The sequence below is a fragment of the Dipteris shenzhenensis genome, chromosome 6, assembly GCF_047967505.1.
Source record: "Dipteris shenzhenensis isolate YYH24624 ecotype China chromosome 6, Dip_SZ_1.0, whole genome shotgun sequence".
Lineage (NCBI taxonomy): Eukaryota > Viridiplantae > Streptophyta > Polypodiopsida > Gleicheniales > Dipteridaceae > Dipteris > Dipteris shenzhenensis.
In genome coordinates, this window is record NC_141601.1 from 6,111,072 (window position 1) to 6,399,429 (window position 288,358).

General features: G+C 43.2%; 4 protein-coding genes and 1 pseudogene across 6 annotated transcripts; 2 read left to right on the plus strand and 3 right to left on the minus strand.

Annotated features, from left to right (window-relative positions):
- The first annotated feature begins 202 nt into the window (after positions 1-202).
- On the plus strand, positions 203-32,426 carry LOC147900696 (AT-hook motif nuclear-localized protein 10-like). Of its 2 annotated transcripts, none has more exons than XM_087375532.1 (5): positions 203-955; positions 1,375-1,427; positions 21,261-21,392; positions 31,309-31,470; positions 31,571-32,426. In XM_087375532.1, exons 1-5 carry the CDS (start codon positions 472-474, stop codon positions 31,871-31,873), a joined length of 1,134 nt encoding a protein of 377 aa, XP_087231658.1. In that variant the 5' UTR covers positions 203-471; the 3' UTR covers positions 31,874-32,426. The 2 variants fall into 2 exon arrangements, with proteins under 2 accessions (XP_087231658.1, XP_087231657.1); XM_087375531.1 differs by having other exon boundaries at positions 204-955; positions 1,360-1,427; positions 31,571-32,424.
- Positions 32,427-84,160: 51,734 nt separating this feature from the next.
- Positions 84,161-88,178, minus strand: LOC147900697 (subtilisin-like protease SBT2.2). The gene is made up of 10 exons (XM_087375707.1): positions 87,961-88,178; positions 87,698-87,848; positions 87,213-87,610; positions 86,991-87,086; positions 86,756-86,828; positions 86,283-86,565; positions 85,646-85,994; positions 85,138-85,370; positions 84,736-85,017; positions 84,161-84,585 (listed from the first exon to the last, which is right to left on the minus strand). The coding sequence occupies exons 1-10, from the start codon at positions 88,176-88,178 to the stop codon at positions 84,161-84,163; spliced, it is 2,508 nt and encodes an 835-aa protein (XP_087231833.1).
- Positions 88,179-124,178: 36,000 nt separating this feature from the next.
- On the minus strand, positions 124,179-236,573 carry GC5 (golgin Putative 5). 2 transcript variants are annotated; one of them, XM_087375521.1, is made up of 20 exons: positions 236,140-236,573; positions 230,358-230,541; positions 229,416-230,203; positions 228,546-228,617; positions 192,278-192,352; positions 167,806-167,917; positions 155,614-155,675; positions 155,447-155,494; positions 140,236-140,520; positions 140,072-140,131; positions 139,843-139,926; positions 127,459-127,524; positions 127,235-127,333; positions 126,909-127,127; positions 126,410-126,524; positions 126,072-126,310; positions 125,783-125,842; positions 125,589-125,702; positions 125,097-125,171; positions 124,179-124,999 (listed from the first exon to the last, which is right to left on the minus strand). In XM_087375521.1, the coding sequence occupies exons 2-20, from the start codon at positions 230,497-230,499 to the stop codon at positions 124,964-124,966; spliced, it is 2,751 nt and encodes a 916-aa protein (XP_087231647.1). In that variant the 5' UTR covers positions 230,500-230,541; positions 236,140-236,573; the 3' UTR covers positions 124,179-124,963. The 2 variants fall into 2 exon arrangements, with proteins under 2 accessions (XP_087231647.1, XP_087231645.1); XM_087375519.1 differs by having other exon boundaries at positions 140,072-140,127; positions 140,232-140,520.
- On the minus strand, positions 176,116-178,377 carry LOC147900699 (uncharacterized; annotated as a pseudogene).
- Positions 236,574-275,263: 38,690 nt separating the features above from the next.
- Positions 275,264-278,961, plus strand: ERD4 (Early-responsive to dehydration stress protein (ERD4)). The gene is made up of 6 exons (XM_087375481.1): positions 275,264-275,643; positions 276,318-276,466; positions 276,557-276,829; positions 277,082-277,905; positions 277,988-278,243; positions 278,331-278,961. Exons 1-6 carry the CDS (start codon positions 275,385-275,387, stop codon positions 278,679-278,681), a joined length of 2,112 nt encoding a protein of 703 aa, XP_087231607.1. The 5' UTR covers positions 275,264-275,384; the 3' UTR covers positions 278,682-278,961.
- Positions 278,962-288,358: the final 9,397 nt, after the last annotated feature.

The window sequence follows — 288,358 nt, forward strand, 5'->3', positions numbered from 1 at the left end:
CAGAAAATATGATGTAATTATGGAGAAAATAGGTGAAAGGAAAATATAAATTTAGGGGAAAAGTGCTGTTTTGTAATTTGCCGACCGAATTTACATTGCGGCAGGATAGCGGCGGTAGTGCCAATTCAGGAGGCGGCAAAGGTTTTAATTAGGGGGAGCCGCCAGTGTGAAGGAAGCGCAAATCGCTGCTAAAAGGGGGTTGGCGCTCATGTGGAACCTGCATTTCCATCATCTCGTGGTTGTTGGTTTGTGCGCGCGTTTGCAGGAACGTGGAAGTGGAAGCAAGATCGCATTGGTGCAACCTCTCAACGAGAGCATCAAATCAACAACAAAGCTTTCCTGCTTCCTCTCTCACTCCCTCTGCCATGAAGATCATCCCCCCCCTCCCTCCATGACCTCCTCTTCCTCCTCCTACCTTAGCCTTTCCGCCCTTCCCCTCCCAAAACCACCGGCGCATTCGCTTTCTCATGCATGGACGGTAGAGACTCCATCCCTCTCCCTCAGCCTGGCATCATGCCCGCTAGCTCTTTCGGTGCTATACTCCAGAGGGGAATGAGTGTCCCGCCAGGAGCCTCTCCGCCCACAGGGATGCCTTCGTCTTCAACACCGCCTCCAGGAGGACTTCATGCCCCCGCTCCCATCCGGCCTTCAACCGCTATGGCAGTCAGCCCCAACACCTCCAACCCGAGCCCCTCTCCCTACGTGACGGACATAACCACTGGGTTTGGGGCTCACCCTGTTCCGGTGAGCATGCATATAAACATGGGTATGGCTTTCAGTCGAGCGGAACCTGTAAAAAGGAAGAGAGGACGGCCTCGAAAGTATGGGCCTGATGGAAGTATGGCCTTAGCTCTCATTCCGCACTCTACAGCAGGCAGCCCCCTTTCGCCAACACCGAAGAGGGGGCGTGGGCGGCCTCCTGGCTCAGGAAGGAAACAGCAACTAGCGGCATTAGGTCGACTCTTTTCTTCGGTCTTGAAAAATATCAGATGCGATTTTAAGCGCTCAACTTTCCCATGTAGCGCTTTGGACGGTAGTCGTTGAACTGTAGGAACATGACTCTAAACGGAAATGTAAGATGAAATGACGTAAGGGTGTGAGCCTCGTTGCCGTATAGGTTTCTAAAATATGGGTGCATCTGAACTCAGGTACCTGAAGCGTGACTTTGAAGCTCCTAGCTCTTGAAAGTAAGCCCCGTTAGTTCCGCAATTAGTCTAGTCATAGAAGCGAGAAGCAGCATATAGTCGCTCGCCTCTAAGGTTGAACCCGAGTTAGTGAGTGCATGGAGTGTATAAAAATTTTGTTAATTGCCTTCTTTGATTTCCTAGGCATAACTTCTTACGAATTCATGCTTATCAGGGGGGTGGCTGGCAGGCACAGCGGGGGTCGGTTTCACTCCTCATGTAATTACAATTGCTGCCGGCGAGGTGCGTTTTACCCTGATGATTACGTCTTAACTTTCTTCAAATACTTAGCTTTATTGGCGTCTGTTGCTTAGCTTTATTGGCGTCTGTTAAAATATGAACCTTTTGTTTGATATTCGTTGGAGCCCTAATTTCAGTGGCGCTTGTTCAGTGAACTTCATAATCATGTAGAACTGGTTTTAAGTGAATTATTTCTCCGAGCTTAGATCTTGGAGACAAGAGGTGACGTCGTAGCACAAATACCCAAGAGCAGCAGAACATCATCATCAGCAATCGCTCACAATTGTGCAGAACCCCCAATTCCTCTTGTCGTCCCCCTCGCTCCCCCTTTAAAGACCTTTTATTTGCTTAAGAGTCCATTTGCCGTTTGAGCCAGCCACGTGGCTGTTTTTGCTCGTGAACTTTTGTCTATAATAAATAAAATTCTGTTATGTCACAGACGAACTCTTGATAGGACTTCTTTGTTCCACTTATTCTTGTTGGAGTTTGATAACTCCCCTTATTCCCGTTTCGTGTAGAAAGTATGAACTTTTGCGTTGGAGCCCTAAGTCCGCGGTCCTTGTTCAGTGAACTTCATAATCATGTAGAACTGGCTGCTAGTGGAGTTCATAATCGTGTAGAGCTGGCTGCTTAAAATATGAACTTTTTGTTTGATATTCGTTATAGCCTGAGCTTGTTCAGTGGACTTCATAATGATGTACAACTGGCTGCTAGTGGTTTTAGCGAACTCGAATCGTTTCTCCGTCTCAGACCTTGGAGTTAAAGAGGTGGCGTAGTAGCACAAATACCCATGAGCAGCAGAACAGCATCATTAGGCTCAGCAATCGCCACCTTTCACAACTGTTTAGAACCCCTGATTTCTCGTCATCCCCTTCCCTTCTCCTTTAAAACTGCTTTTTAGGCTTAAGAGACTATTCATCTTTTGAGCAAGTGAAGTCTCAAACCAGTTGATGATATGATCCATTGTGGTACACGTGGCTTTATTGGTCCTGAACTTGTGTCTGATGAATAATTTGCAAGGCCGCAATAGTGAATTGTTATGTCATAGAGGAACTCTTGAACTTTTGTATAGGACTTGTTTGTTCCACATATTCATGTTGGAGTTTGATTTACTTGATTTTATCTCCATTTACCTGGTTTTCCCAAACAGCCTTGCATCCTTGCTTGCAAGGAGGCCTGTAACCAGCTCGTGCTGTCTTCATGAGAGGATGCATGTTCGTTCTATAGTTAACTTGCTTGCATTTTGCGCATTGAAAGTAGGGCTACAATGTCTGATAAGCGGTGGATTAAAAAGGGTGATAAGCTGTCTTCCTAGCAAGAAGACATGCGCCTTTTGGTTACTGGCATGACATGTAGGCATTGGTGGAAGTAGCCTTGGCTATCGCTTGTTGCTACCTTTTGTTGGAGGTCCTCTTGGGTGTAGTGCGGCCATGGATGTTATGGGGTCATCGAGCCTAACTTTTTCAGAGCTAATGTACCAGTTGGCAGCAGTGTTGTGATTTCTTGAGATCTAATGACCCTTATAGAATGTGTCTCTAATGGTTTGGTGTTGATTGGCTGACACTGCCAATGTGATTGAGAAGACTCCAATGCAGTAAAATTGGCAGGTTGTGCAAGTTTGTAGGGAGCTGGATCCTGGTCATAGATTAGTTGAAGTGTGTGGGGGGGACTGGCTTGTGCCTGAGGCATTGGCAGCTTGTGGCTTGGTATGATTGATGACCCAATATGTGAAATATTGGTGCTAAATGATGGATTAGAGAGGGTGATACCAGTTGAAGCACCCTTCAGTATGAGGTGTCAACTCCATGATTATGTGTTTGGAGCACTTTGCATCTTGGGGCTTGGGAAACCTTGTATGTGGCACTTTTAGGGGATAGGTTGTAAACTCTACAACCCATTTACCACGAAGCTATGGATTTAGGAGAGAGACTAAGATTGGGCCATGGCAAAGATTTGAAAAGACAAACTGTCACGTTTTAGTGTGTCACCAAAAGTGAACTCCACTAAAGATATTCACTTATTTTGGGCGAGTATCACTAGGAATGGAGCTTAGCGATGGATTGAGGAGAGACCAAAACTGGGCAATGGCAAAAACACTAATGTTTTTAATTCATAGGGGAATTTATAAATGATCTTTAGTGGAGTTTACGTTTGGTGACACACTGAGGGGCCTTGTACTTATAGTGGTGCAAGATGAGGGGCTCACTGAGTAGGCTTTACTCTTGGGCTAACTTTACTCACGGTTTCCACTCTCGTCACATCTTATTTTGGACTAGTATCTCCATTGATGGTGCTGAAGTGCAGCCAACAATTTTGGAAGATCTTGCCCTTTGTGGTGACAAAGTGATAGATTACATTCAATTTAGGGTTGCAACCCTGGTATTGCTCTGGACGTGAGTGCCCAAAATCAGCGGAAGACAAGACTTCTAAGCTGTATGAGAGAAAGTACAGTTGCAAGCATAAACCTTGTTGGTGGCACTATCCTTGAGGCAAAAAATGAGAGTGCCTTGATTGGTGATGTGGAGTAGTTTCAATTGTCTTCCTTTCTCAGATTCCACAAGGAAATCGCCACACATATGTACTCACAGAACGAAATGGACATTGGTTGAGGGTCCAAGGTGCGGATCATCACCCAAAGACTTATTTTTTGCAACACAAGGATAGTTCTCAAGGATGAGCCTTAATGGAGAGGCCTTGGAGAGACTCTGTCAAAGGGCAGACATAACTAGCTTTGATAGCCTGGGGAGGCTAGGGTCTAGGCATTGTGATTCTCAGGTTGGGTTGCAAGGACAATAGATGAGTAAGGATTTTTGCTATTTTTAGCGGTTTTGGGCTAGAGCCTATATAAGGGACCCAGGGGTTCAGTTTTCATACATGCAAGTCAGAGCAGGTCTAGCTCTTCCTTGTTGGTCTGGATCGTATATTGTGTTGTGGACGCGCACTTGCTTTCTAGCGTAGGCCGGATTCCAAGTGCAATCCTGAGGCCCTATGGATGCCTTTTGGTGCTATGGGGCGCCAGGACGTTGTGGACTAGTTGGATGTAGATGTTCGTGCCAGTAGCCCAGCCTGTGGCTCAGGAGTGCTCAGATTCTATGGGTCCTGGGTCTGTGAGCATCACGGTTGGGTGTTGAGCATGCTTGCGCCTCTCTTTGTGGTTTTATGGTCGGTTGTTTGTGCTTGTGTGCAGGTTCGGATTCCCAGGAGCAATCGTGGTCGTGTCAGTTGGGATCAGAGCCACTTCTGGATGGTGAATTTTTTAAGGAGATAGTAATTTCTGTTTGGATCTTCCAGGTAGGTGCGAATTTCGTTTTTTGCACTGCCTGGCTAGAAACTGCTCATTTTCGTCAGCAAGTAGGGATGGAGTGATCTCCATGTGTAGGAAGATGCGTCTTGGTTGGAGAGGAAGGGGTCTGGTTGAGGTAGGAGTGGCAATGGATTCTGGGGGTGATTAGATGACGTTTTTTGGGGCTGGTGATGCGATTTGTGAGGGAGAATAGAACACATGGTGGAGCTTCTTGATTTGAAAGCTCAGAGGGACCTTCTGTTGTAGGCCCCTACCTTTAGAGAAGCATAGGAATCCTTCAGGATGAGTTGAGAAGTCAAAAAACACCTTTGTTGTTTGGTTCCCATGATCTAGATCTACTAGGTAATTCTCACTATTTTATTAATCACAAACTTGTGCTGAAGCTACAGTTGGCTACGACACCTAGTGATCACACCCATGAGGTGCAGCTGCCAGTTGGGAAGCAGTTTTGGGATCTCAAGGTGGATTGACTTCCAATCATTATTCAAGCCTACGAGGATATTTTGGACTGATATGTTATGCACTTGGGTCATGTAGACTTGTTGTGGGGCATTGAATGGTTTAAAATCCATAATATCCAATTTGATTGGGAAGCACATACCCTTTCTCTTTTGCCCGAGACGCCCGTCTTTTGATACATCGTGATGATATACATCCCTTTGAGGGACCTCTTGCAAATGCGATTCAAGTTCGAAATATATCACAAACAACTTCTTATGATGTGTTTAAATGTGTTTTGATTCCATTTTCTTCATTTGTTGTATCCATGCCTGATACCAATGATTTACGTGTGCTTGAACATATTGAATTAAAGAAGTTGATTTTATTGACATATTTCCCGAACAACTGCAGATAGGCTTGACTCTAGAAGGAGCGGTAGATCATCGCATAGATTTAGTCCCTAGTTCTCAGCCTAAAAGTATACCACCTTATAGGATGAGCAAGTTAGAGGAGGATGAGTTAGCTCAGCGACTTCAAGAATGCTTACTTGAAGTTGGGGTATATAAGCCCATGCAAATCACCCTGGGGTGCTCCTGTTCTTCTGAGGAAGAAGCACTCACAGGAGAGCATTTGTTTTCTGCTTCCCCCTCCTCATGAGCTGGACCATAGTGAGTTAGAACATGCACCGGCTCCACGACCGTGCTCATAGTCAACCACAATATTGATCCTTTGGCAAGAGTTACAGAGGGAAGTGGTAGGGTGAGTCGTCGACTACCTTTTGATACAAGAGTACATGTTCTCAACATTAGACATCAGACGGCGACACCACCTTCTTCCCGAGAGAGGCCCGAAGGTGTGGTCCCCTGCTGTTGAACGGAGCGGAGGGGTTTGCATCTCGGTCTCACAGGTGATGGCCCCAGAGGTCTATGATCAGGGTGAGGACAAGTAGGGTGATGCCTCCTTCTTTGAGATGCCAGCATCAGAGCGGAGCAGATGGGAACAATTCATCTTCATGATCAATGGCAGAGACTCATGGCGAGAGCTAGAGTTCAGCAGGATACTTGGCAGCCTCCTCTCCTCATTCGGCCAGAGGAGACATGATGGATTGTTTCAGAGGCTAGGTCGCTTCTATGTTGGGGATTGGGGACTCCACGGAGGTGGCTCTACATGGATTCTAGCAAGCACCACGATGTTAGAACACTCTCCAGCAGTACTCTTCCTAGAGCAGCCGCGTCGGAGTCTTCCCCAAAAGGGGGTCTGCATTCCAGAGAACCTCTTGCAGGATGAGAAGATTCAACGGGTTGTGGTAGAGATTTGACAGTAGCTAGAGTTAGCATTTTGCAAGGGTTGGGCTTCGTGGGTGGCATATGCGATTCGGAGGAGCAGTGAGGAGTTGCAGCCTCATGCCCTTAGATGGAGGAGGGCGCTTAAGGAGCGCGAGCGTGCATTACGACGAGACCTTGCCTCCAAGAGTGGCTCAGGGAGCACTTCCCAGGGTCCCAGTGGCTTAGTGACAGGGAGGTTCGGCGGGTTGAGTTCTCCTACCAATCCACCCAGGCTGCGTTGGGTGCAACAGAGGGAGAGGATGACAAAGCAGTTCTTGTAAGAAATCCTAGATTTACTATATTTAGAACTGTGCTAAGGAACAGAAAAGAGACTGAGATAGCAGAGAGCAAGGAATAATTATATTGCTTGAATGTCTGTAGGGTGGATGTGATTGTCATCCATACAATTGGGCCTCTCTTATATAGAGAGTGAAGAGTCACACATGAAAAGGTGTGTACTCCAAAGGGTATGTGCATGAAGAGGTGTGTACCCCTTGTGAAGGGTGTGACCCTTGATGAGAGGGTACATTACAATAGGAATGTCTCTTCATTAGAATGTCTCTTGTGAAGGGTTGTGCCTCATTAAGAAGTGTCCCGTCGAAAAGGCAAGTGTCCCGTCGAAAGGTCATACCCTTCCACAAGTGTCCATTCATTAAACCATCCATAAGTCTAGAAAGAGAAAGGAATACGTCACAGATCGTGACATCCCCTCCCACTCAAAAGAAGACCATGGTGGAGATAATGAACTGATGTAGAAAATATCACTGTAAATGCTGAAAATACTGCTGTAAAAGATCAGGGTACTGCTGTAAGTCTTCATCAGACTGCCAAGTAGCGTCGGAGTCGTCCAGATCTCGCCAAAGAACAAGGAATTCCGTGATAAGTCGATGTCGAGTCTCTCGCTGTCGATGGTCCAGAATACGCTCAGGAATAAGGAGAACATAATCGTCTTCGATTTCTGGGACATAATCACCTGCTGGAGGAAAAATTGCTTAGGGAGCACGTGTTCAAAACGTTCCCATGTTAACACACTTTTTCTGTCCTTTAAGCATCTTTGCCACCATAGAAATGCTGTATCCTTCAGGAGGGAGGCTACCAAGGCGATCTTTTTGCCTTCCGTGAGGTCAACAGTGTCAAAATACATGCGCATTTTAGCGAGCCATTGGTCAACTGTTCGGCGATTGCGTTAACTAGTGTAGGCTTCCGGAAGTTTGATGTCAAGTCGTTTAGTTTTGGAAGCTTGAAGTAATCGGTAGAGAGCTCGCAGTTCAGTGTTTTCTACCTCTGGTGGGAAAGAGTCTGCATTGTCGTCCGGTTGCGTCACGTCGTTCTCTGTATGTGCTAGACTTCGAGAATCTTGGAGTTGTTGAACTTTTTGAACCAGGTGGGAGATGCTGTCTTGAAGCTGAGATATTTGAAGTTGCAATAGAGATTCACTTTGGATGTTGCCTTCAGGGGTCTTTTTGGGACTCGATTCTTTAATCTCTGGAGAGGCTTCACGCGAGTGGTGCGACATGTCGGAAATCCCTGTGAGAAAAGCGCGAACTTGCGGTCTAGTTTGTACGATTCCTGAAAGAGGATTCGGGCTGCTCCCTGAGGTTGCTCATATTGGAGGGGGCAGGCGAGGCAGGATGGAACCACCCGTGGAAATCTGGTAAGGGAGGTCCTGTCGGAGGTAACACTGGAGATTCTGAAAAAGGTGTTACTGCTCGTGATAAGACAGGGGTAGGTAGCACAGTCCACGGTTCTGAAAAAGGGTAAGGAGCTGCTGTCGGAAGAGGAGGATATCCAGGAGAGGGAGTGCCTCAGAATGTAAATACTGACTTGGAGAAGGTACAACCTGTAGAGGAGGATATCTAGGAGCTGAAGGAGGTGGAGAGTACCCTGGAGATGCCGAAGGTGAAGGGTAAAACTCTCTCCAAAAATGAACAGCAAACTCCTGAGGAATATCGTGTTCCGGATATCTTCGTGTCTCGTGGAACACAACCTGTACTATGCTGAGGAAATAATGTAACTGAGGTGCATCACGCAGAAGGTAGAGGATGTGATCCAAGTCACTCGGAGGGCACGTGACACAAAAGACCCAAGATGCAAAGGCTCCAAAATGGGCTGGCTGTGCAATTTGAACACGATATTGTGTAGTAGCAGATGCCTGAGGTGTCCTTGAAAGGCCGGGTGAATAGTAGGGGTTTCCATACTTAAATGTGGATTCTTTCATTTGCTGTAATTTGTTAAAGAGAATTTGTAAAAAGCAGATTGGAAAGACTCCACCTGGCAATACTTTAATCTGCCAAGTGATTGCGTAGAAGAAGGCTGCAAATCGTTGTCCAGAGGTCCATGTTGCAGTGTTTTGCGAGGAGTGCTCGAGGTTTGTCTGGTCCGGGTTGTCAACGGGCTGTCTTCATCGCGCGAATAGTGGCAACTGGTGCTGAATTGGCAGGGCGAAAATGGCGAAACAAGGAGAGGGCAGCAGGCTGTCAGGAAAAGGCAGGTATCCAGGGCTGCAATGGCAAGGCTAGGGCTGCAAATAGCGAGGGGGCTGTCAGCGAAAATGGTGAGGCAAGGGCTGGGAGTAACCAGGGCTGGCAGCGTGCATGGCGAAACAGGGTCTTGGCAGCGCAGGGCTGTAGCGGGATCGCGTATGCAGGGCTGGCTGTGAGCAGGGGGTACGGCTGGCTGTACGGCTAGTTGTACGGTTGGCTTGTACGGCTGGCTGCGCAGGGAGGTACGGAAAGATGGTGCAGGGCTGTACGGCTGGCGCAGAAGGTACGGAAGTCCGTACAGTTTTTTTTTGTTGAAGGAGAGGCTGCGACTTTTCGCTAGGGCTGCCTAATGGGTTAGTTGCCCCAAAAATCAAATGGGGGGTTTAGTTAACCCTAGGTAGCTAGGGTAAACCTAGGGATAGGGGATGGGTTTATTTTTTTCCCTTTTTTACCCCTCTAGGTACCCTTTTGTAGGTACTTGGGGCCTAGGAGGTGTGCCTATTCGAAGGGGTGTGACCCTTGGAATAGGTGCACCTGTTCATGAGGGGATATGTCCCTATTGTTAAAAGGGGTGTGACCCTGCATGAATAGGTATGTCCCTTTGCCCACGATGGGGTATGTCCCATGAGTGAGGAGTCCAGACTCGTCACCAAAAGGTGTGTCCCATGGTGGAAAAGGTGTGTCCCTTGGTTTTGGGACAGCCCAAGCACCTGAAAGGACACGATTTTGGTCGTGTCCATTCACATCAACTTGTGATGTGAGGGAGATGGAGAGGCCAGGATGACTTTAGGCCGGGTGGGCGTTAAAAAATTTTACGCTCATCCTCTCCATCTCTTCCATGCACAATGTGCACGGATGTCCTTCTAGCGGCAAAAATGTATCAGATCAGCGCTAGAAGGTGGGGGGGCATTTCCTACAGGCAGGAGCGAATTTTTGCTCTGATACCACTGTAAGAAATCCTAGATTTACTATATTTAAAACCGTGCTAAGGAACAGAAAAGAGACTGAGATAGCAGAGAGCAAGGAATAATTATATTGCTTGAATGTCTGTAGGGTGGATGTGATTGTCATCCATACAATTGGGCCTCTCTTATATAGAGAGTGAAGAGTCACACATGAAAAGGTGTGTACTCCAAAGGGTATGTGCATGAAGAGGTGTGTACCCCTTGTGAAGGGTGTGACCCTTGATGAGAGGGTACATTACAATAGGAATGTCTCTTCATTAGAATGTCTCTTGTGAAGGGTTGTGCCTCATTAAGAAGTGTCCCGTCAAAAAGGCAAGTGTCCCGTCGAAAGGTCATACCCTTCCACAAGTGTCCATTCATTAAACCATCCATAAGTCTAGAAAGAGAAAGGAATACGTCACAGATCGTGACAGTTCTTTCAGACCACTGGACCTCGATCGGCAAGCACGCAGTTACAACGATAATGGGACCTATGGGGCATTATGCACACCGATGCACATGAGATTGTAGAGCTGACCACACTTCTCTATAGACAGCTCTTTCAGGCAGAGAGGGTCATTCTAGCTTACCTTGTGGCCTGCGAGCTATCTTGAAAGTATGTCTTTAGAACAATTTCGTCTTGGTTCGAGAGCGTTTTGTGTGCTTGCATATCAAATATGCGCACTTGCATTGTTCCTCGGTCCAGGATTCCTGTTGGTTTGCGTCTTGCATTATGCTCTATCTCCTGAAACAAAACAAAACCTTCGATTAGTGAGTCACCTGTATGCAAAAATTTCTTTAAACGAGAAACATGAAACACTGGGTGCACCTTACAACCCTGTGGCAATTCTAATTTGTAGGCTATCTTGCCTATTCTTTTTAGAATTAACCATGGCTCACAATATCGAGGTGATAACTTAGCACACTCTCCTGCAGTCAAAGACTTAAGAGTGCGAAGGAACTCTGAGAAAAACTTTTTCTCCTTCCTTAAATTCTCTAGCGGATCGATTTTCATCCGCATATGCCTTGGCTCTATCCATAGCTTGGCGGATGTTAGCTCTCGCAAGTGCTAGCATCTCCCGCATCTGAACCACAAAGTTCGCGCACTAGGCACTTTCTGAGGTACTATAGTCGGATTCGCTAGCCTATAACCATAGTTCAGCTCAAACGGACTGAACCCTGTAGAGGAATGTTTTCTATCATTGTAGGCCAACTCTAACAATGGCAACGACTTGTCCCATGTATGTTGCCTCAATGACACATATGCTCTAAGCATATCCTCTAAAATTTGGTTGATTCTTTCCGTCTGACCATCCATTTCTGAATGATCCCCACTACTCATTCCCAGCTCAGTCCTTAATGTCTCAAATACTGCAGTCCAAAAATGACTGGTAAATTTGACATCTCTGTCTGACAGTATGGATTTGGGTAATCCATGCAGACGAAATATATGTCTAATAAACAAATCCGCTACTTGTGGGGCACTAACAGACTCTCTAGTTGGAATGAAGTGAGCCGTCTTGGTAAGACGATCAACCACCACAAGGATAGAATCATACCCACCTTGTGTCGTAGGCAGTCCTACAATAAAGTCCATGGAAATGCTCTCCCACTTACTTAGTGATATCTCCAAGGGCTGTAAAAGTCCGGGTGGCTTCACTCGCTCTGCCTTACTCACCTGACACGAAAAACAACGTGTCACATATTCATGAATATGCTTTTTCATCTTTGGCCAAAAGAAGTCTCGCTTCACAAGATCATATGTCTTCTCGACTCCTGGATGTCCCGCACATGGGCTATCATGGCATTGTCGAATGACTCTTTGCCTGAGATCATTCTGATTAGGTACTACTACCTTGCCATTTTTTTTCAGCATACCATCCCTCATGGCATATCTTGCATAAGTTTGGCCTTATTTTTAACACCGGTCCTGAGACCACAGCTTGTTTTATGGTGTTAAAACTTTCCTGTTGATTCTGTCCCCATATAAAAGGTATTTTATCTGAGGTTAGATTAGTCAATGGCGATACTATTTCGGAATATCCTTTGATATGCATTCGATTAAATTGGACAAATCCCAAGAATGATCGCAAAAAGCGGTCAAACTCTGAGGGATTGGCCAAGTCAGTATCGCAGCTACTTTCTTTGGATCCATTTCTACCCCCTTAGGAGTAATTATGAATCCTAAATTTTCAAGGCTTACCATACACAATATAGTTTTCTTTTTATTTACATAAAGACTGGCTTTCTCAAAGTACTGAACACTATTCTTAAGTATTCGTGATGCTCAGTAATACTTTTACTGAATACCGCTGGATTTTTCCAAAAATGCCAAGCCATGCCTAGGGCTATATCTGTGTGAGCAAGCCTGTCAACTCAAAGTCCAGCTTCTCAACATAGTCCTATATTCAAAGTTCCAACAGGGTAATCCTCTGGTCCCATACTTCAGTTGAACTTCTGTCCGCCATCCTGACCGTATAAGCATAGTCAGATGGACTAGTTTTCAACTTGAGCCTCTTAATAAGCTTCAAGTTAATTACATTGTGCGTTGACGCTGAGTCAAACAATACAATCACATCATGATTGGCTACTTGCCCTTTTATTTTAATCAACTCGGGCTCATCGAAAACCATATACCCCGTTGCTGCGGGCTTTGAAAGGATGTTATCGGGTGCACCACTTACTAACTTAGTCCATCAACCTACCCTTCCCCTATAGGATTAATCGGGAGCTTGCCTCATTTGCTTTGCTCTCTCTTGTTTCGAATTCATGGACAAGTGTCGAGTTGTTGAGGTAGTGTTGTGGTAGGCGTGAGGGATATAGAGAGCAATAGTTCATTGGGTAGAAAGACTAGCAGCATTTGGTTGGCGGTTTTGTATATTACTTGCAACATCTCGCAATACTGTCTTATTCACCTTGGTTGCTTTGGACTTCTTATTATACATTTTCCTTGAGGGGACTCAAACAATTTTACAATTCGAGGCTGCACTTGCTAGCAACCCCCACAATGGAGGAGGGCTTTCCCTTTTATAGCTTTTCGGCCGTGACATCCACTTAGATTTACTCGTCCACTTGCACTCATGCCTAAATCTCATTGGCCATCCTTATCCTAATATCCCTGCGTGTGGACTAGTCTTGGCAGCCATGGTCTACAATTGTCAATATGCTCCACGCCTGTGAGTGTGCCGCCTCCTAATGATACCCGCCTTCTCGATTTTATTGCTTTGCTTGTTGGTGCTTCGTCCTTTCGTCGTCGCTAGTCACTTCCATTCCTCGCCCGTCACCTTTGCCTTTGTTGTTGGTATTTTGTCCTTCCTTTCTCCGCCTTCCTCCGTCGCCTTTCGCCTACGTCTTTCGTCTTTTAGAGTTGGAGTTGCATCATTCCTTCTTGGCCATGTTCACCTTCGCGTAGATGGTTCGGTTGACAGCTTTGTCTTTGTTCTCGTCTTTGCTCTTGATCTTTGGCCTTCGTTTTCAATGCTAACCGTGCTATCCTTCTTAACACATAGACATCTTCCTTGAGGTTTACATTTAGGAAGGTTGACTTGACATCCATCTAGTAAATAGACCACTCTGATTGTGTATCAATTGCAATCATGGTCTAGACGTATCCATTCTTGCTATGGTAGTAAAGGTTTCATCAGCGTCTAACCCTTCCATATGTGCAAGGCCCTCGTCCATACTCTATCTCTTGGACAAGTTCTTGGGGTAAAGTGAGACTATCTCGAGTCCCCAACATACTCTTCCAGTCTACTATAATGAGAGGCCAAGAGGCAATTCTAGCTTACATGCAACGTCATTAATCTTTTCAAGATTAAGAAGGATCCACAATACCTAGGGGATGACTTTTCTACCAACATCGTCCATAACATCTTTAAATCCTCTTGAAAAAATCCTCATACAAAAGAGTAGCCCCGAAGGTACTGAGTATGGAAAAAACTAAATAAAGGCAATAAGAAGAAACCAGCCTATTCCAGAGAAACCCAGCTCACTCACTACTTAGGGAATCTCTGGTACAAAGACAAATAGCCAATTAGGGGGACTATACAACCAGCGAATCCCTTGCGGAGTGAATGTGCTGAAAACTCCTACAGGCCAAGCCTTGCAAAAACGAGCATGCCTCGCAATAGTTACCCTAGAGCTCAGGGTCCCACACTCCCAGGTTGAGCGCAAGATGTAAATGATATCTTGCCAGATAGCGATTAAGGTAGCCGATGGTGGAACCGGATGCTCACCCATCACCAGACTACAGGGAGCAACCCAAATGTTCCATGTTGTGACATTGGCTACTACCTTTCGGAATGAGGATCCGTGCTATCAAAAGGAACCGCCTCGTTGAGCTCTATCCTCTGAATGCTCTAACCTGCATCTGGTAAGCTAGAGAGACCTCGGAGAATAGGCTAGTTAGAAAGGATGGCAAAGGTAGGAGTCGAGGAAAGGTCGCAGCTTGACCATTGGTGGAAGAGAAGCCCTAAATGGCTCTTGGAGCAAAGGCAGCCCTCACCTTTGAAAAGAAGACGAAGACGGCTACAAAGGCGTACACCTTGCATACCATTTAGTACACAAAGGTGCTGATTGAAAGAAGACCACGAAGATGGTAGCTCGTAAACTTATGGAAGACATGCTCAAATGGTGATTGAAACAAAGATGGATGGCCGCAGTCACGGATCCTTCGAATTCAAGAGGTGAAGAGTATAGAAGCAAGGAGATGCGAGCGAGCCAAAGGAAGAGGTAGAAGATGGAGCAGTTCCATGGCATGAAGGACCTAACTTGGCATGAAGTTGAGAATTTGACCTGTGCTCCACTCGAACCAAAAAGAGTAATTGAGTTCAGGGAAAGGAAAACTTAGGAATAAGTTAATTTTGGGTGTTCAAAGTTAAGTGGAAGGATAGCTCTGCGAAGGACCTAACTTGGGAGTGTTGCTAGTTTGCAGAAAAACTTCTCCAATTTCTCTTAGGAGTAAACGCTTTAAAGAGGGGAAGAAGGTCCATTAATCGTGCTGATAGGTGCTGCTCACCCAGGGAGTTTTCTAAGGGACAGAGCATGGTTCTTTCAATAGATGGGGTTTGCTCAAAAGAGTTTTCTAAGGGAATGCTTGTATACTTATGAAAGGTTTCAAAGTTGTTATGGATGTGGTTGGTAGAAAGTCATCCCCTAGGTTATATGTATCTTTCTTGGCATTCAAAAGATTAATGAGGTGGGTGACCTTTTATGTCAATAGGTTGAAAGAGATGTTGGGGACTTGAGACAGTCTCACGTTTCGCCCCAAGGACTTGTGCAATATGAAGATTTGACCTATGCTCCACATGACCATGAAAGAGTTATCCATTTTAGGGAAGGAAACTTAGGAATAAGTTGATTCCGGAGTTCAAAGTGAGGTGGTCTATGGAGGACTTAACTTGGGAGTCGTTTGCAAGAACTTGCACAATTTCATTTAAGAGTAAACGCTTAAAAGAGGGGAGAAATATTATGTAGCTAGATGCTTATCCTTGACTTGATGGTTCTTTTGCAATAGGGGCCCCCTAGGATTAAGGGAAGCAGTCTAACGTGGGACCAGAGGACTTGAATATTAGCAAGGGGCCAATTGGCTATATTGAGCAAAGACGCTTTGCATAAAGCAGGATGCTCTTCTATATTGGGATGGTGAAGGCTATTGTGTTAGTATTCAATGTGCACACACCATTGGATGGTCTAGTTTGGATCTTGAGCCTAGACTCCTCTTGGAATTTGTGGTAGGCTGAGTTTTTGTGAAGAACTCCCCTTAGCCATGGTGCATCAGAGATCTTTGTGTATCTAATCGCATCCTCCACGTTTTTACTTCGGTTGTTCTTCACATAGAGCTTGTGTTCTTTTGCCAAACCATTTATGAAAAATCCTCATAGGGTAGTAGGATCCATGTATGAGGCTTTGGATTAGAGGTCTCTAACACCTTTGCATATAGGTATCAAATGGCATCTTTTCCATGTTTAAGTTTGTAAATTTAGTGATGAGATCAAACACATCTTCAGGTTGAAGGAACTCTTTAGTGCTAGCCTACGTCATGGCTGAGTCTGCCCTTCACCTCCAGATGTCGACAGAAACTCAGTATGAAGACTTCGTATAAATGGATGCTAGTGTGTGGATTTGTATGTGTGAGAGCATATTTTTATACTTTGGTCTACACCCACTGTTGGGCGCTGATGAGGTCAGTGGGGATGTCATAGTAGCTAGTCCCTGCTATGCATGAAAGAGTTTATGGTTTTCAACCTTATGAGTGACTATCATGAGATTGAAATTGCACCATGTTGTGTTTTTAGAGGATGAGTTTGGGAATGTTCCTGGATTCATCTAGGTACATAAACTCTTCCTTGAACACATGTCTTAAATCAGCCCATGTCTTCAGCTTCTCTTTTAATTCATACCACCAAAGTTAACGCATTGTCATTGAACATCCCTTTCGCCATTTGTATTTTCAGTGCATTGGAAAAGGCATGAAAGGATAACTTTTCCATGTTTAAGTTTGTAAAGTAATGATGCGGTCAAACTCATCTTCAGGTTGAAGGAACGTTCCTTGAACACTTGTTCAAAATCAGCCAATGTCTTCGGCTTCTCCTTTAATTCATGCCACCAAGCTAATACTTTTCCTTTGAACATCCGTTGTCCCATTTGTATTTTCTGCCTCGAAAAGGTATGAAAGGAAAGGAGAAGTATACCTGCCACCGGTTTAGCCATGCATCAATGCATTGAGGAGCGTGCTGTTTTTTCTCACCTGTGAAGGTCTCAGGTGTGAAGGAGGGTGCTATGGGTATACTCCCATCGGCTTCTGCTGTCAAGCCTGACTGTGGACTGTAGCACCACATTTGTTTGCTTTTGGGCTGCAAACAAGTCCGTCAACTTTGCTTGTGTAGAAGTAGGCCTTCAGTTCTGTTTGTTGCTCCTTGTGGTCATGAAGAATCTCATCACCCTTCTCTCCTCCATGAGGCTTTCGAGTGGAGGCATGCTGGCTGTAGGTTCAGCCAGGAAAGGGATGCGAGGGTAGAAAGGTGGGGAAATTTTCAAAAACTAGATGAGAGAAGAGGAGAAAGAGGGCAGTCTGGAATCTGTACAGAGTTATGCGCTTAGAAAGAGAGAGGGAGAGAGAGGCTCTGTAGAGGATATCTGCTGGCAAAACAAGTCCACAATCTCTACTGTAGTTTCGAGGTAATCTGTAGCTGGCTCGCCCCCACCACAGAGGGTGCTTAACCTGGTTCGGGTCTGCTGTAGTAATGAGGGGGGCTGGTTCGAAACCTGCAGTCTGTTATAAAGAGAGGTGTAGGGTCTGAATTAGACTAGTCCGTGGAAGCCAGCCCCTAAAAGCAATTCGAAAGCAGAGTAAAGCTCTGCTTTTAAAGTCCTACAAAAGCAAGCTCCTGGCTTTTCCAAAACCTCCAAAAGCACTCATTTGAACAGGTGGCAGCTGCGATCAGCAATATCTTCCTGTCAGATGCGCAATCAACACTCCTTTGTTTCAGATTCTCCAGCCTCTACCAGTGCCTATCAACTTACAGCTACATTTATGGACTTCTTGCAGATCGTACAGCCCTGTTCAGGCTCTCAGCAAGCAAATGCACCCTATAGCAGCCCCTGACAGGTGACCCTGCAGCAAAGTCCTCACCTCGATTTCAGACTGGACAGCCATAGCAACAATTGCATAGCTGCTGTCTATCCTGTTAGCCTTGGTCTGGCCATGACCAGGGTGAGTCCTCACAGCAGATTTTATTGCAACTTACAATCCACCCTACTGCAATGAACTTAGATGGATATAACCTTCAACAATCAATGGACCTACTGCATGTTTAAGAATGCCTACAGGCCCTCCTATACTAGAGCAGTTCATGCATCTGCAAATTTACTGCAGCAGCTCATCAATCTTCCCTATTAACCAGCAATTCAAAGTTTCTCTATTTCATTTGCAGACAGTTTATGTAGTCCATGCAGAAACACATTGTACTAGTAGAACACATACTTTGCACCATTCACAAACTCCGCGGGTCTTTAGAAACCCAGTATAGCTGCTTATGCTTGGGCACTGATGACGACATAAGTGTTGCTTTGCTTGCTAAGTATGTCTTCCTTTTGTTTTTCATAAAAGTTTTTGTTTACCTCTTTTTTTCTTCTCTTTCATTTTCTCTTTTATTTTCTGTGTAGATTTTTGATCTTTAGAACAACAAAAAATTCTAAATTTGTATGATTGTACTTATTCTAGTCTTACAAAGGTATATTTTCTGTTATCAAAGCTGCCACTCCATGCTCTTCTCTTATGATGGCTCCCAACCAATTGGCATTGGCATCTATCTTTACACTAAAGACATTGGAGCCGTCATGATGCACTAACATCTGAGCATCAAACAAAGATTTGAAAGCTTGCACATGAACATACAAATTCGAAATAGCTGTCTGTTGAAGCTCCTATTGAAGGGAGCAAGACTCAAAGTTTCTTGCAGTTGATTAGCGTTTCCCACTCCCTTACAATGATATTATCTCTGCAAACAACATGCCTAAGATATAGACATGATAAGAAATCGTTTGGCTGCAATATTGGGATGCCTTTTGTCATGACAGACAGCTGTCAAAGAAGCAGTGAGGAAAGATACTCATACCTGAAAAAAGAAACTTGTACACATAGCTTGTGAAGACTACCTTGACTATACCTTTCCATCTGCTGAAGTAGGCTCACGTGCACTTAAACAATCTTCTCCAGCTACGATGTCAAACTTTCCAATGGTATTCTGAACTGAGGAGTAGATTCTCAAGCTCATTTTGAATTGCCTCAATGCTGGACTCTGACCCTCACTAAGCTCTGGGTCAAACTCTGATCCTTTCCCGTTCAAGAGGGTACAGGATATGAGCAACAACGATGAGTGACCCATGTCACTGGATCCATGTGCTCTCCCAATCAAGAGTAGAGTAGGAAAGCTGACAATTGAAATCACCAACTTCTGGCATGCTTCATTTACCCTTAAAGAATCTTCTCCAGCTACGATGCCAAACTTCTCAATGGAGATTCTAAACTTGAATATTAGATTCTCAAGCGTATTTTGAATTGCCTCAATGTTGAACTCTGACCCTCACTAAGCTCTGGGTCATACTCCGATCCTTTCCTATTCAAGAAGGTATAGGCTATGTGCAACAACGACGAGTGGCTTATGTCATCATATCCATATGCTGTCCCAATAAGCAGAGAAGTAGGAAAGCCCACAATTGCAATCACCAATTTTTAGGATGCTTCACTTACTGACATCTCGATTCAATAACTAGAACCAAGATTGAAATTTTGAAACCAATAGTGATAATAACATATTAGGGGTGACGGGAGTACATTTAGACACGCTCAATGCCCAACCATCTTACACTTTTTGGATGAAAGTTACATTCTACTCTCTTGAACTCTTGCTACCCGATTGCCTGCTAACTTTATCTCCCTTTGTCCTTGCTTCTCCGCCCATTCTCTTCTTCTGGTATCTCCTCCCTGTCATACCAGTTCCTCCAGCTTCTTGTTAATATGTGCAGCTCCCCTTTTCTCCTGCAGCTAGCCTGGGCACTGTTTAAGAACCATCTCTCTCTGTCTCTCTCTGTCACGGGGATGTTAATTTTGTAACTGTGACTACTTTTGGCTTGGGGGACTAGCCTTGGGTTTGGGTTTGAGTTTTTAAGTGTGTCATTGGTTGTAGTGAGTTAGGACTTGAATGAAGGGGGGGCAAATGTGCCACGTGGCACAAACCCATTCACCCTTCTCTCCTCTCCCCTACATTCAACGTTGGAGATTTCCCTTCATTTGGTACAGATTTTGACGCCTCTTGCCTATTCATCCCTTCACGCATTTCGAGGTCCTGTGTGTGTGAGTGTGTGTCTTCCTTGGCACATATCTCAAGGCACCTCCATTAAATGCTGTACTGGCTGCAATAAATGCTGTACGGACTGTACGAAGTCCATTAAATGCAGATTTTGACGCCTCTTGCCTCTTCATCCCTTCATGTATTTCGAGGTCCTCTTTCTCTCTTTCTCTCTTCCTTGGCACACATCTCAAGGCGCCTCCATTAAATGCTGTACAGGCTGCAATAAATGCTGTACTGACTGTACGAACTCCGTTAAATGCAGTATGGATCTGTTTTCCCTGCTGTACAGACTCATTGAATACTTGTTGCTGCTTTACGGATGTCTCTCTCGCTGCCTGGGCTGATTGGCACGCACTTCGAGGTCTTTTGGGAGGTGGATTGGCCCTTTTTCTCCTGTTTCTGCCATCTGGCCTCTGCACCCGCGAGCCTTGCTCTTCTTTCTCTTCTCAGCTTCCAGAATCTTTCTCTCTCTTATTCTCTCATTTCCCTTGACTGGAAGCCATTCCTGCACCCCTGGGGGCCTGGACAAAGGATAGGTGCAAGGATAGAGCTTGCCCCTCTTCCACGGACAGCGGGTACAGTCTTCTAACTTCCTATTTGGAATTCATTTGTCATTTTTGAAGTTGTTATTGCTTGTGTTTGCTTCAAGACTCTCTCTAGGTCATACAGGCTGTAACTAGACACCTAGCCACAGAGGGTGTGCCTGGAAAGGTGCTAGAGCGACAGTGTATTGCAGTTCTTATGCCTTGAGGCTGTTTGAGCATTTGCTGGGGCTGGTGTTGTTGCATTGTCACTTTCAGTGGGGCACAGTCGGTGTGGAATGCCTTAGCTTTGCCCTGGCAATTGGGTTCTAGTGACACCTGGGAAATTGGATGCATTTTGATGCCAAGTGTTGGCTTGGGCAGTAGACTGCTAGCGTAGCAGAGTGCAAGGGTGAGCCCTTGATGTAATTGCACAATTGCCATTGCCTGAAGAAGTAAATAAATACCGAAAGGGGCACCAAAGCGTTTGGGGCCAACAGGTGTTTTGGTGTTTGGTTTTCTGAGCAGGGGCACCCTAGCCTCACCACAAGTGTGTTTAAAGTTTGTCTTTCAGTGGAATTCAACTAATGGAAGTGGCTGGAAACGTTGCAATGTGGCTGTGAATGAAGTGTATGCTAGTTAGTTAAGGTTTACTGCCCTTTAGATTTCTGAAGGCTGGTTTCACTCTCTCTCTCTCTCTCTCTCTCTCTCTCTCTCTCTCTCTCTCTCTTTGTGTCCGTCTGTCTGTCTCGGTTTCTGTCATTCTCCGTCTTCACTGCTTATCTACTTTGTGGTTTTAGGGGGAAGTAGGTGTGGTGCCATTTGGAGACTGCTGTTTTGAGAACTCTTATGTGTCTACTTAACAGCAAACAGCTATTTTAGCAAGTTTTAAAGGCATAAATGTTTTCCCCAGTGACTTTTAAATTCAAATCATGGATGCTTATCTGTTGGCTCCTTAATGCAGGATGTAGCCATGAAAATAATGTCCTTCTCCCAGCAAGGACCTCGAGCGATATGCATTTTATCTGCTAATGGTGCCATTTCAAATGCTACACTTCGCCAACCTGCAACCTCAGGAGGGACTGTAACATATGAGGTGACATCTGCCATGAGTTTTCCCCTTCTTTTGTTTCCCCCATTTTCAGTCATTACACTGGGATTTCCATCTTTGTTTCACTTGTTTGTTTCGCCTGGTTAGTGATTAGATAGGGTTTTGTTACGTAGACAAAACCCCTCATCTCTTTCTTGTACTTCACTTCATTCAGTCCACCTTTTGAGTGACTTACGTTCAGCTCACTCTTGCTCTCCGTTTTCCTCACATTTGGTATTAGAGCAGTTCTCCTTCTTGGACCTGCTACCAAGTACACCTGCAGCTAGTGCACCGTACAGACACTGTACAGGCATCCGTACAATGTATTCCGTACACAGTCCTGCATTCCGTACACTTGCATGAGTCTGAACTATTCTCCGTGCATTTGTAGGTCTTCTGAGCTGGTGACCTTTTTAGGCATTCATGCATCGAGCCATTGTTTGGCTGTAAATTTGGGGCATTTTGTATTCATGGGCAGACATTGCAGTTGGTTTGCAGGTAATGAAGAAATTTGGGACTTTTGCTATTACACTGCAATTTTGCAGGAAAATTTGGGGTTTTTGCAGGCAGAGTGCAAATTTTGCAACATTTGGGGCTTTCAGACCATTTGCCCTCTTTTGTATGCAATTTCCCACAAGAAATTGGGGCTTTTGCATTTGGGTTGCAATTTTGCAGTTAAAAGAGCATTTTGGAGGTTTGCAACAGTTCTGGACTCAGTGTGAGTCAATTTGCAGACTTATGCCACTTTTTGCAGATTTTATTTGCAGATTTTTGGCCCATTAGCAGAGCATTGTGGTGCAAAGTGAGCCTTTGATAGGCAATGACAGTATTTGTCACTATGGGCAGATTTTCTTTGGTAGATTTTACTTGTGCATTTTGCATCCTAGGAAGGTATTTTACTTGGTCAGTTTGCTGTGTTTCCTGATTTAATCTGGCAAAAATGGCTGAGAACAACCCCAATGAGGTGTTTGGAGTCCTCACACAGGAGGATAAGTTGGATGGCACGAACTACTCCTTGTGGAGTTTTATGGTTCGCAATGTCTTGGTTGGTAGACATCTTTGGGATTATGTCATTGGAGATGAAGCTAGGCCAGATTCAGTGCCTACACCTGTCACTCCTACAGCTGGAGGCAGGGGTAGAGGTCAAAATGCAGCACAAGTAATTGGAGCTGCTGCTCCAGGGGCTCCCACAGTAGAGCAAAAAAGATGGGATTCTAGGGTTGCACAAGCTCTATCAGTGATTTCTCTTTCTGTGAAGACGTTCATTATTCCTCACATTCGGTCATGCAAGACATCAAAGGCAGCTTGGGAGATATTGGAGAGTATGTTTGTAGCAAGAAATGATGCCAGAGTTTCCTTTCTAAAGCGAGAGCTTTCTCCTACACATATGGATGAGGGAGATTCCATGAATCCTCACCTCACAAAGCTTCAGGATTTGAGAGAGCAATTGTTGAACATTGGTGAAGTCATTCGAGATTCAGAGATGATTACCACCACTCTGAATTCTCTTCTTGAGTCTTATCTTGGTTTCCACTCCTCGTTGAATTTGTCATTGAGGGGGGGGCAACAATCCTCTCTCTTTTCACGAGTTGGTAGGACTTTTGTTGCAGGAAGAGCAGACACGAAGAAATATGGCAACGGGCTGGCGAGCATGCCATGCTTTCTAAGCTCAAGCCCAAGGGAAAAGGGCAGCAAAAGCAACATGCCAATCAGCCCGCACATTAGCATAAAGCTGATTCAGGACAGCCCTCTTATAAGGCTAAGGGTGATGCAAATAAGCATAAAAAGAAAGGCATTTGTCACTTTTGTAAGAAGCGAGGTCATTATATTGGTGAATGCAAGAAGCGCATAGCTAAAGAGAAGAAAAGGGGTTCAGGTATGGCTGTGTCAGATGCATCAGCTCCACATGCACATGATAGGGAAGATGTTACAGCCAACTTTGTGGAAGAGCACTATGCCTTTTTGTCTTGCATTTCAGATTTTTCAGTGGGTAGTTCATATGCTACAGCCACTAATGAGGATGACCCTTATGCTTTCTTGATTGGTTGTTATGATCCTTCAAAGGATGCATGCTCTCTCAACGTCAATGAGACACTAAATACTTGGTATTTTGATAGTGGTGCTTCAAAGCACATCACTTCCAAGAAGAGCCTTTTCGCATCTCTACATCCTCCACCTACTAAAAAGAAGATGACTTATGCAAATAATTCTTCTTATTTAGTGTGGAGTGGGGGACATTATTCTCACATCGACTGATGGCACAGATTTCAGAATTTCAAATGTTCTCGATGTGCCATGCATAAAGAAGAATTTGCTTTCAGTGTCCTCTCTCAATAGAGGAGGATTTCAGGTTGTATTCGATGATGCTAAGTGTGCAGTTAGAGACAAAGAAAATGACTATGCTTTGATGTTATCTGGTACTTTATATCGGGGTCTTTTTCGGCTTGATATATATGAGAAAAGATCCGATCTTGCATTTTCAGTGAGCACTCTCATTGCTGCGATGCAGAATGCGAGTTATGGCATGCTAGGTATGGGCACATGAGCTATGGCAGCTTAATGACACTTCATAAGCAAGCTATGGTTGATGCATTGCCTCCTTTATAGTCACCTCCTCCTCACGCATGTGAGGGTTGCATCCTTGGCAAGATGCATAGATTTCCTTTCAAGAAGGATGGTGCCGTGAGAGCTCTATGGAAATTACAGCTCATTCACAGTGATGTCTGCGGTCCCATGAGGACACTTGGTTTTGGGGGTTATCTCTATTATGTTACATTCATAGATGACTTCCCCAACTATATTTGGGTCTATGGTCTTAAGGCAAAATGTGAAGTGTTTATGCATTTCAAACAGCTTGTGGCTATGGTTAAAGGCAGCTTGTTGGCTAGCCCTCCTCCCCCCACAGCGGAATGACATATCTCCGATACTAGCAAGTATCTACTACAACGAGCCTGATCAATGGATGATATAGAGAATCTGGAGATTCAACTGCGGTAGAGAAAGGCCCGTAAGGCCGTAGCATTTTTTGGAAAAGAAACAACAAGTGGATGGAAATCACCTGTGGGCTGAAGTATGTTAAGAAAAAAAGGACAAGCTCAACGGATTGTGAAACTGAAAAATCAACAGAGACAAACACCCACTACAATAATGAACGATGGGGACTTGCGACAACCAAAATATGTTCGTTGCGTAGACAATTCCTTCAGTGGAGTAACTGCTCCACTATCAGAGGCAAAGTAGCCGGAAGCAGAGATAGCATATCTCTCGGAAAAGCGCACAAAATAGGGAAGAAAATCAGAAATTACTCACCCATATAACGAAGAAACCTATTCCTAGGAACAATGTTAGCTTGAAGGGAACCTGTATCGAGTAGAGCTCCGAGAAAACCAAGAATTGCGCGTGTCCGCATGAAACCTTCTAAGATCGAATAATCACTAAATTGCACAAGATACACATGGCGTCACAGGGGTGGCAAAAACCCAAATCTATAACGATACTAAGGGATAAAACCCCATGATACTGTACTACAACTACATCATTATGGGCTTCTTCCATTATTACTCCTTCATAGATAACCGATTAGATTCCTCATCATGTTTTGGGATGTGTATTCATAAGTTGTGTATGTATTTCAACAGCCAAGTATAAGTCTAGGCCCTGAAAACCCCTCCGCAAATATAGTCAATGCTTTGCAAGCATTATAAATATACCGATCAAAGATGGGAAGATGAAGATCGACCACTTCTCCAAACTACAAAAAATGGTGGTGCTAAGCACACCAAGGGGGGCAATCAAGTTACATTCCCAATCTACAAATCCGAACAAGGCCAGGATGGAAATATCAAATACGTACTTCATACCAGAGGTCCTTATCCCAAATACCGTTTCCAAACCCCCAAAACAGAAGAGCACGGAGTGTTTACGAGGGGATACAATCTCATACCGAATAAGAGATATATTTGAGGTTTTGCATGGGGAGCAATGACTTCAAGTGTTGCTCTAATCGCGGATGGAGTACATGCCTACCACCCAAGATGGATCCGTTCCCGGATGGCGAGATTCCAATTTTTTCTTTTTAAGGGCCAATATGAAGCAAAGAACGAATAGGTGAAACCTCGATCGAGATGGGGGCTTAATGAATCGCCCCTCCGTTTTGGCGTAAACTCTACAAGGATTTCAATCAAGAAGGTTTTTTGTTTTTCTACTCCATAACATACGAGGTCCCCCAAGATAAGCGTTAGAGTTGGAATGACGCATCACCGGAGCTGATTTTATTATCCGCTTTAATGACAAGTTACTAAACGAGATCTCTCCGTGAATGTTACAGCAGCCCAAAGCGGATGGGGAGGGCGATAGCCGGACTTTCTTTCACTGTCCTTCAAACTTGTTTCCTTCGTTTGTCAAGAGGTGTTTGGGCATTCTCTTCCAGATCAAAGTTGTCTCAAGTTTTGGGATGAGCTGGTTCGTTTGTTTATGTGGGAAGGTATGAGAGATGATCCTTTTTTGTCGGGAATCGGGCCATTGAGAGCCGTCGGGAATTGGATTTCTCTTTGCTTGGCAAAAAATCGGTATCAAGAAGGGCTCGAGGGGCAGAAGATGCGTGCCCTTTTGAACTCTGATTAGGGCCCTTTTGAACTCTATTAAAAGCCATTTCTCACTCCGACATGATAAGATCTTTATGTGAAAAGTGTGCCATAAATTTCGTATATAGATGTTGCTTGAAAATAGGAGGATGCCTTTACTTTAGAAGTGGGGAAAGAAACTACATTTGCTTTTCTTTCGTGGGAGTTGTTGTGGACTAACTTTTCCTTCGTCGACATCCTTCGGGTGCCCGTAGTGTGGTACTAGCTTTTTCCAACCAAGTCAGAGTATGAGGTTTCACGTACCGGTTGGAGGATGCACATGTGTGAAGGAATGATGCAATTGAGAAGCATTGGCCCTCCAAATGGGGTGGAAGGAGTGCCCACGTGAGTGTACTTTTGCTATTGACAACTCTACAATGCTCATGCAATCCACAAACCACGTATGAATGCATAATGCCTCATACACACATTCCATGCATACGAGAGGTCACAACCTCTCATGCCTCTTGGGATCCATCCCTTGGGCATATCCCATTATTCTACTCTTAGCCTATGACACTTTTATGTCTACCATTGATTAATGCACCCATGCATACCTATCCATTCCTATCCTAGGACCTACATGTGTGAGTGCACCATTTATTAATCAATTAACATATATCCAATACCTTATCCATATGGCATTTAGCCATTTAAACCTACTAGCCTACCTTCTAATCAATACATTTCAATTAACCTAGCCTAATATATTCTAGGCTATAAAATCGAGTCGTGACATCAAGAGTGCTGGTGGCATGTGGTAGCTGGTGGCACTTTACTTCAAAGGTACCGGTGGCACTATCTGCCATGGGGTACATAGTATCATGGTTGAAACGGTCAATTGGCATATATATCTCCTATTTTCTGATATGAATATTGGGGTTATTAGTTTTTCCTTTTGAGAAAGATCCGACAAGTATGTGGGCCGCCTCCAAGAAGCTTTGCCGCCGCTAATTTTCTTATGCCTGGGGAAATGAAGCTTGCTTGCTCCACTTGCTTGCTTGCCTCCCCTTGCTTGCTTGCTTTTATTTGGGAACAGACAAGACTGATTGAATAGGGAATGTAAGCGATTGAATGAGGATTGCTAGGGAAAAGCAGAGGGAAAAGCTCTAGCGGGAGAAGCTCGATAAAAGGATGATTTCATTTAGACATATTTGTGAGAACAAAATGCTTGGATAAAAGAGCTATAGTTTGACATGAAGCCTAGTGATGTTACCCATTATCAATCTCAGAGGTTGTATTTCTATAACGTTTCACCTAGCCTAAAACATTTGAAGCGGGAAAACTTCTCAACCGATTGGGAAGTATTCCTCCCTCTAACTCACTTTTGTCTTGTGATTCCCACAAATCTCGTGTATATTAGGTTCGTGACTATCCAGGAAAGGAGGTTCAATCCCTTCTTACGTCCTGTAAATGCAGAATTGCCGTATTAGAAGGATTTGATTTCTATGCTTTGTAGCTTCGATTAGCGACGGCAAAGCAAGTGAAAAAAGAAGCTGGAAACTTCTCTCTTGCCTTGCCTTTTTCAATTGAAGGGTAGTAAACTGATACCTTGCCTTGCCTTTTTCAATTGAAAGGGCATTCTCCTCGCCCAACCTCTGGATCTTATTCATGATTTTTTCAGATGGTACGGGGGTGTAAGTAGCTAGCTGGAGGGGCTGGGGAAATATTTTCTTGTTAGGTGCTGCCATTGCTTGCTGGGTAGCAGCGTGTGGGATGACTTAAGTAGTCCCGGGAACCCACCCGTGTAAGGGCTCCAGCATGGAAGCAAAGTAGGCGTAGGTAAGTATGGAAGCTTCCTTCTCTCGGAACTGGCAAGCTTTTGCTTCCTCGGGAGTCGGGCTCACCTAAACCAGGAAACTTCTATCTTTTAATGAGGAGAGAAACCGTGGTAACTTTCTCCTAGGATAGAAACGGGCCAGCAAGAACCTTCTCTTGATGAGGCCACATGCTATATTTACATCTGGTGAATGACCCCTCTTAGTTTTTTTAAAACCTCTCTCTCGACATCCAAGTGTCATTGATTATCCCACATACAACATTTCGAGAAGATGTAGAAAAACGTGAGCAGGAATCAGAAAGGAGAAGGCCCACCATCTAGAATGTCTCTCAGTTCTCCTGGAGTTCTTCTAAAGTCCACCAGGCGCCATCGATGAACCATGTTATGTCCACGTATGGACATAATGTGGCTAGTGTTATGGAGGCTAGGTTAACCTATGGTCTCTTGGGACAGTTAGGACATGTGGTACCTTTGGTACACTAAGGGTAGTCTTAGGCTTGAGACACCTAACTTCTAAGACACCATGCATCTATATTCTTTTGCCTTATATAGGTGCTTCTTACCTCCTCATATAGGTGCTTCTATATATTGGTAACCTCAGCTGGTGCTTTATTTGTAGATGAGTGGATGATATCGTTGTAAGCATACTCTACCATTATATGTGCTTCTCCCAAAGCTGTGAATGATCATGGATATCATTGTGCAAAGCAAGCAGCCTCTATGCATCACTCTTTGGATGGAATGAAGATGAAAATTGTAGCCTTGGGTTCCCATGTGGACTTGCTATCATGATTTAGGATACCATAATGGAGAGATACATGCTTAATAACAATGAGATGGCTTCCGGACTCCCTTTTATTTGGGAAATCTTCGATGGTCTTCTCTCTCAGAATGAGTTTGGATTACAATTATGCAGATTCAGTGGACGTTTATTCAACATTAGATAAGTCCTTCACATATTTTTGTATTTGAACAATGCTTGGTTATGGTTACGATAGTAATCCATAATTTCTGATGGAACTAAAAAAACCCTAGAAGAGTCTAAACATATATAAATGATTACAACCAAATCCTTGATAAAAGTAGAAGTGAAAATAATATGTTCAGTGAACAATACTTGCCAAAATATCCCTAGTGTTCACGAATGTAGAGCACCTTTGGAAGCAAACTGTGTTAGAAAGCAGAGATGGAGGTTGCTTGCTTAGGCAACATTCCCGCAGTGGAAGGCAGGCTAACTCAAATCTCTTTCCTTTCCTAAATTTGTACATAAATATAGAAAGATGGAGACTGTTATCGAACTATGCTCATGAGAGTAGAAACAGTAATTGTATATTGCTCCAAAGATGGACAAAATCGTGTACAAAAGGTGTGCCACCATCTAGCAGGCCCAGGTGGAGCGTAGAGTGTAGATGATATCCTACCAGATGGCGACCATGGTAGCCGAGTGTTGAACCGGATGCTCACCCATCACGAGACTGCAACGAGCCACCCAAATGTTCCACGCAGTGATATTGGCTGCCACCTCCCAAACGTTGTCCTCCGTAGGAGAAAGGGGAGCTAGGCTATCAGGAGGGACTGCCTCATGGAGCGCTATCCTCTGAATGCTGTGACCTTGTATCCCATAGGCTGGGGAGATCTCATCAATTTGGAACGCGTGCCCTCCCTCTGTCAACCAGGCCACCATCCCCCAGGTGTAGTCCTTCTAAAGACTCTGCATACGGGTCATGATCCTGAGGGCTCCCATCCAAATCCTCGCTGCTCTGTGACAGCTCCAAAGGCAGTGCGGAATCGTCTCCAGGAAACCACCAAAGCAACAATGGCACTGCCCCTCCACTTGCATCTGCTTCAACCACGGTCCGACGGGCAAGCCTCCGTGGGTGGCCAGCCAGAAGAAGTAGGATATGGACACCCTAGATGTGAGAAGGTTGATCAGACAGTGCCAAAGAGCAGTTTCAGCCCTAAATCTCGTAGCACATGGCTGCATAGGCGCTGACAAATTGGGCTGTGGGTGAGTAGAACTGGTGCGGCTGAGATTCAGAACAGGGTATACAAGTGGAGCTCTCAGCGTTGCACAGACTGGCTTGTATTTTATATGTTCCCACCACCACATGCTCCTGCATAGTCTAAAATGGGCTCAGTTCTGAGCAAAGTATAGCAACATTCAGATTTGGATTTTGGAAACTCCTGGCATCTAGAAATTGGAAGCTTCGATGTAGAGTAGTGGTATATCCTGAGGGTAGCACTTTAGCTTCCAAATTCTCACATGAATGGCACTACTCCATGCTCTTGCTCGCATTCTTGATGTCTATTGCTAACATTTTTATGGCTTCTTTGGGGAGATGACGGGTGTGTATGTGCGCACATGCATTTTTTCTGGATTCTATGGCTTATTTATCTCGTCTTGATCATCCATATGTTTGAGCTTTCTACATGGTAATTATGAAAGTGGCATGATGTTTCTAACATAACAACCCTGCGGGATTTTGGAGGCGCTCATCTGCATCTTATATTTTGGGCTTTTCTTTGTGACACAGTGAGAGTCTTGCTGGATTTAATTCTTCTCTTTCTCTTTGGATGTCTCAACCAGGGGTATTCATCTGCATCTTATATTGTGGATGTTTCTTTGTGACCTAGTGAGAGTCTTGCTGGGTTTTATCGCTTTCTCTTTGGTTGTCCATAGTACATCACTGCCAAGATATCTCTACTTAAGTTGAACTAAAAGATTTCTTGAAAAATACAGACAATCTTGGCATTGTGAGCTTAAAAAATTCTTGTCCTGTTTGTTTTCCCTTCTGGATTAGTGGTTGAGATACTCTTGCCCTCAAATTCATTACTTTGAAATTTTGCATCCAGTACATTTGCAACCTTGATGGTGCATATGTACCTGTGGAAGTGACATATAAGCTTAGCTGCCATCATGTAAGCTTCTTAGCAGAACACTTTAAAGATTCTATTCATGGAAGGTACATTGTTTGGACCCTAGCTGCGACGATTTTTGAGTGAATAATTGGTCTCAATGCAAGCTTTTAGGCAAACTAGTTAGTTTATAGGTTGTAATTGCGGAGAGCACATTAAGACCAATGAATATAATGGCAGAACTCTTTCCTGCATTATTGGAATGTTCAAATTCACTCGGGTTGCCTAAAGCTTTTATTGGAATCTTCAAATTAAGTGTTTTGCTTGAAGCTTATTATGACCAATGCATTCTTTTTCGATATAATGGCTGAACTTTTTCCTGCATTATTGGAATGTTTAAATGAAGTTGGGCTGCCTTACGCTTGTATTGGAATTTTTGAGACTTAAGCTTTTGATATTCTTTTCATCTATTTAGGTCTTGTGCCATGCTTGTTAGTCTGAGAGTAGGGCTGTATAACAGTTCTTAGGATGTAAATCTTTTAAGTCTGCTTGGATGGTTATTGCGGAAATTGGGACAGCCTTGACATGAAACGTTGGAACAATGTCCGTTAGCATGTTTATCTTGCATTTAGCTCTAAGCAAATGTATGGTTTTGTTGCTGCAGGGACGCTTTGAAATTCTCTCTCTATCTGGTTCCTTTCTTCTGTCAGAAAATGGAGGTACACGCAGCAGGACAGGTGGTCTGAGTGTTTCTTTAGCAGGTCCAGATGGGCGGGTTGTCGGAGGAGGAGTTGCTGGGCTACTCATGGCAGCCAGCCCAGTGCAGGTGGATGGTCTTGATTGTAATTGAAGATCTATCTGATTACTTTTGGGTGGCTTATTTGTCAAATAGCCTCTGAGAACACTCACTTTTCCATTTTTTACAGGTTGTAGTTGGCAGTTTTCTTTCCAATGGGAAGAAAAGCCCCCGTCCAGTCAAAGCTGAGGGACCTGCTGGTTTTTCTGAAGGTGTGACGTTTGGTTTGCCAAATGCAGCAAATCCAATGGGACACCCATCTATAGATGAGACAATGACAGCAAAATCTGGCAGTCCCTCAACAACTAGTAGCAACGCTCATCAGCCACAACATTATATGACAACTCTTAATTCAATGGGTTGGCCAGCCTCTCAGGCCATGCCGGATGTCAGAAGGAACACTGATATCAATATTTCCTTGCCAGGTGGATGATTATTTTCAGGTTTGAATATTTGGCTTCTTTTCAGTACTGATCTCCTTGATTGTGGGAGACTAATTAAATCACTAAGGGCAGAAATCTTGCCATGAAGCTGGCTGACCAATTGTCAATCTATGAGGACTGTTTTTGATAAGGTCCCTCTAAACCTGCCATGCAGAGTTTGTATTTATTTGAGCCTTCCAGGTTCAATGTCAGTCAGCACCGTTATGAAGGAGATTTAGTTTCTTGCCAAGGTTGTAGAATCTAAGGGCTATGAAGCTGAGTGGTCTGTTCCTTCTACTGTATTCTTCGGAAGACTCGAATTAGTAGTTCTTCTATTTTGGTCTTCATTCTCAAAGTTTTCACTTAACCAGGTGTGGATGTACGTCCCAGCACAATTTGAGGGTGTACTATCCTTTTATTCTGTGTGACAAGACTTATCTGAATGGACCATTGCCCAAGTGATATTTCTTGTGCAGACCTAATTTTTGAGGAAAATTGTTATCCAAAATAACCTTTTGATTCTGACGTGAATGTTTTACATTGACTACTCTCGTATACTCTGAGCACTTTTGCTATGGTAAGCATGTAGCATAGCCAGCTCTTCTATATGTATTCTTCCATTGTCAGAATACAGAATCAGATGTTAGGAGAGAGTGTCATTTACCTTTGGCTTTAAGAGTGAATTTAATGCAAGGAATCAATTTAAGGGAAGCAGAGGAAATTAGTTGCCACAAGTTTAAATATCTTTCATGATTTAAGAACTAGTTTTGAATCTCATGACGTGCTCATTTACAGGCATGCCAGGTCTAAATGGGGTTGGTTTGCCTTTCAACTAAGGAACTAGCTGGGGATAAGTGTGGAACTTTGTGCTTGTATCTATAGTTTAATGTCTATATTGTGCGCAATGTTCACACTTTTTACTCTCAAATTGTATCTTCTCAAAAAATTTTGAGGTATCAAACACAGATAAATAAACCTGCTTAGCATCTAGGTCTTGCTATGAGCTTCGTCGCAGGGGGTGGAGGTTGTCCTTCAGTCATCCTATCGTGACAACCAATGACTCTATCTATGCAGCACTCATCAAATCTTTGTACTTCATAGCTTCCATCTTTTGCTTGATTCAATGTCGTACTAGAGCTATTTGAAGTTATCCTATTGTGACAAGTACTTAAAATCTTTGTACTTTATAGCTTGCATTTTTTCCTTGATTAGAATGCCACACTCAAGTTATTTGAAATCTCTCTCTCTCTCTCTCTTTCTCTCTCTCTCTCTCTCTCCGGAAGTGGCTAAAACATCAACCTGGAGTTATTATAAAATGGAGCTCTCTCTTGTCTTACGTCTACTTGCGCACATGAGCTCAAGACTTGTATAAATATACAAGAAGAGTGAGTCAAACAAGGGCCTATGGGTTGGAGAGAGTGAGCGATGGAGATCTATGAGGACTATGCATGTAAGAGTTAAGTACATTTGTATAAACTCTAATAAATGTGTAGCTATAAAGCTTATCAATGAAATTATGGAAGCAAATTGAGTGTCTGAACAATTAGAGTATAAGTTTCCATTTGTTTAATTTATATTTGTGAATGCTTGAATATATATATACTGATACTCCTGTAACTAACATTGTGCCTTGTGATGCCTCAAATAGGAGTTGACGTATGACTCATGCATGCATGAAAAAGTAGTACATTTATACATACATGACTCCATGCATCAAGAATACCTTGGGCACAAATATAATAGAAGTAGGCTCGAGTGCAGCAAGTTATAAAACATGATAGCACATTATTAAAAAAGTTCAAACACATAATAAAACAATGTCTTCCAATAACTAATAAAAGAAGAAGAGGAGCGAGAAGAAAAGCAAGTATAAATGCATACGGGAAGAGGAAGTTACTAGACGCAAAATGAGGCTACCTAATAATCATTTACCCCTCAACTCTTACAAGTGATGCATCTTCCATGGAGAATGTCGTGTATTTGGAGGCTAAGGACCATTTGGCCAAAAAACAATCATATATTATCAAAAGGTGTTTTACCTTGGAGGGCACATATATGAACCAATTTTGACAATGACTATGCAAATTGTTGTCTTCAAGCTTTTATGTTAAAAAGAAATTCAATTGGTCGTTCACCTTAAAGAAATTCAATTGGCCGTTCACCTTGCAAGTTGTAGTCATTGAAGCGGGCTGTTTTGAAGGGCCCAATGTTATAGTTCAAAGTTGTGGCACATCCACCAATACATCAAACTTGTTATATCTACCACAAATAAGTTCAACCTCAAAGCAAAGCTTAGTAGAGCAGAGTCGGCACAAGTTCACCTCTTGCCCATTGATATAAATGAAGCACTTCAATTGGTAGAACTTGTTGTCCCCTTGGTTTTAGGTGAGAAAGCTTTTGAAACATAGTGATGGGGAGAGATAGATGCCCTTTTGAGTTTAAGCCTCCATCCATGAGCATTTGTGAGGTTCTGCTTGAGAGAGAGTGAGAGAATTGAGAGCTTCTTTGAGCTCTAGCTTGAGGCTACCTACTTTTTTCTCCATTTAATGTCCACCACCTCGACAAGTGTTGTCTTTTGGCTCTCATCGTGCCCTTCTTCGACAAACTCAGAGACTTGCAACTTTTTGGCTTGCATCACGTCCGCTACACGTGGGCCGTCCTTGTGTTCACCGCCCTACTGTCAAGGTTGTTGATCGGTAGAGATCTAACCTCAGCCATCCAATCATGACTAGGTCAAACCCCAAAAGTAGAACCAAAAACTCTGGGTGACACCTAACTATGAAATGAAACTAACCATGTACATACACGCATGCACTAAAACTAAACAACTATTAATAGAATCACGACACTTACTAGATAACAATAAGTAATTAAATTGAATAGACAAATTTAAACTTGAAATAGACATAAGAGCCAATAGAGACAAAGCAAGTCTATAGTCTATTACTAAAAAAACAATTAAAACAAAACTTGTGCTACATTAACAACTATCTAACTTGTCTTTCAAAAATTCATCACATAATTGGCTATATTAATGGCCATGTAGGCTCTTCTTCTCTAGCACCACTTCTCTCAACATAAATTTGTCTTCACAAGCGAATCACCATTAACATTTATATTATACACACAATTCGAAAGTACTACTTGACACCAACAACATTCCACCAGACTTTCCCCAAACAGCCAGATCCAATTGTTCCATCCAAATTTAGTCTATCATTTTCACAAACACATCATCCTCAAAGGCCTTCGAGATATTCCAAATTTGTTAGCAACAACAAAACCCATTGCAGTACCATCATCAATCTAACCCCATGAGCATCATCAATCGATACACTAGCACTAATCGTGGGACAAGAAGCAATCCTAGAAATACTACATTTGGTAACAACAGTTACAGTAGTAGCAAAACCAATTGATGCAATAACACCATTGGCATCAAGAACATCCGAATCAATGTTACCAGGATCACCAGACATATGAACACCAACAAATCCTGCGGCACCCCAGCCCATAGAGCTTCCTCCATGCATCAAACCGATTCCTCGCCCATGGATTCTTCTCAATAAAGCACTAAAGAACATTCCCAGAGAGTCGAGCTAACTCCATAGGATCAAGACAAGATGAACTTGAAACATGGGCCATCTTTGAAGCACAATGACAACTAGATGCATTAGAGCCTAGAATTTTAGTTGCAACACAAGAACTAAAAGAGCTAATATCTCCACACCACTCTAGAATAGCATCTATTTGAAATAGTGTGGCATTTGGCAAGTCGTCTTTTACTCCAATGGCTTCTTCTCCCAACTTGACACGAGACATGTGATCGGCAATGTACTGTTGGGCACCCTTGCAAACTAGGGAAAAACTCAATTTAATTGCGTAGTGATACCAAAGCACCCAGGGGAGGTATTGACATGTAAAAGCCACACTTGACCACCTTAAGTAGCATGCATGCACTAAGGGGAGGTGATGGAATGTAACTCACATCTGACCACCTTGCAGTAGCCAAAGGATCATGGCACCAAGGGGAGGTGTTGAGAGTTGTGGTGCCATGAGCACATGTAGAGCAAAGGTATGAGCAAAAGATAAGCTGCCACATGGCATGGAGGAGATATCCCACATGTGAGCAAGCAAATGGATGTAAGTACCCTCACCTATAAAAGGGAGGTTCATTTGAAGTAATATCAATCAAGCACTTTGCACTATCTCAAGATTCTCTTTATGAGTCCAAGCTAATCTATCTTGGAACCTAATTGACTTGAGATACATGTCATGAGCACTCTCTTCATCATGTTTTCACATAGGTTCCATCCACCTTAGAGTGCTCCATAGATCCTGAGGCACACATGTTTTGTCATGGTATTAGAGCGTCGGTTTAGCTCTCCTAGTTTAGCTCATTAGTAGTTCACTAGGATTGCTTCCATTTCTAGATTAGTTGTAGGCATGTCTTAGGAGCACGTTTTTGTTATAGGTTAGTTTTAGTTTTAGATTGAGAGAATTCCATCCATTGAATGAAAATTCCGTTCATTGCTTTGAGATATTTCCGTCTTTCCTGATATAAGAGAGAGAGAGAGAGAGAGAGAGAGAGAGAGAGAGTTCCTTTTAGAGATCTATTTTGTGAGATAGATATGTGAGGAGTTCTTCTTCTTCTTCTTCTTAGAGAGAGCTTGTGAGAAAGAGACTTTGTGATTGTTCAGTTTGTTGAAAGCTTTGAGAAAAGTTTCCTATCTATTGTCATTCCAAGAATCATCATCGACAGTAGCTTCAACTCTTGTAACCGGCTCAACAACCTCCTACTGGCTGTCCAACGACCCCCAGCATACTCCATCAAGCTCTCGGACGTGAACAACTCCCACAAGTCTCCCCTGCTCTAGCACAGCCAGTCGCCTCCAACAGTCTCCCAGCCTCCAAAGCTTCAACTAAGGCTTCATAAACGAACCTCTCTCCTTCATATGCAACCTTCTGATGGCCCACGCTCAGCTCCTTGCGCTAACAAATGACTCGGCTAACTCCAAGATTCTAAGCTGCCTGCTTCTCCAAGTTTGATCCTGGTAGTCCCCCAAACGAGTCGCCTTCATCGACAACCTACTTTGTAACGGTCTTCTCTGGAAATACCTTTGATTAATATTCAGGCTAGTAGAACTCGCCTCCCATCTCATCACAAGCTTCCTCTGGGAATACAGTCAACGAAGCGAGCTCACCTGCAGCGCCAACAGCCTCTAGCGACCCAAAGCCTCTCCATCACCAAACGGCTACTCGAGTCCATCACAACAACGATATTCTGGACAGCCTTCCTTAGACGAGCCGCTCCAAGCACACGGGCAGCACAGTGCTCAGACAGCTCATTCCTATGAGCACCAAACTCTGAAGATAGCATCACGAGCCATCTCCACAATCGCCGTGAGCCTCCAGTGCCATAGCTCTAACAGCGAGCTACGCTCCTTCAATAGACCTCTCCAATCGACGTCCGCTCCAAAAGCCTCGCTAGAACTGCATGAAGCAAAGAGCAGCTAGAAGGAAGTATCAAATCGGATCGCAGCGCCAGCGACGACGACAGAGAAACAAATAAAACACTCGAAACCTTATCCTCCTCCACAGTACTGTGTTTTGACACGTGGCACCTTGGGTAAAGTTAACCCAAGCAAACTTAACCGCGGGTCAAATTGACCATAGGTTAGTGAAGCATGGTCAGTAGCTTGCCACATGGCACATAGGTGCCAAGTCAAGTAACTCACACTTAACCATAGTTAGGTTTGTTTGAACTCTGGGTTGATTCAGTTTAGTTAAAAGTATGCCACGTGGCATAGGGCTTCCTCAGCACAGTAACCCCTTGATAAGCACTGGTTTGTAAGCAGCATGTGACTCTCTGTGCCACATCATCAAAGGCCTCTCTTCTTCACGGAATCTTCGACAAGCCATAACTTGCAAATCCAAGAAGAATTTGGACATGCTCCGAAAAGGAAAAGTGATTGCCTTTTCAAGCTCTACGCGCCTATCAGATCAGAATCATTGTTAGCAATTAGACACTGCCAATATTGAAAGAAATCAATTGGTAAGACCTTTGCAACAAATGATAAATCAAAGCATGAATGCACACATCATTGTCATAAGCATGCCAAAAGCACAAGTGCATGAGATGACCATAGCATGAAGCATGGCATCCACACATAAAGCCTTAAGGCACATGGAAGAACAAAGCATCATGCATGAAGCTATGTCAAGCAAAGAAGCAAACGTCATCGTCATCAAGCCATGAGCCAGAAGGTGACATCAATGGAATGTATTAAGAAACAAAAAACCTTGCCAACCTTGCCCATATGTTTGTAAATCAAACCTGACCACCTGAGAGTAGCTATGAAAGCACCCAGGGGAGGTATTGACATGTAAAAGCCACACTTGACCACCTTAAGTAGCATGCATGCACTAAGGGGAGGTGATGGAATGTAACTCACATCTGACCACCTTGCAGTAGCCAAAGGATCATGGCACCAAGGGGAGGTGTTGAGAGTTGTGGTGCCATGAGCACATGTAGAGCAAAGGTATGAGCAAAGGATAAGCTGCCACATGGCATGGAGGAGATATCCCACATGTGAGCAAGCAAATGGATGTAAGTACCCTCACCTATAAAAGGGAGGTTCATTTGAAGTAATATCAATCAAGCACTTTGCACTATCTCAAGATTCTCTTTATGAGTCCAAGCTAATCTATCTTGGAACCTAATTGACTTGAGATACATGTCATGAGCACTCTCTTCATCATGTTTCCACATAGGTTCCATCCACCTTAGAGTGCTCCATAGATCCTGAGGCACACATGTTTTGTCAGGTCCTAGATCAAGGTGAAGATGAGAGACAAAGAGAAGTGGCAACAGATGAAAATAAGCATTGAAATGGAACATGTGGTGGGTTGGAGGGTGAATATCTAGAACTGAGAGCATTGATATTGCAATTTAGCATTGGTGAGAGATTATGACAATTTGGCATTGAGGAAAGCAAGATGGAGGGTCAATATCTAGAGTTGAGAGCATTGATATTGCAATTTGGCATGGATGAGATTTTAAGAAAATTGGGAATGGATGAAATAAGTGTTGAGATGGCACATGTGGTGGGTTGAAGCATTGATATCTATGAGGGCATTGATCTAGATATTTGGAATGTTGAAATCTAGTAAAAGCATGAGCAAAGCAATTGTTTCCCATAAAGGTCCTTAAGTTTAAGGTTCATTGTGTTTATGCTGCTAACTCAAGAGTGTCTATTACATCCTGGATTTAGGTGTGGTTTCTTGTCTCGAAGACAATAACTATATAATAAAAGCAAAATACCTTCTTTGAAATTATTTAGAGAATGTTTCAATTGTGCCAAGGCTATCATTGATTTGTATTATATAAGTTTAAAATCAAGAAGCTTTGGGCTTGCAAGTCATCAAGTTGAAGTACTTGGTCCAATCATTGCTTAAGCCTTGGCTTCTCCAATGTTGTTTTTCATTACTACACATCTTGGCACAATAAATTCTAGGATTCTAAGTACCTCCAAACCAAATGCAAGTCTCAAGGTCCCCAACTCAATCAAAGTTGTGCCCATCGTGACCTATGTATGCATTGGATTTTGGACCATGGTACTTGACAATCGAGTGCCATCAACGTACATCATTTAAATGATGTACACCTCACATGCCATGTGAGTTGCCAATATAGGAATCTCATTTTATAAATTTCTTGATTATGTGAAGCCTTTGTTTTTAATCTATACTTTGGTAGAGATCAAATGCTTGCAATCTACAAAGTAACCAAACTCATCTAGTTTAATTGCATTTGACCAATTCATCCAAATTTGGCTACATAGTAACTAGATCCATCTACTTTAGTCACATGGTGACCAAACCCATCAATATGGTTTCATTAGAAACTTGTCTACCAAGCAACATGAAGCCAAATCTAGTATGGTTACATTGGAAAAAGTCTGCCAAGCAACTTTTTCTTCACTCTCAAGTAAATTCCTCCACAAGCCACCTATGCTTCATCCACAAAAAACTTTATCCATAAGCTACCCTTGAAGCTTCACCTTCAAATAGAGGAGTCCATTTGATTGTTTGTGCACCTCTCCACACATTCCATTACACCTCATGCACCCAAATGCTATTAAAGGTCACACCAAGCAATTTTCTGCTCTTACTTGCTTATGGTTGCCCCTTACTAGCACTTCTCCACCATGAAGTACCATAAGCCACATGCTCCATACAATGTCTTCTTCATGGGAAGTCCTTATTTCCTCATATTAAACCCATGTTGACATCCTTTTAGTGCTCGGAAAGATCATAAATGTGGAGAAAAGCTTTACCTATAATTTGCACCTCTCTCTAGGTTGCTCTCCTATTCAAATCTTGGGCATGATGGATGTGTGAGCGTAGCTCTTACATAAAGTCTATTCAAAAGACACTTGGATTTCCTTGTGTTGATCTGGCGCAGTTACTCTAAGTTGAGTGTTGCAAGTTGTGTTGTGATGAACATCTTCTTGTGGATGTTGTTTCCTTTGTAATTTCATCAATTTTTTGTCATTTCTTCTCTCCTTGGAGGGAGAAATATTAGGATAAACATGAGATTTTCTATTCCGATGCCAATTTGTTTAGCACAAGCCTTTTAAGAACTTGTATTTGTTATAAATGTATAACACAAATGCTTGAAGTCATGCATCAAACTCTCTATCCAATAAGCTAGATGACTATGCTATTAAGAGGGACACATAGCGAGGCAAATTGCTATGAGGGACTGAGCCCCTGTTTCCCCTCTAATGAAGAAACTACTATGAGAGAACTTGTCATGATGTAAAGATGCATGATTTGTGTTCACCATCACTTAAATTGCTTGTTTAAGCAAGGGCTAAAGAAGCTAACTTATTGTGCATGATCCATGATTGAATTTTATCTTAAAGAAATGCAAATTTTGTATGTTGATACTATTCAAGACGTGAATTGCTAACTATGGGTAGAGGTTGAGACCCTTGTTGGTACAACTTTATTCAAAATTCTATAAAAGATGTAACTTAAAAAATAAGCGAGTTGCTTTCAAGAATGGTACAATGGAAACAACATGGTTTTGTGAGGGAATCTTCATATTTTGAATATTGTTTGTTATTGCAAAATAATCAAAGTATGACTAAGTAACATTTGTCTAGACCTAAGTAAAGCATAGAATAATGCCACGTTGCACCCTATAACTTATAAGCTATGATCTGAAATGTGGAAAAAGCAATTCTGATTTTTTTTTCTTATGCCTTAGATATAGTGATGGTTATTAGGAGCATTGTACCATCACGTATCCTACAAAGACAAGGCACTAGTGCACATTGGCACTTATATCTTTCAAATTAGAGATAATATAAGGACGATGCATAGCATAATGATGGTAAATGTGATCTTGAGGCTATCAAGCCTCTCATTGTATGATGGAATATACATTGGAATACATTGGATTGAGTGTTGCCTACCTTGTGTCTCACTCTCATGGACGTTCTTGTGTGGTTTGATCCACCTTAGGCTTAGTGGCGGTCTCAATTCTAGTTCCTTATCATGGTGGCCATTATCAAAGCTGGTTATCCACTAAGTCTAAAGTTGTAGACTAGTGTGTGTTCATTTTATGATGCTTTATGTATAGAACTAGATTGGCGCATGCATCAATAGCATTAGGGAGATTTCTTTTCATGAGATTTATACTGTCATTAGCTTATTTCATGGCTTGAATTGAGGACTGCTACTACGAAGAATAGTTAAGACTCAATCACTCATCAGGAGGTGCCTAAGGATAGATTTCAAGGGCTCAACTTTGTCTCTTGTACACGTGTACAATTGGGCCTGCCAGCCCCCGCACGCAAGACGACCTTTGACCAATTCGTAATCCCACGCTCCCCCCTTCCCATGGGCGTACTTTTTGGCCATGCACGGGGGATGCAACATCCATGGATATGCATGCATCATGCATGGCTCCAGCGCGCCTCGCATGATGTGGTAATCTAATGAGTAAGCCTACCACACTGCATTAATGAGCCACCTACCTCACTCTGATTTCAAAAAAGAAGCACTCCTCCCCTCCACGCTCTATCTTCTTTGCAAATGTACATGACGATATGTCTTCATATGCTCCATGCTCCGTTGAACAGAATCCGGGTAGTTGCACATGTGGGAGTTGAGATTGCTGTGCCTCCAAGCTCCAAGTTAGCTTTGCTTTTTGTTGTACTACACGTTTTGCTTGCCTCCTGAAATCTTTAGTTCGTATGAATAGTGACTAGAAAATTGGAGTACCGTCACTTGCACAAGGTCCTTTCCTTGTTCATCTTAGGATTATGGCGGAGCAACACTGAGGGGCATTTGTGTACGTGGACCCTAGAGGTGATTACATCTGCCCGATATGGGGATTATGATAGTGGCTAATAGGATTGGCCTAGGATGCCAGTAGGCTATCTCTGGTGAGAGATTACGATGAATAGAGACAGGGATTATGAGGGAGGGGGATTATGTTCATTGCTCCATATATCTTTAACAGCAATTTCTTGGCAGATACCTTGACACCCCTCCCATCCTAATTGATTCACATGTATTTGTCCAATGCTTCAGCCATAAACAAAGGGATATCCTCTTTATTGACTCTCATTTATACCATGCCCCTCCTCTCCTCTATTATATTCCATTCGGTAATCGTATCAAGCCTTTATAAAAAAGAAGACCTTAAATATATTTCTACTTAAATTATAAATATATATGACTAGAAAATTGATAAGCAATGTGAATGTTAATAAGTGAGAATTGGGGAAGTCCACAACGAATAAAGGACCAAATCTTACTATTATTTTTGTTGGCATAAGCTAGGATTGGTTTTATATAACAAGTGCAACTATTCCATTGGGGTCATACCCCTTAATGGCTCTCACCCAAGTTTGTTGATGTATACTTTCTTCCATTAGTTTGCCGATAAAAAAGTTCCATCTACTTATTCTAAAGGCTCTTAATCCCCCCTTAGTCCCAACAAATTATTCCATTGGATAACTTTAAACCTAATTAAAGTGGTCCTATTTTTTCAATGGAGAAATTAAAATGATTTCTTAGATAAAAAGGAGGAGATAGCCTGGTCTAAGGATGAACCTATTGAAAATGGCTTTTTATTTTTTATTCAATTGAATTCTTAAGCAAAAGGTTGGAGATAGCTCAAGTAAGCTAAGATCAAAGGGATAATTTCCAAATTTCATGGAAAGGGGGGCTTTAAGGTCAAGGCATCCTTTACCCACTATAGAGCCTTTCACTAAGCTAATGAGATGCTGTGAAATGTTGGTCATGTAAGGTTTTCACCCTCATAAATAACAGGGGAGAAGACCCCTTCCCTCATCAAATTAAGAGATGCCCTCATTATTTGCCATCTATGACAAAACCTCGCCTCCCTCCCCTTCCTTTTTATATCAATTTTAATACATTTTTAGAATCTTTTTAGTTGGGGTACCTTTTGATGAGAGAGGTGCAAAGTGGAGTTAAGAGTCAATTGCAAGTGAGCTTTGATGTGTGGGTGGAAAAACTAGACAAAGAAAGAAAGCTTGAGTCCCTCATAGAAGAGAGAACCTATTAGTGGTTGCACCATGATATTGATATCATCTAATAAATGATTTTAAGAAGTAAGAAGCACAAACCAAGCCTTTAAAGGAGAATGGAGTTGCATTTGTAGACATAGCATGTCGATTTGGGTCACCATTTTGGGAGATTTATTGAAAACATGTGTTTGTTTAGGAGCTTATTAACCTATTGATTGAGCTATGTATCCTTGCTATTTATTGTGCATAATCTTGGTAATAGGAAGGTAGCCCATATCCTAGCCTTGGAAAGAGTTGCAATGACTAATTTGTTGGTGCCCTTTTATATGGTCTACTATATGAATTCCCACATGACATCGGCAATGATATTCTTATGTATTGTCCAAGAAAAATATTTGTTTATCTATGGGTTTATGTCGAACGCTTATGCATTTTAGTCGTTTTCTCTCCAAGAAAGTGCAACGTGGTAGAACAACCAAATTATAGAGTCTGTTGGCAAGGGGAGGATGTGAGTAATCACTTCTTTTGAAATTAGAATCTATTTAAGGTCCCTAGATAATTTGAGATTCTTTTAAATTAAACACACCCTTTTCTTGAGTAGGTATTGTATTTCCACATATGAGTCTAAATTAAAGTGATAGCTGAGTTGCCATCTTTAAGGACCTACAACGTGGTGTAGATATTCATAAGACATGTGGGCTACTACAGGATGTCACCATATTTTGTACAAATTACTAGTCAAGAATTCTTGACAAATGTGGAAATTTGTACGTAAAACTCCAAAAATTATTGGTAGATGCGCCAATATTGAGACTACCTAATGGGTAGGTAGAATTTCATGTCCATATTGATGCATCCAATTATACCATTGGATGAATTGGGCACACTCACCAAACTTAACAAGTAGCACAAGTATTTGGATCATGGTAGTAGAGACGAGATGAGGAATTCTACCATGAACGACATTGCGATAGTATGTCATGTGGTACAAAGCAAGGCAATGGTGAGCCCCGAGCAATTGGCGGTACTATTGACATGGTCCACTCTTGAATTTTTTGAGATGCAAGGCAGAGCAAAGCGGGCAACCATTGTGGAGTGTAGATATAAGTTGTCTTGAAGTAGGTTGCAAGTGTGAGCAACTAGACTACAAGGTCATAGGTCGCTAGCAAACAATGTAGAGCAAAGATATAGGCGAGAGTGACCCCTCAAAATTGATACACAAGATCAATGGTGGTCACTATAGCATGAGACTTTCTGAGATAGTGTCTTCTGCAATGTGTGGGTGTGTGTGTGCATGCGTGCATGTGTATGTTGGGATGGGGGGGAAGGGGCTCGATGTTTGTGTCGTACGGGGATCTGGAAGCTAGTGTCAATGAGGGTCACAGTCCTTGTGAGCACACGTGAAGCATGTTCAATCTTGCATTACAAGAATGAGTTATTGGTGGCATGAGGTGATCGTAGTTGACCTTGATGTAGGGAAGGATATTGACATTTTTATCACAAGAAGCAAGTCGTGATGGGGTAGGAGAGGGCCATGGGGAGGCCATTCCTAAGAGAGAAACCCAGCTCGTTTTTGACAACCTACCCTTAGGCTGGCACCTAGAAACTAGATTGATTCTAATTGAGGTAGTCCACACGTGCCCTTCTCAACCATCAAGGTGAGTTGGGAGGCAACACAGTTCCACATGGTGGCAATAAGCGGGCAATAAGCATCCAAGCTAGCGATTGTCTAGCATGGCAGCAATGGTGGGTATCCAGGTTGGCAATGGTTGTGTTAATCTATAAGTAAGGCAGGATACGAGTGTTAGCCATGGATTACCTAGAGATACTGGTTGAGGATGTCCATTGGATGCAAGCTCTTTACACCTCTTTGTGATGTGTGCTTTGCCACATGTCGGTCATGTGTTTGCCACACATAGTGGTTTATTTATTTTATTTACAAAGAGTTTATTTATTTGTTGCTTTTGATGATCTTTCTATTTCAATCGGAGGAGTCAGGTTTGGTTCATTGTGCAAGTGAGTAAATGGGATTGGTCAATGTACTTTTTTTGGTCGAAGGGAGCAAGTGTTGGTTGTTGTAAAGGAGCTTATGTTGGTGGATGGACTCATCGTTGACATAGTATTTATAGTATTGTGGCTATATGATTGGGGTTTTTGAGGGCTTTCTCAGTTTGGGCATTTCACAAAATTGTGGGGTTAGTGCTATTGGTGAGGATTTGTGGAGTGTGGTGTTAATATTACTTAATGGTAGGAAGACCACCCCTTGAAATGAAAGCAATAGATGCCAGAAAACTAATTCTAAAGGTTGCACCAACCTATCAACTCATTGCAGGACAACTGTACAAGATGGGCAAGGACCAAGTATTAAGAAGAGGTGTAATGCCTCATGAGATCATGCCAATCCTGAGTGAAGTCCATGAAGGCATTGTAGGAAGACACTTCCGAGGGGAAGCTAAAGCAAGAAAAGTCCTCGTAGGCTACTGGTGGGGCCAACACTATGGGCGAATGCCTATGAATATATAAAAGGCTATGATGTATGCAAATGGACTACTAAACCATAACACAAAGACTTCAATCCCCTAACATCAGTTGTTGCACAAAAACCATTTGAAAAATGGGGGTTTGACTATGTGGGACCCATCCATCCAACAGCAGCAAAGGGAACACAGGCACGCTACATCATTGTGGCCACTGATTACTTTACAAAATGGGCTGAAGCTAAAGCAGTCGGAAAGGCAGATTCCAGAAGCATAGCAAGATTCTTATATGAGAATGTGATCACCCGATTTGGGTGCCCCATTGAAATTGTGTCAGATAAAGGCACACATTTTGTCAATGAGGTAATCCAAGAACTCTTATCTAGCTTTATGGTAATCCATAGAAAAAGCACACCCTACTACAAGTGTAAGGGCCCGCAATATCTAGACTTAGTCTCCAAGTCGTGGCACCTTATGTCGGACCCATTGCCGAGTCCCAACCTCCCTTAATGTCTCAGTTCTGATACCACAACCCCCTTATGCGCAGCATTAGCCAAACATGACCCTTGGCACGGGCCGTTTGTCAAGTATCCGACTACACCATGCCCCACTGGGCAAGCCCTTAGGCTTCACAGTCTTCGGTTCATAGAATCACACAGGTTACCAAACCTCAGGAACATCCACCGTGCAATGCCCTGATCAGCCCACGTTTCCTTCTCGGTTGGCGGCCTTTACGTGGACCCCCAAGGGAATGGGATAGGCCGAATCCACCAACAAAAGATTATGGATTATCCTCACCAAGGTAGTAGAACCACAATGTTCTGATTGTGCAGAGAAACTGAATGTAGCCTTATAGGCATACAGAACCACACTCAATGTCAATACAAGGAACACCTCCAATCCAAAAGTTCATTTCTATCATAGAACCCCTAGAATCCCATCTATCTGAGATTGACTTAAATCTCCTATAAGCACAATTAGACCATAAAGACTTGTTAGAGAGTTCTAGGCTTGCCATTTTAACCTAAATACTGAATGATGCTCAAAGGTTGCCAAAAGCTTACTATATTGTCTTTGTTGTTTGCTATTATTTGCCAAGTCTCAAGCTATTCTTAGCTTAAAGTATTTTGCTCCAACAATGATGACGTATCTACTGAAGCCATAGAGAATTAAATTCCTTGAAGTCACATTTAAGGAATGCCACTTTTCCAAAGGATCAAGGTAATAGACATGACTATCTCCCAAAGTAGGAGAGGATACCTAAGGATGTGGCTCCCTCTCCTTCCTCATTATCAACAAGAAACTAGTTCCTTGTTATATAGATATTCCTAAGTCTCTGAATTAGGACAACATCCCTAACTTTGACATCATGAAGAGCTAAGAAGGAGATAATGAGTTATTTCTTAGCCAACTAGCAAGCTCCAAGCCTTTACTATGACCAGTTAGCCTGTAAATGTTCAATGTCAAGCATGGTATAAGTCTACTTACCATTCTTTTTCTTCTTCCTTTTCATAGGACTTGCCACTTCAATTGGTGTCCCACCTCTTGTTTTTTAACTTTAGATAGCATAAGGAAATCTTTTGCACAACTAGAAGGTAATTGGACATCTGCTCCTCTAAGTCTTCATCCTGAGATTCCTCCCTCATTGATCATCTTCTTTGTTGATGTGATCTTATAATTCCTTTGACCACCCCTCTTGTATTAACATGTTCTCCTCATCATTCAATGCCTCTTAAATCCATTCCTCTATTTCTTGATCAACATGATTTAGCACAACAAAGGTAGTTTGGAAATTATTTTGTCATTACCCTTAAGGGAGAAAGATTTCTATGGAGAACCTACACTTGCGTTTCATTGTTTAGACTAGATAGAGTGTTTGCATAATTCTTGTTACATGTTTTGGATAAGTGTACATCCATCTATCATGTCAAAGAGAGAGAGAGAGAGAGAGAGAGAGAGAGAGAGAGAGAGAGAGAGAGAGAGAGAGAGAGAGAGAGAGAGAGAGAGAGAGAGAGAGAGAGAGGAGTTAAAGATTGAGATTCAAACGCTTGCCCATCAACTATAAATTCAACATATTGTTGGATTGAGAGACAAGGATATTTGGGCTATTGCATCTAATATATATTAGCAAGACCAAATAATGTAAGCTAAAATATTTGAAAACCTTTACAATCCTTGGCTATGATGTGGTCCAATGCTAAAATCCAAGGTGCATGAGATAGTGCTAATTCTTTCCTTGAGCATTTGGAGATGTTATAGGACACTTAGTTAAGCCAAAAATATAAACTTGCCTATCAATGGAGAGGAAAATCTCAATTTGCAAATTGACCCAGTGATAAAATCAAGAGTTGATATGCAAAGAAAAAATTGACCCAGTTGATATGCAAAGAAAAAATGCAAGAGAGAAATTATCAATAGAAAAAGCACTACTAGAGTCCTCATCCATTTTACTCATATGGCAAGTATTGCAGAGGCAAACACTGACCCTACATAGCATGAAGGGAGGTCATAGATTGACCTATGCACCCAATTTGTTGACTTATGCTCTTGTAATATGCACTTCCCATTAGTAGCACTATTAGTTTATGAACCATCGTAGCACATATTATGCTAAAGGCAAAGCTGGTGATCACTACTACGATGCACAAAGCCATGTGTCAAGCAATATGATATATACATGACGAAAAACTTAGGTTTATCAGTCCATTCTTTATGGAGCTAGTATCCATGACATGTTGGCATGTATTTCTCCCTCCTTTGTAACACATGCTAGGTGGATAAAAAATAGAAATCCTAGAGAAGAACCACATTAACATTGGGATTCTCTACCCACAAAGATGCAAACATGATTATTTTGCCAGCATCATGCACTTTCTATCCTTGCCATTATTGTAAATGCATTGAGAGCATTGAATGAGCGGGATTTCACACGTGGATTTGAATGCTTACAATTACATATTGGGTTTCACGGGGGATGATACATCAATGCAGGTGGGAATTGTTGATTAGGAAAATAGTTTACACTGAACAAAAATAAGTATGATCAAGATCCATCTTATGCTTTGCCAAATAGATACCCTTCGTTAGAGCTAGGGCTCTATGTAGCTGACGGACATCCAAAACGAAAAGTCAATTGGTATTCCCTCAGATTGTTGCACTCTGGGTTGGTTATGTAAGGAACTAGCCCATTTCTCATAGATTGTGTAGATGCCCTAAAAGATAACTTACATACAAGATCTATCATCACGCTTCTAATAGATTTGTAAACTAGTCTATGCAAGCCTATTCTGAAGGAAAGATCTACAATGGATGATAGCTTAACAAGATTTCACATGCATAATATTGTTGAGGACATCCACAGATGAGATGAAGGCTTGTTTTTGACATTGTACATTTTGATACCTTGTGTCTCAAATTTTGGAAATTTTTGTAAACTCTTCAAGCTCAAAGTTGTACATTATTGTCTTGTTCAATTCGCTTTTACATGCATACATTACTGGTATTATAAAGAAAAACCTGCTTGGTTACAAAAATCTATAGTTGCAGACTCAACACTCAGAGACATTGTTACTTTGAGGCAACACACTCTCTAAGAGCAACTAGACTCAGCTACCCCTAGCTGGTAGAGAACCTAATAAGACAAAAATAGAGGATGGGAACAAGCCCGTTCTAATGTGGAATCACCCTTTAAATACCCATAGACTCATGTCATTGAGGTATATAGCCATCCTAAACAAGACCTTAGAACTTGCTAAACAACTACTACTAATTAGTTTCCGTACATTGGCCTATGTTGGCCTTTCATATTAACTTGGAGCCATATTGCTTGGCTAATCATTTTCACTTGGGCCTTCATGCATGGTCTCCATCCAATCTTGCCATGTTAACCCATCTAGATCTTGCCCTGAAGTGGCATGTCAACATTTTGCCTTAGCTTTGCATTTGTCATGTCCTCATGATTACGTTGGGTTGTGGATGACGCGCTTCTCAAAACTTGGTGGCCAAATAACGCACTTCTATTGGTGAGGCCTAGAACTTGTTCTTTGTTGTTTAGGGGTGGGGGCCAAGTGTAGGAATTGTAGAGACAATGGTGGGCACCTGATGAGGTTGGGTGCACTAGAGGGACAAGGGATGTCTGATGTAGTAATTAACACTACTTGTCTCTTAGGTCCCGTTGCTTGGGCATTGGCACTGGTGGCCAAGGGTTGTGTCAACTAATGTCCACTGGTTCCCACCCCATTAGTATTCAACCCACTCCTTTGCTACCTGTTTAGTGTTTGGGTGGAAAACTTGTATCCTCAAAATGTGGCTTGTAGCGATGAAGATTGGAGGGGGGGCTCTATCTAGTTTTGTGCTGAAGGCCTACAAATTGTCAAAACATGGCTGTGCATGATTGTATCATTAGTGATAGTAGAGCTGAGTAGTTGCTCTATATGCCATAGACATCACGTATAATAGGCAAGGAGGTTGGTCATTATTGGTTGAGGCACCTTCATGAGGTGATCCATTATCACCCCACCACTCGATTGCAAAATATTCTCTCTATTTTATTGGTTTCTCCTTAACTACCAAATGAAATGCATTAAAGGCCCACTTATGTTTAGATACTTGGGTTGTCAAGTTACTTGACTTATCCAAAAATGTTGCCTCAAAGCAAGTAATCCTTGTTGGAGGCAAATACAAAGGTCTATATGGAAAGGGAAAACTAACTTGGCCAGGAGCAACTTGCAAAATGCCCATGGCTACTAAATAGGTGAGTCTAGCAAGTCTACTTGAACTTCAAGCAAAGGCCCTGTTCGAAATGAACACTCCAGTGATGTCTAGATGGCTACCTCTAAATGATAAGAGAAGAGGTATGTGTACTTATGTTGTTGCAACGTCTTGGAGTGAGAGGCTCTACACCTGACAGAGGGGACATGAAGAGGCTAGGAGTCAAGAAGGATTATTTTCTACATTGTAGTGTTCTCCTTCAATTCTACTCCATTAGCCTGCATTGATTGATCATTTTGATCCTTGTGTGCACGGTCTTCATGCCAATTTGCTCTGTAGTGTAAGTGATTTGAGATAGGGATGCAAGATTAGAAGTGGACTCTCTTGCCCAATAGTTCCTCATCATCATCTGGGTCTTTGGCCCAAGTAGTTGTGCCTGAGCGCTCATGAGGCATACCAAGTTGCAACAGTAGGGCTTGAATCTGCTCTAATGTGGCCACTTCATTGTGGAGGGATGGATGTAACGAAGCTTGAAAGTGGGGTGGCAAGAGCTTTAAGCTGTTCTTCTTGTTGAACCATTAGCCACCACTGCAATTTTCTATTGGAAGCTGCATGGTCTTGAAAAATCTCATAGCTTCCTAGGAGATAATGCTTTGCCAAGGGTCCATATTCTATTTGTAGCTTAGTATGTGCTCTCACAAGCTATCAACCTTGGCGTGCATTATTTCCTACTCTCCCTTATAATATTCTTGCTTGTCCTCATAAAATATATCAATTCCTTTAGTAACCCTACCAACCTCGCACCTCTCATGGACAAGGACTTTTGGGGGAACCTTGTGTGTAACAATGTGTTGCATTGTTTAAAAGGCCTCTAGTCCTTTCACTTGTATTTCATGCCAATTGTCTCTAATGACATCTCAAAGAATAGCATCATCAAAATAGAAAAGGAGGTCAATGCCCTCACCTGGTAGCACAAGTTTGGGAAGCAATAATGAGTGCATTTTTTGAGGTGGCCCTAGGTACTAGACATGAGAATCTTTAGACTTCTTAGTTATGTCCTTGGTATTGACTTCATCTGAACCATAAATTTTTATAAGCATAGTTGTTGTACTTGAGTTGATCAACTCAAACATATTGGCTTGCTAGATCACATTTTTTGAAAATTAGGGTGATTTACTTGGACTAGGAAACTGATCAAGTATTCCTATGCCCTAGGGGCTCGTATGTCCACTACAATAGGTAAGTAACCCACATCCAATATTGTTATTGGGTCACAAATTGCTTTGTGCACACGTTTTCTCATCTTGAGAATATGCGCATAATGGGCTGCTCTATGTCAACCTTGTGAGTATTTCTATTGTCATGCTTTGTGTTTTGCTACTTGATGGCCTTGTCTTTAATCTATGCATCACCCTTAACTACATTGTGGGTCACAGGCTTTGTCTTTTGTGCTTCTCCTACAAACTTTTCCATTAGAGTCTCTTGCATGTTTAGTGTCTTGATGGAAGGCTATCTGAATGGCACATTGCCTGGCTGCATTCTCAAATTGGCACCATCTACTATTGTATTCTACTCCACTCGTCTATAGGGGTATGTTGTACTTCAGCCAAACCTTTGGTGTTAAGCATTTGAAGCTCAAGAGGCATGAGCACAAACCAAGACTCAAGAATGAACACCTCCTAAAAAATGCTTTCTTTGTAAGATCCCAAATTTGAGTCTTCCGATTGAGCTGGCATAGATGAAGATCCCATTAACTGAGGATTCAAAGTTGGTCCTTCTAATTGCATTGTTGTTGGCCATGGCACTTCATTAAAAATCAACGTTCGGTAGGAAGCTGATTAAGCAAATAGTTTGCAGTGGCTATTGCTTCTGCCCAATACTGATTCAAAAGATGCTTCTCACTAAGAATTGCTCTAACACCGTCAACTAAAAGTACCATTATTCCTTTCAGCTCTTGCATTCTACTGAGGATTATCTTCACAAGTGAATTGTCTTCGAATGTCGTGACTTTTTCAAAAGCTCATGAATGATGAAGACATGTATTCACCTCCTCTGTCTGATCTCATGACTTTGATCTTTCTGCATGTCTGGTTTTCTACCATGGCTTTGAATTCTTGAAATCTAGAGAAGACTTCAGATTTCTCTTTCAGAAAGTAGACCCAACAATATCAGCTGTAGTCATCGAAAGTCAAGTAGTAAAGTGAATCATTGATGTTGCGGGTTTGGGCATAACCCCATACATCTATATGCATCAAATCAATAATACCTCGTGCACGAGAGGTACTTCTATCGAAGTTGGTTCGCTTTTGTTTGCCGAAGCAGCATGCTTCGCAAACTTTTCCAAGAAACTGTAGCTTCTTTTTGGAGCATCCTCAAATTCTTCTTGATCAAGAGATATGGCTTCATCTAGGTGGAGGGGCAAAAGGAGTCCAAATGTGCTCAATGATGATGTGGCAGTCAAGGGGTCACATGGACTGACTGTGCCTAGCAAGGGACTATGCCTATGGACCCTTGTGCTGAGGTAGTAGGTGTGGTCACATGCAGGGAGAATGTGGAGCATTGTGTGTGCCTACAGAGGTCAATGCTGATGAGATTGTGCTGCTGATGTGGCACTGGCTGACCTAACCCAAGGTCAAGTTGATCCAACCATGGTCTAGTTGACTAACCCTAGTGTCTATTTGACTAACCGAGGGTCTGATGATGTTAGCAAGGGGGTCAGAGTGCCACATGGAACTTATGAGATGGTAGCTGACTGGGCAATGATGATGTGGCATAAGTGATGTGTTTGCTGATGTGTCACTAATGACATGGATGTTGTTGATGTGATAGTGTTGATGTGGCAGTGCTAACATGGCTAGATGATGTGGCAAATGGCTGCTAGATGACATGGTAGGAATGATGTGGCAGAGCCATGCTGATGTGGCACGTAGGATGATGTGGCTGATGGCTACCACGTGTCAGATGACATGGCAGTTGGAGATGTGGTTGCTGACATGGCACGATAAGATGCCACATGAGAGGATAAGGGCATGAGAGGGTTCCACATGTCGATTGGAGGGGCACTAGAATCATTTTCAGATTTTGATAGAATTTGAAAGATTCCATCGTCTTCCTTCATTGCAGATATGCACTGAGCTTGGTGGCTTGTAGGGCGACGTCGATGGAGCTTAGGGTAGGTTGGCTTCTGTAGTTCTGTCATAGGTGTTGAAGGCTTTGTGGAAGGAGAAGTGCACATGCTCTATGGAGAAGGGTTGAGCCGTCGTGGAGCAAGGAGTGTTGGTTGTTACAGCGTTGGTCATTACTCATGTGTGGGCTTTGTTGGACTCGTCGGTTGTTCTTTGTTTGGAGCTTGCAGGTCGCAGGGGTTGCTTGTGCATGGAGGTCATTGATGGAGGTTTTGTCACCATATAAGGGAGAGCAGGCTGAGTCGGGGCTCTTAGCACTCTCGCTACAGGACCCTGGAGGAGCCCGTGAGGCATGGTTGTTGGAGTCAACAATGCAATGAGCATCTCTAGGAAGCTTATGGTAGAGAGGCGACATGAAGGTTGCCTTGCAGAGTTCATCGAGTGTGGTCACCTTGCAGAGTCTATGGTCATATGGAGAAAGCTAGTTGGCACTTGATATGAGCTGCTATGGCGAGCTAGCTATAGTAGGAGGTGGCCGCTATTGCTATTCTGTTGTAGAGGCAGTTAGATGCGCTATGGTTGGAGATTGGAGCTCGTTGTTGAGGTTGCTTGCAGCCAGCTGAGTTGTATGCAACTGGCGCTGTAGCCCTTCAAATCCCTGCACTAGCACCTATGCAACCGAGGAAGTCTTTTGATGAGTTGGAGGAGCTGCCTAGCACTACAGCCGAGCGAGAAGCTTTGAACTGTTGCTATATGTGAGGAGGCTTACTTGTAGGAGTTGCTGAAGAGGCCACTGAGCTACAGATCAAATCAGATCAAGTAGGCTATGGAAGCCGCTATGAGCCAAGAGCTCTATGTTGAGCTCTCATGAAGCAGAGAACTCTCCTGAAGTAGAGAAAGACAACCCTCTCCTTCTCAAATGATGGACTTAGACTCTTTTCCTCTCAGAAGCACGTATCTCTCTATTTCATGGCTTTCTCTCTCAATGCAAACCTTAATGAAATGAAGAGAAGTCCTCATAAAGAACTCAAGCAATAAACAAAAAACTCTCTCTCTTTCAATAGACAAAAATTCCTCACAGAAATGGAATTTTTCTCTTAATAGATAGGAGTCTCTCATCGGAAGTGAACTCTCACAAGAACACTCGAGAAGCTCTCAATCTCTCAATCACTCTGACACTCTCAAGGATCATGCGGAAGGCAAGGGAGCTCTGATACCATGACAAAATTTGAAGAGGGGAGAGGAGAAGAGTGGAGATGACGAGAGAGGGCATAGCTAGAGAGCACACCACAAATGACTAACTGTACATACTAGATTTAGTTGAAAATGTAGAATATATACAAACCCATTTAGGGTTAGGGTTAGGGCATCTAACCCTTTCCTTTATAGCACTCTATAAGGTTAGTGCGATGCACATATGATCACACGATGGTGCTACTATGCAAACATGATCACATGATGTTGAGTGTGAACTCTCAACAAGTTGTGAATGCTTGATCATTGGAATGACCTTTGCGTGCATGAATGGCTTGAGTCCTAAGTCCTTCACGAAGTAAAACTGACTGAAGTTCTTCCAATGTTGGAATTTGTTGTGGAATGGCAATACTCTGGACTAGATTCTCATATTCCTCTCCTAGTCTATTCAGGATGACTTAAACCATTTCTATGGGATTCACAGTCTCTCCTGCTGCTACTGTGAGTTGATTGTAGTAATCTTTAATCCTAAGTACTTAAGCATGATCGGTTTCACTACTGTTGTGGAAGCTCTGGTTAATTTGGTTTCTCAGTGTGAGAATCTTGGAAGTGTTCTTAGACTCGCTGAGAGTTGCGAACATATCCCATGCTTTTCTTTTGATGTCTTGATGGTGCTAAGATGTCCTAGCATGACATCTTGCACATTTTACTTGATCAGATGACATGCATACTTGTCTTTCTTTTCCCATTCTACCTATTCTCGTGCAATGGTGGGATCTGCTACAGGTGTGGAAACTATTTGTGTAGCTAGAGATCCCGGTGTATATCCCGCTGCTAGTGCTATGACAAGAAGTGGAGTAGAGCTACTACTGGCTAGATCGTCCAATGGTCTAGTTGTGTAGCTTAGTAGCAAATGCCTCCAGATTGAGGTTGCTAGTTGTAGTCATGGTGCAAAAAATGTACTCAAAGAGTCATGAAAATCATTGTCTATATCAATAGCAGAACACTGACTCTGGCAAGTGAAATCTAAGCTATTGATGAATGTAGAACTACAATATATAATCCAATTTGAATTACAAGGCTTGTGGCAAATGCGAGAGTGCTCTCAACGGAAGCAAGAACGGAAGAGGGAGAGAGAGAAACATAGAGCCACACAAGTTTTGGTGGGTGCAGAACCACCCTAATCTTCTTTTTCATTCATTTATATATGTGTTTGAGTATTGTACATAACCAAGGTAAAGGCACAATGACCTTTAACCCCCACAACCTCCCACTTAAAGGACAATGTGCCTTTAAGGGAGAACAACCAGTGAGCATACTATCCAATGCCCATCAATACACGGTAATACTCAAACCACTGACTAGGTAGACTCTTCGTCAGCATATGTGTAGGGTTATCATCTGTATGAACCTTGACAAGCTCTATGCACTTGTCCTCAAGTACCTCCCTCATGAAATGGTACCCGACCTCAATGTGTTTGGTCTTTGCATGAAAGACCGGATTCCGTGCTAGCTGAATAGTACTCATGGAATCACTATGCAATGTCGGTACACCTGTATGAATCCCCAAATCTCCCACTAGCCGATCAAGCCATATAGCCTCCTTGTAACCCTCTGTGGCTGCAACATCCTCAACCTCTGTAGTAGACAAAGCAATGCACTTCTATGTGCGAGACATCCACGACACTGCACCACCTGCAAAGGTGAACACATAACCAAAAGTGGATCTCCTACTATCCACATGCCCTGCATAGTTTGAATCTATGTACCCAAGTACATGCATGTCTCCTCTACCAAAGAAGATGCACATCTCCTTGGTACCCTTCATTTACCTCATGATGCACTTAACTGCCTCCCAATGCCCCTTTCTTGGATTAGCCATATACCGGCTAACAACTCCCACTGCAAATGCAATGTCTGGTCTAGTAGCTATCATAGCATGAATCAGTTTCACATATGGAGGCAATGGAGTACTCACTGCCTTCCCCCCCTCCATATTGAAACGCTACAATACTTTTGTAACAATACTTTTGTAACATACTCTTTTTGTGAAAGCTAAAAGAGTTTCCTACTCCGATCACGCATGATGTGCATACCAAGAATATGACCTGCAAGTCCCAAATCCTTCATATTAAAGGCCTCATGCAACTTGGCCTTTAATGCATCTAGCTCATAAGTATTCTTGCTAGCCAATAGCATATCATCCACATATAGTGCCAAGATTATCAGGCTATTATCCTTAGCCCTTTTAGTGTAGAGGTAGTGATCAATTTCACTCCTTCTAAAACCCTGGGACCGAATGAAAGCATCAAACTTCTGATACCATTCTCTAGGCACTTGCTTAAGACCATAGAGACTCTTCTTCAGCTTGCAAACTAAATGCTCTTTGCCCTTTTCTTCAAAGCCTTCAGGCTGCACCATGTAAATTTCCTCATGCAAATCCCCATGCAAGAAAGCTGTCTTGACTTCCATCATGCATAAGCATGCCACTAGTCCAAGCATGCATCTAAGTGTGGTCATCTTCACAAATAGAGAGAATATCTCATCAAAGTCCACACCCTTCTCTTGCTTGAACCCTTTAGCGACCAAACGGGCCTTGTACCTAGGCACATCATCACCTGTGACCTTCATTTTATAGACCCATTTACATGGCAACACTCTCTTTCCATGTGGCAAAGAAACCAAGTCCCAAGTCTTTATAAACTCATCTCTGATTACATAGCATACTCCCACTTGTGTTGATCCTCGCGCATCATAGCCTCTCTGTAGCAAGAAGGCTCCTCGCAATCAGTAAGCATCACATAGTCTACTCCTGGAACAAACCTATCAGGCGGTCTAGACACTCTAGATGATCTTCTCAAGGGCATTTCAGCTTGCTGTCCCACCTACATATCAGCCGCATTTGGCTCATCATTTCCACCAATAGATGATCCATCATCTACCCTTGATTGTATACATGTGGGAGTACTTGGTGGTACCATTTCTTGCACATTTGGTGCATGGACAACTTGCTATCTATCAACATATGCAGGTGGATTCACATCCTGGAAAGTGATTCTCCTCATTTCCACATCCCTCATGGGTGCCTTATGCATCTTCTTCTCATTGAAGACTACATCATGGCTGCGTTTGATCTTCTTTGCTTCTGGATCCCAAAGATGATAGCCCATCTCTCTACTTTCACCATAACCCAAAAAGATGCATTTCCTAGACTTAGGGTCTAGCTTCTTTCGAAGATCTTTTGGCACATGTGCATATGCCTCACACCCAAATATACGCAAATGAGAGTAAGAGGGCTTGCCACTCCATGCCTCTTTAGGAATACCACCATCCAAACTCTTACTAGGTGATCTATTGATCACATGCACTACAGTCTTCATTGCCTCAACCCAAAAACCACCAAAAAGACTTGCATTGGAAAGCATGCATTGCAACCTTTCTTGAATGGTACGGTTCATCTTTTATGCAACTAGATTTCGCTCTGGAGTACGAGGGGATGTGAGCTCCCTCTTAATCCCACGTGTATCACAGAAATGCTAAAAGTCATGAGAGAGATACTCTCCACCATTCTCAGTCTGTAGGCATTTAAGCGTTCTACCTGACTGATTCTCAACTAAGGCCAGCCATTTCTGAAATACATGGAACACATCACTCTTCCAAGCTATAGCATAAGCCCACACTTTCCTAGTTATATCATCAATGAATGTCACATAGTATTCAGCCCCACCTAATGACCGTGTAGGCATGGGACCGCATACGTCTGAATGCACCAAATCAAGTTTTTCAAACTCTTTCTTTCCCCTTCTTTTATGGGCTGATTTAGTCTGCTTAGTGCTCACAAAATTCAAAATCAGAGAAACTCAAATGCGGTCCATAACCCAAACGGCATAAGAGTTTCATTCCATTTTGGCTCATGTGCCCCAACCTGCAATGCCACAAAGAAGTGCTTGGCTGCTCGGTTATTGCAACAACATGATCAAATACCCCTGATACATGTAAGGGATACAAAGTCCCACACTTGGCACCCCTGGCCAAAAGCATAGAGCCCTTTTGAATTTTCCAACTCTGAAAGACAAAAGTGGTGTGAAAACCAACATCATCTAGCTAACCCACTGAAATAAGACTCTTGGTCAACTTAGGCACATGTCTCACATGTTTCAAAATAAATGTAGACCCATTTGCAAAAGAAAACTTTATGTCACCTACTCCCACTATGTCACATGCATAGTCATTTCCAAGATACACACAACCTGTCTTTCCACTGTCATAAGTGGAGAACCATTCCCTATGAGGAGTAACATGGAATGAAGCACCAGAATCCAAAATCCAATCCTAGGAATATGCATCATCTGAAGTGGTAAGCAACTCTGTAGATAAACTAGACATGAAGAGAACGTCATTGTCACTATCATGTGTGACTGCTTTGATCTCCTCGATCTTCACTTTTCCTTTGTCCTCCCTTAGACACTCTTCCTTTTGATTTGCACCCTAATTTGCATTCTTTTTCTTATCCTTTTGCTCTCTTTTCACCTTGTAGCAATCCTTTTTCATATGGCCCTTCTTGCCACAGTTGTAACACTCAATGTTCCATGCCTTGGATTTGCTACGAGACTTCTCTCTTTCTTGGGACTTCCCCTTGAACTGTGATCTTCCCCTTTGCACATTTAAGGCCGCATCCTGCTTGTTGTTGTCCATAGACTTCCGTCTAATCTCCTCGGCCAATAAGCTACCCACAACATCATCAAATTTCAGTACTCCACCAGGTGCAGAGTTACTGACAGCTGTATGGAAGGTATCCCATGAGGATGGCAATGAACATAAGAGAAATATTGCCTTAGTCTCTGCATCAAAATTCAGCTTCTGAGCCTGAATCTAGCTGAAAATAATATTGAATTCATTCAACTGAAAAGCAATGGAGACCCCTTCCTTCATCTGCAGCTCAAACAACCTCTTCATGAGGTAAACTTTATTAGAGGCAGTTTCCTTTTCATAAGTTGCACACAGTTTCTTCCACAAATCTTCCATAGTTTGCTCATTTACTACTGTGAAATAAACTGATTCTACAAGATGAAGTCTAATAGTAGATTTTGCTAATGCATCCAACTCATTCCAATCATCCTCAGACATATTTGCAGGCTTAGCTTCAATCCCTACCAAGGGTTTAATCTGCTTCTTTTGAATAAGCACATCCCTTATTTATTCTTTCCACAAAGAAAAGTTTGTCCCATCAAACTTTTTAATGCTAAAAAACTCCTTTTCAAACATGGAAGAGGATGACATGATGCAAATGAAGCAAAAATCCCAAATGCTAGTGCCTACAAGAGAGAATCACACCAAATACCAGGTGCACCCAAATGTGTATGCCACAATAGAGTGAAATATCACCAAAACTCATGTCTCAAAGCATCTGACTCATGTGCATATACTATGCATCCATATGAGCAAATCTGGCTCAAAAGAAAATGCCAACTACAATGGCAATCCAAAAAGCCAATAAGTGCCAAATGACTCAAGCATAAACACCATCCACCGGCATATGCATGAATAATATCTCATCCAAGAGAGCATAGCACTATCAGTGCATCACTTGCAATGTGTCAAAGCTGTCCCTCAGCATAAAATAGCATCCATGTGCAAAGCATCCATAAAAATAGCATCCCACAAGGCAATTTGGGCCTATCAGCGCATCCAATGAGGACTACAATGCATCCAAATGGCCTATAAATCATCCACTACAACCCAATGCACACCACGAATGAGCGCACACTGCTCAAACACACTGCTCAAACTACAACCAGAGTGATCTGCATAAGGTATGGTCAAGAAATCATAGTCCCACGGTAATGACCGCTACTGAAAATAGAACGTGAGATGCCTCAAAACATGGGTGCCATTGCATAATCAGACTCAGCAAGAAAATCTGCAAATATCTCTCTTCTGGTGGAACTCTAAAATTCCAACCGATGAGTGAGAAATGGGAGTCAACACTTAATCCACTGCCATGTGGCATAAATCTAAGGTTTCCAAACCTTAGAATGAAAAATGCAATGCAATGGGACAAACGGTTTTGGAAACCATGGTCTCAATCACTGGGTCCAACACACGGACTGAAAATGTTTTTGGAAACAGAGCTATTTGTAAACTCCACCGGAGTGCGAATGATGAGCAAATAGAAGTTTTAGGACCTTTTGAGTCCACCGGAACTGACAGATCTGCAAATGGTTGCTCCAAACTTGAGTTCCAACACCCAGGCAGAAAAACGCAGAAACTAACATAGTGAGTCAGAAATCCAATGAAATGATCCCAGATTCAAGAATGAGGGTGTTTCCAAGCTCTTGAAGTGAAGTGGACACCAAAAGCAAGCAATAGTTGCCTCTACAAGTAAATACGGAGTCTCTGTCATCGAACGGAACAGGGAAAAGCTCAAAAAACGACTTTTTCTTTGAAAACACTTAACAGGCTCTCAAAACCACTTTGCAAAACCAAAGTGACTTTTCCAAAGGTTTCTCCAAGGTCTCTACACACTCGGATGCAAGTAAAGTCACCCACAAAGCTTTCCATAGAGCTTCTCCTTCCTCCCATAGAGCTGTCGAGCTTCAAGCATTCACACATGCTCAGCTAGATCACCCGGGCTCTGATACCATTTGAGAGTGCTCTCAATGGAAGCAAGAACGGAAGAGGGAGAGAGAGAAATAGAGAGCCACACAAGTTTTGGTGGGTGTAGAACCACCCTAATCTTCTTTTTCATTCATTTATATATGTGTTTGAGTATTGTATATAACTGGGGTAAAGGCACAGTGACCTTTAACCCCCACAAAATGATGCTGGGTATTATAGCCAAGAGGCTTTATAGGCTTGAAATGATGTGCACAATGCTAGAAAAATAGCCAAATACGATGATGGCATGTGTGTGTGCCCATTGATGAATCGATCAATGCCTTTGAACACTCTGAAGTCTACTCACTAAACTGATGAATGTCAGGTTTCAGGTAATGTGATGATGTGAGATTAATCATATGCGAGTAGGAACTAGTCGGGAATTTCAGGCATGGCTTAGATTGGCAACTTGGAGAAATTCAAATCGTCTCCACTATGGCGATCTAGTCTACTCTGATCTAGATATAGACCAACCGTCAATTGAAGAAAACAACATCAAATAATTTCTTTTTCTTTTATTATTTTTATGTGCTGGGTCAGCTGCGTTGATGTAGACGCTGATGTGTGCGTAGGAAGTGGATTTGTCGATGGTAAGGCTCAAAAGTAAGTGATTCTTGTGCCGAAATGTGCACATGATATGATGAGCATGTAGAGCACAAATAACCAAATGATTATCCTTTTTGGAGTGCCCTCAAATTCTTCTTGGATCAAGAGATACAATGATCTAGGTGGAGGGACAAAAGGAGTGCAAATGTGCTCAGTAATGATGTGGCACTCAAGGGGTCACATGCAAAAACAATGCTTGTGGAAGGGTGTGCCTTTGGGGCATTGAGTGATGAGTTGGCAACTAGGTGCACATGCAAGGTGCTATGTGTGTCTTGCAAGAGGTAATTGTGCTTGACAGGGGACTACCACATGGCAATGATGAGGTGGCAACTGAGGTTGCAATGTTGATGTGGTGGGTACAATCTGCTACTGCTGTTGATGTGACTTGTTGATGTGTCATGGATGATGTGGCATGGACCAAGTCTATTGATTACATGGGAGATATGGATGATGATGTGGCACTTGACCAGCCACCACTGATGATGTGGCAGTGTGGATAGGGTGCCACATGGCATTATTTTGATTATAACCCAATCCAATCAAACCCAAGGTTAAAGGTTAACCTAACCTAGGTTCGCTTATCTTCCATGGGTCAAGTACTCAACCAAGCTTGTGAGGATACACCGAGGGTGGCCAAACTAACACGTGTCAGCCAATCACAAGACTAGCTGAATCTCATGGATAAATGTCAGAATCTTCAAAGATTTCTCAAAATCGTTGGCAGATTCTGTCAAAGTGGAGCACTGTGGAAGGAGATGCTGAGCGTGGAGAGCTTGTAGGTGACGTGGGTGGTTGGCCATTTGGAGAGGTTGCTACAGCTGAGAGCCATGGTAGGAGTTGGTTGAAGGAGCTTTGGAGCTATGGCTATTATGCTCTCATTGTGTTGGAGCAACCGCTCTGATAGTTGTTGGAGGTTGTACAAGCATGCTTGGATGCCATTTAGGAGAGGGCAGATGGTAGATGAGCTCGATGGAGGAATGCTGTAAGGCACTATGGCATAGGCAATTGCTGATCCGAGAGCTGGTTGGAGGTCGCAATCGGGTCGTTTGAGCACTGTTTGGAGCAGACCTTTGAAGGTGTAGGGACTCCTGTGCTGGCAAAGTAGCACATGTTGTAGTAGAGGTGGGCAAGCCGATGGAGGCTAGAGTAAAAGGAGTCAGTTGCTCATGTGTAACGGAGGGCTTTCTGGTCCATCATGGCTACTAGATGGAGCTGCCAGGAAAGGAGTTGCGCAACTGAAGCTTAGAAGACGACTGGAGCTCAGTGCTGACTCACATTTAGTGTTGTATACCAGTGCAATAACTTTACAATGCATGCAAGTAGAGACTTGTAGAGGCACATTATAGAGGTGACTTGTAAGGCATGGAGGCTTTTGGAGTGGCCGGGAGCTATTGAGCCACTTAGGTGATGGGCTATGGAAGCGTTTTGAGCAGGCTGTGAGCTCTTGGATGTGGGTCTACCAGGTGGGGATGTGAGCACGTCAGTCGAATATGTAGAACGTATTTGCTAGAGCTTGTTGCGAGCCTTTGCTCTTCATCTTTTCTAGAGCTTGTTGTAGAAGAGAACACTCCACACAAAGAAGAACAACTGAGAACCAAAACAATAGTAGAGAACTCACAAATTTATCTCAATCAAATGAACCTCTCTCTCTCTCTCTCTCTCTCTCTCTCTCTCTCTCTCTCTCTCTCTCTCTCTCCCAAATACCTCTTTTCTCTCACTCGCACAAGGAAGAATTCTCTATCGCTCAATGAACAGAAATAGATGGAAAATATGGACGGAATTCTATTTCCAAAAAGCAGAAGTACTCTCAATGGAAGAGAACACTCAATCTCTCGATCTCTCAATCTTGCAAGAAGGATGGCACCTCAGTGGAAGGCATAACCATGCTCTGATACCATGACAAAATATAAGAGGGGAGAGGAGAAGAGTGGAGATGAGGAAAGAGGGCATAGCTAGAGAGCACACCACAAGTGACTAAATGTACACTAGATGTAGTTGAAAATGTAGAATATATACAAACCCATTTAGAGTTAGGGTTAGGGCATCTAACCCTTTCCCTTATAGCACTTTATATGTATTAGTGCTATGTACATGTAATCACATGATGTTGAGTCAAAGGATAGGAGAGTTGAGTTTGATTCCTAGAGTGAGAAATGCATTTTGGTTGGGTATGCAGAGGACTACAAAGCTTATAAGCTGTAGAACCTTGCAAGTCATAAAATGTTTACTTCTTATGATGTGGTGTTTGATGAAAAGATACATAGGAAAGAGAAGAGGGAAAGAAGGAAAGAGGGGGAGAGGGAAAAAGAGAAAACGATGGAAAGGAAGGGCTACAACATAGGGAAAAAGAGGAAAGGGAAGAGGAAAAAAGAGGGTATACATGGAAAGAAAAGGGCTAAAAAAGAGGGAAAGGGAAGAGAAAATAGACAGAAAGGGAATGGGTGAAAAAGAGGGAAAGAGGAAAGGGAAGCAAGGAAAAGAGGGAAAAAGATGAAAGAGAAGAGGGATGTATGTACATAGAGAAGAGAAGAAAAGAGAGATAGGGATAGATGTAGAAAAGAGGAGAGAACAAAAGAGAGGTGGTTGTAGAAATGATTAGAGAAGAGGGATGGATGTGGAAAAAAGGGATGTAGGAAACAGAAAAGGGAAGTAGGATCTTGGTAAGAAGGATGTAGAAAAGAGGAAAGGATGTACAAAAGAGAAGAGGATGTGGAAAAGAGAAGAGAATGTATGAAAGAGAAGAGGGAAATAAAATATAGGAAAGAGGGAGGGAGAAAAGAGAAAAGGGAATGTAAAAAGAGAAGAGAGATGGATAAAAGAGAAGAGGAAATGTAGAAAAGAGAAGAGGGATTTAGTGAATTACAACATCCCACCATGGTTGAGAATAAAGTCATGCTTGCCTTGCTTGTGCTAAGGAAGTACAAGGTAAAGAATATGGATGTGTACATGGCACCATTGATAGAGGAGCTTTAAATTCTATTGAGAGGCATACGTGTCCTAGAGATTTCAAGCATACCAATGACATTTTGATTAGGAAAAGTATGATATGCACCATGCATGACTTTCTAGGATAGGGTGAGTGCTAAGTATGTGCATGTACATTTGAGACCAAATTAAGTGCACGTCCTTGGAGGTGTAATCCTTTTTATGCATCCCTAATGGCCTTTTTAGGCATGTAGATCTTCAAATAAGTGGGTACCATGCTTGCCCTATTTGCAATGATCATTTGAAGGCATAACACTCCAAATATTTGAAGAAAATTGTTTACGAAGTTAATACTTGATACCTCCCAGATGACCATCTTGTGTGTGAAGGGATAATTAGTCCTAAACCATCTTCTTTAAAGGCGTTTGATTGGCAAAAGGCTTGGATAGCAAAAAGAGCATCCTCCACCTAGTATATAGAGGCTATCGATCTTTCATGAGCTTCCTTATTGGGGTTAGTTATTTACAAATCAATCATCTTGTGGATCCCATGCATATCTTCAAGAATGTGAGGGCTTCTATTTGGTCACATTTGGTTGGTGACAAAGACACATAGGGAGCATGAGAAGACTTACGGGAAATGGATAAGATGTCTGAGTTATGGCCCTAAACACGAGGCTGTAGAGTTGTTCTCCTGAAAGCACCATGGATCTTTAGGAGGAAATAGTCAAGAAGGACATTTCCTCTTTTCCCCTCCAGGTCCACTCACAAATATGTAAGGGTAGCACATGGATTCAATGGAATGGGTTTTTAAATATTTTTTTGGCACATTTTTTACATACAAAAGGTAGCATTTAAAGGAGGCATCCATAGATTGAATGGAGGTATCCATAGATTGAATGAAAAAAAATTATGAAAATTCACAGATAAGAGACTATAAATTCATGAATACATTTTATTCATGAAAAATTCATAGACTAGGGCCTTTTAATTTAGGCATTGAATGAATGTGATACAAAGGATTTGCACACAATGTACCATCAAGCTCTTTTTGGGCATCAATGGGACACATGCATTACTAGAAAGGATCATTTAAAAAGGACGATAAGCTTAGTGGCTTCAAGTCCCATGATTGAAATAGGTTCTTACAGGTATTCAACATGCTTTACATTAATATTAATTATTGAAGGCCCTTAGAATTGCAATGCATTACTATAACTAGGATTACGATGCATTGCTATAACTAGGATTGTGATGCATAGCTATAAATTCTTTGTTTCTTGGATAGTTTATCCTTTCAATTACATCAAAATGATGCTTATCACAAGATGTTAGAAAAGCAATCTATAAGATCACTATCATTGTGAGGCATGCTTACCATCACATCACCTTATAAGTTATTTAATTTTGAATGAGTAGCAATTTTTGAATCTTATATGGGCATGTAAAATATATGGATATCTAAAAAAGAGATCTCCTTATCGAGCTTTGAGGAGGACAAGGTGGAATCCATCAAAACCATATGCTTGCTTGAGAAGCACTTCCCCTTAAGCATTATGATAGCTTTGGTGCACTGAATCCTTGTGTAAATGGTAGAGGAGGTCCCCATTGTAGGAATTATTCATAGTCATTGGATGTTTTACCTTGAATGGTTTACGAAAACTTTGAAGGTATTTGTAAGGAAAAAATCAAGACCCAAGGGGAGCATGGATGAAGGCTAGCTTGTGCAAGAATCATTGCTATGTATCACTGAGTTTCTTGCATCCATGGATCCTAATATGCTACCGTTGGCATAGCAAAGATGATGATTGTTCACGATCAAGCAAAAGGGATTCAAAGAAAGATGGGAGAAGAGACAAAGGAGAAAATCACCAAGTTTTGTATCCTCAATAGCAACGAAATGCAAAAGTGGATTCAAAGATATGAAGAGTCCAAAACAAAAAGAGCAATTGTGAGGAGGAGATTTAGAGCAAGGAATAGGCCAATGCAACCATATCCACAGGACCTTGCTCTTCTACCCAAAGACATGTCATGTTCTTGCTACAACAAGCTTTTCATTTCCAGACAAAGATGATGGAGAGATAGTAACTAAGCAAGAGTAGGAGTTTGCATGAGAATGTGCACAGTCTGCTTGTAAGCTTCTTATTTTTTTATTTACTTAAGTTAGTCATGGTTACAATCGCTATAAAATGCATCCTTATTGGAAGAAATTTTTGTGTGGAACACATTGATTCTAGGAGAGCCACATTTAATTATAGAATCATGGCTGGCTTCATACAAGATAGCCAAGCAAGCACATCTAATACCAATCTTCTTTCCTCATAGTTAGTTGTGGGACCACATTTAATTGTAAGAGAACCACATTTAATTGTAGAGTCATGGCTAACTTCATACAAGATAGCCAAGCAAGCACATCTGATACCAATCTTCTTTCCTCATGGCTAGATTATTGTGGCACCGTTTGTGATATCCTATAAGTTGGATTTAGATAATTTAGTATTTTTATTCTTGATGTAAAATGGTTTAGAACTATCTATAATGGTTCCAATTCTATAATTAGGAAAGATGTTGGTGTTTTTTTTTCCATAGACTCCACTAAACTTTGGACCAATAAAAGTGATACTTTTTCTCTTCTTGAACAATGCGAATAGAATGATTTAAGCATTAAATTTGATTGGTTGAGAAATGGGTGCCCAAACTTGGGCAGCCAAGTTTGCCTACCCAAGAAAGCTCTTATGCTATACAGGAGGTGGCAGTTGACTCAGCTTTTGGAGTCCCCTAAATTTTTATTGTATGTAAAGGGGGGGCGCCAATCCACCCCAATGGAGAATTCTAATTGGGGATCATGTATCAAACTTGATATTATTAAAGAGGATGAGTTAGGAGATCAAAGTCTAGACATTGATGATATAGATGAGTTGAGATACAACTAGAGATATACTTATTTAGCATGATGGACTTGGTTGAAGACACAACCTTTGATGTAAATGCTACTAATTGGTTGAGAGGGATTCCTTATCCTTAGACCCCTTTCTTACATTTATGAGTACTTGAAATTCTAATCCCAAACTTCTCTAACCTCCACCAAATCCATTCCTTTTGTGAGTCTATACAAAGCTACTGCAACTTTATAAAAGAAACAGGCATTGGATCTCTGAAATGGGTTGTCTATTTCATCAAATCACCTTTAGTGTTTTGGCATATCCATAAAAATGTATCCCTTGATAGTCTCAATAATGACTTCCATTTGTGTATGTCATAACTTCCTTGCGAAAGCAATCAAACTAAACCAACTATTGTGTGGTTGAGGTTACCATCCCTCATCTCAAATGGGATAACTAGCATATAATGCTCCTTGAATAATCACTTCATCACTTTCATATTCATTATTGAAGAGGTATTGACATGATGACAAATCGTACTTGTCCTACTAGACACCATTGTTTTTTCAACACAGATGACGAGCTACTTTGTTGCAATAGCTACTCTACAAAAAGCATTGATGTGACCAGCTTGCACCTTCTATTTTGCTCCATGATAGACATCATTTGCTCTTCTTCATAAATTTTCTAAGCCATTATTTCATCCCTACCATCATAGTTTGTTAAGGATGGTGTAAATTGTAGCATCTAGATAGGGCATTAGGGGCAAACCCTAATCCTAACCTAAGGGGTTCACATGTAAATATTCATGTTCATGTTCAATACAACTGTGCATATAGGTAGCTATATCGTGTGAACTCCTCTCTCTCTCTCTCTTTCTCTCTCTCTCTCTCTCTCTCTCTCTCTCTCTCTCTCTCTCCCCACTTTATCATGGTATCAGAGAACCAAGTGCTCCCAATCCGAGAGAGCACAAGCCCTTGTTCCATTAAGGCATGCAAGCCCTTGCTCCATTGAGGTAACAAACCCTCATTTTGAGGCATATCCATTTCTTCTCTAGCTCTCATAGTAGAGCTCTTCTCTATCTCCAATTTGTTTTAGAAAGCTCATCATTCGGAGCTATGGAAAGTGAGATAAAGTCATTTTCGTGTTGAGGTTCTTTCGATGAGAAACATAGACTCTATTCTCTCTATCTTGAGTATTGTTCATTGGAGGGCTTAGTATGTGAGAAAACGAAGCTCTACAATGACCAAAGCAATAGAGCCTTGCTACTTAAGCAATATAGGCTCATCGACCACCTTATACAAGCACCAATGGCTTCTCCATCCACAGTATCCACCAGCCCCAACAACACTACCTACAACTCTAGCATCAATGGCCCACTCGAGCTCCAAAAGCCTCAACCAGATCCTACAACTGAGTGGAAGGTGGCAATTTATCGACCCACTGCTCCATGCAATTTAAGCACTAGCTCCACAAGAAGCTCCATGTCATAGGCGAAGGCTCCTCCTGTAGCAATGAGCAGTTGTCGACACCCAAGGATCCAAAGACCCAATCTCCTAGGTAGGAGGCTCAAGACGATGCTTCTCAAGAACACTCATCATGCACTAACGAGCCTCAATGCTGCAAAGCATTGCCACATCTACAAGCAATACCTCCAAACAAAACAATACCCATGCAAAGAGCTATGCACAACTAGCCCTTTGACGACTCTACTAGCACACCAACAAGACATGTGTCATTGCCACATCATGGGGCCATAATACATGCCTAGTCAAGCAACAACCACATTGGCTGCCTAGTCATTAGTAGTGCCATGTGGCATAGCCCCCATCCATGCACACTTGCCTTTCCACAGGCACATCTAGCAAATATATGCACATGAACACCAATGCCATTTAGCACTCAGTGCCACACAGGCACACTTAGTCTAGAGGCATGTGACCCATAGTGCCACCTCATCATTTTGGCACTTCCTTGGACAAAGTTTGGCACATTTTTCAAATGGCCATAACTTTTGATCTAGAGGGAATATCATAGAGCTATAAAAAGCAAAAATGATAGCCAAATTATGCTCTATATGATGAGCATCTTAGATTTACATTTTGACTTATGCATCAGTCGAAATCATTGGATCATCTCATCATTAAAACCACCTCTTAATCCATTACAACACATCTAGGTACGTTGCTGATGGCATTGAGGCAACGATATTGCTCGTTGTGTTAGATTCGTCAAGGGATTTGCTTGCCCATTGTCATTTGGAGCTTGTCCTTTGGGGAAGGCATTGTGTTATGGATGTTGAGGAGCAGCACTTTGAATATAATGCAAGCTGCCTTATGTCCTGAGTTGTTGGCACTGGGGTGTGCATTGAGGCTATAGCTTGGAGATGTCATGAGCTATCAGTTGTGGCTTTTTTGGGCTATTACATTGTTGTGAAGCTTGTCATGTTGGATGAAGCTTACTAGAAGCTCATTGGAGTAGTCGCTAGAGTTGTTATGATGTTGGAGTTGATTACAGAGCTATCAAAGCCAAGTGTCATGAGCTGTGGTAGTTTGGATGTTGTAGATGAGTGCTTGTTGCTGGCTATGGTGATAGACAAGTGGATAAGGCTGATATGGTAGCCTGTTGATTGGGCAAAGGGCGACATGTCACTGAGGCCGATGCATTAATGATGTGGCATGGGCCAATGTGGATGATGAAGTGGCAGATAAGATCTACCACATGGCAGTCTGTGAGGTGAGTGGTAATAGTGAGGATAAGATGGGGTTAAAAAAATTGGAGCCATGTGTCATCTCTAGATGCCTCATAATCTACAAGATTTTGTTGGAATCTTGCAGATTCCATCTTCTTCTTTGTGAGGGTTGAGTCGTCGACGAGTTGTGTGTTGGAGGTGCCTTGTGGAGATGTTTTGTTGAAGCTTACTGTGAGCCTCTGGGCTATTGTTGCTATTGTAGATGCCATTGGCTGAGACTGAGCTGCTTGTTTGAAGCTCTCATTGAAGTTCATTGTTGCTAAATGGAGCTATTGAGCTTTGAGTCGCAATGAGGTGGTTTTCCCATGAGCGATGGCTTTTGGCCTTTGAGGCTTTGTGGAGCTCGGGTTCGCTATAGGGTTGCCATTGTGGAGCCTTTAGAGGACATAAAATGAATGAACTAAAACTCATTTTGCTATATTTGATGCTTCGATGTGTAGTCTAGCTGTAGACTAGCACTACCATAGAGGAGATTCAACTCCACCAAGCCAAGTAAGCCATTGTCATCACCTGATTAGTTCCCGACGACGTCAATTCCATTCAGATCTATCATCGGTGTATCTAACACTAGCTCAATACCCTTGGCATTTGGTAGCTTAGCATATCAGTTTGACACTTGGGAGTGATCTTCCTCAGATTTAGGATTGTTGCATTCTTCTTCCACATACACATGCCACACATGTATAGTCACATTTGTTGACTATTTTTTGGCATTGGTTCTTGTGCATATCCATCAACCTTATACAACCTCTTGGCTACTCCTGACACATAGTTGTCATCTTCAAGTTTGATCCTTGGCACACATAGAGTCCTTCTCACATGGTTTTCAAAGTTTAGCATAAGTCCCTTAGTGGCAAATTTTACAGTGTTCTCATGGGTAGACACTCTTGTCGGTAGCCTCTAGCATGGAGTGATCCACATCACACAATTGATGATCCACCAGTCATGACTCCGCATGAGATCCGTGAGTGGAAAGAGAACCTTCTCTGACCATTCATTGCCATAGGGTATGTATCAGTTTATGATGCAGAGAATTGGGAAAAAAATAAAAATATCCAGAAAACGAGCAAAAAACCCACATTTTGATATAGAAAATTAAAAATATCCTTCAAAAGTGAATTTATGTTTTTTGGAAAAATTTTCAAATTGTAAAATTTTTAATATATTTATAGTTCTCTACATTTGCTGCCCTGTAGGCCACATATGTTGAAGGGGGGGGGTTTCTTTGTTGGTCAGAGGGTTCGGAGTCACTCTATGCCATAGAGTCCTCCTCATCCATGCTAATCCATGCCATGAATCATACAAGGGTGTATTTCTAACCTATGTATGTATCTTTGATGGACATGATGCTTTGCACAAGCCTAACTTTAATAAGATTAAGACTTGTGCAAAGTACCAGACACCTGTGCAAAGGATTAGACACTTGGAATATCATTTACACAGTTGGACATGTGCCATATTTCCTTGTTCACTTACTTAAAATCATGCATCATGTATGAGTATTAAAAGCATAAAACATGCTTCTTGTGTTTTGGATGGGCATGATACTTTGCATAGACCTTAATGTAAATCCTTTCAAAGTATCATACCCTTGGAACACCACTTGCATGGTTGAACACACATGTTTCCCTTTTTTCTTATTGAAACCCTAAACCCTAAACCCTAATTTAATGGTATAAAAATAAAGAAAAAAAGCAAAATGTACAAGTATTTTTTAAAAACCCTATGTTTTTAAGATTAAATTGAAAAAAAATCAAACTGTGAAGAATTCTTGTAGAAAACCTCCATTTTGAGCTATCAAATCTGAAAAAAAATCCAAATGTGAAATTATATTTTTCAGGGAAAAAAGGCAAAAAAGTTCAAAAGCTTGTAAAAGTTTTTTGAAAAAACCTCATTTTGCTAGTAAATTGGGAAAAAAATAAAAATATCTAGAAAACCCACATTTTGATATAGAAAATTAAAAATATCCTTCAAAAGTGAATTTATGTTTTTTGGAAAAAATTTCAAATTGTAAAATTTTTAATATATATTTATAGTTCTCTGCATTTGCTTCCCTGTAGGCCACATGTGTTGAAGGGGGGAGGTTTCTTTGTTGGTCAGAGGGTTCGGAGTCACTCTATGCCATGGAGTCCTCCTCATCCATGCCAATCCGATCAACTCGCGGACCCAGAATAGCCCTCAAGACGAAAAGTTCAAATGCGATCTTCTTCTCTGCATCTTCCAAGGTCCTTGGCCCAATCCAACATGGATGGATGCGATGCTTGCCAACAAGAAAGGGTGGCAACACCAACACGTAGGTAATGGGAGCCACAACATTCCCGATCCTAGGCTTGTAATGTGAGAGAGAGAGAGAGAGAGAGAGAGAGAGAGAGAGAGAGAGAGAGAGAGAGAGAGAGAGAGAGAGAGAGAGAGAGAGAGAGATCACACTTGATTATAGGAGTGGCCGACCTCCCGCCCAACACTACTCGCATCATGCAGGCGACTGCAAGTGTGGGCAACACCTTATGGCTTGTTGTTTTGGTCTAGTTTGTTCTTCGCCTTGATTACCTTAACCCCCAACTTCGCCTCCAAGTGCACTAGCTGCTCTGCTTACTTTGTCAATTCCTCCTTGTCCCAATTGCCGTGTGTGGATACTTGCTTCTTTGCTTCTTTGGAATCTTTGCAACTTGGGTACGATTGCCTTCTTTGGAATCTATAGCACAAGCACCTCGTGATCACCTTAAAGTCTATATTTCAGAAAGTTCATTACGCGAAATTTCTTTGGGGCTCCTCTCTCTCATTGTCGAAGCCTATGGATTGTGGTTCTTCTACTTCGTAAATGTGGTTGCATCTTACATAGGATGGTCTTCTCTCGCTTGTCTAGCACAAAGATTGCTGTGGATATTTCTACCTTTAACCATACACCTATTTTCACTCGTGTTATCTGTTGTCTTATTCCCTTTATTCCTTGTTCCCTTCATTTTATATCCTTTTATCTCTAGCCGGTTTTGGATAGAATATGCAAACCACTAGCTCAGCTCTCTTTGTTATGTGCCACATGCATGTTGCGTGATTGATCTCCATGGCGGCGGGAGGTTTCTATGCAAAATATGCCAAAAGATTGAGAACATTGGATGATGTTCCATGCTGTCTGTGCAACAATCAATAGTGCGAAGTCGAAGAAGATGCAGCTGTCTATGTCATGACCCGTTTGTTGCATGCTTGTGGCAGCCTCTTCTTCTAACATTTCTAATGAATGCAGAAAAAGACAAGGATGAAGAGGGATGGGGATCCATGTTTAATATAAGGACGAAGAGGGATAGCATGTATGTCGAAATAATACATTATGGGTTGCGAAACAGAACGCTCAAATTCTCCACTGATCCAAATTCAAGCTAACAGAAAGCTAGCGAGGGGCTTTGGGACTCGAAAGTCAACCCAATACCAGTTCCAAAGTAGTGATTGAAGAGCAATGGGCATTGGGCAATGGCAACAAGCAGTGGGCAAATGTGTACGTACAAGCAGGTGTAAGATCTAGACCTCCGAACTTAGAAGCGCCCATAAGCTCACTGTCATCGCCCATGCTGGCCTCTTTGGTTTCCTCTCCCCTAAGGTCTCCCTCCTCCCTCACCTCCTTAGCCTTGACCCCTCTCCTTTAACGCCCTCTCCGACCCCCTCCCTCCCTCTCTCTTCTCCCACAATTCTTCTCACCTCCTCACAATCCTTCTCCTGCAATTCTTCTCCTCACAATTCTTCTCTCACAATTCTTCTCACCTCCCTTGCTTCCAATTCCCTCACCGGTCCCATCCTCGCTACAATCTCCAATTGCTTTGCCCTTACTCACCTTGACCTCTCCACCAATCATCTCGCCCGGCCCGCTCTTCCGCCTCCCCCAATGGATCGCCCACTCTACCGCCTCCCCCATCGGATTGCCCGCTCTGCCACCTCTCACTACTGGCAACTCTGCTCCCTCTTCTCCATCACCTGGATCGTCCTACTCATTGTCGACTCACTCTTTCATTCACGGTATCCCATCTCGCAAAGCGACACACCTCAATGATTTCCTACTAAGATCTTCATGAATCTCAGGCATTGAAAGAAAATTGGACTAAGCATAGGGTTTCTAACATGTTAGATTAGGTTAGGTTAGGTTGGGTTAGAGCCCTAGGTTAGATTAGCCCCTAGGTTAGGTTAGGTTAGGTTAGACCCCTAGGTTAGGCTAGGTTAGATTACACCCCTAGGTTAGGTTAGGTTCGATTAGACCCCTAGGTTAGGTTAGATTAGACCCCTTAGGCTAGATTAGGCCCCTAGGTTAGGTTAGGCCCTTAGGTTAGGCTAGGCTAGAGCCCTAGGTTAGGCCCCTAGCTTAGATTAGTTTACATTAAATAATTTGGTAATTAGATTAAACTAACTAATAAATTATTTAATTACCAGTAAATAGTTATGTTAATTAGGTTAATTAAGTAGATTAATTAGTTAGAATAACATAGATTAATTAAGCTAAAATAATGTAACTATGTACATTAATTAATTAGAATAATATAGATTAATTAATTAATTATAACAATGTAGATTAATTAATTAGAATAATGTAGAATAAGCTACAGTAATTAAATTAAATTAATATACATTAATTAAAATAACATATATTAATTAGGACAATGTAGATTAATTAATTAGAATAATATTGATAATAAATTAATTAGTACTTAGTAGGTGAATTAGTAAATAATTAGGTTACATAAGTTATTATTCTAATGAATTAAATTAATTAATCAAGGTTCAGTATGTAGATTAATTATTTAGCAAAATGGAGATTAATTAGAATAAGCTAAATTAATTAAATTAAAATAATATAAATTAATTTAATTAATTTAGATTAATTAATTAGAATAATATTAATTATTAAATAATTAGGTTAGATTAATTAATAACTTAATAAGTTACTTTGGTTAATTAGGATAATTAGGATAATTAGTCCATTAGGTTTGTTTACTTTAAATAAATAATTAATTAGATTAGGGTAACTACTAATTTAATTAAGTAGATTAATGAACTAATTAAATAAATAAAGTAATAAATTAATTTATTAGGTTTATGAGTAAATGATTAGGTTAATTAGGATTTCTAATTAGTTAGATTAATTAATTACAATAACGTAGATTAATTAATTAAAATAATGTAAACTAAAAAATTAGAACTATGTAGAATAACTTATATTAATTAGAATTATGTAGATTAATTAATTAGAATAATGTTGATTTAAAAAATTAACTAATTAGTTTAATTAGGTGGATTAATTTTATTAAGCATTATGTAGATTAATTAAATTAAAATAATGTAGATTAATTAGAACAATGAAGATTAATTTATCAAAATACCATAGATTAATCAAATTAACTAATTACCTTCATTAGTTAGGTTAATTAATTAGCAGAATGAAGATGAATTAGAATAAGGTAGAATAATTAAATTAAAATAATATAGAATTATGTTCAATAAAAAATCTTACAAAGGCTTTTTTCCCCTTCGCGATGGTTACAATTTCCATGGTCTCAAAAATCTTCACCCTTTTTCTTCTTCTTCGTCATCTTCTTCTTCCCATATGTTGCATGAAACTCATCCCAATTCTTAGGATAGAGAGTGCCTTGTTGATATTCTTTTATCCAAACAAGGAATCCCAACCCTTGGGATAAAGACTTTCTCGGTACTTTCGGGTTCCCACCACCACGGGGTAGGGGTCATTGCACCACGCAATGCCTGTGGTGGTTCAAATGTTTTAGACAAGCTACAATCCAATCTTCTAGCCTTGTTGATGGACACCATCCATCACTGAAACTCATCCAGATTCTTATCATGCTGCATGAAACTCATCCCAATTCTTGGTATAGAGAGTGCCTTGTTGATATTCTTTTATCCAACAAGGAATCCTAACCCTTGGGATAAAGACTTTCCCGATACTTCTGGGTTCCCACCACCATGGGGTAGGGGTCATTGCACTAGGCAATGCCCGTGGTGGTGCAAATGTTTTAGACAAACTACAATTCAATCTTCTAGCCTTGTTGATGGACACCATCCATCACCCAAACTCATCTAGATTCTTACCATGCTACATGAAACTCATCCCAATTCTTGGGATAGAGAGTGCCTTGTTGATATTCTTTTATCAACAAGGACTCCCAACCCTTGGGATAAAGACTTTCTCGGTACGTTCAGGTTCCCACCACCATGGGGTAGGGGTCATTGTAGTAGGCAATGCCCGTGGTGGCTCAAATGTTTTAGACAAATTACAATCCAATCTTCTAGCCTTGTTGATGGTCACCATCCATCACCGAAACTCATCTAGATTCTTACCATGCTACATGAAACTCATCCCAATTCTTGGGATAGAGAGTGCCTTGTTGATATTCTTTTATCAATAAGGAATCCCAACCCTTGAGATAAAGACTTTCCTAGTACTTTCGGGTTCCCACCACCATGGGGTAGGGGTTTCATCAAGCTGAGCTGTTTTGGTTTCTCCTCTCTCTTTCTTGAGGCTCTCTTCTTTCTTCTTGGCTTCATCCCCTTTAGCCATGTTGTCTATGGTCTCCACTATATTCTTCCCCTTTATATATATATATATCTAGAAATAAACTATAACACAGAAATTAAGGGATCTTGCCATACCAGTTTGGAGATTCGAGTACCTGCTCTTTAAGGCAATAACACTAACTCTGAAAATTGGTGACACAAGGGGTTGTGTGCCCTATTGCCCTCCATAGGGTGATAAGGAGGTGAGAATCAGATAAGGAGGCCCATGGTGGTTCAAATGTTTTAGGCAAATTACAATCCAATATTCTAGCCTTGTTGATGGTCACCATCCATTGCCGAAACTCATCCAGATTCTTACCATGCTACATGAAACTCATCCCAATTCTTGGGATAGAGAGTGCCTTGTTGATATTCTTTTATTGACAAGGAATCCCAACCATTGCGATAAAGACTTTCCTAGTACTTCTAGGTTCCCACCACCACAGGGTAAGGGTCATTGCACTAGGCAATGCCCGTGGTGGTAAATTCAAGTTTTTAGTAATGGATATTTATTGTTTTCATTCTTTGGTTAAGGAGGGTGTCTTATGTAATATGTTTTACAATTTCAAAAATTTGCAATGGTCGTGCCTGTTCACAAGAAATTCATAGATCATGCTTGGTTTACAATGGAGAAGCCAAAGAGTTGCCACCTTGTTATTACTTCAGCGAAAGTGACAAGTTCCAAATTTTCTAGCCAAGCAATTGGAAGTGCCAGAGCTGTCTTGAAGTTGGATGTATTTCCACACGGGGACTTCATGATAGCCATATGTGATGAAACAACATGAAGGGCCAGCATGTACTAAAGTTGAGGACAAACTCTAAGTACTTCTTATGAGAAGTGCCAAACTCTGCAAAGTATCCATATATAGGTGATGCCTTGAGTTCTCTTAAGGCTATAGGGGATGCATTACCAGATATTCAGGATGGTCAAGATGGTGGTACACTTGGATCTTCTCAGGATTTTGTGCAACCTTTACCTTTGGTCCCAACTATCTAGGTGCAGACTACAATGAGCAAGACAAAGAAAAAGACAACATCAAAGTTTGACGCTCATATGGAAGCTACTGTTGTCCCTCAAAGAGGAGAAAAATGGCCTCGAGTTGAAAGAGTTGACCCAAAAGTAACCCAATTACACTGTGGTGAGAGGTTGGATGATGATGACAGTGACAGAGTGGATGAAGAAGCTGAAGAAGCCAAGCTTACAGAATCACTACTTGCAGATACTTTTATAAATGCTGATCTACACTCCGATAGCGATGAAGGGTATATATGTGGATTCTCATAGTATTCAATGTAGACAACACACATCAATCGAGCTACTTTATTTACCAATCAAAGAAAGCTGGATGACAAGTTTGCAAGAAAGCTATATGAGGATGCAAGGTAGGCCAAAACACCAGTTCCCAGTAATATCACGCTTCGTCCAATATCATTCAAGAAGCTTGCAAGTGACGATTCTATGTTGTATGATGTGTCTTTCCATACGCGTGCATAATTCTTTACAACATTTCAAGAATTCAAACATATTGACATTGTTTGTGAAGCAGCACTTTATGAGAGCAGATGCAAGGATGATGATGAAAAGAAGTATATGCTATCTAGAAATAGATTCCTTGAAAGGTGTAGGTTTGAGCCCATTGATGGGTAATACTTCTATGAGGCATGTAGAATTGCATTTGAGGAGAGCAGAAGAGGAAACTTACCATCTGAGGAGTATATGCAAAAGTTTGCAAGAGTCATCGCTTATATTTGTTTGTTCGAAGATGACTCGAAGTATACATTGGAATCCCTCAGGCTCAACAATGAACCTTTTCAAAAGAAGAAGAAGTCAACTCTTTCAGAAGTTCTTCTTAAAGCAAAAGAGTTATGGATTGGGTGCAGGAAGCCACTACTTTCAAGGGTAAGAGACCCACTGTGGAGTACTTAGGAAAGTAGGAGCGATTTTATAGGTGCTTGACAGCTGTTGTAAATGATGTTCAGCCAAGTCTTCTAGAAGTTACAAGAGCTGTCAATAAATACAAGGATTATACATGCATTGTATTTCGTCTTGAAACAATCTTTCAATGTATTGTGGATGTATGCATTGCATTTGAATCTGGTATGATATCCTTTGAGTCACCTAAGCACAAGGTAAACAAGAAGCAAAAAGTAATAAAGGTTATGTCAATTATTTGGTGGAGGCCATTGAGATATAGTACTGATAAAATAGTAAAGGGGGTTTGCCAAAAGTTACTAAGTGGAGAATGCTTTTTGGTAAGAAGAGCAAACAAGGCAGCCTTGAAGAGATAGTTAACCACGAGGAAGTAAAGGCTAAAGCTGCATATGGAGCATTAAAGTTTTTGCTTCATTCAAATGAAGAGTTGGTGGATCAAAAGTATTAGGTGGACAAGCAAATACCACATGCGCTAGGAAAAATGGTTGACAAGAACTGGGCCTCATAATGGATAAAATCATGGGATAAAGATGCAACACCAACAAAGGAGCTTCGAGCTAAGATGCCTATTTGCATGGAGCTGATGTATGCACATACAAAGTCAAATGCCATGAAAAACAAGATGCAGCTTCAAGTCCTTAAAGAGTCTTTCACGTTCTCCTATGACATTGGTTTGTCAAAGGGTAATTCAAATTATGTTATTGTCAAGGGAGCTGATACGGAAAGATTTATGGCCACAATGGGTAGTGAACCTTAGGATAACCCATATGCATTTTTCTTTGATGAACTACAGGATCTGTTAGTGTCGGGGATTGTTTAGCTTATACGAACTCTGATATAAGGCCCTATGGCAAGACAACCAAGAGAAACATTTATCATGTTTATCACAGATGCACAGTGGGATGCATTGCTTGCTAGTTTGAAATCTGCATTCAAGGGTGTCATTGGAAAGGTGTTGCATGGTATGGTTTTGTGGCATGAGCATAGTTATCATGGTGACACTGGCATCCAAATCTTGCAACCCATGATGGTTGCATTTATGCATAGGGGTGATGGTCCATCATTTGAAGTTTCCCAAAAGACTCTTCAGCTCTTGTTCCAAGAGAGAGAAACATTAAAAATAGTCTCCCCTTCTCTTGATTATCAACATCCAAAGCATCCTTCTTTGATAGAAGAGATGGTAGAAGCATATCGGTTGAAAGGTTGGAATGTGGCATTGTATGGAATGGGGTTAGCTGTAGAGACTATATTATGAAAAGGAATTGATGTGGTTGTCATTGATGCCCTCCATCGGATTCAGTACTTTGATACTTACTTTAGTTATATGCCTACATTCTATGATAAAGAGGAAGGGAGCTCAGATGTGGAATCGAGCAAAAAAGTGTAGCATGACTCAAGTGAGAAAGTGGTAGAAAATGTAACTCTACTACTGAGAATGGTAGCTCGACATCTAGGGAATCTGAAACTAATAGCTCTACATCAGATAACTCAAACCCAGAACTACGTAGAAGAAGAGAATGGATGAGAGATTGCAAAGGAGCATTGAGGTTCCATTGGTCATAAAAGAAGGCAGCAACAAGAAGGAAGAAAAACAAATTGTTGCAGTGGAATGGAAAGGGAAAGCATTAGAGGTCCAAATGCAAATCATGAAACCTCAAAAAGAGATTATTTTGAAGGGAGAGGGAAGTGGACTACTTAAGGATGTACTAATAGCAAGAAAAGTAGATGTACTACCAAGTAGCGAGGAGATTGCAGTTGACACCTTGTAGCTTCATCCATGCTATGATGTACTACCAAGAAGTGATGATCCCATACTTGAAAGCTCCTAGAATGGTCTAGAGCAGCTAGAGCCTATACTTGAAAGCACCTAAACTAGTCTAGAGCAGCCTGTTAGTCAAGATCTTGGTAGTGAACCTCTCGAGATGGCTACCCAAGTCACTACTACACAATGCAAGAAGTGAAATTTGGCAAAATATATGATGCCTTGTTGGATGTAGGCTATAGTGACGTAGAATCAAAAGAGTAAGTTGAACGTCTAAGGAAAGAGGAGCTTGAGAAGTGTGAAGAAGGAAAGAATGTGAATTAGAGTGTCTTTCCTATATGTAAATCCTATTTTGAAATAAAGAAGATTTTTTGCTTTCTCAACTATGTGTATGAATATTTATTTAACAATTTGTTTTAATGATATTTATGAATATTTTTTTAAATTTGTTTAACACTTTAATAATGAACACCAAGACCAATATGATGTCCATGTTTAAATTCTCTTTTGGGTGTTTTTCAATATATTTTTGAATAATTTATTCTCGTAGTGACCAAATGGTGGCAATGTAATTTTATTTTAATATTTCAATGGTGAATATTTTGAATATTGTGTTTAATAGTATGTACACTGTAGAGTGCATCTACCCTCATGAAGATATATAGCAAAAACTTATAATTGTAACACAACTATAGCTTACTTGTAGTTGCAGAGAGGGAAAAGGTTGTCAAGCTTTCCCTATAGAAGATTGTCCTCTCACCAAACACAGACTGTATTAGAATGAGAAGCACCCTTCTTGCACCTTTACAATCAACTAATGGTCAACAAGCAAACAAGAAAGTATTAGCAATCAAAGACAACAAACTTTTTACAGGCTCCAATCAGGTTGTATGCAATGATCAAGTTGATAGCAATCAAGTTGTACTTAAAGACATGGAAAGAGCAGCCTTTATGTAGATGGAAACAAGGTAAAGAAAGAGAAAAGAAAAACTCGAAGCTTTTTACAAAATTCTATTAAATGGAAAGCAATAGTCAAAACTCACTGTATTTTATAAAATTTTATTTGAATGGAATGCAAAAAGCAAAAGTAGTCTAAAGTTTGGCTTTTTAAATGACCATCCTAGACCATGTTCGAGAATTCTGAAAGGAGAATATATTCACATGTCAACCACATGTCATCATCCTAATGGTTGAAACAAAAGCCCATAGAATTCTAAAAGCTAGAAAGTCCCAAGAATCAAAAGTTGAAGTAGTAATTAACATCCTACTACAGTTTGTTGGCCCTTCAATCTAGATGTGTTCTGAGCTTTCGGGCCAAAAATTTGTGAAATAGACTACATTTTGCCATCGATCTTAAGATTAAAGCTAGGTATACGAGTGCTTTGACAATAAGACAATGTTCTATACTACAACATGAAGCTACATGAACCCTTTTGAGACCTAGTTCATCTAGCCATAGGACGAACCAATGATGCATTTGGTGCTTATTGCATGCAAATGGGCTGGTGAGGCTCTAAAAAACAAAAGTGAATATCTCTCTCTCTCTCTCATATGATGGTGGATTGATAATGTTTTAAGTTAGTGCTGAGCTTCTTTGCCACTCGAGGCTCTGATTACCCTCCTTTCATTGCCTTGCTACATTTCTGATTGCCTATAAAACGAGGCTCTCTATTTCACTTGCAATTTTGGTGCTTGTTGGCTGGTATTATATTTGTTAGCCTGCTACCTAGAAAAGCTTTGGGCAGCTTTCTTGTGTATGTAATCACAAGGATTAATCATGGAAGATTATCTAGTACTAGCCAATGAAGCCCTAAGATCTAATTGTTGAGCATTAAATGCTCCTGATCATTTTGTGGTAGCTACGTTGTAAACAACAAACTTTCAAGCATCGTTGAACATAAAATGCACACAAGCTCACAACTGCTCACTTTTTGTTTGCAAATTTGAACCCATGTTTTGGGATTCTAATAGAACTTTGTAAGGATCATCATCGTTCAACAAAGCTACGGTTTCCATGTTCAAATATTCTTGACCATTTGAGCTTACCCACCATGGTGCGGACATGGATTTTGAGAGGAATGTTCGAACAACACTCGACTATCATCACTCACTTTCAGTGACCATATTCTCTCGCACGATTAGAGATAGGCATAGCACACAAGGAAAGGTGGAAGATGCTGCCCTTACTTCTATGAGATTCTACAAGAAGCTTGACAGTACGAGGAACAAGTTTGAAGGATGTTGCTAGAATGAAGTTGCAGACTGACATCTAAACCATTGTGTGTAGAGCCGAACAATTTATTGTTGGACGACACTGATAACATGACTTTATCAAACTTTAATCTGAGTGTGCTGCCACAACATTGAGGGCGAGCGACAAGCCCTTAGAGTTTGATCGATTCTATTTCTCTATGCCTTAATTTATTTTATTTTTCCTTTGATTAACTTATGTTTCTCTATGCCTTAATTTATTTTTGCTTTGATTAACTTATGTTTCTCTATGCCATATTATGTTGAAGGGGCTTTCCCAAACTTTCAAGAAAAGGATGTATCTCAAAACCTTCCTCTAGTCACTTGTGAGCTCTACCACTAAGCTCTACACTAATAACATGCAACACTCACTTACAAGTAATATTATATAATGGTCCCCCATCCCTCTCCCCTCTTTAATGCCCTTCATGTGGTCCCCCCTCTCTCACGTAAGCTTCTCTCCCTCCCCCCCTCTTTAATGCTCCCCCTCCCCCCTTAATTAATACTCCCCCTTTTAAGTTTATTTATCCTTTATGGGCTCTCCCAACACACACCCCTAATTGATTTCTCACGCTGGGGTCCTATTCACAAAAGTGTTTGGAACTCAATACTGATATCAGTTCTAAGGAGACAAGTGCTAATAAAGAATTAAGTAGTCTTTATGAAATCTATCCTGACGATACATCTCTTGTTTAAAATTACGAAACTTTTCTCTCGTTTAAAGGTCGTGTTTGTGTTAATGACAGAAGAAATGGTTGGCTATGGCTACCAATAATTTATGTGTATTGTTTTGTTTGGTCAATATCTCAGGTTGCGTGCGAAAAGACCGTTTTGATGTGGCAAACAGAGGTACGATATGAATGGGGTGAGTGCGATGGCGATTCGCGCATAAAAGAGCAGCTATAGGTTAAGCATCGGAGGAGCGGATGCTCGTTGAGATGAGAGCTATGGGGATGCGGGCGGTGTGCCCGTTGCTGCCGGATAGTACAAGGCTGCCGAAGCTTGCGGTAATGCTATCGCTGAGGGGCTCTAGCGTAATCGTGAGGAGCTGCGACTGCTGGTACCCCAGAGTGAAGTTGGAAGGGATGACGGAAATGGAGGCCGTCTCTGGCGCGATTGTGTTCACGATGTACGTCTCCGTCTCCTCGGCCACACTTGTGACGGTGCGTGGAACACTTCGAGTAGCATTCAGGTTGGCTATGGTGATGAACGGGGAATTCAAGTCCGTTGCCAGTCCATTCCCATCGCTACTGCACTCGTATCCGATGGTGCTCTCCACTGTAGAGGACGCTCCCCGTATCGTGCACAGAAACTCAGCGTAATCTTCAAATTCTGTGATACGGGGGATCACTAAAATCCTGTTAGCAAAAATGGATTTGGATTGTCGGAGAATTCAGAACAAGTTTTGCAAGAAAGAGCAACAACGAGTTCGGACGGAAATTGATTGATTCAACCGTTTTGGGGTTGGATGGATCAGCGTGCCTGCATCGAAGATTACAGCAGGATCCATTGCGGCGGTGGCGTTTACGGCTCCGCTCCCCAGATCGAAAGACGTGGCTTCGCCAAAGTCCTGGCCAAGTTCACTCGACGGATTCTGCGCAAGAAGAGGATTGCCATCCTTGTCCAACACAGATGCTGTGGTCGAAATGGCTGAAGCAATTCCTGCCGGACTCAGATTCGGATATTTCTGTTTAATCAGGGCTGCGATTCCGGAAATATGAGGCGTTGCCATGCTTGTCCCTGAGAGCATTGCGAATTTCTCCCCTGCGAATAGCAACAACACTCAAGAGCAGTCGATACGCATCCATCGTTTAGCGTACAAATGTCAACGGAAGATGAATCGCCAAGAAAGCAAATGCAATTGTAAGGACAGGCAGAGTTCACCTTCAAAGTACTCTGCATCGATGCCCAAAGGTGTCCAAGCAGCCCAGATGGAGCTCCCAGGGGCCGCGATGTTGGGCTTCAGCACATCCGCAGCATGGTAGCGGGAGTCGAGAGGATCTGGGCCTCGCGATGAGTACGCAGCTACTCTCGGAGCCTGCTGGCTGAAGGTCGCGTTGGTACCGCCGAGAATACGTCCGTGAGCTGCTACGTAAGATGAATTGCTGTCGTAGTCGCTCCATGAAAAAGACGTGTTGTAATCGCTTGAATTATAAGAGAGGTTGCAATACTCCAGCAAAATCTGCACGCAGCATTAGAAAAAGCCAAGGATCTTTGTTCTAAAAAGCTTGACGATTGGCTACAAACGAGCTCAAAAGCGGATGGAGAACTTGTTTTCGCGACTAGAGAGTTTGAGCTCAAAGATTGCTAGTTTGGTAAGAAGTCGATGGATTTTGCGGTTGCTCAACCCATTGGTGAATTACGAAGTGGAAGCAAGATTCGATGGGGCTGCTTGATTACCTCGGAATCTGTGGCATTAGATATGATAATTGCCGGAATCGTGAACGGAATGAAATCGCCGCCCAAATCGATGCCGTAGAGCTCCGGGCTCACGGTCAGAACGACGCCTCGAACAGACAGATTATTTGCGGTAGCCTCAATATTCTTGATGGAGGCGTCTCCCAGCAGAAAGCTGAGGGTGTAGGTGCAAACCAAGATGTTTCCTTCTGTCAGATTGCGATTGAAGTATCCGGATTCCTGGCATTCGGCCAGACTATCAATCTGCTCCTCAGATACAGATTCATTTTTTTGCGCGTTGCTCGCGAGCACCATGGTGTACATGTCTTCGCCTTCTGTGCCAGCTACGGAAGAAAAACAAGGAACGAGATCGTCCAGTTAAAGCAGGCAGTCAAAGCTCAAGTTGCCGATTGAGACAAAATTCCTGAGAAACGTACATAATTTTCGCGGGAGGAGCAAGAAATTGATAAGTGAATATAGACATGATCAAATTTTCAAGAGAGCAGGAGCAGGCGATCCAGTGATAGCCCTCCTAAGGAATCCATTTAGACTGTTGGACCGTAGAATCGATCAACAGCTTTGTTGCGAGCGAATTATCGAGGTTGCTTAATTGTCGGAAGATGCACACTTACGTGCGAGACCAAACCCTCTGATGGTCAGATTGTTTCCGAGGACGATAGAGTTGGAGTAGCTGCGATCATGCTCCGCTGCAGCGACTGAGAAGATCCAGGGGCTGAACGAAAGGATGCTAAGTGGACTGGGGCCTGCGTTGCCTGCTGCCTGCACGACGAACACCCCGGCCTTCACCGCCGACAGCAGTGCAATGTCCATGGTGTTGAAATAGGTGGCAATGCCGGAAGGAGGTCCGCTCGGCCCGATCGATAGATTTAAGATGTCGACCCCGTCCTGCACCGCCTGTCATTCCGACATCAATCATCAGCTAATTTCTTCATGTTTGCAAAAAAAATCCGTAACCCGTTTGCACGGTGCAAGGCTGTAAAAGGAATTTATCGTTCACAATTTTGTTGGGTGCTGCAAGAAATCCGTCGTTCAAAACTTGTGTGCACGTCCATTAAGCACAACGTCTACCGCAATCTCTAATTACCTTTTCTATTGCTGCGACGACATCCGATATGAAACCTCCAAAGCCTACGTACAGTGCCTTATATATCGCGAGTCTGCCACAGGCAAATTTGCAAAAAATAAGCAATGCAAACTGCTTCCTACAAATTCTCATCGACGCAAATTCTCACGGACGCAATCTGGACCAGTGGAAAAAGTTCATTGGATAGTGAAGTGAAATTGAGCTATCTGAGGCCGGAATGGTGAAGATTGGTTACTGTGCACAAGGTGCCATGCCGCTTGCTAGACCGAAATTCATCCCGGCCACTTCGACGGCAATATCCGAATTCCCGGCAGCTGTGGAGGCGGTATGTCTGCATCCAACGAGGCAACATTGATCAGGCATCAATTCTTTTTGTTGCCGAGAAGATGATCCTCTCACCATTTTCGTTCGATGAGAGCAAATCCATATTGGCGAATTGTATGTTGGAGGGCCTTACGTTCCGTGACCATCTGCATCGAGAGGAGAGGCGAAATCTCTGCTTGCATCGAACAGGCCGCTCTCGATAGCTGCCTCGGCGAAGTGGCGAGCCGCAACAATCTTGCCGTTGCAAGATCCTTCGGGGAACTCTGTGGCAACCTCGCAAGCCCCCTTGAAATTCGTAGTTGTTTTGTAAACGTTGGTCGTCTTGTGGGAGAAACTCGGGTGAGTCGGATCGATTCCGGTGTCCACCAAGCCAATCACAATGCCCTCGCCTGCAGCATACATTCCCAGATCCCATTCCGCCCACGCTCCCGTCGGCAATTCCAGGTAGCTTGGCGTGTAAGTGGTGAACTTCTTCACCCTCGTATCTCTCTCCACCATCGCCACCTCCGGCATCCTCGCCAGCAATTCCGCCTGTTAACAGAAAATGCCATCTTAGCTAGCCCAAACATACCGACGGTAACATAATACAAAGTCCGAAATATGATTCTGCTTCGATACCTGTTCGGATGACATCGAGATGGCAAAACCGTTGATGAGATAGTAGTAGCTGTAGAGCTTCCGGTAGGAAGCTGCTCCGTTTCGAAACGATCGTCGAAGGAGAGAGTCATGGCTGTTGACGAGGAAATTTGCGTAGGCTATGGCTGTTTTGCTGCATAAGTGGACAAAACACGTGATCATCAACACCTTAATTGAAATAATGGTTCACAAAACAGAACATTTTCGAGGAGTGATGCTAGCATGAAAGGAAGTCGGATCATCACCTGTTCATGTCGACTCTCTGATTTTGAGAGGCAGCTGGCTGAGCAAAATCCGGCAAAGAACCGTCGTAACGAATCACCGGAGGGGCTTTGAGGAGAACCAGGAACAAATCCGTCCCGGCAGCTCGGGCCATGGAGTCCATCCTCTGCACGAACACCACGAAGACAGCGACAGCAACATAAACCACGTGCATTTGCATTTTCATCATGCCTAGCTCCATACCTACCCCTTGACTCTTCTACCAGAGTTCCAATTCTTTATGAGACAAGATTCACAAGAAGCTGATCACTTTGAGAGACCCTGTTGTAATCTAGTACACGAGGAAATGCTTGACCTTTCGGGTGGGATTTGGGATTTTATACACCACAAATTGAAATTTGCGAGCAGTTACCGGAAGCAAGGAATGCCGATCTCATGGGCACATCCAGATTACGCTAACAAGGTGGAGTGTAGATGAGGTGATCTGATAATATCCCACAAGCGGTTTATAAAACAGACTGCGGGGAGTAGTTGCTTGCACGAGAATGATCACATTCCGTTATAGCCTCAATCCTTTTGACGTCACACAGTGCTTAAGGAAAGTTTTGTGAATAAGGGGCCTGTTTGGAAAATTTCGTTTTTTTTGGAGAACCTTTGAAACTCCACTTTTGGGTGAATGAACTCTCCTCTTAGATTCGACACATGGAGCTCATCCCTCCTTCAACCCTTTAGACCATTAGATTCGTGCATTATTTTTAGCGGGAGCTATAGTTACACTTTTGTAAAAAGTGTCCCATTTTGGTTTAATCTCTCTCTCTTTCCGTGTCTCTCTCTCACACACATAGTTTGCAAATCATTCGGACTTTCCTATGCACGGGCTTCTATCACAGGTGTTGCAAATTAATCATCCAATCATCTTGACAATTGTTTTCCTTTGACGGAACCAATTTGAAGGCAGTGCACACGAGTACTTGTACTCACTTGTTTAGCTTCTAAGAGCTTTTCTTAGCTTTCTCCAACACGAACTACTTCCTAGAAATACACCCTCATGTCACATCTCAACTCTTGCTTCAGCAACCGTCTTAAATCATGGAGGCCCAAATGCTTTCAGTCTAGCTGTCGATAGCTTCAATGCGATGGATCCCAATGGACAATGGAAAGAAAATCAAGAACACAAAATGGCACTGCAGAAGGGAAGTGAGGGACACATTGCACAGCCACAGTTTATGATGCCGCTCGAGATTAACCATTCTATTTGAGGCTCACAACATTTGCAATCAAGCGCGGGTTTACAAAACTTGTCACCATGCAGGTAGTTGGAAGAACCTCATAGCATGGATTGGCAAGGGCAAGAAAGGCTTTTTGAACCAATGCCACAGACAAATTACTGGAACAATGCAACGTGGCCTGATCTTTCATGTTATAATCCATTGTCGAACCAATTTCTGAAGACTAATGGGATTAACTTACAGAGAGCTAAGGCAAGCGAGAAGTTCATGAGCTGCTAATCAAATCTCATGGGATTGAAGAGATCACATGAGGGTTTTTGGTTCAGGTGTCATATTAAAGTTTATAGGATTTTACTATTCTTTGTGCATTGTAGATGTACAATGGTCATTGCTCTTTTCTCATATAAGAAAGATCCTGCACTTCATCCAATTATATGAATCTGGATGTGAAGACCGGATTGATGAGTTGCAATTTGGAATTTCAAGCGTTGATTCCTATTTGAGTGCCTAATGATATCGACCTCAACCTCTACCTCTTGACATATAACTTATAGCTCTGTAAGCCTAAAAAACAAATGTATCCAACATATGCATGTTGGACTAGTTGATCTCAGCCTCCGTAGAGCAAGCAAAGTATAGGGATTGTAGCAAGAAACGGAGATCAATCTCATCCAAATATGAGTCTTCGATCTCTGGATCACATGAAACATTTGAATTTCTATTCAGAATCTTCTTTTCCATTCTTGCTTCGATAATTTACCAATGAGATGAAGCACCTCTTTTTCCTATAAACAAACCGGTGCCACCTTGTAGAAAGCCTTCGATAAAACCTATGAATGAGCTCCTCGATAGGGAGAGTAAAAAAAATGGAAATTTCAAAGGAAAAGCAAGGGTCATTGTTTGCTTGGGTGTGGCCATTTTTTGTGAGGCTCAAGGATTTTTCTATATATAGGTATCTTGCATGACCCATAACTTATGTATTGCTTGCTCAACAGAATTCGGCAAACTTTGCCTTCAAGTTATAGTACACATTCCAAACTTAGACATGAGACCAAAAAATTATGGAATAAGGATCTGGAACAAGACTATTAAAGCATTACAAGTGCTATGTTGTATGTGAAGCATACATCCTGAAGACTGTAGGATATAGCAATTTATTTAAAAACATCAAAATTTCATTCTACATACATGCAACCAAGTAATCATTCAAAATTAGACTACGTGAGCTTCTCCTCAACCCAAGGACACACCTAAATGAGAATATTAGGTATGGGTTAAGAGGCCTCCAATGTTGTGCTAATGTGATGTACATCGATTTGAGAGCATGTTCCATAACTTTTTTTTAATTTGTTGAAAACCAAAACGGATTGAAAATTTACAATCCAAACTAGTGGGACTACTGCATTGGTCTTAAAACATTGATAGTTGTTAATATTGGTATCTAGAGTCACCCTAAAATGGAAGAAGTTAATAATATGCAATTTGTGCATGTGCAAAGAATTTTCAATAAATCCAACACTATTTACAATTTTGAACTGTTTCTTTTTCCATGCATGTGCTTGTTATATGGCTCATAAGCATGCCAAAGGTCATTGGATTTCATAATACATAGTAGTACTAATGTATATTATCGGAGGGGAAACCCGATGGCTGGAAATTTTACTACTCCCGTAAATTTTGAATTTTCACACCTCCTGCCCATCGAATCTAGTACTTGCAACCTATCCCCACCCTACAAATGCCTTGCAACCCACACGCACCTCGACATGACATTGCGTAGACTTTGGTTTGGCATTATCTTCTTTTAGGTAAGTTTTCTTCTATCCTTTGCTCGCCTCCCTTTGCTCGCCTCACAAGCTAGCTTCTCTAGTTCTATTCTAGACTGATCATGGCCATGGCATCAATGGCAGCATGCAGCTCGCCATAGCTTGCAAGAGAAGCATACAAAGGCTACGAGACATGAAAGCAAAAAAGCTTGGTCAAGGCACAACGAATAGATTGTGGGTCGAGAAAAGCAATGGCACGGTATCAAAACAGCAACAAAAGACACTTTTGCAATATTTGCAGAGGGAGAAACAATGAGAACAAAGAAGACTTTTTTGTAGAGCAGTAGAAGGAAGCAGTTACAAATGCACGCATTCAATCATTGCCATCGAAGCGAAGAACACGAGTTGTGGTATCACGATGGGTGGGAGCATTCAAGACAGCAACATTAGGTCATTCAGGTGAATATCAATCTCGAGTCTTCACAAACTTTAGCCTGCACCCTAAAGTTCGCAGAGCAACAGTCCTACCAACACCTCGGGGAGATGCACGCCCAAAAGGTAATGCTCTCAAACCTGAGAAATGGCCTACAGAAAGTGAAAGCGGTGCATAGCTTAGATCAACTAGTTGCAAAGAGGGCAACATTAGCTATGTTGACTTGTTCACAAAAACAAAGTAGAAATGGCTTGGGTACACAATATCGAAGATGTTGTCAATTAGAAGGACCAATGTGGCTCTAGCGGCAGTTGAACATAGAGCAGAAGCAATGCACGGTCATCCTGATCCAAGAAGATAGTGCGCTTCAACAGAACGCAGGGAAAGGAGAGATAGCTTAAGTGCGGAAGTCATTGCTAGAGTGATGATGTTTTGACACAAAATACAAGAGTTTCTTCAAATAGAAAGGACATCTATAAAAAGTGGATAGGATGCAAGGTGTTTGATGAGCATATCATACACATGCTTGATACAACGCAGATCATGGTGCCTAAACCAACCTGGTGGTTGTTTGTGAATTGAGCTTTTGGATAGTTTACTTATTTCATTTCCTAAACTAGGCTTGGACTAAATGTGATTGTCCTAAACCAGCCCGGTGGTTGGAACATAATGCAATAGTAGGCTCGTTCAGCTCAAACACCAGTTATGTAATTGTCCTGAATCAACGTGGTTGAACATACATTAGTTGTTGACTAGCCCGGTGGCATGGTTGAGCAAAAATTAATAGCAATATATATCACAACAAAAAAGCATTATATTGTTATTTTACAAAACCAGCCCAGTGGTTGGAACATCATGCAACATTGGCTGCTTCAGCGTAGTTGACAGTTATGTGATTATTTTGAACCAGCATGCCAGTTGAACATAGACTAATTGTTGACCAGCCTGATGATTGAAATTACTATGTTTCTTAGTACTTAAATTAGTTAAATTTAATTTTTTACTATTCGAGTCATATATTATTTAATTTCTAGACGAGGATGGCTTGGACTTAATGTGATTTTCCTAAACCATATTGGTGCTCCAGTTCAAGACACAAACAATAGTTTACTGATTGAAATTGTGAAATTCAGAAATCAAAAAGCAATTATATTGTTATTTTCTAATTGTGAAATTTAGAAATGAAAATAAATATCCTTGTTATTGTCTAATATGTGAAGTTGAGACCGTCAGGCTAAACCAGCCCTGTGGTTGAAATTGTGATAGTGTCCTAAACCAGTCCAGTGGTTGAAATCGTGACTATCCTAAACCAACCCAGTAGTTGAAATTGTGACTATCCAAAATGTGTCCTAAACTAGCTTTATGGTTGAAATTGTGACTGTGTCCTAAACCAACCCAGTGATTTAAATTGTGACTGTCCTAAACTAGTATAGTGGTTGAAATTGTTTTGCATCTAGTAGTTTGATTAGTTTAATTGAGATTCATTATATGTGACTGTATTAAACCAACCGAGGGGTTGAAATTGTTTTGTTTTTTCCTAGGTTGATTACTTTAATTAGACCGTGTTTTTGTGCGTACTATGTTTTGTATTATTTTAGTAGTGCAAAATGGGGGCTCAATGTATTGTTGTTCCATTTAAAAGGGGGCACACTGTACTGTTTTTTTCGCATGTTGAGTCAACAAACGGAGTTGTATCTCAAGTTTATGGCTTAGAATCCTAACATTTTAATTTGGCAGAAAAGCTTTGAGCATTGTAAGCCCTGGTACGTTAGGAAGCTCAAAGACAAGAATGTTTGTTGTTACAAAACACCCATAGACTTTGACCTGGCCTAACAAGCTATGAATGACTTGAGATTTGGTCATGTTGGAGCATTGCTCCATGGGGATCGATGCCCATGTCTCTCCGATGAATGTGCACTCTATAGGCCACCTGGATCCTCATCATGTGTTGCAAGGGAGAGCAGGTTTTGTAGCCTAAGGACTTTGTGGGAGCCAGTGGTTTGTCTAAAGGGAGACCATGAGTGGCACTGAGGTGGCACTGCATTGAATGCATTTGTGGCACATGCAAGCATTGCAGTCTGAAGATGACGAAGGAGGCACTTCATGTCCAGCCAGATGAAATGAGGGAAGACAATCATGTTACTCTAAAATGGAAATCTCAATGTTTAAGAAGTAGATAAAAACAGATGGCTACTATCGTATACGAGCACTCAGATGAGGGAGCTTATAAGTCACGTGGTTCAATCCATACCAAAATATGTGCTTCACAATTTCACAGCCAGCTGGCAAGATAAGCAATTCAGAACATGCCTTGCCAATTTTCCCCATGACACTATTGTCTCCGTCATAGATTTTGCTAAAAATTATTCATTTCAAGAACAAGATGAGATAAAAGTGCTCACTGGTACAACAAGCAGATAAAAATTCTTGTGTATATCATGTACATTTATTTGCTTGGTTCTTCTACGACTGATGCCAATCTGCTTGGCTGACTCATAGGAGTCCAGGTCAGTGCAATGCACATACCATTTCTACATTTTAGATGATAAGGAACATGACACCTTATTTGTGTAGCATGCTTTTCTACTGCATTGGAAATGGCTGAAAAAGGAAATCCCCATGCAAAAAATATAAAAACAACATTGGGTGTGGTCAGATGGTGCTGCCTCTCAATTTAAATTAGCCCGTGCATTCTACTTTGTGTCAAGGTTCAAATCCCTAACTAATCTAGACATGATGTGGAATTTCTTTGGGTCTAGCCATGGCAAGGGTGAACATGATGGATGTGGTGCTGTTACTAGGCAATCTCTGTTTAAAAACCAATTAACATGCCCTCAAGAAAAGCTCAATGATGCCCATGATGCTATAACATGTCTTCCAACCAACCTCTCCACAGGCACACATTCAACATATAGTAAACAAAGCCTTAAGAATAGTATAGTACACAAAGTGTAACATGAAGTGAAAGTGGATGAAATCCAAAGAAGAAGCCGGTATGATTGCAAGAAAATTAAACGAGTACATGATTTGCATAGCATATGGGGATGTTCAAACAACCACCTGATTAAAACAAGAAAACTTTCTCATTTCTGCAGCACATGCATCATAGGGTATCATGACAATTTTGAGAACATTGCAACTGTGAAGACATGGGAGCGAGTTCAAGTTTTCCCTCTACTTTCAGATGGAGTGACAAACAACAACCCGCCATAGTTTGGGGAGAGTTTTGATGACCTTACTGACTATCTAAAAGAGGGGGATAACTTTGTAGTTGTCGTCGCTGCCTCTGGGGAGAACGAGGAAGATGACCCATACTTTGTGGAACAGTGTACAAAACCTAAGCACAAGGTTGAGGAAGCATTTAATGATGATTGGGGAATAACCTATGAGAAGTGGAGTGTAGTAGCTCAAGTTTGTTGGTACCAAAAAACGTACAAGAGAGGCCACAATTACGAACTGTTACATAAGAGTCCTCAAATTTTTGTGTACTCTCATCTAGTAAGAGCTATTAAGTTCTAAATGCAACCTGTGCCACAACAAAAGAAGTGCAAGAGTATCTTCAAATTGGATTTAGACATGCATGAGCACATCTTGGGGATCTTAGAGTAGTGGATAAGGACAACTAAGATAGTACTAAGAAAATGTTGTCTCATTGCAAGGAAACAATATTCCACTTATCCTGGAAAATGGTAAATGTATTTGAGACCGCTTCTTTTACTCAATCCCAAACTAAACACCGTGCTTGTTTTTGTGATTGTTTTTGTAAATCGCAAATGATAAATCCCATGCTTGTTTTTAGTATATCCCAAACAACCACCCCACTGATTTTATTAAATCCCATAACTAACCCACAAATCCTAAAGGAATGAATTGTATGCCATTCATCTTGTAGTAATAGAAGCAAACCACTGTGCTGGTGGTAGTTAATATCCTAGTCTGTGACCAACCACCATGTTAGCAACCACTTATCCTGCACTACCAATGTGCTATCCTAAAAGTCATTGCAAAGTGCTATACTAAAACAGTCTTCTTTAGGCTAGTTATCTTTAACTCTCAGATTTTAGCCACCAGGCTACTTAAGATATTAGAGAAGTCCCATTTCATCACTTTATCCACCTCGTATACTTAGCCGTCGTATAGTAAATCAAGATCCATTTGGGTTTACCTTGGTCGACTAAAATAAGCTCAGTTAACAGTTCACTCGGGCAGATATGAGATAATTCATATTTGCTCACAAAATATTATGATCACATATTATTGACACTAAGAATCAACCAACTATCTTTCTAGAGACATTTAAGTATTAACATGGAAAAAGGTCAATACAAAATCAGATATTACGAGCACCATAGATCATGTCCACAAGTCTAAGAAATGCTTGCAAGATTTTTACTAAACAAAAATATGACGACATTTTGTGGCTGGCTTAAAGAGCTAGGAGATACTTACTACAAAGAGGTTGATAAGATAGTCGAGATTTTGGAATTTCCCTGATTACATCTCAAAGACTTCTTTCCTTCAAAGGGCTAGTTCCACATTGCTTTGATCAGGTCGCCTTTAATTTAGCTCCCTCATTACAGGCTCGGCCCTCCTTGCTCCCTTCAGGCCCCCTTCAGGGGCTGATTCCACATTGCTTTGAGCAGGTTATCTTCTTGAACTCCCTGATTGCAGGCTCGGCCCTCCTTGCTCGGCCTGGTTTCTCCCTTCAAGGGCCCACCCCCTCCCTTCATTTTGCTTCCTCTTTCCTTGCTTTGATCTCCCTGGTTGCAGGCTTGTGACCCTTCTTGCTCCTTTCCTGAAGGGGGCTAGTTCCTCCCTTCAGGCTCCTTTTCTTTATAGTCAGGCTCCATCTTGGGCTTCTTCAATTCAAGCTCCTTGTCTTTTGCAATTTTGCCCAAATGGCAAATTGAGCTACAGCATCTACTTTCACATTATAGATAGTTGTAACAGGAAGGCACATTTGATCTGCTGTCCATGACCTAGGAAATGGAAAATGACATACTCTACATACCGAACTTGCATGCACAAACACCCCAAAGAAAAAAACATGCACAAGGTGGTAGCATGCAGGCCATCGAATCACGCAGTCATCTATGATGGAGGTATGGCAAACCATGCATTTCAGACCCTGTTGCATAGTAGAATAGGCATCCAATTTGAGTATTGTAGCCATCAATACCACAATCTAGCTCTGTACATGAAGAAGTTGCTTCTTGATTCCTCCCTCCCTCATCCTAAGGCTGCGGATGTTCTTCTCCACTCTTTGCTCACTCCATGCAACAGCTTCATTTGATTCCCTCAGCATCTCTTAAAGTTAATTAAATTGCTCAATAGCATCAACATGGGCCATTTCCAAGACTTCCACTCTAGTTTGGAAATCTCTCATGACAACGGACTACTTCTCACAACTTTGGAAAGCCACTACAAGCTCATGCACAACCCTATTGTAATCTTGTTGCAAGGTCTTATAGCTTAATCTTTGAACTTGCAAAAGTGTTTCTAGATAACAACCCCCACTTTGGCTGCTGTAACTTCTCCACCATGGTTGCTCTCTATATCCTTCCTAGCTTGGAGAGCTGCCTCATTGCCTTCTCCATCATGGCTTGTTATGGGCTAAACTTACCCAGAACAGAAAGGTATATTAGCTATGCAAGACAACATGACAATGCAGAAAACAAAAGATAGTCGGACTATGTATTAACTCAGAAATGTATCATTGAAGGTAATAGTTGATACAAGAGAGAAAGATAGGAGCAAAAATCTTTCTTCTTCCAATAACCCATAGTACAACTTGCTCTTCTCCTCATAATATTCAACTAGTGAGGAGAGAAGGCTATTACACTTCAGTCTAATCCTTGTCATATTACCATGACTATGTTTTGTAGCTGATTATAAGAGTCCAAATAGTTATAACTACCCATATGGATTTTTTCCCCACTACTACTAATACTTATGTTGATTACAAAAGTGTGTTCCACTTGATGTTGGGTTATCTCTTAACACCTAGCACTCCCAGTGGACCACTCTTCTTGGAACAAAAAAGTGATGACTCGAACCCCCAAAAAATGTTCTTTACATGAAATATTGTGACATATTTCAAGTCAACTATCTGGGTGCACATGATTTTAAGGGCTTAATTCATGTTTTGAAGGTTTTCAATTTCTATTGTGGGCATCCTAGATGTGAAACTGCTGCAATAGAGGGTCTGCCCTATTATTCTGTTTCCATGCTTTGGTCCCCTAAATTGGTGTCTTCCACTTCCCCATCCTAGGTTTCCTGCTCCTCAAGTCTATTATCTACAGAACCCTCTATGTCATTCCGAATCTCTTCCCCTTGAGTTGGTGGTAAAGAATCTCTCAAATTTACCATGGTGTCTGGGCTATGCATTGTATCTGCAGTGTGTGGTTGTTCTACCATGAACATATTGATGTGCATATTCTCCTCTGTGTTGTCCTCCTAGGGTCTGGCATGAGCAGCTAACACTTCTAGCTTGTCTAGATCAATAGGATCAGTCTGTTTTAGTGTCTCTAAGTCTATAAGGTGATTAGTAAGATGATGGATTGTTGCTTTCAATTTAGTTTTTATGAGGCCATAATGTCATGTGTGTAGGCAGTCGAGGAGAACTCCTCATAGGGCCTCTCAGCAATAAAAATCATTCTGCTTTTGATAGTGGCCCACAGTTCCTGTGAGGTCCCCAACAGTTGGACTCTCATATCATTCAACTCTATTGGTGACATAAAGACACCATCAATCTTCACATCTTCCTAAGTCATTGCTTTAAGCTATTGTTTGATAGCTTCCAAGGCTTCAGTACTATGTTCTCCACTTGGATGTGCATGTACTTGTGAGCCTTTCAAATTGTAGAAAAAACTTGGATTTCATTTAGGCAAGCCATCGTGTGACTATTGGGAGGCACTATTGTTGCACCATCACTTGACTTTTGAGTTGCTGCACTTGGATCTACTTGGCTACCATAGCCTCTTCATGGTCTTTTGTCTGTGTCATTATCTGCTCTTATAGCTTGGCTAAATAATCACCTTACTTTTCTAATTTTGTAATGTGGGATAACAATTTTTGTTTCTCTTACCTGTCGATTTGCGTCTGCATAAGGAGCTTTTCTTGGATGTTATTCTATTGCTCATGGAATTTGTGGACAATTCCCATTGCATATTCAAGCTCTATTCTAGACACTATGTCTAGTAAGCCAGTATCGATTGTAGGTGTCAAGGTTGAAGGCTGGGCTAGGGCTATTAGTGTTTCACCAAGCATCTGGGCATTGGAAAACCTGGCATGAAGGATGGCTGCTACAGATTTCTTCAAATTAACTCTGATCTATTTGTCTTTCTTAGTGTTTGGCATTTCTGTCAAGAGGTCCCTTCCTCCAAGTGGTAGTTTCCATAGGGACTCTGCCAAAGGTCTATTGAAGACCATCTGATAATCTTATTCAATGCTATATGTGGCAGCCATGGGGTCTTTCACTGTCTCCCATTTCTTGGCCTCTTCATCTGCATCCTGTTTGCTCGTGAAGTGCACCTCTGTGTTTGGAATTTCCTTGATTTGCACCAAGGACTACTAATGGAATTCAAAGAGAGCTAAAATAAATGGCCCAATCTTGGAGTGTTGGTTGGAGGCAGATAACTCCTTCCTGGTCACCTCGGCCATCAACCATTTGTAGAGGACATTGGCCATGAAAGTTGTGAGCCTTTCTTTGTGGCTTGGATAATGATATAGCTCTCCCGATACATTGTCTTCATCTTCACGAGTAGATGCATCCGCTCAAGATACCATTCTAGTTGTTGTCAACAAATCAAGTCTTCCACCTTGTACAATAAGAAGCACTTTTTTTGCAAATTTGGGTTCTCCGAATTCTCAAAGCATATTTGCCTCAACCTCCTTTTCCACCATATCTTCCTCATCGACTAGAGGTAACTTGAAAACTTAAGAGATGATACTTGGATTCACCATGACATTGAGTGCAAGCATGCCACCTGTATGTTGGAATTTTTCATATTGTTCTAGGGTGCCGAGGTAGCTTTTCCATACCTACCAAGGGAGTGTTGCATAGTCCATCAACCTAACAGATATGAGCCATTTTCTATGTCTTTGAGATTGAGGCTGATGCAAAATGTTTTCAACAACGTTGGCATGAAAGCTTTCCCTGTGCTTTGCACAAATTGTTTCTTGGTGACTGGTGGCATATTGTCCTTTGTTTTGCTTTCTGTTGAATCATCGACAACTAGAATGGTTGTGACCTTTGTCTTCTTTCATGCACTACTCAGGTTGGGATGGTTTTAAAACTCTTCTTTGCCATGCGCTTGTGTCCCATGGTGGTATCTACATTTTCGGTAAGGAGGAGAGGAGTTGTGGGAGTAGGCTTGTGAGAGCTCGGATTGTGGATGAAGGTATTGTCCATGCATGAAAGGAACCTATATCTCCATGTTGTGCATCAGCTTGGTTGCATGATGTTAAGTTTGGTGCAAGGGAACTGGCTGATCTCTGGTGGTGTGGTCAGTGTAATGTTGCAAATTTGCTCATTGGCCAATAAAAAGCATCGCATGTGTATTCAAATGATGGTAGAGCAATTTTGATGCGATTTGGCGAGCTATGAAGTACGGTCAAACAGAGCACTTGTAGTTGTAATGATGAGAGCATCGGCATGGTAGAAGATGGTCGAGCATCGGTTTTGATGGTAAGGAAGTTAGACGACGTGGTCAAAAGCTAGTCGGACCATGTTCATGTATCTTGGAACTGGTCAGACTAGAGTTTGAGTGTGCGAAGATGGCCGGAATCGAGTTTGGGTGGGTGAAGATGGTCGGACCAATGGCCTTTTTTATGTAGCTACTCGGATTGCAAAGTAATTGGGGCCATGTCGAATAGCTATCTTTCTGCAGGAACCCCATTGCACAACTATGCTGCTATCGAAACTATGGCAGACCTTTCATTTGATTTGTTATAGAATCACCCTCGTTCAGTCTTGTCAAGCTTGATTTTGTTGTTGCTATAATACTCCATCTGCATTGACTATATAGATTTGGTTATGTAAAAATGTTAATACCTAGTGTGTGGTCACAGCAACGGATGATCGACTCATCATCATTAACTAGTTGAACTGTCGAAAGGGGCAATTGGAAGAGGTCCCAATGTTGTGATTGGGTGACCCATCACTTTTACTATAGGCCATGTCATTGTTGAGAATGATTAGGTATTGTTGCTAGTTTTCCTAGAAAGAACTTCATTGGACTGGTCCGCGAACCACGTGAGCTGGTCAAATTTCCCCATTGATCTTCTGCAGGGTGAACTTGATTCTAGGATGGCAATATACTTCAAACATGTTGATCTCCATGATTTCAAAGTGGTGGGATTGCACTATATTGATAGGCATTGTGGTTGGAACAAGTCTAGCGTATGGTTTCAATCAAAAACCGTTTACTGGTTTGCCTAGTGGGTTGTTGTGTAGGTCTAATAGAAGGAACGTACCTTGAGGCATCACTTTAGTGATTTTGAAAAGACCATCGTGCCTTAGTTTGAACTTCCCTAAACGTAGTCCCAATTTAGAGTTGTACATCAGTACCAAGTTGTTCCGGTTGACCCAAGATTGGTCTTCTTTTGTGAATGGCCTCAGAAATAGAAGAGCTCTGTATGCTATCCTCATCCAACTTGAGCAATTGCTCAATGCGGTAATGTAGTGAATCTTTTAGAGATAATCTATTTTCAACAGCAATTTTGAGGCTCCCAACAATAAACTCCATTCAAGCATTTGGTCCCTATTTGTCGACTTGTCTGAAGTGGTTCTTTTGTAAATCTTCTTCATAGTCTTGTTAGAACTCTCTATCAGGCTGTTTCCTTGAGGGTAGTACATCGTAGATTTCTTGTGAATAATCATGTGAAGTTTTGTAAGCTTTCAAATTACCTTGTTTAGAACTCTCTATCGGGCTATTTCCTTGAGGGTACTACATCGTAGATTTCTTGTGAATAATCATGTGAAGTTTTGAAAGCTTTCGAATTACCTTGTTTATGAAATGTGTGCCCTAATTTGAAACAATTTTGATTGGAACTCCAAATCTTATAATAATGTTTGTATATAGAAATTTTGCCACACTAGTCATCTTGTTATCTCTGAGAGCAATGGCTTTGACCCACTTCATACAATAGTCAATTGCAACTAGTATACATTGGTTTTGTGTATACTTTACTGGAGGTTTGATTGGACCAATAAAGTTGAGTCCCCATTTTCGAAAGGGTTCTAGTGGCAGGATCGGTTAGTGTGGCATCCTATCAACATCTGTGAGTCTACCATCCCTTTAGCATTCCTTGGTGTATTGATGTGCATCTTTGAATACTTTGGATTTGGATCTACTTCTTCTTGACTTGTCGTGATGTCCTGGGCTATTTCCTCTCTCCCTTTGTCTAAGAATGAAAGATTATGGGAAGATGATGAAGGATAACAAGCGTGCAGTCCTATAGTGGAATCAAATCAGGTCAAACATCCATGAAAGTGGGATGGAGGAGGAGTTCTAGAAATAGTTGCTTGTGGGCCCTTTGCTTGCTCATACCAAGAGTTAGTTATATAGTTCTACAAATCTACTTTCCTTCCTTCTTGTCAATGGACCTATTCTCTTCATCACTTTGATTCTCTCAGCTTTTTTTTAATGTTCCTTTTGATTAATACTTCCTAATAGACTTTGTTCCTTCATGATGAAGAACAACCATGCCTCCATTTGCTTGCGGTATGCATTGTGCAAAAATTGATCTTCTCCCATTGCATGACTATGCATACTCTGCAAGTTTCTTCAACTCAAAAACATGCAAGGAGATAATTGGAGGGAAATGCACTTTCTGTATGTGTTAAGGGAGAGAGAGAGAGACCCATGACACAACGTGGATGAAAGAAATGAAAATAATGGTCACCATAAATTCACATGCTAACAAACCACTACTCATTCTTTCCATTGATAAACCACTACCCGTTCTTTTTACTTGCATGTTACTACCTTTACCCATTCTTTCTTGATTGCATGTTTTTCCCTTTAGCCAATACTTGTTAGCACTTAACAAAGTAATGTCAATGGCATTACTTTTTGAACAACCTATCCATGCTTTCACTCATCAACCTTATCTGTGTTAGGTGCTTTCCTCGACCTCTTAGGATCCATGATATATGCTAGATCCTTACAATATGCTGGACAATATGCTGGATCCTTGCAATAAAGACATGGAGATTTTGAATTACCTCCTTTGCTTATGTTGAACATACACTTGAGGGCCTTGAGCTTCCTTGCCATATACCAGTCAACCTGGAAATCACCTTTTCCATCAACATGGAGATTCCCTTCTTGAACTTAATCTTTAATAATTGTAGGTATTTCTATGCAATGGATGTTGTCTCTGTTTCTCCTAAGTCTAGGTTCTAAGGGTGTTGGTCACCTATAATCGTGTCATTGCTCATTGTAGAATAGGTGTTCACAAGTGTAGCATAGGTCCTCGAGTTGCGTTCCAATGAGAGGTGTAGGCTAAAGCGTGGAAAGCAGATCTCATGCACGCTTGGGTGAGAAAGAGGGCTTGATTATAACGATTGATGGAGGCTCTCTCCTCCACGAGAGTTCAAAGGTTTGGAAGGGGATTTTAGGGTTCGAAAGGGGGACAAGATTGAGAGAGCTAACTAGGAGTTCCAGGGTTCAATGAGGGTTGTAGAGTGTAGGAGCAATCCAAGGTTGAGGAGTGGAGAGCTAGTCTCCCTCACGGATTTGAGGGGGAAGGGTGGAGCCTCGAGGAGGGAGGAAGAGTGAGGAGGAGGAGGAGGGAGGAGGAGGAGGGAGGAAGGAGGAGGAGGAGGAGGGAGGAAGGAGAAGGGAGGAAGGAGGACGAGGAGGAGGAGGGAGGAAGGAGGAGGAAGGAGAAGGAGATGGGAGGAGGAGGAAGGAGGAGGAAGGAGGAGGAGGAGGGAGGAGAAGGATGAGGGAGGAGGAGAAGGAGGAGGGAGGAGGTAGGAGGAGGAGAAGGAGTCCCGGGGGGTCCACTAGGGTTTATCATTATCACTGTCAAAGACCACTAGCCTTGGTCGTTTTGGTGCTGACCTCTGGGTCGGTGATTCTAGACTGTGTTCTTCTTTAGGTTGGTAATTTGAGGAGGGTTGTTGAGGTTGATGCTTGGGCCGTTTGGCATGGTGTCACTTTGTCTATTGCATTGTAGGCCTTTTTTCTGTCTTATTGGACTGCTATCTTCACGGGCATTGTACACATGAATCAAGTCCCAGTTTGAGAGTGCCAATATAGTGCCATGTGCTAAGAGTACATGTTTCTCTTATGAGTGGCTAATGCATTTTACTCTTTTTGTGATGAGGGTGCTGTGTGTGTGGATCAAAACAAGTATCTCTTGGGGATTTTATTTGTGCAATTTATTCGTGATGCTCGAAACATGTGGGTGCACTATGCATGACTAGTGAGGTGGGCATTCCTCCTATATGCTTAATTTGTTAAGGGAATCATAGGGCAGCTAGGACTCAGTCATCACCTCTGAGCCCTAGGTTGAAATCGATTGAAACTACCTATATATGCAAAGGTGTACATATACTAGTGATGAGTGCTCGTGATACAATCTAGTCCTAACTATGGAAGACTTGGCCCCCCCCCCAAATCTTCATTATTGTCAGGAATGGCTTGCATGTTGATGTAGTAGTGCTTTAGTCAGCTCCCATTTATTGTTGTTGTGAACTGGACTCCATCCAGTGTTTCTAACAGCACAGCTCTGATGGGATTCATTTTTTTGACTTCATAAGGTCCTTGACCTAGAAATTTGAGCTTGCCCTTATGGACTTTGGTATTATATAACAAAACCAGGTCATATTCCTTGATGTCTTTGTCTTTGAGGTTTCTATCAAACCATGCCTTCCTTCTTCATTTTTCTATTGTCATGGCATGGTAGGCAACTAATTTGGTCTCTGTATGCTCCTCTAATTGGTAGAGTCTTTCTTTCAGTGATGCATGACCTCGAGACCATACATTCTTGTACTGCTATGCGTAGACTGGGTATTACAAATTCCAGTGGGACCACAACTTCAAGGCCGTACACCAAATGAAAAGGTGCATTTTTTGTACTGAACTTGAGTGTGGTTTGGTATGTCCATAAAGTTGCATTTAGTTTCTCTGCCCAATCAGAACGCTTTGGTTCCACTACCTTGGTGAGGACAATGCATAAAATTTTGTTGGTGGATTCGGCTTGTCCATTCCCTTCGAGGTAGTAAGGTGTGCTCTTTCTATGGATCACCATAAAGCCAGACAAGAGTTCTTGGATGACCTCATTGACAAAATGTGTGCCTCTATCTGACACAATTTCAATGGGACATCCAAATCGTGTGGTCACATTCTCGTACAAGAACCTTGCTATGCTTCTGACATCTGCCTTTCTGACTTCTTTAGCTTCAACCCATTTGGTAAAGTAATCAGTGGCCACAATGATGTAGCGTGCTTGTGTTCCCTTTGCTCCTACTGGATGGATGGGGAAAAAAAATCAATCCCCCATTTTTTAAAGGGTTTTTGTGCAACAATTGTTGTTAGGGGATTTGAAGTCTTTCTGTTGTGGTTTAGTAGTTCGTTGTTGGCATACATCATAGCTTTTGACATATTCATAAGCATCTAACCAAAGTGTTGGCTAGCAGTATCCTGCAAGAAGGACTTTTCTTGTTGTTGCTTCCCCTTGGAAATGTCCACTTGCAATGCCTTCATGTGCTTCATTGAGGATTGGCATGATCTCATGTGGCATCACATATCTCCTTAAAATGTGGTCCTTGCCCATCTTGCATAGTTGTCCTACAATGAGTTGATAGGTTGCAGCTTTTAGAATTAGTTTCCTAGCATCCACTACTTTCATTTCAAGAGGTGGTCTTCCTGCCATTAAGTACCCAATGATGTCTGCACACCAATCAGGCACAACATCTATTTGAAATAATGTGGCATCTAACAGGTCATCTTCTATTCCTTCCAGCTCTTCTCCTATACTCAATCGTGAGATGTGATTGGCAATGAAATGTTGAGCTCCTTTTCTCACCATGATTTTAAAATTGAATTCTTGTAGTAGTAGAAGCCATCGAGTGATCCAACCTGTGGTACATGGCTGATTCACAAGATATAATAAGGCTTGATGATCTGTGTAGAAGATAAAGTCAATTGTCAATAGAGAGTGTCAAAATTTCTTCACATTGTAGATCATTGCCAAGGCTTCTCTTTTGTTGTGGTGTAATTCACCTCCATATCATTTAGCTATCTGCTTGTAAAGTATACTAGGGAGTCTTTGTTTTGTTTCCCAAGTTGACATAACACACTCCCTACTGCATAATTGGAACCAGCAGTATGTACATGAAATTCTATATCCCAATTTGGTGCCATTAGAGTAGGGGCTACGATCTCCACTTAAGGGTTTCAAATGCCTGTTCGCATTCGTCTATCCAGATGATGTTGACTAGGAGCTTATATAGGGGCCTTGCAATCATGGCATACCTTAGTATGAATCTTCTATAGTATCCGGCATGTCCCATGAAGACTTGTATTCCCTTGGCATTTAGTGGAGGGGGAAGTTCCATGATGATCTTTATTTTGTCCATGTCAGTTGTGGCAATCCCATGTCAAGAGACTATGTGTCCCAAGACTACTCCGTGTGTGGCCAAGAATTGGCATTTTAGAAGATTCAAAGAGATTCCATACTCCGTGCATTTTTTAAGGACTTCTTTAAGGCATTTCAAGTGATCCTTTTTCCTTGAATATACGTAAAAATCATCAAGGAAAACTTGTAGGAACTTGTTGAGAAACAAAGACATCCTTGAATTCTAGTAAGAGCTTGTGTAAATTTGCTCTGAATGTTTGTTCCAACTTTGCACTAACATAGACTAATTTCAGGTCATCAGGCAAGCCTAGATTGTGATCTCACCTAGATCATCCTCCTTTACCCTAGAGCTCTTACTCATGTGTTCTGCAAATGCTCTTTCTGCCTCAAGAATAGCTTGGCTCACTGTTATTTTGAATGGATTTGTGGATGCACTGGTTGAACTATTCTGCATGGCATTGGTACCATCTGATGTCTGAGTCTGATCGGCAGACTATTGTCCATTCTACATCTCCGTGTGAGTTTTGTTGGTCTAACTAGGTCTTGCTTGAGGAAAACTATCAGTTGTTGTGTATTGATCCATAATCTTGACCACATCTATCTCAAACAGAGGTACTAGAGTTGGGTTTCTCTACAAAAAAAACTGTTCATTTTCTTTGAGCTCGGATCATGTTAGCTCCTTTGGCCTAGAGTGGCTACATTGTTCGAGGGATTGGGTGCTTGTGTACTAATGGAATCTTGTATTTCTTCTTACCTCTTCGAATTGTAATATGATTTGCTCCCCATTCTTACTTCACCTTAGCAGCTTTGAGCCATGGTCATTCAAACAGCATGGGGTAGGCACCATCTTCTCCTTCCATTCTGAGGACGACAAAACTCACTAGAAAAGTTAGTCTATGAACTATGATTTCTTGATTCATCATGATTCCCAAAGGTTGGATCCATTGTTGATTTGCCATTTTGACTTGAAATGATGGTGGGATGAGTTCATGATGATAAAATGTTTTGTATAAAGATTCAGATAAGATATTGATACCTTATCCCCCATCCAAAGGACGTTGGGTATTTTTTGTCTCTTGTACTCCACATGGATAGTAGGTACTTTGTAATCCACCTCTTCTATCACAGAAACATAAGTCTTGATCTTTTTGCTCAACTGAGCTGGCATGCTACTTATCAATTGTGAGAGGTAATGGTTTTCCTGCAACCTGGAGATTAAGTCATCTTTGAAAGCTGGTACCAAGTTGAGAAGTTGATCTAGCGTTATGCTAAGTTTGGATCCCAGCAAGGCTTGAAACAATGCTTCAGATAAACCTTTGCTTTTGTCAGAAGTATGTTTGACCATAGTACCTTCAAGATGTACCTCGGTTTGGGAGGGTATGTCTACCGCTGTCTGCTTTGTTGCTTCTGGTGTCTTGATCGTGGATGAGGTTCCCATTTGTTTCGATTACCAGCAGCATATGATTAGACACATCAGCATCCTAGCCTGTTGGCTTGTTTCACTTGGACTTGCCTTTTTGTTGGGAATTAAGGGGTGGGGTATCTGTCGTCCTTTCTTTTCCATGCATGGTTGCTTTGGCTGTATTAATCTCTTGGATGTGTTCAAGTGCTTGTTGTCATACCTTCTCCTCCAATACCCAATCAATGGGGTGCTTTGAATTGGTTGGGGGGTTATATTTTTGTTCAGGATCCTCTCAAACTTTTCCCTTTGACCGGGTCATGACCATAGCTTCAACCATAGGTGGGTCGGTATGACCTCATTAGTAGAGTTGTCACGTCTTCATCGTGCTTTTCTTTGATTGTTTCCAAGAGGATTGCATTGATTCCGATTGCTGCTAGAGCTTTTTGTTCCTACCCTACTCTTTGGTTGTATTGCACTATGGGTATACCTTGTTCTCCTCTATGTTTGCACCGCAATTCACATGGAGATCCCTATCAGTGCCCTGCTACTCCATAATAAGTGCAAGGCTCATTGATATTGGGTCTTGCTAGTGGTCCCTAATTCTAATTTTGTGGTCTTCTTGTGTTATTGTATCTTTGTTGTTGTGGTACTCCCATTTGTATTTGATTAATGGTGAGAGGTGTTGGAGCATTAGATAGTTGCATACGTGCGGGTACTCATCCCAAAAAGTTGGGAATGTACCAATACTTCTCTTCATTGTGGTTGTCTTTGGAGCAGAATCTGCATGGAGTTCTATCCTATTTTAGTGATACCTCGAGGTTCTTAAGTTGCTCCTTAATGATCCTTTCTTATTTTGAGTCTCCTTTTGAGCTCTATTTCTTTCTACCAGTTGTTTTAGACTTGGTCTTGTTGTTGGTGTGTGTCATTTTTTCTTTTTCATTGAATCCTCATCTAAATCAAACTTTGAATCTGAGCTAGGATGATTCTTCACTATCATCCTCCTTTGATCTGGAGTCTTCTTCTTCATCAAACTCTGTGTCGGAGTCTTGATACTTCTTCTTTTTTCCTCTTTTGTCCTTTGGCTTGATGATGCTAAACCTTCTTTCAGCTTGTTAAGCTACTTCCACAAGGTTATTAAAATCATTGGCTTCTGCCAACTGATGTCTTCCTGCCACTGTAGTACTTACCCTTACAAAAAGTAATCTCCTAATTGTTCCTCATATGGCCTTTGTGGTGCTGCTAGTCTCCTATTCAGACTTCCTGAATTTTTTGGCATAGTCCTCTACCAAAAGGTCTTTTTGTTTAAGTGTTCTCAACATTTTTAGAATGGATTCTGGTGTCTTTTCTTTGCGAAATCTTCCAAGAAAAGCTTGCTTTAATTCATCATATGTAGCAAAATGTGCAAGACCATATTGCATAAACCAAGACATAGCTTTACCTTCAAATGTAGCAGCAAATTGTTCCTTTTTTACTGCATCTGACAGTTGTGCTAAGCTGCTAGTTACCCATCTTGTTTCAAATTTTCCCACATGATTGTCGAGGTCCTATCCTTTCTTGCCTATGAATTTCACAGCCTTGATCATTGGATTCTACATCCTGGGTGGTTGTTGGGATGGAACTGATTGTGGGAGTGGAGCAGGCTGCTATCTTTATGGCGGTCAAGGAGGTAATGGATCAAATAGTTGCCTCCTAGTTGCTAAACAGATTCTTACAGGCAAGTGCACCTGACAAGTAGTCCGAATGAAGACCTCAGCTAGGCTGAGTGTTTCTAAGATTTGGATGTCAGCTTCAGCTTCTTGGAACTCTAAGCTTTGGATAGAATTTTATCAAGAGCCGACGTCACTAGGAACATAATCAAAATCCTCTGTACTATTATCAGAAAGTCTAGGGATTGTTATGTCTTGTGATTGATCTTCAACTTGTGCTTGGGCTCTTTCTCGGGTGAAGTAAGATTCTCTATTGTCCTCGTCTAACATTCGCCTTGAGACTTTCCATGAGAGACTGGTGTTACTCTATCAAGTTTGCCATAGTGTCTTGAAGTTGAAGAAAAATAATCTCATGGTCGATTGTGATCTTAGAGAGGTCACTTTACTCAGCTTTAGACATGATGGTATTGCTATACAATCTTGGTTGGATGCTTTGCCACCATGGAAAGTCGTCAACCCAAACTCATTCGATGCCAATAGTAATGTCTTCCAATCACCTTCTACCACCCTTGTCTGGATAAATATGGGTGTCTTGTATTTCTGCGCCTCGACCATTTGAGCACGGTCAATGGTCTGTTGTATGTTGGAAGATCTATGCACTTTGTTTCTGCTCAAGAGTTCTACAATGTAGTTGCTTGTTTGTAATGCATTTCAAGTTGTTGGGTCGGTTGGTCTATCACAACCAAAGTAATTCGAGGTCATTTGGAGGCAAGATCTCCAAATGTGTTATGGGCTAAACTGACCTAGAACAAAAAGATATATCAACTATGCAAGGCAACATGACAATGCAGAAAATAGAAGATAGTCGATGGACTGTGTTTTAACTCCCGAATGTATAATTCAAGATAATAGTTGATACAACAGAGAAAGATAGGAGTAAAAAGCTTTCTTCTTCCAACAACCCATAGTACAACTTGCTCTTGAAGCTTTGTCATAGCTCCTGCATCACCGCTCTGGTTTCTGCATTCTCCGTTTTTAGTTCTTCCATCATCTGGTCTTTTTCAATGTTCAATGCATTCTACATGTTGCAAAGCCATTTATAAAAAGCATCCTTTTTGGCTCTCTAATTTTCAAGATGCTTTCGCATCATTGCTAGCTCCTTCTCTGTGATGTCCCCATCCATTCTGATGTCTTCAAGCCTATCCTTGAGCTCCTTCATGTGATTCTCTACTTCTTCTCTTATATGCCTTTCCATGTCAATGATTTTTGCAGCAGCCTCAACTTGCTCTCATGCCTGCAAGGCCCTCGCTTTTGCCTCCTCTACCTTGGCTTCTGCACCCTCCCTGAGAATTTTCTCAAGTTGCATTGCCTTTGTTGCACTACGACCCCTCGATGCAACGTAATCCCAATGTTGTCTATCTTCTCTTCTAAGGTGATTGTGTTGCACTTTGTAGGACTAGAAATGATGGCTCTAAAATATATATATATATATATATATATTAGTATATCTCTCTCCAAGAACCAGGGCAGTGGTTGTCATAATTCTCCTTATGTTTGCCAACGTGGTGGTCATGATATATCTCCTGCAGTAATAAGTAAAAATAGGTGACTCCATAACTCAAAGAACCAATGCGATGGTCGCTCCAATCCAACCTTGAACTTTCCTAATTTGCATGGGCATGCTGCTCGGTCATAGGTGGTAAAGTTGCTACAAAAGGCTGGGTGATGACAGGTGGTCAGGCTAGAGACTACACTGTAGCTATAATCACAATGATAGATTGCTACTCATTATTATGCCAAGAACCAGCGTGGTGGTCTCTCCAAGCCAACCTTGAATTTTTAGATCTCCATGGGTGCACTGCCCAGTGGCAGGTGGCAAAGATGTGGCAAAATGCCTCATGTGACTTTAGAGGAGACTTGGAGTTCATTAGTGTGATTTTTTACAAATTGATTATTGATTATTGCAAGGCTCTCCCTTGTCATTCATTTTGACTATCCTGTAGTAAGTTACCTACTTCAGCAAACATTCTCCCAACTTTATACGAACTCAGATTGGGTTTACGTAGTCTTCTAAAGGATCTTGCCTACGTTGAAGAGGGTAATTTTTGTATGAATTATACATTTCTTTAAGTAGCTCCTCGTTGGGCGATCATCCTGTAAATGCTTTTCTTCTTGTTGTTGATTGGAAAAACTAATCAAGGAATTGAAGTCCATGCTTTGTAGGTGGACATGACAATTTGGAAGAGCTCATGGAAGTTATCACTTGGTCTCAGCTAGGCATATGAGGCTTAGGGTGAGAAAGAATGTAAGATCACGCTAAACCTAGTACACACAAGATCAGCAAAAGAACTAAGGAGGCTCAAAGCACGCTTAATAACACATGAGAGGGAGATAGCAAATCTATATCCAGGGATGATTTTTTCGCATTAGTTTCGTTAATAAGCAAAAGTTTTATATGGCTTGTGAAAGTTTATATGCTTTTTTAAAAATAAAAGCTTAGTATATTCGCCACAATTTGAAACTAAAATTAAAAAAAGAGCTAGGTTTAGCCTTTAAGATTATAAAATTATAAATAAAGTCCATGAAAATTCGCCAAAGTTTTATATAATAAATAAATATATTTGGAAACTTTCGCCAACATATTATATATACAATTTAAAATTTTGGCTAGATCTATGGAATTAAGCACCAAAAGAAGACTTGTGCCCTTATATCCAGCGTACATTTGGCTAACTTAAGCCTATGGTAGGCCCATCATTACCAATATGTCTACCCCTCATCAAGTCATATGGTAGGGATATATCTCTTCATGCTTCTATCTTCAACAAGAACATGGAAGGACACTACATACATAGGTAAACAAAAACAACAAGTAGATTCTTAGCAAGAATAATCAAATGATTAAAATGACACAAAACTAAAGAATGAAATTTTCTATAATGGCCTGGTAGAAGGTGTCTTGTTAGATATTTTAAGTATTTCTTTAGTCACAGTTTATGATCACAAAAAGTAGGTAAAAATTCAACTAAATTAATGAATAGAGCTAAAGTAGTGAATATCCAGTAAGTCACATATTTAGTTGTGTGTGTGTGAAAATCTAACTTTAATTTCATCATGTACTTCTATGCATTTATATTTAATTGTGTGTATGTGTCTGTGTGTGTGAAAATATAACTTTAATTTTATCATGTACTATGCATTTATATGTTTAGAAATTTATCACAATGCAAAGAACTCGGGGGGTCCATCTAGGAAATGTATATATACTATGAGAGTTCAAAATGAGGGGTATTTTAATTCTCAAGACTTACAGAAATATATTTATAGCAGGGGTAATTTTATACACCGTTTTAAAATTAATAGGTAGGGTGTGTTTATTCTCATATCCAAATTCAATGTTATTTTATAAATATTCTTTCATCTAGGATGATGTGTAAGAGCATTCACAATTTGTTGATGGGTAGCTCAAAGTTTTAATGTGCTAAATAGCCCTCATAGTCATGATAAGTAAATGATGTTAATAAGGCAAAGATGAATTTATGGAATTCCTTCTAGGCTAAAAATAAGACAAAGGTTATAAGGTCGGAAATGAAAACCATAATAGCTGCAAGTTGGGAGAAAAAGTTAGCAATTACTTTCAAGAAGATTGGGTAGCCAAATATCGTTGGTTAGACGTAAAACAAGTGGACACGGGGGATGCACCAAAGTGGGCCATTTGTAAAATATGCACATGGGCAAGGAAAAAGGAGGCATGGTTACAATTGAAGATTGATACGATTGAGAAGCATTGTGGGAAGGTTTACAAGACTGTAGAAGGTACAAGCAATGAAAAGAAAGTGATCAAAGAATGGGACAAGGAAAATAACCGCCACTTAAAAAATGAGATTGAGTACAATAAGTTCTTGCTTGCAGAAGAGTCTAGTAGAAATAAAAGTGAAGGATCATTGAAAAAGCATTGGAAATGTATCAATGATCAGGTTGATAGAGAAAAGATAGTGCAATTCTCAACTATCATGCAAATATTGAAGCAAGGCCACTCACTAATACACTTCTCAGGTTACCAATCATATCTTCAATTTTTGGATGTTCCTAATTTGGCAAGTATGCATTGGTCAAGGAGTAGTGCAATAGATATGGCTAACCACATGAACCAAGTCATAATTGATGATTTAAAAGAGACTTTAAAACTTGTAGACTTCTTTTCTGTGTCATTGGATGAGTACACAGCTGTGGATACTACATCGTGGTTGGGAATGCATTTGTACGTGGTAGAAAACAATAAGAGAAAACCATATTGTTTACATGTACACAAACTTGATTCAGAATCCAATGCTAATAACTTAGTGCAAGTTTTGATCCAAGCTTTAAAAGAGTATGGAGGTGTGACAGATTCTGAGATGGTTAAGAGACTTGTTTGTTTTGCATGTGATGGTGCTTCAGTCTTGCAAGGTTGTCGAAATGGTGTCTCTATACAAATAGAAACAAAATATGCTCCTTACTATGTTGGGATACATTGTATGGCTCATTGCACAAATCTAGCTTACAAAGTTGTGTCCACAATTCCATTAGTACAATGAATCGAGACTTTGGTTAAAAAAAGCTACTCTTACTTTTGCAAGAGTCCAAAAAGATACAATCAATTTAGAGTTATTGCAAAAGCAGTAGATACAAAAGGGAGGAAGATTTTGAAGAATGTGGATACTAGATGGATATCTTTGGTTCAGCCAGTGAAAAGATTATGGGATGAAGACTTTGGTCTATTTAATGCATATGGAGGCAGAAGAAGAGGTTGAAAAGGCAGATATTTTGTATCATAAACTGACCAACATAGATTCAATATTGGGATTGTGTGGAATTATTCCACTTTTAGACAAAATGAATATGTTGAGTAAAATGTCTCAATTGAAGGATATTTATATCAATGAATATGTCAAGGCAATAAAACTCACTAATTTGAGTATAACAACAGCATACGATAAGAAGTCAAGCTCCAATTTTCAAGACGAGAAATTGTTTAAAGATTGGAAAAGTTTAATATACCTAGATGGGGATTCCTCTCTTTTAACATGTGACCAGGAAGGATATGTTTGACTTCGTGCAAACAATTAGGTTTTCAGGATGACGAGAGAAAACAAATGACACAAAAGACTACAATACATTAAAAAAGAGGCTTTTTTAAAGAAAGTACAAATAGTGAAAAATGCACTTAGTGAAGTTGCAAGTGCAGTGGTAGATGAGATCAAAAGTAGGTTTCCACAAAATGACTTAATGGAAGCATTTACCATCATATTTCCACATTTTTGGGTTAATGGATTTATGAAAGTATCAAAGCAGGTATAAAGAATCATTTGGATGCTCTCAAAAAGCACTTTGGACGGGACATTGACATGGACAATATAAAGTACAATGGTTTGTTGGATTTTGGAAAGCTTCCCTTTTTGGAGAAGTCATGCACCAACAAAGTAATTTAATGGAAAATGTTCAAATGCAAGGTTCGATGGTTCGGCTTTGGAATGAGCTCTCTCACAGTACATTCCTACAAGATAACATTTCTGAGTACTTCAAGCTTGCAAATTTATGTAAAACCTTTATTCTTGGCTCAATTGACGATGAAAGGTGTTTTAGTACTCTCGGTTACTTGAAGAATAAGCTTCGTAATAAACTAGATGATAACTTAGATCTTAGCTTGAGATTATACTCTTATTCTTATGATGTTAGTAGCTTTCTGTATGATAGAGCATTAGCACTCTAGAAGTCAAGCTGTAAAAGAAAAGGCTATAATTATCTTTTTTGGACTATTTAAACTAGACTTTCAGAATTTTCTTCCCCCATTGGATTTGAAGGATATTCATTGTCCTTAAACAATTTTATGTTATGCATACTCTACAACATCCTAAATGCTAGCTATTTCATGTATTTTGAAATTATGTAAAATGGCAAAGATAGAGTTTTCAATATAACTAGTTTTTAGTATATTTGTGAAAATTGAAAGTTTTTTAAATGCTCTAGAATATTTAGCCAAGTTTTGAAACAAAAATTATAACAAAAGATATAATTCGCCAATTCTTTGAAACTTTTAAAAATAATTTATGAAAAATTTCGCCAGTATATTATAATAAAATATTTCTATACCTTCGATAAAAACATCCATGTCTATATCTCTTACAATGTGTGTTCAACAATACATGATAGGCCTCTTATATAGAGAGTGCCCTTTGAATAGTCAACACTTGTGGGATCTTGTGATCCACATCTCTCCTTGTGGATATCCTTGATCCACATCTCCACGTCATGTAGTCCACATCCTAGGGTGGCTACTTTGATTCTTTCCTATACCATACCTTAGCCTTTAATCTATGTGGTCATGGCACCATGTCTCAACACCTCCCCTTGGTGCCATGATCCATTGGCTACTGCAAGGTGATCATATGTGAGTTTACATTCCATCACCTCCCCTTAATGCATACATTGCTACATAAGGTGGTCAAGTGTGGCTTTGACATGTCAATACCTCCCCTGGGTGCTTATATAGCTACTCTCAGGTGGTCAAGTTTGCTTTACAAGACATATGGGCTAAAGGTAGCAAGGATGTTGCTTCTAATACATGTTGTCGATGGCGTTCGCTTCTTTGCTTAATGTAGCATGATGCATGATGCTTTGTTCTTCCATGTGCCTTAATGATTTATGTGTGGATGCCATGTTTCAGGTTACGGTCATCTCATACACTTGCACTTTTGGCATGCTTATGACAGCGATGTGTGCATTCATGCTTTGATTTGTCATTTGTTGTTGCAAAGGTCTTACCATGAGCTTTGTTTTGCTTCAATGGTAGTGTCTAATTGCATACAATGATTTTGAATTAACAGGCACGCAGAGCTCAAAAAGACGATCACTTTTCCTTTTTGGAGCATGTGCAAATTTTTCCTGGATTGGAAGTTATGCCTTGTCGAAGCTTTTGTGAAGAAGAGAAGGCCTTTGCTAATGTGGCATAGGGATTCACATGCAGAATTCCATACTATGCTTAGCAAGGGTTACTATGCTTAGGTGGCATGATGATGTGGCATTAACCTAACCTTAAGCCTTAACCATGGTATAGTGGATTGACCTGATCGAGGTTTGGCTTAACTAACTCTATCTACTTGCTGACCACACCAAACTTACCCAAGGTTACTTTGAACTAACCCAGGTCAAAAGTTATTTGCCATGTGTCATTTTTTGTGACTGCCACGTGGCCTTTTTAAAATAAATAAAAATAAATAAAGGTCTTAGACGTTAGAAGAATATGATGCAAAAGCCCGTCGCTGCTAGAGAGGGTCGTGGCTGGAGGCTTTGAGTCTTTTCGCAAGATTGTTTTATGAAGCTCAAACCTTTCATCCACTCATCAATGCCTTTTCAACTTATGTGCCCAAGAGAAATCCCTTCGCTAGGTCGTTTTAGCAAAAGGGAGCTATAGAAGGTTCCATCACTGCTATCACTCCACCTCACTGGCTATTGAAGCAGGTCGAGGCTCCTTCGTTTTGTTGGGAGCCGTGGAGGGATGGAAACACGGGACTTCGGTTGCTGCTTGTGAGCTTGTGTCTACAGAGTCACTAGGTTGTTGTTGGAGCATTGAAGTGCACCGTCGAACAGATCGCTGATGGACTAGTGCTTGTAGGAGATTGGGAGCCGTTGCTACGAAGCTTTGCTTAGCACTATGTTGTTGAAGAGGCGGGTCATTTGTGTGAGCCTGAGCTATCTACGATGGCTGGAGTGCTTCAGTGGAGTAGTGCAGTTCCTGTGCCAAAGCATAGTTCACTACTGTTTGGAGGCACCGAAAACGCAGCCCTATTACCACCTTCTCCAATTGGCCACTAATGTGAGTTCATGCTGAGAGTGGACATCCGCATACTCACCGTGCTTCTCTACGACAATGGACTCCTGCCCAATTTCTCAGGGCTCATCTGCATTATATGCCTCACACAGGACTCGTAGAGGCCCAAAACTAATGCATCCAAGACTCTATTAAGCCTCTTTCTATGAGCTATTCAATAATCGCAGCTGCTTGATATCACTAGCGATGGTGGAGGGCTTGTTGTGAGATCTTCTAGAAGAGGCATTGAATAGGTCTCTTAGTCTGAGAGGCCTTAGGTAGAGTCGTATTGAACTAAAGGTGTAGAGACTGCTCGTTTGGTTGAGGCTTTGAACTATGGGAGGATTGCTCACTGGGCCAAGCATAGACTAAGATAGAGAGATATAGTCCCTCTAGAACATTCCTCACACTCTTGTTAATCTCTTTCTCCAAGATCTCTCAAGAAGAAGTGCAATGAACAGAATCTCTTAAGAAGATAGATTTCTCTCACTCTTTCTCTCAATGAATTCTCACAAGAACTTTTGATATTTACAACTAATCTTACATTCTGAAACTAATCTAGGAATGGGAGCAATCCTAGTGAACTACTAATGAGCTAAACTAGGAGAGCTAAACCTATGCTTTGATACCATGAGAAAGAATGTAAGATCGTGCTAAACCTAGTACACACAAGATTAGCAGAAGAACTAAGGAGGCTCAAAGCACACTTAATAAGATATGAGAGGGAGATAGCAAATCTATATCTCTTGCAATGTGTGTTCAACAATACATGATAGGCCTCTTATATAGAGAGTGCCCTTTGAATAGTAAACACATGTGGGATCCTTTGATCCACATCTCTCCTTGTGGATATCCTTGATCCACATCTCCACATCATGTAGTCCACATCCTAGGGTGGCTACTTTGACTCTTTCCTATACCATACCTTAGCCTTTAATCTATATGGTCATGGCACCATATCTCAACATAGGGGAGATTTGACAGTAACTTCATTCATACTTGAAAAGTGACTTCAGATTCCTTAATTTTGGTTTAACATTATGTCAAAACACTAGATCTTTTCTTGTTTTGGTCGACATCGTCCACTAGATACATCTTTATGCAACATCAAATCCCGTGAAGAGTTTGCTTTGGATTTATTTACGTGCAATGATGTTCTACAGGTGGGGCTTATAAATGTTGAAGTTACTACAATTCCTCACTCGCTTTGCTCTACCAATTGCCCAAAAAGCAATTCTGCCAATTGCCCAAAAAGCTATTCTACTAATTGCCAAGAAAGTTGTTTTGCCAATTGCCATCAAAGCTGTTCTACCAAAATAAGCTATTTTCCAAAAATATATACTGCCAAAAAAGCTATTCCATAAAAAAGGATATTATGCCTATTGAACGGGCTTTGTGCCTACCAAACGAGCTTTATGATTGCCTAACTGGCTTTATGCCGAACAGCAGCGAAAAGATTGTTATCTAATGAATAGGAAAAAAAAAAAAGGAAAGGCCATCGGTTCCATCAAGAAGTATTATATATTGCCAGAAAATGTTGTTCTATTAAAAAAAGACTATTCTGCTAAAAAATTTGTTTTGCCAAAAAATCTATTATGCCAAAAGGATCTATTGGGAAGGTTATCTTGCAAACTTACATATTGATAATGTGCGGCAACCATCTCGTCCCAACCCACGATTCTTGCCATTCTAGGTATTAGCTATTATTTATTCTCATTCTTTGCACATTTTTTGTCATTCTTTTTACCAAGAAAGCTTCTTCTTCTCCCTTCATCTAGATATTGGATTCTTAACCTTCTATTATACGGGCTTTATGCCTACCTAATGGGATTTTTTCCTACCAAACTGGCTTTATGCTTGCTGGTGAAAAGATTATCATCTAGCGAATTAGGGAAAAAAGAAAAAAAGAAAGAAAAGTTGCCATCAGTTCCATCAAGAAAGTATTAATATATTGCCAAAAAGACTTCTATTAAAAAAAAATTGTTCTACCAAAAAAAGACTATTCTGCTAGAAAGTTATTTCGCAAAACTATATACTAACAAAAAAGCTATTCTGCCAGTTATCCTACAAACTTACATATCGATAATGTGCGACAGCCATCTCAACCCGCGATTGCTACCATTCTTGGTAATAGCAATTGTTTATTCTCATTCTTTGCATATTTTCTATCATTCTTTTTGTTGAGAAAGCTTCTTCTCTACCTTCATCCAAATAGTGCATTTTTTACCTTCTATATTGAACGTGTTTTTTCATGCTTGTAGAAAGTCAAAGAAACCTATATGACTAGCATGTGCAAGATATTCATTCCTCAAATTGTAATATAAGTACAACTACTAATATTCAGGTAATATGCTAGAGTCCTATCTATTCGCAAGACTTCTTTGCAATACTATTGGACTCTAATACTCTTGATGTTGCTTTAATATGAATTCTTACAACATTCCTCTCTTTTGATGCATGTTGTTGACGGGAGGTTAGATTCGAAATCATCAATCTAGAGATAGCCAAGTTGGATGCAAGATCGAAGGATGACATTTCATATGGTTGTAGTCTATGACACAATATTATTTAGGTTGTAGCCAAGGATGAGTTATGAGCTCTTGTGAGCATAGTATTATTCATATATTCATTGATCTTTAATTCCCAAAAGGCACAAATCTTTGCACATCACGAAGGAAATAATAAAACACTACCCCTAAAATTTGCAGGGAGGATTGAGTCCTGATTGGACTCTATGTCGTGTCTCATGTTCAAATTTTTCATTCTTTTTTTTTCTTTAGGAAATTCATTAACCGGTAGGATCCAAGTTCCATTTTAAGGTAGTAGATATATGCTCCATGACAAAAAAAGGAAATCTAAAGTATAGCAAGTGAGCAATGAATGAATTAATAAAGATATACCAAGGACTCTGAAATATAGAGAGCTATGAGTGACAATAAGCGGGTCTCTCAGGGTTAAGTAGAATCTACCCATTTTGAAGTAACCTTGTATCTTTACAACTACATGGATGCGAAAATTGTCCTTAAAGTTCTTTTGGACAGAGCCCTAATCGATAGTCTGATAAGCTTTGCAAAGCTAGTGCTTTCATGCATACATGCACCCTTGTTTTTTGTAAACCCACCTTTGGTCTTGGTACATAGCCCTCGAGTGGTGTATTGTGCCCACCACACACACACACACTTGTCCACAAGCTAGGACACCAAATGAGGACTCCAAGATTTGAACTCGTGACTTAAGGATCGAAAACCAGTCAAAGCCTTGCAGGTTAACATACTTTAATTTTGCATGGCTTCGGGCCTCTATTCCCAAGTGCTATCATGTTAAATCAAATCTTTAACATAACAGAATCCATTTAGATTCACTTAAAATAACTACCCATTTCAATCCCATATTTTATGATGCATTTCCACAACCCCCTTCCATTCCTTCATGCAGCACTACTTTCAGGAGCTGTTGTGTCTCCACCCATTTTTTGTCAAAACATTACACCGAAATTCGGTCGAGATACCAACTCGCCATCTCTTTTTTGTTTTTTAATGACTGCAGTCATGGAATGACTACTTCGATAAATTTTTCAAGCATAGTAGTTTCTTTTTGCACCTCTTCATACCATAGCTTCTTTTTACATCTCTCTACCAATTTAGCAACAAGCACATCTCTCTAAAGCATAGGAAGATGTAGAGTTATGTTGGACTAAAAATATTTACAAATCACATAACTTTTTGCTTGTATCTATATTTTGGAAATGACAGAGCCACATCCTGGATGTGTGGGCATGCAACAAGGACAATCAAGCAAATTGAGGAGGCAAAGGGCATTGAGGTCAGGGGCAAGGGAAAATTTAAGCGCATAGGGTGAGCACCTCAAGTGCAATCAATAGCATACTTGAAAGTTGATAGGTCATTCGAGATCATACTTGATTGTGGTCACCCCAACACAGAATAGTTTCCTGCATCAATAAATTTGAGAGAAAATAAGTATCCAAAGTAGGATACTACTAGGAGAGGCCAAATGCTATAACTAGAAGTTCTTGCATGACAAGGATTGTATTGTAGTAACCTACCAAGTTGTTCATGTGCATTGCACTTACAGATAACACATACGTCTTGAATTCTACCACTTGCTATGTTTGAACTTCTGTGAATAGATGATTCATCTCATTGGAGGATCAAATTTGCAACATGTTATATATGCATTTGAAATGAATCTAGTATGCGAAGGCAATAAAATGTATGTGTGTGAATTACAAGGGAAGGGGCAGCAGGCCTTGGATGTAGATTAGAAAGACAAAATGCTTGTGAATCTATAATGCAAGAGGAGGTAGCAGAATATAGACCATTGCATGTAGAGGCAGAATGCTTATGAATGGAAGCATTTAAAAGGAAAAGCTACCATGTAGTAGAATTTTGTGATGGTAGATTTCAAAATGAGCTCTCTAGTTGACAAGGCTTCAAGGCTTTGGTGGATCACCTTTTGTGACTCCTTAAATAAGGGAACCAGCTGAAGTACATGTTACTTCATTAAGGCTGTTGATCGCTTGTCCTACAACTTCCTTGCCTTGAAGGAAACAAGTAAATCCCATTGCGACAGATCACAAAGGCCCATAAACTATGATAAAGTAGAGAGAGAGAGAGAGAGAGAGAGAGATAGAGAGAGAGAGAGGAGTGCACATGATATAGCTACCTATACACTATGTTGTATTGAACATGAACCCCCTAGTATTAAGGGTATGGTTTTCCCATAATGCCCTTTCTAGATGGTGCAATTCACACCATCCTTAACATCCTCTCTTGAATTGCATTGGGTAAGTAAAGGGTGCATGTACAAGATTTTTTTGGATTTTGTTTAGTGCACATGATAGCATCCAAAATTGGACAAAATCAGAGTAGTATGTGCATGTGTGAGCACAGTGACTACATAGCAGAAGCATGTAGAATGAGTACAACTTATGATCCTTAAGCTTTGGTTTTGGTGCTCATTTCTTTTCCTATTGCTTGTGTTGACATTTGTGCATGTGCGCGCGTGCACGCACGCACACAATCAATTGATTACCCCATATGGTGGGGGGTATATGCACATACCAGTGTGTGTGTACACTTGTAATTTTTCATCTAGACATATAGACGCACACGTGCATGCATATGCACATACTAGTGTGCATGCACACACTTGTATTTTTCATCTAGACATGTGGATGCACATGTGCATGCATTTGCACATACCAATCTGCATGCGCACACTCGTAAATTTTCAGACATATGGAAGCACATGTGCATGGATGTGCATGTACATTTCAACATGTACACATGCATGTGAGTTAATGCTAACAATGCATTTCTATGCAAGGGTGCATGCATATACCCACCATGCTCAATACATCCAAAGTGAAAATAGTGCATGATTCTAAGCACCTCTCCACACACAACCTACACTTTGAAATTTTCACTCTATACTATGCAAGGGTGCATGCATATATATACCCACCATGCTCAATACATCCAAAGCGAAAATAGTGCGTGATTCTAAGCACCTCTCCACACACAACCTACACTTTGAATTTTTCACTCTATACTATGTAAGATGTATATATAAATATCAAGCCAAACAAAAACTTAGCTTCCAATTTTTGTACTATCTTGCAATATTTGAGCCCAAAGAGGAATAAGAGAATGGCCAAACTTTTCTAATTGCTTTGAAGCCAAGGCATAAATGTGCTAACAAGCATTGTCACAAGAAAACCCATCAACATCTCTATAATCCTTTTATTAGTGCTCGTTTGGTAACACGACCTAAAAATGTCCTATAACACTTATTATGACTCATTGAATTTTATTGACATGTGAAATATGTGTTTCATTACCGGATTGCGGAGGACCTGAAACAAGAGGGAATATTCCAAGTTGTGGATTTACATGGAATGTATATTCCCAACCTTTTGGATCATGATGTTCACATCTTGAAGGGAACTTTAAATTTTTTCCGAAGCACAAGTGACACTTCTGTGATTCCAAATTGAATGCTAAGTCATTTTTAATCATAGTTAGTATTGATTACAAGTCGTATCCTTCTATTGTATCATTGTACTTTGGTTTATCTCTACAACATGGTTAATGTTGAGTTGCATTCAAGTGTAATGAGGTATGGATGTACTGCATTCAGGTGTAATGACGTATGGATGTACTGATCATGCTCATGTGTAATGACATGCGGATGTACTCACCATGCTCATGTGTAACAATACATTGTTGTACTCACCATGCTCAATCCATTCGAAACACCCAATAATTCCACAAAGAAATAATGACTATTTAAATGATAACATCAAATGACCTAGACACCTCTCCGTATAGGAATTGACATACATTTTCCACAATACGTTATATAAGTGTATATTGCGATCAAGTCTAAAGCTTGCCTTCTAAAGATTGTAAAATCCTATTACAAGATCTCCCATGTATTTCTTTTTTAATAACCTTTAGGTGCAAGAGTGACCAAGACTTAATATATTAACAACCAGTGTCATCAAAAAATATTTGGAAACCTCTTGCATCTATAGTGATTTGAATACTTAAACAATGATGGGAGTTTGGCTTGCAATAGCTTTGATATCTTGAGGGCCTACTTGAGATATTACACAATGACACATTCGTTGAGTAGGTTACTCATAATAATCTTGTGTTTGTGGTAAGTACAATTCATATTCTTCATGTCCTTTGGCTCATCTTTGCCATACTCAAAGGTGTTAACCTCCTAGCACCAACATAACTTCACAATATCAAACCTTTGGCTAGAGAGCCCCTTGAGCAAATAGTGTTTTCGCCCTCAACTCACTCGGGACTTCGGTGCAAGATTATGAGTAAAGCCCAACGAGCCCAAGATTATTATCCAAGCTATGGAAAGACATAGATAATGCGAGTCCAAATACATTTGCATTAATGAGCCACACTAGAAGGCAACGTTCAACGCATGCAAAATGAACTTTGAGATCGACAGGCAACACATCATCTAAGAGGTTGTTGCAACAACAACGAAACTCCAATGAAAGGTTTGACAAATCTATAACGGACAAAGCATCAAACAAGGAGGCAAACCTTCCAAGGTGCCACACTATTAGCCATCAGATACATGCATAACTCCCAAGGAATCACTCGCCAATTCTAGTTTTACATTGTGAACTGTGTGAACTTCTGCACATGTAAGCAGGACACCCATGCTATGAATAAATATATAACTTAAAATTGAGAAAAACCTGTCATTAAAAGGTTACCAGAAGAAAGACTTTAAGAAATATTAAGTTTTAATAACCTTTTTATAATGGCTGTTAAATACTCCAGAGTTAGCCTATGCACCTTTGCTTAATGGCAGTGCGTGCACATCGATGTTCTGAATAATCCTACAAAAAAGTTTCAGTTGCCCTCTTCAATGAGATAATATAAACACACAATAAGTTTCAGTTTCAGTTTTCCCTTTCAATGAGATAATATAAACACACAATAAACTGCGCGATAGGCTGCCTGTTAGAAGCATTTCCAAAACAAATAAAGGGAGTTGTGCTGCTGTGGATCTGCAAAGGGTCAGGACCTCTTTTTCTGTTTCTTACAAAGGGGAGCCCCACATCCCCTAATTTCATCCTGTGAAGATCAAGGCAATAATTGCCTGCATGGAAGCACATGTGTTTTGATTCCAATACAAGCTCTTGTCAAACTCTTGTTGGATTACATAGGTACACAAATATTTTAAACATGGATCTATACCCTGTTCTGAGAAGATGATATGCCTGTTGATTGTGACTCCACCAATCTTGAAAAAGTGGGCTCAGGACAGCTCCTGAATCATTTAGGCCAAAAGGAGTTGGGCATCCTGCTAAGAACCAATTGTGTAGTTCTGAAATCTGCTCTCAAGATTCCATGCCAGTCTCAGGGGGATGCCAAGAATCCATATTAACATGCCAAACACTTTTGAAGGCATGGAAGTTATCATTGATGCAGTGTGCTGAATCACACTCTGTCAAGCAGAATTGCTGGACAATTTCCACTCCTTCTGAACCTCAAATTTGTGAAATATCTGCAAGGTCTTGTATACCATATCATTGCTAGCCATTCAGTGCTACCTGCTCCCTATTGAGACACTCAACTTTTCGATCTGCAAATTCAAAATTGTTGGTCAGAAAGCAAAGAAATTTATGTCACTAGACTTTCAACAAACATGAAAGATTTGTCAATTTGTCAAGGAAATGTACCTGGTTTACAAGCATATCAATTTGTTCTCTGTACATTTGTTTGACATCTGCAAGGTCGGCTTTCAGTTCTTCCACCTGGAAGCCAGCAATAAATTAGAGCCCTTGGGACATGCCAACACATGCATACATTATGTTTTGTCCTTTGCATGCAGCAAATCCACTATCCTGCATGGGAAGCAGCAAAGGCATGACCTGTCTATTCTATGGCCAGGTCAGCTAAACTGTCTTCTACCTTAAAAATTCCATCTAGAAGCTAAGGTTAGGAAATGAATCACACCGGATGACAGGACACTGGTAGAGCAACGGTCGATGGAATAATTATAGCGACAGGCAGCGGAGTAGGCATATCAATTTGGAAATGTCTTTCACAAACAGAAAACACGTGTAGGGAGAGAACCCAGATTTGACAATTTATAGCAGTACACAACCCCAGGATTGACATTTCATTAATGACTCTTTCAAACCTTAGGAAACCATAAAACTTCAAACAACCTGCTCATCACGTTCTCCCATGAGCTCCAAGGCTGATGTGTGGCGGCGGCGCAATGATTCCAACTCAGAACGCATCCCTGGCAAAGAAGCCACCTCTGACCGAAGCTTTTCACACTGCATAAAACATAAGCTTTAGAGCACAATTTTTTGAACAAGATGATAGATAGAAATAAAAGGAAGGAAACTTGGGTAACCTCTGTGGTAGCTTTCACAAGCTCCTCGGCTAATGTATCACGTGTCGATTCCAAAGCAACCTGCAGAGAAACCATCCTCATGACTCCTAATAACATCAATTTGCAATTATTGAGTTGACCTTGCACAATTATGGAAAGGTTGCTTTCAGTTGCATCAGTTATAGATATAATTTTGCCAAAAATCTACAATAACAATTATACAATAACTCCAACATCAGGAAAAAATGTGAGTGTATCACCACAAATAAAAATGCTTGAAATCCTGCATAAAGGATCTCCCTGTACTTACCAAGCGGGATGTATACAAGGCTAATTCACCATCTTTTTGGGATAGAAATGTCTCTAATTGTTCTGCATTGGGAAATATACCCTTTGCAGCATAAGAAGATGGCACGGGACTGTTGATGTTTCTTTTGTCGCCCACCAATTCTTCTGATGTAGAATCCAATGATGCCTGCAGATAATAACTCTCTTCGAGATTTCCGCCACTGCTGCCACTTGAGAAACGCCTCAAGCTCCTACTTGATCCTGTAAGGAAATTGACTTACGATAAGTCGTTTTCAAGAGTATTGATTACATCCAAACTATTTGTTTTCAAAATCCTAGTTATAAGAGACATATATGTACCAGACTCTAGCTGAGCATGTGCACGTGAGACATTGGCTTTATCTGTAACAGCCCAGTTCCCAGTCCCCAGCATTGCCTCATGCTCCATTTGTTTTTTCTTCTCATGCTCCAACTCCTTGAGTGATGATTAAACACACAATAGAAGATGGTGAGCTAGTAGCATTAAAGCAAAAAAAACATAATAACTATAAAGCCAAAGAAACTTTTAAACTGAATGAGAAAAGCCACAGGCACTTCAAAAATTTGCTATCAGCTATTGGTCACACATTGAGAAACCCTCCATGGTTCACAAATGCCTGATATTAGTTTCTTCTCTTCGCTTACTCTTTTATTTTCAATGTAGGATTCCGGACTTTAGAACAGCAAAAATCTGAATTTGAATTTTGTACGTTTGGATATGTTCTAGTCTTACAAAGGTATATATATATATATACATATAATCATTTATCAAACTAGTATTTTGTTGCACAAAATTCATACACACTCTTTCGTCAATCACCTGTTGCAATAATTCTCGCATGGTTTTCTCCTCAGCTAGTTCACGCTTGGACCTGTTCCGAAGTTCCTTCATATCCTCCTCTAACTGTTTGGCACGACCCTCATGGGTTGCAGCTGATTCTAAGGCTGCCAAGTACTCTTGCCGATTTTCAGATGCCCTTTGTCGTTCCTTCTCTAATGAACGAGTCAACTGAGCTTGCTCAGCTTTTAGGCATGAAACCTTCACGCGATTGACAGGAGTGACATTAACTAAAATTACATTCATGCAACAAGATCAACTTTTTGCACCAGGCAGATGGCTCTACCAGATTACACCTCGCAACAAACCTGAGCTTCAAGGACAGCCATTCGGGACAAAGTTTGTGTTAAACGTTCATTCATAGCTCGCTCTCTTTCTTGTGAAGCTGCAGCTTTTGCCTCTGCTTCCTTCAGCAAAGCTCAAACAGAACATGTGCAGTTGGGTATAGCTCAGTCAGGCAATCATAATCCAACCAAAAACCAAAGAAAGAAGTCGAGCAACATTAATTGGGACAACAAGTGTTAAAATCTACCTGCAGACGTGCATTCAGCGCTCGTTCGACACCACTCCATGCTTCTGCACGCATCGCTGCTGATTCCTGCAACAAAGAAGCTCCTATTAGGTCCTCAATGGGACAGTAAAAAATAAAAGGGTACATTCACAAAAAGCTTTGAAGCTGAAAACTGAGGACCAATTTTTTTCACAACAGGCCCCAAGGCTATTCATCTTTTCTTCTAGTTCATTTCAAGATTTTCCATATTGTACTACAAACCACTGTGTCAATAATGCACATTCTAGGCTTGATGAATATCACAATGTTCCTGAGACATCAGGGAGCAGCCAACTCTTCGCTTATGGGGATCTTTTGGTCACCAAAGAGCCACCACCGAGTCTTGTTATTACCTTGATTACCCTCTCTCAAGACTAAGAGCTTGAAGCCTAATTGAAGAAATCCAAGTACTCGTAATGAAATTAGATGAATTTTACTTTTGAACCATTGGGTAGGATGAGAATGACAACATGGACATTCTTTACTCCTGCAAATATACTAACTATTTCACCCTATAAAATTTTTTAATGAAAAAACTTAATATTATTAAGTATGAAAAAACCCCAAGGGCAATGCACATGGCATACAGCATGCATACCATGAAAAACAAAATACCCTGAGTCCGCTCATCAAGAAGAGCTAGCTTCACACTATATAAATTTGATCCATACATTGGTAAGAACAGCCATGGTGTTAGGCAGCAGCACATCAAGGACAGCTCCATCGCACTACGTGACGATTGTGTACCGTTACAAACTCTATGCCATGGTATCGCCTTCCATTCATCAACAGCTCTTGCAGGGCCCTGTGTCAGCCAGCTCGTCACACACTTTTGCATCAGAAAGCTCGTTATCTAGCCTGGGCAACAACTGCATCACAGTCAACAGGCCCTGCATCACTCTTCATCAGCCAGCCTATAAAGAATCAGCATCACCACCTGCATCAGTTCGTCAACCAGTTCATGAAGCACTTGCAAATGAACCCGTGAAGTCAACCAGCCCACATGCAAGGAGGACCCACAGGTTCTATCGAAATCCAGCCAGCATCTAAAGACTCTGGATTTCCATCATCCAGGTGATGGAATTGTAGATTTTCATCGATGGCTGGATGGAATTGTCACTTTTTGTTACGAAGGCAAATGTAGATTTTCATCGATGGCTGGATGGAATTGTCACTTTTTGTTACGAAGGCAACAAAGCTGTATATTTCCCACACCATAGTGACAAATTGCCAAGTTTCTTCTTCCCTGAAATTTTTTTAAGGTACAGAACAATATGAGGATATGGTGGAAAAAATTACACATACGGAGATCACTAACCATGTCCAGAAAGGCACATGGCTTTAGAAAGCATGGCTATGCTATTCCACATCCATCAATGGCTACCCATCACAATGATATGCGAAGATCAACATGCACACTCTATGTGGGTCGGCACTAGAGGACCCTCAACCACCCATATCCATATTCCTGCCTGCTACTCCCCTCTCAGACATCAGACTATACATCAGAGGCTATATTGCTGCTTCATTGACTTCCAAAAGGCCTTTCATTGTCGACAAGGTAATCAGGGATGGGATTTGGTGGTAGACGCCAGACCCTGGTCTTAGCAGTCCTCCGGTCCACTGTTTCTAAGCCAAAGTATTTTCAGTCTTTGAGCAGGGGTCTGCAGATTTGTTCCTGTTCCAGTTTCAACCAAGGGGGATGTCATGGGATTTGTGAGCTGGTGAACACATATGTGTGCAGCAGATAGCGGCAACCGGTTTGGGCCATCTATAGGGATCTGCAACAGCCTTCTGTAGGCTCAGATCAAGACTGTAAGCTGACAGATCAGATTGTGAAAATGGCAGTAACAGACTGGTCTATGAATGGTCTGTGAATATCAGTTACAGGAGCCTGTAGGGCTCTAAAAGAGGCATTGTCCTGATTCAGCTCCATCAGTAGCAGCAAGCCAGTGCAACAGTACCATCAGCCTTAACAGCAGCAGTTGCAGCATTGCCATCAGCACCAGGAGCTCTTGTGCAGCAGCAGCACTACTATCAGTTTCAGCAGCAGGATCAGCCCTAGCTTCAATTCCTGCGATTGAACAGGTGCCTCAGCCTCTACAGCAGCCCCAACAGTCAAGCTAGCCTCTTCATGTTCCATTCTGTCATGGGATCAGTTTCCCTCTAGCCTCTCTAGTCAGCCTCAATCGCGAGCACTGAGCAGCCTTCCATAGCCTCAATCCATCCCCGCATTGAGGGAACCAACAGTTCTACTGTGGGTATCTGATGATTACCAGGCCCAACCTTAAGAATACGGATTGTAGTTAATCCAAGTTATTGCATCATTTGTCCCTTAAACGATGGTGATATCCTTAATTCCACTAAGTACTTCATGACCAATATCACTAAATTTACCATTGATCCCTGTTACCACATCACTTGTCCCACAAACAACATTGATCCTCCATTCCAATAAGTACTTCATGACCAATATCACTAAATTTATCATCGATCCCTTTTCGCATTGGCAATGGCAAGATCTGCTACTAGTGCGAAAACTGTTTGTGTAGCTATAGATGCTATTGTAGATCCCGTTGCTGGCTCTGTGACGACATGTGGAGTAGAGCTACTGGTGGCTGGATCGTCCAATGGTCTAGGTGTAGACCCATCGACATACTCCCATTTGTCCTGAAGTACAAGAATGGTCTCCATTCAGTATTTCCACGTACCGTAATTGGAGTGCAAGTAGGGATTTCTTAACTTGGTATTGTATACTGTCTATGTTGGATAATAGATAGGCAAAGATCTCTCTTCGGGAACTAGGCGTTGCGGAGGTCATATGGGTAATAATGGCTTTATGTAAGAGGTTCATAAGTAGGGTTCGCACTTCACACATCACATGGTAAGATCGTTAGCAAAAATAGCATGGAACAAGTATTCCACTTTCGCCACTATTGGAAGCAACAACTATGTCCACAACCCCCACTCTGTTAGGCTCTAGATTGATGAGTTGGCATTGTTCATCAACACTTTGGGTGGGCAGCGGCCATCATTGGCAAAAGACTTTAGAGGCACTTGAAAGCACTATAATCCCCTTGCGACAACTGCTACATGAGGCTCAACCTTGGTAAAACTACATGATCTTCAACACTAATTACAAATAGATATTTACATTCGAGTGTATGATCACATGGGATGCACATTCTTGGAAGCCAAATTCAACAGCATGGCCAACTGTTCAGCCAAGATTGACTAGAGGACATCCAACCCTAGTGAGGTTGGACAGTTCATGCTTCCAGGCCTACTTTCAGCACGATCTTCCTATTAGTGACCAAATGGTTTCGCTCGCATGGTATGTCTGCATACCACTACCCTCCATATCGGTACTTGCTACGTGAGCCCAATGTGTTTGAAATACAGTGCCATTTCACTCAAAAGTACACCATTTCACGTGTTTCTTTGGCAAACGCGTTTCAAACAATTCTACCACACGAAAAATGTGTTTTCTTGTGACTATGATTCTCATTGACAGGCACAAGTTGAGCCTAGTAGGGAAATCATGAATTCAAAGAGAATAATGTTGTTTCATAGATGTCAAGCATGTATTTCAAGTGGTACTACATACTCACCTAATTAAAATATAAGAGCACTTACTGTTTACGACAAAGACCATATAGACTAGAGTGGAACTGTAACAAGCAAGATGACTACCTTGCTCTCTCTCTAGCCTATTATCTTTCTATTGTGTGGACTGAAAGAGAAGAACACACAAGGACTAATGTGCTTTGCTGTGAGAGTGTGTGTGTGAATGAGGTGGATTGGTTTGAGTGAGTGTGCGGATGAGGAACTCACATGCTTTTCTGTGAGTGAGTGTAAAGAGAGGAACTCATGAGCTTTGCTGTGAGTGTGTGCGAAGAAGGCAGGATTGGGTTACAATAAACCTGCCCCCCCTCCCCTGTCAAGAGAGAAACTCATATGCTTTGTTGTGGTCTAAAGGATCGAAAACGGTCCAACACTTCGACGTGAAAGATTAGGAAACCCCCTCCCAAGCTGCTTGAGATGCTTCTTCATGATGCAAAGGTAAACCCACTGCTCTTCTCAAGCAGCTTCTTCATGATGCAAAGGTAAACCCACTGCTCTTCTTTTTACCCCATGCCACAGTGGTGTTTGTTGGCTTGAAAACTGAATCTTGATCTTTGGCAAAGCTTCATGGCATGCATTCATTTTCAGTTCAGAGGCAGAGATTGTTGGGTTGATCATGCTCTTCATGCCTTGGCATAGTGGCTCCTATTTTCTTGATTATGGCTCCTATTTTCTTGGTCAAATAGGAGACGCTCGAGTCCTATCCATACACGAATTGACACATTCTATGTGAATGATTGGACTTAGGATAGAGGTGGTGCTCTTTGCATTACCCCACGGGTACTATCTAACCACTTTCTGGTTATTATTTCTGTCTTTGAGCCTCATACGCATGCCTGATCTGCCAATATTAGGATTCCAAATGTCTTTTATGCAAAGAAAGATCTTTCAGTGGCAGTTATGCAAATTTGGGAATCCTACTTGCAGGATGGTTTATGCTCTCCACCAACTTTGGCAATAGCTTTATTTTATATTAGTAGTTTTTATCATTCCATTGCCAAGACTAAGAGAAAGGATATCCTCAGGCAAAGAAATTGCCATTCGTTAGGAATTGGCAGCTTTGCAAAGGGAGGAACACAAAAGAACTTCAGATGCCTAGGTCCACAAGCACCTTTATACAACAAGGGCTCACGGGAGTCTTTCTGAGTCCAGATGGGGGAGAGTCAAAAAACACTTTTTCTATAGCTGAGAAAGTGTTTCTCAATTGGTTGAATCTGAGACTGTAATGGATGATGCTTCAGACTTTTTGTTGTTAGGAATTTTGAGCACAGAAAGTCTTCTCTTTATTCTGTTTCAAACTCACGTCGCTCTTCACATGCACTGAATACTGCAGCATAATCGAATCACCAAGGCACATAAAAAATGCTCATACAGCAAAGATGGATTATGGCACAAAAAGTAGAGACCCGACTAAACGACATACCATAGGTATTGATGATTAAGGAACAAACTCTAACCCAAAGACGATCAAACAAACCTGGCTCACTCCTATGGGAGATTTTTTCCTCTTACAATACCAAAAACGACTCAGGGAGTAGACTCTACCAACTACCAAATGCTTGAGCAGATGCTACCATGACCAAGTCAACTAAGCAACAGACGACTCTCATTAAAAGACCTACACAGGCTCGCGGCTTGAAACGAGAGAGAGTTCGAATATGAGTCCCCAGGCTATGTAAAGGCTTCTAAGTCCTGCGCCACATCGTTATCATGCACTGGTTTGCTGCCCAACCAGCCAACAGCGTTCTAAGTCTTGCATGAGCTGATCTTCTTGCACCATCCATCGCCAAGCTTCACACGTCAACCAATAAATATTCACGGTGTAGCCAAGGCCAATCGCGTCTGAGTATCAAGTTGAAAACTCTTCACGAGCCAATGAGCAACCTTCAGAAAAAGTCCTCTCGAACCTTAGTCTAGAAAAGACCGCCCAAAGAGGGCTTCCTTTCCAACATACCCCCCTAGAAGGTGGATGGGGATATCAAGATGATAATAGATTCCAAACAACAAATTGACAAATGAACGCTGATGTGGGAAACTGCTGAACCACATGAGCACAACACAAAATGCTAAAGAGACATGTACTCCTAGGAACCACAATCTCAAGGTAAACATCACGTGGCTCAAAAAGCCCAGTTCTCATCCATCATAGCTACAAACTCGGAATGTTCGCTTGAGGTTGATTCTACCAGCAAGCAAGGTTTACTCTTCTCGTCCTTCTACTTCTTCCAACAATGCTCTTCTACATGCCCACGCTTTCCACAATAGCCACAGCTCTTCTTGCTCTTTGTATTACCTCTATCTTTGCAATGTAAGCAAGCTCACTTCGAAAAGGATCTTCTCGTTTCTCTTCACTAAGCAAAAGACCAACACAATCTAAGAACTCCACACCATCATCTAGCCTCAAGATCCTGACAGATTCAGTATACCTGGAGGGGAGACTTCTTAAAGAATTTCTTTCTTATCTTCATCTTTGACTCTCGATCCAAGCTCATGAAGTTGTTTGAGCAATGTCTGCATCCGGTTTAGAAATGTTCCCAAACTCTCATATTCATTCATATGCTACCGAAGAGTTCTTGCTTTAAAGTAGCCTTTGAATGCTTTATACGAATACCGAATAGTGTTTCCGAAGTTGTCCAGTTCTTAGCCACCATTTTTCCAACATCGATGTAGTGGAACAATTTAGGACCAAGTGCCCTTCCAATGATACCGATCGCCTTTTCATTCTTGTTCTCCTTTACCGGTACTTTATCTACCTCGTGTATTCCACTTTTGGGTTTCTTCTCAATCCCTGCCACTACATTCCAAAGACCCTTCTGCATTAGGTAGAGATGAGTGGCTAGCTGCCAGGAGGTGAAGTTGCGACCAAGGAATTGCACTATTGAGCCGGCTATGGCTTTCTCTTTCTTTACAAGATCCATATTGCAGACACAAACACTCTCCTTGCAGTCCTGAACTGTAGAGATATTCGAAGGACAAGAAAAGAACCGATAGAGAGCTTCGGAGTTCCATTGACAAGCCTCTTAACCACTGGCTCTCATACCACTTGTTAGGAATTTTGAGCACGTAGAGTATTCTCTTGATTCCGTTTCAAACTCACATCACTTTTCACATGCACTAAATACTGCAGCATAACCAAATAACCAAGGCACATAAAAATTGCTCAAACAGCAAAGATGGATAATGGCAAAAAATAGAGAACTGATTGAACCATATACCATATGTAAAGATGATAAGGAGGGACAAACTCCGACCTAAAGACGTTCAATAAACCCGGCTCAATCCTATCGGATATTTTTGCCTCTTACAATACCAAAAAATGACTCAGGGTTTTGCAGCTCAGCCAAGCTCGATCTTGCCTCTAGAGTTGTGGCGGTCAACCAGGTCCTCTTGGCCACGGCCTCGTTTGTTTGTTCTTGCTGGCATTCTAGGGATTGCATCATTCAGCTCACGAGACCAATCAGAAATTTTATTTGGAGTGGGCTTGATGGCACAGCAGATGCTTTAGCCAGGGTGGCTTGGAAGAGCCTCATCCTCCCTACACAGCAAGATGGTGGTGCGGGGACTTATGCCAAGGCGGGAGCCATGGAAGGCATTTTTTATTAGCAACATATAGATGTGCACACCTTCTTCAAGAGGAGACATGATCGGTAGTATTAGATGGATCTTCACCGCAGCACACCTCAAGTCTCCTTCGTCCCCTCTCATGGTTGCCATCCTAAAAGCATGGGCCAGCTTCAGGAGCACTCTTCGGAGGATTCCCCTTTCCCCTCGTGAAGAGATTGATAGGCAACCGGTCATGTGGAATGATAGTATATTGGATGATCTTGGCAGACCACTTGATGCTTCACTCTACATGTAGTGGTCCACATGGGAGAGGGGACCTGCCTCATCATTGGGGTCATGGAAAGCTTTCCGCAGGCTTCCAGAGGAGACCAAATCTCAGTTGACAGGACATCTCAGAGGGAGTGCAAGGAGGATCTTGCAGATTGAGGCAACCCTTCCAGCGGATTGGGTAGACAGATGATATGCCACTCACTTGCTCCACTTGGGCAAGTGCTTTTACGAGAGGGGGTGATCCTCTTCAGGTTTTGGCCTTTCAAGATGCACATGAGGATGCCTTCGTTTTTTGTGTGCATGATGGTGGCAGACTGTTCAGGTCCATACAGGACATCTTGCTTGAGTCTGCCTTTTAGCCTATCAAGGTTGTAGGTCTTTTGGTGCAAGGATCAGATTCAAAGTGGTTCCTTGACCCAAACCCCCGGCTTCTCTCCACCGGATCTTGGAGACTTTGGCTCTACGGGGAAGTTCCCATTAGGTATTTGTAGTGGGACCCTGGAGAGTGGGAGTGGATTGACGCAGGACATCAAGAGAAGAGCATCCCCTTCTTTCGCTACACGGTCAGTAATGCAAGGAGATTCCAGCTCAGTAGTAGAGGTTGGAGACCTTCCAGAGTTCCTCATTGGGAGGCATTTGATATCACTACAAATTTCAGAGGTGCTTCTGGAAGAGACTCTGGAAATCCCACAGGAATAGAAAGATCACTCTTTTCTTTTGGCTTTCTATCCATGATGGTATTGCAGTGAACCTTTGGAGATCCAGATTCGGAGCCGACCCTACTTGCCCTCGTTGCCTCTCTACTTTGGAGACGATTCAGCATTGCTTATGGGATTGCAGACAGGAGAGGATGATTTGGATGGGGGTAGCTAGGATTTTCAGTCACTTTGTCGACTCCCCATTCTTTATGACATGGGGCTCAGTGGCTTGGCTTTCTCTTACGGGGGCTCAGGTCTTCTATGAGAGACTTGACTCTTCTCGAGCCATTTCGATTCGACGTCATCTGGTAGAGTCCTGTTCTTTGGATGTGCTACACACCTTTCTTTTGCAACTGTACATGCCTCTGTGGATACCTCTTGGGAGATACTGGCGAGCATAGCAGCCTGGCAAATCTGGAGAGCCAGATGCACAAAGGCATTGGAGGGAACTCAGGTTCATCCCAGGTTGAGGTGGCATTTTCAGCCCCCACCTTGGATTTTTGTTAGCTTCTTTTGAGCTGGTTTTTCTCTCATGCATGACATGACGTACTCCTGCATTTTAGCTTGCTCTTGCGGCTTTCATTCATACTTAATGAAGTAATCTTTTTATTTTATTTATTAAAAAAACAACTCAGGGAGTCGACTCTACTGATGACCGAAACTGCTTGAGCAGATGTTACTACGACCAGGTACTAAGTGATAGACGACTGATCAAAAGACCTGCACAGGCTCGCGGCCTAAAAAGAGAGAGAGTTTGAAGATGACTCCGCAGCTACGTAGAGGATGTGATGCCCTTGTAAGTCCTGCACAAAATGGTTATCATGCACGGTTTGCCGCCCAACCAGCCAATAGCATTCTAGAGTCTTGCATGGGCCAACCTTCTTGCATCATCCACCACCAAGGTGCACACATCGTCCAATCAACCTGCACAAAGTAGTCAAGGCCAATCACATCTGATTACCACGTTGGAAACTCTTCACGAGCCAATGAGCAACCTTCAAGAGAAGTCCTCTCAAACCTTAGTCGAGGAAAGACAGAAGCTGGCTTCCTATCCAACATTTGTGCTCCCCTCCTCACCGCATATCCAAACATGACTGACAAGATAGCGCCCGTTTGAGGGTCTGGCAGATATGTGAAATAAGATACAAGGATGTCTCTCGATGCACCCTTCACCAACTTGGAATTCAAAACCTTGCCCTCCACAAGGGTAAGTGCCCAAGTCTAGAGGGTGTAACCCCTGCTTTCTTCATTGTTTTCTTGAAGGATCTTTGTGATCATTAGTAAGCCTCTTTTGATGGGGGACAACATAAACGTATCACACTAAGAGACATTGTTGAGCAGTGTCATTTTGCTTCTCGCTGGTATGTAGACCCTCATCTAGAGGATCTCCCTCTTGGTACTTGGAGGCTTTGGCTTTTGGAGGTGATTCAGTGGAATTCAGGTGAGTGGGAATGGATTGCAACAAACAACCATGCAAAGGATCTTCCTATTTCTAACTTAACAGCAAGTAATGCAGGAAATTTCAGATTAGGTCAGAGACCTTCCAAATCTCATCATTGGGAGAGCTTCGAATGACCTTGGAGAATCAAAGTTCTCTTTGAGGAGGCTCTAGAGTTCCCTTAGGAATAGACTAGTCGCTCTCTTTTTCTAGCTTTCTATTTATGTTACACACTAGATCATTTTGGCTGAGTTTGGAGTCCCCTTCTAGCTTGGCACAGCATTCCAAGTCACATTATTAAGGAGGATCTGTTACAAGTACATACATACCATAGTTACCGCGGAACGGGAACGTTCCGGGAACGTCGGATGCTAGAATGGGAGCGGAGCGGGAACGTCGGAGAACGCCACGTCATATGACATAAATAAAATGACAAAACATTTATAATATCCAAGATTAAACTTTAAAGCCTTAAACATCAAAAATTTAAAGACTCCAGAGTCCAAACTCCAAATTGAAACTCAGCAGGCTCAGCAAACGAGCCAAAAAACAGTCGCAGCAGCTTATCTAACCGCCGTCGCGCAGGAGCACACAGGCCGGAACGCCCGGAACGGGCGTTCCGCCCTACGTTTCGGCACGTTCCGGAACGTTCTGCCTGATAGACACGTTCCGCTCCCGATTCGCCCGTTCCGGGCACGCCTGCAGCTTCGGACCGGCATTCCGACGTTCCGAAACGCCATTCCACGGTAACTATGATACATACAAGACTTGGTTAGCCCCTAGCGAGCTTCTTGTGAAGCTCAGCTTCTACCGAGATCATTGCTTATGGATATTAGAGGAGGGCTTCATCAACCCGCAAGGCTACACACAGATCCACCTCCCCCATATTTTGAGGATTTCGAACAGGCAGTTCTATGCTTCCTCACAAGGATTACACATTGAGACTAGAGGGATTGAGGGCATACCTAGAGAGAGCTGCATATGCACCCATGTAATCTATAGGAGATGAGTCGGAGAAGCACTTTGCTTTCAGATGCCCTCTCTACTACGAGATTCGAGGTCGTCATCATTGCCATTTCGACAATGGCAATGGCACTTGTTCAACAGAGAGCCACGGCTAGAAGACCATAGTGGCAATGCAAATTGACCCACATCAGTGCTCTATCACGGGTTTCATGCTGCCACCGAAGCATTGACCACTACCAGAGCCTTTCTGTTGAGACTCTGACCATCTTACTCTTTCTCAGCCACCCAGTGGACTTAGTTCCTCAAACAGCATATAGAGGACACCCACAAGGATACCACACTGCAGTTCCCATCCTCTCCAAATACTACAAGAGAAGATCACACTGATAGTGAAAAGATTCCCATGGCTTTGGCAAATCAACAAAATTAGAGCCATTCTATAAGTAGGAAGTAAGAGAAAGGGGGGGAAGCCCTGTTTGACCCTAATCACTATCAATAAAAGCTTTCTCACCCACATCCAATCCATCAGCCGAAAGTCTTGCCAATTCGGCTAAGACATCTTCATATATCCGGAGAGGGACTTTCAGTATTGTCATCTTTTTCCGAATCATTATCCATGTTGCAGTGTCGAAGGCTTTCTTGAAATTGTGAAAGCAATGGCATATAGCATCATTCTTGACCTTGACCCCATCTTCTGCAGCACTTCTTGAGACTAGGTGGTTTACCATTGCGTGTTTTGGTGCCACTTGCACCATGAGCACTAGCATCATGAGTGTAATGCAAATGAGATTGTTTTTACCTTGGGAGCAGTAGCATGACTTGCCCGTCTAGGCTGGCTTTACAACCTTTCAGGACTTGGAGTTCGGACTTCTCTTCACCGATTTCCAGCGACACTTCAATAGGAACAGCTCCAGTTCATGTACAACCAGCACATTTGGACCAGCAGGAAGCTCATGTAAATTCCAGCAGGAAGCTCGTGTAAGTTCCACTTTAAATCCTCCAGTGCATATTTTAGCTTAATTGAGAAGCGGGACTAGTCTCATCCATGTTGTGTTTATATTTTAAAAACAATAATGATCACAATCTTCTAGAATATGAATACAACAATGTAAACTAAACTTTGCAACATAAACCTCATCATGCATGGCATACAACTTAGTAAGATCCTACCAACACAGCAGAGCAGCTAAAAGTAGCTGAAAGTGGCGATCATATTGCAGACTGAAAACTTGAAGCATCATTTTGTCTTTAACATGCCATAGTGCTCCCAGCAAAATTGCACGATTAATGGGAGGTTTTTGTTAAGTACTATAGTCAAATTATTATTGACTTGCTCTTAAACATCCCCAATGCTTTCCAAGTTCAGAGTTTTTTAAGGTGTCACACACTAAAAAGCAGGATCGCTTTCAAGACATTTGAGTTGCATCACATTAAAATTTTACCTTATAATACAAGCCAACAAAAGACCCACAAACGTGAGAGTGAACTCTCTTTAACATGCCCGGTCTGCATGACAGTTGGTAAATTATGAGCTCAAACATGCTGACGCCATAAACTATCCTTGAGAATCACTCCAGACTTTGATGGAATTTGTATAATAGAAATCCACTCCTTAGCAGCCAAAGGCATTAATGTGCTATAACACGTACACAGGAAAACACTCTTGTCTCGTTTTACCTTGCATCTAAGTTTTGACCACACGCCTTCCTCATTTTACCTTGCATCTAAGTTTTGACCACACCTTCCACCTAACTCCATACTGTAAACATTAAACTTGCAACAGACAGGAGTTTGTGTACAGGGTACCCGAAATGCTTCAATCTGGCGTAATAAGGGCCTTGTTGACTCTGGAACACTAGCTACAAGCTCTTCATACCGCAACTCTGCAGCCTGAAAAACAAGCACCTTCAGTTTCCTACTGAATTTTCAAGTAAATATAAATGCATGAGCCTCTGTTTCCTAGTTCTACATTCAAGTTCAGCGAGCAATCTCCAAAAACATAAGGACTGGATATCTGGAACATGGGCATTGGGACCTGGCATCGTCTTTCAAGCTCCTCAACATCCTTTCGCAGCATATCTTCCCGAGAAGCTGCCTGTTGTCAAGCAAAAACCCCCCTCCCCAACAATGTTTCAAATGTCTCAGCCTGCACCACTTTCGCCTTTGAAAATTCGAAAGGCATTGAAATAAACAACTCGCCTGCTGCACACTTCTGCTTAAGGCCTGACGAAGCTCTTCCAGGGTTTGTACAAGTGCCATCTCCCGATCTCCAGCCTCACGTAAGCGGCGTTCTAATTCTAATTTTGCTTCAGTATCAGCCCGGACTTCAGCCCGAGCTTCAGCTTCCTTAGCCTCATTCAAAGCATTGGAGAAAAATTCCTTTTGAATAGCCAGCTCTACTTGGGTTCTTTCAACAGCTTCTTGCAGTGCTTTCTCCGTAGCTGCTTTGTCTTTTTTTATGCTTTCGACTGTTGCCTCCTCCACCTGCATCGCAAGTCATGAACATGTGAGATGGTGCACTTGCAACTGTTGTCCTCTCCACCTGCATCACTAGTGAAGGAACTGTGAATTAGTGCAAGTAAACCCGAAAATACTTATTCGCTATTTCAGTCCTAATCATTTTAAAGAAAAAGCAAGCCATTTACATAATTTTCAACTCTTGCAGAAAGAAACAAAAGATCAATCTAGGACATCCCTTGAGGCTGGAAAAAATTCGCTGCACATATGCTTTCAAATATGTACCAATTGTCACTGAGCCAGTACTTCTCAACCTATGAATGGGGGCTTAAAATGGAGGAAGACCTCAGCATTCACATGTCACTACCATATAGGTTTATGACAATTGAAAAGCCTTGCACAAATACCATTGGTTAAAAATTTAGGCCCTCAACCCCTGTTTTCACTTAAAAGTAGAGAGAAATCAAGAGGTAAGGATTCGATCCATGGGTATTTGGAGTAAGAGTCTCGAAAATCTGTTTCAAGAGCAGGCAGAGTTGGTAAGGTGGGGATGCAATTAAATGGAAGAGGTATGGCCCTGGTTGATAAGTCCAGTGCACAAGTACCTGACACTTATCAACAGCATCCTAAGGTGGAAGTGGGACAAGCCCAAGATAATAAAAGAAAATCTAAAAGTTTGCATCCCAATCATCGTCACATAAAAGGATTGGAGCTTGTGGTGATATGATTGAACAAACTTACTAGTGTCACCATTTTTACTTGCTAGAACAGAAAAGCTTGCTTGCTCTCATTATAGTTGAATGGTTTTCTTCCTCCTTTATCCCGTCTCCCGTGGACGTTAATAGACTCTCTCTCTCTCTCTCTCTCTCTCTCTCTCTCTCTCTCTCTCATGGAGGATGGACGGCGACCAGGCCGAGAGACCAGGATCTGCCCTTGTTGCACCATGGGAGAGGTGGAGTCAGAGGAACACTTCATTTGCAGATGCCCGCTATATTATGAGCTCAGAGGTAGATTCCACTGTCTCTTCACGGATGGCTTTGGACCTCTCTCACAAGTGATGGACTACGAGGATCAGCATTGCCTAGCTCTTTATGTCAGGGAGGCCACTATGCTTCGACGAGACTACCTCAGAGACCATCAGCACAGACCGGAGCGTGATAGAGCCCAGCCTGATAGAGCTCAGGCACACGCTATACCAGAGGTCAGAGCTCACACAGGACACATGCCTCCACCCTGTGGATGTACATATGAGATGGTTTGTAGACGCCGCAGGATCTTGTTACATAGGGGACGTACTCGCCGCTTCATCTCCAGACGATCCAGGATGATGGCAGCTTTTCGGAGGAGACTTACTCATGGAGATCTCGCCCCACCAGCCGCTCACCTCACCTTTGCTCAGATTTGTACTCTCATAGCAGGAGGCAGAGTCGATGGACAGGATTTCCAGTATTATTTTGGTTCTTAGACTCCGTGACACCTGGACTTGTATCTTTGCATTGGCATATTGTACTCATCCCCCCATTTTGCACCCAGGGGCGGTTTCCTTGCATCTAGTTTACTTTGTATTTAGGCTCAGATTTGACATTATGTACTTTCACTTGCATTGTATTGCGTAGCACTTAGATGATATTCGACGATGCCTCTTCTTTGTGGCACGTTGATTTTGTGCTATCTTGTATGCAGAGTTCTTGATGTCCCATGGGCCCATTTTGGCCTTTAGTGGACAATAATACACTTTCTTTCTTTCTTTCTTTCTCTCTCTCTCTCTCTCTCTCTCCCTCCCCCCACCTCTCCCCACCATGTTTCTGCAGTCTTTGCCTGGCCCAGAATAGGCGCCAAACTGCCGCGTGGCAACCCCCTTGATTGCACACTGTTCCAGCATGTCTATAGCCTGCCCCGACCTGTTCTGCAGCTCCAGAAGTCCCCTGGCTGCTACGCAGGCCTGCAGCCTTCTGCAATAGCCAAAATAGCTCCAATTTGCTGTCTTTACATGCTCTCTTCTTGTCCAGGCTGGTACTGAAGTGATCGCATTTAGTGACAGTCTTCCAGGCTGTCCTTGCTGCCCTTCTCCACTAATGTATCCCATGACAGCCATGTGGATATCTCCTTCCACATTGATCTGCCCATATGGCATCCATACTTTATGCACACATAGCCCTCTCTCAAACCCCCTCATTCTATCTTGGTATGATGTCCCCATGCTCTTGCTCATGTTGGGGCTTACAAATGGGACAATGGAAATTTCCAACACTGCCTCTCATTGTCACAATGCGAGCCCTGAAAGTCCCAAAGACATTCATACTCCCTGAGAAATGTGTTGAAATCAAGTCCCAATACCAATATACTGTTTACCTTGATGTACAGCTCCGTGCAACTCAACAACCAAGCCGGTAGCTAGGTATGACCATAGCACCATCCTCCCATGGCATGATCACATGTCATCACGAACATGCCTAGCACACCATCCAACTCAAGTACAATCCCTGGGTACCCCCAGTTGTCCCCCCTGGAATTTGGGAACCAACCAGACCCTGAAAAGCACCAACTCCCATGCCTCCCATAGCATGATCACATGCCATCACGAACATGCCTAGCACACCATCCAACTCAAGTACAATCCCTGGGTACCCCCATTCGTCCCCCCTGAATTTGGGAACTGACCAGACCCTAAAAAGCACCAACTCCCATGGGTCTATTTCAACTCGTTACGCAACCTGCATAAACCACAACATACATCCGGAAACCCTGAAATCACTCCAGAATGCCTCCAGACACAAGCTATTAGTGAGCTACTCTCAGGTTTAAGCCCTGATCTTACCATGGTGTTGCAGTAATCCTGCCCGTAGATGCCTCTAGTCCTCCTTGAGAAGTCTTCATTGTTAGTATCACATGTAAGTACCATCTCCATAGAGCTACCCAATAGGTCCACCAACCAACAACAAGCTCCAAATGCTTCTGTTAAGAAAGTTCTGCCTGTACATGTCTGAAAGGTTTTCACCCTCCAACCTAACAAACATTAAAATAAAGAGTGATATATTCTATTCAAAACAAATCATACAACACGTGGGAGAGAAAGTACTCTATCCCTAGCCTCAACAATGTGGCAAAAAAGCCATGGCGGTGGACTAAAATGCCATGACATCCCAAAAGGGGTCAAATGAAAAAACAAAAGGGGTCCAACCTAACAAACATTTGACTGCCAAGCATACTACTGTATCATTACATAAATACAAAGAGATTACATACCCATGGCTTTGTTGCTTGCTATCAAAACAAGCCCAGTACCTAATAAAGTACTCCCTTCAGCAGACCTACAAGTTCTGGTGCCAATACTTGAGTCAGTGCAAGTTACTAACTCAGCATCCATCTCAGAGTGGTCTTCATCTACCTTATCCTCTATGACGGATACAGCCTTGTCCTTAGTATGCTCTGAGCAACATAAACTATCCTCCTCATCTTCTGGGAAACTTGGAATTTTTTACCATTGTTCTATACAGGACATGAGCACTCTTAGACATGGATCTATGCATCATGTCAACGTGCTACACGGTGTAGCCACCAAGAACAACTCACCTTGAACATGTATCTAGATGAATCCGGGATCATGCCCAAACTTCATCCTCTAAAAACCACAACATAGTGCAGTTTCAATCTCATGATAGTCACTCATAAGGTTGAAAACCATAAACTCATAGTAGGGACTAGCTACTATGACATCCCCACTAATGTCATCAGCGCCCAACAGTGAGTTTACACCATACTATAAACATATGCTCTCACACATACAAATTCACACACCCACACATACTTGAACATCCATTTATACGAAGTCTTCGTACTAAATTTCTGTCAGCAGTCCGGAGGTGAAAGGCAAACTCAGCTAAGACGAAGGCTAGCACTAAAGGAGAAACACCTTGAACAACATGAGCTGAATCATTTTCCGATTCATCTCCCTTGGACTTTTCTTTTTGCTGCTTCTTTTGATCAGCCTTTTTCTTCCAGCAATCTATTGCATATGTCCAGGTATATCACAATAAATCAAACTTTTCTTCATCTTTCTCTTCTTACTGTCTACGTCAAAAGAGTCTCTATCCTCGAAGTGTCCTTTTTCTTATTCGGCTTGCCTTTCTCTAGCTTACCCTTCCCTTTACCTTTGGTAATGACGTTGCTTTCTCGCTGCCATCAGCCTCATGCAGGTTCTGCCTTTCTTCCTCCTCAAGCAACAAGGGACCAAGCTCCTCGAAGGAAAAGGGATTTGAACTCCCTCTAGCTGTCAAGGTTGTCACTAACACATTGAAGCTCCTTGGCAGTTTACTCAGCATGAGCATGGCCAACTGATTGCTGACCTACAGTGGCAATTTTATCCTTCCAGACTTTTACTTTGACTAGATGATCACTAACTAGGTCAACTTCCAAGTTCGGCATGAAAAGCTGATTTTGGGAAAATACGATAAGGCCGATATTCGCCATCTCATACAAGTCTTTTAGAATTGTCCATGCCTCGCGTGAGGTCTCTACCAGCTGAATATGCGGAATGTGAGGTCTCTACCAGCTGAATGTGCGGAAGCACCAAATCTGCAATCGTCTCGATGATTATTGCTCATGACTCAGCATCCTTCTCCATCCATTCCTTACATCCTCTGGATTCTTGCCCTAGTTACCTTCCTTGCCTTTCTATCCCCAACGGGTTTTGTATCTCAATTACATCCCACAATCCCACGTGCAATCACGTGACTCCTAATCTTGATCTTCAAGATTGTGTAGTTTGTCGCCTCTAGCATCATCATCACACCAAAACTTGGTATCCGCATGTAGATCCCCATTCGCACCTATGAGATTATAATTCAAGGAAAATTCTTACACAAACACTGACCTTCTTGTCACACCTTAGTGATCAAAAGTTGCCATCCTCGTTCAGTTGTTGAGCTCGATCTCCTTCTTCAATGGGCTGATCACCAAGGCATTCACCTCCTAGCTTCAAATATTCACCTCCAACGCAACCCTGGTCTCATAGATCTCACTTCCAAGCACACCACCGCTCACACAGCTCCACATAGTCAGCCGTGGCTCTGATAGAAAGCCTTGTCTTCCAGGATAGCTTCTCCACACAACAGAATATAGTAGATGGTTAACGTGTGTGTACTGAAAGAATCGTGAGAGTTGAAGGGATGCTGTAATTTAAAACTGTTGACTATGTGTCCACAAGATAGGACTCACAAACACCAAAAGAGAGAGAGAGAGAGAGAGAGAGAGAGAGAGAGAGAAAGAAAGAAAGAAATTTTATTAGAGTCTTTGGAAGAACGATGGGTCTATGAGACTCAAAGAAACATGATACAAATCACAGTAAGGGTGGAGCTACTGAAACATGCATCATCACCCGTGTTGAATCCTAAGTCTGATCATACATAATCAAAAACATCTGGATGTAACAATGAAAAGAAAAGGACTCGAGCGGAGCGGAATCCTCCGTATGTCATGTCGCCCTGGCTGGTGCATAGCCGGTGATGGGACGCTGGCGCCCGTCAAGGGGTGCCGTGCGTCTCGGTCTCCTAGACGAGGCTCGACGCAAGACCAGAGCCACCGTGACTCCCGTGGGACGTATCAAGGGTCTAAACAATCACGGGAGGTCCCCCAGAGTGATATGTGTGTCCCCTCGATGTCTCATGTGTCGTGCTGTGGTCATCGGGTCGAGGTCTCTGTCACGTCTACGGCTAGAGACTGGACAATCAATGTCACTCGATGGGAAGAACTCTGTGATCCTGCTCTGAAAGGTGCCTGATGATGTGGCCAAGCCCCGTCGCTTGAGTAAGTACTCTTTGTGTCGGACCCCCTCGTGAATGAAGGCCACGAGGCATCTCTGATCTGGGTAGGCGGATCTGGGTAGGCGAGGAATCTGAAAAGGAGCTCGAAGTTGTCTCTGAAGAGGCAGTGATAGTGACCTCGGATCTCGTAGTACACTGGGCACCTGAAAATAAAATGCTCCTCCGACTCAACCTCCTAACAGTCGCACAATATGCATAAGCAATGCTCCCTAGGAATCCCCTCTGCTCTGCCGCTCTCTATGAGGAGGCGGTGTGATGATACCCGAAACTGTCCGATGGAGATCCGTAGTGAGTGAGGCATATGAAGCTCAGTGTACCCCGGTGGTGTGATGTATCCCTCCTCCGAAATACGAAGACAGTAATCTCTGTAGAAACTCAACTTCACTGGAAGCTCCCTCGGCTCCAACCAAGTCCTAAAGGTGTGTAGCTGCAGGAGCTCCTCTCGAATGACCTGGTTGGTGTGTGGCCCGATCAAGATGGTGGGTGGGAGTACCAGAGGGACATATAAACTGGTTGGTGTGTGGCCCGATCGAGATGGTGGGTGGTGATCGAATGACCTGGTTGGTGTGTGGCCCGATCGAGATGGTGGGTGGGAGTACCAGAGGGACATCTAAACTGTACTGAAAAGGAGGTATCCTATCGATGTGGAACCCTAGTCTCACAAACCATTTGTGAGTCCTTGCATAAGCATCGCTCGTCTCCCTCTGCTACCAATCTCATGGAGGAAAGTGGGAGTGGAAGCATTGTCTCTCTAGCCGAGCCAGTGAGGCGTATCCCCTACTCAGTCTGGCCTACATCGCTGGTCTCATCGTGAAGATCGGGCCGGAGAAGATGACCCCCAAGTAAGTGTATGAGGATACGATCTCAATTGGTGGCCCACCAAAAGTAAAAGTAAACTGCTTCCGTTGCATGTTTGCTCGAGAGGTGTTAAAGATCATGACCTTGGTCTTGCCAAGATTGACCTCTAAATCATGGGATAAACAAAAAGCCTGCAGTGCATCCAGGTGCCGCTAGAGCCCCTCGGGTATGAACGACAAGAGTGCCACATCATCTGCATAAAGAAGAATCATGATGATGATCTTGGCAAGTGAGCATCTCGTCCCTCCAAACGCCCCCATGAAAGTCTCAAGCTCATCGATGTAGAGGCCAAACAGGGTCGATGATAAGGAACAACCCTGTTTGACCCCTATGGTACTCAAGATCTCATCTGTCCACTATCCGAACTCCGCCTGAGACTCTCTTATACAGTGCCATGACTGTCTAGATGATCTCCTGATCAAATCCCAGTGTCTGTAGGCGTGTGATGAGACGAGCTCGAGGTACTATGTCAAAGGCTTTGCGGAAATCCACAAAGCAGCAATATACCCTCTCCTTCCGTGATCTGGCCTCCTCAATAACACTCCTGAGTGTGAGTATGTGATCCATAGTCCCATGGTCTCGCCTGAAACTGGCCTGACCCTCTGCTCTGAGCCCTCTCATCTCTACGAACAGGCTGACCGACGCATCCAATACACCTGCATAGATCTTGGACATCACATTTCCAATCATGATAGACATGTAGTTACTCGGGTCCATGGGATCCCCTGCCTTGTGGATGGAGGTGATGGTGTTGAGTATCCAAGTGCAGGGGAAGCCAAGGCAAACAGCGTCATTGAATAGCTTTGCTAGGATCAGGGCTAACGTGTCGATCCCATATGCGATAAACTCAGTGCATAGCCCTCATGATCCTTAGCTCGGCCATTGTGCAGTTTCAATGTCGCATCCTTGACTCCCTCTCTGGTGAACAACGTGCAAGTGGTGGGGTGAGGTGTGTGTATGAGATCTGGAGTGGGCTGGTATGGGACATCATAAAGATGGTGTGCATACGTGTGCCAGACTCTCGTGTCGGTGAGGGGTGATGGAGACCTATGCTCAAGGAATCTCCTCCAAAAATCCTTAGAGTTGTTGCTGTACAAGATGTGCAGCAACTCCTCATTTCGACAAAGAAATGCCTGCTTCTTTCGACGTACAAGACGTCGGTACTTGCGTACCGTGTCTGGTGTGTTCGGGAGGTGACATTTGGTTTCAAGTCGGAGCTGTCAGCGATGAGCCTTGCACTTCACATTGTTGCAGGGTATGGAACCAAGAGGTGGTGGTCTAGTGGACCGTGTGGTGTGGGGAAAGATTTGGAGGGCAGCCTCGTGAAGTGTGCGACTGATCAGGACAGCACGGTCCTCTATGAGTGGTATGTGATCGATGTAGGTTAGGAGTCTGTTTAGGCATCCAGAGTAGGCCGGTGAGAGGCTGTGATCAAAGTGTATGTCGTGGTAGGTGTTGTGCTTCCTATGTGGTGTGTGTGGTGTGGCTAAGCGTGGGGTGGCGATAGTGAAGAATAGGTATGTGTGATCAGCTCCTGGAAGGAGTGGTGCTACGGTGAAGTCGGTGATACATGAAGTGAAGGTAGGAGATCCCATGATGTAATCTACTATACTAGTGCCCCCCCTGGTGTGGGAAGCAAGTAAAACCACCTGAGGAGGCCATAGGTCAAGCCTGTTGTAGATGATGAGATCATGCATCTTGCCCAGATCAAGGAGCGCGTGTTCATATGGTGTAACAAGCCCGTGTCGGTCTGATGAGGTCATGGTCATACCTGCTCCGTCTAGGTCCATGTCTAGTAGCATGATAGAGTCGTCTCGGAAGTCCAGGAGTGGTGCCTGGCGCGTGCTCATCCTGGCATTGAAGTCCCCAACAAGGAGAACTTTCCCGCGGGCTGAAAGGTCTGGGATATCCTGATGTAAGGGTGCATATGCCGATGTCTCACCCTCCTCTCGTGCCACTCTGGCGAACTGCTATGAAAAGGTCACGAGTGCCTGTGCGTCGGATCCGGATCCACATGAATCGAGAGTGTGCGTCCTTCCTCTCAATGGAGATGGCTCCCAAGAGGGAAGACCTGTACAATACTGCAACCCCACCTGATCCTCGGACTCCTCCTGTATCCCTCGTCTCATCCTTGAAGGCTGACTCCCATGTGTAGCCACTGACTATCGGTAGTGGACGGTCTGGACTCTGGTGTGTCTCTGTGTAAAAGACTATGTCTCGTCCTGTATAAGACTCCGAGAAGTTCCCTGGGTCTGACCATAAGGTACCATTACAGTTCCAAATGGTGCAGTCTAGTGTGTCTCTGTGTAAGATACTATGTCTCATCCTGTATAAGACTCTGAGAAGTTCCCTGGGTCTGACCATAAGGTACCATTACAGTTCCAAATGGTGCAGTCTAGGGTCTCAGAAACCTGAGTCTCATAGGCCCCATCTCCCTAGGGGATATGGGTGGGAGTCCGACGGCAACAACCTACCATCTCGGACCACGGCTCATTTCCCCTCCTTGCGGGCAACATCCCGCTGCTATAGAAGAACTCGCCACTCCTCGATCTGTAGTGGTGTAAAATCCTCGTCCATGGATAGGGTGGGATGCTCTCGTAGAGCAGCTCAGCGTCGGAGTGTCGCTAGTCAAGCATGTGAATATCTCTAAAGCGAATGACTAGGGGCTACTCTCGGTTGGGATCTCTCCTAACATGCCATGCTCCCTCTATGCCATGGTCGGGGACCCCCATGGTGGTGGTCACAAAGGTAATCGCCTCCTCCATGGGCGACATAGTGGTGCTGGTGCTGTCTCGCGTGATCCCTCGTATTCGGATCTTGAGAGCCTTCGAAGCCCTCTACTGCTGCTCTTGCATGGCGGCTGAAACGGTTGCCTTTGCGGGCTCCCGTTTCGCCACGTCCACCCATCTAGTCGTCTCTGCTATAGCCGACTGTATCGTGGCTATCTGTGCCTCCATCTCTGTGACTGGGGTCCCTCCAGACGCTGCTCTGAGGGTCCCAAGCTCCTCTCAAAGCTGTGTGATGTCGGTCCTGAGTCCTTGGATAAGGATGCCCTGCTCGTGTATAATGCGGACCTGCTCCTCGGTGTATCAGGCCTGCTCATGAGTGTAATGTGTCAGCTCTGCCTGACAGGCCCAGATGCTGTGTATCTCAGCCAATAGGGAGTCCCAAGCATCTAGTGGGGGCCTAAGATGTCCTGGTCCAGGTGGGAACTGGATCTCGAGAGGGGTTGGAATGAAGGTGGGCTGCTGAGGTTGTACTGAGGATGGGGACAGCATGATCTGGGCGGGGGAGTGGTATGTAGGAGTAGCGAGGCCGGATGAGGTGATGAAGGGTGGCTGACTGAGAGGTAGAGGTGATACGAGGGGAAAGTACTGTGGAGCCATGGCCGGTGGGGCCAGTGGTGAGGCTACTGGAGAGGAGACCTATGATGATGATGTAGGAGAGGGGGAGCAGAGAAATGGCGTAGATGATGAGGCGGATGATGGTGGTGAAATAGTGGTGGTAACCATAGAGGTCGAGGATGTGGTGAGCAGCATGGGCTTTGGGTGGGCCCCTTTCTTCTAGGCCGCAGTGCTATCCACTGTCAAACCGCTACCAGTTGCTGCATTTGTTGAAGTCCTCTAGATTGAGTTGCTTTTGTGTTTTCGCCTTGTCACCGTTCCCCTTCCCCATCTCCACGCGTATGCAAATTTGGACCGAAGGGTCTCCCGCCTAGTCTCCTGTCCTCATCCCCCTGTTCCCTTCATTATGGGGGAGGCAGCAGCGGGCGAAGAAAGGATTGCAGCTGAAGAAGAAGAAGAAAAAAAAAATTATTATTTAAAAATAAAAATAAAAAGCGAGGGGGGTGGGGAGGGGGGGCTGAGCGAGGGGTAGTAGGGGGGGTAGCGGAGGGGTAGCGGGGGGGGGTAGTGGAGGGGGTATGGAGGGGTAGCCAGGGGTAGCAGCGAGGGGGTAGCGGGGTAGCAGAGGGGGTAGCGGGGGGGTAGCGAGGGGTAGCGGGGGTAGCAGAGGGGGTAAGCGGGGGGGTAGCGGGGATAGCAAAGGGGTAGCGGGGAGGTAGCGAGGGGTAGCGGAGGGGGTAGCGGGGGTAGCAGAGGGGTAGCGGAGGGGGTAGGGGGGGGGGGGGGGGGGGGGGGGTAGCGAGGGGTAGCGGAGGGGGTAGCGGAGGGGGGGGGAGAGAGAGAGAGAGACAATGGTAGAGTGCTTCACAAAATGCCTCAGAATATTTTGCAGAAATCTGAGTCAAACAAGCTTCACCTACAGATCCCAAAACCCGCAGCAATCCACTGCTGTGGATGCTCTGTGGTGAGCACAAACTTTGCTCCTACTTCCCTCCTTGCACTCTTATGGTTTCATGCTCCTCAGGGAGCTACAGTGACCTCGTGGGTGTTGGTTCCTTGGACAACGCCCTCCCGCAGAGTTGTGCTACTGGCTGTAGGTATGCACCATAAACTGCTCCCAAAGGTAAGGGCTGCTTCCAGTCTGAGCTTGTGGTCCTCCAGTGTCCCTTCTTGCTGCTGCAGACTGCTGTGCATTTTCTGAACCATCTCTTGTGGATGGTCACCTCCTTGCTGCACTTCAGGACAGCCTGTTGTGAGACCAAATGGATACTCTTACCCCAAAGCTGGGGGCTTTATAAGAGGGCTGGAAGCCCTCTAGACTGGCCGACTTGGTCTGTGAACCAACCAACCCAGTCAGCCAACCAATCTGCCACAGACTGAGTCTGTGAATCTGCTGACTTGTCTGCACCTACACATACCATGTTTCTGCAGTCTTTTGGTCCAGAATAGGCGCCTATTGTGAAACCAAATGGATACTCTTACCCCAAGGCTGGGGGCTTTATAAGAGGGCTGGAAGCCCTCTAGACTGGCCGACTTGGTCTGTGAACCAACCGACCCAGTCAGCCAACCAATCTGCCACAGACACATACCATGTTTCTGCAGTCTTTGTGTGCTCAGAATAGGCGCCAAACTGCCGCGTGACAACCCTCTTGATTGCACACTGTTCCAGCATGTCTGTAGCCTCCCCCGACCGGTTCTGCAGCTCCAGAAGTCTCCTGTCTGCTGCGTAGGCTTCTGCCATGGCCCACATAGCTCCGATTTGCTGTTTTTACATGCTCTCTTCTTGTCCAGGCTGGTGCTGCAGCCATCGCGATCTTCTGACAGCCTTCCAGGCTGTCCTTGGAGCCCTTCTCCATCAATGGATCCCCACATTGATCTGCCCATGTGGCAGCTATAGTTTATGAACACAGCAGTCTCTCGAACCGGCTCATTCTATCTTGGTACCATGTCCCCATGCTCTTCTCATGTGGGGGCTTACAGGTGGGACAATGGACCCTAACTTCCAACACTCCCCCTTTACGAATGAGATGAATGAGTCCCTCTGAGGGAGGGAAGGAGGCATGATACCACTGTCCCAAATCTTATGAAAGGCTCAAGGGATGGTACCACCAGTGGAATCCCACTAAGTAATGAAAAAAGAAAGAGTGATGCCATCATCACTTGGGTGATTGCCTGCAAAGCAAGAAGTGCCTACGTGAGCTACTGTGTCATGAAGGAGGCGTCCAAATGTCTGCTTGTCTCTACTTCAACCAAGCTAAGCATGTGCCCCAAACTCTGGCTGAGCTCTTCATTTGGCTGGGTGGAGAGAAAAGTAAAAGTCAATAGCAATCAATTCGACCATCAAGGAATCTGTCTAAAGAACTCTGTAAGAATCTTATAGCTGTCTTGCACCCTCCCTGATATATCTCTACCCCATGACGATGAAGAAGTTAATATGAGTCCAAAACGCCTCTCGAATATGGCACCAGTACCTTGATCTCTAATCAAGAAAATGTTGCTCGACGCACAAGAGTCAATCTCGCATGAATCCACAAATCTAAAGATCTCAAATTGGATGCATAAACGTTGATCAACCTAGCCTGAAAGCCCCCAAGGAGAAGAATGATCCATTGAACCCTTGCTGGAGCAAGAGCACCAAACTAGAATTTATTCCCAAGTAGAACATTGCATGTCTTAGCACATTGCCTATAGATGAATGTACTCTAGGACGAGAAGGATATCAAAACCAAGGAGTGACCACCAAGATCGTCAACTAGGTCCCTCACATCAACATCAATATTATTAGAGGAATCTTCAATTGCATCGTCGTCAGCTCCAATGTCCTCCTCGTCCAAAAGAGACTACTCCTCCTCTACAAGATCTGCATATCGATTCGATGAAGTAGGCGTGCATGGAGGGGAGGTGTGGGTGCCATAGGGGGATCGGAAGCACCTAGGATCTTGTACCACTCACTCACCCTATGGACCTGTCAACTAGGATCTCATAGCAACTACATCAGCACCCACACATTTCCCTCCAAGGTAATTGTTACTGTTATAGAGAAAGGGGAAATCAAAAAGCAGAGGAATCTTGGAATTGAGGAGCTTGAAGTACAATTTAGGAAGGCATGGAAACCAAAACGGTGAGGATGGAGTGTTTTTAGCCCTCAAACACTGGAGCAAAATGAAGGCGAGCAACATGAACACCTTCCTCCCTCTCCCAATGGGAAGGGGGCTAAGTTCAAGGATAGATACAGCAACCTCCACGACATCAAAGTCCAACTAAAAGAAACCCCTACCTAGAAGTTTGGTGTCTCCAAGGTGAGGCACTTCACCCGATGGGAGCGCTGCAAAGTCCAAATGATGTGCATATCAGAGTATGTCCTTGCTAGGTGGTTATGTCCTTCTGTAGGACTCTAAGCATGTCTTCCATAAAAGAATAATTTTTCCAGCCAATGGAGGTGGAGGCATGCATAGTGATTTAAAAATGTGTTTTGTCAAGTCAAAACGCGTCGAAACGTTTTTAGTCCAAATGTTCTACGAAACGGTCAAAACATGGCACTTCCCGACGAAACATCATTCATCAATTAAACAATTTTTTGTGAAATTCTTGTTATTTGAGCTGTTTATTTTTTTAAAGAGCAAGCCCTGCGGGGGGGGGTATGCATATGCATATGTGTGTGCAGTGTGCACTATATGTATGTGCACTATTTTTTGCATGCCTCAGACACTCGTCTCCATGGTTTACGATGGCGCCACTAGATCATTCCCTACAACCTGATCTGCATCACGCCCCCCAGATGGAAAGGGTGCCCTAAAACCCATGGTTTGATGATGAGCGCCAGAGAGATGAGATTTCACCTCATGCATGTGTATGTTCTTTTGGTTTTCTTAACATGTGTATGTGTCTGCACTCTGCACTATAGTCTGTGTGTATCTGCATGTGTGCGCACTGTGTACTATAGTCTATGTATGTGCACCATTTGTTGTATGTTTGTTTTTTGTTTTTTATCATGTGTGTGTGCATTGTGCACTATAGTCTGTGTACATATGTGAGACTGTGTGCATGCAGCATATGGGTGAAGAGAGAGAGAGAGAGAGAGAGCATACATGAAAGACTATATATAAATAATTATGTATACAATATATTACATACTTTATATATTATGTATTTTTAATGTATAACTACAGCTCCAATTAAAATCTCAATACATTTCTACCCAGAACCTGCAAAACGCTTCTAGAAACATTGGTGGAGGGGGACCAGCGGATGCTATTATGTGAATCAGGAATAAAGAAGCTGACTCTAATCTCAAGTAAACTATTCCGACTCCTGCAGGGAAAGAGAGGAAGAGAGGCTGGCTGAAAGGGTAAAGAGGCTGTAGGGAGGTATTAGTGTATGAGTGTGGGAAAGTGTGTGAGATGATAATGTGAGTGTGAAAAAGGAGTGTAGGTGTGTGAAAGTGTTTGTGTGACGGAGAACGTGTGTGAGGGAGAGTGAGGAAGTGCAAGTACGAAAGAGTTTTGAGTGGACCACCCTGTCTGGTTCGCCATCCAGAACCGATTGGATGACGTTCTGTCTTACCAAAACAGAACAAAGACAAATCTGTTCCAAAACAAGGCATGTTTGACAAACTCAAAACTGCATATCTCCCCTTTGGATGAGTGCACGTCAAAGCTCTTCTCATCTGCTTTCAGATCTGACAACAGAAGAGTGAGCACAGGTCCAATCAAGAGAAAATCTATGAGGCCTCTAATGCAGGAGCCGATTGTGGGGAAAAATACTTCTAGAGCTGAAGACCGTGCACCAGATGTTACAATAAACATAGATTGGCTGTATAAGATAAGATTCCTTGCGAGACTTCAGACAGACTTCAGACTGCGAATGTTCTTAATGTATAAAATGCATCTTGCATAAAGAGACATCAAAAATACATTCTGCTACAATCACCTGAAGCTTGGATTTAAGGCGCTGTCTCTCCTCCTCAAGTTCACGAATCTGCACATTAGACAACCATGGAAATTATTTAGAAACCTTCCAGATGATAAGATGGAAGAGGTATCTTGGGAAATTCAGGACATTTGTCACTATTCCATTAAATACAGCTGGCTACTCACCTGAGCCCTTAACTTCCGTATATGGGATTCCTGTGCTGCTTGCTTCTTTGAAAGCTCCTCACCTGCACATACAAAAGAAAAGAGCTGAAACATTACCAACATGACTGAACAAGTCATAAAAAGAGCTGACTGAGATAAACTTCCCTTATGTATCAATTTTAAGTCTTTTTTTTATCAATTCAATTTACTTTTAAGTTTTACCCATAAATAGACTAAGGCATATGTTAACAACACCACTAAAAGAAAATCAGTAAGGCCTTCTTGAGTTAGACAAGGCAATACCTTGAGAGCTCTCTGCATTTGACAAGGATAGTAGCTTGGTTGACAAAGTGGCGACATGCCCTCCCCATACAGTTGATATCCCTTGCCTACTTGGTAGACAGGAGACTGTCAAGAGCCAAGAGATTCAAGATGCAACTCCAGCCTCTAGGCAACGCCTCGAGTTCTCTCTAGAGGACAGTGCCTAGGTGACAGTTGCTAGCATCATAGCCTGGAAATGATTAGCATGATGCAACCTTGTGGGGGGAAGGGGAGGGCAGTGGGTCCATTTTGTTGCCATAATTCTCCTTCTTTGCACGTCATGGACACCTAACTATATTGCTTTTAAAGCATTTTATAGAAGGTACTTTTCTCTGGAAACAAAAGGATAGTTACAACAACTACAGTCCCAATGCAAAGGATGAGCATGATTTCAAGAATAGAATGAAGATTTGGTTTGCAAGGGTTTAGCTTCAGCCTTCCACTTCCCATAAACATATCAGTGGGCAAGTTTTTCAATCATTGTACATTTAATTGTCGGTTTGTTAATCCAAGTGCTTAATGCAACATGACTCCCAAAAAGGATTGGTTTAGTCATTGGAATATGGATATACATTTGGATAATTAAAACTGACAATGTTCAAAATTTTCTTATAAAAGCAATAGGAGACCATATCATTTGTTATGTCCTCATGCAGCATAGAACTGCTATATACCTTTGTAAGACTAGAATATATCCAATCTCTCTCTCAGACACTCAAAAGATGCCCCAAAACCCCTCATTCGATGATGAGTGCAAAGAGATGAGAGCCCACCACCTTACACGTGAGCGAGCACTGGGACACTTGACTTCACCAAAGGCACAATGGATCTCACGTCAAGTGACACGACATAAGAAGCGAGCTTTCCTCATGCACAAGATGGATGAGGTGGCCAACTCCTTTTGTGGAGGAGACCCTACTACAGGATGAGGGCTCTTGTCGGAGGGGACGTCGCCCATCCCCATCACAGATCCCGAAGTCTGGCATACATATGCTTGCTCTCTATATGATATTCCAAGTCAGGCACCACCTGATATGTCCTCTATGCCCAGACCCACTACGAATTAATATTTTTATGAAACAAGCAAAAAAACAAAGGAAAGAAGGGAGTTTGTCTAAGTGACTTTAAACAAAATTATGAATAAATGAGAAAATAAAAATTAAAAAAGCTTAATAAGCTCATCAGTACCTAAGCATAAGGCTGCCATCTGGTTTTGAAAGATTCCAAAATCTCTTAGGTAAACCCAATGCTTACTAAGATTTAGAAATCCCAACCCATATGATAAAAACTTTGATAGTAAAAGGGAAGAAACAAGCAGCAAATACGAAAAAGAAAAAGTGTGTCTATGAACAAATTATCTGTTTAACCAACAAAGGGCATCATCAGCATCTGTACCTATATTCAAAGTAAAGTAGCAAATTCGACAATGCTAGATCTTTTGAAATGCTACATGGCTGACCAAAAATCAGACTGGGAAAAGTACCTCCTGCCCGTGGAGTTTGCATATAACAATACAGTTCAAAGCCCCCGGTCAACCAGAGAATTATCGTTTGTGTGTACGCATTGGTTTGCTAGGTGGGAACATCCACAGAGACTAGGAATTAGTCTACATATTTATTTTTCATGCAAAGACAAACAATTAATCGGTTGCTTTAATTAATTGTTACAGGCACAAGAGAGGTGTAAATTGCCCTATTTTTAAAGGGCTAAAGCTGCCTATCAGGTAGATCACAACAGCATGTGAACCAAGGCTTGAAAGCCTCTACAGCAACCAATCTACTTGGCATGAAATTCGTGATGGATAGGCAATTGACACGTGGCACTTGCCAAGACTGGAGAGCCCTCTCTCCCTTGTATTCTCATTTTTCTCATGTTTGTAAGGGATCAGCTCTGAGCTGCAAAAGTCTGTACTCTCTGTAAATTTCCTTCTGTGAAATAAAGTACCTACAGGGGGGTCGAGCCTGTTGGTTCTAGGCCTTACTGTGTTGGAGAGTGGAGGGGAGAAAGAGAGAGAGGGTTTCAGATATTGGCAACCAGCAAGCAATTGACTATCCCAATGATGCATTGATCGACTAATTGAAGTTGGAAGAGCTCAGAGCAGTTGTAGCTACCCTCTGGTGTGGCCATGCAGGAATAGTTTTGGGTTTTCTGTCACGTATACAATGCTTGTAAATATGTACATATTGTTTCAATGTCTTACATATAATGTTCAGGGCCTCTGCAACATCAATAAATGGAGGCTACTGTGGGATTACATTACTGCTCATAGGCTACATGTGGTTTGTTTGCAAGAACACAATCAAAAATCTTTCACGGGCAATGAAGGCTTCTTTACAGGTTTTCGCATCTTTTATGCTGGTCGAACTTCTTTTTCGAGGGTTGCAATGCTGGTTCATAACGATTTACAGCCGCACTTGCTTTATAATGGCCATAGTTAGGTACGTAAGCATACGGATGGATTTTCTGTACGCCTTTATGTACAGTACCTTTATATACAGTATACCGTATGGCCATCCATACGTGCCTTTTTGAGGGGGAAAAAGAATCGTGAGTCCAACCTTATAAGAAACGATTTGCACGCATTTTTTGATCCGTACGCTCCTGTCACGCTCCCGAGGAGTCCTAACCTTGTCCGTATACCTGACTCGCCCGTACCTTCCGTTGTACGGTAACTTTGCTCTCTCAAAGGCCTATATAAGCAGCCCCTTGCCCTTCCCTCTGCCATAAAAGTGCATTTGCTGGCCTTTGCATAACTTTGATGCATCCTTCCTCCTATGAACTAGGATGTGCACCTGGATATTAGTGATATTCAATCCTCCATGCATTTTAGGGGAACAAATTCGGTGCACCGAAAGCAGTCTTAGACTTTTTTTGCTATGTTTAAAACGCCAAAAGATTTCCATAATGACAGACATAAAGGAATCAAGATCTGCCTTGGCGAACATGATCAAAGGCAAATAAAATTGAATGTACGCCACAAGAATGGACTGCACTATTCGGAGACGAACATGTAAAGGCCAGGTTGCCAATTTTCAATAATCAAGCTTTTTCCTGAGCTTGATTCGAACCCAACCAATTCGTTGTCGACGAGTAAGTCCCCAGCCCAAAGGATAACCAAGGTGTCGAACTAACTGAGTGGGTGGGATCATCTCCCCTGGCCATAAGAGATTGTGCCAGTCTTTAATATGCAATGGAATCAGCTTCGACTTTTGAAAGTTAACATGAAGGCCAGCTGCCAAACCATAAACTAAAAGGGCTTGCATCAAAGCAGTTTCCATCTTCATCAGTCTCAATGCTTTCACAGCAGTTTTTGTCCTCCATAACATCTCCATAGCTTGAGACATAAAGGCTGAAATATCCCTGGGGGACCAATGCAGCAAAGGCAAATAGAACTCGACATAGGACATTACAATGGACTGTACTATTCTGAGCCTGACATAAAGAGGCCAAGTAGAAATCTTCCAGTATTCCAGTTTATGTTGAAGTCTTTGGAAGATCCATTTTAGCTGCTGCTTCCTGGTGATATGCCATCCTATGGGATATCCCAAATGCCTGACTACATCTTTGGAATGCACCACCAGACCTGGCCAAAGAATAGAATGCCAGTCACATTGTTTCAGGGGAAGTAATTTAGATTTGTCAAAATTGACATGCAATCCCACTACCAAACCATACAATGAAAGAGTGGTCATAAGAATGTGAACTTCCCGGGGAGAATTCTGTGGCATAAAGAAAGAATCATCAGCATATGCTTGTGCCAAAAAAGATGCAGCCCTAGGGATTTTAAGACCAATGATTTGTCCTGTGTTTGTAAGATGATCAAGAGACCTTAAAAGGGGATGGGTCGCAATGGCATACAAGAGAGCACTAAGAGGAGGACAGCCCTGTCTAACTAATCGACCCAATGTCCATGACCGAAACAGATGACCCCCAAGAATGCACTGAGAAGTAGAGCCAGAATAAAGCCAGTAAACTGCATTTGCTATCTTGGGACCAAAGCCCAACTTTGTCATGATTTGAGAGATAAAATCCCATTGAACAATGTCAAATGCCTTAGCAATATCCACCTGCAATATAAGCACATCTTGATGCCAATACTTAGCATATTCAATTGTAGTCGAGGCATTGGATATATTGTCATGGATTTGTCTTTGCGGCACAAACCCATACTGATGAGGATGAAGTCCCGCATCCAGTATCCTGTGAAGCCTATGCACAATCATTTTGGCAATGAGTTTGTAAACTACAGGCATCAAAGTAATAGGCCTCCAATCTGACATATGGTCACACAGATGCTTTTTGGGCACAAGTTTAACTATGCCATGCTTCCAAGAGTGCGGCAACTGATTTTCTTGCCAGGCAACATTGATCATTTGCAAGAGGACTTCTTTCAAATCATCCCAAAAAGAAATATAACATTCCACCGTAAGGCCATCCCAGCCAGGGGACTTGTATTTGCTGTGGTGGAACAATTCATTATCAAGTTCTGTGTCAGTAAAAGGTCTCTCCAAGGTAAGAGCATCATCCATTTCCACTATTCCAGAAACATATTGGAGAAATTCAGTCCTAGCATCAGTCATTTGATTTGATGGGGAACCAAAAGCGGAGAACAATTTCTAGAAATAATTTTGGCATTCATCTTGGAGATCAGAGAAAGAGTGCGTCCAAGAGCCATCTAGCTTCCTTACCCTTAGACATGAGTTTTTCTTTCGAGTAGCATGCAAACCCTGGAAAAAGGCTTTTGATGAGCAGCCCTTATCCATGAGGGGCTTCATTCTTGTCCTAATCTGCCATTTGTGCAATTTCCTCTGATCATTAACAGTCAATTTAATCTGAGCATGTGAAAGGGAATCGTTTTCTGAATCAGAGAGAGGCCTTAACTGAGAAAATTCAGTCAATTGTTGTGCTGTACTTTTTGCCCATTTAACCTCATTCCTCCATTTAGTCATATGCCAATTGCCATACTCCCTAATGATATTCTGCATACGAGAGACAAATCTGTCCCACGCATAATTTATGTCCTCCTGGGCATGCAAAGGCAAGGGATAATCTACTGGAAAGGGGTGGCAAATCATCCAGAGGCATGCCAAGCTGCAAATTCATCCACAATGGGGCATGATCTGACAAGCCCAATGAGAAATCTATAAGGAGATGAGGGCTAAAATCTGCAAATTGTTGTGGGTAAAACAAATACCATCTATCAAGCCTTGCCCAGTATGTATTAAGTGCATTATGATGAAAAGTATATCCAGGCACTGACCCTTGGAGAAGCAGCCATAAATCTTCAGCCTGCACAGAAAGAAGCATGCTATCCCATTTCTGCCTTTCCAATGATAGCATATGAGATCTTGAAGTGGTGTTATCTCTTGGCAGAGGGGTATTATTAAAATCTCCACAGATGAACGCATTGGATCTCCATGGATATCTGCATAAAGAATCCCATAATGAAGCCCTCATGGCAGACGTCTAGGAAGCATAGACTGATGCAAACTCAAGAATATCACCTTTGACATTACATTGTATGACCATCCATCTGCCACTGTTGTCATTGAAGGCTAACTGAGGCTCCAGCTCATGTCTAACCAGTATGCATACACCTGAGTAGGTAGTGGTACCAGCATAATATATATCATAACCGCCAAAATAACCATGATGACCAACCATGGAGTGTTGATTATGCTCTTGCAAACAAACAATATCTAGCTGCATTTTATGTACATAATTCCATAAAAGCCTCCACTTTGAGACATTGCAGAGGCTCTGTACATTGTATGTAAAGCACTTAAGTGTTTGAGGCATGAAAGAGGTATATACAGCAAAGTATCAGAATAAAACAAAACATCAGAGAGGCAAAGCCTCTGGCTGCATGGGCCGCATTCCTTCATGATCCATAAAAGACATAGCATTCTCCCCTTCTTTTGAATCGCATATGGGGATGCCCTTCTTCAATACCCCCACCCAATTTTGAAGGACAGGAGCTGAAGTAGAAGCCTATCCTGGTGAGGGAGAAGAAGCATCCCATTGACAAGATTGAAGGGGGTGTTCCTTCAATACAACCACCTTCTTAGGTTGTTGAAAACCATCCTGATCAATCCCCACACATTCCTTCATCTTCTCTTTTCCTTTATCTTTTCCTTTTCCACCACACACACACACACTTTTTTATTTTTGTAATATCCAGTGCATATATTTATATGATCATAAAGTTACATGATGGAAGATCTCCAAAATGGAGAGTATCCCAAAGATCAGAAACATAAAAAGAAAAGCTTATGCAAGAAGGATTCATATCATTCTCATGGCAGGCATCATACAAGGATTGTCGCAATGATGCTCGGAAAGATTCATATGACTTTTGAATCTGCCGACTCAGGTATGCCAAATTATGCTCACTCTAGATTGTCCAAAGAGCCCAATATCGCATCCAAGAGAAAAATAGTGAGTATTGAGACAAAGACTTCATAAATCTGCCAAAGAGCCATAAATGTTTCCCAAATGTGTGACTTGGGAAACGGATCCGAAGATAATCTGAAATTCTGCTAAGGAGGATCTTAGTACACGGGCAGTGCCAAAACAAATGAATAACAGTCTCTGAAGGAGCCTAACATCTTAGACATGTGGATGGTCCAAAGCGACGTTTCGCAAGTGTGACCCCCACTGACAATGTACCAGTCATACATCTCCAAAGAAAAAGACTTTGTTTCAATGGCATTTTACTCTTGCATAACATCCTGAGATTCTTCCGCCACCATAAGAGGGGCTTCCTTATATGCCATAAAGAATTAGCATATTGTTGAATCCATGGAGCCGGCTGAAGAAGCCTATAGGCTTTGATGGAGGTTAAGGCAGGAAGAGGAACAGGATAAGTGCATGTAGCAGAGGGTTGCAATTGCCAATCTGTAAGCCTGTCTGTGTCAGCCACAGGAGGAACAAGTAGAAAAGGATACTATTCTTAGCCTGACATGAAGAGGCCAAGTAGAGATCTTCCAGTATTCCAGTTTATGTTGAAGTCTTTGGAAGATCCATTTTAGCTGCTGCTTCCTGGTGATATGCCATCCGATGGGATATCCCAAATGCCTGACTACATCTTTGGAATGCACCACCTGACCAGGCCAAAGAATAGAATGCCAATCACATTGTTTCAGGAAAGTAATTTAGATTTGTCAAAATTGACATGCAATCCCGCTGCCAAACCATACAATGAAAGAGTGGTCATAAGCATGTGAACTTCCCGAGAAGAGTTCTGTGGCATAAAGAAGGAATCATCAGCATATGCTTGTGCCAAAAAAGATGCAGCCCCAGGGATTTTAAGACCAGTCATCTGTCATGTGTTTGTAAGATGATCAAGATACATCAAAAGAGGATAAGTCGCAATGGCATAGAAGAGAGCACTAAGAGGACATCCCTGTCTAACTGATCGACCCAATGTCCATGACCGAGACAGATAACCCCCAAGAATGCACTGAGAAGTAGAGCCAGAATAAAGCCAGTAAACTGCATTTGCTATCTTGGGACCAAAGCCTAACTTTGTCATGATTTGTGAGATAAAATCCCATTGCACAGTATCAAATGCCTTAGCAATATCCACATGCAATATAAGAACATCTTGATGCGAATACTTAGCATATTCAATTGCAGTTAAGGCATTGGAAATGTTATCATGGATTTGTCTTCGCGGCACAAATCCATACTGATGAGGATGAAGTCCCGCATCCAGTATCCTGTGAAGCCTATGCACAATCATTTTGGCAATGAGTTTGTAAACTACAGGCATCAAAGTAATAGGCCTCCAATCTGACATATGGTCACACAGATGTTTTTTGGGCACAAGTTTGGCTATGCCATGCTTCCAAGAGTGCGGCAACTGATTTTCTTGCCAGGCAACATTTATCATTTGCAAGAGGACATCTTTCAATTCATCCCAAAAAGCAAAATAAAATTCCACCGTAAGGCCATCCCAGCCAGGGGACTTGTATTTGCTGAGGTGGAACAACGCATCATCAAGTTTTGAGTCAATAAAAGGTCTCTCCAATGTAAGAGCATCATCCATTTCCACTATTTCAGAAACATATTGGAGAAATTCAGTCCTCACATCAGCCATTTGTGTTGATGGGGAACGAGGAGCAGAGAACAATTTCTGAAAAAAATTTTGGCATTCATCTTGGAGATCAAAGAAAGAGTGTGTCCAAGAGCCATCTAGCTTCCCTACTCTTAAACATGAGTTTTTCTTTCGAGTAGCATGCAGGCCCTGGAAAAAGGCTTTTGATGAGCAGCCCTTATCCATGCGGGGCTTCATTCTTGCCCTAATCTGCCATTTATGCAATTTTCTCTGATCATTAACAGTCAATTTAATCTGAGCATGTGAAAGGGAATCATTTTCTGAATCAGAGAGAGGCCTTAACTGAGAAAGTTCAATCAATTGTTGTTCTATCCTTTTTGCGCATTTAACCTCATTCCTCCATTGAGTCATATGCCAGTTTCCATACTCCCTAATGACATTCTGTATACGAGAGACAAAACTATCCCAAGCATAATCCATGTCCTCCTGAGCATGCAAAGGCAAGGGATGAATTGCAAATCTGATCATTTGCTGGAAATAGTGATGTCGGAAATAAGCCTGATTAACATGCAATAATCTACTAGAAAGGAGTGGCAAATCATCCAGTGGCATGCCAAGCTGCAAATTCATCCACAATGGGGCATGATCTGACAAGCCCAATGAGAAATCTATAAGGAGATGAGGGCTAAAATCTGCAAATTGTTGTGGGTAAAACAAATACCATCTGTCAAGCCTTGCCCAGTATGTAGTAAGTGCATTATGATGAAAAGTATATCCAAGCACTGACCCTTGGAGAAGCAGCCATAAATCTTCAGCCTGCACAGAACGAAGCATACTATCCCATTTCTGCCTTTCCAATGATAGCATATGAGATCTTGAAGTGGTGTTATCTCTTGGCAGAGGGGAATTATTAAAATCTCCACAGATGAATGCATTAGATCTCCATGGATATTTGCATAAAGAATCCCATAAAGAAGCCCTTATGGCAGAGGTCTGGGAGGCATAGACTGATGCAAATTCAAAAATATCACCATTTGCATTACATTGTATGACCATCCATCTGCCACTGTTGTCATTGAAGGCTAGCTGAGGCTCCAACTCATGTCTAACCAGTATGCATACACCTGAGTAGGTAGCGGTACCAGCATAGTATATATCATAACCACCAAAATAATCATGATGACCACCCTTGGAGTATTGATTATGCTCTTGCAAACAAACAATATCTGGCTGCATTTTATGTCCATAATTCCGGAAAAGCCTCCACTTTGAGACATTGCAGAGGCTCTGTACATTGTATGTAAAGCACTTAAGTGTTTGAGGCATGAAAGAGGTATATACAGTAAAGTATAAGAATAAAACAAGTCTTCAGAATCACATATGGGGATGCCCTTCTTCAAAACCCCCACCCAATTTTGAAGGACAGGAGCTGAAGTAGAAACCTGTCTTGGTGAGGGAGAAGTACCATCCCATTGACGAGATTAAAAGAGGCGTCCACCTTCTTAGGCTGTTGAAAACCATCCTGATCAGTTCCCACAGATTCCTTCATCTTCTCTTTTTCTTTATCTTTTCCTTTTCGAGCAAGTGACTGCACCTGATTGATTGGTTTGGCATTCTTTGCTCCATTTCTATTTGCTGTCTTAGCTTGCAAATTCTCATTCTTTTCCCATGTCTGGGGCGGCAAGGCATTGGGAGGGGGCTGATGCAAAACCATTGGGCATTCACAGGCTAGATGCCCAAACTTGTGGCAGGCAAAACAAGCTCTTGCAAACACGCCCCATTTCAATTCAAAATACTTTTTTCCCAATTGCACTCCCTCAACTTCCAGTGCAATAGAAGGAGGGGTAGGTGTGTCCATGTCCCAGAGAATGCAGAACCTGTTATGGTTTCCCATAGGGCGTGGAGGACAAATGACTTGTCCCAAAGAAGCAGCCAGGCCAGGCAACTCTTCATGCATATAGTCCGGGAAGTTAACAACGTCAACTCATACAGGACAATGATGTCGTATAAGACTTTGATAATCCTTGTTTGGGGACCAGGGCATAGCATGTACCATCTGCTTCCCGTAAAAGAGGGGAGAAAACTCAAGTAGCTTCTGCTTGCACAAAGCATCTGATAAATGCACCTCATAAAAGCCTCTGGATGCAAAATACACTCCCTCTACAAAGCATCCTCCAAGGATGGACTCAATCCACTGTGCAACATCACTGGCTGCTGGGATTCTTCCTGGAAAGAAAATTATAACCACGGTTTGAGATAACTTCCTGAGAGGATTCACGAGGGATGGCAATTTCAATTTGTACGTGACCTCTGGAACTGGTTTGCCCATTCTTGTCGTGACTGCTGAAAGTCATCCTTGAGGGTATCAAACACGTACTGAGCGTCCATAGTAAGTTCATCATCTTGTGATGCAGGCTGTGAAGGGCGGCACTTAGCATCTGCGGGTCTCTCTTTTCAAGCATATGTACAGACATCCAAACCTGAAGCCATGATTGAAATACTACAAGGCAAGAAGGATTGTACGAAGAAGTGTAGAAGCAACAAGCTAGACACAGGGCTGTACAAGAAAGTTTAGGAGTAAAACACAGGACTGTATGGAAAAGACAAGACTGTACAAAAAAGTACACAGAAGGGCTGTACGGATCTACGGACAGTCTTCCTGAGTTCCGTACGGAGATGCAGAAGGTCTTCCTAAAATCTGTACGGGACTGTACGAAAAGTCAGACGGGGCTGTACGGAAAGTCAGACAAGATTGTAGGGAAAGTCAGACGGGGCTGTACGAACGTACGGACGTGGCCTTCTTGAAAAGAGATACGGCGATGCAGACGGGTACGGAGCTGTGTTCAGAGCCGCGCGGAGGTAAGTCAGACCTGACGAGTTTGTTCGTACGGATGTACGAACACTGTACGGCGACCGTACATGTGTACGGACGGAGTCCTTAGCGAGGCTGTACGGAGTCCCTGGCAAGGCTGAACAGCAGAGGTCGCACACCGTCTCTCTCTCACCTCTCTCACCCCCCCCCCCCCCCACACACAGACACATGTATATGTATATGTATCTATATGTGCATATGTATATGTATATGTATACGTATTTATATATGTATATGTATGTAAATAGTTATATATGTATATTTACATATATTTATATGTATATTCATTTATTTCTTTATTTGTGTGTGTTTGTGTGTGTGAGAGTGTTCTTTCAATGTTTAAAGCTTTGCAGTACTAGTTGTTCTTCACTGGAGCAACTATCATATGTTTTCTTTTCAGCTTTTTTAGCATATGAGTAGTGGCTTTCTCGCTTTGAGATAGCTATGAATGTGCATTCTTCTTAATGAAAGGTTCTTTTACAAAAAAAAGTGTGTGTGTGAGCAGCATGTCCAAGCATGATTTCCTATTGCTTGCTTTGGCAAACATTTTTTGCTATTTGGGATCTATCCATGTAAGACATGGTTTTGACCTTTTCTTCACATGGGTTCGTTAGTGGGGACTCTGGACTATATGGAAGGACAGAAATCATCAAGTCTTTGGTGATCCCACCTTCTCCAAGTTTCACTTTTTCCGGATGGTCTGTGTGCTCGTCAGATAGATTATTCTCCTGCTTACTTGTCTTATAATGACATTTTCTTATGTAATTGTGTTTTCCTTTTCTGGGAACTGCTTATTGTAATATAAAGTTACATGGATTTCACCCCAAAAAAAAGTGTGTATTTGTATACATTATGGAACATGAACACTATAAATGAAGACAATTGAATGCACATTCTCATCATTTTAGGAGCTCATGGAGACTCTTGTGCTGAATGAGAAGGTCTAGCTTACAAACATCACCTTCTGCCATAACTTGCTTGATGATTTCATCCTTTTCTTTTAGAAGGATAGAGGAATCTTTCCGATTCTGCTCTCTTCTTAGCATATCTCGTTCTTTCGTCAGCGCATAAACCTGAAACATAAGAAAAACGATTCAAACAAAAACTCCACGACAGTCTTGAAATCTAAGTACCTAATCAAGTCAACGGAGCACCCACATATTGCTTTTACGAAGGATGAAAGGGAAGAGACTGGAAGCGTTGTTGCAACAAAGTGAGTTGTTTTCACAAGGAAACATGGGCCTAGGTCAAGAAAGGGGTAGGCTGTCATGACTACATCCAGCTGGTGGTTTTTACATTTCTTTAACAGTTGCTGATTGCATTCTCCTTGCAGTAAAAATACTAACATGTTAAAGAGCCTGGTATATAGACATGGACCCCCTATGATTGAGTTAGGATGAGCTTATGCTCAGCTGAGATATTGGGCACACCTCCATGATTTTAGCATTTCTATTAATAGCGCCACCCTACTTTATCCTCTTGCTAACTGTTACTCTTGAAGTGCATACTAGCGTTATAAGGATTACTTCAATCATGCCTCGAATGTAAGCTACAGGTATATCTAATATGAAGATAGAAAAATCAGGTGGCAGGTAAAAGACCCAGAAGTTAAAAGGGGCAGAGGCGCACTTTCATAAGTCATACTGTAGATGTCGACATTGAAACGGTTGCATTTGCATAAGTTTGACTGGGTTCTAAAAGCCCAATAGACTAAATTGGAAAGATGGTCTTCTTCTTCTTCTTCTTCTGGGGGGGAGGGAGGGGGCAAAAACGTGAAATTCTATTAACTATGACCAAAATAAAGAAGTTCCTCATGTTTCACCAAGCTATAAGACGACAATATATCCAAGCCTACAAATTAAATGTTTTCTGTAATTGTCTCGCCAATGAATCAAGCATAGAGTTCTTGAGCTAAAAGATTAGAACAAAAAGCCACCTAAAGAAGCAACTAAATCTACCTAGAGAGTACTGAAGAGTACTCTACAGCTAGAACAAAAGTCCTATCAACTCATGAAAGGTGAGAGGGTTGCCACCCCCCTCAAAAACAAGTTCAATGAGGTGTGAAAACCAAGATAAGACTCAGGAAGAGAATTCAAAGTGGTAGTGACCATCTCTGAATCTGGAATGATCTCACCAATATTCAACAATTGCTCTCTCAAATCCTGAGGTTTAGTGAGCTCCTCAGACATAGAGGGCATACTCCCATTCATCCTTGACCCCATAGTCACCCATAGCCTCTCGAATCTCCGCCAATCAGCCGCCTTCCCCAGAAGGGTGCTACATACATGGCTATCGGCCTTACAAGTGTATCAAATAGCCAGTTCTTCCGATGAGCAAGATTTGCACTAGTATTACCCTTCAATGAAGCATAGCGATTTTTGTGGAGATGTACATGCACATAATCCCCTTCCTTGAAACCAAGTATCTCTTCATACGCATATTTCTTCTGCTTGCCTTGGGCATCTTGCATATTCTGTTTAGCCAATTATAGAAGAGTCTATGTCCTCTTCAAGTCATCCGTGCTTGCTGGTTTTTCACAACCATGTCTACAATTAAGGAAGCCATTCCCACTTTGCACCCATACATTGCCTCAAACGGGCTCATTCCAAAAGAGAGATGTTATGTGCTATTGTGGCAAAATTCAGCAAGTGCAAGCCAATTATCCCACGAAAATGCCTCAGCTCAAGGTGGAATGCAGTCAGGGGGTGGGTAAAGTACCTGCTGCTGTAAATAATTCCTACCAGAAATGTCCCATAAATTTTGCATCTCTATCATTGACAACTTCCTCATGATCAATAAACTGCCAAACAACCTCCAATGCTGAATATCGGGTCTTGGGGGCTGTTCTACGCCAAGAGCATGTGTAATAGCTTTTCAAAGCAGAAAATTTGAGGCCAAAGAGCTCAACTACCATGTGTATGCTTAGGTTATGTTGGCCATCCTCTTCAAAAAGTGACATCACCACATGTATGGGAGCAAAATCAAAATCAAAATTGATCATAGGACACTTCGATTTTTCCTCATGTAGCCAGACTTGTCAGGTAAGCAAAAGAGATGGTTGGATTCATTGCAGTCCTACGATTTGACATTGAATACAGGAAGGGGAAGGAAAATGTGGTTGCAGATGCCTTGTCTAGGATCTGGGCTTGCATGTTGTCTGCAATTTCTACCATCTACACCCACTGTTGGGTGCTAATGACTTGAGTGGGGATGTCATGCCAGCTAGTCCTTGCTATGCATGATGGAGTTTATGGTTTTCAATCTTATGAGCGACTATCTTGAGATTGAAACTGCACTATGGGTTGTATTTTTAGAGGATGCATTTAGGCATGTTCCTGGATTCATCTAGATATATATACATGCAGAATTCAAAGACAGCAGCCATTTTTTCAGAATTGCAAGAGCCCTCATTCCAGAATCATCCTGAATTTAAATTGCATAACCGGTTGTTGTGGTTTTAAAACGTTACATGCTTCTAGATTCACAATATAGGCAGCTGGTGTTGAGGGAAATGCATTCTTCCCCCATGGCAAGACATACAGGTGTCACAAAGACATATGAGAGGGTAAGGGAGAGTTTCCTTTGGGAAGGTTTGTGGACAGATGTATTCAAGCATGTTGCCAAATGTTTGCCATGCCAGCAGAATAAAGCAGACAGCAAATTACCAGCTAGTTTGTTGCAGCCATTACCCATTCCAGAGGGCAAATGGACACATAGTGATGGATTTCATCACGGGAGTGCCTTCTACAGTTAATGGGACACCATCTATGTAGCGGTGGATAGGCTGACCAAACAAGCCCATACAATTTGCGGGGTCCACCCGACTCCCATCTCTAGTTACAATGTGCCCCGAATATTCAATCTCTTCTGACATAAAGGTACATTTGTTGGCTTCTGCATAACGCTGATGCAACCTCAAAATTTCCATCACTTTTTGACATGCCCAATGTGCTCCTATTTGCTCTTGCTGTAAATGAGGATGTCATCAAAGAAAACCAGCACATATCGGAAGAGAAGTGGCTGCATATTTTGTTCATGAGTGCCTAAAATGGCCAGTGCATTAGTCAACCCAAATGGCATCACCTTGAACTCAAATCCATTTCTGTTCGGAAGGTTGTATCATGCTCTTTCACCTGATCTGATGATAGCCCAATTTCAGTTCTATCTTTGTTAAGCACAGCATTGTGTGTAGGGCCTTCGGCAAGTCTATCATAGGTAGGAGCGACGCGCGTAGGTGTGTGTAGTGTATTCACAGGCATGTGTGTGCATGTGCAAGATGTGGGTATCCTTTAGGTGTGTGCAATGTGGGCAACCCGTTGCCTAAGCTAGCAATGTGCATGGATTTTTTTATTTTTGTCAAAGAAAGAAAACTTCTATTAATGCTTGAAAAAACCCCATACAAATCGACTGCCAAAAATAAGGCTGATGATGGTAAATACAAGAAGAGAATATTGACTGACACAGACCAACCTGCTGGTAATCCTGGCTCACTGCCTCAAGACTATTCGGAACAGAGGCTAGCAGCTAGGATGGAGGCCGATATATCCATCAGATATCTCCTACCGAGAAGGTGCAGAATATGCCTGCAGGCCAAGCTGTGCAGAAACACTCTTGTCCCTCAGTGGTACCTCATGAGCTTGGGACACCGCGCTCCTAGCAAGTGCGCAGAGTGAATATGATGTCCTGCCACATGGCAACAAGTGTAGATGCCGATGGAACCTACTGCCCTCCCATCACCTGACTGTATTGGGCGACCCAGATGAAGTGATGTTGGCCACTGTCTCCCACACGCTATCCACCAGTAACAGCTGTGGGCGAGTGCGGGATGGCGGTACGGCATCAAGGAGCTCTTGCTCATCGTGAATCATGTATGCCAGTGATACGGGATCAATACCAAAAGCGTGATGTCCCTCTGTGAGCCACGCCACCATCCCCCATGTATCCCTATGCATCCTATGTGTCTTGGCCACAATCCGAAGTGCTACCATCCAAATGCTTTGTGCCACAATGAGGAATCGTCTCTAGCTCACTCTCCGTGCATCTGGCACACCTGCCATCTACCTTCATCTGCTCCAGCCAGGGACCTACCGGTAAGCCCCCACCATGGGCCACCATCCAAGAGAATAGGAGATCTTTCGTGTTTGTAGGCTAGACCATAGACGTGGCCAAAATCGGCGACCACCTCCCTAGGGACCTCCTACTACAGCCAATGTCACTCCCTCGATGGGGTCCATGCTGCACCCTCCAACTAGATATGTCTACCAATGCAGGTCATACAAGAAAAGAAAGGTGCCTCCTCTACTATGTCTGAGTGTCCCACCCGTGCTAGCCAGAACCACTCTCTTAGGTCCCACTAGATATCCCTAAGAGGCCTACCCTCCCATAACCAAAGCCACCAACCTGCTCCCTTTGGGCTGGATAAAACCGTGGTCGGATCTATATGCCACACTCTGCCCAACAGTCCAACCACCCTGATCCTCTACCACTCTATATCCTCCAGCCAGGCGCTCTTTGAAAAAACGGACCCTCAGAGGTACTCCCGTCCGTGAGAACTGTCAGTCCCAACAGTGAGGAGTCCCGAGGCTACGCAGCCCCTCCCACCACGATTCACGGATCGCTGCGTCGATCTCGGCCATTCCCACACCTACACCCTGCACGTGAGCAAGTGATTGTGCTCTAGCCTCTGTATCCCTAGGGAGCCATCTCCAAGACCCAAAGGATCTCGCTGGGCCGCTGTACCACTGTGCCCAATCGATGTGCATCCTCTGTCCGAGCATCCTAGCATCAGCATCTCTGACCTCCAAGTGCCAAAGAATAGGCTGTCCTCTCTGCAGGACGGGCTGGTCCGGATGAGCCCTGCGCCACACCTCGATCAAACTCCTCATGAAGGGGATCCTCTCCTTGTGAGCAGTGCCTCTGAGAAAATCTACATGTAGGACTGCTGCCACTGACCACCTGTCCGTGTGATTAATGAGAAGTCCCCTCTATAGGAGGAGCTTCCAGAGCTCGGTGCCGGGTGTAAGCCCCCGGACCACTAGCTTAAGGGCTCGGCTCTGCATCTCCGGGTGTATAATCTCCAAACCACTGGTAGGATCACTATCTGCCACGCCACTCTAGCCCTGGTGTTCCGTGTGCCATCCGAGCCCGCCCAGAGAAAATTGTGCACCAGTCGTCTCAGCTATCCCATGCTGCCCTTGTGGAAGCACCAACAAGATGCAATGTACCAAGACGTCGTGAGTAAAACCTGGTTGACAACGAGGGCCCTTCCTACTAGGGAGAGTTTGACCGAACTCTAATATAGAAGCTTGCGCCAAACGCTCTCTAGAACCAAGGCGATTTGCAGCTCTGCCATGATATCCAACCCCACCAGACCTCGCAGTACTGTTCGTGTGGAGCCCACTTAAAACCAAGAATTGCCCCCCGTCGCAGCTCTCTTGGACCTCCTCCATGCTTACGGATTTTATCAAGCTGATCCGTGCCGCGAATGCCTCATAGTAGATGGTCAAAGCCCCCCTGACTGTCTCCAAGCTCGCCACTGACCCCTCCACATACAACTTTGTGTCATCCGCGAACTCTGAGTCCAATAACTCATCCTCCTGTCGAATTGGGGGCCTCATGCCTGAAAGACCAGCAGCGTGAGAGCGGAGGAAATAACCCATGGCTCCTCCGCCACGAATAGGAAGAGAAAGGGGACAAAAGGGCAACCCTGTCGGACCGACCGGGATAAAGGAAATGCGCCCCCTATGTCGTTGCCAATGGTCACATGGCTGGAGCTCCCTGCATAGAGTGCTGAAACTCCACGAATCCACCGCTCGAAAAAACCTAATCTCCTCATTGTGCCCTCAAGGAAGGACCACTCCACTTTGTCATTCGCATTTTGGAAATCCAAGAGAAGGATAGCGAGGGGCTGAGTCTCCTCTCTGGCCCAATCCACTGCCTCCCAGAGGGTGAAAATGTTGTCCAAGATGCTACGTTCCTGGACAAAACCGGTTTGTGTGTCGTGAATGATATCTGGATGGTGGGGTCTCAGCCGCAAACTCAAAACCTTGGCCAAGATCTTGTATGCGGTGTCTAGTAAGGTGATCGGCCTCCATTATTGAATGTCGATCCTGTCCACCCCTTTTTAGAGCAAACAAATCCAGCCGCGACTCAAAGACTGTGGGACAGAACCTGTGTCAAAGATCTCCTAGCCGGCCCATAGGAGCGAGGTGCAGATGTGCTCCCAAGAGAAGCAAAAGAAAGTCGGAGTCAGACCATCCTCTCCTAGGCACTTCTGAGGGGGAAGGGCCTTGAGAGCCTCCCAGAGCTCCTCCTCCGTGAAGGGGGCCTCTAAACATCAACTCAAGTCCAAAGAGACCACTGCTGGAACATGCTCCCATACTCCCTCTCTGGCCACAGGGAAGCCAAGGTGTCTTGTGTCTGAAACAACAGCCTGCAAAGGTCCATAGTTATCTGTAGAATCACTTGGGAATCCGTATGCACCTGAGCCGATGCATCTCTCAACCACTACAGCTGTGTGCCTGCTGAGCGTGGCCCGGTGACCTGGAAGAACTGTCATGTCATCCTATCCCCCTGTTGCACCCATCTGGCCCGAGAAGAGTTGTATGACAACTCGGCCCGCCACACCTCCATATCCTGCAAGGTCAGCGTTGCAGCCTCATATCTCTCACACTACGACCCAAGGTCCAGCTCTCTAAGGCGCTCTATGGAAGCCAAGTCCCTCCGCAAGGCGCTCTCCCTCTCCTGTAGGGCAAGCCTCCTCCTAAGTGCCTGGGCCTACACCTCTCTGCTACCCAAGCTGCCCAACCCGCTAGGGGTCATCCTTCTGGCTGCAGCCAGAAAGCTACAATAGAGTGATGGACCTCCGCCTCCTACAACACGCTATCTGGGATGCAAATCCCCTTGCAGGGGAGATCCGAACGGGGTTGCTCTAGGTGAAGAATAATCGGAGAGTGATCAGACATTGTGGTACCTACTAATATGTCAGTGGATCCCCCTCTGTGCATAGCCCAGTCCCCAACATAGAAACGGTCAAGGCTCTCTAGCAGCCCGTCATGTCTCCTTTGCCCAAAGGAAAAGTGCCGGCTGCCTGGAATTCAAGTGACCTCTGCCTCCCGCCAGGGGTCCCAACCACTAACCGCAAACACAAACTGCTCCCCAGCGCTCCTCTCTGCTGCTGGAATCTTAGAGAATGAGGTCCCCCTTGTTTATCCTCCTCAAACTCTAGATTATTGAAGTCACCTCCTACAATCCATGAGTCAGGGAGGCACTTAGTCAAGCGTCTCCAGGAAGGTGCGCAACAAGAGAGGGATAGATCGCAATTCGGGTCAGTTGCTTTTCGGGGGAGCCTGGGGGCTTAAAAAAGCGCTACCCCTCCGTTTTTAGAGGGTGAGCTTTTGGAAAAGCACGGCTTTACTAAAAGCCTGCTCTCCGGCTATAAGTTCGGCCAAATTGCCTTCTCCCATAGCCAGCAGATTGCGCAGAATTCCAGCCCCTCTACATCTTCACGCCCAGGAGCCAGAATACTTGTACGGCCTGCTACAGTCCTCCCCTTCTACCTGCCATCACAACCCCTGAGCAGCCAGCCGACATGCGGGATCCCCTTGGGTTCGCAAAGCTAGCCAATGTTGTCTACATGCCGGAGCATAAACGTTCAAGACTCCTATCCTGAGCCCTCCCGCCTGAAGGCCCATAGTTGTAAGACACGTTAAGACACGACACGTTAGACACGCTTTAGACACGAGTGTCTAAAGTGTCTTAAAGATAAGACACGTAAGACACGTTTTTCAGTTATAATAATATTAAATAAATATTAAATTTAAAAATATAAGTATGTATAAGTACAACTTGGTAGCATGACTAGCTGCTAGTTTTAACATTTTAGAAGTACAATGTAGTTAAGAGTGAAGACTTCTCACTTGTCAATTAAGACTTAAAAGTTAAATGCCAAGACTCGAGACTTAAAAGTTAAAAGTTAAGACTCAAGACTCATGGGCTTGCAAGTCATGACTCACAACTTTAAGGTTTAAAACCAACAATTTGATATTCAAAATTCCAAATTACAACTTAAAAAGAGCCTAGAGGGCTACATAGATGATAGATTGATAGTCAATCATCATAGATCAATAAAGTTTAAACATATGTCATAAATAACTCGGCCAATGCCAACAATCTAGTAGTCACATGTGACATGAATGAAATATGAATCCTCATACAGATAACTGAATGGGAAACTTTTGAATCTCAAGAGTCAAGTCTCTCTAGACTCATCCTAGTCTGAATCTGCTAGGTCACTGCCACTGCTGGATCCAAAGTCACCATCAGTGATAGTGTTACCCTCACTATCATACTGTGGCTCCTTAGGCACCTCATCCTTCTCATCCTCCTCCTCATCCTCCCCCTCCTCCTCATCCAAGGTAGACCGCATAGGTGTATCTGACGAGGTACTGGCCATAGCCACGGCTCTCCCATGGCCACGTCGGATGGCACAACCACGACCTCGTGCTCCTCTTCCACCACTCCTGCCTCTGACTCTGCCTCTGCCTCTGCCCCTGCCCTCACCTGTGTCCCTCTGTGCTGGAATAGCAATGGCTGATGATGCTGATCTACGACCTGAACGAGTGACTCGTCTATCTATGGTCTCTAGCTCTCTATGTAGCTGTGCATATATCTCCTCCTCATCAGCTTCAACTCTAGCATAAGTAGGCAACTTGGTTATGTCAATGCTTGTAGGATCCAAATGCAACAACATTTAGAAGCATATGTTATTATGTTCAATGTTCATTGTTATGATTTCAATTTCCTAGATATATTTAGAATCGAAATCATAGATGATAGAACATGTTACAATAGACTCAAGCTACCAATGTTACCTGCATTGGACCTGCCAAGTTTTTAAGCTTTCTTATAAGCCTCAAGTTTGCACGGCAGTATACTAAGCGCTCGAGTTGCCTTGTGCTTAACTTTTTCCTTATTTTCGTATGGATCAAAGAGTAGGAGCTCCAGTTCCTCTCGCATGCTCCTGCTGCACATTCCTTTTGGTTCCAACTCCCGATTGGCATTTACAAATCGAGATTAAAGGAGTGAGAATCAAGATCAATCATCATCTACATTTACAGTTTACCTAACCAGGAATAGCAAATGCCAAAGATATATGTCTCAGCTCTCACCTAAGATAAAATCCGGAGAGCCAACTTCCGCACTCGAGGAGTGGAGTAGCCATATGTCTCCCACCACTCAATTGGCTTCACACAAATCTCTTTCCTTCTAGACGTGGGTCTAGAGAAGGAAACACCCACACTATTCTGATACTGAGAAAGCTCCAAGTCCAGCTCCAATTGCTCATCCTCTGAAAAAACCCTCCCTATGTAGGCATCTCTATCCGCCAATAACTCTGGCTTATTGAATAAATCAGCTAACTTAAACAGTGGATGCAAAAGTGTTGCAAGCCCATGGATGGGCCTACACATGAACTGCCATCTCGTATCCACTAGAGACCTTATTTCTTCCAATCTACATATCAACATAATTTGTAAATTATAATAAACACTGATAATGGATTTATGATAAGTGATGATTCATTACTTATTAATATAATGGACATAGACCAACCTTACCTCTCAGGTGCGAGGGAGTTACATGTACTTAGTGAAACACGCAACTGCTCCATGAAATGATGGACCAAGCCAAGAGTACTTCCCTCCATATCAGTCACCCGCAAGACAGCGAATAAAGGATGGAGAGCTTTCACTATGGACTCCATGTCAGTCCAAAGTCAGTGATCCAAGCACATCCTCTATACTGTCATGCTCTATGACCTGGTAGAGTCAGGCCACTCTAACCACATCCGAGACACCACTGTCTGTCGAAGAGCTGCATGCACTGCAAGAAGGCGCTCCAAAACAATGTGCATGTATGCAAAGCGTGTCTTCGATGGCTGGACAATTTCCAAGTTGCTATGCTCCCTGAATATGGCCAAGGCCTTGGGCTTCTTCTTAAAGAAGGCTGCAATGGTACTAGCAGTCTGCATCACACTAGCAATCCAAGGGAGCCGACCGATGTCCTCCATGAGAAGGTCTAGGCAATGTGAAGCACAAGGAGTCCATACAATGGAAGGAAACTCTGCCTCCACAAGCTCTCCCATCCTCACACAATTACTTGCATTGTCTGTAACAACTTGGACCACATTCTTAGGCCCTGTCTCGATGATAGCTGCTCTGATATGCTGAAAAATGACTTCACCTGTAGTGCTAGCACCTCCTCGACCTGTATCAACAGCTTTCAAAAAATAGGTACCAAGGCATGAGGATACCAATATATTAATGATGCCCCTCCTCCTAACATCACTCCATCCATCAGACAGAATGCTACAACCAAATTTCTTCCATCCCTCCTTGATAGGATCAAGAGCTTTGTTAATTCTGCCTATCTCCTCCTCCAACACATATGTCCTCATCGCACCATATGTCACACCTGTCCATGTATCTGTAGCTCCCACAGTTGCCACTGCCTTGATCATCCTCTTCCACTGTGGTGTTTGTAGGACATTGAAAGCAAAATTGCATTCAATCACAGTCCTCCCAATTTCAATATCTGCCAAACGTTGCCGCTCTTTTTGCCAAGACTGTGTGGACAATGCACCTGATAAAGTCCCCTGGTTCTTTTTCGAAGTAGCCATAGTGGTGGATGATGGTGAGGATGTAGCAAAAGCAATGCCCTCTTTCCTAGCCCTCTTCTTTGCATGAAAGGAACCAATAGCACTAGAGTCACTATCCATGGCATCATCAAGGTTGATAGTGTGAGACTCAGGCCCCAACAAATCCTCATCTTGCAAGGCAGCAAGCATGGTACTAGGTCCACCACAAAGTTTTGGATGATCTCTGATAACTTTCTGCGCAATCTCAAAAGGAACAGAAGTACATCCACCAATTCCCCTACCACCAAGTCCAGACACATGGAGAATAAGACGTGTCGCTGAGCTCACAAAAGGCTCGCCACAATAATTGCTCTTCCCTCTTTGTTTCCTGACTCCGTTGCCACAGCAGGGTTAATCATAGTGGTATGGATCCCCCAAAGTGGATTTGGAGGTTTAGGCATGGTAAATCTCTGCTGCTATGCTGTAATCCAAATTTACTGTTATACTAGCAGGCTCTTATATGAAACAAGCCCAGAAGGGGGCCAACTTTCTTAGGGCTTTCAGGAATCAGCCCATAATTGCCCCAATTTTTTGGGAAAGGAGAAAGCAAGATGCAGAGTGGAGCCTTCAAGGCCTTCAAAAACAGCACTATATAACGAGATAAAAGAAGGCTGAAGCAAATGATGCACAATGTGAACCTGAAGGTAGGCTGAACTCCAACATTGATGCTCGTCACCCAAACCAGATGGCTGCAGCAGGTGCCAAAAATTGAACGTACGGTAAATCCGTACATGATACGGCACGTCCGTACAATGTACGGCGAATCCGTACAAGGTACGTCAAGTCTGTACGGCGGGTCCGTACAATGTACGACGAATCGTCAACAGCTGTGCGGGAGAGGCAAAAAAGCGTACGAGTACGGACGGCATGTACGGAGTCCAGACACGAAACGAAAATGCTATCTAGCATTTGCAAAGTCTAAGGTTCCAAAAGTTAGGGTTTTTAAAATTTATAAAAAAATTTAGAGCGTGTCTAAACGTGTCTTAAGGTAAGACACGTGTCTTAAGTGTCTTAAGTGTCTTACCATAAGACATGAGTGTCTTAACAACCATGTTCAGAAGGCCCATCCACACTGCCTGGCCTACGATCAGCTCGCCTTGGTCAAAAACCTCTGCAACCACTGCCTGCGAGGCTGAGATACAAACCCCACCGCTCTTGCCGACTCCTGGGGACCAGACCTTGGGCCCCCCATCGAGGAGGAGGTGGTGACGGCGCTCAATATCCGCCACTGAGAAGAATCACGTACTGCGGCTAGCTGTATGCACGATCGTGGAGCCCATGCACGTTCCAACTCACCACTGTCCAACTCATGAGGAAGATGTCGAAGGGAACAACGCTCGCCGATGAGTGGGAGATTGTTCTAAGAACCGGGACTTCTGCGCTTTAGAGGGGGCTTGGAGGGGGAGTAGTCTGTGTCCGTGCGCCTGTGGACCAGAGCGGCCACAAACTCTATGCCCACCTTCTGAGCCCACTACATCATGAAAGAGAAATCTGCCACGAACGCCTCTGCAAACTACTGTAGCGTCCAATACTGTTGTGTCGGATGAATCTTGTCTTCCTGTGGCGGCCGGATCACTCCTACTGCCAATCTTGAGCCCGGTCTCTTTGACGTGAAACCAAGCTAGAACAAAGCGGACCGAGCAAGCCACAGGTCTAGCCCATACGGCCCATCCACTTGTCCATCATGTGGTACAATTGCTCCTCTATCATGTCATCAAACATCTCCGGCATCCATCTCTCCTCTCCTGTGGAGGCAAACTCCATCCCCCCGAAAGGATGTGAGCGCGATCCAATCACACTAAAAGCGCCCCCCTTTCAGGACTGCAGAATCAAAACTGTCGACTCGAGAGACTGTGCATGGATTGCATACGCTAGTTATGTGTGTAAGCATCGTAGGCTAGCTTTGTGCAAGGGTTGCATAGGCTATGTGCGCGAGACGACAAACAAGCAATGTAACAAAGGCAAAGTATGAAATGCACTTTGTCAATAAGCAGCGCAAGAATAGCGAAGTGTTGCCTTGAAATTGATATGACAGCGACCTACACATAAGGAACAGCCCATGGAACTTTCCATAGACGTTTCTCAACCATCCCACACATGTTTTCTAACCATTCCTTAAGGATGGCATTCCACAAGAGTTCCAACGACAACACATAAACATAATGCTTCCAACATTCCACACCAAAAGAATAGCATTCCCTAGCAACTATGCACCCAACACATCTTTAGATTGAATGGCAATCAGCCTAGGCTTCAATACCCACATGTAAGGGGCAAGGCGGGGGGGGGATTGATTTTACATTCTTGGCGTGCCAATAACACCTTGAAATATTTGCTTCCGCAAGTATGAGAATTTGTTATTTACTGAGAACGTTTTCAAGTCGTAAATTCAAGTTCCCTGACAATTTTTCCAAGTTTAGTTTTGGGGGATTGATTTTACATTCTTGAAGTCCCAATAACACCTTGAAATATTTGCTTTCGCAAGTAGGAGAGTCTTGTTATTGAGAATATTTTCAACTCGTAAATTCAAGTCCACTGACAATTTCTTCAAGTTTAGCTTTAGGCTGCTCTTCATGTGCAGCTCATGCGTTCAACAGCCTCAACCAGCACACAGCACACCTCAGCCACAACTCAATTACCCATAAGCTTTCAACCTGCCCTCACATTCCAACCTTCGCCCTACTTTTATGCAACTTTCATGCTCTCCTTCTCTCCCTTACTCATGCAAATGCCCTCCTCACTCCGCAAATGTCCTTCCCTCTCTCATGCTCTCCCTCCACCCTCCATATTGCCCTCTCACACAAATGTCCTTCTCCCCCTCATGCTCTCTCTCTCTCTCTCTCTCTCTCTCTCTCTCCACCTTGGGTTGACATTGGTAGTAGAGGGGGATGTGCCATCTCTCTACAAGGCACATCCCTCTTATCTGCCAATGTCATCCTCATCTCTCTACAAGGCACATCCCTCATCTCATTTCGGCTCATTTCCTTGCTGGTCTTGCTGGTTTCCACACTCCCGCGAGTGTCTGAGGCCTCTCCAAGCTTTTCCATCGCGAGAACTTCGCATTTGGCGCGTGAAGTTTGCATATTGGAGCCCTTGCTGCGAAGGAGACGCATTTTGCTGCATTAATTAGCTATATGGATCCCGTACAGCCTGTACGAAACTGTACGGACGCTCCAGACTGCATTTATTGCAGGAAAAAACCTCGCACATGTGGACTGTAAGAACAGATTCGTCTGTGTACGAACTTCTGGCCTGCATTTAAGACATGTACGGTGCATTAACTGCTCCATAAATTCGCACGTGTGGTCCGTACAACAGTACAGGCTGCAGTACAGAGCATAAATTGCAGTACGGCACTTGTACGGATCTGACATCAGCATTTACTGACAGTACGGACCTGTTCTTCCAAAGCAGGACGGTCTGCCACGAAGTGTGTGTTGGTCATTTGAAGCTGTTTCTCAGCATTTCTCTTCAGTTCGAAGCAGTTTGGTGCTGCCTCGTAAAACGTGCCAGCTTTTGAAGCACATACATCAGCCGACTTTGGTATTTGGAGCTTGGTACAGCATTTTGGGGTGACTTTTTCCACCGACTTTGGAATTTGAGCCTTGCTGCTAGACTTTGGAGCATTGAAGGTCACCATTTTTAGCATCTGGGACTGGTTCTTGCACTCTTGAAGCCACATATTTGCTGTTCATTCAGCATCTTAGTTGGGACAGCAAGTTATTTGTGCAGTTGAAATCCTTCGAGGCTTGTGCAGTCACTAGTTCTTGCAATTGAGAGTTGTATCTCTCCTTTTTGCCTTTGTCCATTGTGCTACTGCTTCTCTATTTGCATCAATGGCTGGCAACAAAGATGACCTTTTTGGAATGCTTGGGGCTGATGACAAGCTTGAGGCACCAATTATCCCATGTGGTCATACATGATGGGGCATGTTTTGGTTGCCAAGAATTTATGGCATATTGTTTCACATTCTGAGGCTAGGCCTACACGTGATGCCGCTTCTGGTGCTACACCTACCGCCTCTGGTGCTACTTCAAGTGATGGGTCTTCAGGTGATGTTTCTAATGCTACTTCTAGAGCACCTGCAGCTATTATTACAGGTACTTTGCCTCCTACACAGGAGCAGACTCAGTGGGATGGTCGTGATGCCAAAGCACATGCCTTGATTGCTCTTTCAGTGAAACGGGTTATTATCCCTCACATCCCGTCTTGCAAGATAGCTAAGCAAGCATGGGATTATCTTGCATCCTTGTATCAGGTGCGGAATGAGGCGAGGATTGCCTATCTCCGCAAGCAATTGAAGGACTTGAAGCTTGAAGAGGGTGGTAACATGGATGCCTATCTCACTGATGTAAAGGATTTGAAAGAGCAACTGGCCAACATTGATGAGATTATGCCTAGTCCTCAGCTTGTTTCTAATACCCTTGATGGGTTGCCTGATTCTTATCAAGGCTTACATTGAGGTTGGTTGCAAGTAGCAATGCCAACCATTTCCCATTTGACCAACTGGTTCCTCTTCTTCTTCAGTAGGAGCAAAGTCGTGCAAATCGCAATGCTTCTATGGCTAGTGATCAAGCCTTTGCTGCCCAACATAAAAACAAAGACAAAGGCAAGGTTTCAACTGGTAAACCCCCTCATCCCCATGCTGATCATTCTCATGGTACCTCTTCTTCAGGGGATAACAAAAAGAAGAAGAGATGTAACTATTGCAGGAAACCTGGGCATGATATTTCTGAATGCAGGAAGCGGATTGCATCTGAAAAGAAGAAGAAAGAGTAGGGTCTTGTAGTATCTGGTTCTTCTAGTGCAGAAGATTGACATGAGTCAGCTAATTTTGCGCAAGACGAACATTGGGCTTTCTTGGTTACATGTCAGCATAATCCTGATGTTCATGATGCATGCATGGCAGTTTCAGATGTTCATGATGCCTGGTTCTTTGATAGTGGTGCTAGCAAGCACATCACTTCCCGCAAGAAGTTATTCAGCTCATTAGAGCATACATCTCAGGGAGGCAGTGTCACATGTGCCAATAATGCATCATATACGGTGAAAGGTATTGGGCAAGTTGCTCTTACTTCTGTCTCTAATAGTATTGTCACTCTAGAGAATGTGCTTTATGTTCCAGGCATTCGCAAGAACCTCATTTCTATTTCAGCCATAGCTACATGTGGCTATCAGGTTCTTTTTTATGGTGTTAGGTGATCAGTGTATGATGCTACACATGCCTTTACCATGGTCTTGGCTGGCACATTGACTAGAGGTCTCTAGAGACTTAATGCATATGACAGGTGTTTGGATGATGCTGCACTTGCAGATGCCCATGCCTTTGCTCTTGATTCTACCATGGCAGATACCCATTTGTGGCATGAGAGGTTTGGACACCTCAACTTTGGAGCTTTGGTGAAGTTATATAAAGATGGTATGGTTGTTGATCTTCCCAAAATGCATATGCCTTCAAAGCATGTTTGTGAACCATGCTTGCTTGGTAAGATGCACCGTGCTGTGTTTCCCAAGGATGGGAGAGTTGGTGCCTCACGCAAGCTTTATTTGGTTCATAGTGATATTTATGGACCCATGAGGGTTGCAGCTCTTGGGGGATTCTATTATTTTGTCACTTTTATAGATGACTTCACCAGGTACACTTGGATTTTTGCCTTGAAATTCAAATCTGAAGTTTCTTCATGCTTCAAGCATTTTATTGCCTTGGTTGAGAATGAGAGTGGCTGGCACATTGCTCACCTTAATGTAGACAGGGGGGGTGAATACATGTCAAAGGAGTTTGCTGTTTTTTTGCTTCACATGGCATACATCATCGATGCACGGTGCCTTATCCTCCTCAACAAAATCCCATGGCTGAGCCGAAGAATAGATCAGTGATGGAGATGGCCAGGTGCATGTTGAAAGGCAAACATTTGCCTAACAAGTTATGGTTCGATGCCATCATGTGTGCTAATTATATTTTGAACAGATGTCCCACAAAGGCATTGCAGACTATCACACCTTATGAGGCTTGGACAGGTCGTAAGCCTCGCAATTCTCACATCATGACTTTTGGATGCTTGGCCTATGCTCATGTGCCCTCACAGACACGCACCAAGTTGGATGGTAAATTTGTCAAGTGCATTTTTATTGGGTATAGCTCAAAGAGCAAGGGCTATAAGCTCTATCAGCCCCACACGGGCAAGTGTTTTGTCAGCCGGGATGTTGTGTTTGATGAATCTACCACTATGCCTTTGCTGGACTGTCCAAAACAGCCCGTTGTTGATGCCCCAAATATCTTTGATAGCTTGTTGCCTTTGTTTCCGTCCGATGCTCATGATGATGTTCCACCTGAGGTTGTACCTCCTCCATCTGTCGGTCATTTGCAGCCACATGTGCAGCCAGATATTCAGCCTGATATGCCTCTGATTGATCAGGGCCATTTGCACAGAGCTCTTGACCAGGAAAAAGCTGAAACCCAGCAGCCCAAAAAGGTCCCCCGTTGGCTCCTTGACACATTAAAAGACAGCAAACAAGATACTCCTCTGCCAGCCCATACTAGAGCAGCTGTCCGGAAAGAGCATGCCAGTTTTGTTGCTTATGCCTTGGTTGCTATGGCATGCAATGAGGAGCCATTATGTCATCGAGATGCCTTTCAATAGCAACAAGACGGGCTTTGTAATGGTCCACTGAACCATCAATTTTCTGTTTAATTTTATAAACCCACTTAGTTCCAATTGCATTCTTCCCAGGAGGTAAATCTCACAATTCCCAAGTGTTATTCTCATGGATAGAATCCAATTATGCTTGCATAGCCTTCAACCAATGTAATATATCTTTCTTTCTTCTTCTTCTTCTTCTTCTTCTTCTCTCTCTCTCTCTCTCTCTCTCTCTCTCTCTCTCTTGATGTCCCATGGGCCCATTTTGGCTTTTAGTGGACAATAATACACTTTCTTTCTTTCTTTCTCTCTCTCTCTCTCTCTCTCTCTCTCTCTCTCTCTTATTCACCTACCCCACTCGCTGAGGATCTCCCTTGGGCAGTTCCGGGTCTCTTCACATAGACTTCGTATCGAGAGCAGCCAAGCAAAGCGGTTAAGCACCTTCCATGTGCCTTGCTGCACTGCGAGTCCTGCCAGGTAACGGAGCATCAATTTTACTCTCCCTAAGAGTCTGTAACAGCCAGTTTGGGACTGTTTTTGCTGCATGTATGTCTGCAATTTCTTGCTGCACCACCTGTTCCACTGCCTGTGGAGGGGGCAAGACATCCTGTGGCGGAACTAAAGCATCTGAAGGTTGCTGTAAATTCTGATTTGCATGAGAAAAATCAGCAGGGGAACCCAAGGCAATGGGTAGCAACCCCTCAAAGACATCCTCTGAAGACGAAGGCATTTGAAATTCAACCTGAGTGTGAGCTGAATTTTCAGAAAAAATCACATCTCTACTGACTATGATCTTGCGTGTAGCAGGATTGTAGAGACGGTACCCCTTGCTTTCTGCACTATACCCAACAAATATGCACTTAATGGCTTTATCAGACAATTTGTGCCTAAATTCAACTGGCACATGAGCATAAGCAAGGCATCCAAAGACTCGAAAGTGATCCACTGAAGGCTTCCTGTCATTCCAGACCTCATAAGGAGTTTTTGTTTTTAAAGCCTTAGTGGGAGCCCGATTCAAAATGTAATTGGCACACATCAAACCCTCTAGCCAGAATTTGTGAGGCATGTGTTTGCTTTTCAGCATACATCTGTCCATCTCTATGAGGGTTCTATTTTTCCTCTCAGCTTTGCCATTTTGCTGAGGGGTCAGCCTGACTGTGAGCTGATGCACAATACCCTTGCCTTTGAGAAAAGCATCAAATTCTGCAGACAAGTATTCCCCACCTCTATCTGTGCGCAATGTCTGTCTCTTGAGTCTGGTTTCATTTTCAACCATGGCTGAAAAGTGTTTAAACACCGTGAACACTTCAGATTTGTGTTTCAGCCCATAAACCCAAGTAAAATTGGAGTAATCATCAATAAATGTAACAAAGTAGAGATGACCACCCAACGATGGGGTCCTCATGGGACCACAGACATCACTGTGTATAAGCTATAATTTGCGGACAGCTTTAACTGAACCATCCTTTTTGAAGGGAAATCGATGCATCTTGCCCAAAATGCACCCTTCACAGGCATGTGGAGGAGGTATCTCAAGAGGTGGCAATGCATCAACCATGGAATACTTCTGAAGTGTCATCAGGCTGTTGTAATGCATGTGGCCATATCGGGCATGCCATAATTCTGCATTTTGCATGGCAGCTGTAGGGGTAGAAACTGCAAGAGCATGGGCTGCTCTTTTCTCAAAAATATCAAGCTGAAAAAGCCCACGCAGCAGAGTACCAGATAACCTTAAGGCATAGTCATCTTCCATGTCTCGGACAGCACATTTGTCATCCTCAAAGATGACCTGAAATCCACCTCTGTTAAGAGTGGACACTGAAAGAAGATTTTTGGTTATGCCAGGCACATATAAGACATCTGAAAGTCTGAAAATTGAGCCATCAATGGCAGTGAGCTCAACATCTCCTGTGCCACGTACTGAATATGATGAGTTGTTGGCACAACTGACTTTCTTACCAACGGAGGTGGATGCAAGGAAGTAAAAAGACACTTCCTAGAAGTGATGTGCTTGGATGCACCGCTGTCAAAATACCAAGTGTTCAGTGTTTCATTGACACTGAAAGCAGATGCATCCGTAGAAGAGTCATAACTGCAAGTCAAAAATGCATATGTATCATCACTGCAAGTGGCTGTACTATCCCGAGCATCTGGAACAGCCAACCTAGAATCTGAAATGCAAGATAAAAAGGCATAATCCTGTCCAACAAAGTTGGCTGCAGCATCCCCACTGTTAGATGCATGAGGAGCTGAATCTGAAACAGCCATACCGGAGCTGTTTTTCTTCTCTTTTGCAAGCCTTTTCCTGCATTCTGCTATGTGATGACCTGGCTTTTTGCAGTAGTGACCAAAACCCTTCTTCTTAGGCTTACTTGCATCATTTTTAGCCTTTTGGGAAGGCTGTCCTGACCCACTGGAAGGCTGATTTACTGATGTCTTTGCCTGTCCCTTTGTTTTTAATTTAAACTTTGAGAGCATGGCTTGTTCACCTGCACGTGAAGCCAAATTTTTCCTGGTCTGCTCTTCCTGAAGCATAAGTCCTATCAACTCATGAAAAGTGAGAGGATTTGCACCCCCCCTCAATGATAAGTTCAGCGAGGTATGAAAGCTGAGATAAGACTCAGGAAGAGAATTCAGAGTGGTTGTAATCATCTCTGAATCAGGAATAATTTCATCTATATTTAACAATTTCTCTCTGAGATCCTGTAGCTTTGTGAGGTGGACTGACATGGAGTCACCCTCTTCCATATGTGTATTACTCAACTCTCTTTTCAAGAAAGATACCCTTGCATCATTCCGAGCTGCATACATGCTTTCCAAAATATCCCACGCTGCCCTGGAGGTCTTACACAACCGGATATGCGGAATGATAAATCTTTTCACTGAAAGAGAGATGCATGACAAAGCTAAGGCATCCCGTGAATCCCATCTCTTCTGCTCTGGAGTAGTGACTGTAGCTGCACCAACAACTTGTCCTGCAGCTGCACCCTATGCACGACCTCTTCCACCTCCTTGCTAAGGAGGGGTAGCAGGTGCAATATCTGCTGATCGGATCTCATCCCCATTGACATAATCCCATAAATTGCGAGAAATCAGAATATTGCGTACCATGAAACTCCAGAGGGAGTAGTTGGTACCATCCAACTTGTCTTCCTATGAAAGACCACCGAACTGGAAGTCATTCTGATTTTGATGGGCCATATCTGAGAAAGAGATTGAAGCAGATACAAAACTGAATTCCCTTACTGGGAATGAACTGCACAACTCCCAAAAAACACAGCCAAGCACAGGCTGTAAATGCAACTTAGATTTCTGTACTTGCACTGTCAGAAATCTGTCCAAGCATCAAAAACTCTCCAGAATCTACCAAAAGTGCTGCAAAACACTCCAAGAAAGGCAGTATGAACTGAAAACTCTGGAAATTGCTCTCGCAACACAAAAGCCCCAAAATAGGCCTGAAATTGCAACCGGAAAGGGGCAAATTGATCAAAAGCCCCAAATGTTGCAAGAATTGCGCTCTGTCTGCAAAAGACCCAAATTTTACTGCAAAATTGCAGTGTAATCACAAAATCCCCAAATTTTTTCAAGAAATTGTACTGCAGAACTGAAAGCCCCAAATTTCGAGCTTGAAATTGCAACCAGAAAGGGGCACAAGTACTGAAAGCCCCAAATTTCAAACCAAATCTGCAATTTTTTGCTCCAAGTGTAGCTCCGAAACTACACAATGATTGCAATGTCTGCAACAAACAAAATGCCCCAAATGTACTCCCAGAAAACTGAGCCAAACAATGGCTATCTGCAAACAATGCCTGCAGAAATAAAACTCTGCACAGAAGGCCTGCAACAGAAGTGTACGGACAGTGAGCTGACAGTACGGAACTGCCAGTGTACGGTCTTGTACGGAATTCGTATGTTGTACGGATGACTGTACGAATGTACGGAGTACGGACGACGGCGCCTGCCTGCAAACATGGCACACATCTGTACGGCGATGAGCTGTACAGCTGGTACGACTGGTATGGGACTGTACGGCTGGTACGGTACAATCGCGATGTACGGCGAGCAGGTCTGGTACGCGCTGTACGGACGATCAAGTACGGTACGGTACGACAAATAGGTACGATAGGTACGGTCTGATTTCGAGTCTGCAAGTACGGTACGTGATGCAGCTGGAGCAGTACGGCAGGTACGGATGTGCAGAAACCACGTGCAGGTTCCGTACAGTCGTACGGACTGTATGGACGATATGTGTTGCAACGAAGCTGAGTTGCAGCTGAAGCTCAACGGGGAAGTCGTAGGGGGCTGGATCTAATGCTCTGATACCAAATGTGAGAGAATGGTGAGTGAGAGAGAGCAAGAGAGAGTGAGAGCTGGAAGCTTGGAAGCTGAAAGCTGAGTTGCAATAGAAGAGTGTAAAAGAGTACAACTCAATGAGTGAGAGATAAGGTTTTGTCCTAGTGACAAAACCTTAGTAGTCACTAACCATAGTTAGTGAACTAACTGCGGTTAGGGGGAAAAACCTCTTAAAGAGGGAAAAGTGCCCCTAACTAGCTTATTATATTACATTGGTCACTACTAAATTATATCTATAATTCTAACAGACTCACAGATCACACTTGGGGACATCCCCTCCTGTTTAGAGTCAGAGCCCGACCGACGCCAGTCACAGTGGCCTTGGTTAGACGCAGAGCTACAACTAGGAGACGTACCAGGACTGCACCCTTGAGGACGCAACAGCGTTCTATTGCTGACCTCATGCCTCCACTTCCACAGCCTCATACATCCTGATGTCCTGTTGCCGACGATGATGATGATGATGATTATGGTGATGCCGACGATGATGCTGAGATGGATATATATATAGTCGGGGTATGACTATGATATGACTATGCTGTACTTAGGACTTAGTACTGCATTCTACATTGGTATGGATGCTCGTTTAGTAGCTCCACTACCATAGCTCATTGTATCAGGTTTTTCAGACTCATAGACCCGTCGGTCTTCCGAAGACTATAATAAACTTTCTCTCTCTCTCTCTCTCTCTCTCTCTCTCTCTCTCTCTCTCTCTCAGACACACACACACTCAAAAGATGCCCCAAAACCCCTCATTCGATGATGAGCGCAAAGAGATGAGAGCCCACCACCTTACACGTGAGCGAGCACTGGGACACTTGACTTCACCAAAGGCACAATGGATCTCACGTCAAGGGTTATCGACGATAGGAGGACCAAAGATCTGACCTGCCTCTCGAGGAACCTTTGAATAGTTATGGTCATCTAACCACCTAAAAGATGGACCAATGAACTAAGTCCATAATTCAAACACTCACTTTCCAATACCTCCCCTTCATGAATAATGCATTTACTTTTACACCCATCACCTTTAATACCACTTACTGCATGAGTTTTAGTTAGAATATCTTGCACCCAATCCTCTATTGCACAATAAGCTATTTCCATTTCATTGCATTGAGGTTTCTCACATACTTTTACATCCTCGGCTAACCATGGGTTGCCACTGACTACCCAAGGGTAATGGTCCCCTGCACTAGAGCCAACTGCAGCCACTGCTGTACCCCTTTTTTGCCATTTCTTGTTTGCATAACATCAAATAATGAATTGCACTCCACATGGTCCTCCCAATCTCAATATATGCAATATGTTTGCCCTCATTTATGAATTGCAGAGTACCTTGTCCTCAAGACAGTGTGCTCCAGCTTGCAACAAGAAGTCCAGAACTTCCTTGACTTGTACATAAGAAAGAGACACGGTCATCTCTCGGCCTCTTTCATGCAAACACTGATGGAGCCCCAGTACCCAGAGCACTATCAAGAATGGCAGATGGGAAATGCTTAAGGATCTCATCCTTATGATGGAGTGGAATCATCTCCTGCACAAAAGAGTGTAGGCTGCTCTCAAAGCTGAGCTGCAATTTCATTGGGAGATATCCTTGCAAGGCCCATTTTCCTTTCCACCAAGGCAAGACATATGGAACATGACTTGAGTAGTAGAAGAGTTATATAACTCTTGGCAATTCTTACGTTGCCATCTTTGCCGCCTAAACCCACAATGAAAGGACCGAGAACGACGGCGTGATTCTCACAATATGGATCCTCTAATTTTGGCATGGTTGCACCAAAGAAAAGAGTTTGGTCTTATCGAGGAGAGAGCTCTCAAATTAAAGGGTTCAAATGACGATCCAAATAGAGGAGTTGAAGGAGAGAATGTCTAAGAGAGCTAAGAACTTAGAAGGAGAGACTGAGAGCTATGAAATAGAAGAGGAGGAAGAAAAATAGGCTGAAAAGGAGAGGAAGAGAGGAGGAGAGGCTTAGAAGGAAAGAAGGAGAAAGGGACATGTGCTTTTGCTGTCAATAATAGGCTGTTTTGGATCCCCAAAAACCAGTGGTTCTAGCCCTCAGCTTTATTTAGCTGAGCCTCTGCTTTTTGATGCTCCAATTATTACAATCGGCAAGCCTTAGGCATTGTCACTATGATTCCTTTAAACAAAGACTTGGGTTCATTTGAGATTCTGTAAGTGCAGTCATGAATTATGAATCCATTTTTAATCGAAGAATGGATGAACTTAGAATAACTCCCCTGATTTTTTGAATAGCATGCTTGCTGGCAAGAAACCAAGGTAGACAAAGCCTTTCCTAACAAGAATAAGTCTCAAACATGGCCTGTTTGAACTTAGAGAGCTGTCCGATTGCTCTTCTAAAAAGTAGGTGTGTCCTATAAGTCTTTGTCTTGCTTAAACCACTGTGGATGAGGATTACAAAATCAATCCACAGCACGGTCAGCTTTTAAAATCCATACATTCACAAGATTAAAACAGATCCAAAGTAAGAAGTTGAGAAACTATTTGAAGAGAGAGAGAGAGAGAGAGAGAGAGAGAGAGAGAGAGAGAGAGTCTTCAGAAGAAGGCACCCCCCCAAAAAAAGAGACAAAAGTATGTCCTTGTCAATACCCAAGCATAAGGTGCCAACTAGATTTCAAAAAATTCCATCCGTGCGAGTTTTAAAATACTGCTTAATGCTTCACAAGAGAAGTTTAGATAGCATGAGAGCTATAGTTAACACATTCCAGCAAGAACAAAACACCTTTCTCTCGGCAGAATTCAGTCGTTGCTGATATTCTTCCCTCAATGCATCCATCTCTGCATCACTTGAGTTCTTCTGCTCAGAAAAGATAGTTTCTGAGTTAAAGAACTTCAATGTATTTTTCAATCATGCTGAGCAAATCAATTTAAGATACACAAATAAATCAATAGATAATCTGTTTAACTTCCAAATCACAACAGCAAGCCGTACTCATGGCATCGTCAGACTAGGAGATAGAACACAAGATTCAAATAATCATTTTGATAATCTAGACCATCACTTGCTACTGATTGCAAATTTCTAGGCCAACATTGCATAAGTCTGTGTGCGCCACATGTGCATGTGTTTTCTATTTATTTATGTTTAGACAGAATGAGTATAAACATGCAGACAGACAGACATGATACATGATTTATTTATTTAACAGACACAAACTTTTTTTGGGGGGGCGAAATCCATTTGTCATTATATTACAAAGAACAGTCCCATGAAAAGGGACATCCATTTACAAGTTCTCAAAAGATATCATTACATGACAAGTAAGCAGGATAATCTATCTCCCACGCATGTACACAATCATACAATGATTGCCTTAAGGCTACCCGTAAGAACTGATACTTAGACAGAGATGGATCACCAAAGACACGATGGTTACGGTCTTTTCATAGAGTCCATAGTGCCCAATAACGAACCCAGTAAAAGAGAAGATCATAGCCCTACCTTACAGGGCGAAAACAAAATAGCCAGAAATTCTTGCCAAAACATGCACTAGGAAAACGAGCTAGAAGCCTTTCCCTTAGCAACAACAAGAAATCATAGGATTCAGGGCAATGCCAAAAATATGAGGCACAAACTCCCGTGGAGACTAACATCAGCGACAGGATATGACAACAAGTCAAAAGACCTCATGATCTATGCAGTGGGTCTGCAAGCAATCAAAGAAAGATTGCTGCAGAGTACGCCTAAAAAAGCCAAACAGAGAGAAAGTAGGATCACCAAAGACTTTACAATTCCTATATGTCCATAAAGTCCATAGTGCCCAGTAGCGAACCCAAACGAAGAAAAGATGAAACTCCGGTTTGGATGGATGAAACCCAAATAGCCAGAAGAACTTTGCAAACGGAACAGATGGGAATCTCGCTCACAGGCGCTGTCGAAGCAGATAAAAAAACTCACGAGAGCACGGACAATGCCAAAACAAGTGAGGCACAGTCTCTGAAGAAGCAGAACATCTGTGGCAAAGTGCAGGATCAAGGTGTCGATGAGCTAATAGCTGTCCAGATGGAAATACTCCCATAAGAACTCGCCAAAAGAAAACATGTTGCCGAAGCGGTACTTTATAGGCCCAAAGTTGCTATAATCTTTTCCTCCACCACTTGGCTGGGCAATGCATTCGCCAAACACAATCACCTCTCTCTGAAACCCAAGGTTGAGGCAAAAGGATTTTATACAATGCAGGTACAGTAATCTGAGAATCGAGATAGCCTCAAAGGATGAGAAGAGGATCTCGGAGAAGTCAAAGTCCAATCTTCCCACCGGTCCTGGAGATCCAAAGGAGGAATCAGAACAAAAGGCGAAAGCATAGAAGTAATTTGTCGCCACAAAGGACGATAATGAGAGCCCAATCCATATGTAGTGGCTGCTAGAGAAAAGGGGACCACAGTACCAGCATCATCTATAACATCAGCAACCGAGGTGATGCCTTTAAACGAGACAAAGTAGGAACATTGAGGTTCCTGTAAAGCCAAGGGAGGCTGAAAGACTTTCGACCAGTGAATGCTTTCAGCTCTCAAAGAATTCCCAAGCAAAGACTGCCGTCCATTCCATTCCAGATGAGAAAGAACATACTTCTAGTCAAGAAGCAAGCGGGAGACAAAAGGGCAGCCAGGCAAAGTGCCATCAGTGCAGCCAAAACAGAAATCCCAGTGATCGAGTTGCCAATGACCAAACGCAAAAATACTAATATGAGTGACCAGAGTCCTAATCATAAGAGCCCAAGGCTGATCACCTTGCAGAAATTGCAGCAACATTTTTCCCCTGTGGGCAAGAATATGCACATGAATATCCGTGATGTTCAATCCACCATGCATCTTGGGAGAACAAATGTGATGCATTGAAAGCAGCCTGAAACTTTTTCCGCCATGTTTGGATCGCCAGAAGATTTCCATAAAGACAAACATGAAAGATGTAAGATCTGCCTTAGTGAACATGATCAATGGCAAGTAAAATTGAATATATGCCACAAGGACGGACTGTACTATTCGAAAACGAACGTGCAAAGGCCAGGTTGCTAGTTTCCAATACTCAAGCTTTTTCCGAAGCTTAGCCAAAACCCAATCAGTTTGTTGTCCGTGAGTGAGTTCCCACCCCAAAGGGTAGCCAAGATGATGAACAAACTCGAATGATATCCCCAAGCCATAATAGACTATGCCAGTCTTTGGAATGCAAAGAGGGCAACTTAGACTTCTGAAAATTAACATGAAGACCAGCTGCCAAACCATAAACAGAGAGGGCTTGCATCAAGGCACCAAGATCATTGGGCATATTCTTCGGGGTAAGCATAAGCTTGAGCAACCATGCTACAATTAGCATCCAATTCCAAGCCATGAAATGATCCTATAGCCACAAGATGATCAATATATTGCAGCATAGGATGAGTAGCAATGGCATACAGCAAAGCACTGAGAGGGCATCCCTGGCGGACCGAACAACGAAGAGTCCACTCATCAGAGATATCCCCAAAAAGAATGCAAGCCGCATTCCTATCTCTGTAAAGCTAGTAAATAACCTGCTGCATTTATTGTCCAAACCCCAAAGCTCGCATAGTTTGCGAGATGAAATCCCATCAAACTATGTTAAAGGCTTTTGCAATATCTACCTACAAGAGTAGAACATCCTACTGCATGTATTTGGCATATTCAATCCCAATATAAGCATTGGCAATGTTAACTGTGATATGGCAAACTGGAACAAAGCCATATTAGGAGGGATGCAACCATCATGCAAATAACCTTTAATCCGATCAACCACCATTTTGGCAATGATCTTGTAAATGACTGGCATGAGCGTGATTGGCATCCAATCACCAAGTGAATCACATAGCATCTTTTTTGGAATCAGCTTGAGAAGGCCCTTTTTCCATGATGTTCAATCCACCATGCATCTTGGGAGAACAAATGTGATGCATCAAAAGCAACTTGAGACTTTTTCTCCCATGTTTGGATCGCCAGAAGATTTCCATAAAGACAGACATGAAAGATGTAAGATCTGCCTTAATGAACATGATCAATGGCAAGTAAATTTGAATACATGCCACAAGGATGGATTGCACTATTCGAAGACGAACGTGCAAAGGCCAGGTTGCCAATTTTCAATACTCAAGCTTTTTCCAAAGCTTAGCCAAAACCCAATCAGTTTGTTGTCGGCGAGTGAGTTCCCACCCCAAAGGGTAACCAAGATGACGAACAAACTGAGTAGGTGGAATGATATCCCCGGACCATAATAGACTATGCCAATCTTTGGAATGCAAAGGGAGCAGCTTAGACTTCTGAAAATTAACATGAAGACTAGCTGCCAAACCATAAACAGAGAGGGCCTGCATCAAGGCACTAAGATCATGGGGCATATTCTTGGGGGTAAAGAAAGAATCATCAACATAAGCTTGAGCAACCATGCTGCGATTAGCATCCAATTCCAAGCCATGAAGTGATCTTGTAACCACAAGATGATCAATATACGGCAGCATAGGCTGAGTAGCAATGGAATACAGTAAAGCACTTAGAGGGCATCCCTGGCGGACCAAACAACGAAGAGTCCACTCATCAGAGATATCCCCAGAAAGAATGCAAGCCGCACTGCTATCTCTGTAAAGCCAGTAAATAACCTGCTGCATTTTTTGTCCAAACCCTAAAGCTCGCATAGTTTGCGAGATGAAATCCCATTGAACTGTGTCAAAGGCTTTTGCAATATCTACCTGCAAGGGTAGAACATCCTGCTGCGTGTAATTGGCATATTCAATCCAAATATAAGCATTGGCAATGGTATTTGTGATATGGCAACATGGAACAAAGCCATATTGGGAGGGATGCAACCCATCATGCAAATAACCTTTAATCCGATCAACCACCATTTTGGCAATGATCTTGTAAATGACTGGCATGAGCGTAATTGGCCTCCAATCACCAAGTGAATCACATAGCTGCTTCTTTGGAATCAACTTGAGAAGACCCTTTTTCCATGACACAGGCATCTGCTGAATTTGCCATGCTGTATTTACCATTTGCAGCAAGGTGAATTTAAGAAGATCCCAGAATGCAAGAAAGAATTCAACAGTGATACCATCCCATCCTTGAGATTTCCATATGCCACAAGATCTCAATGCATCAGACAGTTCAAGTTCCAAAGCCTGAGCATCAAACAGAATTGGATGAATATGCTGCAAAAGAAGCTGACGTGCAGACACGACCCGAGGAGAAAGAGTATCCACATGCCCAAAATGAGTGGCGAAGTGCTGCAGACATAAATCAGCAAGCTCTGCACGAGATGTTGACCAAGAAACATCAGGCATCCGGATCCGACAGATATTGGCAGCCTATCTTTTGTAGTGTAAACTCTTAAAAAATTGCTTGGAAGAGCAGCCTTTATCCAAAAAAGCCTGTTGTCTGGATCGGGTTTCCCATTTAGCAAGCTTTCTGCGATCATTGGATTGAAGAGAGAATTGAGCCTGACATAAGAGCATGCTTTCCTCTGAAGACAAAGGGCGAAGATGAGCAAGCCTAGTCAAACTCTGACAAGTGAATTTGGCATGTCCTACAGTCTCCCTTGTGGCTTGCATATAGGATTTGCCATAATCTCGAATAGTTGCTTGCATCTGAGCAACAAAAGCCTACCACGCATAATCCAAACCAATGTGTATCTGACGAGAGAGAGGCTGAATAGCATCAGAGACCAAGGCTTTAAAGTCAGCATGCTCCAGATAACTATTATTAATCGGCAAAAGCCTTCGGCAAGGCAATCTGCCAGTGGGAAATTCATGTAAGGAAAGCCTCAACCAAAGAGGAGCATGATCCGAATGTGTGAAAGCATGATCAACCCAAATTTGACAAGTAAAGGCATCACAATGCTATGGATCAACCTGATACCATCTGTCCAAGCGTGCCCGATAAAAAGATTGAGCATTATGCTGAAAGGTATAGCCCGGAAGCATGGGCTGTAATTCCTTCTAGAGATCAACCAGGCACAACTGAAGCAAAAAATCAAACCATGCTTGTGTTTTAGAAGCCAACATACGAGTGTGGCCTGAGGTGTTGTAACTTGTCACCCGATTGAGGGGCATTATTAAAGTCACCACAAATAAAGGCATGTTATCGCCCGTCGCCTCATGCTATCAGCGTTAGCCCTGCACCCGTCCCCAATGCCATGATCCCTAAGCCTCTCTGCCCACGCCACCGTTGCAACACCACCATCCACACATGCGCGCCACCTCCGCCTCATTGTTTCCCATTTCTGCCTTGCAAACCTTAGCCTACAAGGTTTGTTTCTTAGGTGAGTCTAACAAGGGTTAGGTTAGGTTAGGTTAGGTTACTAGTTAGGGTGTAGTTTCGGTTTGGTTAGGCTTAGTTAATTTGGGTCAAGTTAGTTAGTTGGGGTTGGATTAGATCAACTTAACTAGGGTGAGATTAAGTCATGGCTAGGCTAGGTTAGACTAACTACCTCTTCTAACTGTCCTAGAGGTCTTTAGGTCAGTGGACTAACTGTCCTACGTGACCTAGCCCCCCCCCCCAAGTCAAAATTTTTCAACCTCTATTAGGGGCTTCCACAGCCTTATTTTGGCTCATTTGGGCCCCGTTTCACAGCTTCTTCACGACCTTTCTCTCGAGCCTCTCCATCGACATTTTTCGTGTTCCCACACAATATCTCAGGCGCTCATTACGCATGGATTTGCTATCCATTTTGCCTTGCCTACATTCGAGCTCCTCTATCCAGGGCCAATCACCATGCCACCGAAGCGTGCCCCTCGTGATATATTGCTTGACAATGATGAGGCTGCTCAGTATGAGCAAGTGCATGCCATAGTGGCTGCATCCACTGCTAGTACAGAGGTTCCTTCCACTCAACCTCTCTCTCCTACATCCCGGGAAGCACAGGTAGCGCAGTCACACTTTTTGGATGCCCTCTCCTCTATGCTCCAGGGTGCTTTCCGCCAAACAGGACAGGAGTTCAGCCAGCAGCTCACCACAGCCATGGCTATGCAGGATACCGCTCTTGCCTAGATGGGACAGCAGATTGGTCAGCAGATCACATATGCCATTGCTATGCAGGATAAGGGTAAGCAGTCGGCACCCCAGCAAGGGGACCACTCAAACAGTCAGGATATTTTGTGTCTGCTCCATGCAAGTGTTTTATGGCAGATGCCCGCCATGCCTATGAGCATCAGTCTTCTAGACCGTTGCATGTACCCCAACATGGGGAATATCTGGATGCATTTTCTGTGCCATAGAGCACCTTCTTGCAAGATGTCAGGCCATCTTTTGGCTCACAACTTTCTACATCTATGCAGACTGAGTCGTCCCTTTTGGGCCGACCCGTTGGTGTGCATCAGGTTAGTGCTCCTTTCACCGCACCAGCTATGGCAGTCCACACCCCTAGGAAAAAGGTCAGTCCTCTTCTCAGCCCTTTGGTATGCCATCATTTTGGAGAGAGGCATTTGGCAAAGAGGCCCAGCCCGAGGTTCATGCACCTATCACTCTGCCAGCGAGCACATATAGCCAGACGCAGCCAATGCACTAGATGGCAACAGCTACTACGCAGCAAGGGGTTGGTGGTGGGCAGCAAGCCACTTTTGATGACATGCTCGCAGATTCTTTGCATTCATATAAGGCCCTACCTGAGGCCATCAAACTTGAGATGTCCTTTTCCGATTATGTAAACCTCAAGCGTGATGATGAACGCACTTCTAGAGGTTACACACAAAAGAATTATGCAGCCAAGGATATCAAGGACAAACTCACAGTGCATAAGTTCAAAGGGGACACTCGCACACCTAATGAGCTGGAGGAGTGGCTTATGAAGTTGGAAGATTATTTCTGCTTCTACCCAAAGCAGGATGAGGATCGCATAATCTTTGCGGGTATGCACATGCAGGACTATGCACAAACTTGGTGTCATTATATGAGGGACTCGCCTCGGAGGCCAGCCACCTAGAAAGAGTTAAAGGAGTTGATGATCACCACATTTGTATCCCCGCTCATACTGGAGCAATATCTGGCTGAATTCTATGCATTATTGCAAACCAGTACTGTCCTAGAGTACTTGCAACGTTTTTGGAGACTTTCCTTCTTTGTATAGGACGTATTTGAGAGAGGGAAGTTGCTGTGTTTCATCCAAGGATTGAGTCCTTCTCTCAAGGCACATAACCCTAAAACAATTGAGCGTGCAGCCCAATTGGCAGAGGTATTTGAGCCCAAATATGCCAGCAAGTATAAGATGACAGCGAGCAGCACATATGGGGATGCAAATGAGGCTGAGAAGAAGCCTAAGGTGACTGATTGGCATGATAAAAAAATTGCAGCAGCGCCCTTTCTAAGGTTTCCTACTGTTTCAGGTAGTAAAATGCCCTATGCCAGGCCATACAGGCCATCAGATGCCAAGCCAGGAACTAAGCCTATTGCTGGAAATGAAAAATCAGAAATTAAGCAATATACCAGGGCATAATGGACAGCAGGAAAAAGGCCAACTTATGCTTTAAGTGTGGGGAGAAATGGACCCCTGAGCATCGGGATGTTTGCAAGATGCGGAATACTAGGTCAGCCAAGCTCAATATGATTGTCTAAATCTCTGATGATGAGGATTTGGTTGATGCCACAAATTCATTCGATGCCTCTCATGATGAGACAACAAGATCACATGATGCGGATGAGGCTCCAGACAATGGAGCCATGAAGGGTATTGATTTCCCTTTTGATCTGGGTGGTGCAACTAGTCATGATATTCATGATATGTCATCACTGGACATTCAACCCACTTGTTTCATGCGAGTTCGTAGACCTACGTCTTTTCTTGTGGAGCATCAGGTTGCTATACCTTTTCTTGCACGAGAGGATGTAAATGGAAATGCTCCTATGGATGAGAAGGAGATCTATTGGGATGTGCAGCAAACAATTTATGCTATCACCTTTCATGACTTGATGGGTGCTGAAAGTGCTGAAACTATCAAATTGAAGGGGAAAATTAATGGCACGACTATTCACATGCTTATGTGTAGGCCATCTTCTGGTGTCTAGTGATGCCCTATAGGCCATGGTATGTGCCTTGTACGCATAAGTGTAGGCACTTATAGTGTTAGTGCCTTTTAGGCCACATAGGACACTTAGTCCTATGTGACACCTAGGACACTTAGTCCTAGGTCTAGGTACAAGTACTTTGTACTTGTATGTTTTTGATTATCTAAGACTTTGACGTGACGGCTGTTCTACTACAACTCTTTGCTACCTGCACTCTCTCTCACTTCTCTCCGATCCTTCAGTGGTATCACAACAGGTTTTGCTCTTGTCTTCCAGCTCTCCTCAGCCCCCGAGTCCTCCATTGCTCATTGGGAGTTGCCCTGCTGGTCGACACATCTCCAACTGCTGCAGTTTTTTCGAGGTCTCCTTCAGCACCCGTGGCCATCAGTCGCCATGTTTTGTGCTGCACATCCAGGCGTCCAGCTTCACCTGTTCCGTACTGCATACAGTACATGCGCCGTACAGCCCGTACGTGAGCAAACGTACAGATCCTGCATACGTACATCGCCGTACCTGCGCGCGTCCGTACAACGTACCTGCACACGTGCATCGCCGTAATGCATCGTTGTACCTGCACGCGTCCGTACAACGTACCTGCACACGTACATCGTCGTACTTGCGCGCGTCCGTACATCGTACCTACGCTGTGCACCGTACAACGTACAACTTCTGTACAATTTCTGTACAACGTACCTGTTCCAGTACGTCACCGTACAGGGGTCCGTACAGGTTTCATACAGTTGTGCATCTCGCACCCGTACAGCCGTACATTGGTTCCCGTACTGTTCCGTACGTCTGTACGGTACCTACGCTGTACATTGTACTTGTTTCAAAATTTGGTTCAGGACTGTCCTATTGTAGTCACTTCTGCAGATTTGCATACATTAGGTCACATTTGCAAAAATTTCAGCGAAATTTGGGGCTTTTCTGTATTTGCCCTCTTTTTGGCCTATTTGCCCTCAATAAATTTGGGGCTTTTGCCAAATTTGCTGTTTTTGTAGTGAACATTGCCTGTCACAGTCACATTTGGGTCAGATATGCATTTGCCCTTTGATTTGGGTCTGAAATTTGCAGATATTTGCTGTCATTTTTTGGGACAGCCAGCTTTTTGCAGTGATAGCCTTGAGGCTTTTGGGTTTTCAGGTCTTTTTCAGGGTATCACATTTGCTATGGCTGGGAACAATCAAGATTTATTTGGAGTTCTTCGTGAAGATGATAAGTTTGATGGCACCAACTATCCGATGTGGTCTTATCTCATGAAACATATTCTTGTTGCAAAGCATTTGTGGAATATTGTTTCTCGGGCTGATCTGAGGCCAGCCAATGCTACAGTGGTTGCCTCTACTGCTGGTCCTTCTGCAGGGGGTACTCCTCCTGATGCCTCTTCCTCTAGCACTCCTACTGCTGCTCTTCCAACTCAAGAACAGTCCAGATGGGATGCAAGAGATGCAAATGCACATTCATGCATTGCTTTATCATGCAAGAGAATCATTATTCCACACATCCGGTCTTGCAGGACAGCAAAGGATGCTTGGGATAAATTGGCTTCTCTCTATCAGATTCGCAATGAAGCTCGTGTTGCATATTTGAGAAGGCAATTACAGGAAGTCAATATGAATGAAGGTGAGTCAATGGATGCATACTTGACAAAGGTCAAGGACCTCATGGAACAGCTTGCCAACATTGATGAGGTGGTGCCAAATTCACAACTTGTCAGTACCACATTGAATGGACTGCCAGATACATATCAAGGGTTTGCTACAACCCTTCGATTAGTGGCCATGGGTAATCCAGACCACTATTCTTTTGATCAACTAGTTACTTTGCTTTTGCAGGAAGAGCAAAGTAGAGCTAACAGACAAGCCATTATTCCTGATCATGCATTTGCTTCACAACAGACAGGAAGAGGCAAGGCTTCCAAGCCTATGGGCAAGCCAAAATCTGCGCATAGCAGCTGCAATTCCTCCCATGCATCTAAAAATACAGCAGATAAGGCAAAGAAGAAAAGATGCAACTATTGTCGCAAGCCTGGACATGACATTTCAGAATGCAGGAAGCGCATTGCTTCGGAGAAAAAGAAAGCAGGATTGACAGTTAATGCCTCACATGCTATTGAATCCCATGAGCCAGCAGATGCTTCACATGCACATGCTCTTCAGGATGATTGGGCATGGACTGTCCATTGCTCATTTGATCCCTCCAAAGCTGATGCACTCTTTACTGCTAATGATGCTCAATCCTGGTACTTTGATAGTGGTGCTTCCAAGCATGTCACATCTTGCAGACAATTGTTTCATTCTCTAGCTGATGCACCTCGAGGGGGGACTGTTACATGTGCTAATAATGCTTCATATGCTGTAAAAGGAGTTGGAGATGTGCAGCTCACATCCATTTCCAGCCATCCTGTCACTCTGACAAATGTTCTTTTTGTGCCTGGCATTGAAGTCAACTTGATTTCAATTAGCAATTGCTACTTCAGGTTTCAGAGTAATTTTTGATGGCTACAGATGCCTAGTATATGATCTTCGTGATGACAATGCCATAGTTCTCACTGGCACTTTGCAAAAAGGGCTTTATCACCTTGATCATCATCCAGCTGCACTTTCTATTGAAGCATTGGCTACCTCAGATTCACAACTTGCTGAAACTCATCTTTGGCATGAGAGAATGGGCCATCTCAATTATAGAGCTCTTGCAAAGCTACATTCACAGCAGATGGCAAATGATGTACCTCAGACTCACACAGTTTCCAAACATGTGTGTGAGGGTTGTCTTTTGGGTAAAATGCATCGATTTCCTTTTCAAAAGAATTGTCCAAAACTCTCACAAAGGAAATTGCAGCTAGTACACAGTGATGTCTGTGGCCCAACGAGGACAAATGCCATTGGAGGATACAAGTATTTCATGACTCTCATTGATGATTTCACAAGGTATTGCTGGGTATATCCTTTAAAGGCCAAATCTGAAGTTTTCTTATGCTTTCATAGATGGCTGAATATGGTTGAGAATGAATCCAGAAGCAAGCTTGTCACCCTCAACACAGATAGGGGGGGTGAGTATATGTCAAAGGAGTTTGATGCATTTCTATCCTCACAGGGCATTATTCACTCATGCACTACTCCTTACACTCCTCAACAGAATCCTGTTTCTGAAAGGAAAAACAGGTCCACAATGGAGATGGCCAGATGCATGCTTAAGGCCAAGTCTTTGCCCAATAAATTTTGGCTTGATGCAGTAATGTGTGCCAACTATGTGCTGAATAGATCACCTACACGGGCGTTGAAGACTATTACACCTCATGAAGCATGGAAAGGCAGGAAGCCTTCACTTTCACACATGAAAGTTTTTGGGTCTCTTGCATATGTTCATGTACCATCTCAGCTGAGACATAAGCTTGATGACAAGGCAATCAAATGCATATTCATTGGTTACAGCTAGGAAAGCAGAGGGTATCGGTTATATCAACCAAATACTGGGAAGATTATTGTCAGTAGAGATGTGATCTTTGCTGAACATTCAGCTTCTCCTCTTGTGGACTGCAAAGCAAAGCCAGATGTTGACATGTTTGATGCCTTTGAATCTTGGTTACCTCTGCCATCATCAGAAGAGGATTTTGAGCAGCAACATGAGCCTCCTGTGGGCCCTCCACTAAGCAATAATCAGCCACAACCTCATGCTGATTTGCAGGTTTCTCTTCCGGCACAAAATGATCCCACTACTCATGATGCAGTCATTGAAGAAAGAGCTGTCAATAGACAGCAAAGGCAAGTTCCTAGATGGCTTCTTGATACATTGAGGGACAGCAAACAAGATCAGCCTTTTGCTGCCCGGACAAGATCAGGGAATAGACAGCATGGTCACTTTCTTGAGTTTGCACTCCTTGCTACAGCTTGCAATGAAGAGCCTTTGTGCCATAAAGATGCTTTTGACAGCAAAGAGTGGATGGATGCAATGAAAGCTGAGTTACAATCTATTGCCAAAAATGACACATGGGAATTAGTAGATCTCCCACCTGGCAAGCATGCCATTGGAACGCGGTGGGTCTACAAATTAAAAAGGAAATCTGATGGCAGCATAGATCGATACAAAGCCCGTCTTGTTGCAAAAGGGTATGCCCAACAACAAGGCATTGACTTTGAGGAGACATTTGCTCCCACATCCAGGATTACTACCATTCGATGTGTCATTGCCATTGCAGCCCATCATCATTGGCAAGTGCACCAACTTGACATCAAGACCGCTTTTCTCTGCAGGAAGAAGTCTATGTCACACAACCTCCCGGCTTTGAGGTTGTTAATTCTGAAAATAAGGTATGGTTTGAAGCAGGCACCCAGGGTATGGTATGCCAAAATTCATGCACACTTACTATCCCTAGGTTTTCAGAATAGTCCCACAGAACCCACTCTTTATGTCCGGGGAGTGGATCTGATTTTTTAGTGCTGATGTTATATGTGGATGATATGCTCATCACGGGCCCAGATACTCAGCAAATTGCAGCTTTCAAGGCTGATTTGCAGCAGATTTTTGACATGTCAGACATGGGACGGCTCCATTATTATTTGGGCATTCAGTTTGCTCATGTTGAGGGGGGTATCATGATGTCTCAGTCCAAGTATATTGGACAGCTCCTTGATCGTTTTCAGTTTGAGGATTGCAAGCCAATCTCTACTCCAGTGGACCCTGGCTTCAAATTCTCAGCTCATGATGGGAGCCCACCATGTGATATCACTCTTTATCAGCAGGCTGTTGGATGCCTTATTTATTTATGTCACAACAGACCTGACTTGCAGTAAGCAGTATCTCAGCTCAGCAAATTCATGCACATGCCCAGTTCACAGCATTGGCAGGCAGTGAAGAGAGCCTTCAGATATCTCAAAGGCACTCAAGATTTAGCCCTCTTCTATGGTGATCAGGGTTCACTTACCATGCATGCTTACACGGATAATGACTGGGCAGGATGTTCCAACACCAGAGTGTCACATACTGGCAATTGTTTTTTGCTTGGCAATTCATGTATCTCTTGGCTCAGCAAGAAGCAACCAACAGTTGCCATGTCTAGCTGTGAGGCTGAGTACAGGGCAGCTTTCACCGCTACAATAGAGTGTGTTTGGCTTCGACAATTACTTATAGATCTTGGTATTTGCCACACATTCTCCACTATTGTCTACACTGACAGCCAGAGTGCTTTGGCCATTGCGCGTAACCCAGTGTTTCATGCACGTACCAAGCATATTGAAGTTCACTATCATTATGTTCGGGAGCAGTTGTCAGCAGGAGACATAGAGTTGTCCTATCTTCCCATAGAGGACAACATCGCAGATATGTTTACAAAGGCACTTCCTCGTCCCAAGTTCGAAGTCTTCCGACAGGCTTTACACTTGGTTCCCTTTGTTACATGATCTGACATTCCTTGTACATTCATAGGTGGCTATATCCTTTTGGATGAACATGTGCCACCATGACCAAAAACTACCAGGTATTCTGAGACGTTTCTAGAGTACTTCAGCCCATCCCATGGAGGGGGGTTTGTAGGCCATCTTCTGGTGGTTCTAGTGATGCCCTATAGGCCATGGTATGTGCCTTGTAGGCATAAGTGTAGGCACTTATAGTGTTAGTGCCTTTTAGGCCACATAGGACACTTAGTCCTATGTGACACCTAGGACACTTAGTCCTAGGTCTAGGTACAAGTACTTTGTACTTGTATGTTTTTGATTATCTAAGACTTTGACGTGACGGCTGTTCTACTACGACTCTTTGCTACCTGCACTCTCTGTCACTCCTCTCCGATCCTTCATTATGGACAGTGGTAACACTCATAGTTTCATCAATTTTAAGACCTTACAGAAGGTGGGACTGATTGCTACTGAGGTTGACCATGGGCTGAGAGTAGAGGTGGCAAATGGACAACATTTGGTCAGTAAGTTTTGTTGCCAAGATGCAAGGATCAAGCTCTCTGGGGATTATGAAATTAATGGGGATCTCTTGGCATTGGATATGGGCCCAATCGATGCTGTCCTGGGCTGTGATTGGCTGAAATCCTTGGGCAAAATCAGCATGGACTTAAATGCCTTGTCACTCAGCTTTGTTCACAGGGGAAGATCTATAACATTGCATGGTATTGCAACCCCTGAATTGCAGGTCATTTCAGTGAAGCAGCTGGCCACAGAACTCAAGAGGGAGTGTGCCATCTATGCACTGAATGTGTCAGTTTCTCAGGAGGGTCGTTTCCCATGTTGAGGATTGTGATATGCAGAAATTGCTCTCAGAATTTACAGATGTGTTTGATGATATGCCTTCACAGTTGCCTCCACGAAGAGATGTTGATCATGCCATAGTGCTTGAGCCTGGTAGCAAGCCAATTAATAAGGCTCCGTAGCATCTCTCGAAGGTAGAACGAGAAGAAGTGACCACACAGGTGCGAGAATTGCTTGAGAAGAACTTTATCTCTCATAGCACTTCTCCTTTTGCATCCCCAATGCTCCTGGTGAAGAAGAAAGACGGTTTATACCGCATGTGCATTGACTACAGAGACTTGAATAAAGCTACTATCAAGAACAGGTTTCCGATCCCTAGGATAGATGACATGCTGGATGAACTCAAGGGTGCTCCATTTTTCACTAAGATTGATTTGAGGTCAGGCTACCATCAAATCAGAATGAGAGAAGGAGATGAGCACAAGATAGCCTTTCGCATAGAAAGAGGTTTATATGAGTTCAAAGTTATGCCTTTTGGATTGACCAATGCACCGGCTACTTTCTAGGCACTCATGAAAAAGATTTTGCAGCCTCTTCTTTACAAATATGTGCTGGTTTTTTTTTAAATGACATTCATTTACAGCAAGGACAAGTGAAAACATATCAGACATGTCAAACAAGTCCTGGAAATCTTGAGATTGCATCAACTTTTGCTAAAGCCAGCAAATGCACTTTCATGGCGGAAGAGGTTGAATATCTTGGCCACATTGTGAGCAAGGATGGAATTCGGGTGGATCCAGCCACAACCACATTGTGAGCAAGGGTGGATTCGGGTGCACAAGAGACTGACCACAACCGCAAAATCCCACCCAACTGAGAGGCTTTTTGGGTATGCCTTCTTTCTACAGGAGATTTATTAAACATTTTGCCAAGAGGGCAGCCCCTCTCACCGACTTGTTGAAAAAGGATGCTTTCAATTGGTCAAGAGAAGCACACAACTCAGTTTTGAGGACCTCAAAGTTCAAACATGCCTTGGTAATGCACTTGTATTAGTGTGCCCTGATTTTTCATGCCCTTTTATTGTAGAGACGGATGCAAGTGGCAAAGGCTTGGGGGCTGTTCTGAGACAGCAACATGGAGTTATAGCTTTCAATTGCAGAAAATTTACAGCCAAGGAATTGGACTATCATATTTATGATCAGGAAATGCTGGCCATACTACATGCTTTCGAGAAATGGCACCACTACCTGTACGGTAGCAGGATTAAGGTTAAGACAGATCATAGGGCACTCAGGTACTTCCTTACACAGCGCAATTTGTCCATGAAGCAGAAGAGGTGGTTGGCTGCAGTCCAGTCCTACGATTTTGACATTGAGTACAAGAAAGGGAAAGAAAATGTGGTTGCCGATGCTTTGTGTAGAGTGTGAGCTTGTAGTCTGTCTGCCGTTTCCACCATCTATCAAGATTGGATTCATGGGATTCACTAAGAGTATATGCAGGATTCGAAGGCAGCTCCCATATTTCTAGAGTTACAGGAGCCTTCAAACCAAGGTGATGCTGAATTGAAGCTTCATAATGGGCTGTTGTACTCAAGGACAAAATTTATCTTGTGCCAGATTCAAAGCATAAACGGCTGGTTTTGCACGAAATGCACTCATCTCCTATAGCAGGACATGCTGGTATCACGAAGACATATGAAAGAATCAGACACAGTTTCATCTGGGATGGCATGTGGCAGGATGCGGTTAAATATGTCACTGAATGCTTGCCTTGCCAACAGAATAAGATGGACGGCCAGCTACCTGCAGGTCTCTTACAGCCTCTCCCTATTCCAGAAGGCAAATGGACTCATATCGCTATGGATTTAATCATAGGGTTGCCTTCTACAGAGAAAGGATGGGATAGCATTTATGTGGTGGTGGACAGAATGACAAAACAGGGTCATTTCATACCCACTAAGACCCGATATTCAGCATCATAGGTTGCTTGGCAATTTATGGAGCATGTTTTTAAGCATCATGGCTTCCCTCAAGAAATTGACAATGACAGAGATGCAAAGGTTATGGGTCACTTTTGGCAAGACTTATTCACAGTGATGGGTACTCTCCTCACACCTAGCAATGCTTACCACCCAAAGATGGATGGACAGTCAGAGAGGGTGAGCAAATGGGTGGAGGAATACTTGAGGCACTTTTGTCATGATACACAGAAGTCCTGGGATAAGTGGCTGGCTTTGGCTGAATTTTGCTACAGCAATACAAACACCTTTCCATTGGCATGAGTCCTTTTGAAGCAATGTATGGATGCAAGGTTGGGTTGCTGCCTTTAATGGCAGACATAGCTGTGAAAAATCAGCAAGCAAGGAGTGACTTGGAAAGAATGGATCCCCTTCTGCAATCGGCTAAGAAGAATATGCAGGATGCCCAAGCCAAGCAGAAGAAGTATGGAGATGAACGCTGAAGATTCTGAGGATAATGACCAAGAGCTCTCAACAATCAAAAAAAATACCATAACGGTCATTGTTGACTCACTGTCTCTCGATAATGATCCACGGTACGATGAATGGGCTTTCTAAGTCCTTTCCCTCTCCCAAATAATTTGTCTTTGAGTCAATAAGGGTACTTTGACCTAGGTAGTCACCCAAACAATGAACGTTGTGTGATTTTTTGTCTTGTTTTTCATTCAAGGGGGATATCCTTTAAGTCGGAACTAATGGAAGTTATGAATCTTGTCCCATGGCCTCTGAGTTGAGTCCAAGAGCCATGCTTAAGTATGAACCTCTAATCGTGTGCCTATGCCTTTGCGCCATGCTTGCCTTTGGTAAGCCTCTGATCCATGCGTATGTACCTATGAATTAAGTTCTATTGTAGGCCTCTGAGTTCATTGGCAGCACATGCCATGTTATTACTTGTGATTATAATCATCAGATGTCCTCTACATAGGATTAGACACTTCTTGTTGTTCAAGTAAGACCTTCCCACCAAGTTTGGTTTATGTTTCATATCATAGGTTCAGTCCCTATGACCAGAAGGGGGCTTGTTGGGTATTTGTCCTTGTGGTGTGTGAAGTGTCAAGGACCACTTGTGTGTTGAGTATTTGTCCTTGTGGTGTTGTGAAGGATTAAGGCCGCTTGTGTGTGGTTCTGCCTCTTGAGAGTGTGTTCCTAGGCATTGCCAATGACCATTTGAATGGAGTGGTCCTGTACATTTACTTGGCAGACACTATGTTGGAGGCTTTTTAATATTAAACTTACTTTATTCAAATAAAATAATAATTTAAAAAATATTGATTGATTAGTACAAACCTTATGTAAAAGTTCGATTTGATTCATGTATCACCTCATCAAAGGGGAGGGAGGGCTGGGGGGGGGGGGGGGGGGGGGGGCGGGGGTTTGGGGGGTTGTTGGAGAGAGATAAGGCTATAAATCCAGCACATGTACTCTCCTTCATGATGAAAGCAATCCACCGAGTTCTATGCCTACATGTCTACTCCTTCACCTCCTCCTACACCTTGATTCTACGGTGGCGTTGTGACCTCTGTGATCTCTGTATAAGTTGGGCCATACAGGAGTGATGCCTCGCCTCTAACGGTCCCCTGTTAGTAAAGCGAGGATAGACTTGACCTCCATAGTGTGTTTTGGTCTGTCCCTGCATTGTGCATGGTCTCTGTGGCTCTAGCTGCACAGCTCCTCTTTCTACTAATCCGCTCTGTCCTCATGTGGTCTAGCTGCTGCTCCACTCCAATTGACCCAGTGTTGACTTGCACGTGCATAAATATGTGACATGCTGCTACATATCCGGTATAGCTATGTCTCTCATCTCGTGTCATCATCACCGTCTGTTGTCTTATCTATCCCCATAGTCTCTCTATGCCATCACATCTCGATCTCAAGTAGAGGATGATGTAGACATAACCATGAAAATGGATCAGTTGTCGAACCTGTGTCCCTCCTAGAAAAGGCATCCATGAATCTCATAGTAACTAGGCATATACATAGAACTGCTCCTCTATTATGTCGCCTCCAGTGTGCATAGCCTGTAAATCTGCTGCTCTCTAGGTGTGCTTGTAGCTCTCCTTGTCCCAATCCTCTGCTGGTGGGACGACATGTGCAGCTATCTAATGGCAATCCTCCATGCATATGAGACTCTTTTGTCCTTGATGTACTGGGGTTTGATAATAACTCCGTTCTCAAATCCTCTCAGAAAGTAATCGTGATAGAACTAGAGCTTGGTGGGAACTCATGGTTCCGCCAACTCCGTGATTATGGACCTGGAGTAGGTCCAACTGTATGATACGTTTGATCTCATCCCGTGAGGAAGAGAGAGAGAGAGAGAGAGAGAGAGAGAGAGATTAACATCATCGAAAGATATCATGGGCTTATGAGACAAAGTACATCCAAAATAATATCACATACAAGCCACCATGGGCTGAAGCAGGGCTCACTAGGATCCTTGCTGAGGGCTATACTAAGAAACTATAAAAAACCCAACTAGAACCAAAACTAAAAATCTTGAGAAGGGAATTCAACTACGAGCCTAGTGCCTCCAATGGGATATGGCAATGTCTCGTATTTGCTTGTGCCAAGTCATCTCTCGTTGTGGTAGGGGCGTGGCTTCTATGAACTGTATATCTGGTGGCCCATCTCAAGAGTGATACCACGGCTCTAACGGTCCCCTCTGCATGCTCAAGTCCGTCTCTGCCTTGTGCTTGGTCTCCATGGCTCAAGCTTCATAGCTCCTCATCACGTCTTTCCGCTAATCCACTATGTCATCAAATCAACTAGCTCCTTCTCCAGTACATTGTGTCTTGGTGGCGACTTGAATGTGTAGAAGTCTATGACATTTTGATGTGTCCTGTCTAGCCTCTTGAGGTATGCATGTGGCCTCTCTGTTCCGATCCAAAGCTGTTGGGAAGAGACCTATAGCAACTGCCAATGACAATCCTCAGTGTATGTGAGACATTTCCAGGTATTGGGGTCTAATAATCACTCCATTCTGAATACTCTTAGGAAGTGATCGTGATAGAATTAAATCGTGGTGGGGAACTCCTGGTTAGTCCCCCAAGTCCATGACTTGTAGAGCTGGAGTAGATCCAACCGTATGATACGATTTATCTCATCTCGTGGGATCTGAGAGGGCGTGGTATCCAATCTGAACACCCTACCTGGCAATCATCGGGATATATGTGCATACCATGCCCTGCTAACCCTTCTACCCGCTAGTAGTTTGGATGATTCTACTGCTAATCTCGATGGGGCAAGGCCCAAATCCGAATGGAGGTATTTCCTCTGAACCATCCAAAATCCCATAATCAATTGTAGCCTCTCAAATCTCCTCCACTCAATCGCCGAGAGATAACCCTCCAAGAAGGGTGCCGAGAAGGCAGAAAGGCAGCCAAGGTGAAAACGGCAATGGCGAATCGGCTTGAAACCGAAGGGAGGCAAGCAAAAGGGGACGTTTTTTGGTTCCCTGCAATGGAGAAGGGGACCGGAAGTGACCACACCCTGTCCCTGCATCCCTTCATCCGCCCTTCACCATCTTCCTCCTAAACTCAGCGATGTCTTGAAGCTCGACGTGTTGTAGTTTCCCTTGGCCCCATGCTACCATCCATGCAGCTCTCACTCGCAGGAACAATCAGGATGGATGCGAGAGGCTGTAGGGAAGAAGCTTCCATAGCCTCCTCCATGAGCAGAGGAGCGACTGCTTGTAGTTTGCTTATAGTTATGAAAATACCAACTCACGCCACCAATAATAGAGCTCCTCCCATGTGTCCACGTCTAAAAGGGGAGTTGGGTCATCTTTAACCTATTAACCATGGACACCCAAAAAAAAAAGAGAGGACACGTGGCAGCTTGGAGGAGAAGAGCCTGCCACATGTCACAAAGAAGGAGCTCTTGGATGGAGGCTTGAAGGGGGGAGGAGGTGGAAAGACAAGAGGCAGGCTTTAGGGAGGAGGTGGAAAGACAAGAGGCAGCTTTAGGGGTAAGGAGGAATAGAAGGTCAATGGAATGGAGGAGATGAAAGGTCAGCCTTAGCCTAAATTTCAAAATCCAATCCAAGTATGCAAGGTGAATTGATTAGCAATTTAAGAATCAAAGATCCACCTTCAGATGGGGAGTGGTTGAGGATGGTCATGCATCTTTGCCTGCGCAAAGCACGAGTTCAGTACTCATCAAGAATAGAGCTTTTGAATTTCAAAAATTCCCAAAAAAACTAGAATAATCACAAAACTTCGCCCCAACTTGATCCTTAAGCATTGTCTTTAGGAGAGCCAATGCTAACAAAGAGTGATATGGAATATATGGATGCATACTCATGGATCTCTATATTCCTAGCTCACTCACAAGATCTCTCTACATCATTCACCATTTTGATGCAATTTAATCACACGAGCTATCCTTGGGACCTTTCAATTGAGAGATGCTCAACCATAACAGTGATCACCAATGCCACAGAGTTGAGGTTCACAGTCTCTCTCCATGCATATGAGCATCGGTGCTAGGGTTCATTCTCCATCTTATTCGATATGGAACAATGATCTCACTGATCTGCTTCACAATGCGCGATTCCATCACTCCATCATCGCCTTCCCTTACTCTGCAGCTCTTACCTCTATTTATAACTGTTGGTTTCCCTTTAGCTACGGGTGGCTCTTCGTTTTGGCCACCAGTGCAACTCCCTTCCAACTGAGCAGTCCTCTTTACAAGTAATTTCTCAATGCTGAAGCAAACGCATTGCAGCTCTAGGAGCGCTGGATTGGAATGTCAGTGACATGATATGATCCAATAAGTTGACAAAGCCTGCGCATTTGCTATGATCTGTCCGCAACCGGATGATGTGCCGGATCTCCTTTTACAACGTGTTTCCCAATACATAATGATGAAGTTGAGGGAATCCTCATCAGATGGAGCCGCTTTTCGTTTTGCTCCTTCAATGCAACCTATTTTCCACGGATATGCTCATCGTTGCGATGATTTTTGCTGAATTCAGGTACCTTAATTTTGTGCTTAAACAATCCCACGAGCCTTTACTACCTCGCGGTTCACTCGGTTGTGAGTGTTTGGAGAGATCTACTAAAGTAAACTATAGATCCAGATTAAAGCATTCCGTATCACACACAACGGACTTTGAAAGAAATTATGAGCAATCTTTGTTCACTTTCCTGCTTACCCTTCCCCGTATCCAAACACCATTATCCTTGGTAGACATTCCTTTTTGCCTACATTGGATTCCAACACCATCTTTGAATCTCTGGCTTTCATTTGTCATATCTTTTTGAATCAATGCCTCGCAAAGCTATGTGAGGAGGAACAGATGCCTCTTCACGAAGAAGCAAGCTTTCCTAACAAATTCCTAGCCATTATCTCACATCATTGCCACCTCTAAGTCTGGATTTTCGGTGTCACTATTCTCATAACGATATGTACCACAAACTGCATTCCTTCAAGAAATAATTGAGTCTTCTTGCCGTTGATGTAAAGTGAGTCGTGATATTTTGCCTCATATTTATGGATCAATACCACCATGTCATCACGAAATTGGGTACCAAAAAGCACTCCCGAGTCCCGAAGTTGATTAAAGATTGGTGGATTTGGTTGCAATATATTTTTTGTAATATTTCTTTTTTAAACTTGAATTTTGGCTAAGCAAAGTGCACCATTAGATTGCACTTATATGTATTGTATAATTGATGTACATGAAGGTAACTCGTATGAAACGTATGTTACTCCTGACATGGACTACTTTGGATATAGAAAGACTTGCATGCATGTACTGCTTCATTGCAATGGTTTTGGCAATCTTTCTAGACAAAGAACACAATGAGGACAATGATGGTCCCTCCACCGAGTACATTGATAGATCCTCCTTGGATTGAAGGGCTGAACAGCTGTTGGTACGACGACATTTTGTATAAATGGTTGCTCAAGTTTTTGTTTATACCTTGGTTTCCACCATCCGTTCACAATTGATGACGTTGGTGGGATGTCATAGTAGGTAGTCCCTGCTATGTGTGATAGAGCTTCCAGTTTTAACCTTGTGAGTGACCATCATGAGATTGAAACTGCACTATTTGTTATGTTGTCAAAGGAGGATGAGTCTGGGCACATTGATGGATTCATCTAGATATATATAAGGCCAAGAGTTTGAAGCTTCAAGGCCTTGGAAAGCCATTTATGGGACTGATGCAACGCTGCAAGACGTAAAGACAATAATGGGGGTAGCACTAGTGATCTGGAAAAGGTTGAGGTTATTGGAGTTATGTGCATCTCATAGTGAGAGAGGGCTGATTTGTGGGTGTGCCCACCCTTTTCAGGCTAGATTTACCTCTGAGCAAAGGCCTATTCCAAGGCTGTACATAGGGCTGCATGGCCCAGGCTGAGGCCAGGCCAGTTTAGGGCCTAACCTTGTACGGGTCAACCGACCAGGCCTGGGTCAATTGAATGACTCTGGGTCAGCCACATGGCAGGCATACACCGCAGATCTAGGCAACACCTTGGGGCTGTTTGTCACATGGACGTGAATTTTCTAGACTTGTGAATACCTTTGGCCTCTCATTGGTTAGAATTGTAAAAAGGGCTACTGCAGCATATTAATTCCTAAGCAGGAGCAATCTAGCTCCCCATTGTGGGTTCTGTGTTCTCTCTGTGTTACTAAAATTATTTTTTAAGTGGCTGAAATAATGGTACTTGCTGGTTAATATTTATTCACCGCCCTTTAGTTTATCTGAAGGCCGGTTTCAATGGTTCCGTTGCCGGAACATCAACATCTTCCTCAAGAGGTGAGCCTATCGTTGCAGGGGCAAGTACTATTTGCTGGAAAGTTATCTGCTGAAACCGGCCTTCGATAAACAAAAGGGCAGTGATCTTCTTCTACCTTGTCATAAACTTCATAAATAGCCACAATGCAAGCTTCAGTCACTTAAATCACTTAGCACAACTTAGAAACAAGCTTCAACAACAACAAAGGTGAGGCTAGAATGCCCTTGCTCAATGAAAATAATACACAGTGCACCCACTGGCCCCAAATGCCTTGGCGCCCCTTACGGTATTTATTTAATGCTTCTGAATGGAAATGCTTTACAACAAGGGTCCAACCTTGCACTGTTCCTCTCTGCAAATCCTCTACTTATCTTCAAGGCATCTAATCCCCGTGCACCACTAGAATTCCGACTGGCAAGGCATACTCAGGCATTCACTTCTGATCTGACACAACTTAGAGGCATTCAGGCATCCAAACCACTGGCAAACTGAGCTCAAGGAAGCCTCAAGGCTATCACATGCAGCCACACTGTCCTTAGGCCTTCCACGGAATCACCCTGGCCTTTGGGTGCTTACTAGAACCTGTTGGAGTGCTGCCAGGGCCCACCTCTGTAGGAAGATGGTGACGATCCCGGCAATGGAACCACCGGCCTTCGATAAACAAAAGGGCAGTGATCTTCTTCTACTCAGTCATAAACTTAATAAATAGCCACAATCCAAGCTTCAATCACTTAAATCACTTAGCACAACTTAGAAACAAGCTTCAACAACAACAAAGGTGAGGCTCGAATGCCCCTTCTCAATGAAAATAGTACACAGTGCACCCACTGGCCCCAAATGCCTTGGCGCCCCTTACGGTATTTATTTAACGCTTATGAATGGAAATGCTTTACAACAAGGGTTCAACCTTGCACTGTTCCTCTCTGCAAATCCTCTACTTGTCTTCAAGGCATCTAATCCCAGTGCACCACTAGAATTCCCACTGGCAAGGCATACTCAGGCATTCACTTCTGATCTGACAACTTAGAGGCATTCAGGCATCCAAACCACTGGCAAACTGAGCTCAAGGCAGCCTCAAGGCTATCACATGCATCCACATTGTCCTTAGGCCTTCCACAGAATCACCTTGGCCTTTGGGTGCTTACTAGAACCTGTTGGAGTCCTGAAAGGACTGCACACAACACGCATGCACCGCAAAAAGCTGCAAAGCAAGAAAGAACAAGGAAAAACCGAACCTGGAACCAACTCCCGTTGTCTGTGGCAAAGGGGCGAGCTCCTTCCTCGCACCTATCCTCTGTCCAAGCTCCCCGCAAGGTGCAGGTGTCTTCCAGCAATCAGGAGAAGAGAGAAATGAAGGTAGAGAGCGGAGGGTGAACAAGAAAGAGCTGTAGAGGAAAGATGGTTCACAGACCTGCCCCGAAATGATTGCCTCGGGATCTGTGCCTGAGTCCTACTAAGAGAAGGTGCCAAAAGCAACAGGGAAAGTTCCTCCTGCAACCTGCACTGGTCCAAAACAGCTCCGGAACAGCTCCAGAAGCCACCACATAGCCAAAAACATGTGCACAAAGGTCCAGCACAGCAAAAGACAACCCCAAGCACCTGCTAGAGGCAGCTGAACACGTCCGTACGGATTCCGTACAGCCGTGCGGATGTCCGTACAGTCAGTACAAAAATTTCCCGAAAGTCCAAAAATGAGTTCTGGCACTTCCTAGAAGTGCATACTAGCCATGGAACAATCAAAACAGTGTTAAAACGGCTGAAAACAGACTTGAAACAGCTCAAACAGCTCAAAAACTGCACAAGAACAACTGAAAACGTCCTACACCTCTGGGAGAGTGAGGGGAGAGAGATGGACGGTGGGGGAAGGGCATGCATACACATGCTTGACAAATGGCACCTCCTCCTTGCCATTTGCCCCTTCATTAAAGTCCTAACCCCCATACCAAGGACAACGTTGGTTGTCCTTGGGCCCAACTTTTAGACCCCTCTTTTAAAGCCTTTGCCTTGCCCCTAGGACCTAGTGGTGCACCTAGACTTTGCCCTTAGGAACTTCTAGGAAGTGTGCACTTCCTGTAGCCAGTCCCTCACGGCCAAACCATTACAACACTTAACCATGGTTAACCTCGAGTTAAGCGTAGGTTGAGTTACAAAGATACTTTACATCACTTTTCACGTCCTCGTGACATACCCTCCTCTTAAAACAGAAAACTACCTAGGTTGCCGTTGAAAAAGTACAAATAGGCAGAAATAGCCCATACCAGAATATACATCATCTATAAGATACAACCTGCAATGATAGTATGGGCTAGGAGAGCTCGAGAGTCCATCCATACATCAATGCATCCTCTATGTCGAGTGTCGCGAACACCCATCATGGAGACCTCATGGCAGAAATACTGTCAGCAAGCAGCATCTCAAGTGAGACAATCGGTGCCACCAAGCGATCTCCAGATATATGAGCAGTCTGAATCAAAGAAGGGGAGGTGCTACCCTCCTCTTGAGCACCAGGCAATGCTCCAGATCTCTGCTCTGTTGAACCTGTAGGAGCCTGTACCGTAGTTGGCACAAGCTGAAACGCGTCGAGGTAGAGATGCAAAATCTGAGGTGAGTCTGCCAGGTCACCCTCCTCCATCCACCTCGCATCCAGTGCAGGATAATTCCTGAACTTCACCAGATAGCGATGGGACTCTACCTTTTACTTTTCTTTCCATATGTGCCAAAATCTGTTCTGGAACCAAGATTTCATCCAACTCTTCCACCTCGGGCTGATCCTCATGCAGCAGGTCAACAGGCACATCACCCTGGAGAGGCTTCAATAAACTCACATGAAAGGCATTGTGTATGGTCCAAGTGGCAGGTAGCTTCAGCCTGTAAGCTACGTCATTAATGCGTTCAAAAATCTGAAAAGGACCATAATACCGCATCTTCACACTTTCGTCTTGCCTTTTATCTTCCTGAGTCGTGCTTTTTGAAAACGCAACAGCACCCAATCGCCCTCTTTCAAGAGCAACTCGCGGCGATGCTTATCGGCTGCTCGTTTGTGCTTCTCTTGGCTTTTCTGGAGGGCTGTTTTGACCTTCTGGTAAGCAACATCCAAACTTTCCACAAATCTGTCCGCTTCAAAAATCTTCTCTTTCGTATGCAGAATGGGAGGTACCTTCCGTTCTCCTACCACAATTTCAAAGGGGGTTTTCCCCGTGGATGAGTGTACAGTGTTGTTGTACACGAACTCAACAAGTGGCAGAAATTGCTCCCATTTCGATTCCTGATCCAAAACATAGCATTTGAGAAGATGAAGGGCAGTGGAATTGGCTTCTTCGGACTGCCCATCAGATTCAAGATGGAAAGAGGATGAGAAATTCAGTGTGGTACCCATATTCTCAAAGATACCTCTCCAGAAAAGACTTGTCATCCGCGGGTCTCTATCATTGACAATTGATTGAGGCATCCCGTGATGTTAAAACACATGAGACATAAAGAGTCTCGCCATCTGGTCTGCTGTAATTTTCTTTCTGACGGGAATGAAGTGGGCCTGCTTGCTGAATCTGCAAATAATGGTCCATATCCCATCATGTCCAGATGGTGTACGAGGAAGATCAAAGATAAAATCCATGGCAATGCTCTGCCAAGGTCGATCAGGAATAAGTAGAGGCTGCAGCAATCCAACCGGCTTCTGCCCGTCATATTTCACCTTTTGGCAGGTGATGCATGTCCTGACATATGCCTCAACATCTTTCCTCAATGATGGCCAAAAGAAATAGTGCTCCACAGCTTTGATGGTGGCATCAATGCCTCTGTGTCCTGCATAGGGTGGAGCATGACTCTCTGTCAACACTTTGGGCCTCAACTGTTTCGTGTCACACAATCTGCCATGCATCATCAGAAATCCGTCTTTGAGAGTATAGTGCTCATGCCTCTGTCCATCAACCAACTGATCATAAATCCGTGAAAAATCAGCATCATTGGCATATTGATCCTTCATGGCATCAAGCTCATGGACCTTTTGATATTGTATCCTGTCCTAGTTTTTGGACAGACCGAAATATAAAGTGTTGCTTCTATATTTGTTTCTGAGCATTGTCTATTTACTGGCTTGCACAAATAAGTTAAGAAGTCTCATGCCTCTGTCCATCAACCAACTGATCATAAATCCGTGAAAAATCAGCATCATTGGCATATTGATCCTTCATGGCATCAAGCTCATGGACCTTTTGATATTGTATCCTGTCCTAGTTTTTGGACAGACCGAAATATAAAGTGTTGCTTCTATATTTGTTTCTGAGCATTGTCTATTTACTGGCTTGCACAAATAAGTTAAGAAGTATGTGATTCCACCAGTCTTCCGTTGTGCATACCCTCTGTTGGGTCATTTTCTAATATTAATTGCCTAGTAACTGGGCGCACATTCACTATTTCCAAGGACCCACTAGGGAATTTTAATTCCCCATGGCCAGACCCTCGCGCCCCAGAGGCTCAAGACAGTCACGCGCAAATTACAGAGTCGCAAATAAAAAGTCCCATAATTTCACGTCCTCGTGACAGACCCCCCTCTTGAAAGAAGGCAAACATCCTCGATTGCCTGCAAATCAAAACAAAAAGAAATAATAGCCATTGAAAAATCAAAAGCAAATGAAATAACCAAAGCTGAAATAGAAAGATAACCAAATAACCAAATCTGAAAGACAGCCAACAATGCCATCAACAGATCAACCAAGTCTGAAATGGGAGCGACCCAAAGGACAGCGTATCAATGCTGCCAATAGGTCATCCAACAATGAATATGTATCTATAGAGCCATGGTAACCAATACATAATACATTGCACATAAGATGCATCATAACCAAGTGACAAGTACAGGCCCTCACGGCGAAGATACTATCAGCAACAAGTACCTCGGGTGAAACAAAAATGCAACACCAAGTGTCCTCTAGGATACATGAGCGGGTCTGTACAATAGGATTGGAAGCGCTAACTCCCCCCTTGTGCATCAGGTAATGCTTCTGACACCTGGCGCTCTATTGAACCTGAATGAGTGCCACACAAAGTGGGCTCCAAGTAGAAAGCCTCAAGATAAAGCTGTAACACTTGAGGAGTATCTGCCAACTCGTCCTCGTTCATTCACTTCACATGCAATGATGAATAGTTACAAAATTTCACCAAATAGCATCGTGCAACTTTACCTCTTACCTTCCTTTCCCTATGTGCTAGAATCTGCTCCGGTACAAGGATCTCATCCAAGTCTTCCACCTCTGGCTGGATCTCCGAAGGCAAATCCGTAGGCACATCACCTTAAAAGGCTTAACATGGAAAGCATTGTGAATCTTCCAATGATCAGATAACTGTGACTGAAATGCTACGTCATTAATCTGGTGAGTTAGCTTGAAAGGCCCATAGTACCTCATACTTAGCTTAGGGAATAGCCTAGTACGACCTTGTGTACTTTTCAGCCTTGCTTTCTGAAAACGCAGCAAGACATAACCACCTTCCTTGATGACAACGTCACACCTGTGCTTGTCTACTGCCTTTTTCTGCTTCTCCTATCACTTCTACAATGCTTGCTTCCCTTCTGATAAGCTATGTCGAAGCTCTCCACATACTTATTAGCTTCAAAAAATTTATCTTTTGTCTGCAAGATGGGTGGAATCTTATGTCGTCGTTCCACTATCTCAAATGGAGCTTTACCTGTGGAAGAATGTACCGTGTTATTGTATGCATACTCCACCAATGGTAAGAACTTCTCCCACTGTGACTAGTGCTCCAAAACATAGCATTTCAGCAAATCTAGAGCTGTGGAATTAGCCTCCTCCGATTGCCCATTGGTATGTGGATGAAAAGCAGAAGAAAATAGGATAGTGCCCATATTCTCAAAAATTCCCCGCCAAAACAAGCTGGTCATGCGCGGGTCTCTATCACTCACAATGGACTTTGGCATACCATGATACTTGAAGATATTCTGCATAAATAATTTAGTCATATGATCTGCCCCAATCTTCTTCCATACAGGAATGAAGTGCATCTGCTTGCTGAAGCGATCAATGATCGTCCATACTCCATCATTACCTGTAGGTGTCCTCGGCAAATCAAAAATAAAATCCATGGCTATGCTCTCCCATGGTCCATCAGGTATGGGCAAAGGACGTGACAGTCCACGGGTCTTCCTGCAATCATACTTCACCTTCTGACAGGTTAGGCATGTGCGAACATACTCATCAACATCGCAACACAGCGTAGGCCAATAAAAGAAATGTTCCACCGCCTTAACTGTAGCATCAATACCTCAATGTCCTGCAAACGGTGGATCATGACATTCTCTCATGACCTTCTGCCTTAGCTGCTTAGTTACACACAACCTGCCATGCATCATCATAAACCCATCCTTAAGCACATAATGCTCGTCCCTCTGTCCATTATTCAGCTAATCATATATTTCAGCAAATTGCTCATCCTCCGCATAGTAATCCTTCATTACATCCAACTCATGGTGATAAGCGATTGTCACAACTGAAACTTGTGGCTTCCTGGACAAAGCATATGCAACCACATTCTTCTTGCCTTCAACATGTACAATCTGAAAATGAAACATTGACAAGAAGTTTGCCCACCTCATTTGCTTCTCGGACAGCTTGGATTGCGTCAAGAAGTAGCACAAAGACTGATGATCCATCTGTACTGTAAAATCAGCTTCCAATAGATAATGCTTCCAAGTGGATAAAGCATGAAGTACAGCCAACATCTCCTTCTCATAAATTTGTAAATGTAACTCAACTGACTGTAATATGCGACTCTCATAAGCTACAGGATGCCCATCCCATGTGAGGACTGCTCCAATACCATTTCTACCATAAGCATCCGCATGCACATGAAAAGACTACCTCAAGTCAGGCAAAATTAGCACCGGATCTGTTGTAAGCTTGCGCTTCAACTCCTCACAAGAGTTATTGTCCGCTTGTGTCCACTGGAAAGGTCTTTCCATCTTGGAAAGCGCATGCATAGGGGCTGCAATTTCTGCAAAGTGACGGATAAAACGACGGTAGTAGAAACACAAACCCAAGAAACTACGAACCTCGTGCAAATTCTTTTGGTTGCGGCCAACTCCGTATTGCTTCTACTTTAGCTGGATCCATACGAACCCCATCCTTGGAAACAATATGCCCCAAAAAATGAATCTCAGCCATGAAAAACTCACTCTTTTTGGGGTTTATGAGCAACCTCTGCTTCCTGAGCTCAGCAAACACAATCGCGAGATGCTCCCGATGCTCCTCCTCATCTTTCGAAAACACAATCATGTCATCAAAGAATGTACCCACTAAGGCTCTGTGGTCTCGAAAGATCCTGTCCATCATACGATTGAAGGTGGCAGAAGCACTAGTGAGTCCGAAAGACATAACCAAAAACTCATACAACCCAAAAGAAGTCCTGAACGCTGTCTTATGCACATCCTCTGGACGTTTGCCAACCTCGATGCTCCTCCTCATCTTTCGAAAACACAATCATGTCATCAAAGAATGTACCCACGAAGGCTTTGTGGTCTCGAAAGATCCCGTCCATCATACGATTGAAGGTGGCAGGAGCATTAGTGAGTCCAAAAGGCATAACCAAAAACTCATACCACCAAAAAGAGGTCCTGAACACTGTCTTATGCACATCCTCTGGATGTTTGCGAACCTGATGGTACCCACTCTTCAAATCAATGCGGCTGAATACAGCTTCCCCCTTCAACCTATCCAAAATATCATCTATTCTGGGTATAGGGAAGCGATTCTTAATGGTGATCTTATTCAAGGCGCGGTAATCAATACACATACGCTAAGAACCATCCTTCTTCTGAACCAATAGCACTGGAGAGCAATAAGGCGATGAACTTGGCTGAATCAACCCCTTCTCCAAAAGTTCATTTACCTGAGTCATGATCTCCTCCTACTGCGCCGCACTAAGTCTCAAGGTGGTCTATTGGGTGGACTACTGCCACGTATGATGTCAATCCCATGGTCCTCTAGCCTTTCTGGTAGAAGCTCACTAGGCCACCATGTACGCAAAAATATGACTTTTCATTACAAAATTTAATGGCAGAAGCCGTTACAACTGGGACAAACTCCCCTTTTAATTTTGTGTCAATTACATGGGTCTTCCCCTTATGCAAAACTGTAATTTTTCTCTTCTTGGCTTCGATCACCGCATCCCAGCGATGCATCCATGGCATACCCAACAAAACGTCACAACCTGCAAGTGGAATAATATAAAAGTCTTCGCTGTCCACGAAAGACTGAATATGTAAGCGCAACTTCTCTATGATAGGTGTGACAAGAGTGGTGAACTCCGGGTTAGCCATACCAACTTCACAGCTTGGTCCCATCTCCTCAGCTCGAATGCCCAATCTCGCCGCCATCTCAAGAGAAATAAAATTAGCCTTTGCACCTGGATCAAAGAAAACAAGGGCTGTTTGATCTCGAACCTTACCCCAAGCTCTACATAACTCAGTTTCCTCACCCTAGGGCTGCTCTCACTGATCACATCAGGCATCAAACCAGCCATGGTCTTTTGTTTCTTCCCCTTCTGATCTACTTTGCTTGCATCAGCCTTCTCCTCATTCAAATCCCGAGACACATGACTTGGTTCTTTGCACTTGAAACATTTCTTTTCCTCATAGAGAGTTTTCCGCCCCTCTGGACTCAAATACACAGCTGCCTTTTTATTGTTTTGCCGCCTCCCTCCAACAAATGGAGCCTTTTGACGATTAGCATTCTTCTCTATTTTGGAAAATCAGAACCCAGTTCTCTTATATGTGTCATCTTTCTTAGATTCCTGCTTTTGTCCACCTTTGAACCAAGAAGTCCTCCCCTGCATCAAAACATATGCCGTGCTAGCATTCTCGATAAGCTGAGACATATTGGAGACTTTAGTCTTTGTGCTACTGTATCAACTCCTTAGGGAGCCCGCAACAATATTTCTCAGCCTGCTCATTGAAAGGAACAAGCCGGTAGGAGCTAACGGGCAACAAAGCCACCCAAAACTTGCTGTTATACTCCTCTAAATTGCGGCAATTATTGAAATTCAGCTCATACCAAGCAGTCATGATATCCACCTCAAAAGTTGTGGTAAGCCACGCATCTGGAAACACCTGTTTGAAACCTACCCACGTGTTTGGTGCGGTGTTTTGCATAAGCATAGTGGTCCACCACTGAAGTGCATTCCCTTTTAGAAAACTTGCAGCCCGACGTATTTTGGATGACTCTATGAAATTCCCTCATGTGTAGGCTGCATCGAACTGCTGCAAAGAGGTCATAGCCTTAAGTTTATCTTGCACCCCAGTAAATGTCTCAAATTTCACGGCTGCACGTACCTCTTTAAAGTCCTTCATCTTGGCAAAAGGGACAGCAGCACTCACTCTATCTCCCACACTACCAGCATTGGGAAAAGCTGCATTATTCAAACCAACATCCATATTTTGCATATTTCCCAAAGCAAGGTTACCTGTTACTGCATTAGGCATACATGTTTGCATCCCTGGGGCTGCTCCAACATTTGCATACATCAAATTATGTCCCAAGGGCTGTAAACTAGGCTGAAACCCAACTGTTTGACTAGCAGGCATACCCAAAAATTGGGCTTGTGGGCTGACCATAGCTTGAAACACTGAACCAGCACCAAAATAACCTGGCTGCACCGGGTTTGCCAAAACTCCTTGCTGTTAGACTGCTGCTAACCATAGGGGATTTGAGAGGGCTGATCCTGAAAGCTGACATGTGGTCGCTTGATAGCTTCAACATCCTTATCCCCACCATCATGCTTCCTTTTCTTCGGCTGCACATCTGAATTCATCTTCTTCTGGAAGCGAAGATCCTATGTGAACTGCGTGAAAGCACTCATGAAACTCTGCATCTGTGCCTTGAATAGTTCCACATCCTCCTCATCCGTCCAATCATCCTAATGCTCTGCAATATGCTTGATTTCCTCTCCTGCACCCTGGTCATCACCAAGAGACTGAGACATCTGCTCTTCCTCCTCTCCAGTAAGGCTCACAGATCTCTCCCTGTGTGACATATTTACTGAATAGTATGTTGTCTCTTCACCTAGTCTGCTAGACTTGCACCAAGCCAACCACAGGCTCCCCTCTTGAAGAAGTTAGGTGGATCCCGACAATGGAACCACTGAAACCAACCTCAACGTCGTAAAGGGTGGTAGGATCCACTTAATTACAACATACACAGTAAATTGACAAGTAAATATGCACCACCGAACAAATCACAGGAGAGCTAGAGCGCTCCTACTCAAAAACAAAGACATCGAGATTCGATTGGCCCCAAACGTGGCGCCCCTTGAGATATTTATTTAACATTCATTTGAAGCCAAGCAGTTGATCACAAAGGTCTCTGGGAAGCTGCACCACAGGCAAACCAACGCCCGCAAACTCCCCGTCCAGCCCACCCTGCAATTCCATGCTCAACTTCAACCAGTCAATGGCATCCAATCACAAGACAATCATGTATCCTCAGCCAACCAAAGCATGCGACAGAGACCCCAATAGCATTCACTGTCTGAGCCACACCTGCAATCGCACAACCAAGTGCCCAACTAGCCAAACACGGCTGAACAACTGCAAGACAAAGCCCTCAACAGCTAAACTCTGGTGCAATCTATCGACAAAGCAATTCCAAATGGGTCACCTCAATCTACACCCTCTTCAGCCACTACCCAACATCATAGATCAACCTTTCTTCGCAAGGAAAACGCAATAACTAGCCAGCAACCAATCAGGGAACGGCAAAAGCAGTCAAAGACAAGCCTTCTTCTACCCAGTATCCACATAAGAAAGGTCACCCGGGGCTAGAAAACCCTAGATCCTGCAGACAAAAGTTGATTCTGCCCTGGTATAGCCCTAAGAGCAGCTTAGAAGCGAACACCCATGCCTGGAAAGTTACCAAAATCAGTAGCAACACTAGGAAATCTCTAGAAAACATATCACAATCTTCCCTGCAGAGCCTGGACAGCCTGGTAGCAAATCGCAATTTTCCTGGGAGAGCCTAGACAGCTTGGAAACAAATCGCAATTTCCTGTAGCAACCTGGAAACACCTAGAAACAACTCCAAAACAAGGCGCAATCACCTGGCACAGCCCGGAGGACCTAGAAGCGAAATCGCAATCTGCAAAGGACACCTTGGCTGAAATCGCAATCTGCAATAGGCTCCTGGATCAAGTGCAACTTCCTCTGGCAGGCCCTGGATGCACTGATACTGGCCCTGGCTTATGACGATTTTTCCCTGGCAGGCTCTCGAAGCTCCTAGTAAAAGGCGATTTTGCTTTAGCAGTAGTTGGCAAGCTCTGGCAGCTCACAACTGATGATCTGGCTCCTTCTGGAACTGATTTGGCCTTCTCAGCCCAAAAGAAGAGCTATGGGCTCTGTTTGGAGTCCTGTGCTAAAATTAGCAATTTTTAATTGCACCACTCTTTTGCCCCCCTCTATTGCACACTTTGGCCCTAGGAATTAATTGCCTAGTAACTAGGCACACATTCACTATTTTCAAGGGCCCACTTAGGGAATTTTAATTCCCCGAGTCTCGCCCCATGGCCGGCCCCTCGCGCCCCAGAGGCTTCAAGGAACTCACGCGCAAATTACGGGAGTCGCAAATCAAAAGTCCCATAATTTCACGTCCTCGTGACAAAAACTTCACTGAGTCTTCAAAATTATGGCCATTGGCCTACCAAGGTATCAAACAACCATCCCTTCATTGATAGATCTTGGAAATGTGCATAAAAGCATTGTCGTTCTCCTTGAGCTAGAGCCCCCTGACCTCTTGTAAGCTGTGCCCAGGCAACATGAATCATCGTAAAACTTGGTCCTACAAAAATTGCTCCAAGGTAAGTGTATGAGTGCATGATCTCCACCGGCTCCCCCTGGTAAGTGAAACTATGTTGAAGCTTCATCTTGGTCTTCCAAAAGCACATTCTGTGCCTTAAAACTTCTCAATGAAGATGCCATATTTTTTATGCCGATAGATGCCATGTTGAGGTTAAAACTGATTATAAACAATTTCCGCAGCAGCTAGTAAAAAGAGGGGCGTGCCAGAAGTTGTCGAGTTGGAGAAGAGGAAGCTTTAGGAAGGGACAACTCCAATCAGAAAGCATGTAGGCACGAGAGATGAGGCTCAAGTGAACGGCAGACAGAAATTTATGTTGATCTTATCCATGCCAGTAAAGCTGCGTCAACCCCCAAATCTAATCTAACCCTTCACACTCTCAAGGGACAGACCCACACATGTGGCCTTGACCACACCACAAGTACAAATATCCAACACCTACCACAGTGAGAGACAGCCCAACAGAGGCAGATACGAGATATCCTTATATCCCATCGGAGGACTGCCGAGGCAGCAGGATCATAGTTAGCAAGGACCCTAGCGAGGCCTTGCGTGTCAGCCCATGGCAGCTTGTATGAGATACTATTTTTTAGTATACCTTGTTTCATAGGCCTGTGAATTCTCCAACAGATGTTAATATAGCTCTCTCTCTTTCCTTCTCCCTCTATAAATAAATACACATGATTGACTGTCCTTCCGACAGAGGAGTCGTCTAATGTGTTTTATGCTTCGCAGAGTTAAGCCCTTGGAGCTAGTAACCCAGTAAGATATAGGAGACACTGACAATATAAAAGTAGAAGATCTAAAAGTAGCTCTAGAACATGGGTATTTACATACGTCCATCTACCTTTCTTCAATTACACAGGAAAAACAAACTGAAACGTAGCAGCTTTCATGGGTTTTTTCATGAAATTCAGCAGCTTTCAACCTGTTTACATCACTGCTTCAACAGTTGTAGAGTTTTTAGCAGTTTTTCAACCAGTGAGAAACCCAGCACGGGGGGCAGGTTGGAGGGGGGGGGGGGGGAGGGGGGAAAGAAGCGAACACACATCACAGATAGAAAAAGAAAGCAAACTATGAAAAAGAGAGCAGCGTGACAATACATAATATAACACTAGAACGTAACGAACTATTTGACCATCAAACTGTGCTTTTATTCTGATGAAAAGTTGGTTGCACCTTCAAATCTTCTATGATAGCCTTGAGATCGTCATTTTCCATTGACAGCCTCAATATCTCATCTGCTTTCACCTGCAAGCATCAGCCCACAGACAACATTGAGGGATAGTCTGACATATCTTCATTTTAAACAATTGTAAGGCAAAAAACATGAGAGGGTCTATCCTAAAGAGAATCGAGATGCATCACACGTACGTAGAGTCAAATGAAAACTGATGCCACATAAGATGCCTGCAATGTATGCTCTAACTGCACATTGTGCAATAAGTGCACCCATAACAATGAGAAGTGGAAGCCAAGCATCACAAATGACAACCTAATGACAGCAATGTGTCCCCATATGAGTTACCCCTTGACAAGAGAGCCCTCACTATAACCTACTAGTGCCTTGCCATGCCCATGCCTAGGAGGCATATGCAGACCAATGAGACTTCCCCCCTGAATTTGAATAAGCGGTTTCTGTCACTTTGTATCTTTATTTTGGGGAGATAATACAACCCACATTGTCACAACAGCTGAAATAAGTAACACAATTAATAGCCCAGCTTCCTCGTGCAGGGCAAGAGGCAGTCAGCGACTCCATCATTAGAATGATAATCTTCGATAGCCCTTTGATGACTGCCACCATGGGCTGGTATTGGGAACTCAAGTCTTGCACAGGAGTTTATCAATGATTTTTGCATCCTGAAGAAAGTAGATTATGGAGATTCAAGCATACAGTAGCAGTAGAAAGCCGGCTCTCAATACAAAGTAGCACTAGCATAACAAACAGGCATCGCAATCATCAATTTCAGGTTTCCGAAAACGCCCTGCTGCATAGAAGTAGTTAATATCTTAAAAGACACAAGAAAAGCGTGGTATGACTCTTACCTTTGACTGATTCGCAGCATCTTGTAATGCCACCTCCAACATTTTATTCTCTGCCTTGAGACTTCCAATCTCTCCAAAGTCATTTTCAATAAGAATATGATTTTGATTGGAGATGTCTAAAACTGAGGGTTGCATAGAGGCTGGTACGTAAGACATATCTTCTTGCTTTTGCCTCAGAATAACAGGCTCATTCATACCATCCCCTACAATGCTCACAGCCGGAACGGCAGCATCCATTGGAGCAAGCTTTGAGCCCCAAGATTCAGAATCAATGCCATGGCCCTTTACACTACTGTCTACAGATTCTGGTTGACTATTTATGCTGGAGGACTTTAAGCTCACATCCCCTTCGGAAATTGTGTACAAAGGCACCTCCTCCTCCATAGATAGTGTGTCATTAATTCTAACTGCATCAAGATCTCTCTGATCATCACACAGACTCACTTTAGCACACTCTTCCACTTGTTGCTCAGAAGGCGAACTTTCTCTCACTAGAGCCTGCACTTGCTCCAATTTCTTCTCAATGCTTTCACTTTCAACAACGCTCTCAGGTGACACTGTATCTGTTTGTTGTCCTACAGGTGGGATATTTTTAAAATCATCCCCAGCTTCAGTGAGTTTAGTTGTCTCACTTGAAATAGTATCTTCTGAGCCTATTTCCTCTGCTTTGGGTAAGGAAGTTCTTGGTTCACGCATATCTACACTGCTGGATTCCTTTTGTGAATCTCTTTGACCAACAAAAGCCAACACTGGCTCCAATGATGTTTTCTTCTCTCCCGAAGTTTGAGCTTTTGCAACCAAGAAGAAGAGTTAACAAAAGAGCAATTATCAGATAGATGCATCAGAGCTGTTCTTTCAGTTGTAAAACTGAAGAAAAATAAATATTATTGAATGAAAGAAAATATTAAAAAAAGCAACTTGTTGAAATGAAACAGAAAATACCATCATGGACTCCACCCTTGTCATCAAATCCAAGAGCAGAATCAAAATTCTTTTCTATATTCTTCACACTTTCACTCAACTTGGTGACAGCTCCAGCAATGTCACCGAAATTTCCAAGTGTGACCTTTCCAAGCCACGCCATTGTCTATGTGCCACCAACTATGTCTCAAAATTTTCTCCACACCTATCAAAAGCACTCACGTCAGACATATTAACCACCAAAAAGAATTATTGCTTCAAAAGATCTAGAGCGATGGAAGCAAATGATAGAAGAGAAAGGGAGAAAGACGAAAACTTTTTCTTTTTTTCTCTCTTCTTCTTTTCTTTTCTTTTCTTTTCTTTTCACCTGTACAATACAAAACGGAAAATGGAATGGGGAAGGGGGACTTTGACGAGTGCCAAAGAAGTGAATATGCATCCATAAAAAGTCAAGGTATGTTCAAACAACTTATATAGGCAATTGAACAAGCCTTCACCTTCAAAACAAAGGCATCTAACAATCCAAAATAGATGAAACGAGGTTGTTCATGTTCTAATATACCCATGCTTGCTGGTATGCTTCCATAGCTGCCACGTCACCCTTGCACTAACCCTAATTCGTCACTCTTGCCCTAACCCTAATTCTGCTTCAGCCCTTCTTCCTGCAGTCTGCAGCCACCGCAGCCCTGCTCCATTTTCGCCCTGTTTTACCTCCTCCATAGCTACTCCACCTCCATTTTCTGTCCTTGCAGCCAGCCGCCTTCATTCAAGCCCTCTTGGAGCTGTAGCTAGGCCTTTGGCTCCCTCTTTGCTTGCTGATCGGCACTTCCTGCAAGAGGCGCCTGCACATGTGGCTCCCCAAGGACGTTTTGGAGCTCTCCATCGCCGAAATCAGGGTTTATGAGCACATAGCTGCCTTCAACAGAGCATTTTCGGAGGTTTTCAACACCAAGAACAGGCTTTTATTACTGCTGCTGTGTAGTCGGCCGCCTGACAGCACTCTCTGCAGCATTTCGAGTCATTTGAGGGCCTTTGCGAGCAGTCTCTTGGCTTCCAACACATCTACTACAGCCGATTTTCAGACTAGGGAGCCTTCCTGCACATTGGTGACCAGCCTTTGCACTTCGGGGTGCCCTAGTGAGCCGCTTTGCAGATGTCAGACCTGCTACAGCACTTCAGGCAGTTCTCTCAACCACAAGGGCTCCTTTCGTGGTTCAGTTCTACATTTCCAATCATATTCTTGCTGTGTTTTGATTAGGGTTGGTAGTTGGAGCATCGCCAGCCACCTATCTTTGCCCTTCTTGCATACGTGGAGTCTACTATTGTGTCTTGAAGACCTAGAACAGCCTATCCATTTCAAGCTGCTCTCCACTCTCACAAAGCTATTTTCAATCATGACCTCTTTGTCTTCAAGTTCTATCCTCGTGGAGAAGTTTAAGGGGGAAGGTTTTCCCACATGGCAAACCAAAATGCAGCTTCTCCTTATGCGTGAAGGAGTTTGGAGGTTGAGTTACATGATCAACAACACCAAAAGATTTGGAAGCAGCAGAATGCTAAGGCAATTGCCCTCATTGGTCTTTGCTTAGCTGACTCTCTCATCCATCATGTGGATTTCAAGTCAACAACTAAGCAGATTTGGAGTCGCCTCGAGACCTTCTCTGGTAATAAAATCACCAACTCTAAAGTCTTTTTGATGCTCAAATTTTATGATCTGAAAATGGAAGAGGGTGATGAGTTGAGTGATCATCTAGCCCAGTTTCAATCTCTTGTTCAACAACTCTCAAGTTTGAAAAGTGTCCCTGATGATGAAGATAAGATGGGTGTCCTTATGAAGAGTATGCATGGCCTTTCTCGCTTTGAGCACACTCTTGACATCCTTCGTCTTGCCGCTACCACGTTTGATGATATGGTGGCCCTCCGCATTGAGAAGGAATAAGGAAGCCGCTCTTGCCTCTCCTATTGATCATTCATTTGCTTCCACAAGCAGATGGAAGACCAACAAGAACATTATTTGCAGGTTTTGCAAGAGGAAAGGACACATTGAAGCCCATTACTTCAAGAAGAAAGTACAGGAACAAGAGAAGCATCATGCCAATCTTCTGGCTGAAGACGAAGCTGAACCTGAAGAGCCCCCGGAGGAGATACATGCAGCTACAGCAGAGGTTGATGGCCTCTCTCTTGACGACGAGGATCCATTTGACTAGGATTGGGCTTTCTAGGCCCCTATGTATGTTGTTCGTGTTGAGTCAAATAAAGGTTCTCAACCTTGAGTTGTCCCTCTAAATTGAATGTATTTGGAGTCAATAAGAGGAGAGGAACTCTGCCCTGGGTTGTCCCCCAAAAATGAATGTATTGTCTTTTACTTTGGTTGATGGTATTGACCACCCAGTTCAGAGTAAGGAGGGATGACGAGTGATGGTTTGCCCTTGCCGGTCGTAAGCTCACTGAGAAGTCACTATCACACGAGAGGTGTTGGATGGTTGGACTTGCTCTTTGCAGTATTGCGGTGGAGGGGGGATCGGTCTACTCTTTGCGTGTTGGGCCTCACACTCTTTGCTCTGAAGGGGGGTGTTGGAGATATCATAGCCAAAGAGTATGTTGGTGTGAAGTGTTGGTGTGTAGTACTAGGTGATCTAGGTGTGTAGTCTATGTGTGTGTCATGTGTGAGTGCCACGTGTCATCATGGGACTTATCCCATATGCACTAGGTGCCAGTGTGTGAGTGTGTAGCCTATATAAAGGCTTGTACTTCACTTGTCATGATATACTTGATGAATGAATGAAAGCCTTCTCCATGTCTTCATTTGAGCAATATTTCCTCACATCCTAACTCTCTCTCTCTCTCTCCCTTCACCATGTTTGCCATTTGGACTTACTAATGTTCCTGTAACTTTTAATCTGATGATGGACAGAATTTTTCAAGAGCAGAGATTTTTCGTGGGCACTTTCTTCTATGACATATAGTGCTCTCAAAAGATGAGGTAGAGCATAGAAAGCATCTGGCAGTTGTGTTTGCAGAACTCAAGAAGCACAAGATGGTTGTTAATGCACAGAAAAGTGAGTTTTTCATGCTTAAGATTCACTTCTTGGGGCACATCATATCTAAGGATGGAGTGCACGTGGACCCTGCTAAGGTTGAGGCAATCCAATCTTGGCCACCATTAGAAAATGTACATGAAGTACAGAGCTTTTGGGATTATGCTCATATTACAGGAGGTTCATCCGCTATTTTGCAAAGATTGCTTCACCTCTACATGCATTGCAGAAAAAGGGAAGGTCATTCAGATGGGCTGAAAAAGAAATTTCAGCTTTTTCTTTTTCTTTTGAAAAAGAAAAAGCTTTGTTGCTAGATCTTCATAAACCTTTTGATGTCCAATGTGATGCCTATGGGAATAGCATTGCGGGAGTTCTTATGCAGGATGGACGAGTGGTTGCTTATGAGAGTAGAGTGCTACAACCTGCTGAAATGAATTTCCAGATTTATGAGAAAGAGATGCTGGCTGTAATTCATGCTCTTTCTACTTGAAAGCACTATTTGCTTGGTGCTGATTTTTATGTCTAGACAGATCATTCCAATTTGGGATATTTTCTCACTCAACAAAAGTTATCAGAGAAACATATGTGTTGGGCAACTTTTTTGTCTATGTTCCATTTTCAGATAGTACATGTGCCAGGCAATAAGAATGTTGTTGCTGATGCATTATCAAGGAGACTGATGTTTGATGCAGTGTCAAAGAAACCTCAGGTTTCAGCTGTCACTATTGAATATCAAATGAGCTAGATGCCATGAAGGAACAATATGCAAAGGATGAGAATTTTGAACAGATCTATGGCCAGCTTTGAGACAGCCAGCTTTGAGACGGAATGTTGAGGCTTATGTTAGGACATGCATCATTTGCCAGAAGGTCAAGTATGACCAGAAAAAGACACCAGGACTGCTACAGCCATTGCCTATTCCTGATAGCCCGTGGGAGAGCATTGCCATGGATTTTATTTTTTCTCTTTCTTGAACACCGACAGACATGATGGTACATGGACTATAATTTGCAGATTTAGTAAGCATGCACATTTCATTCCAATGAGGAAGAAAATTATAGTAGATCAAATGGCAAAGTTGTTTATGCAGAATATGTTCAAATACCATGGAATGCCCCGGTCTATCCTTAGTGATAGAGATCCACGCATGACAAGTCTATTTTGGAGAGGACTCTTTGAAAACATGGACACTACACAGAAATTCTCATATTCTTTTCATCCACAGACAGATGAGCAGTATGAAGAAGCAAATTCCATTGTCCTTGATCTTTTGAAATGTTATGTCTCATATCATAAAGCAAAATGGGAACAGTTTTTACCAATGGCCAAGGGTGATTGGGTTCTTTTGCGTTTCCAGAACGCAAGGCTGGGAAGTCATTAGGGTTAGACCAAGATGTATGCCAAGCTAAGTATAAGATATTACGGACCCTTTCAGGTCTTGCAGAAGATCAGTGATGTGGCTTACATACCGGATCATAGGAGGATTCACAATGCCTTCATCTGAGTCTCTTAAGCCATTTCATTGTGATGTGCCAGAAGATATGCCTTATGAGGAACAGCCAGAGATAGAGGAACTGCATGAGATCTTGGTTCCAAGACAGATCCTGGCACATAGTGAAAGAAAAGTCCAAGGTAGAGTTTCCTGTCGCTATTTGGTAACGTTTCGTAGTTACTCACCATCGAATGCGAAGTAGATGGAGGAGGATGAACTGGCAGATTCACTCAATTGTTGCACCTCTACCTGGGGCTTTTCAGCTGAGCTGACTTCGATTGTGGCTCTATCAGTCTCAACAGAGCAAGGGTTTGGACCATGGCCTGATGCTCAAGGAGGGGGTAGCACCTCCACTCCCTCGGTACATATAGGCTTAGTTGACTAGAAGTCCCTTGGTGACACTTCATTTCTCACCCGAGTACCGCTTGCTAACTGTACATCTACCATGAGACTTCTATAATCAGTGTATTAGTCACTGTTATGCATTGGTATATGGTTTGTATCTCGACCTCCACAAAATCATATATTCAATGTTGGTAATGCATTGCTCGTTCTACAATGTTAGTTATGCGTTGCTCGTTCTACAATGTTGGTTATTCATTGCTCGTTTTGCAATGTTGCTTATGCATTGCTCGTTCTGTAATGCTATTTGTACCTTACAGACTTTTGTAATGGTACTCTATGTTAGCGACGGTGAACCCAAAGCTGCCACAGATCTTGAGGGCCGAGTCGACCCACCTCTAGCAATATGCCCAACGTGAGAGGAACGAAGAGATGTTTCAAAAGATGCGTAATAAGGTAATGGTAACCCAACTTGAAATATTTCAAGTTGACGCTCTGCAAGAAGTCTGGCAGCCTCCTTCCGTTGTGGATTTGCACGGCCACCACTTCATTGGAGGAAGCCGCACTGGGCTTCTCAGATCTACGTGCATGCGGGGATGTGAACGGGCAGAGGACCTCCTTCAACCCTCTACAGCCCTCCTCACTTTTCTAACGCGATTTCCTAGATCCTCCATGTTCTTGTCGCTCTTTCGACAGATTCATCCAGCACCTATCTCCAGCATAAGCACCGAAAGAGCTTTGTCGACTATGTCCCTGCGGTTCCTGGAAAATCCACCGAAAAGATCCAGATCTCCTGCAAACTTGATCAAAGAAGCTGAAGGTCCCTTTTTCTTTTTTCATGAGGCACTCGGAGAATTCCGGGAATTTCGATGAACAGAGCTTGGAGTTTCAAAGGAAAATTCTAGAGGGATCGGGGTTTGGGGAAGAGACATACCTGCCTCCTGCCATGCATCAGTTACCACCGCAGCTGACAATGGCAGCAGCTCGTGCTGAGGCAGAGCAGGTCATGTTTGGTGCATTGGACAACCTTTTTCAACGTACTCGTGTACACCCCAAAGATATCGGTATCCTAGTGGTAAATTGCAGTCTCTTCAATCCAACGCCTCTCTCTGCCATGATCGTAAACAAGTACAAGCTGCGAGGAAACATCAGGAGCTACAACCCAGAGCCGAAAGCGGGAATTGTAGAATGTGTGAACAATGAAATACAAAAGGGAACCCAATCTCATACAAGTGGCAAAACATTTTCGAACGTTAGGCTAAGGGAACGAGGTTACAATGTTGAGTTCCAGATTGTGAAGAGTGATTGTCACGTGCAACCAAATCTAAGGGAGGGTGGAGTAGCACTTGGGATGAGTTTTTGAGGAGAGCAAGTGAAGAGCTACAATGGCAGGGACAGCTAGAGATTACACTTGAGTAGACGAGGGACACCGCTACTAGAGGTTAGAGTTGAGAAAACGAGAGACACAGTTGCTAAATCTACATGCCAAGGCAAAAATCTCCCCTCTCTTGGAAAGTCAATGCCAAGTCTTGCAAGTACATCTTGAGAAGCGTAAATGAGCTAGAGTATTACTACAAGTCAGGGAACAGAGCTCCATAGATCCTTGGGTAAAGCAAAAGCTATGGTAGACATAGTTACTAAGCCTATGCTTGGAAAAACAAAATTGCAATCCAAAAAGCCGTTCGCTTGAAAAGCCAGTTCGCCTTTTAAAAAAGCTATTTGCCAAAAAAGCCGGTTTGCTTGAAAACTGATGTTACTTGTTGAAAGGGCTTTATGCCAGCCAAAAGGGCTTTATACCTCCCTAACGGGCTTTATGCCTGCCGGTGAAAAGATTGTTGTTTATTGAGAGTATAATTTGTTTGGGTCCATTGTTACAATAAGAGAGGGTTTCACTAACCATCACATTATATCCAAGGACCATTGAATACCATTTTTGCTTATGGGATTTGTTGTTTTGAATGCTAAGCTTACCTTTTTTTACAGCGAGGATCGGGTCTTGATGGACCTTGTGTCATGTGTCATGTTTATATTTTTTTCCCTTTTTTCTTTTCTCTTTATGAAACTTTCATTAAACAGTACGATCCAAGTTCCGGTTTAAGATTGTAGTTATGTGCTCCATGACATAAAAAGGAACTTTGAAATATAGAGATCTATCAATGACAATAAGGGGGTCTCTTAGATGCAGAAATTGTCCTTGAATTTCTTTTCAACATAGCCTTAATTGATAGAGCCTCATAAGCCGAAGCCAGTGCTTTTGTGCATACATGCACACTTCAAACATAATGACTCCTCACATGTTCTTTCCATTCAACCAATTTCAAAAGTCTACAACTAGCTGTTTGAATGCTAGTTGTGTTTCTCATCCCATTCAGTTTGTTGTTTAGCAAGTTCTTCTACGTCAATAGTGTTGTAAGCTTGTTGCCGAAGGTTGGGGTCTTTCCTCCAAGTGACATGATCTATGCTTGATCTCTAGATAGACTTGTTGTTTGTAGTTTGTGAAGCTCAACTCAGCTGATGTGGCAAAGTTGACATTAGAGCTTCAAATAGATAGTTTGCAGTGCTACAAAGAGAAGATTAAGGAGGTGGCTATGTACATAGAGCAATCAAATGGTGTTGCAATCACGTGGCCCGTGCAAGAGATTTCTGTAAAGGCTCTTGGAAGATAGAGAGTTTCTTCAAATAGAAAGGACATATGTAAGAGGTGGACGGGATTTAATGTGTTTGAGGAGCACATCATACACATGATAGATACAACGTAGGTCAGTGGTGCCTAAACCAGCCCGATGGTTGTTTGTGATTGAGTGTTGGGATAGTTTACTTGGTTCATTTCTTAAACCAGGCTTGGACTAAATTGATTGTCCTAAACCAGCCTGGTGGTTGGAACATCATGCAACCATAGGTTGGTTCATCTCAATCGCCAGTTATGTGATTGTCCTGAACTAGCATGGTTGAACACACATTAGTTGTTGTCCAGCCCGGTGGTGTGGTTGAGTAGAAATTAACATCAATATATTTTGTAATATATTATTATTTTACTAAACCAGTTCGGTGTTTGGAACATCATGCAACCGTGGTGCGTAATGATACTGGAGTCTTTAATAAGACTATGGTAAGGCAACTTTAGGAGGTTGGAGGGTGGAGCTTGAGCTATGGTCTATTGTAGTCTATTTGGTGCATATTGTAGGCTTGTAGGTTTGTATGGTCGTACCGCTGCTTGAGGTTGCATGTCTTATCATGGGCTCGTCATAGGCCTAATGAGTAGGCTAGTAGATTTGAGTTGTGGTTGTGTTGCGTGTGCAGGTTGTGACGATGGAAAGGCTAGGAAGCCTATAAATGTGGAACAGAAGAGCTTTGGAGAAGAGGCTCTCCTGTCAGTAACTTTTTGAAGAGGTCAGATATGCTTTTCTCTCTCTCTCAAAGAAAACACTCACACAAAGAAAGCTTTCTCAAAGTCTCTTTCCCTCAAGGAAGCCTTCCAAAACACACCTCCCAAAGAAATCACAATACCCAAAGAATAGACAATCACTAAAGATGACATAACTGAAGTGCCATGAGTTGGAATCAAAAACTTTATGACTCAAAATGAAGATGAGGAGCAACTCTATGATATGAGATCTACAAAAGATGAAGATGCCTCAAATAGAGGGCTTGTTACCTTGGTAGAATTAAGGGCTTGACATTTGTGAAAGGATTATGAGCACCATATGCTCTTATACCATGTCGAAGGATTGAAAGAGAGAGAGAGACAGAGAGAGACAGAGAGAGAGAGAGAGAGAGAGGGAGGGAGGGAGGGAGGGAGGGAGGGAAGGAGGGAGGGAGGGAGAGAGAGAGAGAGAGAGAGAGAGAGGGAGGAGTGCACAAGAGATTACTAACTTTACACTACGTTATATTATGAAAAAAGTGGAGCATATACATGTTCATCCCATTAGGGTTAGAGTTAAGGTTTTTGCTATGAGACCTATGTCTATGGTCCAATTTACACCATTCTCAACAATCCATGCACTCCTTAAAATTTTAAAACATGGGTTTTGAAAACTCCTAGAAAATCATTGCATATACAACCATTTTTTTCCAAAACATGTAAGAAAAAAAGGGAATTCCGAAGAGTTCTCATTTTGAGGTTACAATTCTCAAACACTATTCTTAATTGCACTTGCATTTAGTGGTGGTGCAAGTTCATGCCTTTTTTTATTTGCCACTCTATGTAAATCCAAGAAGACTTCACTTGGATTACATGCTATATATGCATGTTCGTAGTATTTTTAGGGACATGATTTTAGGCTACAATCTATTTTGAAAAGAGATTGAAGCTTACAGATGATTCATGAATTGTAGTTGAAGTAATACGCATTACCATAGAGAATACTAGGATTATCGTCGAGAAGACATTGTATGTGTGTACGAGGATCTTACAGTAATTCAGTTTTCATTGATTATCTTAGGATTGGTCTAGCGAGTTTTGATGTCTTATTTAGAAAGGTTGTATAGCTCATCCCCCTAAGCTAATGGGTATCTAAAGGGTGAGTCCAAGTTAGGTTCTATACAAGCTAGACGAAGCTGAGTCTAGCAGCTCTCAGCGAGTGTGTTGCCTCAACTGAGGCAAGAGTGACAGAGTGTATAAGCATTGAGTTTGTGGCTATGGTATTTTGGGACCAAGTGGTTCTTTTTAACAATACAAGTATTGTTTGCATATAATGCAACTATTTTTTGCATGGCAAGCATTGAGTCCGCGGCTATGGTTGTTTGTGACCAAGGTTTCTGTTTTTCAAATACAAGTATCATTTGCATAGCTGGCTTTTCAAATTTTGCAACATGTGTTACTATTCATGCTCAATCACCCATCTCCATCTGGTTTCGCGCAGCATAGACCCCGTGCTTATTTCCTTACATCCAACTCCTTCATCCCAAGCATTGAGTAGTCTACATACCAAGCATCACTTTCCCACCCTGGGTGCAAGAGAATGCATCTACGTTTTGAGTCCTATTACATCTACTCACCCACCTTAAGTGCAAGAAAAGCCATCTACTTTTTGAGTCCTATTACATCTGAGCAGAATGCTCTACTTTGAGCACTAACTTAGGGTCCATTGATCAACTGAGTGGTGAGAAGAATTAAGACCATCGATATTTGGAGATCCCACGGGGGTTTGGATGTGCTAAAATAATGAGTGGAAAATTGAGTGGATTAATCATAGCAATCTATAGAATCGAGTGTATAGACCTTGAGAGCAATAATCCATGCTAATAATAAGCTACAGGAGCTGCTTAGTTTGGCATATTACTATAATACATCCGACTGTTCAAGGACATGTTTGAAGACATTTCTCCACGGAAGGCCAAGATTTTAGTACCCATGAATCAAGTCCTAAGGCTAGACAAACGTTGGAATTTAATTTAAGAAGAAGACTTGCTCATGAGACAAGGATGGAGCATGGATCACACTATGAACCAGACGCATCAGCCAAATCATTTGCTGGAAGATGAGCTCGTCAGTAAAATATATCAAAGTCCAAGCAATCATCAGTGCCAGTTCGGCCACATATTACTCCGATCATAAAACAAGCATATAGAGGCCACCTACATGGTGATGGTTGTCGGCATGGAGCATGTGAATACTCTAATCCAATTGTTCATTGAGTTGTAGTGGGTCCTATTCGGGCTAGAGTAGCATGACAAAAACCAAAAGTCCTATGCCTATAGGATGCTCGGTTGGAGAAGGGAGACACAAATCAAGAAATACAAGTTGAACACAAAGCCTCGATCAAGGAGTTCAGAGTTGGAGCAAGGAGACCTAAATCAAGAAGCCAGGTGAAGGGCCAAGTCGTGAAGTCTATCTAGAGTCCAACACCTGCTAGGTTGCTTACACGTGTTGGTCACACTGATAGAACCAGGCAACCGAGACCAAGGCAACTCAACCCAGCAAATCCAGATCTAGCAGATCTAGTGCCCAAGCCAGTAGCCATCAACATTTACGATGGTTCAACCTATTGAAGTAAAGTTCTAGGAATCTAAAGGTATTGATGATGAATACCTATACAATTATCTACAAAGTATCATGTCGGTATGCCATTTAATGGTGCCATGGCCAAGGAAGAGTACATAAATTACTCTCAAATTACTTTTATTGCAGTTTAACAAAGATAGCATGGCATTGGCTCAATTGAATTTCAATTGGCTACTTTGTGGATTGGTAGGCTATCCGAGGTTTTTCTTAGGAGGTCTAGAAATGAAATCTATGGGGAAGATGTCCACACAAAGCTCGGCAATTTAAAATAAAAGGAGAATGAATGAATCTATTCATAACTTTGTATTGAGAATGCAGGCCCTCATCAATTAGTTGAGCACACCACTAAATGACAACTCACTCCATGCATGGTTGATTAAGGGTTTCACTCAATTAGATCTGCAATCTCCAATGATTGTCAATTGGACAGACTTATGAAGAGTTGTTGAACAAAGCATAGCACTGGGATTTGCTGAGAATAAGACAAAGAAGAAACCCAAAGGGAGTGATGACGAAGATGCATGATCCAAACTAGATAAATTAAAGACCACGCTCAAGAAATCCTTGAAAGAACTAGGTTTCCAAGGCAAGCCTAGTCATAATGAAAAATGATGCAACGAGAGTGCATGGCAAGGACACGTTGAGGATAAGTGTCAAACCAAACTTTGTAACACTTGTAGTAAATTTGGACATGAGGATTCTGAGTGTTAATACAACAAAAGTCACACCCCAAATGTCTACCAAGTGACATAGGAAGCCAATCCTAAAGATGGATGCCCACCAAGGCCCAAACAAGGCAAAGGCAAAGGCAAGAATGATAAGGGGAAAAATAAAGGTTTATCACATGTTCACTACTTTGTTGTGGAGAGAATCACATCAAATTTGAGTGCAAATTGTGGTAGAAGCATCTAAAGATACAATGGAGAAAGAAGCAAAGATTGACCCCAAACGCCAAGCCATTCTAAATGAGATAACCAGCTTGGTAGAGGTCAATGAAATTATTAAGTCCCAAGGTCTAGTCATCACAAGAGACCCACCATGGATAAAGGACGTTCACTAGAAGGAATAGAAGCAAGTGGCACCCAAGCTGGTGAAAGAATTAAAAGGAAAAGCACCTGCAATGGATTTGCAAGCAAACCAAGTGTCCTACATTGAGTCGAGGTCGGCCAAGTACTCGAGTCTAGAGGTGTTGCAAGCATGAGAAACCTTTTGCAATATTCAAGTCAAACTTGCCATGGCTCAACTATTGAAGATTGCCTTGTATTGCAGAGAATTCTTCTTGCAACAACTTTGAGGAAAGGAGAAGTCAACCAAGGAATAAACCTCTCTTGTGACTATACCCATTATCGATGCACTGGTGGTGGATAAAGAAGTTCTAGTCATCACTTTCAAGATTAAGAAGCAAAAATGCACCATCCACTTTTCAAAGATTCATGGTATGAGTTGGTGTGTTACTTGGCCATGCCATTTCTCAAGAAGGGATTTGGATCAAGTTAGGTAAAATCAAAATTCTTGAAAAGATGCAGAAGCCTAATAATCTAACTCAGCTTAGATTAGTTTTTGGGTTCATCAGCATCTATAAAAGATTTGTTAATGACTTTGCTAAAGTTGTAGCACCCCTATATGAAATGACCAAGAAGGATACCAAGTTTCAGAGGACCCAACAACTATCAACAGCACTTCATTTAAAAAAGAAATGGGCGATGAGACACTAATTCTTTGATAGCCCAGATGGGAGGTCATATTTGATGTCCATGTAGATGCTTCTGGATATGCTATTGGTATCATCTTGACTCAACTAGATGGCAAATTGGATTACATGGTCTATTATGCCAATAGATTAATGACACCACCTGAGTGCAATTATAGCACTACTGAGTGAGAGGCTCTTGGGATGGCTTTTAGTGCTAAAAAGTTCAAGCATTACTTGCTTGGACATCCATTCATTTTATATGTGGATCATTAGGCTTTGCTTTATTTTAATCAACAAAATAGTGATTTGGGGATGCCTAGTTTGGTGGATGTTATTACTACAAGAGATCGATTCCAAAATCATTAACAAACCAGGGAAGTATCGTGCAAGGGTAGATCGTTTTCACATTTTTCGGAAACCAAGGAGTAGACCAAGCTCTCAGATGTGGATTTATTTGTTGTTGTTTTGTAGAGGTAGAATGTGATGAATGACCACAACAAATGTCTTAGGGTACATTTCCCAAGCATATGCCCTTAAATAGATGCAGGAAATTGGCTCTCAAGGCATGGAAGTAAAGTTTAGCTGGTGGTCACATCTACCACCAAGGAGAAGACGGAATACTAAGAGCATGGGACTTGATAGCTCAAATATTTTTATAGGCAATATTATGGTGGAGTACTCTATGTCAAGATGCCCATGCTCAATGTGTTGAGTGTGATCTCGATTAGAGAATAGGCTGCCTGCTTCCATAAGATCACATGCCTCTATAGCCAAGCCAACCTTGGAAATCCTTTCAAAGATAGGGCCTAGATTTCATGGGTCCTTTCAAAACTATGGCACAATATGCACAAACCAAGTATATTCTTGTGGCTACAAATTATGCTAGTGAATGGGTAGAGGCAAAAGCACTTAGAGATAACTCAATTCGCATCATTACCAAGTTTATATTTGAAAAGATCATTTATGGGTATGGTTGCCCAGTCAAATTCATCAAGTGAACAAGGTACACAATTCATAAAGATGTTTTCTAGTCCCTAACAAAGGAGGGTATGGTAATGCACAGAGTTGCCACTACTTATTACCCTTGGCGCAATGGCTAGGCCAAGTCCACTAAAATCTATTCTTACCAAGAAAGTGAGTAAACATTGCCAAGGAGAAACCAAGACACATGTTGCACTGTGGGCTAATTGGATGATGTATAAGGTAACTGCTACTCTTACTCCTTTTTGAATGAGTTTTGGACTAGAAGCAATGGTGCCTTTCAAATTTTTGGATCCAAGTCTTCGAGTTGCAGTAGATGACAAAAGCTTGGTAAACATGAAGCAATTAAGAGATGATGGCACCACCAATAAGTTCAGTTGGATGAGCTGCATACCCCAATGGCTTGGTCACAGCAAGTGATTTAGAGGAAAGGAAAGCTTGGCACGGTCAACACATTGTGCAAAAGAATCTTAAGAAAGGCATACTTGTTTTGTTGCATAAGCTAGGTTCATTGAAAACCAATATTAAACTAAGATGGAATAGACCCTACAAGCTCATTGAGGTCCTCAAATAATGGTACAGCTTAGTTGGAAGGCCTACAATGACAAGTAATTCCCCAGTTGTCCAATGTAAGCCGAGTGGAACCATACCAAGCTTCAACTTCTTTGGTCACATAGTGTAGACTGAGTATCCATTATGAAATCCACATGGTAATAGAGCTTTTAAATTGGACTAGAGTGGCAGTCATCATTCGGTAGACATTGAGATCACTCTAATTGAAACATCACATGCTGAGGTTACTACAACAACACATCTTCTTTGATGACTTGTTGTTGCATGGGAATGTAAAGGGCACTTTTTTTAAAGTTTTTTTATTTCATGTAAGCTCTTGGTGCCCTTGTCCTCTTCCATAATTACCTTTCACAGTCAACATATCTTAACCTATTGTTGTTGCCCTTCTTGTGATTGTCATAGCTTCCTCCAATACCACTTCACCCAATGCCGAGGAGAGATCTAGTAAGTGCAAAAGGACCACAGTAAAGTCCAAGGTGCCATTTGCAAATCTTCCATGGTAGGAAGCATGGGGTGCCAAGGTTGCATAAAATATATTGGAGATGTATGATCAACACATCAACGCTGAATCATGTCAATCTCAACAAGAGTTTACTTGGCAATATTGTGATGCTACCTATTGTACCATTGGGTGGTCACAAGATGCCAATAGTTTCCCACAATGTACATTGTGAATGGTTCTTTAAGGAGGACAATTTCTCCTCTTCACAAGGAAATCGACCAACAAAGCTAAAGAGTTGGATGTGCATTCCTTCTCGAAGTCATTATCCAAGTACATAGGCAAAGAGTACATGGTATATTCCCCATGCATATGTTGCCAAGGCCTTGTCTGCATGTTAGGATAAAATACCAATCGACTAGTCAGCTGGGATTTTTCATAAGAATTTTGATTCACAATTGCAAGTAATCCTTAGGAAGGGCCAAGCACATAACAACAAGTAATTATTGGGAAGGGGCAGGTACACAACAAACTCATGCCGCATCTCTATATAATTTAGGATATGACACCTTATAAAGCATTCACTGGACACAAGCCACACATTGGGCATCTCCACATGTTTGGTTGCATAGCATATGCCCACATACATGATGATCATCGCAGGAAATTAGATGCGAAGTCATGCAAATGCATCATGGTTGGCTATAGTAAAAGAAAGCAAAGCATACAAGTTGTATGGTCCCATCAATCACAAGGTCATTATCTCTTGAGATGTAATCTTTGATGTGGAATCAGAATGGAAAACCTCAAATACACAAGAGATAGAAGCATTAACTTCACAGTCATCTACAAAAAAGGTTGATGAAGAAGAGAAAGAATTGCCAGAAACACCCCAAGCAGGGCCACAACAACTCAGATGGTCTACTAGGGAAAGCAGATCACTAGTGAGATTGACATATGCTCAAAAAGTCAAAGTAATTTAGGTTGAAACGGCCAACTTATGCTCCAGTCACAAAGATGGATTCCATATGGTTCTTGATGTCACTAGCGACACTCAACAGATGGAGTGTGTATCAGCTCAATGTTAAGAATGCATTTCTCAATGGTTACCTAGATGAGGAAGTCTACATGCAACAACCAGCAAGTTATGTTGAACTAGGAAAGGAGAATAAGGTTTGCCATCTCAAGAAAAGTCTCATGGCTTAAGGCAAGCACCTAGAAGTTGGTGATCTAAGCTATGTCCCCCTTTCACATTTCATAGTCCATGTCTCAAGTCAGAGGGTGTACTTTGCTAGGCATGCAGCTCCTGGGTCATTGTGGTAGAGAGTTATCCCAATGAATCCTTGACTTACAAGGTAAATCTTTTGAAGATATGAGCCTAGTAGTTATGCAAATGTCCTACTGCTACTTCTTGGAATGTTCCCACTAGTTTCAATACCACAGCTCATGTTATTACTTTGATGGAAATCCTTGAATGCATGCATCTAGTGCATTCACATCTAAATCTCCTACCTTGAGGTTACCCCTTGTGTTTCAACGATGTGTTTTTCCCTAATGTTGTTGCTCCCTTTGCAAATGTTACAACTATGTCACCTTTTGCCATTGGATATTCTACCATTAGTCCCCCCCCCTGCCTTTCCCCATAGTTAGACCTCCTCCTTGTATTTTGACCAGTTCTTTCAACTTTCTATCTTGCATCCTATTTCTAGTTCTCTTGCAAGCAATGACAAGGTGCATCATAGCATATGATAGCTCCATAAGTGTCGAATGTTTAGAAACAGCGTCGCTCCTGCGAGCTTCCATCCCCCATCGCTAGCTACCCCCCCCCCTCCCCCCCCCCCCCGCCGCGACCACCCCCCGCCCCCTGTCTCTCCATCCTCACCTTCCGCTCGCCATCCCCCTCACCCGCCGCCTCGCTCGCCTCACCCGCCATCCAGCTCACCCGCTACCCATCCCTCCGCCTCGCTCGTCGCCTCCCATCCCCCGCCCCCTGCCTCTCCGCCCTCGCCCCCTCCCCGCCCTCGCTCACTCGCCCCCCTTGCTCACTCGACCCGCCCCTCGCTCACCCGCCTCACTCACTCACCCGACCCCCTCGTTCCCCGCCTCCATCCCGCTCCCCCCCGTCCCCCGCGCCCGACCCCCTCGCTCCCCGCCTCCATCCCGCTCCCCCCCGTCCCCCGCGCCCTCACCCGCCTCTCCGCCTTCCACCCCCCGCTCCCCCGCCTTTTTTTTTTTTTTTTCACTCCGCTCCCCCGCCCTCCAATTCACCCCTCCGCCTCCGCCACATCCCCCCCGCCCTCCCGCGCCACCCGCCTGCCCCGTACCCTTCACCCCGCCCCGCCCGACCCCCCCCGTTCACCCACCTCGCTTCGCCCGCCCCTCTGCTTCACTTCCCCACCCCGCCTCCACCCTCCGCCTCCGCCACCATCCCTTCCATACCCAGGTGCCATCCTCCCGCTTCGTCTCCCCTTTTGGGGTGGCAGCCTGTTCTTCATCGGAAGCTTGCAGTTAGTCTTGGCGGTATGGCGGCCCCCTGCCCGGATCCGGAGGCCCAGTCGGACCCTCCCTCTCCAGATGCCTACCGCGTTATCCTGACAGAGCAACAATCATCCCGTGTGCAGGAGGTTGCCACTGACTTTGCCCGTACCTCTGTTTACGGTAGAGTCATTGGACACTCTCCCTCCAGAGCAGCCATCAGGGACTGGCTCCAGTCCACTCTCCTGCTAGAGGATGGCCATATTGAGGAGGTGGCCCTTATGGGAAGGGGCATCTTCTGGCTCAAACTCTCCAATGAGAAAGCTGCGAGCAACCTGATTGCCGGTTCCCCCACATCGGTGGATGGAAAGATTATCTTGATAGTCCCGTGGTACCGTGGATTCAGCGCAGCAGATTTTGATGTTCGGTTCCGTATACCTCGCCACCCAGTGACACTAGTTTTTCCAGGGCTTGCTGCTGATGATCTGCGGCCGATTGTCAGGGACTTGGGCTCCCATTTTGGATGGGTTATGCACGACACCTTCGCCGATGCGGTGACCACGGCAGGAGCTCCCCGTGTCCGAGTGGCTGTGGCAGACCCTGCGACCCTCCCTGCAGTGATCGAGATTGTGACAGATGCCGGCAACATCACCCAGAGCATGATAGTCACCGGACAGCCAGGTCAGTGCCTGAGGTGCCATGGCTTTGGGCACTTGGCGGCTGCGTGCCCACGCTTCGCCAGTTCATCTCGACCCCCCCCGCCCCCGCCTCCTCCGCCCCCGCCCCCCCCCTGGACAGTCACGTCAGGAGGAGCCGAGGCAGGCGGAGCCCGCAGAGTTAGTGGGTGGCTGGACCGAGGTTAGAAGGAAAAGAGGAAGGAACAAGAAGATCTCGGATAAAGGCAAGGAGGCAGAGGTTACCCTTCCGGCAGCAGCACCCTAGAGACCTGACAGGAAGCCGCCCCAGGGACCTGGGAGAGCTTCTTCGTCGACGGCAGGCCGCCCGTCACAGCCTCAGATCCCCCCCTCTCCCGCTCCCCCGCCCCTTTCCACTCAGCCCCAGTCCCCTCCCCAGTTTCCCCTCCCTTCGCCCGGCCCGCAGCCTCAGCCTCCGTCTTTTCCTCCTCAGTCTCCTTCTCCTCCCTCTCAGCCCCAGCTCCAGAGGAGTCTCCATCCCCCCCCTCCCTCTGCCCCCCTCGACTCCTCTACAGTGTTAGCTGCACCCTCGGCTTCCCAGTCGAGGGCAGCCCCCGCTCCGCCTCCTCCACCTGCTCCGCCAGTCGCCTCCGTGGAGCTCGAGTCGCCTGCCCCTCAGCCTCCTCCCCCTCCCCCCCCGCTGGCAGGACACCCGGAGTCTACACCACCACCGGAGCAGGCTTCCATGGCTGCTAGCCCCTCAGTGGCAGACTCTGATGGGTCTCAGCTTCAGGAGAGAGCGCTTCCTCGAGACTTTTACAGATTAGGCCCCTGGGACTACTTGGACGTGGCCGACCTTGGGACCTTCCCGGCTTATCTCGACATCAGCATCTTCTTGCTCCGCAAAGGGGCGGATGGGAAGATTGTCGCCTTGGCCCCTAGGGATGGCCCTAGCTTCACCTTCACGTTCCTCAGCGATGGCACCGAGACCTGGACAGACGACACGGTTTGGGAGGCGCTCAGAGAGCAGACACACGCCTAGGTCTGTTCCTGGATAGGCCCGTCCGGTGGGCAACTTCTCGAGACTCAGTGGTCCGAGGGCGATGTGCGCTTGCGGTGGCGCTGTGCCGCCAAACGCTTCCGACTGATTGTGATCCTCAGACCTGCCCCGTCATGGCCTCTCCCCCAGGATGTCAGAGCTTGGTCCCATCAGAAACTCCGCACCTTCTATGGGATGACCACTTCAGAGATCTCGAGCTGGCTTGAGAAAGCATTTGTTCACGGCACCAAAGGCCTCTCGCCTTTGTTGAAGGTGTTGAAGGACGATCCCGTCTCCCCCTCCAAACCTTCTCATAAGCGGCAGCGCCTCCATTCCGACATGCCTGCTTCTTCATCGACTTCGACCGCGAGCAGACAGTTGTTCGCAGCCCCCCATCCCTCGCCATGAGCCTACACCTTGTATCCTGGAATGTGAACGGGTTTCACTCTTCTGGCACCCGTGGTCCCAGGAAGCTCATTTTGCGGCAGGAACTTCAGCCTGCAGTGATTGGTCGTTTGGATGTACTTCTGCTCCAGGAGCACAAGCTCTCTGCGGCTCATTCCCGTAGCTGCGGGAAGGTTCTCCCTGGACGTTCCTACACTTACTGGGAGCCCTCGATCGGCGCACAGGGGAGGAGTGGGGGTGTCTGTACCTCCGTGTGCGAGCAGTTAGCCCAGGGAGTTTTCGGTCATGGCACGTTGATCCCAGGCCGAGCCCTTTGGGTAGGCCTGGATTTGGAGGGATCCAAAATTGGAATACTCAATATCTACGCTCCTACAGACCTCCGATGCAGAGCCACTTTCTGGAGGACACTTACAGGGATTCTTCCAGTCATGGATTCCTGGATTGTTGGAGGTGACTTCAACAATCTGGAGTCATTGGAGGACCAGCAGGGCAGAGGTCCGGAGTTTACAGGTATGGCTCAGGCAGAGCAGTCAGCTTGGGACTCCTTCATCTTCGCGACAGGAGGTAGGGACAGCTGGAGAGACCCGTCCTTCCGGCGTTGGCACGGAAGCCTGGACTTCTCTTGGGGCTTCCGCAGGGAAGGAGGCAGACTCCTGGAGAGGCTTGATAGATTCTATGTCAGTGATTGGGCCATCAGTAGAGGCGGTCAGGCGGGTATAGTTCCAGGGACGACACTTTTCGACCATGCGCCGGTACTCCTCTCATTAGATTCGGCAGCCCAGACCCTCCCCCCCCGGTCATGCAGGATTCCCGATTCTATTTTCTCGAGGGAGGACGTGCGTAGTAGTATTTGCAGTCTTTGGGACAGAGATTGGGGGGAGTGTACGGATTTGGTGGACTCAGTTGCGTAGGCTCTGCAGGAGTCCAGCCAGATCTGCCAGCTAGCAGCCCTACAGGTTCGTCAGGAGTGGTGGAGTAGAGAGAGAGCTCTTCGGAGGGACCTCGCATCCATTCAGCGACTCCAGCAGGCTTCCCCGGGCTCGGAGGAGCTTCGGATCCAGGCCCTTCGAGCCAGAGCCCTCCTGGAGGAGACACTCCAGCGCCGCTCAGAGTTTTCCTATCACGCCTCTCTCTCCTTCTGGGCCCGGAAGGGTGATCGGATGTGCAGAGAGTTCTTCAGGACGCACGGCCAGAGAGCTGCAGGTGATCAGCTTCGGAGTCTCAGGACAGCGGATGGTCACATCGTTACGGATTCGGGGGAGGTCCTGGGGTTGGCCACTGACTTCTACAGGACCCTCTTCCAGCAGGAGCCGCTTGCCCCTCGTGCTAGTCGTGCCCGTGAGGAGGTGTGGAGGCACATTCCATCCCTGGTCCGGCCTAGCATGCAGGCGATGTTGTTGGCGCCGTTTACCTCGGATGAGATGCTGGAGGCCTTGATGGCTATCGACGGACAGAAATGCCCAGGAGAGGATGGGCTTCCCCAAGCTTTCTTCATTTCCTTCTGGGACCAGATCCATCAGCCCCTCCTCGCAGCTCTGCAGGGGATTTTCAGCAGCGGTTTGATGCCAGAGAGCCTCTCTTCGGGTCTGATTTGCCTCATCCCGAAGGGAGGAGATAGACAGGAGATCCGCCAGTGGCGTCCGATCACTCTCCTTACTACCACCTACAAAATCCTCGCTAAGATGATCAGTGCCAGAGTTCGGCCTCTACTCCCAGACCTCATTCATGACACTCAGACAGGCTTTGTCCAGGATCGCAGTATCTTGGATAATGTCTTCACCTTTTCAGAGGCGGCGGAGTGGGCTCAGCACAGTGGTTCACACCTTGCCATTCTACTTCTCGACTTTGAGAAGGCCTACGATCACGTGGACTGGGCCTTTTTGGAGGGGACTCTGGAGCGGCTAGGTTTCCCCGCAGGATGGATTCAGGGTATCTCAGCTTTGTACAGGACAGCGTCTAGCAGGGTCATCATTGGAGGCAGGATGGGTGAGCGCTTTAGCCTGGAGAGATCAGTGCGTCAGGGTTGTCCCCTTGCTCCTTACCTGTTTCTTTTCTTCGCCGAGGCCATGACTTACTACCTTCGGGCGAGGTCTACCGGGATCCGGGGGGTTCGCCTTCCACTTCGGGAGGACACGGAGCTTCTGGACTCGGAGTACGCAGATGATACAGCCTTTATGTCCAGGATGATGAGAGGATGCTAGAGAGGGTGCGGATGGCCTTGGAGGTCTTCTGCTCGGCCGCTGGTGCGAAAATCAACTGGAACAAGTCAGTTGGTTTTCTCACAGACCCTGGGGCGTGTTCTCAGTGGGGGCGATTTCTGGGTTTCAGATGGATTCCACGAGGACAGACAGCTAGATACCTTGGCTTCCAGGTTGGCCTAGACATCACGCCAGCTCAGCAGTTTCTCCCGCTGCTAGACTCCATCCGGCTTTCTGGAGTACTGCTAAGCTGTCTCTTGCAGGTCGTGCCCTGGTAGTTAACCAGGTCCTTCTAGCCACGGCTTGGTATGTGGCTTCATGCTGGTGCTTCTCGAGATCCAGCGTGGCACAGCTCAGGAGGTTGGTTCGGAACTTCCTTTGGTCTGGGGAGGATGGTCTTAGAGATACCAGAGCCAGGGTTGCTTGGCAGACAGTCATTCTTCCGCAGGCAGAGGGTGGCCTGGGGGTTATCGATCCAGAGCTTCAGAGTCAGGCCTTGTTAGGCAAGCTTGTCATCCACGGTTTGACCCCGGGGGGGCAGACGTGGAAGATGTTGCTTCAGCAGGGAATAGGCTCTTGTGTCCCGCGCCGAGGTGGAGAGTGGCCACCGTCCCTCAGGTGGATCTTCACTTCTGCCCCGCTCACTCAGCCCCGTTCTCCACTCGTTCGTAGCCTCCTCATGGTGTGGAGGCGGCTTTGTCTCAGTCTCATACAGTCCCAGCCCAGCTGTCAGGAGGAGATCGATCGCCAGCCGCTCGTCTGGAATGGGCAGGTCAGAGACGCCGAGGGCCTTCAGTTGGGGGAGAGATCACATATCAGGTGGGACGGCTGGATGAGGGGGCCAGCCCGGTCCCTTCGGGTTTGGAGGGATACGTACAGACATCTGGAGATGACCGATCTTGCAGTCGCAGCTGGAGGTGCACGTGGAGTCCAGGCGAGACGCACGGAGATTGACGGAGCGATCCCAGCCGCTTGGTTGGCTCCACCTGAGCCTCAGGTCCTCATGCCTGGAGACACCCGTTGGCTGGGACAGTTCACCCCCCGTGGCATCCCACTGGTGGTCGCAGGACGTTTGGATGACTCCTCTATCGCCTTCTTCGCGGTTTCAGGGGATGGACGACTCAGGAGAGAGGATGCGCTCATCGACCCCCTACTCTCGTGGCAGAGGGTTAGGGTCGTAGGCCTTCTGGGGAAGGTCTGGCGCACCGACCCTAGTATCGAGCAGGACCAGTTGCAGCTTTGGCGTCTTTGGCTATGGGAGGGGCGGGCCTTGTCAGAGCTTGAGTGGGACCCAGGAGAGTGGTGGTGGCCAGAGATTGTGACAGGACAGGGGCCGACTTCCTTCTTCGCTTACAGCACGACTCTGGGCAGGTGAGTTCTTGGGAGGATGCAGAGCCGCCCCCCCACCCAGCGACCTAGCTGGTACGCACAGGGTATTTCCAGGTTCTTTTTGCAGGCATTCTGGAAGGCCTTGTGGGAGAGCTGGCGGCCGCGGAAGATCTCATACTTCCTGTGGCTTCTTGCCCACAAAGGTCTTCCAGTGGGGAGCTGGTTGAGGCAGATAGGCCAGGACGGTTGCTGTCAGATTTGCCATGCAGACGAGGAGTCACCAAAACACTGCCTGTGGAGCTGCACGCGCGCCCAGGAAGTGTGGAGGTGGACCTTCGGGCTTCTTACCCGCGCAGCACCAGAGCTAGGAGTGATCACTTGGGGCGCGTTCTGTTGGTGCAGCACACCTGGTCTTCATCACTTGTTCGAGGCATGCCAGCAAGACCCCACCTTCCTTATCACACAGGGGACGTGGGGGCCGCTCGAGGGTATCCCACAGCACCTAGCAGAGGCTGTTACAGGAGTTCGGGAGAGCCAGCCAGTCTGGGAGATTATCAGCAGCATTACAGGATGGCACATCTGGACCTCGCGCTGCGCGCAGATCCTCGGTGGCACTTCCTTATCGATTGCCCAGATCATGGCGGAGATTTGGAGTGAGATTATTCATACCCTCAGAGGCCAGTGGGACCAGATTCAGGGAGACTCCCGGGCTGGTCAGGAGAAGCGGAGACGCTTCCTCCAGGCTTGGGACACACAGAGCCTCTTCTTCGAGCAGACTACGCAGGGCCTTCGGTGGCACTACTCACCACCCCGATGGCTGTTCATTCACACTCAGCATATCCCTCCGTGAGAGTATGATTTATTATGCTACCTTTTAGGGCTACGTCCGGTTTGTGAACGCAGCCCGTCAGCTATAAGCTGACCTCTTGTATTTTGTTCTCGAAGTAATATAATAAGCACTGTTTTTTCGGAAAAAAAAAAAAAAAGTGTCGAATGTTTTTTTTAGCCTTGGCTATCACCACTAATAAAGGATTTATTTAAATATTTGGAGTCAATGATGGAGTGACATTATTTTTCAGTCACATAATAACATAGAATGAGCAAAGGTAGATGGTATACCTTCCTATATGTATTCAAGAGATTGAATAGCTCGCTTCTCCTTACCTCCTTTTCCGTCTCCGTTATTGTCTCCCTCCATTTCTTTGGACATATTTTTCAAGAACTTTGTGAGTGGCGCCATCTATTGGAAAGTGATATGTCAATAGTAGACTCAAGTAAGGAATTCTCAAAACATCAATCCTTATCTCCCTCTATTCTTCTTCTGTGTGCTTTATGGTGGGATCCTTGGAAGATTGTTTGCCATGTTAAAAACCTTAAGCTTTGTTTTATATAAAGCATACAATCAGTTGGAAGTGTGCTTTGAATTATTCATTTAGACACAAACATTATGAATAAAATTTTTGCATTTTTGCATTTATTCCACCAAAATAATACACAAGCAACTTATCGAGAGGAAGAACCCTAGTGCACAAGATGGTCCTCCCTAGCATCATTATCAAATGATGGATGAGGAGCTCAACTGTCCTCATCCAAATTGACCTAAATAGATTAATAGATTCTTGGATATGATGTAATTTAAAGAAACTACATCATATCCACCATAAGAAGATAAAAATAGTCATTGTAGACTTCTCGATAGGTGGAACCCGGCCCTCCCTAGCATCATTATCAATGATGGCTGAGGAGCTCAAGCCATGTCTAGTCCTCATCTAAAAATAGCTTAACATATTCTTGGAGATGATGTAGTTGAAAGAAACTAATTTTTTAAGTCTTCATAAATAGGAGTATTTTGTGCTATATTGGTTGAATTTAACATTATTATTGTAGGTGGTCATGGTATGGCAAAGCTACTATGTTGAGGTAGGGAAAGGGGTGCCTATGAAATATTTATTTTAGATTTTCTTTCATGTTCACATAACAAAGTACATGAAATTTATATGCATAATGATTTATTGTTACCATAGCAATGAAGAGTTATGGTTTGTTCTCAGGCCCATTTGGCAAAATTGTGCGTTAAGTGGCTACTTCCAAGAAAAAGTGTGTTGAGACATACATTGAGTCGTCACTTGATTTTCCTACATTATCAACCCAAAGATGATGCCAATCCATCCCATCACTAGTTGATGAACAACATGTTGAGAAGTAAGGAGAAGACCCCAACAATGTTGTCATACATGAAAGGAACTATAATGTCAAATGCAATGGAGAGCAAGGTAAGACGATTGACCAAAGGGAAGATATATGACCAAGAAGGAAAGAAAAGGGAAAGGAATCTCACCTTTGGATAATAGGGAAAGATATCCATCTTTATCTCTTACAAGAGAATATTGAAATTACAATAGCACACACATGCTTATATTGATAAAGAGAGGTAGAATGGAGAACCATTTGTTGTTGATTGGGTGTCCATGGTGGCTTGACCACCCATTAGGCAAATTAAATAACATTAGATATGGCATTCATTCAAGCCTATCAATGTTCTAATACCTCCTGTTGATGCTTGTAAACTTTGTCATCATTACAAGAATCATAGCCTACATGATTAGGGGAAAAACCCTTGAGACACAAAGAGGTCAATGAAGAGATTGGTGGGGACTTGCATAAAACAAATGAGTAACATCATTATTTGGATTTGCGTACTCAAGTGAGCAAGGGTTTGCCAAGAAGAAACACCATACTGCGCATGGCAAGGAAGAGAAGTACAAAGAAAACAATCATTAGGATACAATTCTTTATCCTCTACCATCATTAAACCAAGTTTACTCTACTCACGTAAATCTTATGCAGTGCTACCACTTGTATTGGTCTAGTGACACTCTTGTTTGCCAAAACCTATTGGATTGCATCTTCTTGGTGCTATCAAATGCTTAATTGATTGTATGTTCTTTCGTATTTATGGTTAGTAAAAGCTTGAATCTCCCTTGAATCCTCATCCAAGATGGCTAGGGGAGGTCCATGATTTTTATTACTGTAGTTATCATTGGTGTTGTTCTTTGTGGACATGATAGTGTCTATTGGAGGTTGATAAGTCACATTTTGTGAATTCAAAATTTTCAACCAACTAGTTGAAATGAAATTTCCTAAAAGAACCCCTTAAAGAAGATGCATCAAGAAGGCTAACAATGGAGAAAGTAAGCAAGATGTTAAGTATACTAGAAAAATCTTTCGAAGAGATGTTACAATGCTAAAATCCCTTGTCCTTAACCTAATGATATTGGAGTATAAAACATTATCCACCCATAATCATGTCCAAATTGCCCATCTTTACTCATGTGCTTGCTAGTCTCTATTGCAGTCCATTTGTTGACCTTATGCTACCTCAAGTGAACTTTTTTTTAATTTTTGGTTGGCCTATGAGGTATGCATTTCCATCACTATACCTTTGCTACTACGATTAATAAAGGACTTATTTAAATAGTTGGAGTGATATTGTTTTTCAATAACATAATACTAACATAGAATGACCAATAGTAGATGGTATACCTTCTTACATGTATTCAAGAGATTGAATAGCTCGCTTCTCCTTACCTCCTTTTCCCTCTCTGTTATTGTCTCCCTCCATTTCTTTAGACTTTTTTCAAGAACTTTGTGAGTTGCCATCTATGAGAAAGTGATATGTTAATGGTAAACTCAAGTAAGGAATTCTCAAAACATCAATCCTTATCTCCCTCTATTCTTCTTATGAGTACTTTATGGTGGGATCCTTACAAGATCGTTTGCCATGTAAAAAAACTTAAGCTTTGTTTTGTAGAAAGTATATGATCAATTAGAAGTGTGCTTTGAATTATTTATCTAGATACAAGCATTATGAACAAAATTTTTACATTTTTACCTTTATTCCACCAAAAGAATATACAAGCAGTTGTCATGAACTTATCGAGAGGAAGAACCCTAGTGCACAAGATGGCCCTCCCTAGCATCATTGAAGGATGAGGAGCTCAACCCATGTCTAGTCCTCATCCAAATTGACCTAAGTAGATTAATAGATTATTGAATATAATGTAATTGAAAGAAACTACATCATATCCACCAAAAGAAGATACAAGTAGTGATTGTAGACATCTCGATAGGTGGAACCCTATTGCACAAGATGGTCCTCCCTAGCACCATTATCAATGACGTTTGAGGAGGCCCAAGCCATGTCTAGTCCTCATCCAAAGTGATCTAAATAGCTTAATAGATTCATGGATATGATGTAGCTGAAAGATACTAATGACTTATGTCTTCATAGATAGAAGTATTTTGTGCTATATTGGTTGAATTTAACACGATTGTTGTAGGTTGTCATGGTATGGCAAAGCTCTTGTGTTGAGGTAGGGAAAGGGGTGCCTATGAAATATTTGTTTTAGATTTTCTTTCTTGTCCACATAACAAAGTACATGAAATTGTATATGCATATTGACTTTCTTATTACTATAACAATGAAGAGATATGGTTTGTTCTCAAGCTTGTCTGGCGAAACTGTGAGTCAAGGGCTACTTCCAAGAAAAAGTGTGCTGAGACCTACATTCATTCATCACTTGATTTTCCTACATAATCAACTTGAAGATGATGCCAATCGATCCCATCACTAGTTGATGAACAACATGTTGAGAAGCAAGGAGAAGAGCCCAATAATGTTGTAAGGGACTATAATATCATATGCAATGGAGAGCAAGGTGACACAATTGACCAAAGGGTGGTATAGGAACAAGAAGGAAAGAAAAGGGGAAAGGAATATCACCTTTGGATTCTAGGGAAAGATATCCATCTTCATCTCTTACAAGAGAATATTGAAATTACAATAGCACACACATGCCTGTATTGGTAAAGAGAACTAGAATGGAGAACCATTGGTTGTTGATTTTGTGTCCATGGTGGCTTCACCACACATTAGGCAAATGAAATGACATTGGAGATGACATTTATGCAAGCCTCTCAATGTTCTATTACCTCCTCTTCATGCTTGTAAACTATCATCATGAGAAGAATTATTGCCTACATGATTAGGGGTAAAAACCTTGAGACACAAAGAGGTCAATGAAGAGATTGGTGGGGACTTGCATAAAAGAAGTGAATAACATCATTATTTGTACTTGCATAGTCCAAGTGAGCAAGGGTTTGCCAAGAAGAAACATTAATCTTGCATGGCAAGGAAGAGAAGCACAAAGAAAACAATAATTAGGATTTAGCTAGAGTATAAGATGCTCACAAGTATGCATTGGTAGACTTGAAGATTATCCAAACATGTAAGTTATAGAATCTTATCCCAATTTTTTTCATTTGTATATTTTATTCTTCATGTGTGTGTGTGCATGCATGCATGCATGTGTGTGTGTGTGTGTGTGAGTGTGTGTCTATGTTACCTACTAAAACAATAAAATCTATTTCTCCCTTATTACACCCTCTTGGCCATTGCCAAAGAAATATCACAAGAGAAGTGATTCCATAGAGGAACTTCAGTTGTATCAAGAAACTCCATACACAATCACATGTGGAAGTGGGCCCACACTAAGCCAGTGACTTCTACTCAAGGAGTCCCTTAGTGAGAGAGATCACATTTACCTTACATAGAAACTTATCGATCCTATAATGTCTATACGAAGTTGAAAGTGATAACATAGAATGATATAAAAATATTTGTGAGGCTATATAAATAATAACATTAATATAAATTAATATATAAATATATAAATACAAATACAAATTATGTACACACACACACACATGCATGAATGCACACACACACACACACATAGGATTTACCATCATATTATATGAGGAAGTTTTTAAATCTCTTTGCACATCCTCATAAATATCAATCATGGCCCTAGAGAGATGAGGTCAAAAACCAAATGAAGTCAAAAGATAAACATTGTGTAAAAAACTAGAGGTGGTCAAAAAGCAAGAAATCTTTCCAACATTTCTATAGAATTTTTTCCCAAACTTGAAGTAAGCTTTCCAAAAGATCTTGTAAAGTTTTCAAATTGTTTTGTAAAAAAATAAAAAAGTAGAAATTTGAAATAAACTACACTAGTGATATATATAATTAACAACTATACTTGTATATGTCTGAAAAGATGTATGATTCTTCAAAACCCCTGGCACTCAATGGCATGTATTTCACACGTTAGCCAAAAAAATGGATAGCTTAATTTCATATAGGTCGCAACCTTGTGTTTGCATTATAAGTTGTCCCAACACTAAGAATATCATACAACTCACATTCCACCAAAGCATTGCAAGCAATGCATACGCTTATCACTTTCACTGTATTTATGAGACAAACTAGGTGAAATTGATGCTTACAAGGTAAACATTAATATCTAGCGGTTGTATCAAAGCACTCTTAACAAATAGCAGGCATAATCACATCATGCAGATATGAATGGGCACAAAAATGGAAGAGGGTTTTTTGACAACAATCTATGAAGTCAGGGTCAATATCACAATCGCACTAACCACATTAACTTGTTGAAGAGCTCTTTGTCCATCCATAGCATGTTGATTGTAGGTGGTGGCAATGCGAGACTATTGTTGGAGCAAGTTCTTTGTATCTTGGATTGAGGCATTGATTTCTTAGACAAAACTAGACTCGTTCTCTGCTACAATGAGTTGACATTCAAAAATTGCATCATGAATAGTGCTGAGAGTATAAGTGAGGTCTCCCCCAAGAGACCCTAGGCCCTACATTCCTTTTACCTCTCCCTTCCCGTAAAGATATCATCGGAACTCACTGAGTCTAGACCATACAAAGAGAATGTCAATATAGTGTATTTAGAACATTGGAATAGAAATCCAAAATTAAAAATGTTGGAATTAAAATACAAGAGGGAACCTGAGCCCTATAATCCTTCGACCCTCCACTCCCAGAATAAGAAATTTAGGTGAGCGGCCACACTTTAGGCGAGCAGACTTAGGCAAGCGATTGTAGTTAAGGCAAGCGGAACAGAGTAGTCTGAGTTCTTTTTTTGTATTAGATCTCTAAGTATAGGGTTCGATATTATCATTTATACACACAATTTATGAAAACTCTATAGTGACCATCTTCTTCATCTTCATCTTCATCACCATCTTCTTCTTGACACACAGAGCTCAGAGCTCACTGGGCCAAGCCCCTCCCCTCCATCACCTCAAGCCCCCCCCTCGATCACCTTCGCCTAGCTTGCCTCCCACTACTAAGCAGGCATTGAGAAGGCCTTGAAATCTTGTTGGTAGATGCAATCATCTCGATTGTGGAATTTCGGCAATAAACATCCATGTGGTGTCACCTGTCTCGCATAAATCCGTCTCCTTCTCTGCCTTAATGCACCCCCCTCGGAACGATTCCATGGTTGGAAGTGGCAGTCACTCGAGAAATTCGGTAGCTCATCAGAGTCACCAAGCTCTCCATCATCAACAGGTGATGGCGAGCAACACTCCTCTTCTAGATGCATAGCACCACCAGTCGTAACCTATGGAAGCAAAAATTCAAGCTCACAAATCGATGACACCCCATGGATTCCATGTCATTCCGCCCTCAAGATTCTCCATGGCACAGTGCTGTGATGACGGAGCTCATTTTCGAGAGGATAGATCACAACATCCGTGCACAATGTCGACGAGCAGATGGAGAGCTTGCATGCTATGCCAAGATTTACATAGCAGGGAGCGTCAAATCACACCGTGGAGTCCTCTCGAAGGAGGGGCAGACATCGATGGCAAGCAACAATAGTAGAAGGAGTAGCAGGTGCTGCTGGTAGTGACGATTGACCGAGGGATCATCTCCGAGGGGGAAAATTCATGGGCTTGCTACTGTGGTGGAGATCGAGTGCTGAAGGCAAGGCCATTTATGCCCAGTGCAAATGGCCCAGCCTAGAGTAAATGTTTTTTTTTTTTTGGCTTTTTTAAAAAAGGGGGGCTAGTCAGGCCGCCAAAAAAGAAAGGAGACCAAGGGAGGGGGGTCGACCATGGGCTCACGCACTCGACCAATGCTAAGAGAGCAAAATTGGCTAAAGCCAAGTACGCAGCTCTTTTAAGGAAGAGCTCACCACCAAGGACCTCTCTGCTCGAAGGTAGTTTCCTTCCTCTATGCTCCCTTCTTGCTGGATTTCATGTAGTTTGGTGGATCAAGAGTACATTTGGAGGCAAGGCTTGGGTGGAGGCAACATAGTTACGCAACTATGTCCTATCCAAAAGACACCTTCCAAAAGCTGTTGATTGTGTGGCATTGGGTTCACAAACTCCATAGCTCATTCAAGCCCACCTAGGAGAGAAAGGAGCACACATACATGGTAGGAGGTGGAGATTCTATAGCTTGTTGCATGGAGAGTAAGGACCCCATGCTGGGGAGAGGCCTTTCATTGCCTGCGTTCGCATAGAGTGTGACCGCTTGCCTAAACAGTACCCGCTCGCCTAGGCCCGCTCACCCAAACTATGGCCGCTCACCTAAAGATTTTACCCCCACTCCTATAAGGGTTATAATTCAGAGCTAGAGAGTATGCACAATGGGAAGCTTAGTGACCAAGACGAGTGGAAGAGAAGCTTCCAAAAAATGAAGGGTTGAGTGCATGAAGAAGTCGGTGTGTGCATGGAGGAGGATGGATAAGAGACAAATCAAGAATAGAAGATGAGACTTTGTCTCACACAAATATAAGATGCTTTGCATTTCAATTCATGTATAGGAACCTATATTAGTTGACCCTCCATCTAATGTAAAGATTTCCTTAATCAATGATCCCCACCCACATAGATTAACCATTAGATCCGAAGAGAAGCTTACAAAGGATGAAGGGTTGAGTGCATGAAGAAGTCGATGTGTGCATGGAGGAGAATGGATAAGAGACAAATCTAGAATAGAAGATGAGACTTTGGCTCATACAAATATTAGATGCTTTGCATTTCAATCCATGTATAGGAACCTATATTCGTTGACTCTCCATCTAATGTAAAGATTTCCTTAATCAATGATCCCCACCCACATATATTAACCATTAGATCCGAAATCAAGCATGTAGTCACAAGCATTCAATCTATGTGTGTAAAGTGTTGTAAGTGCATCACTTTCAATACACTAACAACTACTACAGTGATGGGCAATGATCATTTACAAAATAGTCTTGCCCATGACTTGGTGATGGGAGAACTCCAATCCGTGTGAGACTCTTTCATTAGTGAGATGCTATTTATCAATTTGGAATAAATACTGACGGAGGGAGGAAGATACATGAACATGTCATGGATAGTTTCTCCATTGAAATAGGGATTGAGAACCCATAGCTCCTTGTCATGTGTAAACCCTATTCCTTGAGAGACAACTTGGTGCATCATCATCATTGCCAACCCAATTTATTAATGAGGCAAGACTACACCCATCTTTGCATCTACATTTCTTGCCAACACATGATATAGTATGCTTGAATCCTGATAAACTCATAACATGTGGTCGATGCACCTTTTCTTCCACTCCCTTGTCCCACAACTCATGAAGCTGCAATGCTTTTAATAAAAAATGCACATCAAAACCGATGAAGTGGAGAGTGAGAGAGAAAGAGAGAGAGAGGAGTACATACAATATAGCTACCTATACACTATGTTGTATTGAACATGAACATGAATATATACATGAGAACCCCTTAGGGTTAGGGTTTGGGTTTGCCTTATGAACCCTATCTAGATAGTGTAGTTTACACTATCCATAAAACCCCCTCTTAAATTGCTAGGTAAGTAGAGGATGCATGTACAAGATATTTTTGTGTTTTGTTTGTTGCATATGATAGCATCCAAAATTGAACAAAAGCAGAGTAGTATGTGCATGTGTGAGCACAGTGACTATGTAGCAAAAGCATGTACAATGAGTACAACATATGAGACCAACATGAATTTGCCCCTCTTAAGTTGTGGGTCATCCTTCACCTTCGGGAATAAAACCCAAATCGCAAGCTAAAGGGAAGAGGAAGGAAATATGTAAAAAGTAAAGTCCACCTGGATCAAAGATTGGTCCATCAAAAGATGACTACATGAAGATCGATGTGTATGGCTGCAACTTGAACATGTCAAAGCTGAACATGTCATTTGTCATTGTGGACTATGTAGTTGCTCTATCAAAGAGGCATTCGGATGTGAAGCTAGTCGATGTAGCTATGGAGACGTAATCGGGTAGGTTGTGACATACAAGAGTGTCACCAATCCAAAAGAACTGATAGCAATATGTGATGTATGCTATAGTAGAGCTATAATCTCTATTAAATGATGTGGGATTAAAGAAGAATGCATAGTTGGTGTAAACAGAGTGATCCAGGGGCTGAAAATTTGGGGCCGAAGGTGTAGGTATGATACATTGCTTTGCTGATGAAGAGGCCCATACAAATGACAAGGTATAGGAACTTGTCAAACATGTAGGCTCAGCTATCATGAGCTAATGGTGATTTGATGTGTGACACGGCTAAACATCCATCGGCATGGTATGTAGCATTTGTCATAGGTTCATCCAGAAGGAGCTGACATTATAAAGGCCTAGAAGCCTAAAATACAAGTGAAAAATTATAAGGTGTCCCTGAGGCATAGGAGGTGCTGAATGCTGATGTAGGGAGTGATCTGAAGTCTTAGATCCAACCACTAATATGCATCAAGGACTATACACGAGAGCCATAAGTGCATGCTAAAACACTGAGGACATTGAGGTTCTCTAGGTTGCTCTATGACTTGAACCTAATGATGTCCACTGCACTAGGGCAGGACCAACTGATGCATAAATATCAGCATGTTGGGGAATGATCTGTTGATCTGAGGTGGTGATGATGATTGGATCCAAGGATGGTGCAATGCAGCATGACTGAGCCGATGTTGAAATGTCCTGAAGACCGATCTATTGGTCTGAATTGCTCATGGAAATTATGTCCAATGATATGATGTGTTCCATGTCAAAGGGGAAAGCAACAGTGATGGATGCTGGACTGAAATCACTCGAGGAACTGAATGTGCTATGGCATATATCTCTGCATGTGGCTAGAGATGTGACCGCCTCATATTGTGGACTTACCTGCTATTGAAAAATTGCATGATCACTAGTGATCTCCTATTGAGTATCATCGGATGCGACAGTAGATGGAGTTGGATCCATGCATAAATGTGATGACTGTACATCATTGGAATCAGACTATGCTGAGGGCTTACCATAAAATGTGCACGATTAGAAACTATGGGTTGATCCATGCTAATGTCTGAAACATCTACATCCAATCTCTTGAGAGCAATGAGGATCAAGTCTGCATCATAAATGGCACATACCCTATGGCAAGTTCTCTTTCCACTAACATATCTCATCCAGAGATTGGTGTGTCATCAATTGTGTGATGCAGATCGATCTGGTGCTCTGTGCAAGAGGCTTACTCGTTACCAATGAGAGTGTCTACCCATGAGAACATTGTATGAAAGTTGCCACTGTGGGCTTACATTGAACTGTCAAGGCCAAGTCATGGTGGAAGAACTTTGTACCAAGGATCAAGCTTGTAAGATAAATATGACAACTGTGTGTTGGGCATAGCCAAGAGGCTATACAAGACTGATGTATGTGTGCAGGAACCAATGCCAAAAAATAGTCAGCAATGTGTGACTTTAAAGACATGGGTGGCATGTGTGCAAGATGTGTGCAATAATCTTGAATCTGAGGAATATCACTACCAAATGTCATTGATGTATGAAACTACCAAATGCCAAGAGACTGAGTGGTGTCAGCTATGTGAATGTGTACACTGATGATAGATCTGAAGGGATGGACACCAGTGGGAACTAATCGGGTAATATGGTAATGGCTGACTTGGCTTGGTGTAGTTTGATATACTGTATGGATTGCTAGTCTACAACTAGACTACACATTGGAGTGCGAAATGCAGCAAATGAGTTTTATCTAGATTCATTTTATGTGATGGGTACACTGCATTAGATCAGGAGATGGTTCCAATGATGAAGATTGGATGATGCTAACTTGTGGAAAGTTAGATTTTAGATTTGAGGTGCTCATTGTGTAAAGCATGATCTGGCAATCATTTTTGCTTTTTGGATCACCTCCAAATTTCACTTAGATCAAAAGTTATAGCTTCTCAAAGAATGGCCAAACTTTGATCACAAGAGGGTGGTCAAAATGATGAGGTGCATGGTGACATGGCAGTGGTGTTCACATGCTGTTACAAAAGTGTGCTTGTGTAGAGGCTAGTGTGCTTGACTGGCACTCTACCACATGGCTTGCTGAAGTGGCCAATGCTGACATGGCACTACCTACATGGCATGATAATGTGGCCCTACTAACTTGACCTACTGACGTGGTAGGTGCTGACATGTCAACTGACATGGCATGCTTGTGCGGCTCTTGACCAAGGTGATGAGATGGTAGTCAACTACCACATGGCATGCCCATGGCATGGTGACATGGTAGGATAAGGCTGCTCTAGTGATGTGGCAAAAGAGCCGATTGTGACGATGTGGTAGCCTCTGATCATAGGGTTAGATAACCTGCCCAACCCTAGCTGCACTGACTAATCCTACCTGCCACATGGCATTGTGATGGCCAACCCTTGGTGAGATAAGGCTCCCCAAATTCTCATAAATTCTAGCAAAATATTTTGCGATACTGTAGAGTCTTTTGGAGATTTTGACCATCTAGGCGTCTTCTCCGTTATGGACCTTTAAAGTTAGGGGAATTTAGGGGCCCTTTGGTCTTTAGATCCAAGTGTGAATGGACCTTAGACCTAAGGGTACTTACCTTGATTAGTTTGGCTAACCAATAGTTAATCCAACTGTTCAGTTAACATAACGAAAATAGTTGACCTAACTTAGTTTGGTTATACTAACTACCCAGTTAGCGTCACTTTCTCTGACTTACATGATTAGCTCTAACCTACTGGTGGTTAATAATACTTAACTATAGTTTTTGACCCTACCTTGTTGTCTTAGGCTAGGTTAACCTAACCTAAACTAACCCTAATCTAACTTAGGTTAAAAAAATTAAAACTAACCTAACCTACAGTAACCCACCTCTTTTTTTTTTCTCTTTTTTCTTTTAAAAATAAACAAATTTAGGGGGGCAGCGGCCTCCACGTGGTGGGCGCAGCGCGCTAGCAGGCTTTGCTTCTGAGGTAGGCACCATGCGCTGGCGGAAACTACTCTTGTGCAAGCATCACCGTTGGGCGATTGCTACCCATTGGTAGCCTTAAAGGCCCCTAGGGCCTTTAGTTAGGAGAGAGGGGAGTGAGGAGGGGGAAAAGGTGTGGGGGTGGGTTGGGGGGGGAAGGAGGGGGGGGGGGTGGAGGTGGAGGGAGGAGGGGGGGGGGGGAGGGGGGAGTGGAGGGGGGGGGGTGGGAGGGAGGACGTGGAGGTGGGGGGGGGCGGGGAGGGGTGGAGGTGAAGGGGGGGGTGTTGTCGAGGTGGAGGTGGAGAGGGGGTTGGAGGTGGAGGTGGAGGGGGTGGGGATGGGGAGGGTTGAGGAAGATGATGGGAGGTGGAGGTGGAGATGGAGATGGAAGGGGGGGTGACAAAAAAAGTGGTAGTGGAGGGGGGGTGACAAAAAAAGTGGTAGTGGAGGGGGGGTTGATGGAAAACATGGTGGTGGTGATCGTGGAAATGGTGGACGAAAGTTTGAGGACTGAAAATAGAGATAGACGGAAATATGCAGGCTTAACTGAATTTGGAGAAGGAAGTGGCTTGCAAAAGTGTGGGGAAAGAAGTGAGGGTAGTTGGTGTTGCTTTTATAGGATGTGGGGGGGGATTAAGGGTTAATTTTGAGTGTTTAGTGTATTAATGTGATTATGTAAGTCAACATTATCCTTTTGCACCATTTGGAAGCATTTTTTCACTCCTTTGCCTTGAGGGATGTATCTTGAATGCTTCTTCGAAGGGGGTTCTTTTTCACACATGCAAACACGTGCTCCGCTTTTGCTTCAGGCGCTAACGTCCTCGGTAGTGGCACCAAAATGTTGTCACTATTTCTTCCAAGTGTAGGTTCCGAGGGTGTTGGTCACCTACAGTCGTGTCGTTGCTCGTTGTAGCATAGGTGTTCACAAGTGTAGCATAGGTGTAGACTAAAATGTGGGTGAGAAAGAGGGTTCGATCATAATGATTGATGGAGGCTCTCGCCTCCACAAGAGTTCAAGGGTTTAGAAGGGGATTTCAAGGTTCGAAAAGGGGACATGGTTGAGAGAGCTATCTAGGAGTTCCAGGGTTTAGAAGTGGTTGCGAGGTTTAGGAGGAGTCCAAGGTTGAGGACTGGAGAGCTAGTCTCCTTCGTGGTTTTGAGGGGTAAGGGTTGAGGAGGAGGGGCAAGGAAGGAGGAGGAAGAGGGAGGAGAGAGGAGGGAGGAGGAAGGAGGAGGGAGGAGAGTGAGAAGGAGGAGGAGGAGGAGGGAGGAGTAGGGTGGAGGAGGGTGGACGAAGAGGGAGGAGGAGGGAGGAGGGAGGAGGGTGGAGGAGGGAGGAGGATGGAGGAGGAGGGTGGAGCAAGAGGGAGGAGGAGGAAGGAGGAGATGGAGAAGGAGGGAGGAGGACGAGGGAGTACAAGGGTCAGGAGTGCAAGGGTAAGGGCATGCTAGAACACGATAGTATAAGAGAGCATGGACGCAATGGAGATCAATCACATGAACACAATAGTGAGCTTAAACACTGAACCCCAAAGAGTGGAAGCTTCATTCCATTGAGAGATATTTATACATGTTGGTCTTTACACAATCCGTAGGTACCTCCGTGGTGGGACCTCTTTTGTAGGAGACCTTTTGGAGAGCAGTCCCTCTACTTTTGGGGGGAACCTTTTGGGTCTCTACACAAAGTGCGGGGATCTTTGAGTCTCTACACAAAGTGGGGGGACTTTTTGGGTCTCTACACAAAGTGGGGTGACCTTTGAGTCTCTACACAAAGTGGGGGGACCTTTGAGTCTTTACACAAAGTGGGGGGACCTCAAAAAGTGTAGGCTTTCGGTCTCTCTCCCTCTAGATTTAGTATTTCTCTCTCTAGATCCTGATTTTACAAGTTTTGGATCTTTTCTAGAGAGGATTTTGGCTATCCTCATCCTTTAAGATTCATCATACCATCTTTCATGCTCAAGACATTACAAGCGGAGCTTTGCCGCTACTCTACACACACAATGCTCTCATAGTCGTTGTCCTAGATTGCATTTCTAGCCCTTATTGCCACAGGGTTAACACTGGGTATGGCCGGCATTTAAGGCTGCAAGCATTGCCAGAGTCTGGCTATTGATTGAAGGAGCCAATGGTCAGCGTACTTCATTGGGTGGTTGCCATAACTGGCTATATGGAAGGCGTTATGGAAGTTCTCTGCTATTGTGTGTGTTGCAAGGATGAAGTCGGGGCTGAGTTGGTCATTATGGCATCTTCCAATTGTGTGGGTGTTGCATTGAAGCAGGAGCCATTGTAGTTCATGTAGATGGTTGGTTTTTCCTCCGTGTGTAGTTGTGCATGCAGAGAGTCATTGTAGCCACTTGCTTGGCCTTTCTTATAGCTCAAGTCGGGCGTGGGCGATTGGCTGGAAGGCATTGATGTGGTCATGCTGTTGGAAAGGAGGCTCCATTGATGCAGTAGGTGAGCCTTGCTATAGATAGAATAGTAGCTCATTACTATAGAATCGATGTTGAAGGGCGGCTAGCACCGTAGTAGATAGGCGGTAGTCGAAGCTTGTTATAGATAGGAGATTGCTTTAGAGTCATGTAGACCATTGGAGGTTGCCAGTCAAGACTATAGGTCTTTCTTGTGAAGTTGAAGCAGCAATCGAATGAAGAGTAGAGAGGGATACGAGAATCTAGTCCAGACTATTGCCATCCAACGGCAAATTCCGATATTGGAAGAACTTCAGTCCATCTTACTTGATGAAGAACTCAACTCGAAGGAACCTATTTCCTTCTCAAAGACCTCACAAGACTTCTAATAACACAGTGTGAAATTTGAAATGAACATAAATCACTCTCCATAGCTTCTCAGAGACCTCACAAGACTTCTCATAACACAGTGCGAAATTTGAAATGAACATAAATCACTCTCCATAGCTCCGAATGGCAAGTTGTCTGACCCAATCGAGAAGAGCTCTACGACGAATGAGAGCTAGAGAAGGAATGGAGATGCCTCAAAGAGAGGGCTTGCTGCCTCAATAGATCAAGGGATTGTGTGCCTTGACGGAATAAGGGCTTTCACTCTCTCAAATAGAAAACTCTCTCAATGGAGGCTGCCTTGCAAATAGAGGGCTTGAACGCCATCGTCTCTAATACCATGGCCTAGCTAGCCATTCATTGAGATTGGGCCATATAGCCCCCCAAACAACCTTGGAAAAGGCCTCTATCCACACTCTATTGTATCCTGAATAAGGGGAGGCACACCCAAAAAGAACCCTCACTCACTACGAGATGCACATAACTCCAATACCCTCCCTTGTAGCTCATGGTGAGTGAGCATATAATTTGAAGAAATAGAAGATGCAACCATGGACCCTCTAGCACCGGTATACTGTATTCACCTCAATGATAGCACCAAATAACCTAGATCCTTGAATAGAGAAGGAATCCTCATCAAGTGTGATTTCCCAAGCCAATCGCACTGAGTTCCTAGTGGGGTATAATGATCTGTGGTACCCACCACAACCTATATTCTTTTATGAACACATCGCAAATGGAACCTCGAACTTTGAATACAAGGACATGCCTGATCCATAGTTGTTGCACCACCAAGCAGTGAACCTCAAACGCATCTGGTCCAGAGCTCCACAATGTTACCTTAATTGCTAGAATTTCAATTGATTAGGTCTAGAATCAGCCCACACACCCTCTCATAAGCCCTCCCTAGTTGTGACCTATGGGGGGACTTGAAACTAGTGCTATAAGGCCGGGGTAGTCTTGGCAATAACTACCGTTGAACCTCCAAAAGACTAAGAATAGGAATATGACTCTGAGTCCTAGTCCTTAGACATCTTCTTGGACTTTATATCTTCGAGATGCCCTCGCTTACCACAAACTCTATTGCAGATTTGTTGCTCAACCTTGCTAGCTGTCCTACCCTTGGGCAGATTGCCCCAAACCACACCTACAAGATGCCATGGGCAGATAGCCCAATTTGCTGCCTAGAACGTGAAACAAAAAACCCCTTTGAACCACCTAGGAGAACACTTGCAAATCACCTTCAAAGGCTGCTCCAAATGTTCCTTAGAAGCCTTGGATGGCTATCCCAAATAGATGCAATCTAAATGGGCCACTTGAAGCCAATAGTTACAGCTAAACATAGGAGGAGAAAACTGCCTGTTGCCAAAAGATGCCTTCACTTGCGTGTAGGCAACGACTCTGTAACACATAGTAGCAACGAATTACCAACCTCCCTTAATGCCTCAAAGCCTTCACAAATTGCACTTGTCTTTTACCCTCCCTTGGTCCTTGGCCGACCTAGACATTTGATACCATGTGAGAGTGGCGTGCTGTGCACAAGCATGCATGAGAGAGAAGAAATAATCGACATAGATAGAGGTAATGAAAACAGTATATATAGTAGGGGAACACACCAAAAGAGGAGGAGAGAAATGCTTTAGAAGTGATAACCAATGGAGAGGGTAGGGCTATATATAGACTACCTAATAGGTGGACCCAAGGACAACACATAGGTCAACCCTAGGGTCAACCAATCGACTAGGTTGGTCGGTGGTCTGTTGACCCGACCTCCAAGTTAGTGTGAATCGACCAAGGTTAGGGCTATAAATGGCCTGGCTAGTCAGCCCTAGAGGCCCCATCGATTGGATGGCCCCCCCAACATCCTTGAAAAAGGCCTCTGTCCACACTCTATCATACCTTGAATACGGGTGGGCACACACACAAAATAGCCCTCACTCACTATGAGATGCACATAGCTCCAATAGATGCCATGGCTCATACTGGTCCATTCATGTTTACATTTTTCCTATGAATGGAAGCTTTCATCTCTCTCCACTCTGAAAGCAAACTTGTTTACCTTATGAAACACCTAACTAACCATTGCAATCAAATCATAAGAAAAACAAGTCATCAAATACTAAAACCAATAAGAATACTAACAAGTACACACATAAGAAACTTAGCTGTAGTATAAATAGTAAACATTGAACTCATAAAAGTAGATAACACATGAGAAGACTAAGTAATGAGACCTCCTAAAAATACATGCCATTGAATATCACACTACTATCCAAAACCTAAACAATAAACATTGAAGTCACAAAAGTAGATGACACATGAGAATACTAACTCATGAGACCTCTTAAAAGTACATGCCATTGAATATCAAACTACTATCCAAAATCTAAAAGTAAAACATCATACTTTAGAGGGCTCACATAGAAAAAAAGTAACTTATCACATGCATTCAACACAAGGAGTATTTTAAAAATATATATTTATAAAGAAATATCATAGAGATTTGGGTATCTTACAATAATCATAGATAAGGGACTTTAAAAACACTCCTTGAACGTATATAATAAAAATGGTTTATAGATACTGAGTGCAACGAGCATTAGACATAGAACAACAGCACAAATTGTAGATCATCTAGATCAACTTTGTGCCAATCATACACCTAGTTCATAAGGTTTCTCTCTCTCTCTCTCTCTCTCTCTCTCTCTCTCTCTCTCTCTCTCTCTCTCTCTCTCTAGGCTCTCTCCCCCCCCCCACAGTTGGCCCCAGCTTGCATACACAAACTCTTGAAGAAAACCTAGAAAACTCACCAAAAAAGATAGACAACTTTCATGATTGATAAATTGAGGGAATTATGTGGTAAATGATGGGAAATTCTCTTTAATAAAAATTTGTTCAACTTTATTATCTTTTCTTTCTATTCTTTAAGAAGAGGTTTCGACGTGGCACAATTTTGGAGGTTCGGGGAGAGCAAGAGGGAGCTTCGCGGGAGGTTCGAGGGAGGGAGACAAAGGTTCGGGAGGGAGAGGGGTTTTTAGGTTCGTCGCCACATGGCGGCTCGGACCTACAGCAGACTCTAACGCGCAGTAGACGCACACCAAACATGGGCACTAGCCAACACAGGCAACCAAGGGAAGCCATGACATGGCTTTGAGCCAGGGTCTTTGCTTAAACAACAAGTGGGCAGAACTGTAGAAAGAGGGGGCAAACTACAGAAGGAGAGGGCAGAAGTTACAACTGCGAGACAAGAGTCTAGAGATTGCAAGTGGACAAAAGTGCAAAAGGAGGGGGCAGATTGGCGTGGAAATTCAGAGGTGGGCAATTCATGGCATGACGTGGTGCACATGGACATAGCTCCGAGTTCATGATGTGGCATGTGCAAGTATTACACAGCAGAGCTGGCGGTTCAAAGCTGATGATGTGGCATGCCTACATAAGATCGATGGCTGATAGCAGAGTTGCAAACTGGCAGCTGACGGCGCACGCAGTAGAAGGTAGAAGCAGATGGAGCAGGGTGTGGTTTGATGACATGTGGCACACTTAGCTTAAAACAACGTGTGCAGGCTAACGACTGACATGTGACGGTGGCGTTGACACAAGACATGTGGCATTGACATTGGCATGGCATGTGTTAATGCCCGCCAAAGTGGTGCAACAGATGAAAAACGATGATGTGGCAGGTCAAGAAAAAGATGACATGGTGCAATGCAATAGTTGTGGATCAAGTTGTGTTTGGTGGATCCTAGTCAATCCCCTGACAAACATGCATTTGATTGATGGAAAATGGATAATCACAAGTACTCTATCTTGGGTATATCTCATTCAGCTGAAGTAAAGAGGCAGTTGCATATGGAGTATCTTCATTTAATCCATACCAACACATTTGCGATTCTAAAGTTTTTGTAGGCTTCATTGATGAGGAGATCAAGTTGCAAGCCTTTGATCATAATAATGATAATGCTTACAAGAAATCCATGACCATGATAGAGATGGTATAAAGATAAATTGAAGTGATGGTTCAAGAGAATCTTGGAGCAATACTTTCTTTTTGTGATCAAATGGTCCGCGGACTTCACAAGGTTTTACTCAAATGTTTTGCCTAAACAAAGGGTTTTAAGAGGCATCAATGGTAGGCCCCAAGGGTTCACTAAGGATTATGTAAGATAGGATGCACATTTATAAGACGGGGTTTATTAATTAGACGCTTTACAAAAAAGTCTACTTATAGAAGGGATTTTTCAAATGAACTAGAGAAAAAAAATTAGAAGTTTGGGGGGGAAGGATTGAGATAAAACTCATAGTTATAGTAACAAAATTGAATTTGACCCTTTGAATGCATGTGCTATATAAGGTTTTGGAATGATAAATCCCTCAAGTTCTAACTAGATAAACTAAGGATTTATAGCATCGATCTTGCAATTGGTAGATGGTGACAATTTGACATGATTGGGAAAGTGAATCAAATATTCTTACTACATATTATAAGATATTGGGCATGAAAAGAAGTCCATTAGCACATATGCTTCCATAATCGTGTCAACTTCAGACAACTTGAAATTTGCAAGTGGTTTCAATAAGAATCAACACAATTTGTCTTCTTCTAAAATAAAGATACACAAATTCATTAACATGTGAATTGTGAAAGGGCGTGAGAGTGATTTAAATCCTAAACCTTTAGTACTTTATCAATGAGTGATTTACAATCCCCACCATGGAGACATTGCTTTGGTTTTAAGTTTTACTTATTTGTGGAACAAACCATTGGTACCTTATCTATTCAAACAACTCACAATGATTAGTGCAGTCACACTTGAGGACGATTTATCAATGCCTCACAATGCTTGAAGAGCAAGGTTGATAATCGATTCATCTAAAGTGCCATTCACCTTCAAGTGGGCTCATATTTTGCAAATGTAAGCATGCTACTATGATTTAGTAAGGGCTTTATAAATCGATAAGAGATTTAGCACATTAGGGACAAATTTACTCAAAACTATCATGCTTTTGTTATCCACGTGACCGAAACATTCTGATGATGATGTATTATATTTGATTGCGAATATATATTTTGGGAATATTAATAACTAGTCTCCACTTGTGAAAAGAATGTATGCATCCCAAAAAGCATTCAAGAGTACTTTTCTTGCTTCCTAGTAAGGTGGCCAAGAAGTATTTAAAGTGTAGGTTTATGAAAAAGAAAATTGGTGGGGGGAAAAGAGGAAATCCTTATGGAAAAAATGGTTTGTAATGAGAGTAAAGTGAATTTATAGAAAGTTGAGCAAGGGAAATAGTAGCGTTTCCAAAAGGATCTAGGGGGTGGTGGAGGGAAGCATGAGAAGAAACGTGCAGATGAAAGCATGGAGGAGTATGTAAGATCAAAAGAATTGTATTGTATGTGGTCTTGTTTCTTGTTGTAGGGAAATAGAGGTGGTTTTAGGTTATGTTTATGAAGCTAGGAAGTTTGGAGCCACACAACATTTTGGAGTTGTCAATTGTCTTTAGGGGAGACCCAATGAAAGACGAGACAAAAGACGAGACAGGATAAGATTTCGATTGGAAGAGTTGTCGGTGATGAAAAAGGCTAGAAATATGATTTTTTTTGGGGGAAAAATATATTTTGGATTTTCAAATCCTGAATCGATTATGGACAACGGTTCAAGAAACTAGCAGAGTGGATGAATGATGATGTGTGGTGTGTGAGATCTTTTAAGGCAGGCCACAGCTGGTATATGGACATTTTATAAGCTAGCCCTTAGCATTAAATAGCACGCTCCAAGTGAACGATAGCAATTCGAACCACCGGCTACCAGGTAAGGTGGGCCCCGCGAGAAACAAAATCCGAGGTGGCGCCTCATATGAGTCCATCACGCTGGCGCAGTCGTTCTCGTGAGTGGAGAGCTGCTTTCCAAGACCTGCCAGCGTGGCGTGGGCCCTTTGGTGGATTGCTGCCCGCGGCCACGCAGACAGGCAGGGACATAGGCAGGCTGGCCAGTGTGATGTGGTCACTGTGGGGCCCTTGCCAACGGTTGGGACTGATTGCACAGAGGCGTGGCTCCGGTGGCTCCTAAATAAAAGAGTATTGGGGAGCGGACTTAAGGCAATGTAGCAAGCGTTTAATTGACGTGGGCAGGCAAGTAGGAGGACGACCCTGTAGAACGGGCCATGATTGGGGGGCGAAAGGTGTTATTCGTTGAGATTAGATAGAGCTGTTGGTGTGCAGGGCGCCGCGCACCCACACGGGGCCCATAAGCCTCCAAGCGTGTGGGAGCCGTGTGAAGATGCGCGTCAAATGCGTCCCAAATGCACCCTAAATGGACCTTAAATGTAACCCCGATGAGACATCGGGTGGGAAGCTGACACGTCATCGTCTTCTACCAACGGAGCTTCTCCATTACTTTCGTGTTCATCTTCCTCTTCTCCATTCTACTTTGAGCTTTCTTGCCCTCATCCTCCTGGCTCCATCGCCATGAATCTCTCCTCCTTCGTCACCTCCCTCTTCACTTCCCTCATCATCTTTCTTGTCCTCGTCCTCCTCCGTGCTTGGCTCTCCCGGCTCCCCTCCAATGCCGTCGTCTACTACCCTAGCAAAATCCTCAAGAACATCCCCCCCCCTTCCCCCCCTCGCGTCTTCGGCTGGGTCTCTGAAGCTTGGTTCGCCTCCGAGAGCGACATCATCCAGCATGCCGGCCTCGACGCCGCCGTCTACATGATCTTCCTCAGCACCGGTGAGTGGCGCTGCTGTGTCTTTCTCTGGCTAGCAATATTTCTGCTAGGTCTGCTGTGGGTGCACAGCGACGAGATTTGCTAGTAGTGTCTGCTTGCTCCGAGGAGTGTTGCGCAGTAACCACATTGCAGAGAGGTTTGGGTCATTGGACGCCGCTCAATTTACCGATTTCGTCCGTGCCTTGCGCCATTCTTTGCAGTAAGATAGCATTTTTGGTCTGTTACGCCTTTGGGAATTTAGGCCGCAAGCGAAGATAGAAATCTTAGACAAAGCAAGATTTACACTTTGTATGTGTAGCCCTCTTCTTTCTTCCTCCACATCTGCACAGCCGTTCCAAAACTTGATAACTTCTGTAGGCGAATCAAGCTAGGAGTGAGGGGCGTGCAGTTGCCCCTCTTGTGACTTTCGGCACTAATGAAGTGCACGATAGGTTTCGCAGACCTCCTTAAGGGAAGCAACGACGCGTGTATAGTGAATTTAACTCGTGTACTTTGGTTACGTCTGTTTTCTGCAATATTGACATGCAGTCTTGAGATCTGTTTCTACACGGTGGTTTTCTGCGTACCGGTGCTAATGCCTGTGAGTGGAACGGACGATAATTACAAGCTAGCAAGGATGCACAATTCAAGCTTGGATTTCAGTCTTTGACGTGTTTTCTGCAATATTGACATGCAGTCTTGACGATCTGTTTCTACACGGCGGTTTTCTGCGTACCGGTGCTAATGCCTGTGAGCGGAACGGACGATAATTACAAGCTAGCAAGGATGCACAATTCAAGCTTGGATTTCACAGTCTTTGACGAGGTTGCAATGGGAAATATTCAGGTTTGTAGGACAAGCTCTAAATTTCTAATCTTTGAAAATTTCGAAGATGTATGAATCAAAAGTCTGATGTGAGCGCAACGTTGTAAACAGAAAAGCAGCCGTCGATTGTGGGGATTTGTGATCGGAGCTTACTGGTTAACTGTGGTGACGCTGTTCGTGCTGTGGAAAGCGTACAAACATGTGGTGGAGCTGAGATCTCAAGATCAGTCGTCTACCAAGGCCAGGCCGGAGCAATTCGCTGTTCTTGTTCGTGATATCCCTGCTCCTGCCAATGGAACTCTCGTTGATGAAGTGGATGCGTTCTTCCGTAAAACCCATCCCGATACTTACGAGAAGTGCCTCATCGTCACCAACATCGACAAGGTCCGCCACCTTTCACCCTTCCGTCCTCTTTCCGTCTTCTTGTCCGCATCCGCTACATCTCTAGCTCCTACTTTTTGTCTTTGATGCCTTTCGTTTGTTCTACGTGGTTGTTGATTCGCTTCTCGCCCTTCTGCTACCGGAATTCGCTCAGAGTCGATGCTTCTGAAGCTTTAGATCGCTCGACTTGTACTCTTCTCGAACTACTCGTACTTCTGCTCCTCGTCGAAGATCAAGTCTGCTGGTTTCTTGCAGGTATCGAAGGTATGGACGCAGCTCGAATCCAACCGCCGCAAACTTGCCCATGCCGAGGCCGTTTTCTCCGAATCCAAGACCCGTCCCATGCACAAGACTGGATTTCTTGGTCTCTGCGGGAAGAAAGTCGACTCCATCGATTTCTACAGCGAGCAGATAGAGAAATTGATCCCCGCTCTCAAGGAGGAGCAGAGGCTCACATGGGCAAACGCGCAGCAGGGATCAGCTCTGGTCTTCTTCAACAGTCGCTCTGCTGCAACCAGTGCTGCACAGACGATGCATAGCGAGTATGCCAACTGCTGGACTGTGATGCCTGCTCCTGAGCCTCGCGATGTAGTTTGGGGTAACTTGTCTATCCCGTTCACCCAGAGGTTGGTTCGACAGTTCGCTGTTTACGGCATCGTCTTCCTCACCATCTGTTTCTACATGATCCCCATCGCCTTTATTTCCGCCATCATCTCCCTCGATAACCTGGAAAAGAAACTCCCATTCCTCAAACCTATCGTCACGCAGCCGGAGCTCAACGCTATCCTCCAGGCTTACTTGCCCCAGATAGTACTCATTCTCTTCCTCTACTTCTTGCCCGCTCTCCTTCTCAAACTCTCCAAGATCGAAGGCATCCCCGCCCAGAGCCATCTGATTCGCGCAGCGGCTGGGAAATATTTCTATTTCAATGTGTTCAATGTCTTCCTCGGGGTCACCATCGCCGGCACTTTGTTTAATTCCCTTAAAAGCCTCATCGCCAAACCAACTTCCATAATCTCCCTCCTCAGCGCTTCGCTTCCTCAACAAGCCACGTTCTTCATCACTTTCGTGGCTCTCCAGTAAGTTGACAACCTTGTTTGCTGCCTTCGTTCGCTTTCCTTGTTAGCGAGGGACTGACTTTGTAACTCGAACTGTCTGCAGATTTTTCGTTGGTTACGGAATGCAGCTCGCTCGAATTGTACCGCTAATCATTTACCACTTGAAGCGCAAATATCTTTGTAAGACTGAAGAAGAGCTCCGCGACGCCTGGGCTCCTGGCTCCTTCGGCTACGCTACCTGCGTTCCTGCTGATATGCTGATTGTCACTATTACACTCTGTTATGCGGTCATCGCTCCGTTGATCCTGCCTTTTGCTGTTATTTACTTTGGACTTGGCTGGCTGGTCATGCGGAACCAGGTGTGCACACGACTATGAACTTGATCTCACATCATTTGTTAGAGAGGTACCATATTTTGACGGTGTCTTTGAATTTTGTGAGCGCAGGCTCTCAACGTTGTAGTGCCGTGCCTCGAGAGTGGAGGTCGAATGTGGCCACACATGCATTCGCGCATTTTGGCAGCTCTGTTCCTTTCCCAACTTACAATGTTCGGCTACTTCAGCGTGAAACAGTTTCCATACTCGCCATTGCTCATCCCTCTACTCTTCACGGCGCCTATCTTCGCTTACATTTGCAGGCAGTTCTACTACCCCTCGTTCTCGAAACCTGCTCTCGTGTGCGTGTGCAACGAGGTGAAGGAGGTACCGTCAGTCGAATCCATTGTGGAAGCTTACACACCCACATGTCTCCTGATGAAGGACAGCAGCATCGCAGATCCGGAAAAGCTGGACGAGTAGTAAGTGCACAACAGATCCGTTGTAACATTTCTCGTCTCTAGTGTTAACTTTTACAGGCTATACGCAGCTTTCTACTTTCATCGCTTAATATCCTATGTGGATATAGACGACAATTTATTCGTGCGTGGAATTCTTTCGTAGCTTGCTCCTCCCATGCTAACATCTGTTTTTCGTAGCAAAGGAGGTTTACTTGCCGTATTGTACTTTTGGCCGTTGGTGGCTGCTGTACTGTAATGGAATGCAATGTCTGCCCACAGATTGCTCGTTTAAACTTGAAACCGTACTTTGCATAGCATGATGCCTTTCGTTTAAATGTACCGTATCCGTATAAGGGCCTTGTCCCACTAGCAGTCAGGTTATGTTACTGAGCTTAACATAACTAGTTCTTGTTAGGTTAAGTTAAACCTTAAATTGGAAAGTACATCCTTTATGTTAGGCACTAAGTTGTCTTGAATAAAACTTTGGGGGTATTTTTTATACATGGTTTCTCGTCGATCTGCATTTTGAACTCGTAGTTAGAAGTTCTACTCAACTGCATTCTAAAAATGCAAATGAGAATATAATGTGGACATTCTCTTAAGAGCCTTAACCAGTGCTCCTTAATTAACTAGTAACAAGTAGCATGCATGAGTGCTCCTTAATTAACTAGTAACAAGTAGCATGCATGACCTGTCTACTTTGGGGGTATTTTTTATACAACATGGTTTCTCGTCGATCGGCATTTTGAATTGGTAGTTAGAAGTTCTACTCAACTACATTCTAAAAATGCCAATGCGATTGCACACTAATGTGGATATTCTTAAGAGCCTTAACTAGTGCTCCTTAATTAACTAGTAACAAGTAGCATGCATGACCTGGCTACGATGGGCTTTGGGGTGTCCAAGTGAGATTTTAAGACAACTTTAATTTCAAGAAATAAAATTTCAAGTGAACGTGTAGACATAAAACTTTTCGAAATCAAATGTGATCTCAGTGATTTGTGTGCTCTAAATATTAAAGCACGATGCAGTAGTTATGAAGAGGAAGACTTTCCAAGATGTCACATATTCATTTAAGAAAGATTATAATACGGGGAAGAAAGTATAGTCTATACAATCTCTCTATCAAACCAATCTTTGCACATCCATCTCCATTCCTCCCCCCACCCGAAAGAAAACTCTTAATAAATGTTGGGAAAAGTTGGGAGTAAACCTCACGCATGCGCGCATGCACATAATTACCCTATTGCAAGCATGGACCTCGCGCATGCGTGTGTGCACATACTTACACATTGCTACAAGCGTGGAAACAACTTGCACGGCAATAGGCATAAGCGCATAATTAGTTCCACGAATCTCACTATGCTAACCATCACCCTCTCCCTTCGTCCTCGCCTCCCCCTACGCACATCACTCTTGCCTCTCTCCCTTCGCGCTCTTGCCCCTTTGCCTTGCCACTCCTCTCCTCTTTGCCACCACCTCTTCCCCTTGCCTTCTAGCTTTTGTCAACCCCATGCTCCACCTCTCCTCCCTTCGTTGTTGCATCACCTTTGCCATTAGCTCTTGCAATTCACCTCTCCCTCTCCTTTCTCGTTTGTTTCAATCATGACTGCCAATGTCGATAACCACACGGAGAATAGCGGCATCATGCTGCAGCAACATGACTTCCCTATTTATGAACACTTGATTATGAAGGCACTCGGTCTTGTGGATGTCTCGTGGTCTCTTCGCAACTTAGTTCGTTGCTCTGAGAAAAGCAGCACCTTCCCTCTCTCTATTCAGCTCTTCCTCTACCTCCCCTCCCTGCCTCTCGCTCTGCCACCTCCCCCCACCCCCCCTCCCTTCTTAGATGATCTTGGCTCTTAGTGAGTAGATTATGTACTAGTCTGTTCAAACAATTTTGATGACTCTAATTAGGAGGTTTTGGTTTTTCCATTCGTGAATTCTTAGTTGATGCAGTAGAGCATTGTCGTTCTCTACCTCCTCCTATTTCGGTTTTAGGGGGGATTGTTGGAGAAGCCTCATGGTAGTGAGTACCTTAGGCAAGGAGGGGTAGTAAAAGAATTCAATGATTGGTACCTCATGAAGTAGTGGAATGGCCTAGGTTCACCATGTGGCTTTAGTGGGTGTGGTGCATGGCGGTGAGGTGACGGACCAATGAGCAACTGGCTTCGATGTAGAACGTGAATAATGGCGAATTACTTCTGGCAGTCTGGAGGATTCATTGAAACAGCTTTGTGATGGTTTATATGGTGCAACAGCATACCGAGTCAGTCTTTTTGTTCGAGCTTTTGAAGCTCTCTGAGTCTCCACATATTGTGTGTCTGAGCAACTGCTCATTAGGGTCCATAAAAGAGTCTTTTATATTTTATGGAAGGCCTATAAACTTTGTAGAGGTGCATCTAGAATCTCTCTGTGTTCGTATTTAGTAGTAAGGTGTTTTTGCCCACTCAAGTTGTGTCGCAACTATTCATGACTGCAAGAACCTAACAATGCCAACATACACACTTTGGGTGATCGTATCATTAATTGGCCACTAATCGGGCTCTACTATAGAGTGGTATGGAACATCCAAGGCATATTGATCCGGGCATGCCAACAACATCATGTACACATGCGAGGCAACATTGACCACATCCTACGACAAAGTGCTACCTTTTGCAAACCCTTTGGAATGCATTCTTGAGGTTCCCATCCACATTGCACTCAGTTTCAATCCCAATGGCCGGATCAATGGGTCAGGCGCTATAAGTAGACTCTGTCAAAGAGTCATCTTCTTAGAAGCTCACCACATATGTCATTTTGAACACATGGTGGATGCATGAGGCTTCCTAGAAACTAAACAAAAGTTGTATGGTGTGAAGGCACAAGTTCCATCACCACTCAGTTACATGCATGGCATCCCAACTTTGTGATAACAATAGGCTATAACCCAAGGACCAATAATAAAAGGGTTCAGGGGTATGTTAACTTTGTGTCAATATGGACTCAAGTAGAAGAGAATGTCTGTGTAGAGTAGCGGCAAAGCTCCGCTTGTACTTACATGATGCTAGAAATAATCTCTCAAGGACCTCCCTTAGTAGTTCTACAATGGACATCTTACATGTGATTCCTACATGCAAGTTCTAGATGCAACTTCTACATGTGCATCCTTTATGCAAGTTCTACATGCCATTACTACATGTAAGTTCTAGATGATATGCCATTCTAGAGGCGCATCCTAGATGCAATTTCTATATGTAGAGAGAGAAAGTCCTATACATGAAGAGAGAACTTGTATAAATATCTCATGATAGAATGAAGCCCACACTCTTTGGGGCATTATGTTGAGTTCTATGTTTGTGTTCTATGCAATTGTCTTTGAGTGTCCATGCTCCCTTGCACACCTGTCTCTGCTTCAATGTTTTTTTGCCAGTGTGTTGGAACTCGAGCTTGAAGCAACCATTTGCAAATCTGTAAGTTTTAATGGACTCAGGAGGTCCTAAAACTTTTGTGTTGCTCATCATTCACACTCCGATGGTGTTTAGAAATGGGTTTATTTGCAAAAAAAACATTTGGTCCACGTGTTGGACCCAGTGATTGGGACCACGGTTTCTAAAACCGTATGTTCCATTGTGTTTCGAAGGCCCACAAACCCCTACCTGTCAGCTCTTGCGCAACTTCATAGAGATTTGGAGAAGTTCAATCTCTTTGAGGCACCAAATCGTGTGTTTCTTTGTCAAAAATCCATTCAAAGATTCAAACCTTTGAGTTTTGGATTACAGGTCAATTACAAGGGTTGACTCCCTATTTCCCATTCATCGGTTGGGATTTTGGAGTTCCAATAGAAGAGAGATATTTGCAGATTGTCTTGTTGAGTCGGACTATGCAGTGGTGCCCATGTTTTGAGGCATATCAAGTTCTATTTTCACTAGCAATCATTGCCATGGGGTCATGATTTCTTGGATATACCTTATGCAGATCACTCTAGTTGCAATTTGAGCGCTCATTTGTGATTTGCATTGGGTTGTAGTGGATGCTTTATAGTCCATTTGGATGCATTGCATGTGATCCTTGTTGGATGCACTGATAGGCCCAGATTGCCTTGTGGGATGCTTTATTGATGGACGTTTAGCACACAGATTATATTTTATGTTGAGGAACAGCTTTGACATATTGCAGTCGTGGATGCATAGATTGTCCTATGATCTCTTGGATGAGATTTTGTTGATGCATATGCTCATGGACAACATTTGTTCTTGAGATATTTTGGCACTTATTAGCATTGGGATTGCCATTGTTTTGCCATTGCAGTTGGCATTTTATTTTGGGCTAGATTTGCTCATATGGATGCATAGTATATGCACATGAGTCAAATGCATTTTGATGCTTTCAGCCTTTGAGGTTTGGTGATATTACCTTCCATTTTGGCATACACATTTGGGTGCACTTGGTATTTTGTGTGATTTCTCTCTTGCAGGTACTTGCATTTGGGATTTGTTTCATTTGCATCATGGCATCCTCTTCCATTTCTGAAAAGGAGTTTTTTAGCATTAAAAAGTTTGATGGGACAAACTTTTCTTTGTGGAAAGAATAGATAAGGGATGTGCCTATTTAAAAGAAGTAGATTAAACCCTTGGCAGGGATTGAAGCTAAGCCTAACAGTGGAAAGACAGGTTGTGTGCATCTTGGAAATAACTATGCATGTGACATACTGGGAGCAGGTGACATAAAGTTTTATTTTGCAAATGGGTCTTCATTTGTTTTGAAAAATGTGAGACATGTGCCTAAGCTGACCAAGAGTCTTATTTCAACAAGTCATTTAGATGACGCGAGTTTTTAAATCACCTTTAGTTTTCAGAGTTGGAAACTTTATAAGGGATCTATAGTTTTGGTAAGGGGTGCCAAGTGTGGGACATTGTATCCCTTACATGTATCAGGGGTGTCTGATCATGTTGTTGCAATAACCAAGCAGCCAAGTACTTCTTTGCGACATTGCAGATTGGGGCACATGAGCCAGAATGGAATGAAACTCTTATGTCGTTTGGGTTATGTACTGCATTTGAGTTTTTTTTACTTTGAATTTTGTGAGCATTGTCACTATGGGAAGTAGACTAAATCATCCCATAAAATAAGGGGAAAGAAAGAGTGTAAGGGGTCCCATGCCTACACAATCATTAGGCGAGGCTGGATACTATGTGACATTCGTTGATGATGCAACTAGGAAATTATGGGCTTATGCTATATAGCTTGGAAGAGCGATGTGTTCCAGGTATTTCAGAAATGGCTAGCTTTGGTTGAAAGTCAGTCAGGTAAAATGCTTAAACGCCTACTGACTGACAATGGTGGAGAGTATCTCTCTCATGACTTTCAGCATTTCTGTGATACACGTGGGATCAAGAGGGAGTTCCCTCATACTCCATAGCAAAATCTAGTTACAGAATAGATGAACCACACCATTCAGAAAAGGTTGCAATGTATGCATTCCAATGTAAGTCTTTTTGGTGGTTTTTGGGCTGAGGCAATGAAGACTACAGTGCATGTGATCAATAAATCACCTAGTAAGAGTTTGGATGGTGGTATTCTTAAAGAGGCATGGAGTGGCAAGAAGCCCACTTACTCTCATTTGCATATATTTAGGTGTAAGGCATATGCACATGTGCCAAAAGAGATTCGGAAGAAGCTAGATCCTAAGTCTAGGAAATGCATCTTTCTAGGTTATAATGAAAGTGGAGAGATGGGCTACCATCTCTGAAATCCAAAAGAAAAGAAGATCATATGAAGCCATGATGTGGTCTTCAGTGAGAAGAAGATGCATAAGACACCCATGAGGGATGTGCAAATTGAGAGTGCTCTCAACGGAAGCAAGAACGGAAGAAGGAGAGAAAGAGACAAAGAGCCACACAAGTTTTGGTGGGTGCAGAACCACCCTAATCTTCTTTTTCATTCATTTATATATGTGTTTGAGTATTGTACATAACTGGGGTTAAGGCACAGTGACCTTTAACCCCCACAACCTCCCACTTAAAGGACAATGTGCCTTTAAGAGAGAACAACTAGTGAGCATACTATCCAATGCCCATCAATACACGACAATACTCAAACCGCTGACTAGGTAGACTCTTCGTTAGCATATCTGCAGGGTTATCATCTGTATGAACCTTGACAAGCTCTATGCGCTTGTCCTCAAGTACCTCCCTGATGAAATGGTACCTGACCTCAATGTGTTTGGTCTTTGCATGAAAGACCGGATTCCGTGCTAGCTGAATAGCACTCATGGAATCACTATGCAATGTCGGTACACCTGTATGAATCCCCAAATCTACCACTAGCCGATCAAGCCATATAGCCTCCTTGCAACCCTCTGTGGCTGCAACATACTCAGCCTCTGTGGTAGACAAAGCAACGCACTTCTGTGCGCGAGACATCCACGACACTGCACCACCTGCAAAGGTGAACACATAACCAGAAGTGGATCTCCTACTATCCACATGCCCTACATAGTCTGAATCTGTGTACCCAAGTACACACATGTCTCCTTTACCAAAGCAGATGCACATCTCCTTGGTACCCTTCATGTACCTCATGATGCACTTAACTGCCTCCCAATGCCTCTTTCCTGGATTAGCCATATACCGGCTAACAACTCCCACTGCAAATGCAATGTCTGGTCTAGTAGCTATCATAGCATACATAAGACTCCCAACTGCTGATGCATAAGGAACCTTGGCCATCATGGCCCTCTCCTCATCTGATTTGGGACTATCTGTATGACTCAGTCACATATGGAGGCAATGGAGTACTCACTGCCTTCCCCCCCTCCATATTGAAACGCTGCAATACTTTTGTAACATACTTGTTTTGTGAAAGCCAAAGGAGTTTCCTACTCCGATCACGCGTGATGCGCATACCAAGAATATGACCGGCAAGTCCCAAATCCTTCATATCAAAGGCCTCATGCAACTTGGCCTTTAATGCATCTAGCTCATAAGTATTCTTGCTAGCCAATAGCATATCATCCACATATAGTGCCAGGATTATCAGGCTACTATCCTTAGCCCTTTTAGTGTAGAGGCAGTGATCAATTTCACTCCTTCTAAAACCCTGGGACCGAATGAAAGCATCAAACTTCTGATACCATTCTCTAGGTGCTTGCTTAAGACCATAGAGACTCTTTTTCAGCTTGCAAACTAAATGCTCTTTGCCCTTTTCTTCAAAGCCTTCCGGCTGCACCATGTAGATGTCCTCATGCAAATCCCTATGCAAGAAAGCTGTCTTGACATCCATTTGCATAAGCTCCATATCCTCTACTGCCACTAGTCCAAGCATGCATCTAAGTGTGGTCATCTTCACAACCGGAGAGAATATCTCATCAAAGTCCACACCCTTCTCTTGCTTGAACCCTTTAGCAACCAAACGGGCCTTGTATCTAGGCACATCATCACCTGTGACCTTCATTTTGTAGACCCATTTACATGGCAATGCTTTCTTTCCATGTGGCAAAGAAACCAAGTCCCAAGTCTTATTCTTCATAAGTGAACTCATCTCTGATTGCATAGCATACTCCCACTTGCGTTGATCCTCACGCATCATAGCCTCTCTATAGCAAGAAGGCTCCCCGCAATCAGTAAGCATCACATAGTCTACCCCTGGAACAAACCTATCAGGCGGTCTAGACACTCTAGATGATCTTCTCAAGGGCATTTCAGCTTGCTGTCCCACTTGCATATCAGCCACATTTGGCTTATCATTTCCACCAATAGATGATCCATCATCTACCCTTGATTGTATACCTGTGGGAGTACTTGGTTGTACCATTTCTTGCACATTTGGTGCATGGACAGCTTGCTGCCTATCAACATATGCAGGTGGATTCACATCCTGGAAACTGATTCTCCTCATTTCCACATCCCTCATGGGTGCCTTATGCATCTTCTTCTCATTGAAGACCACATCATGGCTGCGTATGATCTTCTTTGCTTCTGGATCCCAGAGACGATAGCCCATCTCTCCACTTTCACCATAACCTAGAAAGATGCATTTCCTAGACTTAGGATCTAGCTTCTTTCGAAGCTCTTTTGGCACATGTGCATATGCCTCACACCCAAATATACGCAAATGAGAGTAAGAGGGCTTCTTTCCACTCCATGACTCTTCAGGAATACCACCATCCAAACTCTTACTAGGTGATCTATTGATCACATGCACTGCAGTCTTCATTGCCTCAGCCCAAAAACCACCAGAAAGACTTGCATTGGAAAGCATGCATTGCAACCTTTCTTGAATGGTACGATTCATCTTTTCTGCAACTGGATTTTGCTCTGGAGTATGAGGGATGTGAGCTCCCTCTTAATCCCACGTGTATCATAGAAATGCTGAAAGTCATGAGAGAGATACTCTCCACCATTGTCAGTCCGTAGACATTTAAGCGTTCTACCTGACTGATTCTCAACCAAGGCCAGCCATTTCTGAAATACCTGGAACACATCACTCTTCCGAGCTATAGCATAAGCCCACACTTTCCTAGTTGCATCATCAATGAATGTCACATAGTATTCAGCCCCGCCTAATGACCGTGTAGGCATGGGACCACATACGTCTGAATGCACCAAATCAAGCATTTCAAACTCTTTCTTTCCCCTTCTTTTATGGGCTGATTTAGTTTGCTTCCCATAGAGACAATGCTCACAAAATTCAAAATCAGAGAAACTCAAATGCGGTACATAACCCAAACGGCATAAGAGTTTCATTCCATTCTGGCTCATGTGCCCCAACCTGCAATGCCACAAAGAAGTGCTTGGCTGCTCGGTTATTGCAACAACATGATCAAATACCCCTGATACATGTAAGGGATACAAAGTCCCACACTTGGCACCCCTGGCCAAAAGCATAGAGCCCTTCTGAATTTTCCAACTTTGAAAGCCAAAAGTGGTGTGAAAACTAGCATCATCTAGCTGACCCACTGAAATAAGACTCTTGGTCAGCTTAGGCACATGTCTCACATGTTTCAAAACAAATGCAGACCCATTTGCAAAAGAAAACTTTATGTCACCTGCTCCCACTATGTCACATGCATAGTCATTTCCAAGATGCACACAACCTGTCTTTCCACTATCATAAGTGGAGAACCATTCCCTATGGGGAGTAACATGGAATGAAGCACCAGAATCCAAAATCCAATCCTGGGAATATGCATCATCTGAAGTGGTAAGCAACTCTACAGATAAACTAGACATGAAGAGAACGTCATTGTCACTATCATGTGTGACTGCATTGATCTCCTCGATCTTCACTTTTCCTTTGTCCTCCCTTGGACTCTCTTCCTTTTGATTTGCACCCCAATTTGCATTCTTTTTCTTATCCCTTTGCTCTCTTTTTAGCTTGTAGCAATCCTTTTTCATATGGCCCTTCTTGCCACAGTGGTAACACTTAATGTTCCGTGCCTTGGATTTGCTACGAGACTTCCCTCTTTCTTGGGACTTCCCCCTGAACTGTGATCTGCCCCTTTGCACATTTAAGGCTGCATCCTGCTTGTTGCCATCCATAGACTTCCGTCTAATCTCCTCGGCCAACAAGCTACCCACAACATCATCAAATTTCAGTACTCCACCAGGTGCAGAGTTACTGACAGCTGTACGGAAGGTATCCCATGAGGATGGCAATGAACATAAGAGAAATATTGCCTTAGTCTCCGCATCAAAATTCATTTTCTGAGCCTGA

Coding starts and splice junctions, on each gene's coding strand:
- LOC147900696 (XM_087375531.1), top strand. CDS start 472: ATGGACGGTAGAGACTCCATCCCTCTCCCTCAGCCTGGCATCATGCCC. Junction 956..1,359: donor ACAGCAACTAGCGGCATTAG/GTCGACTCTTTT, acceptor CATGCTTATCAG/GGGGGTGGCTGGCAGGCACA. Junction 31,471..31,570: donor TGGCAGCCAGCCCAGTGCAG/GTGGATGGTCTT, acceptor CATTTTTTACAG/GTTGTAGTTGGCAGTTTTCT.
- LOC147900697 (XM_087375707.1), bottom strand. CDS start 88,178: ATGGAGCTAGGCATGATGAAAATGCAAATGCACGTGGTTTATGTTGCT. Junction 87,849..87,960: donor CAGAGAGTCGACATGAACAG/GTGATGATCCGA, acceptor CCACTTATGCAG/CAAAACAGCCATAGCCTACG. Junction 87,611..87,697: donor TCTCGATGTCATCCGAACAG/GTATCGAAGCAG, acceptor TTCTGTTAACAG/GCGGAATTGCTGGCGAGGAT.
- GC5 (XM_087375521.1), bottom strand. CDS start 230,499: ATGGCGTGGCTTGGAAAGGTCACACTTGGAAATTTCGGTGACATTGCT. Junction 126,311..126,409: donor ACATGCTCAGCTAGAGTCTG/GTACATATATGT, acceptor ATTTCCTTACAG/GATCAAGTAGGAGCTTGAGG. Junction 125,000..125,096: donor TTGATATGCTTGTAAACCAG/GTACATTTCCTT, acceptor TTGAATTTGCAG/ATCGAAAAGTTGAGTGTCTC.
- ERD4 (XM_087375481.1), top strand. CDS start 275,385: ATGAATCTCTCCTCCTTCGTCACCTCCCTCTTCACTTCCCTCATCATC. Junction 275,644..276,317: donor CATGATCTTCCTCAGCACCG/GTGAGTGGCGCT, acceptor ATTGACATGCAG/TCTTGACGATCTGTTTCTAC. Junction 276,830..277,081: donor TCGTCACCAACATCGACAAG/GTCCGCCACCTT, acceptor GGTTTCTTGCAG/GTATCGAAGGTATGGACGCA.